The 288,358-nt window shown below is 41.0% G+C and overlaps 1 protein-coding gene across 1 annotated transcript; it reads right to left on the bottom strand.

Moving 5' to 3' along the window:
* Positions 1–30,252: 30,252 nt before the first annotated feature.
* ANK2 (ankyrin 2) lies at positions 30,253–190,250 on the bottom strand. Its single transcript, XM_086464118.1, has 53 exons — positions 190,116–190,250; positions 176,877–176,978; positions 163,521–163,619; positions 161,940–162,038; positions 146,761–146,859; positions 142,588–142,773; positions 142,092–142,115; positions 139,822–139,920; positions 138,577–138,675; positions 130,241–130,339; positions 127,952–128,149; positions 124,846–124,944; positions 124,577–124,675; positions 121,954–122,052; positions 120,595–120,792; positions 118,525–118,623; positions 117,858–117,956; positions 116,405–116,602; positions 114,845–114,943; positions 114,639–114,737; positions 111,868–111,966; positions 109,621–109,719; positions 104,050–104,122; positions 102,574–102,654; positions 92,786–92,930; positions 90,840–90,851; positions 87,379–87,466; positions 86,650–86,753; positions 83,032–83,073; positions 82,093–82,128; positions 74,554–74,778; positions 72,779–72,877; positions 71,409–71,563; positions 70,224–70,435; positions 69,149–69,353; positions 67,258–67,354; positions 64,248–64,476; positions 61,926–62,051; positions 59,951–60,073; positions 58,345–58,377; positions 55,620–55,641; positions 47,095–52,839; positions 45,632–45,706; positions 43,362–43,493; positions 42,689–42,835; positions 41,495–41,777; positions 40,157–40,439; positions 37,779–37,871; positions 37,213–37,296; positions 35,853–36,017; positions 34,244–34,426; positions 32,611–32,702; positions 30,253–30,436 (listed from the first exon to the last, which is right to left on the bottom strand). The coding sequence occupies exons 1-53, from the start codon at positions 190,248–190,250 to the stop codon at positions 30,253–30,255; spliced, it is 12,099 nt and encodes a 4,032-aa protein (XP_086320244.1).
* Between the last annotated feature and the right edge of the window lie 98,108 nt (positions 190,251–288,358).

The raw sequence follows: 288,358 nt of genomic DNA on the forward strand, positions 1-288,358 counted from the left end.
TTTTAAAATGTGAAACCAATGGAGCAGAAACTATGTCATCCTTTGTTTTTCACATTCTAGCTGCACTGCTGGTGTTTAAACAGATAACATTGAAAGAGTAGTTACATTTTCTTGAAATCCAGTGTTATGTAGATTTTTGATGTTTTCATAAAGGAGTGTTTTGTCAAGGGATCTGACCGGGGTATGTGTAGAGTCAGAAGGCATAAGTGAAACAGGTTTACCTGTCCCAGTGCCCCCTGGACAGTAAGTGTTTATAGCAGAATGACATCAACTGGATTAGAGAATTTTTTTATTTTTTTTTTCCTTTGGGATTTTTCTTCCTCTCTGTTTTTTGAGAAGGGTTTTTGTGGGGAGGGTGCCAGGTTTTTTTTAGCTTAAGCATATTTTTAGGAAACAATCCTAAAGAGAAAAGGTGATCTATGACTCAGACATCAAAACCAGAAGGCAATGAAATAGCCAATTTATTACTATTTTTATGGAAGGTTATAGAATTTGCCCAATAATTCCTGTAATAATTCTTTGAGTAATACTTTATAGGGATATACTGAATAGCTTCTGCAGCTGCTTCTTTTTGAGGTACAGTGTTGTGGCTGGAGCCTCAATACTTAGTTCATGTAACATGTACGTGTGTGATGGGCTGCTGTGTGCTGTGACACGTATTGCTGCTACAAACACCCACCAGAGATAGTTTCTCTGGAATACAAAGGGAGTGTACTAGCTGCCACAGAGCAACTCCTGGCCCTTTGGACCACATGTCTCCAGGGAATGCAGTTGTACGTACAGATCTGAGATTTGCCCCTCAGAAGCGGTGCCAGTATTTAGGGCTTGTATAATGTCATTTCTTTACGGCTCCTCATGCTCTCTAAGAAAGAGAAGGATTTTTGGGACTGCTATGGATGGAAGGAGAAGCAGCTGAGAGGTAGTAATTTTTTTGAGACTGGAGGGTTGCCTCTGTGTCAGTGAGTGTTGTGAGCTTATGAGGTCAGAAAGAGGAGATTTCAGGATTGTGAGAGGGTGTCCAAGCTTAGAGCACGGCTAAGGCTTAAGGAGAGATGCTCTGAGATCGCAGCAGAGCCCTAGGTACGTAGCCCCTATGTAGCACTGGCAACAATATCACATAAATCCCTTACCTAACCCTCATCTTGAATTTAGAGCAGTTTTTTGGACTTGCTGATATCACAGTTCTAAAATATTATTGGTCTGATGGTTAGAAACCTCACTTTCCAGTCTAAATTTTAGTCATAGTCAAGGTATCCTTGATTATTCTTATTTCATCATCATTCTCCTGTGCTGAGGATAGGTATGCAGACATGAGCTGTTCTATATGAAGGCTGATTAGATTGCTTCCCACCTTCTGTTTTCATAGGGTAAATAACCAATGCTAACCTGGTCAGCTTTTTATGATAGGATCTCCATTTTCCTGGCTGCCTTAACAGCTCTTCACTTTTTTTTTGGTTTGAGGTTTGTTTTTCATTAGCTTGGGTTCTTCTGAAATACCATGTACAGTTGTGGTCAGAGCTTCATTTAACTTCACAATGTCTTTCTTTTCCTTGTTGTGAATGCCACAACTGCTATGTTCTGGCATGATTTTTGCACTTTTGTCATCTACATCACATCAGCAGATCATCTAAGACAGCCATGTATTTATCCTCAACTGTCCTTTCCAGCCCACCGGTATATAGAAACTTCTGCTGACCATGCAGATTTACACTTCCTATTATTGCATGTAACATTTCTGGATTACTCAGCTCTCAAGGTTATTTGGTTCTTCTTGCACAATACTCCCGTTTTCCTTTGTATTTATAGTGCCTTCCACCGAAGCGTAAGTATCCTACATGAGATCAGTCCTACTGCTTATGCTCAGGTCATTGGCAAAGACTAGCGAGTCTCCTCCAGGCTGATAGTTCCCCTTTCAACCCAAGCATTGTCATTTTTCTTTCTGTTATTTTTCATATTCTTTCCTTAATCCCCATCTTCTCAAGTTTAACTGGTAGATTTCCATGTAGTGCCATGCTGGAACTCACCTTCTGTAACCCATCCTGAACATCTTTTGAACTGCCTTGAACTTCACCCTTACTTTTCCCAGTCAGAGCAGCAATATGAAGTACCAATAATTCCATTTTGGAAAGCTACGGAAGAAATTTAATGAAAATACTGTTCTAGATTATCCTTCCTTTCTTTTCTCGTATTAGAAATTTATGCAGTCTTGCAGCTATTTATTTAATTCTTACCAATGCACAGTAGTTGATAATGTCACTTCCATAGTAAAAAAATACCTTACACATAAGAAGAATTTCAAATCTAATAAGCTTGCGAAAGCAATTATAGCTGTGATCTGCTTTTGCAAATGTAGTATTCTAGATTACATCAAACCAGTTGCTGCAAGCGCAGTAGCTGATTTGTTTTCAGGACTACAGTAAGAAATGTGCATAATCTAAGGACAGAACTGAGCTCTTTGGTAGTTATAGGTGTATGGAAATGTTTCCTTATGGCAGATAATTTATTTGGAAAAGAATATGAGCACAAATAGATATCTCGTTTGTAAATAAATTTTATTTGTAGCTTTTGCTGCAAGTCAGACCAGACAAACTTTGGTTTATGTCTTGTCCATTGTTTCTCTCTGGGTGATATGACTGATGGTAGGAAGTTTTTCTGTTCTCCATGTTCTTAAGAGCTTGTACTAATGTCTTTCTGCAGAACTGTGTCCGCATATACACAGAGAGTGGACCCACATGGTACGGGCAGTCAAAGGGCTATTGGACTTAAAACTGACTCACAAATCTAAAATCAGACCCAAGGCTCCCAGACTTTATATTCCCTCACTTATCACACCTTGCACCTTCTTATACTTCAATAAGTTAAATACCAAACAGCAGGAAGACTTAAGTAAAGAGTTTGTTCTGTGTTTGTACAGTGCCTAGCACAGCGGGATCCCAATCACGACTTCGGCCCCTAGATGCTACGGTAATACCAATGATATTATAAGCTGAGTTAGTCAACTACTTGCTACACATTCCTTTCCTTTTCTCTTTGCTTACGGCTCTAGCATGTCTTGCATGTAGATGACATCTGATTCTTCCTTCTTACTTGGTTCGATTTTTTGGTATGAGAATCTCAGTCCACGGGCAGTGTCTGTAATGTACGTGCTGAGGAAGTAAGTTAAACTCAGAGTTTCACATCTGAATTCTGCCCTCCCTTCTTTGAGAAATCGGTTAAGGCACTTTGGCTTCCTGCCTCAGTTTCCTTTTTTATTTTAAAAGCCTCTCTGGCATGCTGTAAAGATGGAAAATGTCTGTAAAGTGGTTTGAAAAATAAAAGAATGCTTTGCCTGAGCATTTGGGTTTTTTTTTTCCCTTGGTTTTCTTCACAATGTTGTGTTAACTGATCCTGAGAATATATTTTTTAATAGCATTGGCTAACACTTGAGCATGTATTGTTGTCTGGTGTTGATGTTACTTCAGTAATGGCAATCTGTTGTTTTTTTTCTCTCCTTCCTCCTAGCTAAAAATATCAGCGGTGCCGCTCTTGCATTTTCTGTACCCAACGCACCTGGTTGATTACCATCTTGGCCATCCCGTACTCTTCATGCATGTTTCTGAGTGCATGAAGTTGTGAAGGTTCTTCATGTAACACATTTGTGATGCACCATGTTGCTGTATATTCCATCTGTACACTGTTAACATTTCAATGAAAGTGATGTTCCATGCAAATAGAGAATAATAAGGCATAAAAGACAAAAAAAATATTTGATGGGCAGCAGTAGATAAAGAGTACATTTGTCACTTTCTCCATTTATGCCAAGTTTTGACAGACAACTTTAAAAACTGTTCCGTTTATTAAAAAAAAAAAAAGAAAGAAAAAAAAAAAAGAAAAAGTACGTTTTACCCTCTTTTTTTAAGAACTGTTTTTTGAATCCTCCTTTTCCCTTGAGTCCCAGGATTTTGCTTTGGTTCTGGTAGGAATGGTTAGGATTTCCGCTGGCAGCTCCGTTACTCTAAAGCAGATTTTTGTAACAGCATGTAGATGGACAAAATCACTGATAAATGTGGAAGTGATAATATCTTGGCTTTGTACCAGCTGAAGCCTTCTTCGTTTATTAGTCTATGTAAACTGGAAAAATCTCATCATTTGCTGGCTGGGTCACTTCAGAATTAACTGTCAATGTTCTGGTGAGCCAGCAGCTTCTTTATTTCTTTTGAGTCTTTACCTTTGCTTTCTTATTATGCTAACTGAAAATTTCTGTCGGATGACTAAGCAACATTAAAAATTGTAAGGAACAAAGTGAAGATTGAGGGGCAGTTTTTGAGGATTAGAATGAGAAGAATAGAGTAAGATAGATTGTTATCGCTTTTAGGATGTACTGTAAAATTTTTAAGGAGGCTTTAAAAACTATAAAATTTTGGTTAAGCTATGGACCGGTTGTGTGGTTAATATACTCGAGAAATATTAGGCCTTAAAAGCTTAGTATGAAGAGTTTACTTTGCGCTGCTGCTGTTGCTTCTCTGGAAATGTTTATGGATACGCCGGTTTTCTAATACAACCCTAACACTTTACCACAGATTTGTTTCTCCCTCCTCTTCTCCCTCAATCTGCTCTTGGTTTCTTAAAATCCTCACGCAGCGTACGGTATCGAGGACAGCAATCTCTGCAGCGTTACCAACTCGTTTGGCCCCTGATCCGTTGCTGCAAATGCCCGGGTGCTGCACGGGGAGTGCTCTCGGTGTCAGTTCAGAACACAAACTTTATAACAGGGACTATTTTTACTCCCCTTACATTGCTGTGAAAATACATCCTTGCAAGCATTTAGGTCTATTCCTTTACATTTTTAATAGAAAAATACAGGGATCGGTTATTTTGGTTTTTTTTCATTTGTTAATTGTTTTGTTACCAACAGGGCTAACTGGTTTCTGCAGCGCTGTATAGTGCATGATATCTCAATCAATGTCCTTTTTAGCAGTGAAAAATTCACAGCTCAGCAGCCTGAAGTTTTTAAAACAGGAATGCTTCCTAATTTGTATCATTTCACCTTTCTGTGTTGATTACTAATCAAAAGCAGTTCTTAAACATTTTGATGTTGTTACTAGTGGATGTATGGTAGATGGATTTAAGCTTCTCTGATAATTACTACATGATTTTAAACAGTATATATTTAAAATAAGCATCTACAATAAATGTGTTGAGCCATATTAACCTGCCAATGGGATCTGTGAAAAAAAGTAATGGCCTCATTTTATTTCTCATTAATTTCTTTACTTTTTTTTGTGAAGCGGCTGTAAGTGGCATAACTGTACTTAAAATTAACAAATTAGGTGTAGGGTGGTTTTTTTTATACTTCTAACATAGCATGTGGTGTTGACGTATTACTGTAGACCAAGTTTGTCTTCCACACCAAGACGTGAGGAAATTGTGATTTGTTCTCTCCACCACAACTGAATTATACACTTCTGTCATTTTGGAACACTGCAGTTTACCATGGGACACAGTGTACATATTTATTGCCATAATGGTAAATGATTGATATATTTAAGGATTAATAAATTTGTGATTTCTGCTGATATTGTGCTTGTGTTTTAATTTCACAATGAATTGTGATTTTTGGATTGGAAAATGCGTAGTGTCTGTCTGAAGTAAGAAGTCAGAGACACAGATGCAGTTTCTTAATGAGCTGAATTTGCAGCTTGAAAATACGAGTGTTTGCTTTTGTGATTTCTCTTTTGGTTAGTTTTTAACTGCCTTTCCTGAGGACCTGATTGCACACCATTTATGCTGTACTTTGTTGATAGATTTTGCACATACCTTGATTTTATAGGTCCATATTTAGAAATGTTTTAGGTAGTTTGCGCATTTCTGTAGCTGCCTTGCTGTGTTTTGTATGCTCAGCGTGTAACACAAAGTGCTGTAAGAGCAGTTATGGTATGTTGAGCATTGCAGGCCATAAAATGCATTAAAGTCCATAAAAAATTAGCATTTAAAATAATGTACCAGTTTAAAAGCTTTCATATATGTCTGTAGTGATTGTAGGCTCTCTTATCCTATGCTGGGCCACAACTGAGAACAGTCCTTTATACCAGCAGAAAAGAAGGACTGAGGGGCAGAGGAGAGGAGACAACTTCCAGCTTTCCTGGGTCATGAAGTGCAGAGCTGGATCGTTTCTCTGGTTCTGTGCCAGGGGCAGCGTAGTTGTGAGCCAGACCTGTAGCAGCAGCCTCGGTGTGGCAGTGATCGAGGAGTACCGCCTGTCGAAGGAGCGAGAGAGTGTTCCTGGATTTGTGGAAATTGCAGCACTTCCTTTTGGGTGGCATTTTGCTATGTATTTGTAAACAAAAAGAAAAATAGTTAGCAGAAAGCTCAGAGGTTTGGAATGTTTTGGTAAACCCCAGAGGAAGCAAAAGCAGTCCAGTCTGTTGGGAGGTTTTGTATTTTGTCATATCACTTCTACCTACTTTGTTTACTCATTTTTTCCACTAAATGCTATTCCAGAAATTAGTTTGACTTCCATTTTAACTGTGTGCCTGCAGTAAGCTGTTTGTCAGCAGCAGAATTGCTACTAATTTCAGGTATGTAGAGAAGAGGAGAGATCAGTGGCTAAAGCATGATGACGGGGGGGGGGGGGGGGGGGGGGGGGGGGGCGGAGGAGAATACGTTTGCTAAATATCAGGTTGAAGATTTGGGAGATGGGGGGGGTTGGCGGGGGGGGGGGGGTACTGTTTTGGGGGTTTTTTTAATTGTTGTGGATGTCCTTTTATAGCACAAATGTTTTAATATGCTGCCTCCTGGTGGCTTTTTGTAGTGATGTTGTCTATTTAGGAGTGCACAAGAAGATACTATTTGTTCTGAGCAGAAAGGAACCCAATGCTTTCACAGAATCACGGAATGGTAAGAGTTGGAAGGGGCTTTTGCACATTCACTTTTTTAACGTCAGTAAGGAACACAGAATATTTCAGAGGCTGAAGATGGCTATTTGTTGGGTCTTGAATAAACGCTATACACATACCTGAAGGAATTGGGTTGATTTCATTTTCTAAAAATGGGCTTCCAGGGCACAGTTAAGAAAATAAACGTCTGTCTCCTAGAGTTGTATATCAGATCTGGAGTTCATTGTGTCAAAGATTAACGCTACTGTTTCTTCAGTGTGCTATTAATCCTTTGTAGTATGTCACTTCCTTGGACTGTGTGCTCACAGAAAACAGAATCACTTTGTTGTTCTCGGGGCTTTTCTTCTTAAATTTGTGCCGTCGTACTTTATACATCTCTTAAGAAAAGATCATTAGTCAAAAAATGAACTGCATTAGTTGGAGAATTGATTCAGCATCTTTCTTCCTAACAAATTATTGGTAAAATACAGACGTCTGCAGACAAATGGGTTAAAAGTTCAGTGCTGCGAGGTCCAACTGCTAAAGTCTGGTTCCTGCAGGCAGAACCACTGCAGTAGAGGCCTGACACGCCTATATAGGAATGTAGGGAATTACTGATCCTGATGAGAGGGGATACTTAGCTATCCTGAGGACTATCTGTGCCTCACATGAAAGGAATCCTACATACAGCAGATTAGAAGCCTTTCCTCTCTTCTCCTCCCTCTCTTGCACAGATACCAGTGGTCAAGTGGAACAAGTTGCAGGATCTGCTTCCAAGACAGCGTGCATGTAAAATGAGGAGAACACAGCAATTCTGCCTGCTTATATGCTGCAGAATAGCAGCACAGGGCTGCTTGTTTCCAGCATGTTCTTGCCCAGACTGAGCCCAGGTGAAAGGCACTGCAGACAGTAAGTTTGGGGAGAAGGAGAACACTTAATCACAGAGTGTGAGGGAAGGAGGATCAATGCAAAAAAGACAAGCTGATACAAAACAGGGTTTGCAAGGTGAAGAGATAGGAGAGCAGTATTTCTGTATTTACAGAAATGTTGCATTATTTCTTTAAATAAGTTGCCAGAACCCAGCTATGGGGCTGGACCATCTTATGAACTAGCTGGAAATTTGGCCCATACAATGTTTTTCATCGTAATGACCTCTAATTAGTTAACAAAGATAGCTGAGTGTGGCAAGTGGTTGGGACAAGGTTGCTTCGCTTAAAATAGTAAGGGCTGATTGCGTAGCCACAGAATATCCTCTGAGAAGTTGCATTAAATTGCAGTGTAGAATTTACCAGGAATCTGACTCACCTCATGACAGCTAAAGGCCTAAGTCTTATAATTACTCACTTTTGCTATTCCCTGAACTCAGCCCGTAGTGGAAAGATGCTCTCTCATGTCAGGGAAGAAGAAAGAGCAGCATGTATCACAGAGTTTCCTGCTCACTGTTGGGTATATCCCCATGTCCTAGCAAGCTTGTACAGGAGGAGAGGGGAGCGAAGCTTATTAATAAACGTCCCACTACATTGAGAGAGAGTTCATGGCAAATAAACCCTAAGCTGGGAAGGAAGAGGCCACACCACTCTCACCACTCCTTTTCCCACCCTTCTCGGGCATTCAGTGTTGGCTCTCTGAGAGACAGCTGCCCAGGACCAAGGCGCTGACAGTCACAGATCATTAAGTCACACATGTAGTCAAGGGACCATGCTAGCAAGCAACCAGCGTGACCGTGGATGTAAGAGCCCGTGTTTGTGTGCCTGACGGCTCATTTTATAAGCAGAGTCCTTGCTGAACATCGGTAGCTAAACAGAAGTCAAACTCTTAGTAAGGATGGAGAAAAGAGTACTCCCAAGCACACACCTCTGTCATGTTACATCAACTTGACACCATATAAAACTGTTGCTGTGCCTTACGCCCTGGGGAGAGGGTAAGTACCAGAGCAAGAAGCAAGAGTCCAGCTCCAGGACTGATGGCTGGATTAAGGGTGCTTACAGTTTCAGTGAAGAAAAAGTAAGTATATTAACACATTTGTGAAGGAAGATGTTTATGGACTATTGGGCTATTGCCTCCCTAGCGCAAGTCATTTGGGAGGGGGGGAGGTTATCCTAGAATGAAGCAAAGATCAAGTGTCAATATTGTGTAGACATGGTGATGTTACCTCCAGCACTGGTGGTAGTGCCTACTGAGCCGTTTTTGGCACATGTTCTCTTCTGGTTGAGGTATATGTGTGCTTCCCATGGCGACTGAATCTGGCAGCCACTACTTCAAACTCTCAGTACCGCAGCATTCCCAAAGAAATCCCAGCATGCTCTGCTAGGTGACAGATCTTCTGGCGGTTTTATGGAGTATAAACAAAAATGGTAGGAGCCCCAGAGGCTAGCGTAGGAAGCAGCTGGTGATCTTTGCTACTGTTACTTGCAAAGTGGCATAGGATGTTACGGGCAAGGAGCATCACTCTGGGTGTCTCAGAAACTCTGAGTTGTGCCTGGGGTGAAACGGATTGAACTGAGTTTCACAAAACCCCAGTGTAAGGGTTGATAGATGCAGGGTGAGATGTGGCACTTGAGCTCTCCCTGGTGCTCCACCTGTCCCTGGAACATGCGGTCACCTTGTCTGTCGCTAGGGTCCTCCTGCTCTGCCAGCCTGTCCTTCCTACCCTGAGTAGTCTCCTCCTTTCCTGTGATACCTTATTACCCATCTGTCCCTGAACTATCAGCGTGTTCTGTTTTAACAGGATTCCCTTCTAGCGGCTCTCCTTCCATAGCCTCTGTGTTCCATTTGAGCTTTATTTCTTTCCCTTGTTAGAAAATCTCTGTCTTGAGTTCAGTTTTCACCCTCTCACTGTACATTTCCTTGTGCCCCCATGTTTGTTTTCTGACGCTTGTAGGTGATGCATCCACTTCTCGGTGCCCTGAAGCAGGGATTCGCAAACGTCAGGAGCTTGGCATGTTCTGGGCATGCTTACTTGTTCCTTAGGCAAGCTGGGCATCTGAACATCTACTCCCTGGCCTGAGCTAGAGATTTGGCATAAGCTTAGAGCATGGCTACTGCTGTTCAGCTGTGAGTGCTGCTGGGCATACACTGAAAGGAAATTTGAGTGCCACGCGCTCTTCAAAAACTGTGACTTGTAGGCACTGCTGTAGAAGGGGTAAGAGTCACGCCGCAGTTTTACAATCACAAATTTGGGGTAGCTCCTGTTCCTGCTTCAGAGTCAGAGGCATTGCTAAGGGATGTAGCTTTTGTATGTATTTTCCCTTGTGTAGGAATTCCTGTTAGAAGGGCTGCCTGACAGCCCATCTGGAGCGGAGCAGATTTTCCTTGGGATGCAGTTAGTGGGCTGCCATTTCACTTTGCTGGAAGTGGCTAAATGCTGAATTCCTGTTGTGTTTCAAAGGTCTGGTCTCCAGAGTCTCTGGCATACTCAAATGTTGATGCTCACATTGCAGTCTTACATTTTTCTCATTTTCTCCAGGACAATGCTATTTCAAAAGGTGCCTCCTCTCCCCACCCCTGATACTTACTCCCAGTTTTGATCACAGTTAAAAGCAGTGTTTGTTTAAAGAGATAGGGTTTTTTACAGGTCTGGTTTTGCAAGGTTATCTGACAAGAGGTTGCATTAGCAAAACAAGAGAGTTACATAGAATAAGCTTTGGGTGGGAAAGGATGGGATTCTTAAACCAGTTTTACAACTGGAGATGTATATGCAATTATTTCTTAAGTAATTGAACGCAGCATATCTACCAACATACTAGTTTGTGGTCAAGTGTCCAGAGCAGGTGAACAACTTAAAAAATTAACTGTGTACAGTTACCTGTCTTCATGTAAAATTGATGAAAATAGTGGTTTCTCCCTCAGTTATTGACTGCCATAAAATTCCAACTATTTTTTCGTACCAGTAGGTTAATTCTAGTTGCAGATTAACAATTTGGAACACAAATCTTTATGTTGCTTTCCACACCTGGCTGGGCATCCCCACAGCACACGTTAACTGCACTTTCCCTTCTCATCGGTCATTCTGTGAATATGTCTCATACTATAATATCATGTTCTGTCTCAGGCGCTTTATTTTTGGCTGGCAACAGAGAAAGATCAATAGCTCTACAGTAGGTTTCTTCCAACTCAAACTATTATAGTATAAAGCTGTGACAATTTGGATAATTACAAAGCACCCTTAATAATAATAATTTAAAAAAATACCATCTTTTTCTTTGTGAGAAACTGAGCACCAATACTTTCTAATCTAGGCACATGAGTTCTTGGACTAGCTCCAGAAAACAGCCTCAAAAAACAGCAGTTGGACATTTCCATGAGGGTGGAAGGAGTATGGCACTCATCTGGTTTTTGAGACCTTGGTGTGTTTGTACTCAAGGGTGATGGCAACAAGAAAAGATGAGTATAACACAAGTACCCCTGAGAGCAGAAGTCAGCTTTCCTTTTTCTCGCGGTGCCAAACCACTAGATTACTGGCTGCTGTTGAGTAGGAGAGATCCAGTTACCCTATGGATGTTGTGTAGTAACGATAAGCTCAGCCTGTAGCCCTGCAGTACTAAGCTGCCCATTTTGTCAAGAGTGACTTGTGTGAATAGACAAGCAAAAGCGAATGTTAGGCACCTGGGACATTCTCGATTTGAAAGTGAGATGCCGGTCAACTCCGGGAAGCCGAGTTCTGCTACAAGCCCATATTAAGCACTTAGACACTGGGCGGGGAAAAAAAAAGCAACCAACCCAAATGAAAAGTCAAAAAAGTCAGCAGCTCCTTTTTTGTCACTAAACTCATTCACAGCCAATGCTGTTGCATCACAGTTCTTGTAGGAAAATACAAATATTTAATAAAGTCAGCCAAACTGTGTTCCAAGGGGAGGGGGCGATAGCCTGGCCCCTCAGGAGGGCTCATTACATTCAGCATAGTAAATGTTTTTCTCCAGATACCTTATCTAAAACCAAGGAAAAATCCCTTTTCATACATCGTTTTCTGGATTTCTCTTTCCTGTTCTTGCATGCACACAAGAGAGGAAGTAAAGAAAGACACTTCATATCAGCAGCTCTGAAACTAAAAATGGTGGTTTCTGGGGTTTTTTTCCTGAACAAAACTTAGTGGAGATTAAAGTACAGAGGCTGGTCCATGCCAAAACTTGCCTGCCTTGTTCATTGTGGCAAATACAGTTATGGGAAATGTGCTGCTTTGACCTTCATGGATTAATTCTGTTTCTCGTGTGGATACTTGAACTCCAAGGAAGCCTTTACAAAGGAGAACACCAAACCAAAGCCAAAGCAGTATGTATGTGTGAAAAGCCTTCTTTACATCCCACTATATTATAAAAAATTTAAATCATCAAACTACTGTATTACCAAACCAAGATAAAGAGACTGTCAGAAGTTATGAAAGCGCTTATTTCTTTTTCTAGTAGTTAAATCAGTACTGCACCAACAGAGGTAGGCTTAGGGAGCCTTATTTTCTTTTACAGTGGCATATGGATATTCTTTTGGCTTTGACTGAAAGTAAATCTTTTAAAGTAATACATTTTAGTAAGTTACCGAGTTTAAATTAATTTGGAAAGTGTTTCGAAAGCAGATTAGTGCCAGGTAATGTTTGTTCTAGGTGAATAATTCTTTTCTGTCTCCTAGTAGCTGCCTGAACACGCTAACTTATGAAACCCCCACAGCCAGCACTCCCTCGGGCTAACCTTACTGAAAAGATATTCTGAACAGGAGTTTGAATGCAGCAGAGCGCCTTTACATGTAGTAGTAGGGGTTGGTGGCATGCCTGGCCTTCTGTTTGCAGGCTTTGTGTCTGATCCTCTGGTCAGCCTTGGGGCTGCCTGTAGAATCTGGTGTGGATATGTGTGCTCTTTAACTCTGGCAATTTCTATTTCCATGCCTTCATTGCTGTTCGTTGTATTGGTAATTTTCAGACTGTCTCTCTAGACCCAGGAGAACCTGTGGATTAAAACGTTCTGTGAAAGCTGAACAAAATTACCGTTTAGTTAAAGACTCAAATATACTCTATGTATGTATATCTGGGAGGGAGTATTACCTGATTTCCAGCACCCAAGAGGGACCCAGCTAAGGTCTGCTTCTATTGATCACCTGCAGGAACTTTCTTCGTATCTCCAGGTCACGGTATTTTCACAACATGATTGAAGAAGTTTCCAAAGAGAGTTTGAGGCATCTGAAGTCATCAGTGATAATTGGAGAACTGCACGTTTGTGGCTCATTGGAATGGTAGAATTCTGCAAGCTGATAGTCAAAAACAAACCAAAAAAAGTGGTTTCTTCAAAATATATACAGCAAGTACTCATGCAAGGAAATACCTTCTAAAGAGCAGTAATAGATTTTTTTATTATTATTATTCTGCCCTAACTACTTAGGGCAGTGATCAAAATGGGGGAAGAAAAGAGGGAATTTTATTGTGCAACCCATTCACCCTTCAATAGGAGTGTTCAATAAATTGTCACAATGCTGTAAGAAGTGCAAGCATGGCAGGCTGGCCTGTGCCGGCCACTGATGAGACCTGAACTGAAATACCTCTCAAAGCTATCGCTGTGGTTTGAAATCGATCTGTGAGTTCAGCAACACAGTTCAAACATTATTTTTGTGTGCACAAATGATTGGAAACTAAAGTGTTGGCACATCATTCTGTGATCTGTTTTGGGAGGCACTGTTTCACTCTTCCATTGGGACCAAACTGTTTTGCATAAGTAGTTAAATGCTGTATGATGGAGACAGACCAGCACAGCAGCAGCAGACTGATTTTAAAGGCCTGGATGTAGAGCGCTTTGACAGGGATCTGGAAGACACAAGAGTTCTTGCTCTTTTTCATTCAGACCAGGAATCTGAGCCTAAGCAGCCCTTGTGCCATATCAGTGCTATAACCACTGAGTGAATATTTGAGACTGCCTTCCTCTGTGTTTTCCCTGAAAAATAAGTAAGGAAGGGTCTAGTTAGTGTTCCAATGCAACTCAAAAAAATTGTCAAAATCTCCCTGATGACAACAGCAGACAGGATCCCTTTCCCTGGGCACCTGTCAACTGAAGGGGCCACAAAGGCTGAAAAATGCAATGAGGATTAATTAACACAAAGCCAAGGGCAGGAAACATTACAAGTCTCTGTACTTAAATAAATGGATGTGTTTGACAATTCCAATATGTGAAGAGGTACAAGTAACAAAGGCTTAAATGTCCTCAGTTGATGCTTTGCTGATCTCTCCTTTGTAATGGGCCTCTCAAGATCAGGACCCTGAGGTACACTAAGCAGCATGGGAGAACATTTACTGTCTCCTCTATGGTTAAATAGGGGACCTTGGTGGTTGAGTCTTACCGCGTCACACCTTTCCATGAGCACTGTTTCCTGGTTAAGACGAGCTTTTCACACAAAACAAGGCAGAGGTACTTTACATCCCACAAGTCTTACGCTGTCTGCCAAAAGGATGTAAGGGGGATATTTGAGAGAGTGGAAGAGCCAGGGGGATGAGCAGTATACTGTTTTCATTGAAAGGCCTCAGCAGCTCATGCTACTCATCTCCGAGGAGGAGCAGCTGGCACGAAGATCTAACCGTTTTGATAGTGAGAGGAGAAAGCGGTTTGAGGCTTCTCTCTTGTTAGATCCTATCACCTCTCTGCCACAACTCACCGCTGCTGTTCCCTGCCCCTCTGCTCAGATGCTCACCTCTTCCATCTGCTGTCTAGTGCTCATGCCCTGCCCTCTTCCTCTTCCCAAACCCTCTCATCCTTCCCCCACCTCCCTCCCACCCCTGCAAGAACCCCTGAGGTTGTTACCACATGGCATTTATCATAGTGAGGCCACGTGCCACTCCTCGAAATGAGTCATTTACTTCTATGTCTGAAACTTTATTCACTCCATTCTCCTGATTTTTTTCCACTTATCTATTGTCTCTCTCTTTTATGCAAGACCTGTTCCTGGGGCACTGTCAGCAGCTGGAACAATAGGCAGTATTACTGGGTGTAGTGTTGCTGGAGGCTTTTAAAAACATTAGTTAATTAATCCTTACTACTTCACTGACAGTAGGCGAGGGTCACCTACCTGGTTTTATGGCTAAAAAACTTGACAGTATGTAATTTGCCCAAGGCCGCAAAGTTGATGGATGGCAGGGGTTTCTAGGTACAAGGGTGAGTTTCATTCCCTGAATGGCAGTGATTGCAGTCTGCGTATGAAGGATTTATGGCCAGGATTATAAGGACAGCTTAGAGCGCCTCACGCTTGCTCACTGCATGGTTTGTAGCATGTCATGATTTGTGGCATTCACTCACGTTCCAAGTCCTCATCACGGGAACCTTTCTGCTTTCCAAGCTAGTGGGGAAGACGCGGTGTCCCAAGTGAGCTCCCTCTGAAAAGCAAGGTTCACATCTATCCTGGCAACTGAAATTCAGCAGCAGTTCCCACATTTGAGAAAAGCCACATCACACCATTCTGAGGGCAATACTTGAATTGAGGGCGGCAGCAATGTACCGCTGTTCTCAACAGAGCATGTGCTAATACCCTGTGAGTTTTGAAGGTCATACTAGTTAATTACATTAGCTAAAACCAACTTCCTGTGTCTGTCAGCAGTTTAAAGCCAATACATCTGTAAAACATTAGCAGTGTATTTTCTTTGTGCATCCTAAAAAAAAAGGCAAAGAAAAAAGAAGACCAAAAATCCCTCCCAGAAAACCCCAAAACCAGAGTTATTTTTCTGCCACTGATACTGACCTACAAAAGCAAAAAGAACCAGATCTGATATTTAGATGCCAGACAAATCTTTCTGGGCTGGCAGTTAGACAAATGGAGGAGATTTGAGATGGTCGTGATTGATGGAGAAGATGTAATTACAAGGTTTCAGTTTTACAGTGACTTGGTTAAAATGTAATGCCACAGTGCATGCTCATGCACGCAGAGTCTGAAGCAGAACAAAAGGTTGTCTGTTCCATATTTTTGCAGAAGTGACTTTTTTTAAAGTTCTTTGACAATTTAAATTGAGTTTTTCAAGCTTCCCATTTTAAGGAGACTTCTTGGTTCTCACTGAAATAAATACATTGATAATTTTCAGTTAAAAAAATAAATTCAATTTGAAGATACTCAGCGAGCCCCTGCAATGAAGGATCATCCTTGTCATCCCGACTGAAAAAAAACATTCCTCTGTGAAGAGGCAAGACAAAGGAAACCAGATAATTGCCACATTCTGTTTGAAGATAAGGGCTGACAAAGGCTTAAGAGAAGTTTGATGACCATCCCAAGATAGCTCCCCTACCTGTACCAGGAGATGATGATACCAGACTTTCTGGGTCCTACTCCAGGTCCCTGAGCACAAAAAAAATCTGTATTGCTACCCAGGTCATTGCTGTGAGATTCTGTCATTTGCCTGTTGTTCCAAAGAAGCCAGCTCCTTTCTGCTGGCTGAAAATGCTTGATGCAGTCCAGGCACTACTATGGTAGAGGTAACTGGCCAAGGAACTGGTGTCCTCAATCTGTAATTAAGTGTGATTGAAAGGGGGAGTTAAGGGCAATAAAAACTTCTATTCCTCATCCTTTCATTAGCATCTGCTTGCAGAGCTTGGTGCTGAATTTTTATTACCTTTCAGAAAAGTGGGCTGGATAACATAGTTCAGATACACTTGTGTTATTAAGAGTTGGTTCCTTCCATTTGCTACACTTCTTCTATGAGGTAGAATTTATGTACACATGACATGAAATAAACCTCTTTAGTTTACAACTTCCATCTGCTTTGGGGGAGTGAGTGTCTTTGGGGGAGCTATGAAAAAAATCAAGGCCTAATTTATTCCTATTGCTCCTGAAAGAAAAAAGATACGAGCAAAAAGTAAACTAAACCAAGTTCAGTTTTACAACCCAGCGCTTATTAGGGTCTAAGTCCCTTTGAGATAATTCAGTTTCAGTTGTCCAAGTAGTAGGGGCTGAGTGCACAGCTGGTGTGGCTGCAGCCATTTGAGCTGCGCGCAAGTGGATTTGACCAGAACTGCTGATTTTCATAAAATAATGCATACTTTATGTTATGTTCTGTGGCAAGAGTCTGGTGTGATCAGCTGTCCCACCACCTGAAAATAATGTCGGAGGAGACATTCATCGTTCTGCGACAATTTATTAGAGCACCCACTTATTGTTGTCAGCAGTGACAACCACGATGATGATGATGAAGAACCTGAGCACAACCTACATAAATGCATATTTGTATCTATGGGAAACATTCATTTTGCTTCACTGATGCCAGCCAGTCTGTCTCCTCTCCGGAGTCGGCTTAGGTCAGATGAGTGAGAAATGAGATGCTTTTGATTCACAACTCAGGGTAACATTTGAGAAGTTTCTAGATAGGAATACTTTTTACAGCTGAGCTGCAGCTTCTCATAAGTTTCAGGGAATGAAACAGTGGTTATGGAGAGATAAAATGGAAGTCTGAGCGAGAAAAATAGTGTGTTCACATCTCCCATTCCTCTTTAGACTGTAATTTTCCCCTTTCTCCTTTGCAGTCAAATAATAAAGTGTGAATTTAGTGGCAGGTGACAGCATAGGGATCATACAGCCACAGCGTAGACTTTCTCATCCTTTTCTACAACACGTATCTTCTTTGAGCTGTGCTTAACCATTTGAGGTATCACAGATACTGATAAGCAGAGGAAAGCTCCAGAATAACACAGTCAATTTATAGACATTTTAAATTTAAAAAAAAACAAAACAAAACAAAACAGCTTTTATTTAGAAAAAGGAAACAATTTTCATAAACGTATAATGGACCTAGAAGCATCTCTAGTGAAAGTATAGAACTCATTCTCTAAGTTGGTTTGAAAGTCTGACCATTTTTCTTGCTCACATGTCCTGAAAACATCAGCTGACTGGTAAAAGATTTAATCATTGTTTGTTTCTATTCCTAATTCAAGAATCTGTGAAAGACCAAGAGATCGTGCATCTCCACAGACAGCTATGTTCCAGCATCTCATTTCAGTGACCTTCTCCAGCCAGCTTTACAAACCACTAAGTGATAACTGGGGGCAGAAACTGGTTACCTCTAGTGAAAAAAGGGGGCAGTTTTATTTTGGAGCCCATCCAAAACTGCCTAAGCTAATTTTGATCACTAACGTCCGAGCATACCATGTTTGTGATTCCAGTAGCTTCTGCAAAGAGGATTTTTTTTTTTTGATGTTACGAGGTTAATGCCTCAAGGTATGCGTGGGAATACATCAGGTATGGCAAATGGCAATCTACGGGTGAAAAAATTCTCTTAACGACGGATGTAGAAGTTGAGGTGGTATCAGAAATCGTAAGAAACAGATAAAACACATGCTGTAATTAATAGAAAGGGGATGTTAGGGAAGTGCTGAGAATGAGTGGTGCAAAGGCTTAGTACAGTAAGAGACTTGGAATCTAACCCAGTCCCTGGTACAAATCTGGGGCTGTATTCAGTGATTTGTACCAAACAGAAATTTCTGTTGAATATTAATTCAAGTTTGATAGCAAAATGGTGCTGAGGATTCTTGCAGACTTGGGCTAAAAGCTTAAAATTTGTAAGGGATTTAGAGGTCTGTTGCTGTCAAACTGGGTCTGAATTCCCATCATGCAGTTTTACCTATCTCCTCCTACACAAGTATTTCCACATCCCCCGGGATCAGTCATCTTCCTGTCTCTGTAACATATTTATTTGTAAGTGTCATCCCTGCACAGGATTTTCTCTTCAACACTGAAATACTATCTATCCGGGAGGCTAGCCAGAGAGCCTGGACACTGTTCAATATTCAAGTGACTTAATGTCGAGAATCTGCAACAGCTTTTCTGGTGTCTTTGTCAGGCAAGCCTGTGACTGCCACCCCTCTAAAATGTGTATTTCGGACTCTGTGTTGCAAAGACCTCAGAGAAATGGCCATGGGATTCTCAGAGTCAGGTTTTTTTCAGTGTGTTTAGAGTAAATGCACAAAACCTACTGCTGTATGTATGCTATTCAGCCGTGACACTTGGATAATAAAATAAGCAGGCCAGAGAAATTAAGAGCAGAAGTAAAGACCTCTAGGCAACAACGTAATGTAATACAGAAGAGATATAACTCAATTGGAAATAGCCAGCTGGCACTAATGGCTCATTTGTTTAGACTCATATTTGAAGACTGTCTGGCTTTTGGTGAGGTGGGAGCAAGGAAAATCGCGCCTGCCTGCCAACGGCTATCATTAAAAGCGCTATGAAATAGAGCCGTTGGTCTGCAGCTAAGGAGGCACTCAAAACCTTCTCGATAATCGAAAATGGTTTTAGGAAAGAGTCAAGTACCTGAGAAGACAAAGCCGAGGTGCAGGAAGCTGGGCTTTGTCTTCTCAGGTACTTGACCATTTTCTAAAACCATTTCCGATTATGGAGAGGTTTCAGTAATACACTGCTGGCGGTGGTGTAGACAGAGAGGCAGCATCACTACGCGTGGCCAAGATACAGCACCCTGCATTGCATAGAAGAGAAGGATCATCTATGGGCATGCTAAACTGACAAAACTCTCCTTTAAGCAGAGTATAAGACCTTGCTCTGCCTGAAAACACAATTTGGAATTTAACCTCCACACAGTCTTTATTGCAAGGTCGTTGGTTTTAACTACTTCAAACAAACAACGACAAAGAAAAAAACCCCAAACTCAAAAAACCACCTAGGACTGTTTTTCCACAGGTTGTGGCGTATGCAGCCCTGCTAAATGCCAGTGTTCTGGTGGAAAACAAATTGAAAACTCCTGAATTTGACAAACCCACATATTGAGCAATGAGACGTGCCGGCGGGAGAGGGTGAGAGCAGTGGGAAGTGATGGGTACTTGCCGTCTGGCCAGGGATGGGCACTAACGCGTGCTAAGGTGATCCGTCCATCTGGGTGTTGCCATTTTGGGCAGGGAAAGCATCCTGCCTGCCTTGCCCTCTTCCCTCTCATCCTCCTGAGTGACAGAAGCAGCTTTAACTCTTTCGGTAGGGTCAGGAGCACAGGTTTGGCTTCATTGCCCTGCTCCACCTGCCGGGATCAAGCACATTCATATAACTGTATTATCCCTTCTCCCGTTCCTCGGCCCTCCTTTCTACCATCCTTGTACCTCACTTTCTCTGCCTCAGTCCCCTCCTGAATAAATAACCTGCCCCTGATTGCTTTTCCCTGGATGGTCCCAGTTTTACTAGGTCCGTACTCACACTTGGTATTTCTGATACTGTTGTCTAGAGGGAATAATAACAGTAACAACAATAATAATAATGTTTTATTATGGTATAATAATTTGAATTGGTATTCTTATTATTCCCTGAGAGGGCATTACAGATATGGTTACTTCACAAGCATCTGCTTTCTGTGAGGTCCCCAGTACTCCCCTGTGGTTACCTGTGAGGTCCCCGTTCCCCCTGAAGCCCCTGTGAAGTCAGGCATCCCTCATGGCACTGCCCGTAACTTTTGTCAACTCCTCGTTCGCTTATCAGCTTCACCCAGCAGGTTTTCATGCCCAGTAGTTTTCCAGATGCTGTCCAGTTGATGTGACCTCCTGGCAGGACCAAGTCAGTGGCTTAGTGATTTGCCTGAAACCGTGACAGAGGGTGCCTGTGTGAAGTGGTGGGGTGCCCAGTTAAGGGTTACTGACTTTTTTGTTGGCAAGTATCTGTGGCTCGGTGCTCGCAGCTGTGCTTGCATAGCAGCAGGGACACAAACCTTCAGTCCGAGATGGGTCAGCTTGCCAAAGGTTGGAGTGAGTGACCCAAAGCTCTTGAAAGCAAAACACAAAGATGGAGTAAATACGTCCTGCGGCACCCGTTGGAAACAACTCATAAAGAATCGAGTGCTATTTAAGAATTAGAGACTATGGTACTTGCTAATCTACACATCTGTCCCCAGCGTGTGCTCAGCTATGGTTTTAGGCTTCATTAGCTGCAATATCTTCATATATGTGTGCATTTGGTGTGTGTGGGAGGTTATTGTTATTATTTTCCTTTGCCATTTCAACATGCAAGTAAACTGCACCTTGTGCTAAGTTTTCATAGAATCGTGGCATGGTTTGGGTTGGAAGGGACCTTTAAAGGAGATATAGTCCAACCCCCTTGCAGTAAGCAGGGACATCTTCAGCTAGATCTGGTTGCTGAGAGCCTTGGACCTGCCCCTGGTTTTGCTGAAGGCCTGCACCTGGGGGAGCGGGCGTGGGTGAGGCACCAGCTGCTCCTCGTTCCCGGGGGGTGCAGCTGCCTCCGGCTGCCTCAGAGGGCGGTTGAGGTTGGGCTTTCTGCTTGGAAGTTGGAGATTTTGTTAGAGTTGCTATTAGCAGGAAGCAGCCCATTGGGCAAAGCGAAAACCTTCAGGAACCCACCATGGGAGTCGGTGTGTTTCAGCCTCCAAATGGATGAGGAGATTTTCCTGCAAGCTGTTTACAAACGGGGAGTGCTGGCCTGAGGGGCCCTGTTGTGCACGGTAGGGACGCAGGTAGCTGGTGACTGGAAAAACAGTGTGTTTTCTGTGGGCAGCATGTGATGCGGGAGCGGGGAGGAGGCTGCTAGATGTAGGTGAACAGGGATGTGTTGAAGAGTTGTTACGGTGCTCTTCTGGCCTCTTGCAAGGAAAGCTGTGGTCTGGTCTTGTCGCGAGGTTACTTTGTTGTAAAAACTTGGCGAAAAGGCTCCGTGGGGCAGTAATCTTAAACAGCAAAGAAAAACAAACTGAAAAGTAGTACACGAGCAAGCGTGGTTTGGTTTGTTGTAACTCTTATGCTGTGAGTAAAAGCTTTGCCTGTTAAAAGTGTCTTTTAAGCATAGAAAATGGAGCACCTGTTTGCCAGGCAGGCTTCCCCCTGTGCTAGCTGACATCTGCACTTGATATTCAATTGGCATACACAAAGCTTTGTTTAAATGATGTGTTTCATTTTTTTTGAAAGCCTTCAAGTATATTCAAGCTGCAGTATGACAGCAGTTTATTTAAATGTACTGGTTTATTTTCAAAGGCTTTGCATTGGGTGCTCTTGCATGACAAATGTGCTGCTGCTCATATTCCTTTTTTTGTGAAAATGCTGTTTATAAGCATAATTCTTTTCATTCTTATTGAGAATTCTGCTGGATGTTGTAACTGAGAAGAATCTGACTTTGTTCAATGATTCACAGCTTGCAAGAAAAAGGGTTGAAAAATAATATTTGTTGAAACTGGGTGCTAAGCTTTAATTTTGGAGTTTGGGGGTGTAGGGGTGGGGAAAACTTCACTCTGTGTGTGTGTCTGTGGTTATCAGAGGAGAATGTTTGATTTGCACTTTAATTTGACTTTCCCCGTGAAAATTGCTTGTAGACAAACACTTTTCTCATCTTATAGGTACTTTAAGAATTCAGGAGGGCAATGCAAAATGCTTCCTGAGTTTAACGAGCATTTTTGTAGTAGTTTCACCTTACTGTAGGCTTAAAGAGAAACACTCCACCATGCCAGGTGTAGTTCAGCCTTTCTGGAACTATCATGGGGCTTTTTTTACCAGCATTGTCATCAAGTACAGGCACATACCTTTTCACTGGTGAGAAGGAATAGGGGAGAAGAGAGGGGTTGTGTTTTGCATCACTTCTCTTTCCTGGCTGTATCTTCAGATGGCTTGTATGATAAAGAGACTTCTTAAATACCAACAGAACAAAACATGGTGCCTTTTTGTAGTCATCTTGGTTACTTAACTGTCTTGTTCTTGACAAGAAACTAAAAATAACTATTAAAATGATTGCATACTCTCATGGCACTTAAGATGTGGTGTATCTATGTACAGCCGAGGTATCTGAGGAAAAAGGAGAGTTTCTGAGTGGGTTGAAACATGAAACATCACAAACTTGCAGTGAACGAGTTTAATGTAAGTACTCTGCATATCCCTACATACAAGTTCAACAGCTGATGGAAGTCAGTCTAGTCTGTTGATTGAACTTGTATCAGCAAAGGAAGCAGTCATGTAATGCTTGATTCTTATTAATTTATTTCCAACAAAGATGGAAACATGGAAAACAAACTTAAGAACTGTATCCTTATCAACACAGGAATTCTCAGTGTAGACTTTCTGTTTGAAAACGGAAAGGATATTGCGTCTGCAGATCCCAACCTGGTCTCCCAATATTTAACCGCAACTATTCTTTCTTTTGTTTCTTATTCTGTGTGGCTTTGAGAAGGACTTTGTTAGCACTGGAGAAAGCCATAGAAAAGCAGCAGCAGAAAGGGTCTCTGCGATATTTGAGTCTGGCTCTAAACTTCTGGTTGAAAGTAGGATTGTGGAATTGTTGAGTCAGCTCACTACCTAGCTTCCTAAGGAAACAAGGCTAAAAAGAATAATAGCTCGTTGAGTACCATCCGTGTTGTACCCTGAACGCATCAGTGATCCTCAGCGACTTTGATAATTTGTAATGACTGCTGTGCAGGGAGACAAGGGTAATATAATATGCAGGAAATCAGGTTTTTAAACCAGGACCCTTGATAAGCACCTGCAGTGCTATGATATTGCTCTAATTTAGAGCAGGTCTGGAATGAAAAGAATCTGTCCTCAGACACCAGAAATCACTCTGTGTAAAGAACCGTGGTTAAATGGTCGGAGAAGAGATTGCTTTTAGAGCTGGTACCTGTGTGTGAATGCAGGGTTTTGCAGCACTTGCGTAGAGGATATGTTATTTAAAAAGTTGACATGAAGAATGTCTGCTCTTAAACCTACAGCAATGTATTATAAAAATAAGTATTTTCCTGGCTATAAATGAATTAAATTGGAGAACAATTTGTGTTTCACAGATCAGAAAGAAAGTATTTGAAATTTAAAAAAAAAAAAAAAAAAAACACCACAAAAAAAAAAACCCACACCACACAAACCAAAACCCCAGATGTTTGGCTCTGGTCAGTCTGGAAGCACTGGCTGCACGCGGTGTTTATGTCCTGTGGCCGTTATTCTTAGAATCAGGTGAATGACAGGAATAGATGTGTGTGCAAGTACAAAATGCTTTAATACTCCCTAGTCAAACATGCGTGCTCTGGGTGCTGTATCTGTGTAGAGAAAACAGTGAAGGGATGTAAATGCTGTTTAAGCAAACAAATTTAAATATTTCCAAATTATTCTGATACTCTTACTGAAACCTTGTTTTGCCTGGCTTCTGCTGTTGCTATTGCAGGGGAGAACTCTGTGCGTGTGTCTGCGTGTAAACATAATACACAGGTACTTTAAGCTCTAAGATTTGGAATAAAGGATGGGGAGTTTCTTGCCAATACTGGAGTATTTGACTTCAAAAGTCATGGGAGTTTTCGTCCCTTGTACCATTAATCACCGGTTACTTGCTGCACTCTAGTGGCTGTTTAAGTCTTGTGCAATGCCAGCTTCTGCTCGTCGAAAGCTGAGTGGAGGTTAATTCTGTCTGGCCTAAGAAAAGTCCGACCAGCTTTTATACATTTTACTTTAATTGCCCACGGTTTTGCAGGTAGCACTGGAGGTAGTAATATAAAGCCTCCTCTGCTGATAATAACGGACACAAAGACGAGTGTGTCAAGAAGCCTGCAGCAGCGAGGCTGGTATCTCTTAGCCCTTTGGAAATCATCTTGCGCTGAAATCGCTGGAGGAGAGTCCTGCTGTGCTGTGGCCAAGGGCACACCCTGCTCCTGTAGTGACTGTAGCCTGTTGGGGCAGGGTTACAGAAAAGAGCTGTTCTTCCAGGTGCCCCTCGTGCTTTGCCTCTGTGTTTGGTTTGACTCGGGGTGGAGGGGTTGGGGGGGGTTGTGATTATTTTTATTATTATTAATTGCTTCAGACCTGCTGGTTAATGCAGGTTTTTGATTTTTATGGCAAAAAACAGGCTGGGACTGACTCCCCTTACTTGTGTTGTTTCAAGGGACAGTCATAGCACAGAATGGTTTGGGTTGGAAGGGACCGTTAAAGGCCATCTAGTCCAACCCCCCTGCAGCGAGCAGGGACATCTTCAGCTACATCAGGTTGCTCAGAGCCCCATCCAACCTGGCCTTGAATGTTTCCAGGGATGGGGCATCTCAACCTCTCTGTGCAGCCTGTGCAGTGTCTCATCACCGCCACAGTAAAAAATTTCTTCCTTTAATCTAAATCTCCCCTCTTTCAGTTTGAGGCCGTTACCCCTCGTCCCATCACTACCCTCCTCAATCAAGAGTCCTTCCCCACCTTTCCTGTAGCCCCCTTTAAGCACTGGGAGGCCCCTCTAAGGTCTCCCCGGAACCTTCTCCTCTCCAGGCTGAACAGCCCCTACTCTCTTACAAAGAGGAAGATAATGCTCCTGATCCTGCTGAAACGTGAAGAGCAAAGCACAAACACAAGTTAATGACTTGGAATGAGATATTTCTGTGTGTCGCTTTGCTCTTTTTAAATCCTTTTTAGGTTTTGATTTTGGTATAGGGGAGGGTCCCTGTTTGATCTTTACCCTTCAGCTGTATAGAAGTTGAGCATCATGTAACTGAAGTTAATGTTTTTTCCACTTGCCTTCTCTGCAAGGGCTATATTTACAGCTTGTCTGACTCACTCCCTTCTTCTGCAGACCCCCTGTTAAAGCAACCTGTGTTTGATGGTGTCCTGTGCAGTATTAATTGGTCTGTTACGGGTAGGAGCAGGAGGCAGACCTGACAGGAAAAGCTGAGGTGGGCCGTACACAGTGCTGCTGTTGCTGCAAACAACCCAAATCTCATCAGGGGGCTGAAAAAGAGTGGCAAAGAGGATAGAGGGTCTTTTCCTGGTGCTACTGCTTCACTAACAGAAATCACAACAACCGGTGTCCTTTTTAGCAGATATTTTGAGACCTGACAACTGTTCTAGCTTTGGGCTTTTCTGAAACGCTGTTTTCCATGCCAGTGTGCTGTAGCAATTGCAAAGTTCATAGCTGGGATATGGTGGAGAAGGCTTTAAGGTGATGGTGCAGGTGAAGCCATTATCTATGTTTATTTCCTCAGGGAAATATGTTGTTCTTTGCTCACTATTGAAGGCCTGAAATTATAGGCTGTCGTGTGTGGAGTATGTATCTTGTACCTATGAAATACATTGCTTATGTATGCGATGAGTTGTTAGCTGTAAATTCAGTCTTTCTGGGGTTTCTGGCTCATTTCTTTGCGTTGAAAATAAATGTGGTGTAGCAAACATGATATAGAGAGCAGCCACAGGGCCTGCCAGGACGCTCCTCTACTCCAGTCTTATGGAATATGTCAACCAAACAAAAAAATCTCACAGGACAGATGTCTTGGATGATATGTTTGTTAGTTTATCCCCATTTTGCTGGCGTGGTACCACCTAATCAATACAAGGAGACAACTGCCGCAGTTGCTGTGTGGCTCTGTTTAGCGGTAGCTAGCACCAGGATGGTCAGAGGTGAGGTTAAGGGTGGGCAAAATGGTGCTCTGCTGGTCTTAGATCCAAACTGTTGTCTTTCAGGGTTTGCTGGAGAATAGAGGCGGGAGATAACAGAGGCTCTGCTCCATTATAATGCCCATATTTTTGAGCTGGCTTAGAGGTTTATAGTGAGACTAAAAAAAAAAAACAAAAACAAAACCAAACTTGATATACAAACATTTCTATAAAACACTTTTATAAGTAGGTTCTGGCTGCTGTATATCCATATACAGAAACAAAGCCTTTCGTTTTTTTCAGGGTGGGAAGGAAGAATGAGTTAGTACCTGAATTGTTGCTGCCATTAATCAGGCCACGACAAGCACAAGATTAGTCCCTGGATTTAACAAGTTATGTTTGCTTAAAAAAAAATGTGACTGTGTAAAAGGTGTTTACTTTCAGCTGTTATTTAGCAGAACTGGCCAAAGTCTGTCAGCAAAATAGTGTTTCTGTTGGGAAGTGCTGATAGTGAGGTTGAAACCAATCAGGCAAGGGTTTAAAAACATCCTAAACCACTGACAGCCTACCTCGGAGCTCTGTCCCGTTTCCCCACAGCCCCAGCATAACTGAATGTCACGGTGTGAAGACCAGGCAGTGTGGTTCGCCTGGGTTCACGTGGCTGGGCAGCGTGGCTGTGGGTGACTGCGTTCCATGCTGGCACCCACCCTGGAGTCCACCTGTAAATGTGGCGGCCGCCTCAGAGCTGCTTATGCTTTACATGGCTTTGTCTTGTGAATGAAGTTTGTTAAATAAACTAGAGTAAGAGGTTGGAAGAAATAAAGCCACTTTTATGTGTTCTGTTAGAGTAAACTTAATAAGGGGAAAAGTTTGTGTTCGTGTTCTGCAAATCCGCATTCTGCAATTATCTCCTATTTGTCCTCAGGGTAATGCCATGGTGGTGTGGTGGCGGGGTTTGTCTTTAAGGTGGGGTGGTTTGCTCCTTGTGTGGGTTTTTGAGTTGGTTTTGTTGTTTGATTGTTGATGTGTGTTTGGTTGTTGTTTCTTTTTTTTTTTTAATACAATTGTCTTTGCTTGGGAAAAGAAGGGGGAAGAGAGGAAAAAGGTCATTAGCCTTTGGCTTAGGTACTGTCCCCAAACGTGTAAGCCATGACGTGTCTTGCCGTGTCAGGACTGAGCTGTGGTCTGATCCCACACCTGCCGTGATCTGGGTGCGAGCTCTGCTCTGGGTGGGGAGTGCCAGGGTGCCTCCCTGGGGCCCTTTTTGTCCCTTGATCTGGGATTTTGGCGAATACAGAAACTGCTGACCCGGATGGTTTCTGTGTTATGTGAGATGTAGGCAGACGGAGCCCTTTGACAGCCCTGAAGGTAGCGCACGAGCAAATAGCAAAGGTGGGGATGCTGTGGTGGTGTGACCTGTGGCATCATCAGCCAGAGATCCGGCTGCAGTAATAGTTGGTACAGATTGATACTGAATAAATTAAAACTGGCAACAAAACAGACTCTTCCCAATATTTTCGGTGCATTACAAGGATGTAAGATGTGTCAGAATTTTGGCCTACACTTTCCTTCCCAGTCTCTCCTCTGGTTGAGAAACTCAGTAGCAGGCATGGAAAAGCAACTGACTGGACAAACAGTCTGAGCTATAATTGAAGGAAAACTTTGCAAGTTCAGGCCCAAAATAACAAACTAGAAAGCAGGGCTTGATACCCTTTGAAAAACTAATAACAACAATGTAAAAAAAAAAAAAAAAAAAAAAAACAAAAAAAAACAAAAAACCAACCAAAAAAACCCAATCCAACCAACAACTGTAGCTGACTGTTATAACTGACTGACACTTACCAATTGGTGCTGAATTAAAAAGAAAAAAATCTTGGGGAGCTGGGCACTGCAGAATTAGAACTGTGATAGTTCAGCTGAGGTACCCAAATGGTGCTGTTCCTTGTCATGCTGCACTGGCAGTAAAAGAGAGTGAGCCGTTACTTCTACATTTAACACTTGTACATTTTTATTTAGTTAAATCAGCCATTGTACACATTGCAGCTATGTATTGTTAGTGTTGTATTCTTTTAATTTTTAACTAATACATGCCCTCATAGATATATTCAATTAGTGTTATCACCATGGGAACAAGATGCTGATTCGTCAACTTAAAATTCACTTCTTCTCACAGTATTCAAGTTCTTTGATAACACAGCAAAAAATCAAAATAAGAGGTGAATAACCATTATGTTGTTACACAGAACATCATCTGCACCGCAAATAACACAACAGAAATGCATTTCTTTAGAGCCCCATCCTTGAAGATCATCCTGTGCTGTCTGTGACAATAAGAAAGCCATGATGCGTTGTGAAATGCTTCATCATGGGTCTCATTCGGTTTGGCTGCCAAAACGCTTTTTTCCTCTTTTTTTTTTTTTTTTTTTTTTTTTTTTCCTTCTGCCTGCCTGCCAAAAAAGCGTTAGCATGGCACCTCGGGTAGTTTTGCCTGCAGGAAGCCAGAACTCCCAAGATGTTTTCATGCTTATGGCATCGATACCTTAATGAGGAAGTGCCCTTGTTCTGAGCACTGAGTGAGTCATTAAAAAAAACCAAACCGCCCTGTAAAGGTAGAAGGCCAGATAAGCTTGGAAAAAGTATTACTCCTAGAGGAGAGGATTTGTTTTACTCGGGCTTTGAGTATACTATTAAAAAAAAAAATCAACAGCTGTTTAAAAACATTTAGTTAGTGTGTTTGTGTGTGTATGTGTGTATTATATACGCTAAAACACTACAGAGCTCCCTCTGTTAAAGATTAAGGTATAGAACACCCAAAATGTCAGATCTCTGTGTTCCCTTTTTTGAAAACAAAAGTGCAGACATGCTATCATGGTTTTCAGAGGGTTGATTTAGAAATATATATATTATATATATATATAGATAAAATATGAACAGAAACGGGCTTTTGAGGATCGTGAGCACTTTCTCTTTAAAAAACACTTGATTGGAAGATAAAAACTGCTCGCTCAGTGCTAAGAGGGCTATCAAGCTGGCATGATTATAGGAGGGTTTGGTTTTGACCTTCAAATGCCACATGCATGTATCGGATAAGAGGCGATCTTGATAAAACACGGTGAATTAATTATTCTCCTTGTATAGTGGGTAAGTCTTTCTCCCATAGTTATCTACAGTGCAGTGGCCAGCAGGAAGTACCACCAGTAAGAACGTGTGGTTCGCTAAGCAGTGATGGAAACAGGAAACTACTGTAGTTATAATTGTTTAATACGCCCTGCCACGTGTCCAGATCTAAAAGATTTTTTTAATACCGTATGCAAATGTGCCATAGATATAGCTGCTAGCAAGTTGGTTACCTAATTGGGTATTCTTTTTTTCTTTTCTTTTTCTGGAAATCTCTTAAGTGGCTGTCCGACGGTCTTAAAAGTATTAATGGCCACAGTCAGCTGTCACTTCATGACAACAGCTGAATTTCCAGGTTTTTGAGCCTGACTCTTAGAGCCTTTAACTATAACAGATCCCTAAACTGGAAGTCTTATGGATGCAGTATATCTGCAGTGCTTCCTCCTCAGTCAGTCTGTGTTCGCAGTCGATCGTGTTAACGTTACGTTATTAATTGCTGTTCAGCAGTGTCAATAGACCTTGTAATCCATGATGCTAATCGTAGTCACAGGCAGTGTGTTCTCTGCAGTCTTGTAAGTCCAAATACTCTTGCTATATACAGTTTACACGTTAACTCCCTTTTTATGATGCATGTACATAGTCACTCGAAGAGGCCTGTAGATGTAGTGGGCTTGACAAATGCAACTTCATGAAGCTAGCGCAGAAGCAAAGGGACAGCAAGAAGTGGCGATGCTGACAAATTCCCAGTACAGCACAAAGACGACGATTCGGTGGATAAATCATCCTGAATGAAGGATGCTATCTTTGGTCACAAATTAGCTTACGGGGTAAAAAAATAACAAAAACCCAAAATCAAATACGGGGAAGGGGTAAGAAATGAAATCACTGCGTCTGCATGAGTAGAAATGGCAGTGTCTTCCAGTGATTATGTAGGTAACAACGTCTACACCTAGAGAAGATGAATGCTGCGTTCGGGGTGGGTGGGTGGTTAGGCGGTGGTGTGGAGGGGTGGCAGCTTCTCACTTCGCCTCCTGTTTCCAGTCCTCTTTGCAGAAGTGTCTGAGAAGCTGCTGGAGGTCATGTTGGAGGTCATCCTGTGGTAGTGCTTCTGGTGTGTCTTCCAGCTCTTCTATGTGAACGTGTTTTCCGTACCGATCCTTCATCACAGTCCTCTTCTGCGTGCTGGCTTTACTCAGTGTTGTCCTAAAACAAAAGACATGAAAGAACTGTCTTTAAAAGCCCACAGTTCCTGGAGGTTTTATTTTAAAAAAAAAAAAAAAAAAAAGCTTTTTTTCCACTGCAGTTTTAAGGGATTTTCATTTAAAACAACATGAGAAGAACTGCAGCTGGCAGTTTAAGCCGGCTACTGAGGTCAGGTATTCGTTACACATTCTGAAAAGACCACGCCCCACCGCTTTAATTGTGTTCCATAGTGCGAACGAACAGCAATTAACCTCTATATGCTGACGAAGCATATGGTTTTAGATGCCCAGCAAAACGTGCCGTAACACACAGACATGCAACCTCTGTTGAAATTCACACAAGACCTTCCTTTGTGCTGTATTTAACTTCAACATACAGAGTTGTCATGTACAGCAGTAACTTAAGCTGATTAATTTCTCAAACGCTTACTTTTGAACAAGTCTTACTTCTGACAGCCAGTAAAACTACATGAGTCCTAAACTATTTTGTTAATTATTCCCTTACCTCACTGGACCTGTCTTGCTGTACTTGTCAGAACCTTCAAGGTCATCAAGCCCCTACCAGATCTAGGCAAATCAGTGTAGTTGCCATGGGACAGCTGGGTGTTTCTTGCTTAGCCTTACCCAGAAGCCCATTTTTTGGTCAGTGCCCTTGGGAGTGGCCTGTGAGGAGCCAAGTGCACTTGGAAATTCCTGCGTGCTCAGCCAAGAATAGCTTGATTTTTAGCAGACAGCTGATACTTCTTAATTTGACCTGAATGACCCAGAGGTCCCTCTGTTAGGTGGAGCACTTGGACAAGAATGTGTGCCCTTCATCCAAAAGCAGGTGCAGCAGGTCTGCTGGTTCTTGGAGGGTCCCTGTGACACCATCCCTTGAACTCTGAAACTGGTACGTGTTTTACAGCTTGGTACAAGTGCGGACACGGTTTGGTCAGGATGGCCTTTCGGATGCTAAGGTTAGCTTTACTGCCCCAACAGCCGCTGTCGATTCAACTCGTCTGAAAGAAAAGGTGTGCGAGAGCCACCCAGCCTGTAGCAGCCTTGGCTCACGTGTGTGGTAGGAATGAATACGTTTGCTGTGCTACAGTAGCTGTTTTTTCTTCCAAAATATTTTCCTATATCTGCCCTGCCTCATTCTTCATAAGCCTCAACTGACACGTGTGTGTGTGTGTGTGTTTATAGCTTTCTGTATATCCTCTCATCTATTTTGATAATGTTCAAACTATCAAATGATCACAGAGTCAACTGGTACGAAAAATATTTTTGAGGTAACCTTGATCAATGTCATTAAGGGTAAATGATGCTGCTGTTCTTGTATTGCCTCCTATGCTCGGCGGTGGAACCCCTTTGACCTGGGGCCAGCGAGGATGCAGTTAACTGCCTTCACAGCTGCCTGTGTGGTGTACTGGTTTCCACGTGGGTCTGAACCAGTGCTGACAGCAGACCGATGCTTTGGCCGCTACTGAACAGCACTTACACACCCTCGATACCTCTTTTTTTTTTTTTCTCTCCCCTGCTGGCCCCCTCCATATGTAGGCTGGGGGTGGGCAAGAGATTCGGAGGGCACACAGCCAGGGCAGCTGGCCTGAACTGGCCAGAGGGATGCTCCATACTGGATAGAATCATGGTTAGCCATGAACATAGGGGGTAGTGGAAGAAGCTGGGGGGGGCAGGGGGTTGTATCTTCCAAGGTGATGACTGCTCAGTGTCAGGCTGGGTATCCGTCTACTTGTGTGAGGTCATGAGGGATGGCCTTTACATCGCTCATTTGGTGGTTCTTCCCTCTTTCCTTCACTTAAAGTGTCTTCATTCAACCCATAAGTCTTCTCGCTTTTGCTGTTCCTATTTGCCCCCGTTCCAACATGGGGCAGGAGGGTTGGGATGCAGCTGTGGGGTGCTTGGCTGCTGGTCAGGGTGAACCCACCACACCCCTATTCACAGAGCTGTTGAACGTGGACCCTTCCCTTCCGCCACACGCATCGTACCCCTTCCGCCACGCGCATCGTACCCCTTCCCGTAACAGGATGTTAGTAGTTGTCTGTCTTTAGTACTTTTTCAAAGAAAGCTTTAGATGCTGCCAGTGGCTTCACTTCAGACACTCGCTTTAATTCACTCATTTATTAGGAGTTTGTTAATCCTTTTCTAGTAACAGTTCATTGACATGCCAAGCCAAACCTTTTAATAATTGATCCGTCCTCTGTCATGATTTCTTTCTCTACTAAAGCAGGGAGTTGGACTTTCATTTGGTTACCTGTATAGCTCAAAGCCTCAAATTAAAATATAAAGTTTACATTAAAACAAAACCCAAAAACCTAGGACAAAAGATAATTGCTCTTCATAACTTTGTGTTTTATATTAATGAAGCTGAATGCTGAGGAAATAATGAATAGACAGATGAGAGAAGCATTTGCATACTCTTTGCAGCCTTTCAAATAGTCCTTAAACGTACAGATTGGTTAGTTTCTTGTACAGGACAGTGTCACGTTACTACTAATTGTACTGAAGCACGGCTTGGTGCCTGCTTTTCAACGTTGAAGTAGCCCAACTCAAGGGCTGGCTACCATGCTTGCAGAACTCTTCCTTTGTGTCAGTTTACAACAGCTGCCTCAGTGACCTTTTCCTGTCACAGAAATCGCTCTTGTAGCCGTTCCCACCATCACCTTGAGGTGCCTGTTCTCAGCGCTCGCTGTACACAGGCAGGTACATGTGGAGAGGGTGGGTGATGCTTCTGGGCCTTGACCGTACTGCAACGGGAGCAGCAGGGAATGGAGCCTGGCAAACTCTTCCACAGAATATCTGCTGTTACTAATACTTCATAGAAAATGGAAAAATGGGGGTGGGGGGAAGGCAGCATTTTTATTTTCCTTTTGGCTGGAAAGGTTTCCGCAGGCTACTAGATTTACTAAACTAGAAGCTGCAAGCTGGGGAAAAAAAGAGTGTTATTTCCCAAGCCATTTCTTTGAATCTCCATTTGACAGTTGTTGCTGCTTGTTTTGTTATTGTCAGGAGCGAGGGATCTGGCTGCTGGGCCTATTATCTGTAACAGGAAATTTGGCATCTCAGTCTAACAGCTTAGCGCTTGTTGTCTTCCTGCAAGCTGCAATGCCATTGTGCGGCAGAAAATATCTAGACCAGGACATTGTTGCATCTATGCTTTTACATGATATTTTGTCAAACTAAAAACCCAAACCAAGTACTTACGTTGCATCTAATGACACAAAACTTGTGTCCACGTGAATCTTTAAGAGATGTTTTACACGTGTTATTCAAAGGGACAATAAAGTGGATTAAGAGTAAAGTGCTACCAGTTCCTTATAGAAAAAGCTGTATTAGTTGAGTGTCACTGTTCTATTACTGAAATGTCTAAAAACTGAACAGAAAAAGTCTAAAGCCAGGAAAGGTGCTATTTAGCTTGGTAGCTATTTCTTCCTTTCAAGGACAAGCACATCAGCTTGCCCAGAGAGTAGACCTAATATCAATTATTATCAATTTCTAAAATTAGCTCTGGTGTGTTGTAACATAGGAATAAACTTCAACCACACCCGTGATTTCTGACAGCTTTACTTAAAGCTGCCATGGGTTTTTTTTAGAATCTTAAAAGGTTTCATAGCTAATTCTGTCAAGTTGGCTTCCCATACGTACACTTGATATACTAATCCTTTTATAAGATGGGTGAGTCTAATAACAGAGGTTCTTACTCAGTAGTTGAGTGTGATGCTCCACCAACAAAATCTTCAGCGGAATAGAACCTGCCCCCAGGTATGTTGTGACACTAGTTTTAATATTTATATCTAAAAGGTGTTTTTACCTCTTCAAAGTCCTCTTTGGCTGACGGAAGATCAGTAGCTAAGCTAGCATCCCCCAGGTGTTTCTCCATTCTCTCTCCTTGCACTACAGTGGTCTTGATGACTTTGCTGACCTTCCGGCCTTCCACTGGTTCAGACTGGAATTTGGAGGCACTAGGCAAAACAGCGGGTTCAGAGAGGGTCACCTGTAAGGTTAGAAAGCAGAAGTATACTGGATATAAATTACCTAGTGGATACTAACAAAGCTTTTAGTTTATCATTCTATCCTAATCGTTGCCATACAAGAAATCTCGCCGTGTACGTGTTACTGTACACGTGTACGCTTCATTACCTGCTCCACATCTCCGGAACGAGACACTGTGGGATATGTGCCAGTTCAGACGGCAGCAACAGTCCTGGCTAATTTATTCTGCTGGGAAGCTTAGTGGCGGCAGGGTGAAAACAGCTTCTGGGACCTGAACTAGCCTGAGGGTAGCAGAGATGCTGCTACCCTGCGCCACGCTGCAGCCTGCTGTGCTGGCTTACGTGCTGAGGCCACTGGCGTTACACCAAGTGACAAGTGGACCTCTTGCTGTGAATCCCTGCTGTATTCACACAGGTAGTGCGAACTAGCGGCATCAGTCTGTATCGTAAGATAAGCTTCAGAGAGGGGAAGTTGCATTTGTAAAACCAAGGAACTCTTACAGGAGCAACAGACCAGAATATCAGAATACCATGGGAGAGGGCCAAACACGATTTTACTTGGCAAAATACAAATTTAACGTATGTGGGTTCCCTATGATAAAGAGAAGTTCTGGTATGGTCAGCTAACTTAAAAAAATCACTTTGTTTTCTTGTTACCTTACTCCTAGATAAGTAATTATGATGATTAATTCTGGCGAAAGAATGGCAATTAGCTGCTTTGGGTTTCTAATGACCGCTTGCTAAATGTTGCATTTGGCTGCAGTACTGCTGAGAGCAAGCCATAGTACTAGCTTCTGGCCCTCTGTCACAGCCTTAATTGTGCTGATACAAATGCCTGTAGGGCTCCATGGTGAACTAAGATGGGAAAAGATAAACTGAAAAGCACTTACCTTTGCAGGCTGTTTGTTCTTATGAATTACCTGGCTCTACAAACAGTTTGCATGAAAGTAAGCCTTTTTTTTTTTTTTTTTTTTCCCTAGCCTTTCCAAATCAAAGAACACACGGGCAAGTTGAACCTAAGATAACTGTATAGTTTTAGAAGGATTTAGTTCTAGAAACGTAGAGAACAGCAGATGGTTTCATTACAACGGTTGCTAATTTTCTTCCTGGAGTAAGAGGTATAATAACATGTACAGATTTGCCACTTATATATCATCATACTACAACGCTGCTTTCTTTAGGAATTTGCCACTTCTCGTAAATTGCAGGATCTGTATCTGGACTTATTTTCAGAGAAAACTGTGTGCTCTCTCTGCCCGCCTCCTGCCTTTGCCCTGTCTTTATCCTGAGGCCGTTTCATCTGCAAGAAAACTTGTTTCAAGTATCATTCAGGACTGAATGTTGTTGGCACGAGTAAGATGTAGCTCCTAAGTATGCTGTCAGCGTACTGCTGCTTTGTACCATCGCAAGGAAAGTAGAAGATCTGACCTCTGACTGTTCACTGTTGCTCTTCAGCACGACCCGTTTTACAACTTTGGAATAGCCATCTCCTTCTTCGACAGAGACAGGTTTTTGTGGCATTCCTTGCATTAGGACTTCCTCTTGTTCTGTGCCATCTGGAGAAACATATCGCCGGATGATCTTTCTAGTGACCTGAAGGGATGGAATAGTCCCTTTGTCTTATGTCCCGAAAGAATTAACGATAACGTATTCCTTCTTATTCTCTGTGTAGTATCTTCTACTCAAAGGGCAATTTTTTCTACATGGGAAAACCTACATAGGCAGTTCAGTGTTTTGCTCTTTAAGATGTATACTCACAAGTACCTGTAGTAAAGCTGCGAGCATTCGCCCTGCTTAGGTTACCACACAGCAAAGCTTCCATGATTTACAGGAGGGAACAATGTAGATCTTTGAATGACTCTCTAAAGCAGCAGTTGTTTCTATTATTAGGAAAAGAAATACTTTACAACTGCTAGAAAATGTTTTCAGAGTGGCATTTTCAAAAAGGCTTCTGAAAGTAAGAGGTTAGTGGATTGGCTATCAAACGCTTACAACTAGATTCACAGAAGTACTTAAGACATTGCACTGTAACGCCAATGGTTGTACCCACTGCTGAACTAGTGAGCTAGAATTAACCTACTTAAAAGACTAATCTGGTGCTTAAGCTTTCTAGGCAGTGGCGAGCCAAACAGAGAGGAGTCTGGGAGAAGTACAGGGCTCAAGTCACGATAAATTTCTCAGGAGGATGGGTATGCATCCATCTGTGGATGACCTGGGGCTCTACACTGTCGTATGCCTTCCCAGCTCCTTCTGACAAGGCACGGTTCCTGCTTTTGTCCAAAAGCTTACTTGCTGGGATGCTCAATCAGAGTGGGTCACCTACATGTAAGAGTTGCAAAGGTGGGGGTAGTGCCCTTGCAGGCACGGACCTGCCCAGAGGAACACGGTCATGCTCACTCTTGTACAACGTGCCCAGGAGTATCTGGCTGGGGTTGTTTATTTTAATATGAAATCACACACCTCCCAGAGACATGTGTCCTGGTTTTGGCTGGGACAGAGCTAATTTTTCTTCTTAGTAACTAGAATAGTGCTGTGTTTTGGATTCAGTGTGGGATACAGACATTTCAGAACCTGGTCTGGCACAGGTCTAAGGTGTACGTAGATTGGACTGGCAGACCTAGCTCTCCATTGGCTTCATTTGTACGAGCAAAGATTATCTCAGATAAAACTGCGGCAGTGTGGTTTTCTTGGTTCGTTGGCTCTAAGAAAATTTGGCATGTATGTGGATGTATCTATCCGTCCTTTTCTAGGACAGTGGGAAGGTAGCAAGGGACACGACTGACAATACCTTCTTTACCACTGTGTGGCCATGTTCGTCTGTATACTGCTCTTCTGTGACTGTTTCTGGTGGCATTTCAGGCATACTATCAGCCTGTATGACAAAGAACAAAGTTTTATGAAGCAAGGCCCTCATGCGTGTAACTTATAGTAATTTTAAAATGGGTTAATTGGTTAAAGATTGAAAAAAAAAAAAAGAGAAAAGTTAGAAAAAATCTTGTTCTGCAAGCAAATACTTGGGAAGGCATGCCAAGAAAGGTTATGCTGGTTATGGCACAGCGGACAGGCAAAGGTATGTTAGTTGACAGGCGTATATGGGGCTGAGGTGTCTTTGTCTTCTTCATACAGAGGAATCTTGGGGAATGTGGAGTTGGGTTAGCAGCATTATTATTATTATTATATATTATTTTCCTTTAAGAAAGGGTATTGGAACGGCTTATCCAATGTCCACACATTAGTCTGGAGCATTCCAGCTGGAGGCGCAATACCAGCCGAGCGGTTGTCCCAGCAGCACACCTCAAGGCGTTACCAGGGCCTAGTCAGCACAGGCTCGTGCAGTCGTTCAACACTCGGTACCTGAATAATCACCCGGCGACGAATGACCCTGGTAGTGACCATCTCGTCCTCGTCCGAGCTGGTCTCCAGCCCACCTAACTCCTTGGCTAACTCCTAGTGGGAGATGAAAGCAGCACTCTGTTGTATGTGGTACTAGCAGCACGTACAGATTCTGTCTTGGTTTTTATCTGAAACCATCTTCACTTCTGAAAAGTTTTGCTTTTAGGATTTTGGCCTCTCACCTGACTGTACTCAGTGAGACACGGATGTGGGGTGGGAGGCTACGGCCACTTGACCTTACGTTGGCTGTTTATTGTCATGTTGGAAAAAGGAGGAGGAATCTTTGCGGTACTAATTCTATAGGATGCTCTTGGTGGTCTCAGTGTTCTTAAGCTTGCCAGGGAGAAGCCTGAAATTTGTGGCATGACATCACTGCAGGTGTCCTAGAAGGTAAGAGTAACACCAACTCTGGAATTCGTACATATTGCATATGGTTTCTGTATTTATTACAGAGAAGATGATACGAAAGCCTTTCAATCCTCTGTGGCAGGAAGCACCTGGTGCAGTATATAGGCAGTAGGACTAAAAAAGACAATGTCTCGATAGCCTCGGCATTGGAAAGTTCAAGAAAAATTAGTAACAAGTGTTGGAAGTTCTTTTTTTTTGCTGCATAGCGAAGAATTAAAAATTTAAATGGAGACATCAGAAGGCAAAGAGAAGCTGAACGGTACTATTTGGGAAATAAATAACAGCATGAAAGCATAAAGGGTAAAAGAAATCAGGGGGTACGTGTGTTTCTTTTTGGTGCTGGTGGTTGTTGTTTTACTTTGAGGAAAAGAACTGGAGAGAAAGTAGGACAGGATCTTTGAGAGCAGTCTTTCTTACAGCAGACATCGCATTGGGTCCTGTGGCAGCTAATCTTTCAACATTTGCGTTATGCTATACGCTTTACATTCAACCTCTTTCTGAGATCCTAGAGGCAGAGGTCTGAAACTCTTCCTTCTAGAGGTGGTACATCTGTTGACATGAACAGCTAAGGAGCCTGTTCCTAGGTGAATGTCAAAAGAGGGAAGAATTTCTGCTTAACTAGAGCTGTGCTTCCTCTGCTCTAACGCTACTGATAAAACTAATTTCCTGCCCCATCATTCCTTCTCCTTGTGCTTAGAACAGGCAAAGCAAGCTGTTTATTATTAAACCTTTATCTGCCAAGTAGTTCCTCATAGTTGCTTTCTTTCAGTGCTTCTTGACGCCTTCTCCTCTGCAAACATTGCAGTAAGGTTCCTTTTGTCTTACACAACCAATGACGTAACTTAACGTAGTTTTTGGTTTTGTCTTCCATGTCCTGTCTCAGTTTCTCCTTACTGTCTGTACGCTACATAAACAGCATTCTCAGGTTGTTTTCTTTCCTGGCTTTTTCTTTTTAGAATCCTTAGTACGCAGCAATGTACATTTTGCTGCCCCTTTTCTATCATCTCATTAACTTAACTTTACAGTATTTCTCATGTCATTCTTAGAATCACTGCACAGTTTGGGTTGCCCTGCAGTGAGCAGGGACATCTTTAGCTCGATCAGGTTGCTCTGAGCCCCATTCAACATCTCCTTGAATGTTTGCAGGAGTGAGGTTCTACACCCTCTCTGGGCAGCCCTTGTCAGTGTTTCACCATCCTCATTGTAAAAAATTTCTTCCTTCTATCTAGTCTGAATCTGCTGCCTTTTAGTTTAAAGCCATTAGTCCTTGTTCTGTCACAGAAGGGCCTGCTGAAACGATTGCCCCCTTAAGTACAGGAGAGATACTCTAAGGTCTCCCCGGAGCCTTCTCCTCTCCAGGCTGAACAACCCCAACTCTCTCAGCCTGTCCTCACACGGGAGGTGCTCCAGCCCCCTCAGCATCTTTGTGGCCTCCTCTGGACCTTCTTGAGCAGGTCCATGATTTTTTTTTTGTGCTGGAGCCCCAGAGCTGGACACAGCACTGCAGGTGGGATCTCACCAGATCAGGTGGGAGGATCATCTGCCTTGACCTGCTGGTTGCATTTTTTCAGAAGGTTTTATTATTATTACTTTGTCTTTCAATTGGTCTGGTTTTCAGCTTTCACTTGGACATGGTTAGTTTCTGTGTGTGTTATTTAGACTAAACCTGTTGTATGCAGGATTGAAGTGTAAGGACAATAAAGGTAGCAGAACACTTAGCAGAATTACAGTCTAGGTTTCGCTTCATCTTTGAAATCCTCTATAGAAATGACTATAGGTAGCACTTCCTTATAACTGCAGAGTAACGGAGAAAAGACTCAGTTGCAGATATAGATTATTTAGATAGTGTACATACATTCATCTTGAGGAATGAGCGAGATATAAAACATATACTTCAGTGTCAATTACTGTGAGGTAAAGTTGGTATTTACCTTTTCTAAAGATTCTTCTCTGTAGTCCCTTCCAAGGTCTTGTGTCTGTTCATCAGTTGACTCCACTATCAGTAGATTAGTTCTTGAAGAGAGGTCATCCTGGTGGAGTTGGGGGTCATCAGGCTCTTGGATGATGGGCGAGTCGGCTCTCTGAGCAGATGATGGTGTTTGTGGGGATGGCTTTTCTGTCTCTTTCTTTGCCACAGTGCAGCATGCAGACTGTGTGCTTGGGGCTTTTCCAGTGCCTGGTGCTGTAGTGTGTTTTGTTCCTGGAGCTGTGACACTGAAGTAAAGGTACACGGGATGTTAGTGTTATGCAGTGGTTGGAAATAGCTATAAATAGAAGTGGCTTCTGCTGGACTAGAGTTAGCTTTGTTTGTAATAGCTGCTGCAGTGTTCTATGCTGAAAGTAGTTAGTACGAGAAGCGTGTTGAGAACACAGTGATGCGATTGTTGGAAAGGTGTTTTTACAGCAAGCGAGGGAGTTTTCATTTTGCCCTAGTGTGTCAGGGAGAAGATGTAGAAGGAAGTGGGGTGATTCAAAGTAAGGAAAGGGATAGTGTACGCTGTAGTGCTGTTTGCTAAGAGGGGTGAATGGTTATCAGTTGTATTGTGTTTCAGTTGTCTTTTGTTGAGATTTATTTGTCTGTTACTTCTGGTTTTGTTACTGTCAGTAGATGTTATTGTGATTGCTGTATTTTTTTTGTGTTAGTTACTAAAGTGTTCTCATGTGAGTGCGTGAGCCTAAGTCATACTGTTGATTCTGATTCGCGGTGAATGTTGGAGAAGGTGTGAGTGGTGGGTTGGAGGTTAGCTATTGTGATGGCATGTGTTAAGAATATTTATTTGTATACATATTGTGATAGGAATGACATCTGAATGCAGTGGAAGATTGTCATGATGGAAGAATGGATTTAAGTACTGTTCTGGAAATGCTTATTTTCAGGGGAGAGAGGTAGACTGATTACAAAGAGATATATTGGAATGAGGGAGGGAGGGTCTTCCAGCCAGTGTTTCTGACACTTCCACTGTATGTTTGTTTCGGGTCAGTTGCAACTGATGGTTGTTTTGCATCGAGGGCCATCATGTGGAGGGGAACACTGCTTTGCTAATACGTGAAAACAGGCTGTGCTATTTGTGGTCACTGTGAAAAGCTGCCTTTGTCACCTAATCTTTACAGTGCCCTTTTGTAAGCCACGTCTTACCTCCAGCTGCGAGTGCTGCGGTATGGCTTGCTGTCAGAGAACAGAACCTTAGTGGCTTTGTGTGTCTCAAACAACAATGCAAAATGCTTTTATTGCCCAGATTAAGTTTTTACTCGGACCTGTTCACACTTACAAATATTCATGTTGTGAAGCTGATGGTTTATCTGGCACATCTTGGGATTTCCCTGAGATTTCAGCTTCTACTTGTTCCTTCTGCGCTTGTCTTGAGAGCTGAGCCATTGATAGTTCTGCCTCACTGCGGGGAGTACTCTCAGGAAAAGGAGAATAACTGACAGACACATCTTCCTCGGAGACTATGGGCGGGTGTTCAGTTGGCTCACTGTCTCTAGGCATTCTGTGTTGCTGTTCTTGCTTATGTCTGGAACTGTACAGGTCGTCTTGCAGTGCAGAAAAGCCTTTAAAAAACAGAGAGATGAGAAACGGCATTACAGGTCCTACTAGAATGGCACGAGTCCTTTTCATTCTCCACGTGCAGTTAAAATCCCTGGGTGGCACACGGTACCACACGACCTGTCTGAGTAGCTGAAGGAACACTGGATTACCACCGCTACTGCCAAATAACAAGTCTTGACAGTAACAGGCAAAATAAAATTTGCCCGGACATTTAGCTAGAGGAATTAATCTTGACACCCTCCAAGTATGAAAGGAGACTCAGGACAGGGTTTTTTTTTTCCACCAGATCAGACTTTTTTCCTCCAATGCATTATGTATCTGCTTGTGGAAAAAATAACTACACAAGGACGGACAAAGGCATTCTTACAGGACTGGTGCAAGAAGTAGCTCATTATAAAGACGTAAAACTGGCACTTCCAGAAAAGATAACTTTATTTCACAGAATTTGGAGGTGTTTCTCTAGTTTACAACCATTGCTGTAATCCACAGAACTTTGACATTTCAGAAATAAAACAGCATGATAGCAGAATTACAGTATCCTTGATACTTGATTCCAAAGGTTTTTCCAGAGCATGGAGTAGTTTTCCCAATGCAACCTCCTTAACTTTTCTGAAAGTACTGGTACAGCAAAAAGAAAACCACCCTAACAAACTGGGCATAAGTTTTTGCAGTAGTTTCCGATGACACTCCTTTCTTCACATTATAGAAATCAGCAAAAGCAGAGATTTTCTACCCGGTGACATAGTGACCTGTGTGATGTCACGCTTGCATTCCTCTGTATTATCTGTGCTTTCAAAATGACATTCTAGTGCTTGGCCACAAGAGTTAACAGATTATCCTAGCCAAACATCTCAGAACTGAAGCGAGTGCTTAGATGAGACAACCTGGGCCGTCTGGACCAGCAGACACGTACCTTCGCTGTGGTCCAGTCCGATGGTTTGTTCGATTTCCGCGTACGTGCGAGTGCCGTGGACCTGCATGGAGTCTATGCCGCTGGTCTCCATTAGGTGAACGATATCCATCCGGTTGATTTTTGTAAGACATTGGGTAAGATTTGTATCTGTGGCATTAGAATGACACCACGTAGCTGAGTTAAGAATTTCACATGCTCTCTCCCTTCCGTTTTCCGTAGGAAGGACATATACAGGATACTGACCAATGTAACAGCATAGATAAAATACCGATGTACACAGAAGCATTGCTATGTTGAATGTGAACTTAACGGAAGAGCTGCCTTATGCAAGTTACCGCTCATTTGGGACTTCCCTCTAACAAAATTGTTTAGTAGTTTCCCCAAACGTTTTCCAGTTTAGGAAAAAGAGGCCTCGGTGTTTTTCCACGCTTTCTTTACTGTAGTAAGATGTTCCACCTTGCCCTCAAATGAACAAGATTAAACTATTTTCGCTGAGAATTCTATGACATGCCACATTATACAGGCAAGCTTAAAAACATTTAAGTATGCTCCACGGTCATTCTTTCTATGGCCTAAATTTTACCCACATATTCTTTTTGCGATATTAACACAGATCTGTCACTTCCACTGGCAAACTGGAGATGGTTATACATACTATAGCTGCAAAACGAACCTGTGGCGTGTTTCCCATCCCTTTCCAGCCAGTATTTGAGGAGCGCATGGCTCTGGTCTTGAAGTGAATTAGGATTTTCAATTCGGATCTGGTGAATCTGCTCTTCCGTGAAATCCAGTTCTCTTGCTAGCTCTGAAAAAGAAATCCGTCTCTATAATTTTGGTTTTCCTCACCTTCCATCCATTTCTTTCAGCTGGCAGCAGCAAAGTGCATTACAAGCCTCTGAAACCAAACGCTCTTTGCTTCTATGCAGCTTGTGTTAGAGACAGCGTTAAACAGCAAGTTCGTGACAAAGACAGAAATGCACTGTGCCTAGAAGCGACGGGTCTGTGTGAGCTTTTATTTTTCGCTCACCGTTCCTAGCTCTCAGAGGCACGACACTACTGACAAAATTTAGCAATGAAAAGCGATTGAATAGAGCACAGTTGTGGAACTAGCACGTGAGCAGATGAAAATAATTCTAGCTGCAGAGCACCGTGCTCAGCAAATTCTATCCTCTTAAATGTTGAACATGGATCAAAACCTAGTAAAAGAATTCATTTTAAGTAACGGCACTTTGTAGGGCTAGATTAAAGCATAATACTACTACTCCCCTTAACTTCTTTCATTTAAAGAAAAGTAAACGTCTGTGTATTACAGTTGAAAACCAAAACCTGAAACTGTGAAACTAAGAATAGCTGATGTCTTTCTGGTGTAGCGTAGGCTCAGACTGCAGTCCAGAAAAAAACAATGGCTTCAGAGTCTGTAACATCTTTATCGTACCCAGAACCAGGAGCAGCTTTCTGCCACCACCAAACTCGGAGGCAGCTGTTGAATCAGGTCATCAAATGAGTTAAAGCCGTGGAGGATTTGTGAGATTCCTACTGTTACTCCTGGTCTCCAGATTTCTGCTTCTTTCACAAAGAAGGATTCCTATTCTGTTCCATTGCCATTATCGCTAGAGCGGCACAGACTAGATTTTGGAGGGTGTTACAGTTCAATGGGGTGGAGGGGAAGCCTAGCCCCCAACTCCAGATGACCTTATTTCCAGGCCGGCTTGTAAACTGGTGCAACCACAAACTTCAACACATCTATGGTCACTACACACTGGATTCAAATCCTAGGGAGTCAATTAAGGTTGAACAAAAAGCGACTGCTATTTTATCCTCCAAAGTAACACTTGACACAGCAATCTTCACTATAATCACCATAATACAAAAGAAGAGGAACGTTTATGTACGATGCTATAAAACATGAATGTCTATTTTGATGAGCACTCATTTTTTTTCTTAAGTTTTGTTTTCAGAATTGTCTATCTGTTTATATAAAATTTTCAGCATGTTCCTCATCTGTTACATTGCATAGGTCTGAGTCCTACAGATTTCAAGATGATCCATGTTGGGATGAGTGACGTATGCTCCCAGTCTTCTCTATGGATTGGCACAGAGGACGGAAGAGGTGAGTAACAGAAGGAAAACTATCAGTGATATTTCACATATACTCTGAAGATGCTTATAAAACCAGCACAGAGCACAACCTTCTAATGAAGGAGTTAATGTTTTTTTTCTCTGGTATACAACTCTTCTTTGACTCCTAGAGCCTTGCTTGTTTTCAGGAGTGTGGTACTGCTCTAGGGATAGATACAAAACAAGTGCAGACCCGACTTAACTTTTTTTTTGGCAGCTATTTTTTGCGGCATTGCACAGTCTGACACAGGATGGAGATTTCTGCACAGCTCTCTTTCTTTGTAAACACTTTTGAGCTGATTTTCATCTGCATTACATTCTGTGTTGCTTTCACTCGTCCCCTGTAACATTAACTGTCTCAGATCTATTAAACCCACAACACTAAAGTGATCGTTACAAACAGGTCCCTTTTCATCCCTTTTTCCTCAGCACAGTTCTGGAGGAAAAAAGCTGATGTCATTTATCCCTGTAGTGCCCTTCCGGCTCAGAGGTTCCACGAATGATGTTTATTCCTGTCCTCATTTATCTTCCAGGCAGAGTAGTGGCATTTTGCAAGAAAGAGTAGGGTAACATATGCCAGCTCTTTGTCACCCTCTCGTCCTAGGTCTCCCTCTGGAGATGCCACAGCAAGTGCGGAGGCCTTACCTCTGCACCCAAGTTCTCACCCGATGGGCTATAGGAATCTTAGTAACTAGAGGACAGTAAGCTACTGAAATAGTTCCACAAAATGTCTTTAGATAATCAGGAAATCATCTGAAAGAGACACGAAAAAAGCGAGGAATGCCCCCCTTCCTTTCTCTCTGGAGTAGATAACATGCATTTTACCTGTCCAGCTGAATCCAAGATGATCAGCAATGTGGGCCAGTCTTTCCTCTGTCCTTTCCTGATCATCCTGTTGATCTAAAGGTCAAAGAGAGCCACAAGTTGCCTTTTACGAGTTAAAAACCATTTCCATAGGCGATATAGCCCAAGAAGGGGAAGTGCTTTTTTTCCCCTAACTGCTGTAATCTAAATGTGGGCAAGCTGCTACAACTGGGTAACTAAAGGGAGGAGTGTAAATCCCCAGGTTAAAAGAAACCACTTGATTTTTCAAAAAGCCAAGGCTATCTATATTTTCCCATTGGAAAATCAGGCTTTCCTAAACATGGACTGAAGTGCCTACTGCACCTATTTTGGCCAAGCATTTTATTCTAAAACCTCATTCTAACGTTACATGGAAAACTTCAAGTCAAGAGCCATAATGTTCCATGCCTCGTTAGAAAAAGGTTGAAAAATTCATCTGGACCAGTGCTTCTAATCGCGTTCTTTCTGTTGTAGGGAAAGTTTTGGTCAAAGAGTCCACATAGTGCTTCGTATTACGGTTTGTCTTTGAGATACCGTTAATGTAATGTAAGTGTCTTTGACCCTTTCGACTAGGGAGTGATACAAAATACTTACAATGAAGGCAAGGAAAAATCAAGATGTTTGTTCGCCAGTCTTCATTTAGTTTGGGAACAGTGAGACTCACTGTTCCTCCCACCCCCAAAGCGAATTTGAGGATGGCAGAATTTGAGTTTTGATTTTCCCAGAACGCACGCATGGATTGCAGTATCTCGGATTCAGAAAATGGCTTAGCGTCAATGATGTACGCATGTTTCCTTTTAGCTACCGGATTTCCATTGTGGCTACGTAGTAGTAGTAGTACACAAGCAGGTGAGAGGAAAACCAAACACCAGAAAACTTGTTCTACAGTTACTGGTGAGACAGAATTTTCCTGAGATGCAGATCATCAAAATAAGGAACGTGAAAAACTTAATTGTGTAAAACTTCTGCAGATTTCTTTGCGTAACAACTCTAAAGACAATGAATTTGCCTGTCTCGGTTTCAACCAATGCCCAAACGTTTCACAGTTAGTAAAAAGTAATAGTTAAGAATAGGGCCAGGGAAAGCCAAAAGCCAAACTGTATGTGACCTGAGCCATCGGTTTAGCGGTAAAACAACATGTATTTTTAGAAGCGTGTTTGTTTAGTAAGGTAACGCTTCCCGTGAGTGTTCATGGTTTGCAATCTTGAGATTGTTTCACAGACAAGAAAAATACAGACACGACACAAAAAACCACACAGCTCACAGGGGAAAAAAAAAATACACCACAACGAACCACCAAAAGCTTAAAAGAAAATGCCACGCACATTACACGTGTATACAAACATACATACGCACACACCCCAAAGAAAACAAACAAACAAAAAAACCAAAAAGTTTAATTAATGACATGCGTTGCACAGGGAATCCCAGTCGTTGGCAAATACCTTCGGCATGGTCATGGACATTTTCATCGGGGATACGTTCAATCTGAGTCTCTACAGACTCATCCCAAATGGGTCTGGTGTCAAAGATGTCTTCAGGAACTGACTGCTGAGTCTCACTGGATGGCACATTTTCAATAACTGAAACTTCTAGGGCGCTACTGCTTTCATCATCTGAAACTAATTCTTGGTCTCTCTCTGACTGCGTGAGTCTTTCCACTAATTTAGAAGCTTCATCACTAATTTCTTCAAAGAATTCTATGGAGTTTTTGTAAAGGTCAAAAAAATGTTCCTTACTTTCTTTGGTGGGACTAAAAGCACTGCGGGAGGCTGTAGTGCTTCTGCTTTTGACTGGCAACCGCGATGAAAATACCTTGGGTCTTGCTGTTGTTGCCTCATCTGAGTCTAGCTCAAGCTTCATCTCTCTCTCCCTCTCCCTGGTCTCTGCTTCTGCCTCGGCATAACTCCTAGCTTTTATTGAACGTTTAGTCTTTGGGTCCATGGGAATACTTGCATCAGATTCAGATTTACTGCGGTTATCTTGTTTCATAGGTAGTTTACTTGTCGTGTCAAGAGCTTTGGGTGACTCCAGCGTGCGGACAGATGCGTCTGTGTATGTATACTGTTCAGCTTTTTGGAAAGCTGCTTTGACAGGAATTTTAGACTTTGGTTTCGCTTGGTCATCTTTTCCTTCGCACTGCAAACCATCTAGGAAGCCGTCTGCGGGAAGGCCCTCGTCTTCCGATTGTTGCAAGGATTGCAATGCAGCAGCAACTGTTCTTACAGGAATTTTGGATTTGCTTTCACAAGAAGGCACTCTCTCCATTAGAGCAGTAGGGATTTCAATCACAGATCTCTGTTCCTCCGGAGAAGAGTCCGGGGACTCGTCGCCCTGTTCAGAACAAACTAACCTAGTGACTTTGGAAAAATCTAATTCATCTTCCTCTACGGACTCCTCAGGAGAGGTAGGGCAAGGCACCTGACTGCTATCAACTGTGTCATTCTCCATTCTGGAGAGGGGCTCAGCTTCAGAGGCAGCAGTTTCTTTCTTTGGTGATTTTGAAGAAGCTGATATACCCATTTTAATTGGAATTCTGGATTTAAGATCTGCTTTTGCGGTGCCTACGCCGACACCTTCACCCGTCATTTCTTCTGATTTATCACTAGACTCAGATGCTGGGGGTGAATATTTTAACTTATCTTTTTCTTGTATATCCGAGTCCTCTGCTTCTGAAGGTGAAAATGGACCTGGTGAGCTCTTCATCTTAGAAGATTCCACCTCTGCTGCTTCTTTCACTTCTTCAGATAAAGAGACTTCTTCCTGAGGCTGCTGCCCCATTTGGAAGAAGTGAAAGCTTTCATCCGGATAGTTCCTTTTGGTCATGTCGATGGCTCCACTTCTAGTCATTTCAAACAACTTTCCTTCCTGAAAAAGAAAAGGATTTTGTTCGCTAAGCGGCGTCCCTTCTTCGGTGGGTGTTCTGGCCGGTGTTGTATCGGGTGTTGTGCCTTGCGATCGCCTGTCTACCATCAACCCAAATATCTTTTGTTCCTCTTCTTTCACCCGAGCTTCAAAAGCTTCATCGTCTTCACGTATTTCACTCCACATGTCAGAATCCACATCAGTTTTAGTGATGACAACTTGACCCATCAATTTCTCTGTTTCATCTCTTAGATCCTCCAGGGCAGATTCAGCTACTTTCGTGGAATCTGATGCTGATGACCCTTGTGACATATCCTGAAATGCACCCTCTGGTTTTGGCTCTATTTCCATATATACTTCCTCTGAGGAGTGATATTCACTACCTGCATCTCTGCTAAGTAAAGCCTCACTGGTCTGCTCTTGTCCTTCTTCAACAGAATAGGTTTCCCTAGATAGCAGACTTTTACCAGATCCTACTTTCCTTTCACAGTCAGTAAAGAAATGCTCAGAAGAGACATTTTCGTAAGGGCTTACTATATAAGGAGTGCTGCTTTCGGCAGCGTCTGCTACATGACTTTCAAGTTCCACCGTTTCAGTGGCAAAGGATGAATACTCTGCCAAGGGGTCCTCGGCAGGAATTTCTCTTCGAGATGTTTCAAAATCTGTATCTGCTTCTCCCAAAGCAGAATGGCCAGCGGTATCGTCTTCAGCTAGTTTGCCCTCTTGTGGTACAGAGGTAGCGTGTCCACAAGAACTACCCTCTACTTTCTCCGACACGGCTCCTGTAGAAATGAGATCTGTGTGTGTTAACAATGCCGCGGTTTTGACATCTTTTTCGGTAGTACCATGTTGCTGTAATGTCAGTGAAGACTCAACGTGGCCTTCTTTTCGAGAACCATCACATGTGGAATGACACTGAGCGCCCCCAGACCGTGTGACTGGGCCGTCAGGACTAACCATCTCACAGTCGCCCGGACCGCCGCATTTTGATTCGTCGGTTTCTGCCGATATGCAACCATCAGAATGACAAGTGCCCGAGCCTGTTGTGGAAGCCTTACAGCTGCTCCCAAGGGCAAGTGGTTCCTCTTTGTCACCTTCTGTTGGCTTCTCCTGTTCTGCTTGCACTGCACCTATCGTGATAGAACATTGTTTCGAATCGATGGGTTGAAAACCTGCTTCGTCGGGGCTAGAACTGGAGTCGATACTGGATGGTAACGGTGAGGGTGGCTGCACTCGGATCACAGGCTCCATTAAGAGGCCTGAGTCGGCTTCTTTTTTGAGCTGAGTCAATTCCGGCTCGCTTTCTGAAGAGGAAGAACCTTTTCTAGATTCGGCTGCAGACATCGCCACTGTAGGTATACCTTTTTCTTCTGCAGCTGTGGCCTGTGGTTCTTCAGCTTCACATGCACCTTCTGAATCAGCCACTACAGAAGCTTCATCTTGCTTACCATCCTTTTTGTAATCTCTCTTCTGTTTTGCTTCTTGTTCTAATTCATCAAACATTTTGATTTTGGTCACCATTTTAAACATCTCCTCTTCAGGGGTGAATCTCTTCTTTGGTTCGCTTTCTGAATCATCCTCTGGTTCTTCGCTGACTTCAGGGATCGCAGCTGACTTTGGTATGTTCGACAGTGCCTGCGAGTCTGCTGTTTTAGGTGTGATTTCATAGCTAATTTCTTCAGAACTAGGAGTTTCAGGCGAAAGAGGACTTTTCCCTGAACTCTCCATGAGGGATGTTTGTTCTAGACTGTCGTCATCAGCACTTCCCTCAGGGTCACGGAGAATCCTGGAACGCACCGATGCCAGCTCTGGGCAGGGGTCTCCTTTGCTAAGGACAGACTGAAGAGGACCCTGCCCCAAAATACCAGCCTTCACTGTTTGCTCTACAGGGCTACTTTCAAGGGAATCACGGCAGGGAGACTCTTTCATAGGACTGGGCTCCAAAGAGTCAGGCGTTTTGTGTGATGAGTTATCTTCTAGCACTGGGCTGGCTTCCAGGGAGTCTTTATGACTTATCGCCACAGAGTCATCTGCAACTGGGCTAAAGCTTTCACTATCATGGCTAGCAAGTGAAAGTTCCAATTTCTGGGGGCTTCTAACCACAACACGGCGTTCACAGGTTATATCTTTTTCTTTCTCTAAAGCAGTGTCATGTGTTTCAGAAGTTAACTGTGCAGTGGTTGTGGATTCTTTATCCCTGCTAATATCTTTCATAATGGAAGCTGAGCTACTTTCTTTAAGTTTATCAGCCTCTTCTTCAGAGGCTGTAGGTACAAGCTCTTCTGATACATGGTCAGAATGAGACTTACTAGTCTCAGTAACAGCATCTAGCTCTCTTTGAGTAATACCTTTTTCATCTTCCTTTGGAGAGAGTTCCTTCGGAGAACATGTTTCTGCTGCTGTCTGTGCTTTAGCTGCTCCTTTAGCTTCTTCAATTTGCTCATCGGTTTTCTTTGGCGAGAAGGAAAGGCTTTCAGGGCTTGTTTCTGGAGTCTCTGCCAGACCCTCATGCTTATAACTTTCCTCAGAGCTGATCTGAGGGGTTCCGTCAAGCAGACTACCTGGAGAATCGGCCACACCTTCATGCTTGAGGCTCTCTGAGCTCCCATCAAAAGCGGCACTTTGCAGAGAAAGAGCAGGAAGGAATCCATCTTTCACGTACTCTGTGGGAAAAGCAACGCTGAAAGGACTGGTCAGTACTTGCTCCAAGTTAAGCTCTCCCTCCTCTGTCACTGAAAGGTGTCGGAACTGTTGGTATTTGTCATTATCCTCCAGTTCTTCTTTAATGACATCAGAGAAGTCTGTTGAGGTTTTCCTGTCGGGGCTGATCTGGAAGTCGGTATCTCCTTGGTCATCACAAGTCCTGCCCTTCACAGCTGCCGTATCTTTGGCACTTTCATCATCAAACACTGGAGGGAGAGGTTCAGCTGGTTTTTTGCTCTGCGCTTTTACCTGCTCTTTACCCACAGCTTTCTTGGTAATTTCAACAGTAGAAATATGCAGTTTTCCTTTTTTTGATTGTGGCTCTTTCTCCGCTTTTAATATCGTGCTCGGTTTGTCTTTCTGTTTATCCGTCTTGTGGCTTGATACTCGTCTTGTTTCGCTTTGTGAAGAAATTGTTTTTCTCCGTGTTGTTTCCTTCTCGGGCACCTGCTGCTTCTGTTTGACGGACTTGTGCTCAAACAGTCCAGATACATTCTTGGAGGGGTCTTGACCTGACTGGAAGGCTTTCATCAGCTCACGAACTGACATGGTCTCTTCAAGTCTTTCCGTCTTAGAAGACGGTGAAACAGGCGGTTGCACTTTGTGCCCCACCGGCTTTTTGACTTGCGCTGGTCTTTTAGAAGCCTTTTCAGCAGTGCCCTCTCTGGTTTGAATTCTGACAGGTAGTTTCGACCGTATTTTCTGCTCATCTTCCACTCGTTTCTGAAGAGCTTTAACTTTATCTTTTATTGAGCCAATAGGAGTTTCCTCGATAACAGGGGACACAGCTTTAGCCTCAGGGGCACTCGTCGGTGTTAAGCCAGGTTCCTCACCTACTGACTCGTCTGAAGCGAGCTTCGTTCGTCCCGATTGTTCCTCGCTGCTGTGCACCTTGCCTTCCTTTTGCTTTTGCTTGTCTCTTAATTTTGTCCTAACCGGCTTTTTAATGTCTAAGGCTGGCTTGTGTTGCTCCTGCGGACTTTGTGCCTCAGTGGTCGGAGACTCTTGTCCTCCTTTTTCAGAATCCCTGCTTATCACTACAGCTTCAAATCTCTCTTCTACTAAGTCTTCCTGTAAGGCTTGTGGCTGTACCTCGTGAAGAGAAACGTATGTTTTTAAATCCTCTGTAAGGTAGTCTACCATTCCTGTCATGTCTGGCTTCTCCGTTTTTGTTGTCCCTTTGTCCACCCTGACTTCTACGCAGGTAGGTTCAGTGACTTCTAAAGGAGCATTCCTTCTGGCCTCTTCAATTTCTTCATCACTGACAATGACCCATTCTTCTTCTACAAGTTCTTGTTTGGAAAGAGACTTCTGCAAAACATGTTCTTCGCTGGTATAAGATCCACCTCTCAGAATTTCATTTACTTTTTCTAAGTCTTCTTTCACTCTCTCAACTATTTCAAAAGGCTCTCCTGGCTCTTCTTCAGCGGGTTTTCCAAGATCTTTCACTTTAATGGAGCCTGATTTATCAGAGGGGTCAGTTGTCAAGATGGCAGTCATTTTGATCAGATCTTGTTTCATCTCAGAAACTTCAGACAACAGGTCTGGACTGGCTAGTACAGGGACTTCATTAACCAGATGGCTTTTCAGGATAGATGTTTCTGTCGATTCTGTCTCGTCATCTTTGATGCGAATGAAAAACATTGAAAGTAAAATGGAAATCAAAAATAGAGATTGGAAAATGTAATCAGGACTGAAAATGACAGTCTTTGGTTGCAGTGGTGGGAAGGTCAACAAAATGGGCCGGGAATGGTGGATCCACAAGATCTGAGGGTACAAGAGCAAAGCAAAGCTAACAGGGCAGGGGAAAAAAAACAAAACAAAACCACAACTGAAAAGGAAAATGGCAGGAAATAACTTGCTTAACTGTGTCAATATAGCACAACCACACGTACATTATCAAAGCTGTAATAAACCAAACTGGGACATCACTAAAAAAAAACCAAAACAACAACAACAGAATTTAAAACTAAAAACAGAAGAAACACAGTGAAGTTACACAAAGATAGGCATCTCAAGATTGTTCAGATGTTACAGATCAATGTTCAAATAAAAATAAACAAGAAAAAAGGGGGAAAGCATTAGAACTGATTGAAAGTCGATTTCCTCTAAGAGAAAGCCAGTGTTAGCAAACTGTCAGAATAACGTTGCGTTAACATTTTTTTTCTTAATGACCAAAATAAAAAGTTAAAAGTAATTCTGCAGTAATCTAAAATAGGATCAAATAGGTAGAAATCTGAATCAGCTGCAAACCGGCATTTCATCTAAGGGGATTTCACACCTAAACAATGAAACAAACATTCTTTTGTTTTAAGAGGCATGGTCCTTTCCTTGGAACATCCTCATTGACAACTAATGAATTGACTGAGGAAAGAGAGGACAGAGAAGGAAAGGAGAGATAATAAAAAACTGTGAATCAACTTAGAAGTGATTTCAAAGTTTTAAAAAATGTAATGTATGGCAACCAAAAATCAGAGACAGTCACACTAGACACATACATACAATTCATGTAAGGCAAGTTATTTCCATGCAAAGCAAAGGTGTTGCAAATGCTGCTGCGTATGTAGCTTCCAGTTAAAAAACAATAGCTCTAAAAATTAATCATACAAATTAAAGGTACATGAAAATTTTGTTAAACATACTGTGGTGAAATATTTGTCTCATTTGTGCAATCAATAGACAGTAAGCTGGAAGTAGAAGTCCTACTTCTTACTGAACGGCACAACTACTGGGCCAAAAAAAAATCAGTCACTTATAGATTGCCTCACTGCAATTAGAAGTTATTTCAACTGAAGACGACCATTAGCAGAAGTATAAGGGAACTGGGCTAACTGCCTGAAAAGAAGTTGCTTGCTTGTAATTCTGTTTTCCAGCAATTTGGATATCCTGATGTGAGCCATCTCAGTGGTCTTTAAGCAGGCACTTGTTGGTCTCTTCCGTGTTTGTTAATTACACTTCTAAGGATTCCTGGGAACAGTTTCTCTCTCTCACTGTCCTGCTTGCAGCTGCTCTACCTAATTCTCAAACTAGTTCTCCATCAAGCCAAAGGAAGAAGTGGCAAAACTAAATCGCTACCTGACTGGTATTTTCATTCATCCAGTATGAGTCACCAAAAACTCTGGCTGTGTGCTGTGTTGCATTTAGGAGTCTGTGACAGCTGCAACTGAGCAACCTCACCAAACCTGCATCCCGCCACCTTCCTTAGGGTGGGCATACCACACTGAGTCAATCAGCGTGGCAAGGGGAGGGCTATTCAAGCCCTCTTTCACCTGTACATTCTACTGTTCTGTTGAATCCACCGCCCATTTCCCATGCCCAAGATGAGTCATGGCACAGCCGAAATTCCACTCTGCTGGCTATACTATGGCGTGTCTTTTCCACCTTGATGAAATTAGTCATCCTGGTGCAAATAATAATGAATTAGAGCAAAAATCTGGTACTAATAATGTTGTTAATCATGGTGAATGCCATTTCCCACCATGTTATTAGCTATTTTGTCAGCCTGATGTCTTTTTATTCTCTAGGTGAAGCATTTCTGCTTCAGACAAAGGAGGTTATAGGGGAACGATCATCCATTTGATCTTCAGGATCATGGTGCTGTTGTCTTTCCAATTTAAACATGTACACAGCACATTGATAATAACTAACCCTTAAAGGCAAGGCGTTGCACTTTAAACTGGAAACAAGACAGAAGTCATTATGTGCCTAAAACAATCTAAGAAACCACTGCGTCTGAAAACAGGATACTCTTCAGACCGAACATGTATTTGTTTGATTTGCACCTTCAATAATGGAGATCTTTGGCATTGTGAACCACTCACCCTCAGGTTCTAATAATAATGGCCTGATTCTGTACACACAAAGGGTATATATGCTGCACCAAGCGTAGCAGTCGTATTTCCAGTCATATTTCACCACAGTAAGTGGGGGGGGGCGCGCACAGGGAGAAGGGTTAAACAGCCTGATTACTTTGGACAGTATCACTTTTTTGCACAGTTGTATTTAATGAAATATATTGGAGTATTATTTATCTTTTCATTAAAAGTGATACTGTCATTTATCTCTAATATGAGGCAACAAATGGTCAAAATAAAAAAATGGAGGGATGAGCATTCATACAAGCAAAATAGCAATAGCGGGATCACTAGGGATGTCAAAGGAAAGTAAATGCTTAGATGAACTGTTTTAAACTGTATTACTTGTTAATTTGTACATTAAAATGTATTTAATTGGATAGCTGCTTTGTTATTTAGTTGTTTTCTATTACAGTTTTAAAGTATTGATGTTATTAGCAATAGCAGTTAAAGCTTAGCTCTCTTTCATGCTTATCTTTATTCTTAATCATCTTTCATACAAACTGCATTATAACATCTAAAGAAAAAAAAAAAAAAGAAAATCTTACTTTTTTCTGAAGTCATATCAACCTGGAAGAGAAAAAAGGGGGAAATTTAAAAGTTCAAATATAATCAATATATAGAAATTCACTAGTGAAGTAGTACAGGATGAGTCAAATCCACTAGCTGTATGGACTTAGATGGAACCAAGAAAGTATTTAAAATAATGGTAAAAGCACAGCTCCATTTATTTAGTGCTTCTAATAGCAGAAAAATGGTTACTTTGCTATAGTTATGGCCAATAGTAGATGCAAAATGTTGCAATGTATTTTTCTTTAAATGCGACCAGCAGTATAAAGGACCCAGACTTTTGTATTACTGGCTATGTTGTTGCAATGTTCTTAATTGATTCCTTTCCACTTAAGGCAAACAAGTCCAGCATGGTCATCTGAAGGCGTATGTCCCACCCGGAAGGCAACTAGCGTGCTTTAGGCCTTGTTTCACTGTGCGTATTCATTCTGGGCCCAGGGTTTGCATTTTTGCCTCTGTACTGTGCGATGATGAAAAGCACATGCAGCAGAAATGACTGCAGCCTTGCTCCTGCCTCCCTCAGGCAAGAACTAGGCCTTGATGCCCCTAATAGCTGCTGCTACCTCTACATGGAAGTAGTGATGGCCCTCAGCGGCCATCTTTTTGATTTTTCGGTGTGTCTTTGGGTATAGATTGAAAAAGCCATACAATTCTTCTGTTACTCAAAAGAAAACATAGCCCTTGCCAAAAAAAAAAAAAAAAAAAAAAAAAAAAATTAAAAAAATGCAATGTCAGCCTATGAAAATTCATGCAGCACATTTTTGAAGCTGCCTCATAGTTTGACTTTTTTTCAGTTCTGCTAGCACAATCATTTGTCCACACAAGCAAAAAAAAAAAAAAAAGATCTTTGTCGTGTAAAGCTGGATATAGAATCACAGAATGGTTTGGGTTGAAAGGGACCTCAAAGGTCATCTAGTTCCAACCCCCCTGCCAAAGTTCAAAGTAGCGCTAAACATTTCACTTCCTATACAAACTTGTGGTGCTAGGATGGCTGTGAGGAATGAAAATCAGCTGTGCAGTACTGTTGATACAATATACTGTGTATGTTAAAGGCCCCAACATAGTTTTTTAGTGAGTATTGAAAAGGTTTTACATGTTTATAAAGATAAATGCAATATATTGTCTCAGTTAAGATGTTACCAATTCTTGCTTCTCCATAAATTGAAAATGAATACAAGTTAATCACTGGCAGCACTTACGTGTTCATACACGCCCTGCCATCATTTAGGCTCATGTTATAAAACTTCCCACTTAGCAGAGTGTATTACGGATCCATAAGAGTATGAATTCCTCTGATGCACAGATTGCCCTGTGTGGTAATCTAGGATCCCTGGGATACTTTAATTCCCCTTATTTTAAGTTCCTCCAAATCAGTCTGGAATTATGTCAGCACATGAATTAATATTCTTAAGATAAAAATGAATAAAGTAAACAAACAAGTAATTAAAATTTAGCCTGGTAAGAAATGTTACCTTCTGAACAAATGTAGCTTTAAAACTTTGGCCATGTGTTCACGTGACAGCACCTGTATTTCAGCACTGAAATAGGAGTGGTAAATATTTCTGTGATGATGCTAGGAAACTACAATCCTTGCAGCAAAACTTCTGAACTCCATTTAGGAAACTGCAATCCTTGCAGCAAAACTTCTGAACTCCATTTTGCAGTGCATGGAAAAGATGTCCAACGGCTTTGGGGAGCAGGCCCTTCTCACAGTGCTGGCACTCTCACTTCTTTCCAACAGCTGAACATCACCAAAACGCAGGGATGCTTTTCTAACGTTACTCATTCATGTAGGGGTCAGACCTTAAGAAACATCTACAGCTGCCAGAACAGGGCTGGGAAGGCTGAGGGGAGCTGGCCACATTTCTGCATAAAGATGCAATTCAGTTTATGCTAAAGATGAAAACTCCACCTTTTACTTGGGGTGAACTTACTTGCAACTTCTGGGTTAACACTGATTCTGTACTGGACTTCAGTAATTGAACTTGGAAATCTGTAAGATCCAGTCTATTGGATGCTAGAAATGGACAAGATGTGCACTGCAGCCCTTTCAGGGACACAGGGAGCGCATTCATTTGCAATCTGGTCTCCGACTCCCCCCAACCCAAGTGGGGAACTCGCTGCTGGCGGTAATTGTTGGATTTAGGTCTGTTCCTCTGCCTCCGTTCTCCCCCACCTACCACCACTCACTAGAGGAAGCATATTCAGACCATGCTGAGGGGTGATAACAAAACGCATACTGTGCCAATGATAGTTTAGACAAGTCCAGCAGCAACTCTACGTTATTTTTAGGATGCGGGATGGTTCTCCGAATCAGAAAACCCCAGTCCCATTTCCCCTTTTTTGTGCCGCAGAGAATAAAGCTTAGAGAGTTACGCTTGTGTGCCTTATTCTTGAGCAAAATAATTTTGAAATTATTAAGGAACTGTTTGGAAAGCAAAATGAACTATTATAATATGCCTGCAAAATCAGCGCCTCTGAATCAATAAAACTTCAATTTTAATGTAGGGAAAATCAAACTCTAAATTCCAAAAGAGAGCCTGGGCAAGACCCTTTTAAGTGCGCTCCTCTCTATTGCTTTTGCAGCCCTGAGGTAATGATTGATAGGACTGTTTCACTATAGATTTAATCTTCCAAGTGATATCTGTTAGTTGTGCTTTAGTGGTATGCATAAGCAATAACATGCTGTTATAGCAACATTACCTCTTCTTCTTGTTCTTGATCTGATTCTGATTCCTTTCAGTTCCGAAATGCCATGCAGAAAGAGAAGGGGAAAACAGAGCAGGCAAAATGCAATTTTTTTCAGAAGAGTAGAGTGGGAAAAAATAACTTCTGACAATATTTATATTAACAGAAAAGAAGAAATTGCAGTATGTTTCTGCAATTGATTTATGATGTCAAAAAGCAGCAGAACTATCCTGTCAGTTTAAAACACAAAAAGCTACAGATTCAAGCAAATTACAAACAGAAAAGTTGCTTCTGGGTGTTAGACTTCTAGGGATCCTTATTTGTACCAAAACTTAATATATACACATGCTTTTGCACCCATAAATTAGTACAAATAACTTCTTGAAATAGTTAAAAGAACATTACCCATTGAAAGCTAAAATATGTTGAGATGTGTTATCTTTAAATTACACAAAAATGCTATAATAAAGATTATATTATAGGCAAAAAATGCTGAGAAAAAATGAACACCAACAGGCAAGATTTTGAGCAAACAGCGTAATACATTCCTAAAAGGCATGCAGCTCCTAAACTGACAAGAACAGTAAAAAATCCAAGTTATCACAGAATAGCAATAAACTGACTCTTTCTAAGGAAACAAGTGCTTCTTAATAACCTGATCTCACTTCAACAGAAATCAAGGGCACTCCCATGATTTATGAGAAATCAACTGGTCTCCATCTTGTTACTTACAAATACTAACTCATACCAGAGTTTTCCTTTTTCTGCCCTTGATATTGGACCATTTTCTTCCCCGAGCACATTACTGACTGTTCTGAAGAAAGACCATTTACACCACGTGACGTACTTATAGATTCTTGAAGGAATTGTTCAGATGTAGGAAGAAAAGTCAGTGCCAAAAGTCAAGGTAATATTAAAATCTAGTCTAAGAACATATTTTCGGCACTGCTATAAACTTCCCAAATGCTAGAGCTCAAGTCTGCTATAGTTTTATCACTAGCACCACAGATAAACAAGGCAGGCAGTTAGCTGCAAATGCTACTGCAAAGCCCATTAACTTTCAAATTGGCAAATGAAAAAAAAATGACAAGTAACTTTCAGCCCTTCTGTCCCTCACACCTTAAGAACATTGTACGATCTACAGACGTTATCCTTACCCGTTGTGAAACAGGTACAAACGGTAACTTCATCTCCAGAGCGGTGTCACAAGACACGGTTAGACAGTGTGGGAAGTCTTTGGTAAAAGAAAAAATGAACCCAGAGGTACTGAGGGAGTCCCACACCTGGGTCACCCCTGGACGGACTCTGGGTAAAATTGCTGTACAAAATAAGATTAGCACAGGTCGTGCGCAACACCAAATGAAACCACGGGAGCTATGTAGTGCAAACTGGACTTTCGTCTCCGTTCTGTCATCTCTTCCGATTCCTCGGAAAGTATTTGGTGACATCTCTGAACACTGGCTTTAAGAGTGCCAAACCCAAGAAACTGAAAGCCCTTGGGTGGTATTTATTCTTCTTTAAAATACCTGACTACACATCTTTAACAATATCTTGCCCTTTTACTCAGTTCTTGTTTACGATACAATGCTGGTGACTATAAATCAGTATAATTTCACAGTACCTTTGTGTAAATGGGTAAAGTGATGTTTAAATTGCATATGGCTTGATGAACGAGGCCTCTCGTAGACTTTGGCTCCTTCATGAATGATAATCGTCCACAGGGTTCTTGAGTGGTATCTCGCACCTGGTAGAGCAAACATACTGACGTTTAAGCTGTTATTTTGCTATTTTGCTGCATGATCTACGTGTGCCAGTCAAAAAATACTTAGCAGAAAGAGGCTAGATGTGGGAGAACAAGTCCACGTAGGCTTGTCTGTAAACGTACCTACAGAGGTATTTGTGCATCAAAGCAAGAGAAGACACAAGCATATACTCCACATTTTTGTATTAAATATTGTCTTTTTGTTCACTTGGCTACTCTTTTGGCTGAGTGGCTGAAAATAGTGAAAGATTACACTTCATTTTTCTTCTCTTGCAAACTGTTTTGTCAAATGTACTGATACATCATATTAGAATGATGGAATTTGCTGGAATATGTCTATAGGTGTGACAGTACATCATGCCACACTGTAAGATTTTGCAGTGAATCTCAGAAAAATCTCGTTCACAGTTGTTAGTAGAAATGAGCATCAGCACTTGTTGGTGAGGTAGTTTTAGCTTCTGTACAAAATGCCAGGAGGATCCCGTACAATATCACGGAAGAAATACAACTGAAAGCATTACCTCATTCTTAGTTTTCTGAACTGGTAAAATGATACAATTACATCCGTAAGTATTAACTTTATCAGACTGAAAATACTAGATGCAAAGATACAACATGCTTTTGAAGATATTTTGGAAAATACACAATGGAGAAAAATATGCAAAGTAGGTGGCGGCATAGATCAAGCGCTGATTTAAAACAAGCTTACAAAATATTGCTGGAAAGGAGAGAGCAAGTTTCAAAGTTGTCTAGCAGCATACAGCAAATTTAATGCAATGAGGGAGTGGGTGGATTTTCTCCACTTTTTGGAAGTTTCCATGCATAAAGCATTTCTCTCTGACTCTTTCATGTAACGCTAATAGGGCACCCGAGATGTCCCAGTAGAAGGAAAAGTTTGTGGGAAGAGGTTTGCAGTGCCCTCTGGATCTCTCTCTCCAGAAGAGGAGGTGACGGTGGCTCGGTGACAGCAGCCCTCGCTGCTGCTAGCACAGACCACAGTGAGAGCGATTTTTTACATGACTGACTGCTCCCTGCAGATCTCACGGACGACGCAGACGAGCCCGCGGTGTTTGTGCCGCTGGCTCTAAAGCATCGGTTAATTGCGGAGGAACGGAGGTTGTTTGTCTTGGCTTTTGTTTTACAAACCTTCCTACTCGCATAAAAGTTTTTAAAATAAAACACTGCAGGGACAAAATGAGGTTCCAGTGAGGAATTTATCAAAATTAATGGCTTCCTTTTTCCTTTGTTCTCAAAAATACGGTAAAACCGTAAGTTGAAATAGCTGAAAAGGAGCCAGGCTTTGCTTACTGCACCCCCAAGGAAGTTCTGCATTGCTGCTGAAGGGAGGAGGATTGGTTGAAGAACTGTCCTACCTGTACTTACAGCCACATGCATATTTACAAGTGTAGGGCACAATAATCATATTTTGATAGATTTCTGACAATTCTACAATGTTTTCTGACTTTTTTTTTTTTGCCATTTCTGCATTTTTCCTGCAATATATTGAACCATGATAAAGAAAAACAACATCAGACTTGATCAGCTCTTTAGATTATTAGGTAGGGAACAGCATTCCTAGAAGTACCATTCTGGGCTCTGAAGGAATGCTCTGGACACCTGCATATATATAGCAGAACACAGACACAGGTAATTATATTTAGAGAAAAATTTTACGAAGTTTTAGGTAGCCACTTATGGTTGTTTTGACTACTCAAGTCAACATTTAATTAATAAAGTAATTTGGACCTGTTCTTCAGCCTGCTGAGTTTATTGCAAACTCAGAAGTAGACAAAACCCAAAACCCCACATCCATAGGCACGTCTGATAACATTACCTTAACAAAGAGAGGAAGTCTGTTTTCTTTGAAGGCAAAAAAACTGAATATATGATGTTGCCCACTCTTTGTTAGTGGCACCAAATTGCCAAAGCAGTCAACGTAGATGGGTTTTCCTTCTAATACCTGTTGGAAATGAACAAGCAGCAAAGCAGCAATTAATCGCAGTGAGGTGGTTAGGATTTCTTCTTAAGCATAATTCTACAGTAGGTTTGATCGATTTCTTAAATTGCTTGGACTTGTCAGCATTTACAAGATTTGTTACGTACAGTTTTCTAAAATCTGTGGAAACATTTCAGATTATTAAGTCCCAAGTGGAATACATTGTTAATTCGATAACAATAGTCTGACACTATAAATGACAAAATGAGTATTTAATATTGTGAATCTGGGCAAATTCTCCATCTATATTTTTATTTGGAATTTTTTTTTTACTTGTAATTTTAGAACACTTTGCTAACCCGGCCTTATCATAACAGTCCAAGAAATATTTCCTTCAGCAATCAAACCAAAACTCCTTGTTTTGACTGGTAGGATAAGATGCCAGTCTTGGAATATCATGAAGTTGCAGAGGACTTCTTTACCAATGCAAAAACTTCCTAAATCAGAAATTACCTGTGTTTAATCTCCCTGCAGTCTAGCTGCTCTGCACAAGAAATGCCCGTCAGAGCTTCAGGAACATTGAGGACAAATTTTTTAAAGGTGGGATTCTCAAGGAAAAGAGACCATACTAAGCAGAAGAATATGCCATGCATCTATTTAAAGCACTTTCAATTTGTCATCCCTTCTGAGGAAGCTGACAGAGCCAGAAAAACTGCACTTAGCAGGAAGTTCGCTGGATTCCACGTAGGAAAGCTTTTGCCTGTTCAGCAACAGATTTAATTTTATTTTTTTTTTTTGGTAAAGCAGAATATCACTCGAACCTGCTAGTTTAACTTCTTTGTATGCCAAGATGCTGACAAAACCTGACTACTGTTGACTGCCTTTTCGGTGATATTCATTTACGGAGTTAACTGGAAGTTGAGATTTACCTGTCCTTTTTGGCTTTGACTAGCTCCCCTTTTCTGGCAACGCCCACTTAGTGTCAGGCTCAGGAACATAACAGTTCCTCAAAGACCACCACCCTCAAAACTCATCTTTACTGAGACATTCATCTAAGTTAGTGACTAAAAAATTCAAGGTGTCTCCTGGCAGTTTGCTACACAGCTAATTAAAACTAAGTAATCACTGTGGACCACCACAGAAATGACTATGAGGTACCTGGATTGGCCTTAGGGCTAGCCTGCATCCACAGAGCTTAGTTTTAGGTTAACTGAGTAAAAAGTCCATTTACAAAACCCATCTGCTCCTCTCAGCTCGCTGTTGGGCGACTTACGTCTTATCGTGCACCTGAAACCCCAGCCAAGCTACACAAAATTGTTACAGACTATTTTAGCATTTTGTTTAATAAAAGCCACGGGCAATGTCTCCTGCTCGCATAACTGGCCATCTCAAGTGGATTTCATAATACTTAGTTGGCAGTATCTGCTCTAGTTCTGAATCTGAATGCTGACCCTGACACCAGAGAAAAGGAGAACAACGAACCTGAAACTGCTGTACTAAATGGTAGCCCCCAACTTCATTTTATTACCTGATTTCCTGGCATAAAATCAGTCCAGTTTCTAAGTACCACTGTTCAACGGGTCCACCATAATACAGCATCTTGGGAAACCAGATTCTTTCAAATCAGTTTTGTCCTATAGGTTTTCTAAGCCTTAGTCCCCTAACAGAGACTCAACCAACCCACTTCTGTATTTACTGTCTCCTTGAATCCACCTTAAAGTTCCTGCTAGCTATTTTTTTAATTGCTGAGGACTGCCCTCGGAACACACTGGATGTCCCATTTGAATGCCGATCACGCTATGGAGAAAGCAAAAACCGGTATTACCAAAGCCAGACAGGGAATTCCTTTCTGACTTCTGATAATCAGCTGATTGGATTTCCTTGTGGGTGAAGCCCACGATCACCTTCCACCTTTGTAGGTTGACCCAGGAAGACCCAAATAGTCAGCTGAATATAGCTAACCTTCCCACGAGCACTGTGGACCAAGAGACTGGCGACTGCCTGTTGGGACTAGGATTTCACCACTCACATCTGGCAGACACTTTTCTCTTACACCTGACAAAAGCAGATGCACCACCTTAGCGTCATGCATGATACTGCATCATGCCAGTGTTTGTTGGCACTAGAATTTTTCGGTACTTGTGGCAGATAGAAGGCAGAAAATATTAGCTTTAAAACATACATAAGAAAATGGAGAAGACTAATATTCTTGTACAGTACCTCTACATCCCTGCTTCTGGCAACTTCAGCAAAATTTTCTTGTTGTTCTAGAGTTTTATCCACCTTGTCATCTGTCATGCAAAAGCATCTTAACCGTGCTTCAATGGGATCATGTGACTTGGCAAACACCACAAATTTGGCCATGTAGGGGACACAGATAATCTCTCTGTACACTTGGGAAGCAAAAGTAACAGATTCTTGTGTCTGTCGACAGTCTATCAACCAGAATCTGTAAAAGAAAACGAAAAGTTGTGTAATCAGCACAGAAAGACTTAAGGAAGAAAATGACATGTTCTCCCATCTTGCCTCTTACGAGGTATTGCTAGTGCATGTGAACTGGAACAAACCACCTCAAAACTTATTAAGCATACAGAGTTACTTAGGACATACCGTGGATGTTGCAACTCAGGTCTAGAACTTCGGCTTCCAAACAGGTCCTCTTGTGTCAAAAACGACCCTCCTCTTTAATGAAAACTGCAGGTTCTTTACCCTTTCTTTGGGCCGTTCAGGTCAGGACAACATTGCCCGGTAATAAAAATTAACAGAATTTCCTTATGCCTTTGTCAAGACAACTGCATTGTTATTTTGCAAAGTTTACAACTTTCACTTAAAAAAATTTTACTTCTGCTCCAAAAATGTAACAGCAGAAACGCACCAAGGAGTAACACGTACTGCCTTCTTTCTCAGATACCCCTTCATTTAGGTTCTCTGTGGAGCTGCTGACATTTCTTTTAAATAAAATTCACTGTGTGGGTGGAAAGCACGCTTGAGTTTGACACCCGTAGGATGGAGCCGGGAGTCATGAGAGGTCAAAGACACCTCAAAAGCTGATATAATCTACAGGGGGCTTATTACTTACTGTAGATTACATGGTATTATAACCTACAAAGCATACCTTTCAAGTGTGATTTCTCTGGTCTTACTCATCTGCAGTTGACTAACAGCGAATTTCATGCTGTGCTTATCTTCAGAACATTTAACAAACACACTGGTTAAAAACAGGCTGATGGCATTTGAAAGAGAGAAAGCATGTTTGGTACATAAAGGCTCTGCATACTGATACTTTCCTTTTCACGTGTGGGAGAATTATGCTATGCTGGACGCAAACCGGAGAGGCTGTATCCTCTGAGAAATCACCATATGCTCAAATGATTTGCTGTCACACACCAGCGGCTAAAAAGCCCAAACAGATACTAAATTTTTCAAAAAGCTGCAGCTCAGGAAATGGAAAACAGCGATGCCTCCAAGTCTGCCATTTATTTCACATGCATTTTAGACAAGTGTTTCTCTTTCCCAAGCTTTGGACAGAATTAGTCTTACAAATAGGAAAATTGTTCTCCATCATCAATGACTTAACTAGACTTAAACAAGTTACTGTGAATAGCAAACGGTCAGGAGTCAGATGATTTTTCAGCAAAGCACAAGGGCAGATGCACTTTCAAACCAGGGCGCAAGCGAAGAAATTCAAGTTAGCTTGTCCTTCAGCAAAGGTAGTAATTAACCATCTGCCTGTAAACGCATGAAAAAATCCCATTGTCTAAATCTAACAGCATTTAAAACCATGCTTGGGTTAAAGTAGCCTGTTGAACATTCATTTAGATTAAAAAGAAGAGGTAGGACCCATTAAAATCTCTATGTCGGACTGTATCACAGAACATTAGCAAGAGCAATCGGTTTTCATGTCGTCATCGGGACTAGGAAATACGCACTGCTAATAAGAATTGTAGTTCCATAAACTGTCACCCTTACTCTGGCTGTATTCATGTGTAGCCCTGCTGAGGTCTTCACAATTTTAGGGACTTTGACCTCTCAACTTTGCATCTAGTCTCCACATCTGGTTCTTAAATTAATCTTTAATTTATCCCTTTAAACAGAACACTGCAGGTAGCAAATGAGAGCAAAAATGCACTTTAAGATCTCCCTCTTGTGGTCATTACTGTTAAAGGAAAAATGTTTAGCTGAAATGAGAAGAAATGTACATAAGCAAAGCATCCAACTTCATGGGAAGAGAGCCATTTCTGAACTGAAAAAGGAAAAATAATACTTTATTTTGCCCAATGTTAAAGTCATACTGTAGATTGGACTGCAAGAGCTGAACTCATTTTAACATTGAATGCATTATTTTGTTAATTAGCAAACCTAATCTAATAGTTGGACACTGAATGTTTGCACTGAAGGGATTTCATTGATTTTCACAGGCAAGTTATCCAAGATTTTTGTAACTGTTTGCCAGACTACACCCCCTAAATTTAATACTTTCCATGTCATGGACTGCATCTCCTGTTACAGAGAAAGAGACTTTTTAACCGTTTCTGTGATACAAATCACAGACAGTGTACAAACTAAAACATACAGACACTTTTTTTTTTTTTTTAAAATATGAAATTTTGTTTTCCAAAAGACAGCAGTTGAATCTCATCACAAGAACAGATGGTTGGAATATTGGAATAGATTCTTCTAGATCACAATTTGGTACACCTACAGCCCTTTCTGCTGGATTTTTCATTTGTTGCATATTCTGGAGGTAACATCTTTTATGAGATGTATGACAAGCCACCCAAATAAGGGATTGCTGTTTCCATGGAAACTGACATATTTCTGCATCTGGGAGAGCAGGGGTATTGAACGTGAAACCAGATTTTTTACTAACTACCTGAAAATTGACCTGTCCCTCAGATTACTTGTTCAGAAAAACTGTGTATGTCATTAATTCATTTCTGGGATCACAGCAGATGCAGACTGCCAGGGACTAACGGCCAAGGTAAAAATGACAAGAACACACATTTCTCTCCACAGCTGGCAAGGACTGTAGGGCTTACAGCTCTTCTACATCATCTGTCTGGGCCAGGAGGCTCAGGGCTTCCCAATTCCCTCACCAGTCCATCCACAGCATAGACAAAGTATCTATATTCCTTCTACTATAGAAACTAAAATAGTCTAAAGGAAATTGTTGAAAAAAGACACGTGCTAGAAAGTAACACTGTAAATTCATGTTTTGTTGGATAGGTACCTGGCAGACACATTTGTTGTGAAAGAAACACATTCATTAACAAATGTCAGTGGTGTTGTTCCAGTGATGTCTTCCCATTGGGCAGGGGTGGTTCCTCCTGAAATGACAGAGATTTGAAAAAAAATTTAAAACCAAGCAAGTCTGCAACTTTCTTGCTTCTAAGAAATATTTTACATTCTTTTGAGTTTCTAATTGCTATGAAACCAGTAATTATCCCAGACATGCCTTCTCCTTAGGTCCACGCTACTCCACTAACGCTAGTAGGGTTGTATGGGTTTCCCCTGAGAAAACAAAGTGCCCAAATTATTTCCAAATTATGAGTCCTGTAACAGAAATGTTAAAAGAGGCTAGAATTTTTTTTGGGGGGAGATGTAATTTATTAGAAATTACTTCTGCTCGTTCCAGGCTATTCACATATGTGGGGCAAAAATTGGCCCAGATATAGTGCAGTTAAACCTGTATCATTACACCTGGGAAACAAGAAGGACATTACCAATAGTGACGAGTACAATTTACGATTTTGATAACCTACTTCTTTTCAAATAATTCAAAGACTGAAGTCCAGTATGTACATAACTGGGAAATTTCTTTTGCACGTTGCTATGAAAACCTATGAAACAATCTGTGTCTGACAAGCTCCCTGGAAGATCTTGCAGTTGAAATGCGTGCCTCCGCATCACGCTGGACAATAGACAGCCTTCTGGATTCCTATCAGTCTATTAAGAGTTTCAGCAGACATTGCCAGCTTCCTGTTTGGCCTGTGCAGCTGAAAATGTGGGCACAATCTGTCACCCTTCAGCTGTGTTTCCAAGTTCTTCAATACGTGTCCCTGCTTCACATTTTGGTGAATAACATCCAGTTGGTTTCCAGCTACCTTAAAATCACACTCAGCTTACAGAAAACAGAACTAGAAGTCATTATTTCTAATAGCATTTACGAATATTTGTGAAACATGAAGAATAAATCAAAAACTATGCATAACCAGGGCTAAGTCAGAAAGCGTGCCTGTCCCTCCTCTCCCAGACAGCTGACTTCGATTTGACTCCGTAGCACAGTCTTTATGCAAACCTTAAATCAAGTTGTATCTGTAAAGGAATACCAGTTTTCAGGAAATTCCTCCGTTCTCCTTTTGGTGAAGGAGTCTTGGAACCAATATCCCTTTTGATGTTTTCTAGAGGGCCCTTGCAGATTTACTGTCCCTCCAAGAAACTCAAATTCCTTTTTATAGAGAAGACCCTTCTTCTCTATTTAAACAAACATTGTTTCACTCTTGGAAATGCAAATATTTCTTTGTTGACCAGACGTTGTTTCTGGTATTTCAGCAGCTCCCTAACACCTTTGTATCAAGAAATTGTAAGAGCACCTGCTCCCCGGAACGACTCACTGGCACATCTCAGCATGTAATGCAGCTCCCATTGGGCTGGTATTTGAGATCAGTTTGAAAATTCAGAAAGACAATCACTTCTAAAGAGAATAAATGCATGCAGCTCAACTGAGACCGAACGAGACCCTGATCACTTTGGAGTTCTAGCAAGTATAAAGTGTTTATCTCCAATATTTTCCTCTGAAGCATACTGTGACACTATGTCTGTACTATGCTTACTCCGCTAGGCAGAGGTATGTTGGTTCTCAAGAAAAAAAACTGTAAGGAAAATGGAAAAAACCCCAAACCCGAAGTCTATGATTACATTACACATCTCTTGTTAGTCCAAATGACAAATGTTATTTTTGCTATAAAGCAGTTGTTTGGAAAGTAGTTTATTTTCACAGCCTCTCATCCCAGTCAGGTTTTCACCGAGGTTTCCATATGTATAATCCGTTTAACATATTCAGCCCACGACGACTGATGCTTTCAAGATGCACATACAAAGCTCTAGTATTTGCATCCTACCTGTTATGCTGCATAGTAGCCTTAAAGTAGGTGTGTCACCTCCATAGCCATTCATCATCCCATCAGTGGAGGCCTTGGGGACGGGAATCGTCATCGTGATGGGTTTGTGGAACTTCCTTCTCCTGGGCTCCAGTGTGACTATAGGACTGAAGGTAGCCTTGTTGCCTAAAATCTTCTTTGTAAGTTCAGTATGCATAGGTTGAGCCTTTCCAAAGCAACAGACAATTAACAGAACAGTCACTTGAAAAGAATTTAATGAGTGTGTAAAGAACAGGGTCTGTATATTGCCACGAAATCCTTAAGTTTTTACACTAAATGGTACAACTTCCCGTGAAAATCTGCAGACAGAAGAACTGACTGCCAGTGAGACAGGGAGACCTCCCTTTTTCAACTTTCCCACACCTTCCTCCTCTTCCTACCCCCTTTCTTGGTGCTTGCCAGACCCTTTACAGCATTAATTTAATTCACTTAACCAGCAGCAAATGATTCCATGGTCACCGTTATTTTTTTTTTTTCCCCTTAGAACAAGCTCTGAGGTATTTTAGTAAGCTGTTCAGCTATTCACAGGGAATTTCAACAAGCACAGCCCTGGCCAAGGTGAGTTGTGGTCCATGCAGCAGGAGGAGGGGGTGGAGGGAGGGGAAAGACTTGCCCCTCTCTCAGTAGTGAACTGTTAGGCTGGTTTAATTCACACTGAGAATCTGTACATTTGACCTAGTTATTACAGCACACTGTATTTCTCTGATGCCTTTCATAAGAAGTGTAAGAAATCGTTCTAAGACCTACACTAATGCCATCATCATCACCAAAACTAGGTGCTTCTCCCAAGATCACACAGACAGTTAACAGACAGGAATCTGAGTAAACTGGAATACCGAAAGCTTTACCACTTGCTTTGACTTTTGCATGGATTTTGGTTGGTTTTTAATTATTTTTACTAGAAGCATTCTAGACCACAACATACAACATGATAAGCTGAATATGCTGCTTCTCCATTCAAAGAAGGTGATTTTACACTAAAAAAAAAAAAAAAAGAAAAAGAAAAAAGATAAGCCTTGTAATTGTTTCATTGTACCTGGAGGCCAACGCGAATTCGTTTGGTTAGAGCTCCTTCTGGAAAGACTGCCTGCACTTGTGGCACAACAGTGCTGCTCAGCACACCGCCCTCAGGTCCGATAAGGTTGCTGTCCTGTTTGATCCGGGATACCACCGCGAAGTACTGAGGGAAATCTCGGGTGATGATGCGGCAGATACGTTTCTTCTCAAGCTCCTCTGGAGTGTCAAGCACTGAGGCCAAAAGAGAAAATGGTCAGAAGACAAAAATTTCGTAGAAATAATACGGCGGACTACAAAATGCATTCAAGCTTTTCACAGTTTAACTGCAACTTAGAAAAGTATTTTGTCTAGAAATCAGTGGGGAAAAGGAAACACACCCCAGTATTTTAAGTTCAGCTAAAACAGAGAAATCAAGGAAGGAATAGACAGACAAGCTGAACAACTAACTGAAGGGAGCTGAAGACAGCAAACTCGGAACACATTGACAAGATCCCCAAAATCAGTAGGCAAACAAGCGAAGGGGTTGGTCCAAGGCCCTTTCTACTTCACATGTTCTCACTAGCGCCTCCCTCGAGTAGCATCAAGGAAACTTGACTCCAAAATCAAAAAAAATCCAAATCAAAAAAAGTATCAAAGTAAGAGCTCAGCTTTAAGTATGTGAGTTGGGTTGTTTACCCTTGTTTGTTTTTTTTTTTAAAAAAACATCAAAATTAATAGCAAATTCTGCAGATCCTAAACAGCTCAAGGCCATTCTGTTCTCTCAGAAAGCAAGAGTGACTGACATTTCCTCCCACACTTGTAGCTGCTTGGAAAGGATTAGTATAATAATTGCCTTGTTTTGGAAAGATGTTTGCTATGGAAGCTTTTCGTTTAACTCTATGAAAAGGAGCGGTAGAAAACATAAGTCTAGCATCTATTCTCAACTCCGCGATGGTAGATTTTGTTTTGTCCCATTACTTCAGCAGACCACGCAAGGGAAGTAAGCACAAGTACACAGCGCTTCTCCTGGCTCCTGTACAGAGAACACGATTATGCTCCAGTGTGACTGAAACTAAGTGTCTGGAGAATAAATTCAGAATGTCAGAAATTCTAAGGCGGACCAAACATGAGGTGCTAATTAGAATAAATGGTAAAAAGCTATTACCCCCGGTTACAAAAGCAATGCAGGAGAAGAATACCAACAACAACAAATCACACTAGATACCTTCATCCATCCCATTCAAGATTTCATTCAGTTCATCCTCAGTGTATTCACAGAAATGCTCCTTCCAGCTGTCCCCATTCTCACTGCGCAGGATCACCAGCTCTCGCTCTTTCCCACGCAGAGCAGCAAAATGGGGAATCTCCACAATCACAGGCCTGGCACAGCAACACAGCGCATTAAATGCACACGGGAGAGAGGAAGAAAGAGGATTAACAGCAACTCTATTCAGTCTGCTACAAAGTGACCTGGAATTCTACCTATTTCGCTGGAATACTTTGGCATAATCCTAAACTAGTAGGTCACTAACACATATGAGATTTTTACAGGGACCCAGTAAATGCTGCAGGACAGATCACAAAGTGCATTCACCTCTTTCCACAGTGTGAATGGTATTTGGTAAGATAATAGTGCTTAGCTAGGAATTTGGTGATTGTTTTGCAAATTCATGAAAAACTCATGCTCATTTTAGGTGTCACTACTGTCTGGGTTAACCTGTGCAACTTCATTTCAAAGAGAATCTACTGTAACGTATATGAATAGTGGGACAAATTCTGATCTCACTTATACTAGTGCAAATCAGAATAATTTCATTGCAGTCGGTGGGCAATCGTGTCCTGTGCCAATTTTACTTCATTGTAATTCTACATATTCCAATGAATTTATTCCTGATTTACACTCTGGGAGTGATTACGGAGGTCTGAGGAGATCATCTGGGTTTCTATTTCAGTATAGGAGATAAGAATTTGCCTTGTTGCCTTAACAAGCAAATATCAATATATGTGTATCAGTGTATGCATCCATATATATACACACACACACATATACAACATATATGTGTACATATATCTATATTTATATATACGTATACATACATACTCTTAGAAATAAGAGAGAAAATACAAATATATGTGTATATACACTTCTCTAATTAGAGGACTCACAGAGGTTACCAGGTACATAGTAAATGCAATGTGTTCTATTACACCGGTAGTATCCAACACATAACTTATTGAGTAATCAGTCCTTGACACAAAAAACATCTTAAAATTTACAGTAGATTCTTTTTTTTTTTTTTTTTGTCCCAATCCAGGTTGCTTTGCTACAGACATCAAGCACATAACTAGAAAGATTTCATGCCAAAACAAAAATAAAGGCCACAGTACTTCAAGAAAAAGATACAAACATACCACCAAAACAAAACCACATACCACAAGGGTTGAAAAATGGTCCACTAAGGGTTAGGTATACAAAATTTCAAATGATAGAAAGGGACAATATCATGGGCATAATGACATAAAAAAATCATATTGCAGAAGGAGGAGAAGAATGGGGAGGTCAGCATCCATCAATTTGTTTCAAGTCTCTCCTACCCAAGGAATTTGGTCCCAGGAGGCCCCAGCTGAAGGATTCGGCTGACCAAGCTTTCTCCCTCATTAAGTGGGGGAGGAGCCGTAGGCAGATGAAGTTTACTGAGTACATCCAAAGCAGCAGTGAAAGAAAGAACATAAATAAACTTTATGTATTTTTTGTGCCAGAACGCCAGTGCCACTGTCTGGTCCACAGAGTGGAATTAGGCTGTACACTGAATAAGGTTCCGTCCTAGCGATGACAATTGGGTGATCAAAATCAGAAAATTCAGGATTTTTCCTCACTTATGGGAAGACAATGGGAGTTTTTGGCAGTGACCTCAATGGGAACAGGATTTGGACCTTGGAATGCACCTCTGCAAACAGTACAGTAATTTTCTGATATCACTGCCGTACGACACCTAGAAAAACACTCACAGGAAGGGCAGAAAGATCTGAGAATGAATAAAACTGTGCTATATCCTGGTCTTTCAGGTGAGACTTTCTCATCAGAGGGAGAAACCATTAAAAAGAAAGCAGGAGACATACGGAAGGTTAATTTGCATGTGACAAAGATAATGGGAAGACTGACTGTGATAGCGCAATATTTCTTCTGCTCTTCAGCTTTCTTTCTGCTTCCCTTTAAAAGCGACCGAGATGGGAAAAAGAGTAAGTGATACATCTCATTAGCCAGCTTGTTTGCTGTTACTTGTGCTATTAAGAGGTATCCTGTCTGTCAAAAGGAATGGTGGGCTTGCTCTTAGCATCACATTCGCAGTGTTTCAGAACCGCTCTTGCTTTTTTACCAGATTAGAGCAACAGTGAGGTAGCCAAAACACGTCCTGGGTATGTTCTCCTTTCCTACTCCATATAAAAGCAGCGGGCAGTGAAAAACTACCAACCAACATTTTTCTCTCCCTAAGCTCAATCTTTTAGAAAAAGCACTAACAAAGAGAGTGGCTCTAATGGCTGCCTGTTATAATAGGCTTTTAAAGCAGCTGATTTGTTTTGAAACTGATTTAAACTATTGCTGTTTACAGAGTCACTTTTTTTACAACTTTTGAATGAAGCTATTTATTGTGATAGAAGGGGTTCCTTCAATCATCCACTTTTGGATGCCACAGTTGATAGGGAGAACAGTTGATAAAACAAACTGAAAAAAGTGGGGATAACTGCTGCTTTCAGCTGAAAATCGCTAAAACAAGCTCGGCAGCAGACACGAGTCTGATCTTTCTATGGGTTTTGCAGCATAGGACGACAGAAACAGCCAAAGAATTCCAGGGTTGTCCTATTGCTTAATTTAGCAATTTCAACCCCAGAAAAATCAAAGGCACTGTGCTTCCCTGATAGTCCCAATTACTGATAACACAAGTCTATAAAATAAGCAGCCGTAACTTGTGTTGTGTACGCAACAGGCTTTACATTTGGGCTTTCCATCAGTGCTGTGCTATTCATGCCTTATATGTCGAGTATTTAAATATAGTATGAACTGCCTTTTCTGGTTGCAAAGGGGTCCTATCCCCCTGTAATATCACAACACTGAGTAATACTTATATCCAAGGAAGCACATTAACCTTAGCGCTAGCACTTAAAATGTCCGTTTTCAAAGGAAAAGGCATAAAAGCTTTGGGAACCGTTAACTAACAACTGATTTGTATTTTTCACATAACCAGTCTGTTACCGTATGTTACAAACATCTTTTTCTGTTCAAGTCTTGAAAAAGGAACCAATTCAGTGCAACTTGCGAACAGGCGAAAATAGACTGAGCGCTTTCCTTTCGGCCACATGGCATGCCTTACCCAAGAAACTGAGCACCAGAAGGTCCAACTTCAATCAGGCGGCTGGCCAGACCTTCGCCTTCCACCATGGGAGGCATGGTGGCCAGTCTGTGGCGTTTCACCAACCGGCAAGTCACTCGTGTTGGAGCCGTGCATTTCCGCGGAGGAATAATGATTCGCAGTCCGTTATGTCTGCAGCCTCTCATGGCACCCCCACGAGCATCCACCATGAAACTAACTAGGAAGCTGAAAAACCAGGGGAAAAAATTAGATACAAAACACACCGAAATTCCTTTGGTTATGTTCCACGCGTGTCACAAACTACGTTTGTAAATTTAGCTCTTTCTCAGGACGTACAGTTAGAAAAAGCCTTTCTCCCATGTGAAGCACCAAATCACGCTAAGATCATGTATTTATTAAACTGACAACTGCTATCTACAAATTCTTCACAGAAAGTCTCATTTTACAGTGCTGCTGTTGGTAAAAATACCAGCAGTCACTAATAAATGTGAGCACATGTGTATGTGCCTATCGGAAACAAAATCAAGGGCAAATATCACTGCTCGGTACCTGCAAGCATCTATATGGTATCGTTGGCACTCTTTAAATACTCTACAAGCAAATACATCTTATGGAAAAAAATTATTTATGACTCAAGAATATAAAGCCAATTCTGCTTGGAGAGGTTGTTGGGGTTTTTTTAGGTTACCTATATAATTTTCTAGTTATTTGATAGACTATAATTTATAGCAAAAAATGGTTTGGGATTAAAACAAATCAAATTTCATTCTGGAGTGTGTGGATACAGTTTGTGATACATCAGTGGAGCTACCACCTATTTATACAAAAATCCCAACATGTCATTACTGTTTGAGGACAAATTTTGGATGTTGGTGAGCTAACAATAGCTACAGTCACTCTAGAAGAGGTTTATTTACAGATTTTTGGTTTTCTGTGTTACTTTGCACAGCACTACAATGTCGCAGTGGAAAACTTACAGATGCAGAAAGCCATCTACAGGGAGCCCTCTTCTAGCATAAGGTAAATTATCTTATTTATTTCTTTTTATTTAAAAGGGAGAAAAACATTTCATGGATTTGTTTTATGCTGAGCTTTTTATAGTTCCATCTACAACCAACAGGGAGATTTTGACAGATTTGTTACAAGGATTGGGGACATTCTTGGGAAAGGTGTAGAACTATTTCCATTGTTTTTACTGGTTTATGACTTAGAATCATGCCTGATGTGGGATGGGAATGTCGGGTTGCTGGAAGTGAAAACAAGAGTAGATGAGACAGAACGGTATCAGGCCTACTTCTAGCCACTAAAATAGAATCATCACATGGGGGGTCGCAGAAATGCTACTGAAGGACCTGCAATAGAGAAAAGCCCTTATAACACGAGTGACAAATACAGGTATTTTTTCCACCGTCCCCTTGACCGTTCTGTGCAACAAACATTGCGCCCATTCATTGTCCACACAGCTACAAGTAATTCCACATGCTGTAAAAACACAACACTCAACACACCGTGCAAGTCAGAAAGATGGATGATGGAAAGGAGCCACAAGCGCCAGTCAGAAGCACACCATGCACCACGGATGCCAGTCTTTCTCACACATGCAGTCTCCTATTCTACGGCCATTCATATACCTCTAGGTTTTGTTTAGTGTAAAAGTCTGGGTAGTACAACCATTATCTCATTCCTTAGAGGTTGGTGTTTCTGTGGTTTTAACAAGGGGGAGAAAAAGAAAATGAAAACATTTTACAGCTTTGATTCCCTGGGGATTGATTGAGAAAAATGGGAGCTTCCTTCATGAAATACATACTTTATACATTTTAAAGCATAGATGAAAGAAGAGCTTAAGAGACACTAAATGCTCAATCGTTGCTATAATGCTCTATGGCTTGCATTACAATTTTCCTGTAACTGTATTAAGTAGCGTTATCAAAGCGGTTCTGCATTATGTTTCAGAGAATCGGGCCAAGTCTTTATTATAACAGGTGCGTTACAGGTAGTTAATAACACTGAGTGCTGGAAGAAGAGTTTCACATTTTGATGCTAATCCTATGAGCAACAGAAATACTGCCCCCACCATTACCAGAAGCTAACAAGTGCACTTACTGAATTAAATCAGCATCCACATTTTTCATTGTATAAGCTGTCATCAATACAATTTTTAGGATTCAATTATTTTCATTACTGACGTTATACTCAAGATTGTATACTTTAACAACAGGATCACCTTCTTTCGCTGTCCATCACTGAAATATTGGTGCTAGGTCATCTGTCTGCCTTATATCCTCCTTATCTTATCTCCCCATGTGTCTCAGCAACGTCAAAAACCACTGCTAACTGCTAGAAGAACACATGCACACGACAGGTAAGGGTCTGAATCAAAATAATCTCCCTTCTGACCACAATAATGGGTTCTGTTACTTCCAATATGGTGCTCTTTCTCCGTACAGTAATTACTTTCAGACTAACTAAAAGATAAGCAGAATGCTGAGATATTTGTGCCTTCTCTTAAATCCCACGTTACACAATTAAGATAACAAGCCTGTAGTGTAGAACCCATATAAAAGCTGAAGAAGAGGAGTAGTCTTTGATTTTGACCATCTATAACAAACAGGTGTCTCACCAGTCATAGCCTTGTGTTCCCACACCTGCAAAACCTGGGATCTACTACAGATCAATTAAAAATGGAGCGTGGCATTTGTCTCTAGTAAGCCCTCGAGATACAGAGGGATAGCTGTGTGTGTTCAGGCCTTAAAGCTGCTGCTCCTTCTTTCAGTTTCAGTTTACTGAATGTGCCTGGTGGGTCAGAGCAAGGTTTGACAGCGAATCTCTCACGAGGTCTGTCAGTCATCTATCACTGAAACCAACCCTTGCTCCAAAGAGTGGAAAAACTGGCATTGGAAGGTGGACACAAAGCTAACAAAGGTTAGGATAAAAACAGTAGGACATGATCATTATTATTCACTGTAAAAACAGCTGTGTCTATCATAAAGAAGATCTAAGGTATTCACTAAATAACGAGACACAATCTGGCAAACAGGAGCATTCATCACATTATACACAAAATAAATTTGTGCTGTATGACTGAAACAGACGCCAGATGAAATGCAAGATTCCTGAAGGGCTCTGTGACTTCTGGATGAGTCTGAAACCACCTCAGAGACTGCAAGTACCCTTCAACTGCTGGAGAGCAAATTCAGGCAAACGTAGAACAGCGCAAGGACAGCATAGAAAGATTAGTGCCAAATATCACACTAAATATGGAGAGGCCGGTTCACAATACCAGCTACGTACTACTATGGCATTTCTGGAAAACAGATTTTGGAGAACTAGCATGAATATAGTGCAAAAGAAAGAAACTGAAGGGGAAAATTCCTCGGCTCCAGAGCCGTGGCATAAAAGTCTGAAAGGATAGTACACTGATGCAGGATTTGTACAGCTGACACAGAATGCAAAACCACGTTCTTTTTCACCACACCATCCTGTTTATTTCCCAACCTTTTGCCACATTCATTGTCTCATCCACTTAATTCTCTTAATCTCTCTTTTTTTTTAAATCAGCAGATTTCACATAATTTTGGATATGCAATAGTCAGGCAAGTACTTCATAACAAAGCATTTTCTGAATCATAGCAGCCTCTTTTTCTGCCTATTTGCTACATAATAGGGCATTTGGATGGTGACATTACTGTTCTAGGACTGGAAAAGCTTTGCTCTTTTGAAGGACTATGTGTATCAATACACAAATAATTCATACAAAACTAATACATGACGTAAAACATGCTTTCTGAAATGCGCATTTTAGGAAATTGAAAAAAGTGTGTGACTAATACAAAGGAAATGTAAAATGCAAATTAATTATTTTGTTGCCCACACACACGTACGTGTTATTTTTCCTCTCCCAAATGTTTCTTTTACCAGATGTTGTTACGTGACAAGACTGAGATAGGAAGAGATTGTACTCAAATGAACAAGCAAAACTAGCAGGAATAATTGGCCAATTAAGCCATCACTCTGGGAAGTGGCATCTTTCATTATAAATTCCCATGGTCAGAAAGAAAATAATACGTAATACTAGCGTATGAATAACCCTAACATCACTGATATACTCCCTGAAGCTTAGGTGTGGGGGTGCTTCTCTTACTGCATGCAGAGAGACAGCGCTTTGCTGTACCACCCCTGCGAGGCACCCCTTCAACCTTTGCACCGGTCTTCCCTGCTCAGACTTAAAACTTCGTAAGATCCCGCTCCTGCAAAGGGCACTGGGCACCCTCTGCTCCTGCTAAGTGGATGGTGCAAAAAGGGACTTTTGGCTAAGCAGGAAACTCAGAGCTCACTCCGTGTTCCAACCGCAGGCTGCGCTCCTACAAGCGCTACCAACCACCTACATACAGAGAACGAAGAGGAGAGGGCTCATTAAAGAGAAACACAAATGGCTGTGAAGAGTTGAAGGGGGGGTGGGGTGGGGGGAAGAAAAAAATATTAATAAAAGGGACTAAAGGGAATCAGAAAGCTCTTACAGATTATCACTAGAGGAGGAGAAGAAAGGAAGCATCCTAAAAATATTAGGCTGATAAATGTGCCTTATATGCCTCTATGATCATTTATTATAATATTAAAAATAAAAGATAAGGTAAAAGAAACTTACAGGAACTCCATGTAGATATCATACAATTGCAGAAGGGGTTAAAAATGGCATAATAGGGGCATGAAAACCTTAGCAGGGACTAACTGGTTTGGTGAAATGAGTTAAAACTGAGGAGAGGGAAAACAACACAAACAGGAGAAAACTTTTGGACAGCTGTTAAGTAGGAAAGCAGTCTTGTGAGCCATTTCAAACAAAGGTGGCCAAAACAAGGGAACTGATTGATCAAGCAACGCATCAAAATTACATGTACCTTCCATCAGCAAAAGTCTATTTCAGAACATGTTTTAAATGTCCTTCCTATAACCACTATACATAGGGTAAGCATCCTTCTTCAGCTCTGACCTCAGTTTATCTTGGCAACCCATGGCAAGAACTTAAATTTCAGTTAAGTGATGATTCAAAATCAAAGCAGATTATGGGTTAAAGCAGCAAAGTCAGAATTTGTATGTCAAGGGTGACTAGGGCTACAAGGAGAGCGTCTTCCTCAGCACTAAGGCAGCCTTTCAGTAAGGTTCATTTTCTGTCTGTTTTAAAGGTTCGGTCAGAAATGATGCACCGACACAGCCACGTGACCCTGACAGTCTTGCAGACTGGATCGATTCTGTGCTTTCCTGTGATTTAGCAAGGTGGCAGTCCAATATAACAGCCAAATCAATGAAAAAAGTTAGGTTTTGGGAAATCATCGCGTTCTCTCTTTTAAAGAGAATGAAGGGGAAATCAGGATATTTTTCTTTTTTAAGAAAAAATAAGAAACAAAAGTGATTCTTTTCTAGGAGTAAGTTATAGAGCGCAGGGGTGTCTATACGTGCTTCTGTTAAACACATGGCTAGCAGTTAGATCAAGCATCATCCATTCTCCTCTAAATTAGCGATACTTACTCATAAATTAGAGAAGCCATTTCATACTCTTTAGAGCAATTAAAAACAACATACTTGCCAGATGAAAGGTAACTACAGCAAATAACATTGGCTACTGCATCCTCCTGGTTGAGGACATACAGAAAAGGCCCCTAAATCTTTCAGGTTGTTTCCACGCCTTCTACAGAGAGCAGTGCAAGCAGCAAGGGGTTTTCTAATGGCTCCACTTGAACAAAACACGGACAATATAAGTGCGTTGGATTTATCCACCTTACAAGGACAAAAAGTTGTAGTGTATCTTCATGAAATATTTGTATTTCAGATCTGAGCCTGAGTTACTCCCTTTGCTGATTTTATTCACATGGAATTAACTTGGTTTTATTCTATATCTGTGCTCTTTTGAAAGCTAATGGCAGGATCAACAAATTAAATAAAAACCCTGACGTGTCAGCGCTGGGGGGTAAAAGAAGAGACTTATCGTGTGATTTGTGAAGAATCCCTGTTACGTAAATAGCTTTGCAGAAGAGTCACAGTTTCAGGCGGCTGCGAACGCAAGCATGTTGGCACTCAAACGCACGCCTCGTTCTGCAGAATCATTTGAAGAGCCATGCAAACCTAGCACCGTGAAGTGTCTTTCTGGAACAGGCAGCAGTTCTTCGAACACACAAACCCAGAATAGGCAAAATCGATACACCACCACTTTCGTACGGTCAGTTCAGGTATGATCAGTCTTTCAAACTGGCTAGGCAGGCACACATGCTCTCATCAGGTAGCAGGAAACAACAGAAAGCTCTAACTAGAGCACATCCATTGTAGACACGTTTAAGAACTTTTCTGCACACATCATCTTAATTTTTAAAAGAAACTGGGAAACAAGGAGATAGCAGCATTCAGTGTTAGTCGCAGTGTGAAGAAGCAGAAACAAACAATCAGGGTGCTTCAGCCATTGTAAAGTGTTCAGCTGGAGAAGGAAAACTGATAGAGAGTCTAAAATTAAGAAAAAAGGCCTTGATCCAGCTCCCACTGAAGTCAATAGCAAGTCATTCAGCTACCTCCGTGTGTTTTCCGTCAGGCTGCAACTATGCCACACATAAACAAGGCAAAATACACATTCCAGGAGGACAAAAAACATGATCCTACACAGGAAGCCACTAGAGCATTAACTTATGGTAACGTTCTCTTCACTGCATTAGTCAGCTGCAGAGACTGAGTGGCATGACCTAAAAATATGGGTTTGTAGTTTATGTTTGGATTTCGCCATTTACTATTTTTGCACAGCTGAGTATTTAAGAAGTTTTTCACCTTTCTACAGTTATGTTACAGGAGATGAAGAGGTATCGTGCCAATAAACACTCAGTTTGCCAAGGGAAGATAACCCCCTTTGGGAAGGTACTGCTTTAGGTGTTCTGTGCAGGATGCAGTGTCCCAGTGATTCGACCACTGGCTAACCGAGGTCAAACAAAAAATGCACGTGGCATGAAAAATTAAATATACCAGGTCTGTGCTGCTATTGTACTAGTTCCAACGTGGTGGCACAATTTGGAGAACATGGCTTAGGGAATAGCTCTGCAATACTCTTTATATAGACAAGTGAGATAAAAGGCCCACTTTGTAATACAACAGTTGAAACTAAACCTATCCACAATGGTTTGTGTTGGATTACTTGGGGGGCGGGGGGGATGTCCTTCCTTTAATAATATTAAACCATGCCATCAACAGAGAAAATGTATTGTTAATTAAATTAATGGTTAAAACAATCTAGGAATGTATAAGGAGCTTTATTAAGATTTTTTGCAGTGGACTTAGTATGTGTTCAGCATTCTTTTCTTATAGAGGGCATAGCAGATGGGAGACAGTGGACCCTACTGTATAAGAACAAAAATAGGGCCAAGTGTAACTATTACTGCTAGTCAGAGCCTCTTGGCTAACGTGCACTATCAAAAAACTAAAGCATCCTGAAGTGAGGTAAGAGAGGAGGATAAATAGGGTGGGTGAGAAGTGCAATGTATTAAAGAAAGAAATTATGCAGAAGTTCACCTGCTGTTGTCATGATCAAGACATGGAGAAGAGCATCTGCAATAGAATAGATGATTTAACATCAAAAAGGAAAAGAAAGGGGAAAAAAAGAATGAGTTAAATGAAATACTAAAATATTGGAAAAATGAAACAGATTTCTAAATTAAACACATGAACATATACATATATATGCATATCTATTACATGTAAGAAGGTAGGAGTGAGTATGGAAAATAAGCCTACGTAAACATCCTTGGTTACAAACGGCTACTACGATTACAGCAGTAAAGCTAGAGTGATCTGCTTTCTCTCCATACGTTCTCGAACTGGAAGTCAGATACATAAAAAGTACAGCTAGAGCCTGAGTCAACCTTTCAGAACGAGATTAGGGGAAATGCTGCTTGGTTTAGGTATCCCCACCTAAAATCTCAGCCACGGTATATGAAAGGGTGTCTAAGGTACTTCCAGCCACTCTTTCCGGCAACACAGTAAATCGTGACTTTCTTTTCTTCAAATTTCCTATCAATACATTCTGTCCTCCACTTTCTCCCATTTCAACATGTTTCTTGTCCTCCTTTTGTTCAGCACTACAGAATGACAAATTCCAAACTTTCAGTTTGACCTGTTTAGGCTTTCAGTAATGTGTCACATGGCCAGTTACGTGTTTAATGTCACTTTTTATTATATACATCTCCACTGGCATTGTCTTCCACGGACATGAAGAGCCATTTGCCATTAATGAAACACACCTGCTGTTCTTCCTTATTGCAACTTTCTGAGGAAAGGTCACAAAGGCTACAGTGTAATTTGAAACCATTTAGACTTTCAGATTTTAGAAATGACTATCAGCTGGTCGCTGCCAGGTCCTGTTTCCATAACTATTTTCAGGAATTTCATCTCACATTGGGGAAAACAATATTATGGATTCAAAATACAACACTTGAAATATATTTTGTTTACCTTGTTAGCAAGGATCCAGTCTCCTTTTTTGCAGACATGCAGCTAAGAATGATAATTCACATTATTTGTCACAGTTCGAGCTGCCCACTCCCTCATCTCCTTCTCCCTTATTCACTGATGGAAGCAACAACTAATAATATCCCAACTGTTTAATCTTGTCAGATACAAGTACTGGTACACTTGGATCATTAATTAGTCAAACAGAGACTTCTTCATCAAATTGTGTAAAAGAAATCAATAGCTTTCATCAAATAGGAGTTTTACTGTGAGCAAGCCGGAGTTGGAAAAACTGCAGAGGTGCTACATATCTTGCTCTAGAACACAAAAGCAAGTTACTATCAAAGCATGAACTCAGAGCTCCTTCCTCACAGTGCCATGTCCCTGACAGTATGTCAGATTTGCCTCTCTTGTGTACCACACCTTTACATATTCGTCAGTACAATTCTTCAAAACATAATCTATACAACTAAATCATGGACATTTTTTTCACTCTATCTCCAGAACACAGGTATGAAAACAACATAATTTTGCACATAATTTATACCTTAAAATCTTACAGTCAGCCTTATCTTTACCATTCACATTTTACTGTGCGTTATAGACACATAAGAATATGAACCTGTCAAACAATGTCTAAATGCTGCAAGTGAAAAGAAATCTTACAGTTCAGTGGGTTTTTGCCTTCCAACTTAAGGAAAATATACATGTTCTTCCACAATAGGATGCTGTGAGGTATGAGATTAAAACTGTGACACACATTTGCATTTATGTAGGCATTAGTCCTGTCTCTCATAACACTTCAGCAGGAAATTATACATAATATCCCCTAATATTACCAGCAAAGCAGTAAAACTCTATCTTGTTGGATATTCAGCACCCAAACTTTCTGGCATATTCAGAGATATTTAACTTTGCTCAATATGTAAGATCAGATCGTTTTATCAGGAGAAGCAAATCTGATTCACTGAAAGGAAGTTTAAATGTAGGAATTTATACTTTTTCCTTCAGCCAATGTATGAAACTATTCAGAAACTGTTAGCTGTGTAAAATGAAGCAGGAGATGTTCATGTTGAGATTGTGAGCACCAAAAGAACATTACCTCTTAAAAGATAATTGTTTTCTTGTTTTCAAAATGGCTGCCAAAGACTCTGACCAAAGATTGTGCTTTTCTTTCCTTATTGATGAAATTATCAACATACTGAAACAATAGTTACATTTAAATTTTAAATGGATGGTTAAAACATTTTCCCCCTCTGAAATTTCAGACATTTCAGAAGTTTTAGTTAGTTATGCAACGGCTGAAATATATGCCTGTGAAATACCACACTGAGAGAGCAGTTCTCTATAAATTTATCCTTTTGCTTGCGGGTGTTACACTGTGATCCACAGAAACACTTCCCTACAATGGGAGATCAGTAAGAACCCAACAACAATTTGGGTTAGCCACTGAAGTAGTGCAGGGAGAGAACAGTGTCATTTTTTTTCTCAGATTGCACAGAATACAAAATTAAGATCATCTGTGCCAAATAAATTACCGTCCAATACTTTGCTGATGCGTTACTTTATGAAAACACGGTCTGAATTCAATATGTTTCCAGTGTCTTGGGCAAAACCAAGACCATGCCCTTGCTTAAAGCCACTAACAATGTTTATGTAGGATTTCTTTTCAAACACTAAGAGTTTTCTTTCATGACAGATATATGCTACTACAATGCACGTCCCTGAAATGTCAGCAGCGTTGCTAGTTCGTAAGAACGTAGTAATAGTGTGTGTCTGTGTAGGAAGGAAGGTGTAGGTGATGAGAGGGGTATAAACAACAAACATGTTTGTTGTTGTTCCAGCTAAGTGAATCCAACAATCATGCACACAGCATTTCTACAATTGTTTCACTTTTAAAATGAGGTCTTAAAGTGAAACTCTAGTAGTCAATGTATTTTCCTAAAAAAAAAAAAAAAAAAAAAATCAATGTAAACAAGATGCACCCCAACAGTTTAGGGTAACTTAGTGACTCAGACAAATCTAAGCAAGATAAAAATGAAGTGTTGTACAGTCTTTTCCAAAGGCTGAGCAATCACTATTATAGGTTTCTTTATTACAAAATTTAGTGGCAAGTTAGTTGGTTGGTATGTACAAAAAGAAAAACATAATTTGTGTCATGTTACATGTCACTATTTCATACAAGGCTGCAGAGAGCATTGCTCCTATTAAAATCAGATATTCTTATCCTACCACTAGCATCCTGGTCATCCAAAAAGATCTCAATATCACTAATATTTGTTAAAAGAAAACCACAAAACGATCGCACATCCAAGAAATAAATGCCACGCTTCTAGAAAGTATTTAATTCATCCTCTGCGATTACTGGAAGACCTACCTTTCTGAAAGTCAAAAGTAATACATCCTTTGGAAAAAGTCTGTGAACTATTTAGGGTTAGAATAAACCACCAAAACAATTTTAAAGCTGACTTACTGACATACATATAAACACATACATACTGTACACATTGAGTATTTTCATTTAATTTGTTAGTTTTAGAGCTCAAGAAAAGCAAATCCAAACAACACTGGTCACAGCCAAATATCCTGCTACCAGCTAACAAATAAACTTCTCATATATGTCACAAATCAGTCAATTTGCAATCGCAGTTACGACAATATTGCTCCTCTTTTAGACCAGGACTGCCTGTCATTCCAAATGGGACTCCAGTGTCATTTTTTGAAAGAAGAGGACTGTAATATTGTTGCAAACTCATTTGAGACTAACAAAAAAATCTTTCTCTTTGTGACGTCCAGCCACGCCGTGTACAACGTAGCTCCACAGAAATGAAATGACATCATTTTTCATGACATCAGTTTTGTATGAATTCATCTGCACATACCTCATCAAATCTGACAGCAGGACACAAGTGTGGAATTCAGTGTAAAGAATAAAATTACTGAAAACACAGCAAGTAAAAGCACTTGAAACAAATGCACTCGCAGATTCTGAGGCCAGTCATACAAGCTTTGTAAGTATGAATTTGGTTGGGCCTGTGCTTTGACCTGTGTTACTCCATTTCCACGAGCTTGCCTAAATGCAAATGCTTATAGAGTCAGTTGTGAGAATACATGAACGTCGTGGCCAAATACATGTAAAGCACATGATGTTTAGGTTGCCTGTCTGTTACACAATTCATGTAATTCAAAATCCTTGGTTTCTTTTTTTGGTAATCACGACGAACACTAGAGTTGGCACCTACCTAAACTACTTCACTAGCACAGGAGGTACTCTCCACCTGGAGTGATTAGGCCCTTGGTCTCAACTATTACTAACTTTAAAAAGGCACTGTGTTTATTTCTCCATAAAATTCACAGAAACGCACATGTGTATGTGTCAATTATCTCATTCATTCCTCTCCAACTTGACTGAAAGCTCACTGACTTGCAGCGATTTCAGCAGATAGTCTTGGTACTCAGGCTTGCTTGACTGTCAGAGCTTAAGGGATCATAACAACTTATTGACAGCTCTAGGAGGCAATGAATTAAAATATAACTCCTAGTTAAGCATTAGTGCAAGCTGCTGCCACTGCAGGTATTCTGTTTCTTTTTTTTTAGTATAATGCTAATTGATACACTCACCCTGAATGAATTGGGCTGGACGAAAGAGCCACATTGTCCAAGTTTTCAGGGCCCCAGCTTAAGCGATATGAATTCCTTTCAGCTTCTTTGGCCAGAGTTGTTACCTTGGTAAGCAAAAAACCCTCCTTTTTACTACAATAAAATCAATTAATCAACAAACAATAAGAAGATGTATTTTGCATAGTAGTGCCTAAACCGTTTAACTTTTCTTAGAAAGGAAACAAAAGAGTAATAATAGCATTAAGATATTAGAAACCCCACATTGTAACATTTTGTACTTGCTCAAAGTAATCATATGTTAGTGGTCCCAGTGAAATGAATGCTGTGGTTTACCGAAGTGGCACTTCCTAATTTTTTTTTTTTTTTTTTTTTTTTTTTAAACTACAAGCATGCTTCAGAATAGTATCTTTGAGGACAATGGCCTTGAAATCATTAGATCACCTGAATATTTAGCCCAACGGCTGTTAGCATCATTCAAAAAATAGTTAAAAGGGAGAATATTATAAAGACAATCCCTGTACTATATTCACACAGCTTACCCATTTATTTCAGAATAGAATTTAATATTGCACAGCATAATATGCCATCAAATATCAATGAAAATTAGAGAGATTTATATTAACATAAAGAAAGCAGCATACATGACACTGTATCATCAGGACAATCTAATCCATAATCCTTTTATATTTCCGCATTCATCCAACCGATAAATGAACTGAAGTTGCTTACCTGCTGGCTGGGGATCACAACCGTATCGTCGATCATGGCACTGTCCCTCAGGTAGGAGGCATGGCTCAAAGTGTGGGACCTGTCTGAACTGAAGGATCGCAGGCTGGTAGGTTGGTAGGATGCCATAGCAATATATCAGCAGTACAGGTGATGTTGTAAAGGTGTCATGATAGATCGGGTGGGAGAATGAAAAAAGCGTGCTATTAGCAATATGATGCAGCTTCCAGGGGGAGTAGATAATAGTCACAGCGGGAAAAACAGAGCTTTACAAATCTGTGTAATGCCACCTTTCTGACCAAGGGCCACAAAGTCTTTGGACTGACTTATTTGCTTCAAAATGCAGAACCTAGAGATTGATCTAGATGACAGTTTATTTTATACTCATGAATACTTTATACTTGGCTTTGTGGCACGATAGTTTCCTTATAATAAAGAGCACTAATTTCTTTTAAGTAAGGCTCTTTGGAGAAGTTCTTTCTCCTGCTACGTCACAGAAGCAAACCACTATGGAAAACCAGAATGCTAACATCTGAAGAAAAGCTGAAAAGACTCTTTCTGAAGCTTTGTAATGATCTACTCTCTCCCCTTAAAACTATAAATAAGTAAGCTTGATATTGTCCCCTGGAAGGTACACACAGCAAGGTGAATTGTGGCCAGCCGCAAGCTCCTGTGTAAAACAAAATTCTTCCTCTGTATGCCAACAGCATCTTTAGAGAGGCAGTCCAAATGTGAGCACTGTTTTCTTTGTGAGTACACACAGCTCTACAGAAAACTGGTTGCTGTAGCAATGAGAGACGCAAGGCAGTAAATAAGCTGCTTCCAAGCACTGGCTCAGAATGTAACTGCAGTATCCACTAGCAAAAAGCAAAAAAAGACAAGTAAGACACCACAGAAGGACATACTGAGGTAAATAGGGTTTCTGCTACCAAACGGCACTAGTTTTGTTCTTTAAATATTTACTAGCAGCAGTATTAAAATACTGGTTTTTAAAAACAGATCAACCACCTTCAAATGTTGTACGTGTACTCTGTGATGTTGTTCTCTATCTTGAGGGATACAGTACATGTAACAGAAGGAAGCAGTTTTATTTTCATGGCTTACACATCCATGAGTAGTACTCATAATGACTAACACACTGGATCAGAACAATAGGCCATTTATCTAGACACATAGATTTTTAAGGGATAATTCATTTTCAGTGGTTAGCAATAAAAAAAGTCATGTATACACTACGGACACGAGATTCAAGGGCTTTAAAGCAGATCTTGTGGAAAGCATATTTTACCATCCAATTCAGATCAGTCAGCCTTTTTTAACAATAGCTACATTCACTCAGTATTTTTTTCATCCATTTTTAGAAGCAAATGGTTATGGTATTTTATTAGAAATACATGACATTGAATAATAGTCAATGCTATTGATCATTGACTTATACCAATGGCCTATTTAGTATACTACAGATGGGCTGTACAAAACTGAAAGCAAAGACAGTTATCACACAAGTATCAGCCTTAGGAAAGTCTGGAGAAAAGAAACAAACCAACAATAAATAATCTCTCTTGCATGTCATGAAATGTTTTTCACCCAGACAAGTAGAAGAGGTGAGACATGTAAGGCTGGTATTCTTGGAATTATGCATTCTGAAATAAAATCCTGATTCCATTAAAATAACGAATAAAATTTCAACAGGGACAGATGTTCACCCTAACTGTCTGCACATAACATTTCAGGAAAAATCATGAAAGGGAATCTTGACTGAGGAATCTTTGGTTAAACATTTTAGTGTGAATTGGGTAGGCAGAGTACACTTTGCTTGTTCACAACAAGAGTATTCAGTGAGCATGTGTTCTTTAGTTGAAAACTAAGCCTCAGAAGCAGACCCCATTTGCCATCATTATCCTTTATTCATTTCAATGTTTGACACTTTCAGAACTGCTTCACTGCGCCATGCAATGCTTGTGAGAGGTCCACCATCCAAGTTGTAGGTTCTGCTAGTCAGCTAATGTCATGTCCTGGATAGACACTGAAGGAAAGAAAGTACATACTAGATTTGACTCGTTATCTGCATGATGGTTTTGTCTGTATTCTCCTGCAAGCACCTGGCACTGCTACTACCACCACTACAAGTAGCCCAGCACGTATCCACTATGTAGTACCTGTACGTAAGCTCCAGTAAATATGCAATATATTGAGGGTACGGAATTTATCTACAGGCAAGGTATGCATAAGCATGACCGAGTTCTGCGGTAAATGAGAAGTTTAAACTTCCTACTACAATTAATTTCAAAACTAGCGTTCAGATGACACTGCCCCTCTTCTGTATGCTGTAACAGCTAAATGAAGAGCAAGCCAGCAGTTAAAAGTTCCGTGTTTCTTAGACTTGAAAACAAAGGTACTGACTGAAACAACAGTCAATTTACGGAAGTGTAGTGGCACTGACCGGAACTTATTGTTTATTATTGCAATAAGTCTTCAGGCATCCTGTAAAAAAAACCAGTCTAAATCACAGAGACATAATTAATGTCTACATACAGATTCTTTCCAAATCTGATTGATAAATCTTAAGTCACAGGGGCTGTGGGGTCAATAACGCTCTACTGGGCCCCAGAGACTTGAACCGAGGAATGCTACAGAGCTCCTGAAGATAAAGAGTGTCTTGCCTGTGTTAGGTAACGCACAGGGCATGTATCACTCTCCTCTTCTAAGCCCTGAATAAAGCCCAGGTGGTATCCAGAAAATAAGGGCAGCATACGCTAGCCCAGATTCTAATTGGGGCGACTGGGAGACCGTGTTGCGGCACACATCCGCTTGCCGGACAGAGCTCTAGCATCCTCTAGTCCAGCTGAGCATATCTCTTGTCGTGGGAACTATATGTTGTTTCAGAAGCTGGGAAAAGAACCCGGTATCATTGAAAAAATGTATAAATCTGCCTTGAAAACGTTTTTGTATTCAAAGATCAAAGCCTTCCTCACACCTGTCATAGACTAGAAAGGTGGAAGGGACTTACAATGAAATGGAGTCTTTTGACATGGCCTGAATTGGTTCTGGCTCTGAATATCCAGAGGGAGAATCCAGGTACTGCCGTCCATTCTCTTTAATTTTTTTATTCTACCACTGCTTCTCCACAGAGAAAATGGCAGCATGGTAACAGAGGGACAGCTACCAGCTGTTGTGATCTAGTGCAGCTTCCCTGCTCCTTGCCAACGCTGCCTGTACGGGAATTGGGGAAGTTTCTGTGTCATTCTGTGACCCTTCTAGACACCGAGTACTGTTGGATCAGCATTCTCCAATGAGTATGATAGGTAGTGGTGACTGTAACTATCTCCAACAGCAGCGTCGTTCATTTGGTTCTTCTCCAAATCACCTTTCTGGCATACAGCAGGCCTCCAAAATGGATGAACAGAGACAGGTGCCACAAAAGGATATAGAGACAACATGTTTTCATGCTATGTGATACCTACCTGGGCATGGTGCTAATGAAAGCATATGAAAAAGAGTGAAGGGGAGAGAGAAATAAAATAAATACGGAAGATGGTTACAAAAGAAAAAGGTATGTTTTTAAATCAAATTGTTTAATGCATGAGATTACACAAGTCTAGACTGCTAATACTACTTTGCTTCACTGAATTTCTGAAAAAACAAAGCCAGTATAATGCAATGAAAATCACATTAAAGCAAAAGCAAAATAATTTAAGCAGTCTCTGTGAAAATTTGTACAACCAGTAACCTGACAGTGACAGAAAATGAGACCATAAAATTAGAAAGACGTACTTTTTTTCTTTTGTTCTTTCTCCCTTCATAATTTTGCTTCATCTCAATGTAATCATGCTTGATACAGGATGTGAAATAAACTTCACACAGCACAAAAAAAACCACATCAGTTACATGCCAGTGAAAATCTACTGAAATCCACTGACAGTATTCAAAAGCTAAATACTCTAAATAGGAGCAGAACCTGGCTTAACACTTGCCTGCACAATCATTTCTATACAACATCTTAAAAAAAAATAAAACCTTTGTTACCATTGAAAGTGCCTGATAAAAGGTTTTGATTTTTAAGCATTCTGATGTAGTTCATAAACACCCTCTGAGACTTAAAAAGCCACTAAAACAGTCACTTTGTTTTCAGTGGATTCACTGGAGCTGTCTAAAAACCAACAAAGACTCCAAGCTTATAAGACCTGAATGATGAGAGAGTTACACATGCTGCGAGGCAAACCAAACTGTTTCCTGCCATCTTTTGTTCCAGGAGCAATTCACAGCCTACTGAAGTAAACAGAATGGAGCCTACTGATTTCACTGAGCTTTGGAAATGCTGCCAGAATAACAATCAAGACTGGAAAATGAGGTAGGTTAAAAATGCCTTCTGTTGCCAAGATCTCAACTTCCTTCCCCCCCCCCCCCCCCCCCCCCCTTTAGTGAACCCCAATTCTAAAGGCAGTGAGTCTGGAGACATCACGGATTTACACTAGACATCGGCATTTTCAAACAGGAATGCCTGGGTAGCCTATTCTAAACTAGAACTGTGGGTGTTGATCTGCCAGTTTGAGTCTATACTTGTGCTCACTAGTAAAGGCTCTCATTTTGAAAAGGGAACTCTGTATTTTTGTAGACTATAGTGAAACTTCTAGAACAATTAAAACAATTATTAAAGCTACAAGCATTATTATTCCACAAATACATCTAGACTTAAGTTCAACTTGTTAGATATAAGCAAATCAGCAAGTTTTCTGGACTGAACACACACTCTCTTTTCTAATTTTTTTTTTATTTATTTACAACATAAATACTGTGCTGTGCCAGCAGAAGGAAAATTATTCTCTTTTCTCTTTCTAATCTTCCAGATTAGAAAGCCATGTTTCATCAAGAGTTAATGTGCTTGCTGACAACATACTCACTGCCAATCCAATGTGGGATGACCAAGTCCACTGCTCCCCTTCCTTGTACCTGTAGCTGGCACACTACTCTAAAAAGTGGGCTCACCTAATGCTAAGACACCCTGTCCACCTATCCATCCATCCCCTGACTCACGACAGGAGGAGATGGGGATGATTCATAAGCCCTTTCCATAGACAGCTAGACCCTTCTTCCTTTGCCCGACCACAAAGACAATAAAGCAAGCTATGCCTTTTCCAGAACCAAGTAAGAACCACAAACAAATTCCTCACCAGACTCTGAGTACAGCATTAGTGCCAAATGTATTCATTTCTGAACTGGTCAGGAAATATTCCTCCTGCCCACACCTTCCTCCTACAAAGTGCCACACTGACAGACCTAATAAAGAAATGTTGACAAGCGCATCCCATGTCTCCCTTGAGTTAAAGACCCCCGAGCAAGGGATTTCAAGCATTTAAAACAAAACATGTGCAGAATTATCATAAGAAAATATATGTGTACAGGCGAGTACCTGTCAGATCGCCCTCCTTCCAAGCTGTACCTTAGGTAGTTCATACCATCTAAGAACTGGCTGCTTGGTAAAGAGTCATCTCCTAGTTCTCTGAGGTCTTCTGGCCTGAGGTACTCTCCTCCATCTCCTGTCATTGTGTCATCACCTTTAAACCAATCACAGAAGGGACAGAGATCAGCACACACATAGGGTTGGTTTCACCTACACGTTGGGATCTAACAGCTGGATGGCACAAGAAACAGGAAGGCATTTTCCACTCAGGAAACACTGCAAACCACGAGCAATTAATGTATTTAATGAAACTGGCACATCAAGCAAGATTTAGAAAAATAATAATAATAAAAAATTTGAAATCAAGGTGATTAATCAATGAAATTCAATCTAATTTTTGCTGTTGCACAAACTGGTAAGGGCAAATTTCTTTGCCACTCTCTAAAGCATGGTCTCTCTGTTCCTTTATCCATGCTGACCCTCCGGTCACAGCTAAACTGGATCACAGTCTGACAGTTTATGATTAAATATAACCACGTACTTGACTGTAAGCTATGTGTTTTCAGCTGAAAAGGTGTTTTCTGTGGCCTTATGCCTGACAGTTGTAAATCCTAATTTAAGCTCTCCATTGTCCAAACTCCCCATCATACAAGGCTGTCTCACCCACGTTCCAACATTCTTTTGTGATCAGCAAAAAAATTCTTATTTCTAAAACACGGCAATATCCAGAAACTGGAAATAAGCTCACATGCATAGATGGTAAGGATCACTAATCAGAAAAGTAATTCATAATGAACCAAAGCCTGAATGATCATTGGTTATCTGACATAGTAACCTTTTTGCATATACTCTGAATAACAGGGTTTAATTTTTTTTTTTTTGGTCCAAAATTATTTTCCCCAGGAAGTTCTGTCTACATGAAGTCACAGTTTGCTTTTCTCCTGCAGGCGAACAAAACAGCTCACACTGCCAAGCAACATGTAGATGTTTCTTTTCATTCCCATTTGCACCAGGGTTTCTCTCCCCACTTTCAGCCTGGCGATTTCAGTCACGTACCCAACAGTTAACTACTACTGTACGAGCCTGCCAGAGGCTTGGTGTGGCCCACAGAACCGCACGACACGACCCTAGGCCACTGATAGCTCCAGACTTTCTCACTTTCTAAGCTGCACATGCAAACGTCCAGAACCTGAAGCTCAGTTACATGAAGGAGACTGCAACTGTTACACAGGAACAGTCTGCAGGGGCTACACATTCCAGCTCCAATAACTCACCCTGATATGCTGAGAAACACGAAGGACTGTAAAGGTTAGGTAAGTGGCACCCATGCTGTTTCAAACAGAATTCATTTGGGCATCAGGACAGTTGTCGCTTGTGTGATTTAAAGTCTTAATAAAGCAAAATTGCAAAAACCAATTATTGTTATTGCTGCTATTTCTGGTACAGCATCTTCCCCTGCCCTACAAAATGTTATTGGTATTACAAGCTCTAGGAGCGGTGCTCGCTACTAAAAGGAAGAAATCTTGATACTTGTTTTCGTGAAACAAATCAAGCTCTAATAAATAAATAATTTACAATTCATCATCTAAAACTAAGTATCATTTGGGGGGGGTTAAGATTTTTTGTATACACAAATATTGTACGTAAAATGAGGACTGAATCTTTTCAGTATAACAACAAAAGCTCTTGAAAATTCCATCTGCCCACATTAAGAGGGAGAACTGGGCACGGTTTCACAGAAAACAATAAAACACATTTAATCATCGCATGTTTCCTGTCTTCTGACAGATGATGCCTCCTGTTTCCTGGGAATGTCACATTATAAAGCACGGGGCTTAGTGAAAATTTGGAAGATATTAAGGCAATGCTGTTAATCAAACAGTAAAAGGAATTTCAAGTTGTATTTCAAATAAACTAGATACTTATAATCACGCCAGACATTCCATCTAGAATAGAAACAAAGGCAAAATCTTCACCACTTTCATCACACCCACATCCTTTTAAAAAAAAAATAAAAAATCTGAACTCTACTCTCATTTCAGCTTTGGCCTCTGATCTAAGAGTTGTCAATAACGGGTCTAAGTAACACTAGCTGTTTACGTGATGGGAACATCTGCAAACAGTAATAAGACGATCCATGAATATTTCACAATGTCTCCAGATCGTCCGTCTTGTTGGTAACAGCTTACTTGCTAGCAAACGAGTCCTGAGTGAGTGAACGGAAAGTTAAAGTCACTCCCCGCCTACCCTTGTGCCCCTCCATCTTTCCTTAATGAGATGAACTCCTAAAACAAGTAGCACCTCCTAGTATATGAAGGGGAAAAAATACATATTGATCTCTGAATGACTGGGCAGCAACATCACATTTCATACAATCGTGGTTACACAAGTGTCTTAATTCTTGCTTTGCAGGGCAATTGCACATACGCAAACGGAACTATCCTGAGTCTGTGTAGTAAGAACTCATTCATCCTGTCAGTTATATCGCGTTGTCATTACAATATCTAACGCGGCTATATTCCTGTGTCTCAGTCAATTCAAACATACACAGACACATTATCTGCTGAGAAGAAATTACATATTCAGCTGACCATGAGCTGCTTTACACAGCAAATTTTACCAGATGGTGGTTTTGTGGTGGTACAAGAAATTATCCTTTTTAATGATGCTATAAATGATTCATCTGCCATCACATTCACCATCAAATTAATGACACTAACGTTTTCAGCAGTTACTAAGCAGTTTGTGACAAATATAGCCCTTGACATTGATGCTCCGTGATTTCCAGTGGCCATCTATAAACTTATAGGCGGATTTCGATGAGGTACCCACTCAGTGATTTATCTTCTGTTTACTTGAAAGAACACCTTCCTTTCTTCAATGACACCAACAGAGTTTCAGAGTTTTACTTGACAGGGGAAAACACACTACAAAACACTGGGACACAATTGCACTGTGCCCCAATTAAAGCATTCCTGTTCAGCCTTGGACTCATCACTGCTACTGCCCATCTCTCAGCTATCTCCAAAAATTTTGCCCAAATTTGTATTTCTGAATAACATCACCTTGTTTATGGCAGGTTTGAAAGGAAACAAAATGCACTATAAGGAAGTGTCAAGTACCTGGACTCTCTTAAAAGAAACACTGGGATTGTACTGGTAAGGACACTGGAACAAGAAGTAATAAAAAAGTTTTCAAAAGTTTTTTTTTTTAATCCCCAAACCTAAGAATCTATTTATATTTAAACAAAAAGTGGCCAACAGCTGAGTTTCTGCACTTGCTACTGCTATTACTTTTTCTTTGAAGAGTGCAAATAGCTCCCAGTACAATGGGAAGCTTTTCCAGAGCATAACACACAAAGCATCATGATCCCACTGCACTCTAAGATCTAATGATCTGGTTAGTCTATTCATCTGGATTACTAATGCCCTTAAATAAGATGTGAGACACTCCAAAACCATACATTTTGTACAGGTTTGCAACACTTGGGGTTCCTTTTTCTCTCCTCAGAAGGGGGACAGGTAAAAAAAATCAAAGGAGATCACTTGAATCAAGAAGTAATTAACTTTCTGCTCAGGTCAGCAATATTCGTATGATGACTCTTACTGGCCTGCTCCTCTTTTTTTTTTTTTCCTTACATTTTCTGCTGACGACATATTATTTCTGTGTATCATGAACCTGTAATATCCAAATATAGCAATGGACCTCAATTGCTGATCTCTAAGATACCTGGGCAGATCTGACTAGCCACTGAGACAGTAAATATTTGCCTTACTCTAACCAAGTAGTACAGAGAAAATAAAAAGCTAATTTTGATGATGATGATTTCACATGTTTGAACTGAGGTTTTGAGCATTATAAGTCACTGAAGGGACTAAGAGAAACAGGCGGCATGCTGAGACCTCGTATCTGCTCCTTCAGCGACAGTTTGGCTGGACACACAGGATTTTACCAAACCTTCAGAAATGAAGACTCACACTGATATTGCTGTTCCTTACTTCTTAGTTTTCCTCAATTCTACAAAAGGGAGTGGTATGTCCTACCTATATAAATGATTAAATCAAGCAACAATCATGAACCACTCAGGTCAAAAATGCGCTTTAAATGCAAAGTACATTTACAAGTAGCCCTGAGGCACCCAGCCACATGCAATTCTCAGCTTAGCAAATCAGTATTGGCTCACAGCAGAAGTGTTTAATTAGCGTTTCTAAAGCAGACTAGCTGTTTTTTAGAAATTATCCTCCTAAATCAGGGAGCTATGCAAACGTTTGATCAAGTAAGCAGTTTTAAAATTATCACCACACCATTCTGGATATGTATCTCCAGAGTCAGCTCCTTTAGGGAAGCCTCAACAAAGGCAGTTCCTACCATTCCTATAGTTCTCCTGCTACATAAAGGAATTGTAAAAGGCAATTGCTGTATGAGACTTGGTCTAGAACTGTTTCTCACAAAACATGGAGAAAATATAGGCAAAAGGGTTTTTTTTTTAAAAAAAAAAAAAAAAAAAAGGAAGAGGGACGTGCTAGAGACTGCCAGAAATTGCCTTTAATAGACATTTTTAAAGCCAGACACAGTTAATGTGTTTGCCAAAATAATTGTTTTCTCTGCAGCATGCAGATAAGTCTACATCTCCCCACATAAGTGCTGCTCCTTAAAAGTAACAAATGGAGAAGGGACAGCTATGGCAAGCTCAGGGTATTTTATGGAATATGTACATCCTGAAGCATTTTTAAAGGAATGTATCATGTAGAGTTTCTCTGACACTTCCCTTGGACACCTTCACTTCCCTAAAGTCAATTCTCTATTTAATGGCCCATGCACACACCAGAAGTTTCCCTGAATTAAGTTTGGCTAGTGCTACAAATTTCTTTCATTTTAGCCAGTCAGTAAAGCATACTTTCATGTGTGGTTTCATATATTGATACATGACTTAACATGTATCATCATGTCAGCTACAGGTAACTCAATGCAGCACTTGCAGAAAGAGAGGAGATAAAGTAAATAAAAAGAAAAAAACCCTGTATGTCTACCCTCCAGAATCTGCAGGGAGAGGAAGATGCCTTGATTTTGTTTTCTTGCAAATCAACCTGCTGCAAAATGAATTCCAGTATTTCACTGGTGGCTACTACGGTATTTGTGAAGTTGTTACGCTGGATCTAGGTAACCAAGAACAAGACCACTGCCTTTTTAGAATGGGACCAAAACAAACTATCCCTACCTCCCTAAGCCACAGAAGCCCTGGAAGGTCATTGATACTAATTTCAGGCAGGCTGAAAAGTCTGAGGTGTCGTGGGGCTACTATGCCATGTACAGTCAAATTGGGACTTGAATGAGTTCTTTGTGTAGTGTCAAGAGAGGCAATAAAGCACAAAGAACTCTGGGCAGGAAATTGCATTTAAAAAAACATATTGGGGAAAGTGATGGAGAACTGATTTAGCTCTTTGTTCCATCAGAACACTGCTTTGTTCTCATGAAGAGGAAAATTCACCTTAAACCGGGTAAATATTTCCTATGAAAAAGGACATTTCCTCACAATCTGAAACACACTGGGCACTAAGGAAGGAAAGCTCACTCTCGTACAGTTACCTAGGACTCCCATCAAACCTGCTGACCAAGACTCTGCACCTGCTAAAGTGAAAAGGGCGGGAAAAAAAAAGTCTTTTCCTTCTTCCCAAGGATACAAAGTATTTACCAATTTTGCCTTTGCGAAATTCCCATGGCAAGTACCACTCTTTTATGTAGCACTTTTAAACATACTTGTAAAATGGTATGTACGGACACACAAGTCACTTTTCACAGCCGTGTTGTTCCAAGGAACAATAGCCCAACATGTCTGCTGCCCGCAGAATGGGTAAGGCTCCTCTGACTGCAAGAGCTCACTTTGACTACAAAATATCTGTAAGTACTGCCAGCAGCCATAAAAGCTTTAGCTCATTAAGGTTAATGTAAATGTAAAAGCAAATGGGTTTTATCAATCATGAGTGGGAATAATATCCAGTAGTTGAAACACAAATTTAGATCAGACGGAGAAGACTAGTTAAATATACATTTCCCCTTTTTAACAGGCTGATCATGATTTACTTCAATGAACAAGCGATTGTAGGTCCCTCCTGTGACTTCAGTCTCTAAAGAAAATAATTCAGGGCTCAACATTCCTCATAAAATAACAATTTAGGAAATAATGTATAAGTAAATACAGTAATGTCTCCTGGTCACGCCCATGCATTACTCCTTCTTTGCACTAACAACTGTGTGTCCGTAATTTGGGTCATGCCGACATGTCGCTGACATCATTTATTATTGCTAATCTGGTCAATTCTACTTTTAGTCAACAGCACTGATGCAAATGAAAAACAGCAGTTTCTTTCAAACTTTTGCCAAAATTTTTGCGACCTAACCACAACCTCCCGTTTTTCATCACTAAAATGTTAGTAATTCTACCCCAACAAAAATAAAATAATTTCATTTCTTTCCAACGACAATACCAGATATTTTAAAAAGCACCATATTCTCTGTGAAAGATTTCAATGAAAAAATCCAAGTAAGACTTTGTCATAACTTTTTTTCACTTTCCTAGCAACAACGTCAATAAAACAGAAATCTGATGTAATCCAGCACGGATTAGCTGTGAACTGCTTTCTGGAATCCTAGATCACATTTCTGATGTCCTTAAGCGATGCAGTAGTTCACAGATATGCCACCTTGTCACTGAGGCACACTCATGAAGGGATAGCAAACCCCACTTTTACACAGATACTATTACTGTGAATAAGTTTGAATGACGTAGTATCACAATTCTGAGTAAGCTTTAAAACTAAAAAGGAGAAAAATTAGCAACTCTGTGAGAGGAAAAATGCAACAATCTGAACACTGGGTCATTATCGTATGTAGACATTAATGCATATTTTATAAATCATTTAAGGACACACGTTGATGCTGTTTCCATTTTTAGAAACACTTCAGCAAATTCAGTGTCCTAATCACCTTCTTTTTAAGATCACTTCATTATTTTAAAGAAACACAGTTAAGAAAAAAGCCAACGACATCACCTTCTGTCTCAACCAGGCATAGGGCTGACTTGAGCAACTTTCAGACAAGAATCCCTCATGAAAGAGACACTTTTTGTTCTTTGGATGTTGTGATTCCAACTGATTTTTGAGACTCCATTGACTATCTGCACATGATCGTTTGCTCAGCATTTGTCTATCCCTTCTCTGCAACTGACATGTCAGCACTAATTACTGTGCGGTGTGAACTGACCTTTATGGCAGCCATCTCAGGGCTGTGCTGCTTCTGACACCTTCTACTTCAGCCTTTCTATTCCCTTCTGCCTGCAAAAGCAGTCTGGCCAAAAAATAACTTGTCAGAACAAAGAGATTCATTTTCAGACAGATCGGTTCTCTGGGTTGGTTCACCACATGGTGAAACGTTTGTGCCGATATAATGGAGGATGTGGGAAAGTGCGGTTAGAGCTATGACAGCTTCTTGCAGCAGCCAGAACTGAGTCTCACAGAAATAGTGAAACCAGAGTTTTGAAAATTAGCTGGACTGAAAACAGAGCAGGAGATGAGGAGGCCCAGACAGACACAAATGAGAGCTCTTTGACAACCTGTTTTACTGGTTGGTCTTGTATCCTCCATATACGTGCTCCTCAATACAATATGAACACGCTCCTCAATACAACGTTAACACATGGGAGAACAAAAAAAGGTTCCTGCTTTTTCTAGATTTTCCTATGTGTCTACACTGGCTCAGCCCTAACAGAAATAACTGCTTGTGCTTAACTTCACTAATTCTGTAGATGACACTAAAATACATTTCACAAGATGCTTTGCAGTAGTTGCCTTGTACCTGCTGTAAGGATCCCCCAAGCGCAAATCGCTTCTTTCGTGGCAATAGCTTCAAAGGAACTAAACTGTGTAGCAACACAAGCAGCTAAGCCAGATACAATGATAAAAACGCAGGGTTTTTAGTACAACTCCATCCCCACAAAGCGTTTCTGAAACCACATCACTTAACAGCTACGCCTGTGGGAATCTGGAGTGTAATCCCCACCGTTAAGGTGAAGCCCTCCTTAAACTTTCTTACAAGATCAGGCCATCACCTTCTGAACAGTGATTGTATTACATTTGCACAGCGCATGGTGCTGAGAAAGTAACGATGGATGATCCTTAAATAGTCTTCACGGCAGACTGTAGTACAAACAGAGAGCAGCAGTAACACCCATGTGCAAGTGCATATTTCTGTGGTGTATGAATAAACGGCTTAATAAAACTGTGCTGATACATCTTTGGCCCTGATGGTCACAAAGCAGGAAAGATTTATTAGTGCCATAAAGTATCTGATTCACGTAGGACCATATAAGAGGCTTATAGCAGATGAAGTAGGATTTTTCTATAATCACACTTTTGCTAGCCTACAAAGTTTCCCTTTTTTCACTTCTTCCATGATCTTTGCACAAAACCTTATGAATCCAATTTCATCTAGTCCATTAGTGGCATGGCTGTTTCTCTTTCCCTGACAATGCACACCTGCTTCCATACTTAACTCTGGTACTTACCATCTAGAAAACAGCATTCACATTTAAAAAAAAAAAAATAAAAACCCAAATAATCAAATGCAATTTTAAATTAAAAAATACAAACTTTTTCAAAGGAAGGGTTGGGTTTTTTTGAGGTAAAAGGTAAAGAATTCTGAACAATAATACAATTGCTAAACATAAACACAATGAAAATTAAAGACAAATTAGTGGGACTCTCAGAACAGGCTACACAGAGCAGGACCTTACATACCAAGCTGGGCTATTTGTCAGATTACACGGTCCTTTATTTTATACTGCTAGGACTGTATGTTGCATTTGAATTTGTTTTAGGAATATGAATTCTATGTTATTAATGTAACAGCATACAATTATGCAACGTAACTGCTTCCCAGGGAAAATGCAAAATATTATCGCCAGTGATGAACAAGCTCCACAACGGGACAGGAAATACTTATTTGCTCAAGTACTCTTCTCGTGTTCAACTTTACAATTGCATAATTCCAGCTGGCAGGTTTACCATGTAACATTAATTTATTTCAGAAAATATTGTGTCACTTCAAAGCAGTTAAGAAAACAGCACTACAGAAACCTTATTGCTAGCCTCTTACAAAGACTGCACCATCACTAAAAGGTTCATCCTCTTTATTAAAAAAGTTTTGCAGTCTTCCCGCCCCCAGCTATTTTAAGTTCCTGTGACAAGTACCATTCATGTTAGGAATTGTTGCAACATCCTGAATGTTTTGTCTGTAGAAACAGATTTTACAGGGACAGTAGCATGAAGTGCTTTACCTGTGACCGACCTGCTTAGCAACCTGCAGCAGGATCACAGAGGCACTATCAGTATGAGCGCTCAGTACTGAACCTGGAGCAGGAATGTGCCAGAGGACCTACGTCCCGTCTCCTGGCTATCAACAAACAGTAGGTGTCAGATGGTAACCAAAAGCAGAGAATGTTAATTCAAAGCACTGGAGAGCGTTAGTCATGCTGGATGGCCACAGTAAATTCTGCCAACATATTCAAGATACAGGTAATAAATCTGGGATTTTCTGGCTTCCCTTCTTCCTCCCACCTTTCAGGGAACACGCACCCAGTCACACTTCAAAAGCAATGAAACGGACCAGTGTTAGGCACCCAGATTAAGCAAATTCATGTTGCTTCAACACAAAAAACAAAAACAAAAACAAAAACCCACAACCAAAAAAACCCCAAACAAACAATCCGAGTTAAACAAAAAGAGAAAGTTGGGAAGTCTTACTCCACGAACTTCTGCTAACAGCACCTGTGCCACTATATGCTTCACCATCACTGAAACGTTCATCGTCAGAGTGTTTAAAGGCTGTGCAACATATAAATTGGTTTGAGAAAGAGGAATACCCTGTATTAATCCTGTAGAAGCTTTGTGGATTTAAAGATTGTTAAATGGTTGTTTCAAAAGATTGGGAGAAAATTCAACAAAGTAAACATAAGGCTATAAGGAATTTAAAGGCCATTTATCACAATAATTACACAAGTGATTGAATGTTTTTCAAACAGACAAAATGTAGCAAAAACACACCCGAGAGAAGTAATTTCACTGATCATGATGCATCAGAAAATAATTTCTTCTGAATCACACTTGTTTGTTTTCGCTTGCAGCTTTGCAAGCATTACCAAAAAAAATAGCATCTGGAGCCTACAGGTCATAATTTCTCATGAGTGTAACTCATTTATCAGCATCAATCCCATTGCAAAAAGGAATACAAGCAGTTTAGGAACAGGAATGCCATCAACTTCCCGTACCATTTAGAACCACAAGTGCATTTCTGTTTTTTTTTGTAAAAGAAAAAAAAACAACCCTGTAACCTGCGTTCCTAAACCGCTAGGACTTTTTGAAACTAGTCACTCTGCAAATTATTACCATGAAATAATAATTACCATAAAATGGCATCTGTAAGGTACTGTAATAGAAATTAACACTGCCAAGAGTAAAAAACAACTTAGAAAATTCTTGCAAATGTGCGTATAACTATCAGATGCCAGAAGGCATTTGTGAACTTTTAGAAAGGGATGTTTTTAAGCTATTTCCTTAATTCTGTGCTGTATAAAACAGCAGTACTTTATCAATCCTTCCAGAAGTTCACACAAATTTTCTTGGGACTTAGCTAAGCGGTACAGCATATGCCTCCTGCCTGTACATACAATAGACTCTGAAACCAAAGCGCCAAACTCGTTAACATGTTGTTACTTTATGTCATGCCGTACGTATCTGTGATTCGTGTGTGCCAAAAGCTCCCTCAAGGGAACTATCTCCTCACCTTCCACCTTATGCATCTTCTTACACAAAAGTTTCCAATTAGGCAGAACCCCAAGAGATATGTATCTGAAACAGGTGGCACCGATCCAAAAACTTTACTGCTCATGTTGCTCTTTATGGGAGGGTCAAACCCAGCTTTGGAACAGCTCTACATTTAAATTTTAAAACCTGAAGTCAAGAAGTGTTCTCATTTGCTGATTTGGTTCAGATAAGCTTTTTCTGACAAAAGATGTTGGGGTCCAGGATTTTGGTTTGAGTCAACTTTTGGCACCTTTATTCCAATGCCAAAATGACTCCATCACTTAAAAAAGGCCCCTACACAGAACTTCATCCCAGGCACCGCAAAACGAAGTTGTCAAAGTACTTAAGCAGCTATCTGGAGCCTACGTTACAGGTTACGTAAGTGATATGGAATAGGAACTTAGCAAAGCTGCTCACCTTCTTCATCAGAAACATCCAGGACCTCAGTCATTGTCTCAGGTACATTTAGCTTGTGCTTCTCTGTTACAGTCTGCAAAGACAGATTCATCAATCCTCAAATTAAATGCCAAAAGAAGCAGCAAAGTTTACAGCAGGGTATTTTCAACAGCAACAGCAGTGGGATTTGCTGAGGCATTTTATAATGTCTTTCCCCTTCCCCTAACTTTATTTGTCATCTTTACTCCAGAAGCTCCTATTCTTAGTGCTGTACATAGTAACATTTATTCTGGCAGAAAAGTGGAAAAAAAAAAAAAAAAGGAGTTGGTCAGAGGAAGAAAAGAAAAGAAAGCTCTCAGCAGATGTATTTAAAAATGGTGCATGTAGAACAATTCAGCTCAATGTTTCCAAGATGATTTTAAAATGAATTAGGTAATGTCTACAGAAGAGCTTCAGAAAGTTGTATGTGACATATGGAAATTATTAAATCATAAAGCATTTGGAAACGAAGTTATGAATGATGTGAAATTTTTAAACTAAAAAAAGATGTGAAGGATTTATACAGGTCACTTGACACATTTCTGCCCCCCACCCTCAAAGTGACTACACTGCATATTAATGATACCCTTTTCATAAGTCATGTATATCCCCCCAAATCACATCAGTATCAGGGAAAAAAAAAATTGATGATTGTGATATATTATGTGCACCTAAAAGCTTAAAATATTGTGACACAGGGCAAGTGTGGACCGAGGACTGCTGGGAGGACACTGCTTAATCGTGACAGCACAGAGTAGGAGAACACTGGAAGACTTTTTTTTTTTTTAATATAATTTTATCTTCATAACTGATTTCCAGGAGGAAACAGAAGATGTTCAAGGGTGCTGAACTAAGAATGGGGACATCCTTTTAGCATCAAGATTCAGACTGGAGAAGGAGATGAAGAACATAATGAGAGAAGTTGTAGGAAAAGCAAGGTGTGAAAAAGTCTGCTGCAGGAAACTCTTCAGTGTGATACGCTACAGCAGACAAAGCGCCAAGGACTTAAAAAAGAGCAATGATCAGAACACTATTAGTCACAACAGAAGAACAAGTATTTCCCTGGCTCCACCCAGATCTGCAGCCAGTCAGCTGAACCGGGGAGCTGTGGAGGGGAGTCAACTCATCACCCTTTAGGGTACGTAGGAGCAGATGTGCCCCTCTGGCACGGAGAGGAGCGTCAGGAGGCCACGTGTCTTGTGAAACTCCCACCGAAGGTGGTACTTTGCTCCCTACTGTGGATGGTACCTGTCAAGCATAAATTAACGTTACATGCGGAGGCACGAAAGAGCACACGATCTGAGGGACAGCTGATGTCAGCCAAATCCCGGGTCCCTTATGCAACATGCTTTGGGGAAAATGCCCACTCATACTCATCAGCGAAGCCAACAGCGGTTTTTGGTGCACAAAACTTACGAGGTATTTCCCAGTTCTGTTCTATACTTCCCTAACAAACCGACAGAGATAGCATTCTTGATTACTATAAGATACTGCACTTTTATAAATAACAAAGGTACCAACAGTGTAATTACTTTGGAATTTTGTTTTAAAAGTCCACTTTACATTTTTAAAATATATTAAACTGTGACAGCAGTTTTCAGTTCACCCTCCTGAGGTACAGGAAAAGAACAATGCCCTTTGGCATTCCAACAAGGCCTCCTAAATTCACTCTTGCCTGTGATTCAAGACAATTGATCATTTCTGTTGCCGTGCTTTTCATAACACATGTTCTGTCTTGAAAATTAGTTTATATTCACCGAGTGCCTCCACCAAAATGTCTGACTTTTCTCCCCTGCATTCCCACGGCTTTCCTCAGGTAGAGATGTCAGGCAGCAGTAGGGTGAGAAAGCCAGCGACAACTGATGGGCAGGGTGCTATCATTCAGGTGATGTTGATCTAGTGTCTTCAACAACACAGCAGTAAGTTAACAAATACATCATAAATGTAAAGAAAAAATCACTGACACTGGGCTAAGGAAATAAACCCAGGTGAAGGGGGCTGTGTATTTTCCAAGTGAAGCGGAAAGTACGAGATGTGAGTACCAGCTTACTGGCATTGTAATTGTAATTGGCACTGCAATTGTATCGACACAGAGTCATGCAAATTCTCTATTGCCAGTTCATAGGTTCCCCAGGTAAATTCAGTGAAAAGTCAGGAAAAAACCACAAAGGCAGGAGGGGGTGACCAAATTCTGAAGAAAGCGGAAAGAAGGGTTCTCCCTAGGAATCACAAAATGCTAGTTTTTTTGTATTTCTGCTGTATGATCAAAATTTAAGCAAACTTGGTTCCCAACCTTACGTACAAAATCCATTTGATTAGAACACAGAAAGGATGCTACAATACTCTAGTCCACAAGCCACAGGTATAGAGGCACATTGTATACTGTCCTCCTACTAACTTAGATCTGCAGACCCGAGTAACTATGGTTCATTTATCATGACATCAATTTATTCATAAGTTAGGTTTTCACAGGCCCCTGTGTCATAACAATCTGATCTCTGACTAAGGCTCTCAGGCATTTATATACAGAGAAGTAACGATATTTTATTTACTTCCTGATTTTCCCTTCAGTCAAAGAAAATCATTACATAATTTAACAATTGCAACAAAGTTCAGAAAACGGAATCGAGAGAGCGTGTGCGCATGTGCACGTTTTGTTTCAGAAGGGCAAAAAATCTGTAATGCTATCCCTGGAACACCGAACTCAGCAAGAATCATTACTTCTACATCAGTTCCCAACAGAAGTTGTGAATTAACGTTTCTAAATGAACTTTTAATATAATACTAGATCTTTTTTAATTGATAGGCACATTAGAAGGGTCTTAAAATTTAAAATCCATATTTAGCCCCATGAATGGCCCACTTTGAAAAGTGCTCAATGTGTACGTCTCAAACTCCCTACTGTTTAGTGCCATTGAGAACTCAATTAAATGCAGAAGCCTAAAGGAAAGTACCTAAGACTTTCATCGTAAGGCCAGATTTTCATCTGGTGGCATAGAACAATTCAGGTATGTAATTCAGGTATATAAACCTATATATACATTCAGCAACTACTTAACAGCAGTACACTGTAAACAACCTCAGAGCTCCTCATGTATTCATTTACCCACAGAAAGACTATGCCTGTTTGCATAAATACCCCAAAACTTGATTGCACAGCGAACCTCTGAAAGTCTAGCTTATTCTGATTTATTTCCTATTCATCTCTAATCTGCGAGTAAAAATGAGTGCATTTTATTCTCTCTATTGCTTTATATTCGTGTAGCTCCACTAATAATAACATGAATGCAAGTAAGAGGAAAATTTGTTCAAAGTTAGACCAAAGGCTTTGGCACTGGAGATCTTTTCCTCATCTCAAATGCCAGTGACTTGAATATCAATAAAGCATCAGCCTGTCTAACATCCTCCATGCTTTGCTCAGCTACAACCTTAGAGAATGCAGTAGCTATGGTGACAGAACCTTTTTTTTCAGTGGTAAATGCTGTGTTCTGGTTTGGCAACACCAACCTCACCATCTGGAGACCTTTCTTGCAGGGAGTGCCTGTAAGTGCCCGTTACTTATCCCTCCCATTTAGGATTTGTTCTAAATTACGTTTAATCAACGTTCCCCACCACGAACACCACCACCAGGGGTTTTTATTCTATATATTCCTAAAGTACAAGACCCAGACAAATTCACAGCTGAAGAATCTGCTGAGTTTATCGAGGGTTCCCACCTGACTTTTAAAAGTAGTGCTTTATACACAGACACAGTTCAAGATTCCAGTTTCTTTTATATGCAGGCATTAGAGGTCAACTATGAAAGTAAGGTTCAGTATTTGACTCAGTCCTGAACCCCAAGCATCTGGTACCTGGTAGAAAAATCCATTATCCTCAAAGTTTAAAGAAACATTTATCCAAAGTAACTCGCTCACAGGTGACTTTTCACAGGAGAATCCCTACTATTACAAAGCCCCTAACACTTACATATGACAAGGTACAAGGCTCCACAGTGCAGCACCGTGTATGACAGAAAGGAAGTTACAACTTGTATCAGGCATAAACAGAAAAAGCGTGCCAGGACACAGCAGAGAGAACAGCAAAGGTGTCCTTTGAAGCCAAAAAATACACTTTTGGAAAGAGCTAAAGTTTCTCAGGAAATTTTACCCACGTTTTATTTGTTCTAAATGTCTGAATAGATATATAGGTGTTTATGCATTATTTATGTGATGTGCTATATGATTAAATATGAATATGAAATAATAACAACAAAAACCTACAGTCGTTATTAAGAGACTTCTGGAATTACACTGGAACTCCTTGTCCAAACCTGACTCAGTCTGATCTTTCCAGGTCATCAATAAATTACGGCCCACTCTGTAACCTTATGCCATGTCATTTTTATTCCATCTTCCTCGGTTCGTACCAGTGGGACTTGCTGTCAGCATGTGACAAAAATCAAAGTTATTTCCCCATTTCTCTACAAGAGACTTTGGATTTCTTCCCTTCCTCTAACCCTCTCCCTGATTGAGTAGTGGCATCTTTTAAGTAACCTGTGGATTTTTGCAGCTCTGAGCTCCTAAATGACACCTAGATCTGATAGGTTTTCTAGTCTGCTAATCTTTCTTGCATTTAAAAAAACAAAACAAAACAACAACCAAAAAAACCCCAACAACATGACAGTACAACAGTGTTTCAAGGTAAAATGCAGTAATGGAAATTGAAATTAAAATTATTTTCCTAAATGATGCACTATTTCTAATGTTCTCCTTTCCTACCTATTAAAACATTTGTAGATGGGACAAAAAAGCCCAAGAACATAAAACCCTCCCCTCCCAGAGTGTCAGAATATATCAGTTTTTCCTGGCTTAAAGCAACAGTACCACCTTGCCGATGTTCAGCACACACTACCCACAAACCCTGAAGTCAAAATACAGACTACCAAGAGTGTGGAGGACTGAGGGGACCGAGCACATAAGGAAAGATTCTTTCATATTTTGGAAAAACAGCATCTATTTGAACTTAAAGTGACTCGAGTAAAAAGATGATTGATGTGATTCAGAGCCATCTAGTGAGCATCATTAAGCTTGGCACCAGTCCACGGCCGGTACAGCCCAAACGCTAAGGAGTTTGCTGTGGTGCGCTGCAAGGGTTGAGCCTCAGTAGGTGTCAAAAGTGTGGAAATGTAAGGACAGACTGAAAAGGAGAGGTGAAAAGAGAAAGAGAGAAAAAGGACAAGTTCTAAACAACAACGCACAAACTCCTGGAAAGGCTGGGTTTGCAGCTCAGACCCACATCTAGAAAAAAGTTTTACTCCGCTTTTTGAATAGTTGTTTTCCATCTGTGTGCACGTAGGTTTTGTCACCTAGCTCAGTGAAGCCTGTTGTGTTGCACACACTTCCACATGCTTAAAAGATATACTGAAAGCATCGTAGCACTTTTTGCAAAAATCCAACAGAAAGGGGGGGCTAAAACCAGAAAATAAAAAAAAGGAAAGAGAGACGTGGAGAGTCTGGAGAGAAAGACAACATTCTGAATAAAGAAGAGAGACATTTTAATGCATCTGCAACTCACAGTTGTGGTGGTAGTTATCTCCTCCGTTACAACCTTCAGCGTATCGACCACTGAGATATATCCCAGGCGCCTTGCAATAGCTAAGGCAGTGTTACCATTCTGAAGAGAAAAGAGAGAAGGGGAGAGAGAGAGCGCGATGAGAGGGAGGATTGTGATGTGAACCAATGAGATCACTCTCAACACTGCATGAGCCAGCATTTCCATCCAAAACAAGGCGCAGCCTAGGAAAAGCACTGTTTTTTTACCGTTACATCTGACTCTGTCTGTGTAACTTCTTTAAGACTATAGCCCTGATTACCATGGTAACACAACACACTTACATCTGCCTGCTATGCTAAACACAAAAGTGCTGTATGGTTTAACCCTTCAGGGCTCACGGAAGTTTTTCACTAGACAGAACATATCTTGTTTGCAGAAGTTCATGTTTTATTTCACGTAAACAGCTCTACATCAGAATACTCTCCTAAAAAAGGTATTTTAAAATGTTACAGTTTCACTTCCAGTTGAAATTGTAAAATCTTTATCAGGTACTATTCCCTCTTTGGGGAACACAAGATTACAGCTGTATTGTCCACACATACTTCTATTTGTCCTTACAACAAAAATGTATGTCCAATGAAAGTGCACAAAAGCTAATGATTTAACAAACACAAAACCAACCCCTATAAGGCTCGGGGGGTGGAGAATTAATTTCCATTTAAATAAATTTATCCGCAGTTTAAATTCCCATGATATGCAGATGTGCCATTCATTAAACGGACGTTAAAATGCTAATTTAAGTAAGTAAGCCTATTTATCTCCACTTAATCACCTGGAACATCGGCAGCCCACGGTCCCAGTCACTCAACTTGGGGAGGGGAGGAAGGGATGTGTTTGTTCCATGATTCTTTGTAAAGAGCTCCACACAGAATTGTTTTATGTTATTTTGCACTGAACCAAAGGTTCAGTGCTGGCCTACTGGGCGAATCACAGAAAGCCACCGTACCCCTGTTTGCACTGAAATGATTTCTCTTGTGACACCACCGCACTGTGCGCAGGATATCAGCCTGAGGGCTTCTCTCTACTTCAGTATTGGCTTTAGTTATCTATAACATAAGTTCTGTGTTAGTCTAACTCAGCAACCCTGAAGCAACACAGTGTTTGTGGATGAGCAGCACAAAATGAATAGATTAGCATCTTCACAGCACAAATAATTTGACTGTTACTGTCACTTGCACATTACCTGCTCGTATCCCATTCTCATATCCCCCTGCCAGATGCCTCAGGTTTAAATTCTCTCTTATCTCAAGCTAGAGGTTGCTATGTGTGGACAAGAACAGATCTAGTACCTGAGAAAATATACAAACTGTGCAGTAAAGACATATCCTTGTAACCCTGCTTGGATTTGGGTTAGATTTGGGCATGAGAGCCCCAACAGAAGGACTGAAAGCAAGTAAAGAGGCCTTCGGTTCCTACAGCCCCAGAAGCTGACTACAACATCTCTTGCTTGATGATCTATGATTCTATAATCTGGTGCATAAACTGGTATTTTGGTTAACTTCACTCAAGATTATTCAATGTGATCGTTCCAGGACCAAACAGAGTGCCAGTGCTGATTTAAGCATGCACAATGTATGTACAAGGAAACCTGACCCACTCTGGGGAATGACAAGAGTTTTGGACATTCTGGCTGCATTTTAAAGATTACCCAATCAGAGATGACTAACAGCAACATCAACATGAAATAGGACAGTTGCATTCCTGGCTGACTGCAGAGGAGCTGTGCCAGAGGTTACTGACAGTCTTTGAGGAGGCAGTAACACCAGTGAACTCAGTAAGAACCTGGAACAGACCCAGTAGGTCCCCCAGCAGGACAGAAATTTGGGTCTAAATCTTAAAAAAAGCCCCAGTTCTGATTTTTCGTTAATTTTTATGGAAGAATCCTTATCAAGATATCAATTTACAGATGGATCATGGAGGCAGAGGGCAACTGAACAAGCACCACCCAGCTAGCTGTGGCCAGCCCGACCCTGCAGCTCAGAAATCAGTTTCCCCACCTCACGTTTAGCTTAGTGTGCATTGAATTAGATCTGATCTGAACTACCTTAAGAGGATAAGGAAAAGAAGAGGAAGTTACATTGGCACATCTGACACCCAGCTCTATGAGGAATACTTTCACCAAAACAAAGGCTTGCTCTCAAGCGCTAGGAAAGGAAAGAAAAGAACTGTCCAGGGAAATAAGTTCCTACTGGTACTTCACAGACTTACAGTGGTGATGGCGTTGGGTTTGGCCCCATGTTGGAGGAGAACGTTAATGATGTGAGTGTGGCCTTGCTGAGCAGCTTGGTGAAGAGGGGTGTAGCCATTCTGTCATCCACGGTGGTTACGATAAAAGAAAACAAACAAAGAACACCAACCACCAGTAATTAGATTAGACACTTTGCTTTGCTTCCTTTTGCTCCTTTTGAGACATTTCAACAAGAAATTATGCCATCAATTGACCCAAAGGTAATAAACCTTCAGTAATAATCATACTCCTGCCCCAGCTTAATGAAAAGCGAAAGGAAGATAATATTTTTATTCACAACTCATCTTTCATCTCACAATATAAGCAATCTCTGGAAAGACAGAGAATTCCTCATTTCCCAAATCAGAAGGAGGAACAATGAGGAACAGTAAAGTTAAAGTGGCATGCTAAGGACATAGAATTGTAACTGAGGCAGAGAACATTTTTCTTCCTTTCATGTCTTAGTTTTCTATAGAAGTGACAAGATTCGCCTTTAAAATATTTGAGCTGATTTTAAAAATATATCATTTTTAACAGCGGTGATTTGAGACTATTAATTTTTAAAAAGGGTAACAACTTCTACCTGTTACAAATGCCAATCAATTTTAGCTTTACTTTGCCTTCAAAAGGCTTGACCAAGCTGAAATTATACTTGAAAACATGTACACAATGTCTGTATTAATAAACACGCTTAACTCCATATACTTATCTGCTCCAGTGATTCATTCTAATGTTACACAATACAGAAACATAACCAAAGTGAACTTCAGCTAGTTGATCTGAGATGGTATTGTGTAAGTCCAGCCAGGCAATTAATTTACAAAATTATTTGCAATTGGCTTTGAAAGCAAGCAGAGAATAAATTGGAAGAAAACACCAAGCTGATCTCACTGCACACTTACGTAAAGCCTGGGGGCAGGCTCTGAAAGACATGCTCTGAGAGTTATCTCTTTTGCAAACGAATAGATGCAAGTAATGCTTTGCGCTACTAATTAAATAGTTAGAACTCCTAAAGTGCTTATACTTACAGTATCCGTGCATGGACTACTAAGAAATCGAAGGAAGATTTTACTGTAGGTTGCAGTGCAAAGTAAATTTACTATCTTTAACTTAAATATTAGTGCAGTCTTTCAAAAACAGAATTCAGCCATGTTATTTCTCACTGGAGATGGCACAAAGCATCATCCAGGCTTTCTCCAGTTGAAGACCAAGCTGCAGTAGAGGCTACTTATTCTTTAACGTGCTTATACTGAATCCAGCCAGCACGGATTTGCTCTTTAAACTGAGTCCATAGTGCCACCTGACAGATGGCCAGTATGTTTATTGGTCCCTAGATGTGAGATTTTGGAGAACTACTGCCCCATACTTTCATACAAGCTTGCTAACTTTAATGAAATTATTATATATATTCATCTATACCTGTGGAAATGGTGTCAGAATCTGGCCCAGTGGCCCCTTAGACATAGAGTGAGACCTAATACTAAAAACACAAGTACATCTGTCCCTTTAGTCAGCCTCCGAACATCTTGGCAGCTATCGTTTGGATCCTGCTAGTGTCGGCTTCATTAATTCTTATCTTATGTTTTTCTACTAGCATTGCCTGTTCTCTTGGAATCCCTGGGGTTTGTCCATTGATTTGGGGTGATCTCACAAGGGATGGGTTAGCATCTTTTATTGATTTACTTTGCTGTTTCTTACCACATTGAGCTGCGGCCACTGCGATGAAATAGCGCTACTTTGAGAAATTAATCCATCCCATTGGTCACAGCTGGGGACAGAGGAGCTAGCCAGGGGGACCAGCAGACCACAAGCCTGTGATTTTGACTGGATCTTACAAATATTAAGTATGTCACTAGAAATATCAATGGACTACTTCATGTTGAGCCCAAGACACCCAATCTGAAGCTAGTAGCTAGTTATTGCCTGAAGCCAGCTTGAACTAAGCTGAAGCCCTGCAGCTCCTGAGTTAGCCTTCTTTTTCTGACAAGGGTGATGTGACGATATCTGGGATGCAACACGCTCTTGCCGTCACCAGAACCTCTCTGTGTATACTCAGGAGATATACAATTCTTGCTACAAAATGCATCACATTCATCTGTTGTGCCCACCAGTTTACACTAGAAAAAACAGAAGTCAGTGGATTTCGTTCAGACTTTGGCTATAAGCAGTCAGGTCCATTTTGGTGTAACTGCCCAGTAACAGCGTACCCAGATTCCCCTCAAAAAAAAAAAACCCGCCAAACCTGTCTTCAGTAAACTGCATTCCCCCACCACAGCTGCTTCCTCTCCCAAAGTCATACGACCCACGCTTTGAACAGCAGTAATTCTTCCCACTCTTCTCCCAGCAGATTGGAGAGAACCTGGCATCACCCTCAAAGCGTCTGAATTGTTACTTACTAGTTTGGCAGCACACCGGTATTACACTGGTGTAAACCATGTGTAAATGAGATGAGAAACAAGCTCGCATTTGGTAGTTTGCAAGTAAAAAGACAAAGGAAAAAAGCCAATGAAATTGATCCTCTATCTCCTTCTTTCATACACTCAAAGAGTTCCCTGACTTTTCTTTTGTGAACACTACACAACGAAATGTAACAGAGAAGGCATTCTACTACAGCCACGAATCACCGTACGCTGACACCTACCATGTAATAATTACGGTTTCCTAGTGAAAAGGCACCTATGGTATGTATTCATAGTGCTTGGTTACCAAGTTCGTAATAAAAAGCAAAAGCAAGCAATGAAAAATTCTTTACCTTTGTTTTAGCATTGACATTTGCTCCCTGCTTGAGAAGAAAATTCACCATTTTGATGTTTCCATAGTGACACGCCACAATTAAAGGTGTATAACCAAGCTACAATAAAAGAACAAAGAAGTAAAACTGCAAGCTCAGTGGAACATTCCTTTTACAACGGTAGCATCCTTTGGCAGACTGGAGAGAGTAGCCACTCCATGATTTACCTTTGTCTGAGCGTCTTGGTTCGCACCGTGTTTTGTGAGTATTTCAGCTACATTCACTTTATCCTCTTGAGCTGCAAGGTGTAAGGATGTCAGTCCAGTCTAGAGGTGGAACACAGAAAACGATTAAATAAATAAAGATGAAAATAAGAATAAAACCTACTTTATATGAGGAAAGAAATCTAGACTGTCCCACTTTCTCATCTTTAAAACATGAAGAGATCCTAACTATAGCTTCTAAGTATGGGTGGCTTTTTTAAACAAAGTAGAGTTGATGCTTCTCCTGTTCCAGCTGACAAACAGCTCCAAAGCAATTACATCACCATAACCACAGAGTAAAACTTTCAAGCATCAATGATCACGCTCAGATTTTATACAATAATGTCACTTGTGAAGCTGTTAGAAGCCCATTAATAAATTAGGGAAGCACATTCACTGTGCTTCCCACTCCTCAGACAGGAAAGGGAACCTTGACAACTGCAGGCACGAGTCAGAATGTAGAAAATAACTCCAGAAATAGATCCCATTTAAAGACGCCAAGGAAATGGATGCACCCTTAACTAAAAGCTCACTGCAATCACGCACACAGTACTTGTCTGTGAACAAGACAGGGAACAAATTTGTAAGAGAAAGGAAAATCGCCTTGTTTCGCATTGGTTAGGTAGCATAAACAATGGAGGCTTGAACCTTCTATTTGGACTTGTATGACAAAAGCTGCAGGCTTTTGACCTTAAGATTTACATATATGCCTGCATAAATCTGGTGATCTATGAAGATCTACAGCTGATGGGGTTTTTTGTGATAAACTTGTTTTCTATGAAAATGCTGTCATTTACAAACATAAAATAAAAAAATTAAAAATTGGAAAGGTCCTCCAGAGGATTTCTCTCACTCGCTACTCCACTAATAATGTTGTTTTGTTATTTGCCAGACGCTGCCAATTTCTTCCACTGGCAAAGAAGGCTGAAGGGAAAATACATGAGGAAAAGCGTCTTTGATGGCAAGAGCACTGAACTATTTCAGACTGCAGCTCTCAGGTTTATGATACATGCTGTTAAATCTACCCACAGACCCACAGACCCACAAACTCCAGAATTTTACATTCCCCTTCCTTTGCCTCTACTATAAAACTTGAGGAGTGTATGCAAAACACCTGAGAGATGGCAAGGTTGCAGCACAACAAAATACTGCAGTCCTGCCTTCCTGAATGTTCAGAAATCATTTTCTCTTGGTCTGCCTTTCCTCCTGTAACTTCTCTACCGGAGCCACGTGTTACGTCGTTTTCCTCCGGTCACGGCAAACAGCTGCAGCTCCTCCTGCGCGTTACCCAGTAAGCTATTAATTATGTGATATACATGAACTGGTGAATCCATCTGCCAGTGCTACATACCCTCTTCTCACTTCTACTGTTCACCCACCTGTTGTCACTTCTGCAGACTCACAAGTATGTATATAAGGAAGTGAAGCTGAGAATTCCTGACAGCGTGACATCATTCCTACACTGTGCTTTGCATCTTACTGGATACTCCCACCCACAGTACTTTGTTTCCAGTTGTGAGTTACCTTTGTTGCCACATGGATATTGGATCCTTTCTCCAAAAGCAAGGTCACCATGTCAGTGTGACCTTCTTGGGAGGCCAAATGAAGCGGGGTGACTCCCTGCTTGGTCAAAATATTGGTCTCAGCCCCATAGTTCAGCAGAGTGGTAGCTATCTGCATCTGATTTTTCTTGGCAGCAATATGCAGAGGGGTGTATCCATTCTAACACCAGTCAGGAAACAAAACGAGAATAAAGTTAACACAAGAGCCACCTAAGCCTAAGAAGTCAGTATTATTTTATGTTACCCTTTATTACTAGAGATGAGAGTTCATTAAATTTTCAAGGCCAGACATGTCCCACATGGCCCTGTTGTTGTGCTGCTTTGTCAGCCTGTTATTTTTGCCATCTAAACCAGAACAAAGCCAGCCCTCACTAGGGTGGGCAGGACTGTTCAGCTGATACCTTCAAATTATCCCGAGTTCAACACCTACATTTTGAATAACCTACGTTGTAAATATTCACTTTTGACTGATGAGTGACATTCTCTGTGATGAGTGATGGGCGCACACTCTTCGTTGCATTATGCTTTTTTGGAGCGTGTGGGTAGAGGTGTGTTCGCATATGAAATTTTGATACATGTGTCAGTCACGGCACTGGCTGGATACAGCAATAGGGAGGAATATTTTTCTGATCAAATTAACCATTTAAGCAAAGCAGAATAGCGTTGATGGTACTTTCTGGCAATAAGACAACTTCCCACTTTTATTTGCTTTATAATGCATGGTGAGGAAAAATTCTGTGCTACAGCGGACAGTCCCTCTGGAGGAGTTGGGCTGGTTGATCTGTGTGGGGTTTTTTAAAGGGAGCTTTACCAAACTATCCTACTGCAACTAGAGTTTTTGCTGCTCTCCATGCACCACAACGGACACAACAGCTCTGATACAATCACTTAACAGACAGGCCGCATCCTTTGGCAGCGTGTACAACAGCAGCCTCACACGGCGCAGAACAGTCTGACATCAGCACCAATTCACTCATTATTTCTCCCTTTTAGCAGCCTTTGCCTAACACAGTGACACCATGATACTGTCCCTAACCCTGGAATGAACTGTCTGTATGCGTGGTCACAATATACACACCATTTCTAATATTGCACAGTACTAAAGCGACTTCCACCTATGACTAAAGTTCACAAACATAAAAATGGGTGGAGAGAGACACATACATATATGCATACACATACATATATGCATGCAGGTACATATTTCTTCCTTTTCAACAAAGGTGTGAGGGAGCCGTACACCCATTTAGGTAGGGGGCCAACCAGCCAGGGCAACCTTCCCACTGCATGGACCTCATGAGGCTCAGCAACCCACCCAGTCACACTGTGACCAGCTCTAAGGCCCCCACAACCCTTTCGGGGTGTCTGACCGCCCACACCCTGCGCAGGGTCCCTCGGGCGAGGCGGGAGCTCACCTTGGCGGTCGCGTGGGGCGAGGCGCCCTTCTCCAGCAGCAGCATGGCCACCTTCTGGTTGTCGTAATGGGCCGCCACATGGAGGGGGGTGAGGCCGTTCTGCAAGGGCGGTTTTGGCGTTAGGCCGAGCTGGCATTAGTGCGGGAGGCGACCGGCGCCGGGCCGGCCGCGGGGATGGGGGCAGTGAGGGGTGCAGGCAGGGCAAGGCCGCAGCAGGTGGACGGGGGTTAGTGGGGGAGAAGCGGTGGAGGAGGGTGAATGCGGGTGTCTGGGTGGTTGCGGCCGCAGGCCTGGTTTGCATCTTGCCAGAGCTCAGGCTAACCAGTTCCCACAACACGGGGGGAAATGGGGTCTTGCCCCCGTGGTTTATCCCTTAGGATTCTGACATTTTGGAGAGCTCAATGAAACCGGTGCTTCCAGAGCCACAGAAACAGATCTGCGTGCCCTCCTGCCAAGGACCCGAACCCCACCTCCTGGGCAGCACAGTTCCACAGCTAGCACCACCCAGAACCAACACCCTGGGGGGAATGCGACCCGCACAAAGCCGAAGGCACCCCGTGAAAGCAGCTGCAGCCTTCTTCCACGTGCATGTTTCACACGGTTCTTTCCAAAGGAAGAATCCAAAACGCTGCTGACTTTTTTTTTTTTTTCCCTTTCTCATCAGTACCTTGCCAGCTGAATCAGGAGAGGCACGACGCTGCAGCAGGAGTTTTGCCACTTCCAGGCTCCCATATTTAGCCGCCACATGCAAAGGTGTGAATCCCTTCTGAAAAATTCCAGGAGATAAAAAGCAGACGTTTGCGTTAAAGGTCATGCTGACATCCCTCTTCTAAGAACTGTGTATTGAGCGCTTACTCTTCAACCTATATTCTAGCTCTCAGAATCAACAGCCATACCTAGAAAGAGCATGATCTCTTGAAAGCAATTCGAGAAGTACGAAATACAAGAAAATACTTTCCCTTTTATTATTCTTTCCTATGTACGTGCTGTCAGGCTGGCAGACATTGTACCTGATACAGACTCTACTAGCAACATGCACTGTGTGTGGGCAAAGGCACGTGTTCAAATTTCTACTCCAAACCAGCTGCACTTTTTAGTTTCATGATGACAGCTTCAGAAATATTTCCCGTATCAATTGTTGCCAGTAACAATGAAACACCAACTAAATTCAGCAAGAAAGGCTCCAAACCTTGTATTCCTCCTTTAGAGTTTGTTGAAGAGTAATTTCTGTTTGGACTCATGTATCCATACACTCACTAAGTTCTGCTGCAGCCTATGAACTGCAGCTAAAAAAAAGTCACACCTAACTCAATGGCAGCGCTTTTGGAAACATGTTGTGGCAAGACTGAACAACCTCATCTTTTAAAAAGAGTCCTTTTCTATTTGTTTGATTAGTGCTTGTCAGCACAGCACAGGTGTCAGGTCTATGCCAAACCAACAAGCTCTTCGCCTGTTCTTTTAATTTAAAAAAAGACGTTGATAAGGAAAACTCATGGACGCAAGACAGTAGGTGGCAGACTGCACCGCCACCCTGACAGTAATTCTGGGGAGCTACGATGACCTATTTGCCTGACACATAAGGGATGTGTAATGTTTATTATCATTATCATCTCATTCCATTAATCCCACCTCAACAAGATTTTACGTCAGGGAATCTCAAACCTTTCCAGTTCACGAATCACAGGTTTGTAGAGAGATTATCTAACAGACTACATATTCTCCTCTTCATAATTCTAGAATGTTCCTGCAGTACTAAAGCAATTTGGGAAATTAGGAAAGTATTTAGTGTATTTTTAGCCATTTTAATGTCATTTAACAGCTGGATAAAAGGAGAACAGCAAGCGTTCCCAGTAATCCACGAATCATAATTTGAAAATTGCTGGTTTAGTCCGCTAAACCCTGGAAGACACCCCATTGTTCAAAAATATGTTTTAAGCTCCAGCTGTAAAACTAGGGGTACTTTTTAAAGACCTAAAACAATAGGGAGATTTACAGTATTCTCACTTAATCACATGCAATACATTTGGAAAAGATACCTTGGCACATTATTCTACTCACAGCTATCTATTTTCTTAGGTGTTCGTCACTCTGTTAAGGAATCTATCGGTAAATGTTTTGGGCTAACAAACCAAAAATGACTCTGCAGACTATTTATTTTATAACCCCAGATGAAATGACCTATTGTGTCGTATGGTGACACCTTATTTATAGATCCACTGAAAATAGATTCAGCATTAGATGCAACTGGACAGATGCTGACTTGCATGTTTTAGGAATATTCCTTTCAGCTGGCACAGACCAGAATTATTTTACTATTTAAATAAACAAGGTATTGAAGAATAAACAGGCCCGTTCATAAAAAAAAAGCATCGCCATCATCCCCTCTTCTTTTTTGAAAACTGTGGCCAAAAAAGCCCTATCCACAACACAATGGGAAAGAGAGAAAAAAGGACTTTGTGTACATTTTAAACCTGTTGGGACCATGTATTTATCATGATCTGCATTTGGCTCCAGTGGGAACCAAAATCCCGAATTTAGATGACAGCACAATATGTCAAAACTTGAGTAACTTCTGATACACTACTTCAGTCTATTGTATTGCTGTTGATTAAGTAAGAACAAAAGACCCAAACTAGTTCAATTTCTCAGTGAAAAAGTACATTCCTCATGGAACAGGTGTGCACTGGCACGCACTACCTGTGTTACTGGAACACAGACGTAAAGCATTTTGTCTTACTTTGGTGGACATGGAGTGTGAGGCACCTGCCTCTAGGAGAACCGACGCGACATCAACTTGTCCCTCTCTGGCAGAGATGTGGAGTGGAGTGTACCCGTTAGTTGTCGCGGCATCAGGGTGGGCCATGTGCTGTAGCAGAAGTTGGACGATCTCCGTTTTACCCAAGCGAGAAGCAATGTGCAGTGGAGTCTGTTCTTCCTACAACTCAAATCGAGTAGATAATTAGTGCAGGTAGAACCACCCTGAACACAATATTCTGGTTCATCCCAGATCTATCTATGCATTTGTCTTGCAAAAATCATAGGAAGTAATTGTACAAAGAAAGGCAGTAACAGAGGGCTCGCAGGTTAATTTCTGCAATGAGCTTCAGCAATGCATTATTAGAACAGAGAGAACTACGAAGAAAAACATTGTTTTTTCCTTTTATCAAGCAGATAGCACACAGCACTGCAAGCATCACTTGCTTCCCTTTGCGCTCTTCATTTCTTTTACAACAGCTGTACCTTGCTCTACAAAAAACACTCCCCTCGGTTTCAAAATCTGGCACTAACTGCCATCAGAACTTCTGATGTTTGATTTTAGGACAGCACTGTGCACCTCCTTGCTCAGACAGAACAGCTATTGTTGGTCAGAGTCAGGCACACCATACTGGGTCTAGCTGGGATGGAGTTAATTTTCATCACAGCAGGCCGTATGGTGCTGGTTTAGATTTCTGACCAAGAAGTGCTGATAACACACCAGTGTTTTCGCTATTGCTGAACAGTGCTTGCACAGCGCCAAGGCTGTCTCTGTTTCTCTCTCTGCCCCCCGCAGGGAATAAGCTGGGGATGGGCAAGAGGCTGGGAGGGGACACAGCCAGGACAGCTGGCCCGAACTGACCGAAGAGATAATCCACACCATAAAACATCACACTCAGCAATAAAACTAGGGGATGAGTTTTTCCAAAGGAGCCGTTGCTCAGAGACTGGCTGGGCATCTGTCTGCTTGTGGGAGGTGCATCACTTGGCGGGGAGAAGGGTTGGTTCTGTGGGGTGTGGTTTTTTTTTTTCCTTCACCCATTAAACTGTCTTTATCTCAACCCAAGAGATTTTCTTGCTTTTGCCTTTCCAGTTCTCTCCCCAGTCCTGCTGCAGGAGCAGTAAGCGAATGACCGAGCAGGGCTGAGCTGCCGCCAGGGTCAGCCCACCACACATTCTCTTTGGAAGACCTATGCATACATAGGCTACTGGTTTTAGATGTGCTGAATATTGAATCAATGGGTCAAATAAAAATGAAATTGCTCCTCCCTAGCTCCTCTGCTTCAGCTATATTTTTGAGTAAGAGAAAGCAAAAAAAAAATATTTTAAGTAGAACACCTACCCTGGCTCGGGCATCAACCAGAGCCCCGTTTCTCAGGAGGCAGCGAACTACTTCCACCTGCCCAGCACGTGCCGCCATGTGCAGCGCAGTTTCTCCACGCTGCAGAAAAGCAAAAGCGTTTCAGTGTCCTGAACCTCCATGAAGAAACATGAGCTCCGACGGTGCAAATTCCACCCACGCCAACTCGTGCAGAGACCCGCCTTTGCGCCAGCTGAGAATCTGGCTGTCAGACCCAGTAACAGGCAGCTCAGAAGGATGTGTGCATACGTGTCTCTGGGCCTGGGTACGCTTTGGTTTGCAAACTCGATGATCCCAGACAAATGTAATCTCGCTATGGAGGGTCAGAATGAAAATCCTGGCTTATAGAAAATTCTGCTCTTTAGGCTCTCCTGGTCACGTATGTTCCTCAGCTTTCTACGTACCAGTACATCAGCTTGGGTGCTGCACAGGAGATAAAAGTATATTGAGCCTGTCTCTCTCAAGGGATTGCGAGGCACATGAGCCTCAAGACGGAAGGGGATATTTTTCCAGATGGTCTCTTCCTGCATACTGCGTGGAGCTGGCAGCCTTAAAAGGCCTTGCAATGGCTGCGCACAACCTGAGCCAGCATGTGAAATGGGTAAAATCTGTGCTCAGCAGCGTGGTTCTGTCTGCAGGCTATGGAATGAATCTTCTTTCAAGCCTTTTGTAGCCCACAGAATTTGAAGGAAATTTTGGAAAGCTGGCTGGAGTGATGTGGAATTTCAGATCAGAATAATGAAATACAGATGATACATTCAAAGCATTTACTTTTTGCACAGGTTTTTGCAAAGGAACGCGGAAAGTGAGTAATCCTTGACGATGGTGTTTCTAATTTAATTTTACAACCTCCAACATTCTTTGAGTGCACCACCTTAAAGAAGGCTAAAACAGTCCCTGTGCAGCTCATCAGTATCTGGTATGTTGGGTACGGGGACAGTTCCACAACCAGGAGCTCTGTATTTATCTGTTACGACAACATAGCAGGACTGATCGCTTCTTTGTGTTAACTGTTCCTTACTCTAGAGCTGGAGTATATTCTGTTCTAAGGCTTTTACCCCCATGACTACCAAGTTAAACTACAATTGCCAACATGAACACTCTGGTCAAGATCTTTTGCATCAGAGTGAGGAATCACATCTTCTTGTCCTTCATCTAGATGTAGGAAAAGAAGCGGCCTGAGCTTGCCTACTATTATGAACTTCTAATCAAAGCAGACCCTCTTCACTAGGAGTTGTTTTATCTTGTCATTTTAAAATAAACATCGTATTACCAGCTATGATCAGTAAGCAGGGCAACAAACAAAATCCCACAGCCCTAGCTATAAATCTTAAGAGAGAATTGCATCTATATAACCTTTATTACCTGAAGAATGACCTGTTCAAAAGGTGAATAAGATTTACATTTCACACACTCTGAAGATCAAATTTCTATAAAGATCCTTTTGTACTTGAATTAGCAAAGCAATTTAGCTTTTGGAAACAGTAATTCAACAGGGAACTTGAGCTTACCAAGTAAAAGCCAAGACACCTGTGTGGCACAAATTGTAAAGTGTTAAACTTTGCACACAAATGTCTGGTAACACAACACTTTTAACTGCTTCCAGAGGAATGTCTTGTTGGCTTTCATATCATCAATAAAGTTTTTATATAAAGATTGCTTCTATAAAAAAGTATGAAAGCATTAAGGGACTTTGTCAAGGAAAGCCTGTTCTAATGATTCAAGCAAACAACTCCGTGTGCCAAACATTTTTACTAAGTTCCATATAAGATTTTTCTAACTGAGAAAAACTGATGAGTCCAGAGTTCCTGAATTACTAAATTTTTGTTGTTGCTTCAATGTTGGGAACACTTATCGATAACATTATTTACTGGTAAAAAGCTGCTTTCAAGGTGCAGGTTGTCATAAGTTGAATATTTGTTTAAACGAACAGTAAAATATCTATGAAGTACAGCTCAGAAAACTACCATGTTATTTTTATTGTTATTCTTGGTAACTAGGCTATTGGTATACAAACACTGATTTCTATGGTAAGTCAGGTTCTGCGTTTTGTGTTACCTCCCAAAGGTCACATTTTCTAGATTTAAGCACCTTCTTTGGAAAGGCACCAGTTCCTGGAATTTCCTGTGCCTGAGGAATATCTTGAGTTTAACATTTTTCCTTTTTGTTTAATTGATAGGTTTTAAGCAACTTATGCCCTTTCCCTGATACAAATGACACAACTTCATGGCAGCCAGCGAAGCTACGCAAGCAGAAATTAGAGCCATTTGGACTTAAATTTCACCCTTCAGAACGGAAACACAAGTCTTCCCTGCGACTTGGCTCATAATCCGTTTTGGATGTATCTGGTGAGCTTAGTCTGTTTCTAAGGGAAACTTTACCTACTCGAGCATTGTTGAAGAATACATGAAACCACGGATGGCTTATAATGCATATAGAATCACCATTTTCCCCTCTTCACAAAAGGTGCTAGAATTATTTCTCCTAAAATGCAATAAAGTCATAAAGTAGCATTAAAATGTGACCTTTGGTTGAGCTACATGGTAGGCCAGACCCTTTTTGGAGGAGGTACTGCACAGATGATTCTAGTCAAAGCCATACTCACAATGTTAGTGACATCGGGAGAGGCTCCGTTCTGCAGCAGAAGGAGGACTATGTTCAAGTGGCCCATAAATGCAGCCACGTGTATTGGTGTGAGGCCCGACTGCGAAACAAAGCAAGAGCAGTTTTACTCCTCTGCACGGGCGTAGGGAAGGGGCTTCTTCGTTTAAATAAAACATAAATGAAAGTGAGGCATGATAGGAGAGAGAAAAAAGGAAGCAAAAAGGGAGAGAGAGAAGGAATGTTTCTTCAGGACATGAAACATTTTTCTACCTCTGTTATAGCCTGGATTGAAGCCCCATATTTCACCAGGAGTTCCATGACTTTGATGCGATTTTTCTTGCAGGCAATGTGCAGTGGAGTAAAACCATTCTGTGCAAAAGACAGTCATGTTAGTTAAAAACATGCAGCTACACTTTCCACTCAGCTCCATGCTGGCACACTGGGAGCAGAAGTGTTAGAGTACCAGAAGCAATTGTTCTTTAAGCACAACAGGTTATGAATTACAGACATCTCCCAGTAGTCTGAGGTAGAACAAAGCAGTGGCACTGCTTTCTTCTCAGGCAATGGAGAGAAATTGAACTTCCACCTCCAAAAACCAAATACAGACATGCCCGTTCTGACTCTCAAGTGCACGCCTGCACGCATGTATGTATGTGGTTCTGAAGGTTGCACACATCTACATGTAAGGATGACTTCGAGTGGTTCCCAAGATTCCCTAACACAAGGAAAATACAAGAAATGACAGTAATCACTTTGATATTAGTTAGCATCTTCTGAAATGTATAAAGGAAATTCTACACCTCTCTAGGAAAAAAACGGAGTACTTCTTCCAGATTCCACCTTATTTTGTCATTTTAGAGTATCTTGCAATCTAAGCATCTATATGTATTTATTTTTATATTTATGCATCAATCCACAGCATATTGTATCCATGTTTCTGTGTGCGTGTGCATTCTGTGGGGTATCTGAAATAAACAGTCAATACTTCAGCCGTGGTTTCGCGACACAAAGTCTTCGCTCTTGAAGTGTTTGTGCCCCCCCCTTCCTCATTCCTGCCCTGCTGAGTCACAAAGCACAGTAAGCAAGGTATCAGCTCTCATCTGGATTAAAATTAAACAGGGCAGGGACAATGAAAGGGGAGTGGGGAAGGGAGCATCTTAAATCAAGATTGCAACCTAGCATTTCGTATTGTGAGACAATAGCTTTAGTGTTGTGCTTACCATCAGAGCACATACCCATCTCTTTGGAAATGCCCATTCAGTAAGATCAGGGCCCAAATCAGAGCATGTCTTCATACTCTATGCTGTAATACACACTTTGACTTCAAGGTTTTTTTACATGCTATTACAGTTAATGCAGGTTAAGTGTATGCCTAAAGCTAAGCAAACACATTATTTACCATATGTGAACATTTTAGTGAAAAGCACAGGTAACATTTTTAGACCATGTTGAAAAATTGCTATATTTTCTCATGAAAAGGATCAGTATTGCTAAACAATCAGCTAGCAGTAAACAGAACTTATCAGTGAAATCTTAGCTCATGGAAAGAGGCACGTGACAGATTATTCTACAGTCAGCTTCTGTTAAGGGAAATGTTAATTACTAGTTGATTCAAAGGTGCTTTAAAGCATATACAAATTGGAAAAGCTAAGAATTCATATAGTGCTTGTACCCTGAATAATTTTGCAAACATTAACAATTTTTTTTTAATCTAGCTGAAAAGGAATTATTTGTAAAATTTATTCCATCACAGGATTCTGCTGAATATTATTACTACTATTAGCCTTCTCCAATTTCTAAAGAAGGAATCAAAACCATTAGATATTTTACCTCCTGCACAACATCACTCTATATTTCACAGAGAGTTTTACTGTTTCAGAAGTTTCCATATTTTCACTTAATTTTACTCCCTGAGTTGATTTAGTTTTGCTACTTCTATTTAAGTAAGGAACAGTTTGATGGGGGAGAGGAAAAGGCAGAAAAAACTATCACTAACAGAAATTATAAGCATCATTTAGTATATTAAATACTATGAACAAGCCAGAGGCAACAAGTCCCTGATGGGAGAGGAAACAAGAGAGGGGAAAAAAAAAACAGTTTGGAGGGAAGAGAGCAGAGAGGCAGCGGCCTGAGGGTGCTCTCTTTTCATTTCAGATGTTTCTCTGGGAGGGAGGGAACAGAAGGAACAGAAGGTGTGTTTCTAGTCACGAAGGAAAGAAAGAAGATGTAGGGGCTAGCATCTAATGTGTACATCTAGGTAGCTGAGGAGAGTTCAGCTACAGATAATCAGAAGACTGGCAAGAAAAACAAGAAAGGATGAAAAGAGCGTTGAAAAAGGTCAACTAAGTGACCATCATACCGAGAAAGACAAAACAAGAAAAGCATAAGTAGAGAAAGCAAGGGGGGTTATGGGATTTGTGGGTATAGAGAGGCCAAGAAAAATGAGAGGGCAAAAGAAAATTGTGTCAACAAAAAGTCAGATCTGAAGGAAGGAAGGGACGTAAGGGATGGGGGGAGCCTTCACACAAAAACACAGGGTCATACTGAAGGCAAGAGGCTGGGGAAGACATCAGAGTGGCCTGCAGTGCAAGTTCTGTGGAGGCACTGAATACAGCAGGCAATGGCAGACTTCTCGCCATGCAGAAGTATCTCAAGTGTTCACAGTCTCTTTCCTTCCCCCACTGAGTGTAATATATCGGCATTTTAACTGCCATCCAGCTAACAGTTCATGGGGACACTTCCTGACAAAATTAGAATCTTGTCTGGGTTCGGGCAGACTAAAGACTCTTGAAAGCTTTGTTATGTTCCCAAAGCCAAATGTGATGTTTTTCTCTTGGTTAGGGGATAATGGTCTGATCCGCAAGTGAAAGGAATCACACCTGTTTTCCCGTAAGCATCAGAAGAACCGGTTTTTGAAAAGGAAGAAAAGTGGCACCTAATAGAGGGGAATGTTGTAATTTGATAAATGCAGAAACATTAGCTTTTAAATATATTTTCTCCATGCCAATTAACTAATTGATTCAGTTGAAAGCTTAGAAATTATTCATGTATCATATCAGCTAGTATGGAAAACTGAACTATTGATTCAGTAAAATACCAATGCATACATTAACATCAGCTTAGAAATGGCTCTAATTTTAGGAACCAGGTACAGCTTCCAGACCTGATACTACAGCCACTTGCCATGGGACGTGGTCCACGACTAGGCCTAATGATAGGAGATACAATACTGGTAACCAGCAGGTGTGACAACCCCTGTTGTTACTGCAACTACTTAAGGTTGTTGGTTGACAGAGTTTTCACTTAGCTTTACTGGTAAGAGCTACTCATCTGCCCTGGATAGCTTTGTTACATGACACAGGTGGGACAGGTTTACCAGGGCACGAGCATTGGGATTTGCTCTCTTGTCCAGAAGGAGTTTGGTGACACGATAGTGGCCGCAGTGTGCAGCCACATGGAGGGCAGTCAGATAATCCAGCGTTACATCGTCCACGGGAGCTTTGTGCTGCAGCAGGTGTTTGACGCATTCCACGTGGTCCCCCTGGGCCGCCATGTGAAGTGGAGAAAGTCCATTCTGTGGCAAAAGAAAACAGAACAGTAACTTCTCCTAACTCTCACTTAGATGGTGGCACATAGTAGAAGGATGCCATTGTGAGTTTGCAGAGTACCCCATCACTGAAACAGAGCCTCATCTGAGCTACGGACCGGAAGAAAAACTGAAAAAAGCTATAGCCACCCCTCCCCTTTCCAGCAAATACAGGCAAATTTAGAGGAACTTCATATAATTAACTAAGATCAGAATTTAATCAAAGCAAAAGAATCTAAGGGTCTTGCCTCATGATTTAATAAAACATATCTTGCCCTTAAAAGACACTGGGGACACTCACCATAATACTAAGACAGAGGTTGTATGTTAATTAGAGGAAAAGCACCTACTTAACCATCATTGGATTCATTAAGGAACCTGTATTTTTTTCTGAAAGTGTTCAAGGAAAAAAAAAACAAATTATATTGGTAAACGTGACCCCTGAGCTTCTAGGAAATGATACTTTCAACCACCACCATGGCTGGACTTCTGCTCAAACCATAACACTTGAAGGGCAGTGGAAACAGGAGTTTTATAGCCCTGTCTGGCTTTAATAGATCTTTTTGTATATATTGAAGTCCATGGAAGGTAGACAATTAAGAGGACAGAGAACTGTTGCTATTAATACATGTAACAAGTTGTTTTCAGAAAAAAATAGTTTTAATATTTACATATTTGTCCATCTCTAGTTTGGAACCACCTGTTTCAGTTGGAAGTTAGAAGAGGAAGTTGCTTTTAAATCTAATTTCATTTCACATGCAATAAGGGACTTCAAAGCACTGCATGTTTAAATATAGACTGTAACATACCCAACTGAACAGGTAACTGACTTGGTGTGGTCAAGCGACTGTTTATTTGTCACCTGGAAGGAAGGAATTATTCACTGGACAGTTCTGCTCTGCTCAGTCCTCAACACAGTGGGGACGTCCAGATGCTGCCATAGCAATGCTGATATTTTGTCCTGACTGGCAACGTCTGCCTTTGAATGGCAACATCTGGGAATCCTGCCTGAAGTCTGCACAACATATGTGGCAGGGTCTGTTCTTCTGAGCGTCTCTACCTCTTAGTGAAGTGAGGGTGTTGACACATGAGATTCACCTAACCACCTTCTCCCACCAAGGGAACCAATGAAACATTAAGGAATCTTTTCCCTACAATTCCCATCTCCCTGTGGATCCCTCCTGCATAAACAGACAACTGGACTACTTGGTGCTGTCAAGGATGCATAGCTTGAGCACATCCTTATTCGATGTAGTTGATAGGCTTGCAACCCAGCGACAAAACCTTGTGAAGACTATCAAGCAAAAATCTTGAGTCTCCAGTAAGGATAACTATGGGTCAGAATACACTAATTGCTCTTGTTTTGAGCCGCGTTTGAGGGAGCATGGCCCAGCAAACAGAGCAATGGTCTGAAACGGGTATTGAAATTGTTTGTCCCTCCCGATCTTCCAAGAGACCTCAAACATATCATTGCATTACTATTGCTCTGTTTTCCAACTAACGACACCAGCTACCTTTGTCAGGCCCTCTGAAATGTACCGATGTGACGTGCTGCTCACTGGGGTTTGCTATTATGCTACAACTACCTTTCTCATTAGTTTGACCAAAGCGGCAGCGTTTGTAGGAAATGCATTAATCTTAGACGTGCACTTTTCAGAAATCAGTAAGAACACACTGAAATCATTTTCTAAGTCTGAAATAGTCCATGAAAACAATTAGGAGAAGCTACAAGTCACAGGTCCCAGTTAGCTTATATGAAGGACCAGAAAATATATGCCAGGAGTGTCTCAGAAGTGACTGAACCAGCTTTCCCATCTCTCTGTCCTACGGTCTTAGGGTGTAGCGTGTGTTTAGTCTGATATTACAGAGAGGAGCAGAGAAGTGTATACTGTGTCATATATTTGGAAAGGACAGTCCGTAATTATGTAAGAAAACCTTATTTTGGATCATTCTACTCATTAATACATTTCCTTTGGGAGAACACAAATGTTCCTTTCTTCTTCACTGTCCTTTCAGTGACACTGAAAATTCCGTGGGAAGTTACATAGAGCTGTTAACACATTTCAGTAAGACACACACCTTGGTCCGTGCAAGCAGCGGGGCACCTCGCTCCAGGAGAAGCTCCACAACTTGGTCATGTCCACTTCTTGCAGCACAGTGGAGTGGGGTGAGTCCATCCTTAAAGGAAAAGGAGGGAAAACAGATGAGCACATCCCCAACTGTCTGTCCTGGCACTCTGAGGAGCACCCTTCCAGGAATGCAGCCCCACAAGCATATGAAAAAGCTCCTTTCTTTTGACTCCTAATTGAAGCTGGTTCCAGAACATGAAGTTTCACCCCTATTCTTCCTTGCACCAGTAAAGAACACTCTAAGGTTACCGCTTCAGAGAAGCAGCCCATTGTGTGTCGAAATCTCTTATCCAAGAGGATAATGTGAGCACGCATTGCCTTCTCCCCTCCTTCTCCTCTGCATGGCTTTGAGATTGTATTGCCTCTCTCTGGATAAAGTCTGCTGGGCCAAGGATGCTCCATTAATCAAGCCTTGTCCTTTGGATTGCTTTTGACGCAGGGATGAAACAAGAAATCTTCATAAAAAATTTGTTCTAGACTTTATTTCTTTTTCTTAAACAGGCAGCAGGAGAAAGAAGATTTTAAAACAAAGAAAAAGAGAGAGAAACAAAGAGAACAAAATGTTTCATTTCTGAGATTGAGTGGTGAACAAAGAGCCAAGATTTCTTTGCTAGCATTGCTGTGAGACCACCAACTCCGCAATATTCTTTCCATTGCAGAACACCACCCTATACCTAAAGACTTGCTCTGCTTACTCAGTAACGATCACAGCAGTGGTAGCAAAAGATGTGTGAGTGAAACACTTAGCTAACAGAATGCATTCTAGGTAATTCTGCTACAGTTTGGACTTTATACAGAAAAACATACGAAATATGAGGCAAGAAAAATGGTTGCAAAAGAATATTAGTGCTGAATGACAGAAAAAAGAAAATTACGATATAGAAACCCCAGTTTTCACCTCATTAGACCTCGATGCTGTTCAAGCATGCACTCAGAAAAGTCATCAACACTCATTCCACAGAGATAGGTTTACGAAGGTGAAATGGTCACAGTTTTTAATCACAAGAAAAGCCTTCTCCCTTTGAGACACATTGCTCGTCTTAGATGAGGTAGATGTTATTATTCTAGGGCGCCGTCTGAAGAATCCAGTAACAGCATGATTAAATGATGGATGTACTGGTCTGAGTTAGATTCATTACTTAGGTTAAAAAAGTATCAAAAACGCAAAAACATGGCCTCAAGTATGAGTTAGTGACCCTGCTTCATAGGCAGATCTACAGCTTGCCTTGCTGGAGTCTGGAGGAAGTCTACATCGCTATCGTTTTACTCCTGCTACTAACATTTTTAAATTAAAAGTAGCTCTAGACCGCACAGTGCCATGGCAATTGCAACAATCATTTTGGCTATGCAAACGTAGCCCTGTAATACTCCACAAAAGGCAGTTCCAGGAAGTCGATCCTCCCTTATCCTCAGTTTGGAAAGCACAGAGCACCTTTCTGAGTCAGCAGCGCAACAAAGCTCCACTGCAGCGAGGAACTGAGGTCTGCGGAGAGGAATTTTTCTCCCTTCCTTACCTACTGCTTCCAGAGATTTTTCAGAAACATGTGAAGGGGTTAGGTGTGCCTTGACGCTCGCTACCTCAGAGGCATCACTAAATTCCATGGAAGCTTTGCAATGAAATTCAACAGATGCAAGATCAAAGCCACAAACAGAATTCAAGGCTGTTCAGTACCGAGCAGGTTGGGTCAATGTGAAGGAACAGGGTGTAACTAGCTTATCTGTGGGTTTTTTCTGCACTGAAACTCCAGAGTCCCCTAAATCAGGTCTTTATATGCACAACTGAGGCATACTTTCATCTCACTGCCAGCGGGATTCATACACACAATTCCCATTAGCATTAGTAAGGTGAGAATATATCCCAACTGTACTTCTAGGAAAGCTATTTATTTGGTATTTCTTCCCAGTTTCTGGCCTTTTGTGCTCTACATTTTTAACGAGTCTGGGAGGTTCACTCTTTCTATATGCACAGTGACTTTGATGTTATTCTCTTGAATAAAACAGCAAAAGAAAGGTAAAATTGTGTGAACTCTTTAAAATAACAGGATAAATGCCCAGAGAGAGAAAAAAGTAGAAAAACACAAGCTAAGAAACATATGAACTGCACAAGAAAGTCTAGCTAAAACAAAACTAAGAACTAAATCTGTAAAAAACATGATTTCTCCTCAGCTCTTCTCTGTAACTTCCTCTAAAAGTAGAGACAAAAATTTGCTACCTATCCTATTCTATCTTGTCATCACTTTTATAAACGCATCATCATTAACTATCCATTCACTTCCCAGTAGGTGAATGAAGCCATATGCTTTGCAGCTCTCCCATATAACCCTCTTCTCTTCCCTCTTTCTGCCCTGGGGAAAATAACATGTATATTTTACAATTATTGTACATCCAATCCTGTAGATTCTATTTTTGCTTATATGTTTTCTTCAAAGATGAGGGAAATTGCAAAGAGAGAGCTGTTGTAGCAGGAGAGTTAGTACATAATACAACGAGGATAAACTGACCTTAGCCAACATCAAGAGACACACCGTTGTACCAAATTACTCCTCTTTTGCACCATTAGCTACTTGCAGTGAACCTCAGTGCCCTGAAGTCTATTGCAGGAGTTTTCCTATGTCCTCTTTTAGTCATTCCATTGCCAACTGGTACACACCATGTAAGCTGAAGAACACACGCTGACCCAAACATTGAACACATCATTTGACAGGACCCAACACTTGGTCGAAGAGACACAGACTTTGAAGCCCAGATAATGGATGTCCCATAAACACAAAGGCTGCCATGCCAGCAGACAAGAAATTCAGCTATTTTCTATTTTAAGAAGTCCAATATTTATTTCCCCATCCCAAATAGTACATAACGGAAAGTTAAATGTTTTCATCTTCCAATTGCCATCCTGCACCTGGTGTTCCGTTGTTCCCGTATGTGGTGCTCTCCCAGCTTGTGCTTTGCAATAACCAACAGCTGTGTCTCTGTTAGAAATGACACTACAATCCTCTCTGTATGTATGAAGCCATGAAATTCCATCACTCCTAATTTCCTCTTAAATGGCTCTCAAAATAGAAGGTAAACTTTTGCCTTTTTTTCTTGAAAGTCGATCACTGGTCTTTTTTTAAGCTGCAAAATTAATTCTGAACTCTGTGCATGACTCCTAACTGCAAGGCTCAGGAAGATAAATTATTGGGTCATTTCACAGTGATTAAAATGCTTTACATCAGCTTACCAGTGAGACTGAGATAAAAAGAAGCTGTGCTTACGAGAGATTCTTAATGGGAAACGATATGGGCAGCATCTGAACAGAAGGACAGTTGCGCACATTCAGTGCTCATTCGAACGAAGACTGATGATAGCACATGAGCAAAGGCTAAACGGTCAAAGAATTCCTCTAAACTGCAGCTGCATATTCTCATTTTTATGAGGGTGAAATACAATCTTAGTATTCTGTACGTTAGATACGCAAAATTGTCTAAATTTTCTGCACAAATAAAGGCCTTTTCGTTTGTTCATTTTTCATTCCTACTAAACCTCATCTCTGTAAAAGTGAACAAGGCAAGTCTCCCTCTTGCTCTAAGCTCTCAGAGTCTTGGCATAATTAACCACGCTCTAAAGTATTCCTCCAGGTCTGCCATTCAAAGTACAAATTTTAAAAATATAGCAAAAATACAGCAAAAAATACACCATGCATTTGCTTGAATAATAAAATACCAACTTAAATAATTCTAAATAGTCACTACCTATATAGCTGGCTTAGCTAATCTGTACAACATCCCTTCCTGCTCCCTTGTAAACGTTATATGAATCCACTGAATTTTTTATAGTGAATATCTGCATTGTGATTAGATATTTATAATCTGACATTGCTTTAGGAATGGCAAAAGCTGCCAATGAATTATTAGTGCTCTGCGCATGTGTGAAGCCTAGGAGAAAATGTCGCAGCAGCATTTCTGCAGGAAAAACCACTGAAAGAGCACAGTGCCAAGACAGGGTATGGGCCCTGCTAGAATGGCTTTAGGGCACGAAACCCACTGCCACATGGAAATAGCAGAGCGCCACGCCTATGCTGTCAGGATGCATAGACACGAAAGGAGACATAATTACAAATAAATCTCAGTGGATTCCCAGAAAAAGTGTTAAGGGTGTCTGAAGCACATTCACCGTAAAAAAAAAAAAAAATCAACCCAACCCAAAAAAATCCAGGTTCCACCCCCCCACAGCTTCCTTCCTGTTCTTTTCCCATTGGTATCACACATCTCTGTCACCGACCTTCCACTTCTTTCAGCTCCAGCTGAGCCTCCTTTCTTTTCTGTGGCCCTTCTCCAACCCAAATGGCATACCAGACTTTCTCTCCACCATTATCCCATCTACTCCCCTCTCCAGCTCCAGCTGCCACACCCCAGGCACACAACATGTTTACTTTCCCACACAATAAGCTTTCCATTCCAAGACTAGACGCTCTGTTTCATTCCAGGGATTTTTTCCAACTGTAAATATTCTGGACAAAAGCCTGCAAGAGGAGCCTAAAGAAAAGTCCCACAGCAAGAAAAAATAATTTCAATGTTGGCAAGATTCAACAGAAAGAACACAAAGTGCACGACAAGTTCAGCATCTGAGACAGGTGAATGTTCGCCCCCCTTCTAAGGGTGCTTGCATAGTCACACAAAAATGGAAATACCCATGAGGCGACAAAGGCGTGAGAATAACACTGTATTTTGAAAGTAGAAAAGCATACAAAACCTAAAAAAGCCTCACATTCTTGTTCTTTTTTTTCTATACCATTTATACAGAGGGATGATAAAAATAGAGATATTATAAAAACTGCATTCATAAGAATACCCCTAAAACCCTTTAATCGTCAGTAACACTTCAGTATCCCTGTTACTATTCCATTATATCAGAATATATATATTTTTAATAGAAATATATATATATTGGCCATGCTGAAATTGCTCTGCTTTTAAACGCTTAACATAATTATCCCTGTAATAATCCTGATCAAGTTTCACGAAGGCTGTAAACACTTTCCACCTCTCAAAGTGAGAACTGATAATTGCCACATTACTCTCGACCACATGGCACTGATTTAATCATAAATTGAACTTTCCACCATCTTTTAGAGAACAAGTTTCTGCACACTGATTCCTAGCCACAGTCTGCACAAATGCTTCTGAAACCCAACTCCAACGGTCCACTACAGTAAGAGGTCAGAAGTTTAGCTACATTTTAAAATTTTAAACAAACTTACGCCATTGTTTTAGCACAAGAAATTTTAAACCTTAATTACTTAGCAAAGAAAACTCCAGATAAGGCTTGTATGTAAATAGAATGAACGTAGATACAACAGACAGTACTAACAAAAGTATCCTATTAATATCATTGGGAATGGAGTCTACATTTTTGCTTTAGACACAATATAAAAACCAAATTATATTCCATGTTTTAAAAACTTATTTAGTAGTTAGCTGAGAAAATTGATAGAACTTGTCCAAAAAAAGTAGGTGAAATATTGTTTTAAAATATGTAAGTGTAGCAAGCAGATTTACTAGCAATTCTACATCTTTACATTCCAGTAAGAAATGCCATAAAATTTCAGCAAATACATTATGAAATGTAAAGAAAATAAAAATAGGTAATTCCTGCAGTAAGCAGGGCTTTCCTCTGACATGCAACATTAACCACGGAACAGCAGGACACATGCATAATTTAGTCCCTTTGAAGAACCTACTTTTTTTTTCTTTTAGACAATACAGGGGCTCCTCACAGATCATTCCAACAGAACATTTTCAAACATAAAAAGATTTCTCAAATTAACTCTGCAAAATTAAAGTACTGAGGCTCATCTAAAATATGTTAAAATAAGTTTTTGCATCTTAATTTATGCATCATCAGATATCATGTAATAAAGAAAGTTAAAAACAAGCTGAATGGAAGCAATGAGTTTTAACCACAGGGCTTATTTTGATGCAGTATGGAGACCAAGAATAAAAGCCCAAGGTATCCAGCAATGAAATACCCTAGTCCTTATAATTCCACTGTTTGTTCAGTGAATCTGACCTACTGAACAAATGCAAGTGTTCCTCAGAAGAAATGAAAAGGCGATATGGAAAGGCAAGCATGTTAGTACCGAGGTGGAGGAGGCGGAAGTCTGCCCTTTAAAGCACAAACCGCACGTACGCACGGCATGCAACACACAACCTACCTCTTCAATGCCCTACATACTCACGGCCATAGCAAAGCACACAAGGCATGCGGACAAAGCAAAGGGAAAAGAAAAAGACACCGAGACGATATAAACAGCTGGCATGAAGACAGGATCACGCCACAGAGACACAGACAGCAAAACCAAAGCTTTGGAATCTTCCCCACTGTGAAGCACACGCAGCTGACCACCACCGTGTGCCTTTGAGCAGGGAGAAGGCAGATGAAAGCGAGAGTAAACGGCTGAGCCTGCGCAAACTGGGATACACGTGCTTTAGGATACCTCTATGGGTTTTCACTGACATCTTTGTGCTGAGAGTTTTTGAGCTAATGTAGCAGCTGACAAAGGGCAGGAAGCCAAAACAATGAGAAGACTAAAATTAGCACCTTCCACCTACGGTGGGCAAAGTCCTGTTCTTTCAGCTTCATTCAGAACTGCACATCAATCTTTGCAGGTGAGCAGGGAAGGGAATACCCCTTGACCTCATAAAACCCAAGATGTCTTTTACAATCCTCTGTGCCAACTTGTCTAAAACAAGGATCTAAATACTGAACAGGAAAGAGGTGAATTCAATACTGTCATTCCACAGGCCAAATGGACCATTTCTGTATGACTACTGTGCTTAGAAGTATGTGGAATATCCTGACTGCGGTCATAATCATTTCATGTCTCTTTACCAAAAGGTTTTAGGCACTTGTTGTGGAAAATTTGACCAGGGGTGATTTACTGCGCACCTTCACGAGAGGCAGCATTTCCCATCATCATCAGTTTTTTTTAAAAAAATGGAAAAAAAAAAAAAAGAGCAAAAGCTACATCATTTCATAAATTATCAGAAATCAAAATCATAATCACATACAGAATTACACGATAATCACAGTCATCTTCCCAGCTTATGAAGCAACAAATGGTTGATGTAATTAATATCAAAGTAACTGCAGAGGTTGAATCAACCACAAGGGTAGTTGACTGCAATAACCTTTACCTTCTTCCACCTTTCTACCTTATTAAACAAAACCTCTTGTGTTCAGCTCTAAACTCTGTGTTCTAAAACACTCTCTGTTACTTGGTGATATAATTTTGCAGGTCGGGGCTTAGAAACCAGCAGCTTTCAAGAACAAGCCCTGTGCAGCTCAGTTCACATAAACGATCACATTTTCCTAGGTGACCCCAAAATCCCATTTGAAATAATTAACCCTGCCCATATAAATCAATAGGGTTTTCTTTTGTCCTGAATGACTGCAAAATCACCCGTAAAGAGCACAGTGTTTGTGTGGCATTTCAACAGGACCACCAGGAGGAGGAAGCCAGTGAGCGTCACCTAATTCTCTGTGGTTAGTCTGTGGAAGAGGTGAGTGGCTGCTGGCACAGAGTAGGTGACTTGTTCCCAGTATAGACTCTCCAATAAAAAGTGACTGCCAGCCTGCTACAGCAGCTTTCAGGAGGCATACTATGACCAGCACAGACATTTAGGAGTCAGGGGACTGAAAAGCTTAGCTGAGTCCGAACCCTCCACTTCCCACTGCTGATTTCCTCAAAAAGATCAGTTTCATCAGCTTTTTCTTGTATGACATAGGTAGATTATACAGTGGACTAAAGGAAATAGTATTTCTGCCTCCTGCTGTCACCAATACCTGCCATTCTTCAGTCTGATACCATAGGAAACAGTCTACATAAAACAAATAAAAATCCAGAAACTAAAGGTAGGATTCTGATTTTTTTTTTTAAAAGTAAAAAAAAAAAAAAAGTACAAAAATATTTCTTTATAAATCATTTTTGGAGTCATAATTTAAATGCGGTCCAAGTTTCAAAAAGAGTACACTTGTGAGGAGCCAATGATTAACACTTCTGGAGCTGTGTTCAGTTGAACTTTTCCCCCCCCCCCCCCCAAGTCATTTATAACGCCACACCTAACGCCTCACTTTAAGAACAGAGAATGAGACACAACTGCTGAAGCTGAATTCCTAGCTATGAACCTTGGTGTTCTCAGTCTCTGGCTTAAGAACAAAAAAACCCACCCAAAAACAAGCAAGCAAAAAATCTCAGTCCGTTCCCAAGAAGGGACAACGTCATATTCAGGGAATAGAAAGACTCACCCTGGTTTTGGCATCGATCTGCCCTCCACGATCCAACAAGAGCTTCACCATGTTTGTGTTTCCCCTTTTGGAAGCCACATGCAGTGGGGTGATTCCATTCTACACCATGAAAAGAACAAACAATGAGCATGATGGATTTGAAGGCATATAATGGTGGTGAATTTGTGTTCGGATCACAAAAAATGAGACCATCACGTTGTAGAGAATAAACAAAAATGTACTCGAGCGCCAGAGCTAGGCACACACCATATAAGCTAGAGTTAGTCATTCCTTTCTAAGCCAGAATCTTTATTCATTGATCGAGATTTTTTTAATAAACGAAGAAGCGCATCTGCCAAAGCAGCAAACATCACAGTCCCAGAGTCAGACAAATAAACAAACATATGTCAGAGTCCCACCGAGTCAATATTCACAAAACACTGATGCGTTTAAATCATTGCCACACACACAGAGTACACAAATGCGTGACCCCTACAGTGTAATGCCAATAGCATAAAGGAGTAGGTCCTGTTTGGGATTAAAGTCCTTGTAAATGCTTTGGGTGAGGAAAGAGGTCGTATTAGCAGCTATTCCAAACTGGCAACAGGAGGAAGTCAGGCTGAAAGGCAGAACCCTAAGGTAATTCAAAGTGTGTCTGGCAAATTAAACAGAAAACTTGTGATCCCGTAACTGTGTTGAAGTACAGATTAACAAAGGTTTTCATGGCACCTAATGCCGTGCTTCAAACTACGTCACATACAACGGCGAAGAGACTGTATTATGTCGCTCTGCAGTTCTTTACCACAAAAGAGTAGTCGTGATTAATTAGCACTTTTATTGTCACATTTATGTAATGGCAATACACCTTACTTCACTTTTTCAAAATATGTTTATATGTGAAAATATCAAGTTAAAGTAATAAATACTGCAAAAGCCAATAAATCCTACATATATTACTGGGGTACGTCTAACTGACAGAAAAGCTGAGGTGAGTTGACACATTATGAGAACATCAGCTTTCTGGAGTTAGTCAAAGGAGCCTGCTTCCTTCAGCTGGGAATACTGGTCGCTACTCAGCTCCCAAGGACTCTGGTGCACTGCATGGGGGCAACGTTTAAAAATTACTGCAAAAAAAGACATCTTGGAACACAACAGAATTTCAGCATTACTTTGCTCCTCACTCACTCTTGCCTAAGAATTACACAGAGAAACACTCCCACTTTCATAGGCCATTACAACTAGGAAGAGAAAGAAATGGCTCCGTACCCTTGCTGTGAAATCGACCGCAGCTCCTCGGTTCAGCAGAAGCGTTGCCACATTGACGTTTCCATAGTGCGCAGCTATGTGCAAAGGTGTAAAGCCACTCTACAAAGGGAAACAGCCCTTATTATAGAAATCATCTTATACAAGATCAGCTTAACTAGAACTTGATTTTAAAAGCTGCTGGCAAACAAATATATCGTGTCAATCTTATCCAGTTCACCTATAATAGAGCACAGCCTTTCCAGCAGAGAGTGTGGTTTTCGTATGAGAGGTTATCAAAAGTGCTTCATTCTTTCATTCTCCAACTCAGTCTTCTGAATAAGTGGCCAATAGGAAGAGTAGCTTTCATCATAGAAAATATTAATATATTAGCCATATTTAAAGAAAATAAAGGGAATTTCCTTATTACAATTTAGAAGCAACATGGGTCTTTTGGGCTGCATCTGTTTACCGGCTTTGGATAAATGACCACAAAAGTTGTCAGACTCTTACTTTACTGCTCTTAGAATTAGAGATATTGACAACGTATTTCCTTCTTTCTTTCTTGTTTTTTTTTTTTTTTTGTTCGAAAAAGCAGTTGTTATTCAATATGTAACCCAAGAACTTGGTGTATGAGAGAAACTACTTAGTAGCATAGTGTAAGGATCGTAATTATTTGTATTTACATACAATTTGGATCTCAAAAGATCTGAAGAAACTTTGCCATCTGTACATCAGAAAAAACACAATTTACTTATAGCCTCTTGAATACTAGAAGGTGGAACCTGCAAACCTGCTCCAGCCTCAAGATATGGAATTGCTTGACAACAACATAAAAAAAGATTAATTTTTCAGAAACTAGAACACAGAGCAAGCTTTTAGTCTCATAAGTAATTCAAGGACCTTGCTTTTGAGGTTTCCCTGAAGAGGTTTACACTGATTTGATCAGATCTTACTGTTAGTTATAGAAAGAGAGAAACACTTTCGGCTTCTGGACTATACCGTATTTTCAACTAGGTTTCATTTCTTTCAGCGTACAAACCATCATTTTAAACTACTTGTGGAATAAAGAAATGTAGGTGGATGTTGCACTCTGAAACCAACTTTATAGCCAGAAGATACAGCAATCAGCCCTCTATTTTACCCTAACTCCATTTACTTCCTTGTCAGCACACAGGTGCTCTTGGCCAAAGAACAGCCAAATGCTCATTAAATTCATAGTCTTCTTGTAGTGATAAATACCAGGGAGATGTCTGCTGAGGACATTAGGCACACAAATACGATACTGCACTAAGCTACAGACCAAATGCATACTGCATTAACAGCTGCCTTCTCGCAGACACGTTTGCCCGCCAACAAACGCAAGGTAATGAGAAGTAACACAACGGCCGGGGAAGGAGAGGTGACCCCCTTCACGTCTACCACAGTGAAGAACGTGCCCATGGGCAGATGCCAGAGAGAAGCCGTCACCCTTTCAGGTCACATCGCCAGCTGCCTCCTGGTGACTTGCTCACGTGCGCACACTCCAGGCGTGAAGTGCTTCCGCACGGGTGCGTGCATTCAAAATTCATTCCCTCGACTCACAGAGGAACTCCATTATTTAAAAGCAGCCATTCAAAGAATGACCACAGTCTTGGAAAGAATTCTTTTTCCTAAATGTGACAATAATCTTTAGGGGAGATACCGCAGTTCTAGCCAATCAGACCCATGATTTTTAGTGGTAGTGCTTGAAGAGCTGGTATTTCCAGAATCTGTATGAGAAATGTAGTATTATCTGCTGCAGGTAAATTCTGATTATGTGCTATCCCTTAAGGACTTTTCAAAACTTTATTGAAAAGACCTTAATGACAACAATGGTATAAATAAGCAGATGCTGCTCTGAACAAGTTTTTACCTTGGAAGATTTGATTATTGTAAAAAGAAGGAAAATGAATTTTACCCATTATTCTGGCTGAACCAGACACCTTAATTTAGTTAGGCCAAGTGAGTGCATTTTCATAATTAATGAAATTGAGCTAGAAAAGCATCTTTGTCCTCTTAGCTCCACCACTCGCTTCAGACTTCTTTGAACTGATATGAATTCTCAAAAGTTTACTTCAATAGTGACACAAATAAAAAGAAATTCTAAGACAAACGATGAATAAAAATAGATTTGCTGAGTCACGAATGCCTGTGTATTAAAAAAGGGTCATATCTTCACTTTTAGTGCTAAATAATTATGAAATATTGCCACAGAGCAGAGAAAATAATTATAAGTAACAGAAAGAGTAATGAAAAATTTTTTATCTCGGTACCTCAGTCGTCCTATTCACCATCATCTGATGCAGCATGGTTTGGGAAAAAGAGGAACAATATTAAAGACTGGCCGCAAAACAAAGAACTATGTTGCTTTTTGAAATGAGTTATGCTGTTAATGATGGGAAAAGCCAACCGAGCATGCATTAACTTTAAATTCAACCTATGTTCCCATGGGCAATAAACCAGTATCCTATTTAATAGGGAAGCAGTGATTCTGCTTCCATTCCAGTGTCTTGGAGTTTACAAATAATGAGAGAAAGCTGGTTACCAAAGAAATGGAAGGTATAACCAAAAAGCAGAAAAATAAGTAGTTTGTAATTGCTGTGTAGCTAAACACGGCAAAAGTAGATATATTACTGGTGATACTGGTTGAGCAACTTTCCCCAAAGAAGAAATTACCTTTAACTGTTAAGATAAAGCAAGTAAAGTTTGTTGCCCATCGGCACTCAGCCGCGTGACTACCCTGTTACCTCTACGGCAGCACCACGTTACCTTGGACTGCACATCAGCATTATGGTCGTTCTGCAGCAAGAGCGCCGCTGATTTGGTGTCGTCTTTTCTAGCGGCAATATGCAGAGCTGGTAACCTCACTTTCCCCTTGGTATCATTCTCCAGGAGGATGGCCACCGCCTGGTTGTGTCCTTGTTGCAGTGCAACAGCTAGAGGAGTGAAACCGTCCTGGTAGAGAAGAAAACAAGGTGTGCTCGGTAAGCCAAAGGACGTAGAGCTTCAGTGATATGCACTGCTCACACATAGAGAGTTGATAAACACATTACCCGCTGTTTTCTACCTCTGCACCACTGTCTCCAGTGAAAGGACATCGGAGGCACAACATTTTAACCTAGATATGATTTCAGACGTGTCAGAAGCACACTTTTTCCACTTCAAAGTAGTCTTTAAGTCAAATACAACTGTAGCATCATTCTACACTAACTCTCTTAATAACTTCTCATTTTAAAATGGGTCACAAAGCATATTCTTAGTAATATTTTGGTACGGATTAGTGAGCACTGAACAAAGCAGATATGAGAAATATACAGGGAACCTGTTTCTGAATATCTCACATCTTTGCAAAAAGCAAGCATATCTTCGCATGCATTTGCGGCTGTTTCCCATCCTAAGTTACACACGGACTATGAGTCAAGAAAACCACATCATGTTTAGGAATTTATTCTAATTTGAAGTGGGAAAAATTAAGTTTATGTGTACTTCTTGGAAAAACAAAATCAGAAACATCTCTCTGCTTTTCATTCATAGTTTTTGCTTTGTTTTAAAATTATTTTCAAATTGTCTTGCTCCTCCACACATGTCCTGGATTGCCAGTGCTTCAAAATACATCGCACAACCACAACTGGCTCTCTTAGCTGAAGCACTGCCTGCTCCTGTATCTTTTATTCTGACCATAAAACTGAATCCAGCTCCAGTCTTGCACGCTGCCAAGCACATATGTGCTGTAACCACATCCTAGATCCAAGGGCAGCTGAACCACAAGGAACGAAGCAGCTCTCTGAGTCTGTGACCGGAGGCATGGTGAACAACCATGAAAGAAAAGGGAAGGGAATAAACCAAGGTCTTCTATGTTTAGGTCAAAAGGAACAACTAAAGAGTTGATTATAGCCAGAAAGTGAGTAAACTGATTTAGATACATCATAAAAGGCTTGAGAAAGAGACAGAATTGATTTGGAATAGGAATATGGAAAGATTATAAAATAATAAGGGACAAGTTAGGAAGGAATGAGAGCTAACACATGCTGAAAGAAACATCTGAAGAATTGCCAAAGCAATTTTTCCCCTTAGTAATCTAATAACACTCACTCCCTTTTGCGTAGAACTGTGGGTAGGTGCATTGTAACAGCGATACTACTACGGTTTCTTTTTGTAATAGAGATTAAATTCTGTACAGTGAATTAAAAAAGGGTGAACAGCTGATGAAACAGCTGAACTGTAAAGATAATTCTGAGATTGGGGCTACATTAGGTGTTGAAATGGCTTAATGCATTTGCCTTTCGCCTCTGGGAACATGAGAACAAATCCTGGATTAGAGGTCCTGTGAAACTGAGCTCATCCTTACTCTCATTTTGTATATATACGCATATAAGCGTTAGAGGAAATTAAATCTATCGAAAGGCAGAGCAAGTTTCAAAGCTTCAAAGGCAAGATCATCCATTTGATTTGCACCACTTTATCTTCTCTCCTTCTCTAAAAGGACAAACTTTCTGCATTCCCTCTCCTATTGCTTCTGGCAAGCATGGCTGACCAGAGCTCGGTGAAAGCACTTCATTTCCCCACCTCCCCACATGAGGACAGCCAGTTTGTAATGCCAAACAAAATGTCCTTCTCCACGTTCTTCTGTGGCATCCTCAGTTCAGGCTGCCATCCCACCTTATTTAAGGTACCATTCCTTCATCCTGTGCATGAGACTAACTCTGAGCCCGTGTGAAAGCGGACAATGGCTCAGGCCATCCTTCAGTAACACTTGAATCACTGAAACCATCACCTCAGCAAGACCTGAAACCAAAACTTATCTAGTTAAGCGATAAGGGGGTAGACAGCCTTTACTTTCTAAGCTACAGAAGTGAGAACTGACCTTTCTGATGGCAGAAGACAGACATGGACTTGGGTCCAGAGTGGAGGGCATTTGATTTTTTTTCTCCCCAATGCCTGGGTTTTTTTAAAAAAAAAACCCCACCAGACTATAGCATGAGTTCCAGCCAGTGAAAGTTACCGGGGAAAGGCTGCAAGCAGGTGACTGTGGGCTATAGCTGGGCCAGGCTCCTGAAGAGCCACAGTTCCACTCGGCTGCTTTGCCAGGAGTGTGTTTCTGCCACGTTGCCTGGCAATCACACAGGATTTCATGCTTCAGAAAGCTGACATGTAACATGATCGCCATATATGCGGGCCACAAGAGGATTATTTTAGGAGTTGTCATCAAATGGTACAGTATCCATTGAAAGAAGGGACAGTAAAGCAGCTGTTAACACTAGCAGTTCAATATAAAGACAGGACAGCAAGCATAAATGCACCATCATTTTCATCCGTTTGTGAAGGCAATCGAGAATGGGTAAGTTTCTCTACAGACTAGGGAAAAGTAGTAAACATGAACAAAAGCTCTGAGAGGAGAGGAACTTTCCTATTCCTACTTCCATGGCACATCCATATCCATAGAACAAACGTGAAGCCACCACACTTGCAGCACAGAGCCTGTTCACTCGTCCCCTTGGCTTGGAATAAAAGAACACTTGGCAGAAAGAGAACAAGAGAAAGAAATGGAATGAGCGCAGTCCTCATGGCCCAGAAGTTTTCCCCACTGCCCTCAAATCCTCTCATTTGCAGAAGTAAGTTCTTATGATTCAGTTTCTCTTGAGATGGGGTCTCGTCTCTCTTACTTTGGTGTCTGCCCTGCTTGCACTGAACTTACTGCAGGCTAACAGCACTGCAGTTAAATACAGAACCCAGCAATTAATACCATCCTTCTGCATAGTTACATCCACGCGGTCCAGCAGTAGAAATAAAGTGTCCGAGGAGAAAACTGCCTGCTGAGCTCATTGATGTGGTCCCTGTTAGTCATTTGATTTCCAATTTACACTAATCACAGACAATAATGAATATTCATAGGTTACAGAAAGTCACAGACTAGCCTCAGAATCAGAGTAACTTAGCTGGTCAAGGAGGTCCAGCTGCCATCACTCCTCACTTAGGGGAACAGGAGCAGGAGGTTGGAGTAAGTGACCTCCTGAGGCCCGGTTCTACCTGAGTGGTTCTGTGAACCCAGCACTGCAGAGAGCCTACTCCACTCATCACTTCGGTGCATCCACATGCCTGTTTCTCACTCTCTCTGCGCAGAAAATATTCTGAACTCATCTAAAGTCTCAAGACCTGATCTAAAAGGAAGCTTTTCAACAACTAACTGTTGATATTAATTGTTTCTATACCACAGTCCTCATAGCCCTAATTGTGGTATTCATGTTATGTTCCACACGCTTTTCAGCTGGCTGAGGAAGAAGCTGAAGCAAGCCTCCAAACTATCTTCCCCAGAAGAGCCCTTATACAGCCAAGAGTGGGAGATACATGCTGTAATATTGTATTCACCGATTTTGTCCCGATCTTACAGTGAAAATGAAAAAGCAGCACAAAGACAGCCCTGTTGCTTAGGTGATGGCACTCCTAGATGCTTGAGTTTTCACGGACTTTGTCGGAAACGTAAATCTGTTCAAACGAAATGTTGTACCTCTCCACTTAGCCTATGATCAATCTTCTATTCACTCCATTCCCCTGACAGTACCACCTTGGCCTCCTGTAATTTCTATAACCCTAGGTACCTCTTTTCAAAGCCTCAGTCATTTTTCAGAAAATTCTCCAGGAAGCTGATAGAAGAAATGGGCAGAAATTGAAGGTAAAAATCCCAGGCTTACTAAAGTCAGCAGAAATTTTTCTGTCAAATGAATCAGACTGGATTTCACCCCTTTTCACCACTTCCAGAACAGTCCACCCTTGCCTTCCACATGCGTAGAAAAAAAGGGTAAGATTCATAAATACAACTCATTGAAATGAAAGTGTGAAAGTTCTAAAAATACTCCATTTGAAAAGCCTTCTGACTTTAAGCGATCTGAATATAAAGGCACAGGAAAACAAGAGTGTGTGTAAAAAAAGAATAATATACGTCACCTCAGTAGCTGTGCTTTGGTTAGCTCCATTCTCCAGGAGATATTTCACCACTTCAATGTGGTTCTCTTGAGCTGCCATATATAAAGGAGTAAAGCCATTCTAGGAAGAACACACGAGAAAATATTCTAATGAGGAAACTGAATACACCAACAATAATGAACCCCCTAATGCAACTGTGCTTTTTTAAGTGAAATATTTTAAGTATGTAAGTAGAACAACTTCATATTTTTTAACTTAATATGGCAATGTTTAATGCTATTTAAACCCACAAAACTCTAACATGCTTTCACACTCACTTTCTTTTGACACATATTTTAGGGAAGCAATAGACTAATTATTAATACAGCTATTCCTTGGTGAGAATGCTCAGGGACTGTAGAACTGGCAATAAAGTTTTATGAAAGCTGACAGGAAAACAAGAGTTTCCTGCATTTATTACATTAACTTAACCAAAGACATCATTCCCGGGAGACCATAAAGTCCATGCTTCATGACAAGCTGAGTAGAGACGGCGAAGGCTTGACATACTACATAAAATTTTGTAATATATAAAACATTGCAAATCATCAAACACAAAGGAACTCAACCTTGCGAAGTAACAACTGCATTTCTGACCACACAGTAAGCTCATTTAATTATAAACAGTCATTAAAACGTCCTAGAGTCCTTAAAAGAATCTGCTCCACGTGACACAGTGATTTTTAAAAAATCTTCTAAGTCAATCAAACTGCAGGCAATAAGTCCCTTCTTCCCATTAAAATGCTTTAATGCAAACAATTTTAATTATTTAGCTACAAAATCCTAATGAAAGAAAGGCATGGAAGTGATCTATCTACCTGATTAATAACTTTCTTCTGAGAGATTTTAAGATTGTCAAAAAGGCCTAGAAAATTCTTTAATATTCTGTAGAGTACCACATAACATAAGAGGACATAATCACCTATACTTCCAAAAACATTCTTCTGTCTTGGAATGGCACTTTTAGCAAGAACATGAACTATAAACCAGACTGCAAACATGCAATTTTTTTTTTTTTTATCTTGCATGCTGTCACAACAAACGATAAGCTTGTGCATTTACAAAAGCCATCAGAATTAAAGCAAATACTGTGAAAAGAAAGAACCTTGTTTCAGAGAAGCCAACGTTATTCCTTCTAGCACACTTGCTGTGGAAACATTCCAGTAATTTCCTAATGAAATGAAATCTCATTTTTCAGTCACTAGATAATACAGCTGATTGTAGAACCGACGTCTTTACAACCCCATTCTGCATTTACAAATGTAGAAGATTGCCCAGGCAATAAATGTCTTTCATGTTGTGTATGTCATATGATTTATGTCATATATGTTGTAGCAAGTCTTTTAATACCGCTTTGCATAATATTCTGGCACTTCCATCAACAATCTTCGGTCATACAATTAAAGAATGGCACTCACAGAATAGTTAACAGCAGGTCAATGCCAAAACTGTCAGATGTATTTTGAGTGGCTTTGCACAGGGCTCTGCCTTTGGCAGGTATTATCCAATATTCTCAGTAATGACTTGAAGGATGGAATAGAGTGCTCTTATTACAGTTACAGACAGCATGAACAAGATGGTGTGCAAGTACACCACACAACAGGATCACAATCTGAAAGGTTCCTGTTACCCTGGAGAAAAAAGCTGGAAATGTAATTTAATAACGACAAATACAAGTTTCTCCACTGTTGCAGGAAAAACAAACTATCCAAATGGGGAAAGACGCTCTAGAGAAGAATTCTGCCGAAAAGGACCTGAAGGTCACAGTGGTCTACCAGAGGGCCACTGGTCAATGAGCTCATTCTGCTGTAATAAAGGCAATTGTTGCACTGGTGTAAAAATATATCTCCCTGGGGAAGCTATATTTCTTTGAGAAAATACTAGTAATTGGTGGTGTTCTGTCGGGAAAGGGAAAACTGAAGAAAAACAAGATAACAGTCTTTTAAAGAGGAGGGTAAAGGTCTGTTCTGCATATTCATGATGACCAAACCAAATAGAAAAGTACATCATTTACTAAGGTTGCTGGAGAGAAAATCCAGGTTGGACATCAAGAAAAGCCTCTTAACAGTAAGGTCAGTCTGCTTTGCATTTTGCCAGGCAGCTTCCCTCCTCCCGGATCGCTGCTAGAACCAGGCAGCAAACTGGCAGCCCAAATCATGCAAACAAGCCAGCCTCCTCCACGTCCACCCTGGGGCTGGTGGACCGGTGAGTCCAGGGGTGTGCTGGCCTCCTGGCTGCTCCTCAGACAACCTTTTAACAGGGGCAGATAAGAGATCCTGCTGCAGAGTAAAAGGAAAGAACGCTGTGTAATTAGGAAGGCACAGAAGTGCAGGAGGTTGCCAGGCAGAGGGATGGAGCTGGCAGGGGGAATTATGAACAGATTGGTTTCTTTTCCCTTGCACTTGTACAGAATAGCACAGCAAAAACTGCAGGTAACTGGGTTGGCTCACTGTTTTGGTTTTCCTTCCCACTCCGGAAAGAAACAAAATGGCAACCTATTAGGTATAACTAATAGTAATTTTCCACCTGCATCATCAGTATTTTAATATTAAAGCCTAATGTAGCAGGTTTTTAATGGCAATATGTACCACTTGTAAAATCCTTCTAGCACTGAATATTATATAGATGAATACAAGGATCACACAGACTAACAAAAACTTGGGGAATATGAGAAATTTCAAGCCAGAGTAAATCAATTTGCTTAAAAGCTTTGAAAAAATCTTATTTTTTTAAATCAACTCAAGTCACTAGTTCTGGAACTTGATCAGGACAATAAATCCTGGATTAGGAGACTACAAACAATACATATAGGACTTCGTGACCATTTAGTACCAAGAAGTACTAAATGCTTTTCCACCCAGAAATCCAGAAGAGTGCCCATTATATCAAGGAAATCCTCCTCACGTGCCCTGCTCATATCTGAAAATACAGCAACTGGGGGTAAGGAAATTCTTGCACATAAAATAATAACTTTTTTTTTTTCCTTCAAGCTTTATAGTGTGAAACTATCTATATATTTTCTTAAAATCTGGCTTATTTTGGAAATAGCATCAGCATGCCAAGGTCTATGTGCAAAACTGCCTATACCAGACAAGCTGAAAAAGCTTCTCCTGAATTTCTCCCCCTGGCGAGGTCAAGCCTCATTTTTTTCTGCTGGCAGGGTGAAGTCTGCTTTCTCAGTGAAGAACTAGTTTCAGAGCTTCTAACTGCAGTGTTCCTGACCTCAACGCTTCTGCCTCTTGGCCAGAAAACTTCTATTTTAGGATTCCCAGTATTACTGCTCTCCTTGGCAGAGACCTACCCAGTGGGATTACCTGCTAGCCCAGCTGGAGCTCTTCCCTTCTCGCTTGTCCACTGGACCCCAGGACTTCCATGCCTCCTCCTATCTTGCATAGTTTCTACCTGTGTGTCTGTGTCCTAATACAGCAAGTTTCTGTCTCTCTCAGTCAGTTCTGCAGTTAAATGGAAATGCCCACAACAAAGCACACCCCTCCCTTCGTTTCCTTTACTTCTCTTAATATAAAACCCCCTTCCCAGTTTCTCATCTTTTAGCTTCAAAGAGCTACACACCAATACTTGGTTTCTCTGTTCTGCTCCTAGAGGTATTTCAAAGCTCAAGATCCCAGATCTCTGCAAACTGAAGAAAACATGTTTTCCCTAAACTTTTGTTGCGCTACCCCAAAGTGTCTTCTAGTGAACCCATGACATTCTGGTTAATGATTCTCCATGGACATATTGCAAAGGAGACGAACCTCTCCTCTCTTTGTTTTAGCATGTGGAATAGGATACAGAGGGTTTACTGGGCCAGTGGTGGGGAATCTTTGTTTCAATAAACTTTCCTTCAGCTTATGATCCCATATTGTAGAAACACAGCCCAGAATTAAAGTAAAAATACTGACTATGGAATATAAATGTGACCTGGAAAAGGAGAAATGCACTTTGTTTTGCTTCTTCTGAAAGCCCAGCTGCGTAATTATGTTACATCTGTATGTTTAGATTTTGTGCATCATCTGAAAAATAGAAATTAATTTTGTACTGATATATAATATTCATTTTCAAACAATGATTTCATCAGAGAATTTGTAGTGAGGACAGAGTACTCAGATTTCATTCTCCTTACAAATGTATACTACAACATGTTTACTGCTATCGTATAAAGTTATCCTCAGAAATTAATGCTAAACAAACAGAGTACATTTCATACTCCATTCTTTCTACTATATTCACTGATTTACTTGCTAATTTGAGAAAATGAGTAGCTCTCAATGATTCTTCAAGCTATTAATGCAAATTGGCAAGTCTATATATGACTCAGAAATTGTATCATTAAATTTTGCCCAAGCCCTAATGAAGACACAGTTTGAAGAAGCAGAGGGATTATTAGAGCATTTAGAAAATCATACAAACAGTTACATAGCTTGGTTGAGCTTTATTTTATGGCAGCCTTTCAAGGAACCATACTCTTTTGCATGCAGTACCGAGTAATCAGAAGCACACATCTTCTAAACTCTCATGAGTAGCCAGTGTGCTTGAATCACTAGTACTCATGCTTGTCCATGAAGATGTGGCCTTTAGTGTGTATACATCTGGAGTATCGATATATCATATATCCGTATCTATATCTCTATATTCATACTGATAAGGAAGAGAGAGAAAACAGATATATTATCTCTTCCTACAGTTTGCTTCTTTTTTGATGACACCTGAGCATTAGCAACATATCCTGTGATTAAATGCTAATGTAAACCCAGATGAGCACACCTATTGTATTTTAAAGTCCTCCACAAACTGTTTAAGACTGTATTAGATGATCACCGAGATTACCAGGGAAGATGAGACAACTGACATCTACTGCAATTGTTTACATACAGCAAATACTCATTCCTACTTACTCTTCAAGATGTAATTACCGGTCAGAAGGTCAACACAATCAGCAGATTGCTCGACCCAGATCAGTTGCCTCCTCAGCCTTTCCATGGGTTTTTGATCTGGCGCTGCAGTGGCCTTCTCCCCCCAGTTTTGTTTTGTATCAAGGAAACAAAAAAACCTATTTTCTCAAGGTCACAAATAAAACCCTAATGAGTTAAGGCTTTTTCTGCAACCTTTACCACAGTTCTGCAACTGCACTTCTCAAGCAACATTTAGAGAAGATTCTGAGCACAAAAGACTGCCCCTATAAAAGCTGTTTTCCTTTGAGTCACTCTATAGTTTCCTTCATAGGACGCTGCACTTAACCAAAGGGAAGCCTTTATGAAATTGCTCTGTCTCCCTCCCGTGCCTCCTTCTCTTTCTGCTCTTGGTAGAATTTAAGTCAGCCCCAAAAAGGAACAGCTATTGGCACAAAGGATGAGACAAGGGTGAAACAAGCTTAGATTACTCATGAAACCGCTCACACAGATTATAAAATCTTCTGGTTTATGGTCATGTGTTAATATATAATTTTACACAGTAAGTATCATGATCATTTTTGGGGTCTTTAAGTTCAATAGCCATTTCAGGATTCTTTCTACTCTTCAGAGTATTACCCAAATTCAACAAGAATGGTAAGTTCCTGATTTAAATCCTTATTCAATGACATACAATTCATGTCCCTGGTTTTCCTCATTTTTTCCACAGATATTAGCCTAAACCAGTGACATCTACATCTCACCTTAACAATTAAAAGAAGGTAACCCCACCTTCACTCACTGTTCCCGTTTATCTCAGTCTCCAGTAATCTCCACAGGGGAGGAAATAACCACTCCAACAAAGCCTATTCTCTCTCGAATAAGAGAACGTTATGCAGGGAAGGAAAAGGACCAGAGGCCATGGGCACAAACCCAACCACAGCAGGGTCCCTCCCAACAGCATAAAATGATTTTTTACTGTGAGGTGACTGAGCAGTGGCACAGGTTGCCCAAGGAGGTGGTGGAGTCTCCATCCTTGGAGGTGTTCAACAGCCAGCTGGACATGGTCCCAGGCAGCCTGCTTCGAGTGACCCTGCTTGAGCAGGGGGTTGGGCAAGATGGCCCCAGATGTGCCTTCCAACCTCAGCCATTCTGTGATTCAGTGAAAAATCCTCTAACAATCCAAGAAACTAATTAATTTTAATCAATGAAATACGACAGCTACAAATAAATACAACAGTGCAAGCTGAATTAAGAGTGCACATCGTGCTAAAATCAACAACATCACAATTCTGGGAACTTTGTTGCGCATTATGCTCAGAGCATTATTTTCAGCCAGTCTAAAAATAAACTCTTCATAAGAGGATTGTATCTTATCAGGAGAGATTCTCTGCCCAAAAGGGTGAATTAAGGATAGATCAAGGTACCTACTTTAACTTTTAAAAGGCTCTTTTTTTTTTTTTTTTTTTTGTTAGCTTACATCAAAATCTGGAAGATTTATATTGCAGTAACTTTACCAAGAATTCACATTCCTTTTTCTTTTCCATTAAAATACATTTTCCATAAACCAAACATACAATCCATACTCTTTTTCAAGGAAAAAAATCTCATATTTGGACTACTACAGCTGTATTTATATTCAAGCAAATATGTAATTATCAAATTTGTGAAGATATGCTAAAGGGAAATCCACAGTATTTAATTTAAGTTGCCAAATTTAAGGTGCCTAAGGAGTCTCATTTTGCCATACAGTCAAGTGGGCTACTAAAGAAAGACTGAGAACTTTCACACCAGGAGCCCATCTTGCTCAACTGACAGCTTAAGCAGCATGAAATTGAGAATGCGAAGGTGGATGGAAGGAAACTATCCCTTATAACACCTGTGACTAAAGAGGATTAGAAACAACATGTTTACTATCAGAACTGGAACTCTAACTATTGATTAACTGTATCATACGATAAACATATAAAAAATTCAGATTTTTTTTTTCTGTTTTTTTAGTGAACAACAGTATTTAAACTGATGTATTTTAGCAGGCTTTCACAAGTTGAAAACTAAAACTCCTGGAAAACTACTGCCCTTTTCTCCAGCAAAAGCCTGTAGGGCCTACCAAGCATTCAGACCAATGCTGCTGAGGTGTGACACGCACTACCTGCATACTGCTTGATTTATCTTTGTCGTAAGAAGACCTATTTGTGTAAAACATACCATTGCAATACTCAGAAGACAGTCCAATATTCATCTAGATGTTCTCCTTGGGACCCTAGCAGTGAGTTTGATTCTACCTCAACCCCAAGGAGATGCACTGAACCAACACCAGTCCAAAAACTAGATTATGCCTTTGAGAAACATAACTCAATTCAAGATTCTTTCCTTTTTCCAAGAGAAGTGTTTTGCTCCAGCCTCACATCTGGCTCAGCTTTGAGAAACTGAGGAAGAAAGCACACTCAGTTCCCCCCTTGCCCTCCTGTACCTCTGACTGCACTGTTGTGATGCTGACAGCACCTTCATGGAGGGGACTTTTGTTTTGTCCACATTATAAGAAAGAGATTGAGTAAAACTATCTTTTGCATCCATCAACAACCAGCTAAATTAAATACTGTGGATTTCAAGTATTGATGAAAGCACCTGATGTTTTTTGCCCAGATTCTTTCCTCCATGTTTCAAAATGAGCAGCACATTAGTATACATTCATTTTTCTGAGATATCATTTCCTTTACTAGCACTGGAAAGTGCTAGTAAAATTACTGGATTTAGGGAGGCTGGTGATTCTAGTTTATTGGGCCAAACAGTTAAACAAACAAAAAAATGAAAGAGTGTTTACTTGTTTGAGATGACAGATCACAAAACTGATTTGTAACAAATAAATTTTAAAAATCTAGTGACATAGAAGCCTACACTGAAAGTAGTACCACCCACCCCTTCAGCTGTCTCCCTAATTCCCTAGTAATATAGTGTTTTCCACTCTATACTTACACCACTGCAACAATTATAAAGCCTATGGATAAATGACGTTGTCTGGGTTTGTGATGAACTTGGTAAGGTCATTCAGGAGAGACGCCACAGAACTCCAACTGTAGCACTACGTATATGACACCTGTGGCCTCACCGTTACAAGAACCCTCTTGGGAAGGGTGTTTTACTGTAAGCCCCTTCCTAGCTCAGATGTCAAATTTAAAGAGCACAAACATTCTATTTTAGCAGATTCAAATATCACGATTTTCTCTGCAAGAACAGCAAAGCAAAAACAGAGCCTGAAAGACAGCCAGGCAGAAATCAAGATGTTCTGTACCTTGGAAATGTCATTTTTACAAAGAGGGAACCTGTAATAGAAACAGAGTTGATGGAGAATAATGGGAAGAGAATAGATTAGTCATGCACATAAAACCATAACCTTGATGCTGGGCATGGGTTAGGGCCCAAAAGCTTAGCTGGGGCAGACTCTTGCTTTGAATTCTGGGCAGTCATCCAAAACAGCATTTGGGGTTTGCCTTCCAAACATGGTAAAGGAAAAGCAGTTCTGGAAACAGCTTATTTTAGGTATATGGTTGAGGGCTGGAAGGAAGACAATATTGCACTAAAATTATAAATAACATGTTTGTATTTATTTGGTTGTGACTCAGTTATATCTATGGTCTCATAATATATGTGGATAACATTTCCACTGCCTGGTTCTAACGTTGCCCATTGTGCCATTACAGTAGGGGTGAAATGTGGCATGTTGATCTGGTGAGCTCTTACCCTTCCAGCTGGTATGTTGGTTTACTGCAGGCTCTAAAGTATATGCAATTTAAGAATAAATATTAAAGGCCGTTTATCACATTATTAGCCAAAAAAAAAAAAAACCTGTATCTTTCAACCTGGACCATTCGTCCCTTTATAGCGCTTTAATAGAGACAGTAAGTTAACAAAATAGACTAAGATGTACGTTGTAAATATTTCAGTCTCTGTTGGTGGAGTTCCCGACACATTCAGTTATTTTATGGCTGCAGCTGGGACCCCAGAGACAGCCATCAAACTGGCTCAGTACCCTCCATTGATCTTTAAAAGCTCCTGATCCTCGCAGCAGCCTTTGAGAGAAAGCCAACCAGTCCCGTATCTCCAGATCACCATGCTGCTGCTTCTGCAGGTGACACCATAAGCTGGGCATCCTCACAGAGTTATTTTTCTTTTAACTGTATGAGTTATCTGGGGAAATGGGAAAGTCCCGCATGAACGCACCGATATTAACAATCATTATCTTATGGTCACACTCTGTTATCCTGTAATTCTGTGTCAATCTGTAAGCACCGCTGCAGTCTCGCATGCACAGGCATCCTGCTCAACTCCCCTTCCACTGTTGCCTGAAATCATACTTAAGATCCGGAACAAGTGTTGTTTATCATTAAGTGATAATCACTGTAAGAGACAGGCAGCTGAAACTTGGACTAGTTTAAGGCAGAATGCATAAATTTATCTGTTCTTTTATTGTTCTTAATGTATTACTTTTGTTTACATCTCTCAAAATCCATATAATCCTCCAGAATGCTTATCTTCCTTTTTTTTTCCCTCCAGTGAAGAGATAATGGGCCTGATCCTTTATTACATTAGTAATGATGAACTGCAGTTAAATGACCCCTCTTGATACACAGCAGCTAAAAATCTGGCTCTTTAAATAATACTGATATAAAAGCAGAAAGCCCAGTTGGTGGAATTAAAACCTTCTGTCATAATGGAGTAGCAAATACTCTGCAAAATATGCTCCATTCTGAAGGTAAGATTATCTTTACAGACCATGGGGAGAGCAATCTCTGGTAAAGCAAATCCTAGGGCATCCTGAGAGAGGCGAACTGATCGCTTCTCCGAGAATCATCTAAATCCTCCCTTTGCTTTTGTGGTAACACTGAATATGGACATTCAACGAGCTCTCTTATCGCTCTTTTTTGGGAACATTTACTGAGGCTGAAAATTTTGTGTTACTCTAAGGATTGCTTCAACCTGATGAATAGTCCAGATAAGACTACTCTAGCAGTCACAACAGCATCTCCTATGTGTTGAATTAGGGAGTGGTATCCACAATGGGGGCAAATTTAAACAAAAATACTTCTTGGCTAATGTGTTTGCAATGAGCTTAGAACAGGACATCGAGGAAAGGAAACCAGAGGGCTTGTAAATAACAAGATCAGCTTGAGGGAGGACCGATTTATCTAATCCTTGCTTTCTGTATCTGGGTCACTTTAAATAATCTGATGATTAAAAGGTAGCTCCTCCTTTTGTGAGGGCCCCTAAATGAAGCAGTGGTGAAAGCACAACCTTAGCAGCTAATGGGGAACACATTCTATTCTCAAATCAGTTGCAGAAATTTTAAAATTGAAGGCAAAAATTTCTTTCTTAGATGACTACAGGATACAACAGTTCCCTTACAGTTACTGAACAGAAGTGAATTTTATTTGAATGGAGGAAGGTCAGGACAGATCCCTTCTGTAAGGTACACATGGTCAGAACAGCTCCGCATCATTGCCACAGGGAACAGTCTGCAGGTAGACTCAGTTACAAAGATTACTGCAATCGGGGTATCATCACATTTGGCAGGACAACATTCCAGTTACCAGACACCTCTGATGCCTACACATGAGTCAGATGGTACAATCTGACTTTAAGAGAAAGCAACAGAGACAAACAGTAATTTATCACAGGGAAAGGCTGCACCAACTAAATCTGGTGATGTTTCTTCCACCTGGGGAAAAAATATCAAGGATTGGCATAAGGATTCCTAGTATGTCACAAAAGCTGAGGTTCACTGAGAGGAAAATACAAAAAATAATCACTGTCCTAACGCACAAACAACAACTAAGAATAGGTTTGGGGTAAAGAAGTGATCCAGCTGTGAAAGGAGTATACCACTGGGCTCACTGCAAGTGTGTCATGGGGGGTGAGAGAGAGAGAGTGGTAAGTGGCCAATGTCACTTCCATGGCTCTGCATGATGAAACATTTCAATGCCCCCTGAGGACTTTTTCTGAATTCCCCACCGAAATTCAGAGGTACCTAGAGAATCACCCACACAAGTGAATACATATTGCAAAAGATTGCATCATTCCATCACCTCGTTCTGCTCTGCAAGGGAATGTAATAATCAGAGCTCAAAGGAATAGCCTGGACCAACCCCAGCAGATCTGGTACCCGCTTTACATTATGGTTTGTACCATCCAGTCCCCAGGCAAGATTTTCTATTATCAACGAGTGCAGCTTGGTCAGATCTATACGTGACCAAAAATCATGGTCAAATCAAGAAGAGAAATTGCAGAAATTGATTTTTTACTTGACGATGCGTAGCTAGATCTGCTTACTGAACTACGAGCAGAGTCAACCAAGTGAAGATATTATAGATACTCATTATATAAATATATTTTCTCGAGCAATACTTGTAGCAAAAGGCGATTCTAATTGAGCCAAACAATTGCACACTTGTCAAATTCTAGGTGGAGGTATGCGAAAAAAGGACCAACAACTTCTAGATCGCTGGCCATTTCTGGGTGCGCCCTCATTTCAGCATTTGCCTGAAACATACTCGAGGAAGATGTCAGCTCTCAAATGATATGCATGCAGGTGAAAGTGGAGTCATTCAATTAGTAATCACTGTGCAATTAGGCTCTGTATCAAAATAGAAATTACTTTTCTAAAAATAGCAGTGATGACATATTAGCTCAAAAGGAACAGACTTTTTAAGAGGAAGATGAACAAAATAACAGCTCTGAAGGCCAACATGAAACTGAAGGGCAAAGCAAAGTAATCTAATAGAAAACCAAAATCCATAAAATCAAAGCCCTGAATGCTTAACAGTCTCAGATAGCACAGATGGGGTTTGTAATCTCAGTGGTTAGAACGTTTTTAATAGCATTTGCTGAGATAATTCTGTTATTTTGTTGTGCGAGGAACTGGGAAACCAGTGTGGTGTTTCAGATGTCACTGGTGGTACGTTTAGATAAAGGCCGGTGTTTTTATGCAATTTAATGGAGAAAAGGAAAGGAAAAACAGTAACTTGAACAAGCTGGAGTTGAGAATACTCTTTTATCTATCAGTTTATCATCAGTGAAGAAATTCTGTCACTATGGCAAATAGTCATCACTGGAAACGAGAATGACCTTGGCAGATACCAAGTTCTTTAAAGAGGAAGTTATGGAGCAACCTGAGTAGCTTCACTCGCGTTAAATCACTATCAACAAACGGCATTTAGCAGGGGCCTAGAAAAAATAAAGTGTGAAATAACAGAGATTCCAAGGAAAGGATGCAATATACCCTCAATACCAACAACCGGTCCTAAAAGATTGAAAAGGGATAACACGGCATCTATTTTTAAAAATGGAATTGAGAGAAAATGTAAGAAAGAGAAACTGAGCATTTCAGACATAATGTCTCACTTTTTAATTCGATTTTACCTTTAAATTGTATTTTTGTTCATTTCTGACTTTCTCAATTAAGGTTTTTCCTGATATGATTTTTTCCTCTCCACCTTTTCATCAATTATATATTTCCTGACAAAAAAAAATAGTATTTGAGTGTTCAAGCATATTCTGTTCAGTCATTCTCTTCTTTTTCTGTATAACTTCATATTTTTCTTTTTTGACCAGCTGTAGTTAGATACGCTTGAATCTTTCTTGATCATAAATCACATGCCTATTCTTTATTAATTTTGAAGTTTCTGGTTTTCTTCTCGTTTTTTGGGTTTTTTTTTTTCTAACTTACTTATTTTCTATGGCATATGTGATTCGTCAGCACGTCAATGCAATCTTGAGCAGAACGGCAGCATTTGTTACCCTCATTCCATTCATAGGGCATAAAGAAATCAATTTTTATTTAATCTGCCAGGAGAAGCCTCTAGGAAATCAGAGTTAGAACCAAATTCTTGGAAGTCTGCTCAGATGCCTGACTAAAAAAAAAAATCCATCCTTTCCACCCATCATACAGGCAACATATGTTCATTCATACTCAAATTACTAGCTACGTGGGAACATGTGCGTGAACGCTCACACGCAAATACTATTCAAAGTGCCGAACACCATCAATAAATATTACCCAAGTGCATTCCACATTTACCAAAAAGCAGGTAGATCTATGTCACGGCCTTTCTGTCCAAGCGCAATCGTTGACTGTTGTGCTCATGACAGGGCTTTTGACCAGGAAACAGGGTGGTCCCTACGAAGGGACACCTTCCACTGGAAATGCCCCCTCAGCAGCAGCAGCAAGAGCCACTGAACATCCCCTGCCTGAAGCAGCTTTATCCATCTCTTCTGGAAAAGCACAGCAGTCCAGAAAGAGACAACGCATAGACACACCCCCCCCGCCCCTAGCTGGATCACACTGCATTAAGGACTCACCCTCCTATTCAAGTCAACAGGACTTGTTTAATTAAGACAATACGGCACAAATCCAGGATATGTATATTAAAGGAGTTTGAATTCATCCTGTCTGGAGGCAAACAGTAAGCAGGACTGGGGAAAAAAAAAGTCCTCCATCAGATTAATTCAATTAATTCAAGTAGGAAATGCCTGTAAAATAGGTCTGTGTACATCACACAGAACATCCGGTGCTAACAATAAATGTGTCCAAAACTAGAATACTGTCTAAAATAACACCTCTGAAAACAGTTTCCAAATCTGGAAGGATTATTCTTTTATTACTATGTAGAAAACTTCATTTAGTTGTCCAGCATAAAAAAAAAAAAAAAAGCCTTTATGAAGGCTATTTGAGGGATAATGCTTCACAAAAGTATCAGTATTACAATTCTTTTTCTTACCATGCTTGGAACCCTAACATTAGAGACATTACTTTATCTTCTTACACACATGAAAAGGCTGATAAATGTATGAACAAATCATCCAGTTCAGTCATTACGAAAGGAGTTTGCTAATTTTTTAAGCAATGGAATTGCAACATTTCTCATTGTTAATGGAAATAGAGCATGGGGAGTAATTGACCATCAGCTGTCCTGAGAGAGCTCTTTAGCAGTCGCTTTGGGGCAAAAAGCATAATAAAGAAAAATATTTTTAAAATCTTGGAGTCGGGAAGCTTAAAGGTCTCTTTAATTTCTCTCTCATCTTAAAAATTAATGAAAGTACAGACAAACCTACTCATTTTATAAACCTATTCATTTTATAAACTTACTCATTCATCTCCTGCTCTCTACTTACTTTACACTGTCCAGCACAAATTTGTAACATCAAACAGCAAAAAAAAACCCTCCAGGTCCCAGTTTCCCAGGTCTGGGCAAGCAAGATGTGGAGCTAGCCAGATGTAGGATGGACTCTGACAAATCAAAACCTTTTACAAACTTTGTGTTCCTAATGATCGGGGAATGAGCTACAGAAGAGGACTGAGAAAAGCGTCTCACACAGGCCCAGCTACGCTTCCTGAAACTCTCTTCAACCTAGGTAGATCCTAGCTGCACTGTTAAATCAGATCAGTTGCTTCTTGTTCTGCTCACCTATCCCAGCAAGATTAAGCTAAGGGCCATTATCTTGCCCATAGACAGTAAGTGCTAGGATAATATAATTTGAAATTAATCTACCCCTGAAGCGTGACTTGTTTTTCTCATCATCTTAGCTTACACCATTACTGCAAAAATGGTATTTGTGGTCACTGAATGACACACTAGGACTCAATTTGAGCACTGTTAGCTCAGTGATTTACTTTCAGAATATCACAAGCTGACTGCTTGCGATGCTTTAGAAAGATGCTGTTTCTTTACCATGTATAGTCCCCATCTATGCCATCTGTTTGGTTCTTCATAGCTACAGACAGTCACCATAGTGAAGGTGGCATTTACAAACATTAATCAAATTACTTATTTAATAAATTGTTCCTAATCCTAAACACATAAAGAATGAGTTCAGAAACGCGGAGTAAGTTATCTGCAAATTTTCAGCCAACAAATAACTATGAAAGCAACTGCATAAATCAAGTCTAAGAAATTATCATCTTTGTTACTGCTCACCAAACACAATTCATACATATGATGTGATATTTCTACATTCTGAAAAATTTCTGAAACAATTTATTGAAGCACACTAGGAATTCATGAAAGATTTCAATCAACAACAACGCAAGGTCCTGTATCACACAATGACTTCAATTTTTTATTTCCTTTTATTCTACTTACCAGTGAATGCCGTGCAAACCTCACTTTGATTGATTTGCAAGGCTTGGACATTTGGAATTTGAAACCTAACATCTCAGATATATCTTATAAAATCTCACCAAGTAACTTTTAGGAGAGAGAAGGGAAAATAGCATCATACCTGAGATTGTGCATTGATATTGGCTCCTTCCTTAACCAGAACTTTGACAACTTCAGCTTGTCCTGCTAAGGATGCAATGTGCAGGGCTGTATTCCCTTTCTGTTATGGGGGAGGAAAAACGAAAGATATTACCCTTCTTCAGGAATAATTTCAACCAGCAGTTCTTTGTAACATTGATTTTTTGAGTGCAATTTTACCTTACAATTCCATGATGTTCCACAGAAACATTGTGGATCCCCCCAAGACAGGGGATAGCACTGGTAGTTGCAGCCATGGTGATTTCTTGAGTGGTTGTGTAACACTACCATCCTAACATAACTTTTGAGGGAAATTATGGAATTGGATTGGGGCACGGGACAAACTTCTAGGTGAAGTTTAGTACAGGCTAACAGCACACTTCAGTCCGGTGCAGAGAACATGCCCTGTACAAGGTCACTGAAATCTAGAAGTCCTGACAATTCAAGCTGTGAATCACATGTAAAATGAGATTTCCCAAAAGGAATATCTGACTGTTAAGTAACAGAAAACAGCCTTTTTTTCCCTTCTCTAATTGGCATAAAACTAAAATGCATATTTTTGAAAGGTGTTACACCATTAAAGAGATGCACTGCACAATAAAATAATCTCTCACAAAACAGCAGCAGTGTGGTAGACCACTGTTTTTGTAAGACCCTTGTATTTTTTATCAGGCCAATCTCTCATCTTGGGAGCAATATTTAAATGGCTGTATTAAAGAATCAAGGCTCATAAAATCAGAACAAACCCCCAAAGTCCTATCTAGAACCAGGTGGTTCTACCAACAGCTTCACTGAGGGGTGACTTAAAGATGTTTTTGAGGAGGGAACTTCTGTTTTTCCATCAGTGATGAAAATCCCACATTCAACAAGAAGCTCTCCGAGCTGACAACCAAGGGTTAACCTTGATAGAGATCCTGCGCATCAGAAATCATAAAAAATAAGAGAGCACCACAGGGGCATGGTGATGGTAACTAAATGCAAAGGCTGAGCACAGCCAGCCAACCTAGACACTAGGAGTCAAACACTGCATCATTCAAGCCAACAAATCTGGCCCACCACAAGGAATTTACCACCCATAGACAACACACTGACTGAATGGTTTGGAAATACACATGTGCCTGTCTGGGGAAAGGCTGAAGGCAAAACAACTTATCACACAGGTGGTTTTTCCGTTCTGCCCTTGAGTGAAAGGGGTCTGGATATGATACCGTCAATTAACAATTTTCACAGATTTGAAAAAATCTACTATTTTGAGCTATATTCACTCACTCTATAATAGGGGCCTGTCATTGGAAATAACGACAAATCTGGCATTGCCAAAACCTTTTAGTGCTTCTTCCCCTGCAAACAGATTGTACAAATAATCATCTTTCCTGCTTCATTTACTACCGATGAGCTTTAGCAAAGAACATAGACTCACAGGCTATAATAGAAATAACATTTTAAATATCGGTGAGGTATTTATGTTATTATTTTGTACTTACTTTTTTTTTTTTCTATTAATTTCTCCCATGTAGTTGACTACTTCTTTTTGTGAATAAATTTACAGACATGCGAGAATTACCTTAGTGGCAGAATCCACAGCCGACCCTCTTTCCAATAATTCTTGTACCAGTCCCACGTGGCCTTCTTTAGCCGCCAGGTGCAGAGCATTGAGTCCATTCTGTAAGCACAAGGGCCGTATCAATTACAAATATCAGTTCTGAAGATACACATTCCTGCCTTACCCTGGTGTAAGAAGATTAGTAGCAGGAATACCATTACATCTCTTAGCTGACTGTCTACATAAGTCAGATATTTTGGCCTTGGCTATTTAAGCCAAGGCACAGTGTGACAAACTTCTCCAATAACATTTTTCTCATAGCAACAAAGACATCAAAACAAACCATTGTTTTGCAAGTATCTATAAGAGATTCCTTCCTTTCTGATAGTTTCACATTTCCCCATCCTGCTACCTTGGGTATCTCCATGAAGCCCATTATTTCGAAATTTCAGTATGTATCTGCCTTCTTTGTACTGTAACTTTATCTAGCCCCACTGAGGTACTATCAACAGAGAAACCACAGGACTTAGCCAAATTTACACAGGATGTGTCTATTCCATCAGGATTATTCCAGGCCGACGTAGCTGTCCTGAACCCTGGACTCTCCTCCTCTCCTCTGGAATAACTGGTATCAAACAGAAAACCAAAAGCACACGTAGACCAAAATGGCTGTTGATTACATGTGTCTGGCAAATTATACCGATCCTTGACTTAGTACCTCTGCTGGTTTCTGATGAGCAAGACTTTGCTGAACTCTGAGGTTTTGTAACCTCATTCAAAAAGGGAAAGAAAACTAAGGAAATAAGAGCCAGGATTTTCAAAACAAGAAACCTAAGAAAGATAGCATCTAAATCTTTTCCACATGAAATAGGTATGGGATACTTTCTCTCTTATAAATTCCAGCCATAGAAACTGTATCTTCCTCTTCCTAGTATCCCTTTTCTACCCGGGGGAAAAATACAAAATGACAGTCTATTGTAGCTGAATTGCCAACCTATTTTTCACAATCTTACGGTATTTTTCATGGTACATCAGGCAGGTGACAGCCACAGATACTGCCGTTGCCCTCAAGCATTCTCCCGTTTTCCATATTGCAAGCATCACAAGCAATGCTCAGGTATTTGAGTAACTTGCAGCAAGTTTAGCACAGTGTAATGTTTAGCACTGTGTAATTTTTATCACTTTACTTGTCTCTAAGCAGTTCATAGGCATTTAAATTGCAAAATAAACAAGCAGCTTTCTGGTCTTTTATTTGTTCATCCACAGAGGCAGTTCAAGCTTGTAATTCCCAGTAGGATTTTAAAGCACTTAGCACTTCACAGGAGGCATTTAATGGGAGTGGGTCCAAGGGCTGCAGACACAGCAAGCCAAATGCATTTCTGAACTAACTCCATTTAATTCTACATTCATGTAAACAGCACGGGCAGATTTTGTGGTCAAATTCAGAAATGCAACTATGAGAAAAGCAAAGGAACTGAAGGAAGGCTACATTCACAAGCTGCCAAAAGAAGAACACCCTTATGCAGCCTAGTAGTTTGGAAACGTTAAGGAGAAATGTGGTTTCAAATCCCATTATATTGGCAAAGCAGCAGCAACCAGATCTTCCTTATGCCAGAGGAACACTCTTCCTGGTGAGCTGCAGAGCCCAGCGGTGGCAGCAGTGCCATGCCCTGGATCAACTCTTAGCCAAAATTATGCAGTGAGGTTGACCATAATCGTAAGGATAAGGAACGCTGCACATGTCAGCGAATTTTTTTGCAGGCTGAAAACATTTCAGAAAGCTCTAATCTTCCTTGGGTTTTAATCTCAGCTGAGTATTAAATAATCATAATTACTACCTACAGTGGTTGAAAGCTTTGAATTAGTATTTTGTGGGGAAACACACAGTGTTCTTCTCTTTGTTGGAGAACAAAGACCTGTTCTCATACCTAATCTCACAGGTTCAATCATCAACACTTGACAGGAGGGTATGAACAGGAACTTTGACTCCTTACAGTTGTACACAGCTGATGGATTGCTATGACATTATTAACCTTTTTCACTCTTTGGGAGCAGACTGAAGTCCACAACCGGCAGAGAAACTGCAAGATTGCATGGCTCGCATGAATTACACGCACACAAGTGCCTCTGAAGGATAAAAGTTGAGGGCAAGCTTCTTTTTTAGCTTACCATGTGCCAAAGTATGGAGAAAGCAAAGCTTGTCCCAGTGCTTAATAGTAGCAATCTCTTAAAATGCCTGCATTTGTACCTCTGAGACACATTTCTAATGATACCACATTAAGCAGCTGAAAGCTAATAGTGTTGCAATTGTTACGCGAGTTTCTTTGCAACATATGACTTCTTTCTGTTCATTAAAACAAGGAAAATGAATACATGAGGTCCAGTGAAAGGGTTACAGAAAGAAACTATAGCCTAAATACAGTTCCTACTGCACACATTTGAATTCTGTAACTCCTTAAATAAAGTAAGCTGGGGCAAGCAGTAGCAGAAGCAAGCACTGCACATTAAACGTTGAGGGTCAGCACAACCGAAGCCTTAAAGCAAGCTTTGTTCCTCCGTAATCAGAACCAACGCTGTAATTATTTCCCAACCCACATGGCTGATCCCTGCTAGTTATGATGACAGAAGCTCAGATTTAATCAACGCAACTCCTCCGTTCCTGTCAACTGGATTCTTGTATTTTAGAACAACAAAGGTTTCTGACACTTCCCTTTTTCTCTCCCATGCCTACCAAAAAGGGGGGGGGGGGGGGGGGGGGGGAAGTAGGCGCAATGAAATTAGTTGTCTGCTAAGCAAAACTGTACAGCATAGGGACTGAGGGACTCCCCCTTCCCTCAAAGCATATGTATACCATAACTGCCTTTCTTTTAGAGGCTCATTTGTAATTCTAACTCTCATAAAAGAACATAACACTATGCCTTCCAAGTTTGGTTCTTCAAGTGTTTCCCTGCAGAGCCCGACTCCCTCAGCTCTTTTTCTCCTCTAGCACTGAGCTAGAGCCATCAACATTTTGTATCCCGTAGAGCGCTACAAAGGCACACACAAACCACTGCTGCTCACGGCACTTACTATAACGTCACCCTGTGTATTTCCAACACACCAGAAAAGCCCACAGATTTCTTGTACGTCACAGAAATCACCAACCTTTTCTAAGCCAACCGAAAGTCAGTCACTTCCTCCTGTAAGACAAGCACCAAGTCTCACTGCTATTGTCTGAAAATCACCCAAGGAAGTCCATGCTGCTTCTGCCTTTGTATTCAGTTGCCTGATAGAGCGGTCCTCATGGAATGGAAGTTCTTCAGTCGCTGCCTGGTTCAGCGTCAATCCTCCAGTGCCATTTAGTCCTTCTGGGACACCACCCAGATGGCCGCTATGCCCAGCAGCAGTAACAGCTTGCACTATTCCTGCCTAACCCCAGTAAGCCAAAGCAAACTGACCCCACAGAAAGGCAACTTCTTGGCAGAGCATCAGATCAACTTACAGTCCAAAGAACATTTTAAACCAGCAAAGTCATCATCGCTATCAGAAGTGCTTCTGCTTCTCCCATCCTCTCCTCTGCTCATTTCTATCCCCAGCCACCTCTCTGCAGATCAAGTCCCTCAATCGTTCGGTGCGAGGCTGCACACACGCTTCTGCCAGCGCAGGAGAGAGTACGGCACGGAAGCACGACAACCAAGGCAGGGCAAGGCCGGCATCGCTTCTTCTGTAGAGGTATTGACTTAGTAAAAAGACAAAACACAGCCCCAGCAGTTGTCTAGCACTACTGCAGCTTCAGTGACAAACTGCATAGCAAAGCTGCAATACGGACACGGTGCGATCCCTCTCCCCTCTAAGCTCAGCTGTGACAGCTATAGATGATAACCCGGTAGCCCTAGAAAGCTTCGCTCACCTTCTGCTGATAAGACTTGGAGAGAAGCATAAGGAGCATAAAAATGTAGAGACGGGGGGAAAAAAGTGTTTGAAGTTAGTGGGGATAAATTCCTTACACATGTGAACGTTTGCTTGTGTTACTTCACTATATAATGGTCTTGGCACTAAAGAAAAGAACCTTTGTTAAATATCAGGATTCCTACTTCCCTGAAGTTTACTTCCATTTGAAGGTATTCATCAAGTACTCAATATCTTTAAGAACATTAGGAAGGAACAATGTATATTCACAAAATTAATCCCCTTCTTTCCTTTACGCTAAGAGTCTGACCCCTTATAATTCCCATCGACACTGATGGAAGCTGGGATGCAACACTTTCCAGGAAGATTTGCCAGCATCTGAGTTTCTAATTACCCTTGCCTTTGCCACATCAGGTTAGAATGGCATTTGAGCAACTTACAGAAAAATCATCACAGAAGCCAACGAAAATAAAACAATACAAAAATCTATTTTTGTAACGTTTCAACATTCTCTTGAAGCACAAAATGCAATGCACTTCTACCAGGTTCCTTCCACTGGCTCTGTGTTCACAGGCTTATATATATATATATCACGCACACACTCACAGACCAATAGCAAAGTGTAAGTTACAAACACAATGAAAATTAAAAAGCTGTTGTGACAAACTCTGTGTGGTCATGCTAACTCCTTTACATGTTTTGCCAGAGTTAAGAAGGCATCTGCACCCTCCAGTAAAGACTAAGACTAAAAAGCAGTATCATAGTCTTCATTAAAGTCAAATACTTTGTCCCTTTAACAGATGTCACTCTAAGGTTGCTGCAAATTCCCGCCTCTGAATAAATCTCCCAGAAAAGTAAAGAGTGCATGTGGTCAGCCTCTTTTCAAGAACGATTTGGGAAAGGGCACATTAGAGAGCTGAGCATGACCTTCTCAAGTCTGAAGGTTTGTTGAAGTCTTTCCCAAAAATAGCACAAAGCAGTAAAGTGGACGGTTGGAAAAAAGAAAAATAATTTCAGATTATGAAAATTCTCCTTTTATGTTGCTTTATAGCCTATGGAGTAATGAAAATGAATTAACCTACTGAGCGACATCAGCATGTGATACTGTCAAGCCCATTATGACTACAGTGCTACTTCAGTCTATAGTTAGCGCTACTGGGAATGTTAGCTGCTTTCCATTTGGACTATAGCAGGAAGTAATTAGTAGCTGGTGCTCTGTCTCACTGGAACTGAAGCAAGAAAGACATCCATCAAATTATAAAACTGCCAACAAATTGATAGCAAAAGCCAGGCAGATCTAAGTTTTAAAGAGCCTTGGAGCTGGAGGTCCCCCAAAACCACCTAGTAGTTGCATCCTGTTCTGTTCAAGGTATCAGACTTCACACACATTCCTTGTGAATACAGAAGACTTCTTCAAAACAAATGCCAAAATCCATCAAATTTTTCATTCCAAGAAAGTAACTCCATCACCATGAAAACTGACAAGCCTCCAAAGATGGGGTGATGTTACTTTAGGCTGCCTTTTGGACTACCAATTCTGTTTCAAAGCACAGGAAACAGCTGACGAACCCTTAGACTTGTCAGATTTTGGGGTCCAACTTCTGCTAGAACTATGGCCTGCACAAATGCATACTGTAAAATTAGAGTTCATTTTTCTAGTCAATAATTTGAACACTGAGTCAGAAGCAACTTGCTCTCTCTTGCTATATTAACTAGAAATAGCAACCATGTCCTAAAATAACTATATTTGTAACATAAGGAAAATAGCTTCAAAGGAATCAGAGATTTCCAATGCCTATCAGTTTTTCATCCTATAAAATACCAGTAATCAGATTTTTTTAAAGGGACTGGTTTTAAACATTTCTAATTTTCTCCAGAAATAAGAAATAGAAATGATTTATGATTTTCAGAATAGATAATGGTGCTTGAAAGCAGATTAAAATAAGCAATTCCATAATAATTTAATTTGATCAGAAGGTAGCATTTGACAAAGCGTAATTAAGTAATACATAATTATTAACTGTACAACTATATTAATAACTAACTAATCCCTGGATTCAGTATATCTAGAAACATTAAATTCCGCCAGCTTTTGGAAACAGTTACACTGAGGAAATACTTTGATTATCTATGAAGACAGATCTCTGTCAAAACTTAGGATCTGAGAAACAAACACTAAATCGGAAGAAAGCATTTTCTTGTGTTTTCTCTGTTCAGGAAATCTTACTCTCAACATTATGTACTGTTTTCTGAGAAGGGATCTAGTCTAAAAATAGCATTATATCGAGAAAAAAAAATCCTGCATATACAAGGCTTCATTTTCGAAAGAGCATTCAGATATGTCACTCCTAAAAATAAAATACACCCCCTGTGTTTTGCATGTCAGCTTTTCCCCTTAGATGGCTGGAACACAACCACATAGACACCCCATTCAAACTCCAAGGAGGAGGTGGAATAGCTCTAAGGCTGTAGTAGCAGCTGCCATGGCTTGTTCATCATTCCCTAACCTCTAGAAGGGGAGTCTGCTCCCACTCCTAATAAAATTTACGATACACCAGTGATGCTTAATCAATAGAAGCTGAGGGTCTTAGTTACCAAAAAGCTTCGTGATGGATTTTATAAGGCACCAGAACCAGAGTGGCAAGAAGCTGAAGTGCCTGTTTGTGCTCAACGGATGGTAAATTCAGGCTAAGAAACGGGGCTCACTAGTGCAGAATATGTAGGATGCCCATCTTAGGTCATTCTTTGTTCTTGAGAACTCCCACAGAGTAATCAATGTCTTCAGGGAAACGGATTAGCCAGTGCACAGAGAGAAGTTTTTCCTGGCTAACAGGGCTGAGACAATCCAAATTAGAGATCAATTTTATTCATAGATCTGAAGGGGGTATTTTATCATTTTTTGTTTTGTACTGTTTGTCAAGAGCTCGAAACACTTCAGACAGTCTAGAAAATTCCTGAGTTCACTCAACCCAGACGTCAGGTAAAATTACTGAAATAAATCATGTTAATATGGGATTTTTTTTCTGTTTTGCACACTAGTCAACCACTTCTTTTATCCTAATAACGCAGGTAAAAGTCCAGCTTTGACCCTAACCACAGTACAAACCCACAGATTCTGAATGTTGGTGGTGTTGCCATCTATCATCCACTACCACTTTATTTCAAGCCGCTAAGAAATTACGCAGCATCTACTCTGATGTTTGCATTTGTCTGGCTCCAATTTCACCCATACAGTGCAAGAGGAGCTTCACTAGCCAGCTGCAGATGGGCAGTGCTTTCCACAGAAGATAAATCTGCAGCAACCCTAGTCATATTGCTCTCATAGCAAGCAAGAGAACAGGAACACTGCAAAAAAAAAAAAAATAATTGCAATGTTTCCAAGTAATTATCATATTACCTGTACTCTGTCCTGGGGGTGAGCCTTTTTGTTAATATTGGTGCTCATAATCAAGACATAAAACTTGCTGGATCTATTTGAACATAAGAACTTGAATCTAGATTTACTGTCTCCTAACTAGGGAACTTGAAGTCTGCCAGGTTGTCTCTCATATAACTCAGTAAGTTTTTTCTTGACAGCAGGCCTTTAATGGAAACTTTCTTCTAGACAGTAAGACAAGATTCTTTCAATATGTTTTAAATAAGCAGCACATGGAAAGCCCCAGTTCTTCTCCCGCTCATCATTAAATATCTTGGCACAGACAACAGAACGGCTCTCACTTCTGTGTCCTAACTTCCATTTGACACATGCCTACTTTAATCACCTGCAGCTTTTCTTCAGCAGGGAAGGGAATGTCTCAAAATACTTTAGATTATTTCATTTCTTATTCTTCCATCTATCCATTTTTCAAAAATAAATAGTGGCCACAATAGGGGGTTTTTCAATTAGCTTTGACATTTTTCCAGTCCGAATGTCAGCATATAAGTACCAGAAAAGGAGCAAGGAATTTTACGGAGGCTTTCTTGATGGTATAGATAACATTCAGATAGCACAAAGCTCCAGTTCAGGAAAGCAGCCTTCTTCAGACTAGCACTTAGCTGCATACTTCAATTAAACTAATTAGGACTTAAATGTACTTTAAAAATGGAATATGTAGCTAATTTTCCACAGAATTAAGGACTTAGAGATCTTAAGAATACCAAGCAACTTTCAAAATCTATCCCTCGCACCCCGGAGTCATACATCAGGGCTGTCTCTCTGTGCTCCTGTGTCCCAGACCCACACAGCACAGCTTACATGCTGTCGGCGCTAGGTCTCCCTAGAGAAGCCTGAGCACCCCATGCTGCTCACCACCTCCTGCCTGCAGTCTTCTCCTGGTCCCGTGGGGTGCACCATGTCCCAAAGACACAGCATGTCTGTGTTTGTTTTCCCTGGGTGAAAGTTCCTGAAATAACATGAATTCTGTACCACAGGCTATTAAAGATAAGGGCATTTTTTTTAGATTTTTTTTTTTTTTAGCACAACTCCATGAGTAAGTTGTGCACAAAATGGCTCACGGCCTGAGACAAGGCTTACAGGATCACAGTTTGCTGGGATATACTGGGGGACTATGAGGAGCAGCAGCACCACCAGCACAGGCATTCCCCACTGTGTGAGGAGAGCAATTCCTGCACTGAACAACCCCTGAACTGCTCCCAGGTCTCATCTCTGAGAAAACCAGCTGCTTTATGCCAGAAGGAACCAACTAATACATGTACAGCATGGATGATTAGGGAACCAGGACTCACGGGTGAAACTGGGGAGGTAGGTCATTTAACAGCAGAGGCATACTCATCGTGTTCCCAAATGTAGCCAAAGCTCAGAAGTTTTTCTTATAATTGTTACATGCAGGGGTATGGGAATATAAGCAGGGGTGTCACACCAACACCCCTCATTAATAGCTGTTATCCACAGAACCCTTGCCCAAGACCGATAGCATAGTCAATGTACGTCAGGGGCAGCATGTTCACAGTCTTCTCCTCTGCTCCCAGACTCTCCCTGAACACCTGCAACTTTTTACCAGGAACTCTTCCTCTTTACAGCTCTGCCACTGTTGGAGTCAAACAGAACAAACTGTACCACCACCAAGCTGAACCCAAGGCTGCGGTCTATGAAGGTGAACAGTCTTTGAAGCTTCTATTTAGATGGTGCACTGAAATTTTAGCCCATTTCATGATGCATGTTACAGAACAGAGCTTCTGTGACATTGCTATTGAATGATTTACTGATTTTAATGTGGTTTAAAAACAAATTTTAAGCAATTTTACTCTCAAAATTCATAGCCATTGTCCAGTCAGTGGCCACGTTGATTAAATCTGGCTAAGAGTTAGGGGAAAGTGGGACACCATACAGCCTGAGCTTCCAAGTCCCCCTTCAAAGAAATGCCATTGATTTCACTAGAATGTCAAGACATTTTTCAGGACTGATGCAGACACTTACTTGCATATTTATATAGCCCTATTAAATTTGATGGTACTAGTCACTTAAATAAGCGTTGCAAATGTGGTCCCTAGGCTATGAAGCAAAAGTAATTGGATTTGTATGACAGACTTACAAAAAAGCCAAGCTAAAACATTCTATCACATTATAGTCATATAAATGGTGAAACTTTAACGGCGTATTTTTACAGCAATAATAACTTTCCTGAAAGGGCAGGTAATTTTAAGCAGAAAATTTAAGTACCTTTTTATAACAATATATAACACAATTTATGTCATAGATAAGATTGGCCAGTGATAAAAACATACTTAAATGTACGGTTTTCTGAAACAAGTTAAAAAAACATGGCTAGTCTCTAACCATCTGAGGGTAATCAGAATTACATTGCTAATGCAAGTGAGCTACAAGGTTTTAATCTGCTTGGACACAAGTTAGCTAGTCAGCTAAAAATACCACCCACTGACTCTTTACTTAGTGGCTGAGATCTCACAAAAATAGCAAGGGAAACCTCAGACTTCCGCACTTCAGGTCACAGGGGATCAGGTGCTTCATGTGGGATGGTTGAGGAAAATCGATTGGCTGACCATATTGCTTTCAATGTGAAAAAGTAGTATCTTTGTAATGCCCAGACTGCCCAGTGCTCTTTCTATCGCACGTTTTGAGTTGAATTTTGCTCTTGGTGAAACAATTACCTCTGTGGTTCCAGTAACTGCTCCTAAGGGAGGAGATTGGCACTGTGGGGTGCTAAACCTTCTCCTGCTTCCTTTGAACTTCAAAACGAAGAAGTGTTTTAGAACCCACTGAGGACATCTGAGGTCATGCACTAACTGCACAGTTGCAAGAAATTCCTTCTAAAATTTTGTGAAGGACAAGATAGAATTTGGGCATTTGGGTAACAAAAAGACCAAGGAAGTCTTCATTAGAGCTGAACCACTGAAGTCAAAGATGCACCAGAAATGCAAAAGAAACTGGTTAAAATAGTACAAAGCTCCTTCTTCTAATAACAGATTTAGGGTATACCACAAGTGAGACAAAGGAAGACAATGTATAAATACTACCTTTGAAAAACTCATTACAACTCTTTCTCCCCTTCAAAGTAATCCCCTGGCAGGTTTCTGAAGCAACTTACTAATCATTTTCATACAAGTGGCTTGAGATATCAAAGATGAAAACAAGAGGGTCATTTCTTCTCTGAGGGTTCCCAGATACAGTAACTGCAACCCAAATTCCAAAAACTGGGGAACTTGCCATCGGCACTACCGGCAGGGGACTGTTCCAGCAGGTACTGCCCAACAACTTTGTTGAAATTCTTTCAGAAAAAGGAAAACTTACAATTTCACATGGGATTATTGCTCTTGCCACCAAAGAAAACCCATGCTTTCGTAGCATTTCTTCGCTACCAACAAAATCCACGGCTCCTAAAGCCCATGTTCACATCAGAGCAAGAAAGAACTCCAGCTCTCAGTCTGATTCACTGGAAAATGTGTACCTTTCACCTCAGCTATTAAAAAAAATTAGAAATGCTGTTTCAACAGCCTTTTTCCTTCTAGCTGCCCTGGAGAGCAATTTATTAGCTGTCGCAGCTTAATGGAGTCATAATATAATTTCCTTACTAATTCCAATGAGACATACAGCTTTATTTCCTAAATATTTTACTTATTTACAACAGGTATGTCCACAGCAACTAGCAGCTCAGCTCCTGGATACAATTTACATTAGGAGCCACAGCTGTATGTCTGGACACAGTAGGGAAAATGTTGACTATTTCTGATCTTAATCTGAATAGTGATCAGAAGAGATAAGACAACATGGGCTTTTTCTCCAAACTTAAAATAATATTTTTTATTTCAATTTTTTCCACTCTCCAGTACCAGTATATTCCATCCCTACACATTTCCCAAAGGACAGAGCAGCTTCAAATATCTTATACCTGAAACATACTCCACCAAAAAGGGAATAATTTTTATTAAATCAAAATGTAAAAGTAATGTGAATGATGGGGGGGAAGATTAGATTCACAATGGAATTGTCTTTCTTTTCTTCAGTAAAACACATATTTTCCATCATTTTTCTGTCTTGAGGTTATTTAGAGATACTTAGATGGTACTTTTCACCAAAAATAGAAAAAAAAATTGAAAAAAGCTAATTTTAGTAAGGTATTGTGCATCAGCAAATAATATTTTAGTTATAAAATTTGCTTACTAAAATATTAACTGAATGATCTGAATTAAAAAAGCATTAATAAAATCCACACATCATTTGCAAATTTACCTATTTATTTTGCTAGTATCTGCTCTCTTTGGTATGAATTATTCAATTGCCACCTCATTGCCCCAGCATGCACATTAATTTAATGAGCAAACAAAGCAATATACAAGCCCTGAAAACTAAACGTAAAACTGAAAACACAGACTGTATTTCTTTATTTGGGAGAAACGTGTATCAACATATTACACATAGGTCCAGGACCATTTCTTTAATAATAGTAAAATTTTGTTACAAATTTAGACCCGTAATTTCTTTAAGTTGTTGCTATAACTACCATATGAATGAGAGTGTGTCCTGGAAGAGAACTCTTGCTCTAGGTATGACAGAAACTCCAGCCTCTAAAACTGTCGCCATGCTACAGGGCTTAAACATAATACTGAACATGTAAAAACAACGTTTACAAGAAACTTCTTTAGGCAACTGAAAAATATTTTACAACTCAATTTTGAAATCCACTCAAACACCACAGCACTCATCTTTGCAAACTGTTGCCTGAAAAACAGAGTCAGCTTTGCTTTTCTTATCCGTTCAAGCACAGCTCACTCTAAAACTTCCAAGCAGTGCCTTCACATACAAGCTAAGGATACCATTTTTCGTACACGGCTTTCAACTTCTTCCTTGGCTCTGTCAAGGATGCCAGTCCACACTGTCCTTCAGACAAATGTTTACAAGAAATTTAGAACCTTCCTTTAAACTAACCCCTACACCTATGAAGATGCCAGAAAAGAGGTCTTCAAAATAGCTTAAAAACAAACAAAAAAAAAACCAAATAAAAACAACAACAAAAAAATACCTAACGCACAGAAAAAGCCCAACCACAAACCCAAAAGGTTACAGCTGGCATGCTGTGGAATTTGTTAATCACAGTCATACCACTGCCATCCTCTGCACATCTGTCACTTTGTTGTAATATCTACTGCTCCTCAACCCCTATTTGCAAAGCAAGTTCTCTGGAGAAAGGCGCATCTTTCACTGAAATGAGGAATACCCAACACACGGGCATGCCTCGTCGCAATGAATAAATGGATACGATAAACAAACAGCTGTAACTAACAGAGAAAAAAAATATGAGTGTTGGCACAGTCCCACTTCTCCAGACAAATAGAAGAATGAAGACTCTCAGTATGGGAAAAAAAACTGGATAACGGGTGGGCCTCAGCTTCCCAAGTCTCCTGTTCAGACAGGGAGTTCAATCTCGCTCTGTCGTGGCGATACAAAACCAAGCAGACTGGGAGTGAGGTGGGTTTTGGTGAACACAGATGCCTCAGCACATCTAAACTACAAAGAAACCAATTAGAATTACTGAGAACTTTCAACTTGATATCCAGGCACATTTTATCACAGTATTCACCTGTATCCAAAAAATACTACATAATAACTTCCTGCACTAGAACTTTTTAGGTTTTTTGGCATAACTTCAGTCTTTTGAGGAATACAACTGTATTTAGTGCTCACGGTTTCAATTAGAACTGGAATGTCACAATAGCAGGTCCATTAGTGTTGGACTGCCAAAGCACACCTTAAGGTTTGATTACAGGTACTTCACTAACATACATCCACACCCGCGGGATGCTGGCAAGAAAGCGGAGGCCAGAAAGGCTTACACAAAGCCTTACTAAAAGCAGCACAATTTTAGAGACACTATCAGCTTCCTGCAGAAAGATACCACTGACGAACAAGACTGAAAACGTAGCCTGAGGTGAATCAAAACATCTGTATGAAGTAATCGAGCCTGAAAAAACTAGGTTTTGAGGGGAGGTTCTTGCAACTCACTCCTGCAAACTTCTGTCCTTCAAATATCTTACCTGATTACATGTGTTAATGTCTATTCCACTTTTCAGGTATTCCACTACTTTGTCCAGATTGCCAGCTCTAGCAGCTCGGAGGAAGCTTGCATTGCTGTCAGACTGTAAAAAGATAAGAAAGAAAGAATCTCTAGTTAGCTCCTGCTTAAAAGAGAGCACAACTTCATCACCAGTGAAAGGTTTCCATGCTTTATGCTGCAGGAGAATAAAATTGTCGAGAAAACTGACTTCACACTATATCTGCATTAATTAGCATATACAAACAAGGTAATACCGGCATAAAAGAACTGCAGACCTGACAAAGTGAGCAAAATAGTGCAATAATTGCTGAAGTTCAAGATGGAGCAAGAACCAAAAAAAAAAAAAAAAAAAAAACCAGCAATCATATTGACTGATATTAGCAACAAGAAAAAAATAAACACATCAACTTGCTAGCCATAGTTTTCTGGGGTTTATATATATATATATATATATATATATATGCTCAAAACATTGGAAAATAATTGACCACTCCTGTTATTGGCTATGCTACTTAAGAAAACATACATTGGCTTTGGATTTATACTCTGCATAAAAAGTTAGGTGACTACAGTGCATAATCACGCGCGTAAAATTTACACGACTACAGTGCATATTCACACTGGCTTAACAGAGAGGTACACACGGGAGAAAAAACAATATCCAAGAGTAAAAAGGTCCTCTGGCTGTATTTTATCACCTGTCACACAGACGTGGGTCATGCTAGAGGGAAAAGGGAAAAGTCCCACAAAGGCGGGCAGCACTGTGAGTGTAGCTACCCATAGAACAAAGCGGGTGAAGTACTCAAGCCTGAGTATCTAAACCCAGGATAGCGTTGTAAACACGCTCACTCCTAAACTGCATTCGTACGTTTGCATTTAAAAAAAGAAAATAAAAATCACGTTTTCACTTTTCAGCTAGGTTGTGGGATGTACTGTTAAGCAAAGGAGCGTGAAATGCGTCAGACCTCTCACCGTTATCTACATTTACGACGTGACATTAGATTGGCTATTTGAAACCAGCCCATACTTGGAAGTTCACCCCCATGTGAACCTACGCACAGGTGAATGAGACAGTAACAATTTTTATACTTAAAATAAATAAATAGAGTAGGAGTGAGTTTCAAAAAGCAGATAAGTAACTGTGAAAGCCTCTTTTGTGGGGGTGTGATTGGAGAGGTACAGGAGGGCACGTGTGCCATTGGACTAGGACTTGCCATTCCACCGAAACACCTCCGAGTGAGCGTGTTTCTCATCTGAGTGCAATTCCCTGCCAGAAACACCGGGTGAAAACCATTCTTTCACATTGTGAGAATATCCTAAAAGCCTCCCACTTTCAGCTTATTAATACTGATTGACAAAGCGAACTATTTCAGTCACCCAGTCCAATTCAATGCATTATTTCGGTCACCCTAACTAACACGCTGTACTAACTCACTTCACAATCCGCAATTCCAACCTATTTTAGTCTGCAACAGATGGATGCCATCAAAATGATTCTTCTTACAACCGTGCTACATGCCAAGACAAAAATATTTCCTTTTAAATTCCTTTCAGCAAACTTCAGCACATTTTGCACATCTTTTACTGTTAAGAAAACAGACCATCTTTCTAAACACGCAGCAGGGTGAAGGGAAGGTAGCACAGGAATCCACGTTGGCAGAACCCTTTTATAGCTTCAGGCAGGCAAGCATTTGGCTGAGGCTTGACACAGGAGCAGATTCTGACAGGTCCTTGAAAGAGATCCCTTTTCAGACCGAAGGGTAGCTATTAGCGCTGCGCTGACTTCTGTGATGCGTATGTGCGCGTAAAGACACAAAATTATATTTCAATGTTTAAATGTCCTTGAAAAATCAACTGTCTTAACCAAGAACAAATATTTGAGCATACGAGGGGTAAATCCGGACACTTTTGAAATTAATGGGAAAAGTATCTTTGCCCTCAATAAGACACACATTTCAGCACCTTTTTCCTCCTTTTTTTTCATGCATTACTACTTCTACAATAATTTACCATGCCAAAACTTCAATCATCTGGTTTTACACTTTTAAAAAGTTCAGCAAGAATGATGCAATAAACAGGCATCTACAACTTCTGGTTCATTAGGGGCGAATCAATCATCACTTGTTTTTCTTTCACACAAAGTGACACGAACGGCTAAAACTGTCACAGTCTCAATTATTGCTCCAAGCTCAGATTGTAGCTCAGACCACACGACCATATTCCCTTTGTTCCTGGCTAAGAAGATGCGAGCAGTGCTTTCAAAATAGATTCACGTTTCCTTAATTTATACTTTTTTTTAATCTCAAAAATTAAACTACTGCAATGCACATCACAACATATTACATACACCTGAATATTGATCACGATGCAGAATATGAACTTCTTGTTCTGCATGAGGAGTTATTATGAAGTAACTCTTCAGGCACTTTTACTCCAGAAGCATCTCTTGCTGTGTATGCTCTCGGTCTGAAATAATAGTTCTTGATCCTGAACAGAAGAGGAACAAAACTGCTAAAATCCCAGTGAAACACAATGAGATCCTAATGCTTAATTTAGGTGCCTCTGAAAATCCCAGCCTACATGACCTTTGGGGGTTTTATGAATTTTCTCACTGTAAGGTGTACTGATCTCATAGGAGATTAATATGATCGCACCTATCTCTTCATAGGCTGGCCTCTCCTATTTCAAAATAGTTTCTCACAGACTTGCATCATGTCCTCATTTATATCAAACTTGGACACACAAACAAAAGACAAGAAGCAGCAATTCAGTCACTTCGTACACAAATTCACATACAAATACCACTGAAACATGCAAAAGATTCAGCACTGTATTTCAAAGCTTAGAAGTCAGCAGTGCTCATATCTCTATTTTCTTTCCTTGTTTTGTTTGTCAACTCTAATTTTCCAGTAGGTCATCAGCAGTTTCTCCCTTTCCCCATTCTTTCGAGGTCTTTAAAAAGCAGTTTTCTCAGTACTACTGTCTCAGCAACTTACTCACTTTAGCACATTATGAATTCAAGTCCGTTTTGACAAAACTGTCTCAGTAGTCAACGGCAGAAGATTTCTGCAGTTTTACCATGCTGGGAAACCACGGGTTTTGATCTGTGGGCTTTTCCAACCTATTCAGTAATCTCACGAGATACTTTCTTTCCTTACATGTAGATTTTTAATTGAATTCATGACGCGTTTTAGTGGCACAGAAGCTGGCAGATTGGTCCTTACCAGTTTGTTGACTGGTGAAGACAAACTGTCAACAAACTGTCATTTGAAGTTGCTGTCTTTACAAGAAAGAAGATAAAACCATGGAGCCAGAGTCCTTCGCACCATATGATACTTATCACGTCATTTCTTCCTATGCACACAGCCCTAAGATATTATTTTTTAGGAGTTTTACACATGTGTGCAGATCGCACTCAAAAGCAAGCACTCTACCAAAAGGAAAAGAAAGGTTTACCAGAGAAGAGCGTGTCTTAAGCACCCACCAACAACCATGTGAACACAAGAGGCTTGCGATGTGGGAAACTCCCATGTTGACATGGTAATTTGCAAAGCCTCAGCTGGCATCTCTACATGCTGCCCACAGTTCAGGGCAGCCAGAATTAAGGATCATTTTGTTTACATGTGGCCACTAAGGCTGGCTAATCTACTCCATATCTTATCACCATGCTATCAGAATAAGGTATGAAGGACTGAAGAATACTTACAGTATGGGACAAACTCACAATCTGTGGACTTAACAAGCTTTTTCTAGCGTGCTGCTCTCGGACACACAAACTGCTCTGTGAAAAATGCACCGCTAACAGTAGTTTACGTTTGAATGCGCCATAGAGAATCTGCCTTTTTACTACAATCGTTGACTATCTACTTGCAGTTCTACAGATACCAAATATTGATCAAAAAAGACCACAGTCACTTAAAAAAAAAAAAAAAAAAAAAAAAAAACAAACAACAAAACAACTTCCAATACATATACAGTGAAAGAATACTACCAGCCTTTGATAACTGCTTTTTTTAAAAACTGTTTGCAATGCAATTCTAATACATGCTATAGATTTGTGAGGGTATTTGGTGTTACTGAACCTTATAAAAAGCTCCCCTCTTTTAACCTGAACTTAACTTTTCTTTATTAGCTTTCGACTGAGGATAAATAATTTCAGAGTGCTATAAACAAACAAATTACAATGTGAAAAAAAATCACTATCACCTTAAGTACACTCACAGCAGAATGCAAACATGTTCTTTATAAGTACCTACTTGTCTGACATTGCATAAGAAAATATAAGAAAATATAAGAAATGATCAAGTGATTAAATTATTTTTTTAACAATGACTAAGAGGCCGTGGATTCAACTTCTTTCTTGATAATTGCAATGCCAGAACTTTACCTGAATTTGAAACATACAGCTCAGGGAATCTCAGTAATTAAATCATATATGGAAATGAGTATTTTATTCCAATAGTCAGAAACCTTCCCTTCTGGTTCCTCTGTCCTCGCTCTGGTTGCCTGTCCTGTGTCATAGCATAGCACACCACTTATCACACATAGCACGTGATATATAGCGATGCACAAAAATCAAGCGTCAAATCATATGCTGTACCAAACCCATAGGAATTTCTCTACATATTCAAATTTGCTGGTCAAAACCAGCTTCATGCTTAAGAAAGAAAGATTGAGGGAGTAGGAGGCTTCTGTTTTCAAAAGACAGCTTTCATAATAACATTATCCAAACCATCCAAACACTTGTCTGAAATCATGTGTATAGTAAAATTGTTCCTGCAGGTTGGCTTCAGTTCTTTTCCCCCTCCAAATACAGGATGACCCCAGCCTGTCCATAATCACAAATATCTCTGTGGGAGAACAGAGCCTAGCTACAAGGCCTACTGAACAATTCTCATCTATTAAACACAGTTTATTATTTCAAAGATAGCAAAAACAGAATTCAAAACTGATGTATAATAACCAAATAGCAGTTTTACACCTTAATTTAACATTCTTGGTTTGTATGTGTATTACAGCATGTATCTGAATACTAATAACCCTTTTAGACTTTTAGACCCTTTCAAGCACCAACTCAGGGACATGCTGCTTTGATTTTATGGAGAAAATTTATTAGCTATAACTTCTGAAGAGGCTGGCCCTGATTAGGACGTGAGCAAAACCTGCTGCTAACTTGTATGCTTTATATAAATCAAGAAACTCCAATCATTAGCAGTTACAAAAACTTCCACGTTAAATTGAACCCTCTATTATTATTACACATGAAATCAGCATTAAGACAGAGTTTGTCAATATGGCAAGTCTTCAGGGTTATCAGAGAGCAGGAATGCCATTTACAAACTTCAGAGTCGTCAGGCAGTGTTTGTCCAACAGCTGTTTCTGTAATTAGTAAAATGCTGATGGCTTGTTAACTCTTCTTCTTCATTAGAAAGCTCTTAATTGACTGGTGGCTCATCACGTTAATATATTCAGGTAATGCCCAGAGTTGAGAATTCAGCTCACCGCAGAAGAAAAGCTGCATAACCTAAACTCAGGTTTTCATGGCTTCTTTATGTTATTCAGTACTTAAAAGACATGGTGGGGGCAATGGCAGGTATGTAAACACACGCTTGTAATTTTTCTATTATGCCGTACTTTCTGGAGTCAATTTATGCTCCTACCCTTGAGACAACCACTAAATTTTGTCCCAATTGGCTTGGTTATTCTCTGATTTCAGAAACCATCTGTTCAAACCAGCTATCGTTTAATTGGGTGCAACTCTAAAAGCAGCACAGATGAGGTGTTACCCGTACCCAGCTCATTTGTCACATACGTATTTTTTGCCAGTATGGTAGCTTTTTCCTCATCAGCATTTGAGTGTAAAAGATAGGACTTCAAAAGGAGTCATTTTTCCTCGCGGAACAGTTTCTCTAAAACTTCCCTGCTAGTTTTTCAGCTGCTCACATTTTACCTTTTGTACCCTGAATTATTTTTTTACAGAGCTGAAAGCGCTGCTGATCTCCAAAGGGCATCACAACAGAATAATGGTGATATTGTGAACTGGAAGCCTAAGATGCAGCTATGACTGCAAGAAGGCAAAGGAGGTTTTAATTTTTTTTTTTTAAAATTAAACTACCACAGTAGAGTCTCAGCCTGCAGTTCTCAGCACGCCAGAACCTGAGCTAAATCCTACACTTGCAATGGCACAAGCTCAGTAATCTAACACTAGTAAATTGGTTAAATGAGATAATAACAGCTATAACGGAAACATTTCCCCAGCCTTTAATGAAATAAGGCTCATCTTCTGAAAGAAAAGAAATGCCACAGTGCTTTACTTTCAAAGCCACTTCCTTTGCTTATAAAAATATATTTTTTCCTCCCATTAATTTACTGGAAGACATGAAGGAAGATGGATTAAATCTCAGATCTTAAAGAAATTTCAGTATCTAAATTCCTGGATGAACAACATGCCAAATTTTCTTATTTCAATCTCAAGAAACTATTGTTAGCACGCAGCTTTTCCTGTTCAAGCACGTATAGGCATTTCAGACCTAATTCATCCTGCTACGTACCTTTGGTTGTATAGAATTTGTTAATAAACAGTTGAACTGAAAAGCTCACCATTCTAAAAGAGAAGTCTTCACTAAACAAACGTCTCTTTCTCATAATGTGAAGCATCTTCTTATCCAGGAAAAGGACACAACTGACCTCGCAATAAACTAACATTTTTTTAAGAAATGAGAAGCTGAACCATAGGAACTGTGGAAAGGAAGGCAAACTTTCAGAGACAAGAGATCACCAGCAAGTTAAATATTCTCTACCAAGATGTTGCTAAGAGCATCCACCAATTAATTATTTCAATCTCAGGGGTCTCTCCCTCTAGGTTGATGATAATGGTTATAAATCAGAAAAATAAAAATATTCTTTTAAGTACATAATATGCACCTGAATAATTTAAGGCGCTTTGAGTATTTAGGCCAATTAATCACAGAATATCATAAAGGAGATGGAGAAGTTGGCACCACATTTCCCGGCACCGAGCTGGAACTGCGGCTGGAGTTGACGTCACCATAATGTTGCATACAGTATGGACACGGGCCCACACTTTGGCATAGAAACTATTACTATTTCCAGCAAAAAGCATTGTGTAGTAACAAGACGCTGAAAAACTACAAGAAAATAAAAAGCTTTTATGCTATACACTGCATATGACCTGGGATTAAATCATTCAGCGATTTCAAATCAAAACTAGTTCACGCATATTTAGACACAGAAAATGATTGCCTGACACAGAAACCGGTGACAGAGTTGACTGGATTCAGAAGTGACCCCTTAAATATGTCCTGTGCTCCTCAGAATGAATATTCTCTCATTAGATCCACCAAGGGACATGTAGGAGCCAAAATTAAACAGTGCCAAAGTAGGTGGGAAGCCTACGGTTGTTTGCATTTATCATTCATATTGGTAAAAGCTTTCTTACAGCAGACAAAGAGGCTGCAACCCAAAGGAGACACAGTGTGTAACAATACCGTAGATTTACAGCGTCCTTGAGAAACGAATTTCATTGGTACGACTGGAGATGGAAAGAGCCATTGCAAAAAAGAAGCTAAGAAAATAAAACTAGGTTGAGGAATGCATTATGACATATGCACATTATAAAACAACAAATGTATCGTAATTCCAGTGTGTTTTTAATAACTGCTGAATCAAAATATTTTGTTTAGTAATTTTAATATTTACATATGACAGGTTTGTAGTAGTTTCTTATCTCATTACGAAGACCATTCTCAGAAAGCCACACGATATTTTGAAAGTTTCTTACTGCTGTTACACTATCCCAACAAACATGTATTTTTGAGTAACACGAGGAGGAGAAAACTATGCCTGGCTAACAGCTTTATCTGAATACTAGGTTCCTGCTACAAGATCACTCCAGACAGTCACAACTGAAAGTTACTATGTGCTTACAGACCCTTCTAATTTTTTACTAATGGAAAAGCCAGGCTTCAACTGTTTTATCTTTTGATATTGATGGGAAAATTCCCAATTATCCATAAGGGATAACTTTCATTTTATGCTGGTGGTTACATTTCGACACCTTTGACTCTTCTGCCAATTCCTTGAAATTCCAGAGCTCGCAAGATACCAGCCACCCAGCCACTCTTTTCTTTCCACCAGAACACACAAATGCCCAATCAGTTTTGCTTTGCTTTCAGCCAGGAGAAGAATAAAGGGCTACATTTGGCAAAACACTTCAAAATATGCTTCATTTTTACCACATCTTTAGGTCCAATTGATCTCAAACTAAACAGGTTTAAGTTATTTGCTAAAGGATGGATTTAAATACGCGCTTAACTGCGTTCCTGAGTTTGGGCCAACATGAGCAAATACAGCCACAGCAAAAGAGGATGAGAAAACTAATGTAAAATCAACCCTTATTGAGCCAAGAAGCAAATGTCTTCTATAAACCCTTTACGATACTTAGCTGCCTGCCACAGACATCTGTAGGAGTCCTCCCACTACCTTCATTAATTTGACAGACTGGACGTGCTGCCAGCTGACAATTTTACTGTATCAATGAAGGATTTGTGAGGACTGAGCAAAATTGCATAGTTTTCTACGAAAAAGAACAGAATAAAAGTCTTTTGCCCAGTCGCATGTTCCTTCCAAATACAGTACGTGAAATCATAGAAGTTACTTTAATCCATACTGATTTTAAAATATAAAGCAACATCAGTAATAGGGCTCTAATCTAGAAGAGCGTTTCAGTGCTAGCTGAACTTCAGGCATGTGTAATCCCTGATGTCCCACTGGGCTATTCATGTTCTCAAAAACAAACATTTCAGTCCAAAACCCAGCTTGGAAACAATGTGTGCAAGTCTGAATTGTACTCATCAGTGTGAATCCAAAAAATAGAATCTCAAGAGTGCCTGGAAAACATAGCCTGGATTTTTTAAAGAAGAAAGGAAAAAAAAAAAAAAACCCACCACACCCAAAACCCAACAAACCAAAACCCAAAGGATTTGGGTTTAAGAGATGAAAGCTTTTACCATGGCGTGAGTAATCCTAAAAACTAGGAAAACTTCATGTCTTTTACTAAGACTTTTAAACTACTCTAGAAATGGATAATCTTATTTTTTAACGGGAAAATTTCCTGTGCTGGAATTTGAGTGAAAGTATCATTTAGTCATTTCCCGAAACAACAAGGGTTCAGGATATGATCAAAAGAACCACAGGATCAGTTTTAAGTTCTACACGACACACGCATTTTCTGAAGGGTCTTAAATACTGACATGGAACCAAAACTTCCACTAAAGGAATTGAAGAATATTAAAGGAAGGACAAACATTTAGGATCAGCTGGACACCATATACTGAGATTTTGAGGAGTTAGTAACAACTTCAGAACTTGGCAGGCATTTAAATGGTTTCCATGGCAAGTTTCCATTACTAATTATGTTCCTAAATAGAGGGGTAATAATGCTAGAACACCTCTAGAAAGAATTAGGATGCCATTCCAAGCATATCTAGCAGAATAATGACTAGGCTTAACAAAAATCTAGCCTGTAAGTGAAGTTTATGACAGACCGCTGACAGATAATTCTGTCACTCATTAATTTTTCATCCCCTTCCATCCCTTGTCTTATCATCAAAGGGACATTTTTCTAATAAAAGACACAGGCTAGCAGCATCAATGCTAAAGAATCAAAACAGCTTTACTTACCTAAACACCATTAACCGATTGGCCATTGATTCAAACTTACTGGTACCATAAACAGAAAAAAAATATTTCATGTTCCTTTGAGATGGACCAAAACAGATGCAAACGAAATGGGTGTTACTGAAATGCAGCTGTTCCTAATTCAAGCCAGCAAGACTCATCGTAAAGACCTCACTTGTACAGAAAGGTAAGACAGATACCCAAAGTAGTAAATGAAGAATTTTTAACTCTGTCCCTTGTGGAAAAAAAAAACAGGTTTCATTCAGGAGATTTTTTTATTTTTTTTTTTTAGGATTCATGTAAATAGCACCGATCAGCTGGGAAGTTACAAGTGAAGCATATCTGAACCATACAAAACCATTCTCTTCATTAACCGTGACAGCTGGTGTCTGTACATTGGTCATGTTATTAAGATACCTGTAAAACGAAACTCCTGTAATCCTGGGCCTAAATTTCAAAGAATTGAGCTCTGGGCAGCAGAGAGGAACCAGTTTCATCTAATTTCACCTGCATAAAAGCTACACTTCCAACTCAAGCAGGCCACAGAGCCTCCCCATGGCATCGAGTAATAATAATCATCATCATCATCATAACGGGATACTTCCTAAAAGCCATTTATCTTGCTTTAAGGTAAGTGTGTGAAAGAATTAATAGCTCTCTGGCTACTTTTTGCACTGTCTGTAAGCCCCGTTCTAAAAGACTGCGATGCACGGCTCTGGCCTGCTTCAGTATTTAAAACCTTCGGGTTTCAATCCCAAGCACTCACTCACACTTGCTGTAGCAACAGGAGTGAAAGGCACTGGCTGGACCATGAGCCCTACACTCTGCAAACACAGATATTTCCCAAGTTTTTGCAAATTGCTTATCACTTCCCAGCACCGCTGCCTCACAGCCAGCTCCTGATACCAACTCTCCCGGTGTCTGGTACAATGACATAAAAGTCCACATTGCCAGATCCACTACCTTGAGCAGGGAGAGAAAATTCCTCCTCTGAATGATGCAGTAGGAGTTTAGAAAGATCCTGTCCTGAAACTAAGAGAGCAGCCTGTCCTAGGCAGTCTGAAATACAACATGATCCAGCACCATGAAAAGCATACTTTCAAGAGAAAATATAAAGGTAATCAAATATCCAAGTAAAAAGGGAGGCTAATGTACCATTAATATGACAAACCCCAGGGTTTTTTCATCTGAGATGTCTTTGTTTCAGCACATCAGAAAACAACAACCCAAACATAATCTAAACCCAAAATTAATCTATAACACAGGATTATAAAAGTTTGTTGATTCTTTTTATTTTAAAAAATTATTTCAAATATGAATTCAGTATCAAAATTTGAATCCCCATTTGATAAAGGTATTTGGCATCACATAGACAACTCAGAATAGTCATACCAACACATTCCCGATTTCTTCAGCAAGACAGACCTGAAGCAGACGACTGTATTTGATTTTAGTTTAGAAAAGATTAGATTATACAAAGCTATTTTGCCATTCGAGTTGGCTGAACACCAACTGAATTGTTCTGAAACTTTTATGTGGCACAAGACCCATGGACGCATCATGTTCAGCTTGATGTGGCACCAAGACAGCGAGCATGGCTGCAGCTGTATAAGAGTATACAGGAAATGTACAGCTAACAAAGTACTGTGCTGGATACTACAATCCTATTTGGGGAAAAAATAACATACAATTTCTCACTTCAGGACAAAACTTCACTGACATTTCCAATTTCTAATTACTTTTTTAACCTTTTAGTAAGGAATCATAATAATAAATATAATGAGAGACTGTAAACCTTCTCAGGGAAACATCGCAATTTTTTTTTTTGTAATCGTCCAAGCACTGTAACATCTGAATCACGACAGATATTCTAAAGCAACTGTCAGTCCCTACCAGAGCCATATAAAGCCAAGAATTTATGATTAAATGTATCAAAATTATCAAAGTGCCCGATCTCTGCCTGCTATGAAAAGCTCTGAAGGCTGACTGAAAAGCATCCAGAATAAAAAAAACAACAAAAAAAAAAACCCACCCTCAAAGATCACATGCTGCTCGATTTGGCTCACTCTGGCCTCCTCAAAGACCTGACCTTATGCACAAGGGCAGCTTGGAGGCTGTATGCTCAGAGAGAACTGTTTCAGAGTTTGCTTATTTGTGTCACAGGGAACTTCCATACATTCACCAACAGCTTCAGGCCACTCACCTTAAGGGAAATACTATAATGTCTGTTGAAATCCACGTACTCAGCAGTGGAAGCAGGCCTGTCCTCCCCGCCCCTGCCCCGGGAAGTCCTGTGCTTGCATTGTCCCTCCCCTTGAGTTCATGTTTCCCATCAGAAATGCTGGAGATTATTTTTTAATTCAACTAAAAACTGCTTGGTGGGAGAAAAAAAATGCCTGAAAGCTCAAAGAAACAGTTTAATTTCATGTTTTAGCTTGAAGAAAGTTTTATTCCTGAAGAACTGATCCAACTGTCAGTGAAATAAGCAGTAAAAGCACTCAGAAAATTTCAGCTAAAAAAATCCTACGAGAAAACCAAGATGGCATCAAAATTACTTTCTAGGCCAAAGCAGAGTTTGTGAGCTGCTGCTGGGAGTGCCTCTGGTCTCCTCTTCCCTTACGAACACTGTAACTCATCTCAGCTACATTTCCTGCAATGCATTGCTGTAATTCATGCAAGTGCAAACCATAATACTGACCTGAGAACAATTTTATTTTAGAGCAGTACGGGAGAACATAATATTGGATATACCGACATTAAAGGTTTTCCGATCTCCTGTTCTGCCAGAAGTTTTGACACTACCTCCTTTCCTCGCCAATTTTGAATGAAATAACCATTTAATAATGATCTTCCCAAACAGAGGAAGAAAAAAAGGGGGGGGGGGGGGGCGGGAAACAAAAGAGTCACTTAATTTGCCATAGACATTACACAAGTATTTATCTCTATGATTTTCTTCTGGTTTGCAGAGCAAATGCTGCCTTTGCTGTTATAATCGCTTACTGCATGCCTCTCAAGCCCTGCAGTTGTCAGTGTGACCCCCTTGCATGTGCCCAGTCCCACTCACTGTAACCCTCATCTGCATAAAGCTCTGTGGCGCTCTGTCTCTACAGCAAACACAGAAAATAATACCATGTACTGGACAGACAACAGCTTGAAAAAAGTTACTGAGTTCAAGTTTTGAGCATGATCGACGCAGGATGATTTACAGCAGTCGTGGAAGCAGGATAATTGATCACATCCATTCATTTGAAGGACTGGTTTCCCTGAGGGTGTTCTCCATATACCTAAACCCTGCGGTAGCTGACAACGCTTTTAAGTGACTGCACAGCTGCTTCATAACTACAGGCAGTCACACTAGCAAAAGCAAAGCTTGAACATGGTCACATTCAGCAGATCTCTCAATATTGCGAGCTATCAAGGAAGATTCAGGCTGAGCAAAGAGATCCTTTGCAAACCTAACATGCACAACCCTGATCTAAATCTTTCCATTTGATTCCCATTTTCTTCAGCCAAGACTTACCAGGGCTTCAGGCTCTTTCCTTTCTTCACCGTTGCACCCATAATAGTCCGGGATTTTATCCAAATCCTGTATGTTCCCTTGTGTTCTTAAACCCTTATCTGAATGACAAGACTGACAAATTGGTGCATTGCCCATATCAGTTCTCCTGCGAACTCCTACAAGTGGGATTGCCCTTGTGCTGCAGAGGGTGCCCAGCGCTCCCGAAGGACGGCCGATGTTCCAGGAGGAGGATCCTGCCTGTGCTCCACTCCCCGGCCACTCAGACCAGGCTCCCTTCCCCGCACTGTCCTATGTCACAGAGAACCCGAAACCCCAGCAACTGCGGGCAGCAGTCGGTGACCATTTCCAATTCGGGCGCTGCCCGTCTATTTTTACACCTACCAGGCCAGCTATGCATGTAAATGGCGTTGGGGTGGGGTGGGGGAACTGCTTTCCAGCACACAGCCAGCCTGCTGGCGAGTGAAGTTAAAGTCCCACCGAGTGAAATGCCTCTGTATATGCGAGGGTTATTGAATTACCCCGTTGCATGCCTTTGAATGGCTTGAGGGTTTTTTTCCTACCGCTCTTGGTCTCAACCGTGTTTACATAAAGCACTGAATTTCAGAATGTTGCTATCGCCTTCTGTGTTTCTGACTCAAAAAGATATTAATTCAAGTTGCATCTATCTGATATTTACAAAACAAGACAAAGCATACGAGTACAGATTTCACGACCATTTCATTCCTGTGGTATTTCATGGTCACATAAGTAATAACTGTGATGAGCTTGCTTTTGAATTGATATATCCCCCAAGTTTGATTTCAGAGGAGCTCAAATGTATCCAAAAAGGACACTCTGTGATGCTAGATCACTTTAGCTTTCATCTATGTCGCATCTGATCTTGTTTTGGTGTTTTATTGTTGTTTGGGTTAAGGTTGTTTTGCGGTTGGTTTGGTTTTTTTTTAGCTAGAATAGTTAAAAAAAAAAAAACAAAAAACACAAAAGCATACAAACAAACAAAAACTCCACCAAAACTGAAAATAAGGACATTCCCTCTAGGTTTGAATTACTTATCATGATTGTACCCAGGAGGATAAAAAACATTTTGAGGATTACATTTTGGAATCTACCCATTATCCCAGAAGAGGCCCACTGCGGAATTAAAAAAAATAAAACCCTCCCAAAGTTAGCCGAGAAGTAACCAGCAGTTCAAATGCTTCAGGAACAGCGGGAGGTGACGGAGGTAATGCAGACAGACTGCCTGTCTGTCGGTAACAGAGTCCCATAGAGTATATCACAATATATGTGCAACCCGAAGTGGAGCTGGGCATAGACTTGAAAAATTAAACCCAAAATTCCTCAGAAATAAAGTGCTCCTCAAAGAGCTGTAACATCTGGCCAACATTTTTCTCTTTGGGGTTTCAAACTATTGCTAGTACCGCAATAGATGTCCGCAGGCAGCTGTCCATAGCATCCTACTGACTCCTGCCAGTACCCCTTCACAGCAGTCACAATCAGAGGGAACATGCTCTCCCCAGTCCCCTTTTAAAGATTATTAATCGGTATAGAGTTCTCTTTTGTCTTCATTACCGTGAGGTACCTACATTTAAAATTGCTCTATAATTTTTCCTTGACTGACGAATGCTCCAGGATGGGGTCATTCAGCTCCTTTGAAAGGCCTCAGGCACTATGATGCGTAGCAAGTACGAAGACATGCTGGATACGTGCATGCACAAAATGGTTAAATTCACTATTGCTTTTGGTTATGTGATTATATACTTGTACAGAACTGAACGAAACCTGAACTACAAAATGTTCCCGACAGAACATTTTTGCCAGAAATTAGCAAATACAAGAGATGGAATGTTTAATCTTACATTTGAACAGCCTGAACTGCAAATATAAAATGACTAACGAAGGCGGCTTCGACTCATGTTAAAATTATACAGTAACCTAATAAAATATGATATAATAAGCACATACATTAATTCTTAGCTATGGGCAGGTTCAGATGCAAGCTGACCATACTGGGAATGACCGTAGTCCCAACCACTGCAACTCCATTTGACGTTTGGTTCCCGCAGCACTGAAGGCAGTCACTGCCTTTGACACCAATGGTGTTTCAGAAGCCTTCATGCAAGGCTAGCCTTCCCATCATCAGGAATCTCAGCAAATGCTTGACTTGACCAAAGTTCATATAACCAAGTTCCAACATAAACTGGAATTAAAAAATCCTTAGATAGAACTATCTACTTCATGTGAAATGAACTTATTTGAAAACACAGAAGAGAGTGAAACAAGGCATCAGTTCAAGGGGAAAGGGTGGCCGAAACCGAGTAGCACGCATTCCTTGGAAATAAAGCTTGCAGAAAGCAACAATCTGTGTAGGGATCTGATGGAGCGCAATGGATAAGCTTTCTGCCAGAGTCCTTTAACAATATTACTGTTGTTTGTCAAAATGGTTCAAAGTCATTAGGGCAAATTACTCAGAAAGCAAACATGTTCGTGCTCTGCCAAACTTAGTTAGGACATCACATTCTAACAAAGTATACGTCTTACGATGTAGGATTCAAAGCCTTTATGGAGGAACAGTATCTTTGTAAGTTCCTGTGTTCTTTTCTGATATTGTTGTTTGGGCTGCAAATCTATCCCATCAGGCAGCAGTGAAGAAATCAGAACACAAAGGCATGGTTTTCAAGCATGAAACTCGGACCAGAGCACCTTAGTCCTCCCCCCTGTACAGAAAAGTAAGAGCCTGCTCTGTGTTACACTGCCTGGTTGTTAATCACCGCAGCTACAGATCCTGCAGTACTAAAGGGACAAAGGTGTGACAGAACTGGGAAAAGATTGTTTCATGTATAAACTGCTCTGAAGCCCACGACCTTGCATCTCTTTGCAGGGAGCAGAACTTTTTTAAGAACCTCCTGTAACTCACTGAATCCACTTGTTTTCCCGCACTTTAAGATACCCTTTACACCTCAGCAGTGCAACAGACCTTTTTGCAACACTAACTCCAAACCTTAATTAATCCCTGAACTAGAAAACCCTCAGAAACACTTCAAAGTGTTTCTGGTAAGAAAGACAGCAGAGTACCTCATCTGCTAAAGCGCTGATCTAGGATAATGAGCAGCTGACCGAGACAGGATCCCTCTTTGTCTGCCAAAATGCTGATACTATAGGAGAAACATGAGCAGAACTCAGGAGCCCAGAAACCCACCTTTTTGCTCCAGGCTATGCCTTGCACTCATACCTTAAACATGTATACAACCCTCACGCTTTTGGGGGGGGGGGGGTGGGAAATCACACTGTGCTTCATTCTGAGCATTTAAGTTTGCTATGGTACTTGCAGTAAGTGTCAACTGGTTCGTTCACCTTGGCAGGTTTTCCCCAAAGTTAGCCTTGTAAAAAGTGGCAGCGCTAACTGTGTCAGGATTTTAATTTTTTAAGAGAAATATTCTGATAATGTGCTTCTGTCGGAAGCCCTATTCTTCCCACTCCCTTGCCTTCCTAAGTCAAATCCTAGTTAACCTCACATCCAATTTTCCTTGTTCTTGGCCAATAAACTTTTGAGTTTGAGTTTTTGCACATTGAACTCTGCCTGACACCAAGAAAATGGGGAACAAATCAAAGAACTGTTATACTATTTAGAGCAACCAAGGGACTGCCCTAGTTATTTTGCTGAAAATTGTCATAATACTACTCTTTGCTTTGCCACAATTTAAGCACACCTCTCTTTCTCCTGGCATTGTTCCTACATGATGTGGTGGCTCATTATAACACTCTTAGTAGTTATTGCTTAGGGGAAATTTCCATCCCTATGGGGAATTTTCTCCCAGCAACTTCTGCACTTTTGTAACCCCCAAATAATGCAAAGTTATCAGAATTCACCAAAAAAACGCAGATGGCAAGCTCAAAATCCTTGGTACTGACCATTACTAGTATAATCAGCGCGCTCAAAAAATACAGAACCGCATGAAGGCTACCATCAGCCGCCTCCTCTACTTCAAACCACGCTATAGGCTTTGGGAAACATTCTGGTTTCATCACTCAAACTCTTTCCAAGCCTGCAGCAGTTATGGTTATCAGCTTTTCGGCAGCACAAAGCCAGCGCACAAAACAACATACAAAGCCCTCGGCAGGCTTCCGGGAATTGCATCTTGCAAGATCTTTTCCATCAAGTACAGCAAAATCTACCTTCCAATTTCAAGCAATCAGCCATTAAGTACATTTGCAGAAGTCTTATTTTGTTACATTTTATACTTCTTTAAACAGTCTTCCTCATCGTGACATTTAGAAGAGATATAGCTGTGGATAAAATTAAATACACTTGAGTAAAGAGATTAATTTTTAAACTTGACCAGAATGCCCACACATTTTTTTTTTTTTTTGAAAGAAGTGAGGTCTAGCATGATATATAATTCCTGTTCTGAACAGCATTAGACATTCTATAAATATTTTTCTCAGATATGTACCTGGCTTGGTTTAAATATTAGGATGAGACAACTTCTGACAAAACAACTACCACCTCCTTTGGCCAGCAAACACCAGCACGTATTTGTGATTCTTGTTATGGCCTGGTTTATTTCCAGTTTGCCATATCTAAAAATATTGAACTAGTCAATGGATGAAATACAGGTGTAAAACTTGCTACTTGGAAAGTCCTGTAAATTAAAAAATTGAAAACAAACCCTGAAGATAAACATAGACAGCATTGCCCGAGACCATATAAAACACTAAGTAAAAAAGTAAGAAGACTTACGATCCAAAAGATGAATGTTAAAGACAAAATAATATTGAGAAATGTTTTTACACATGTAATATTGCACTTGTATCATCCTTACACATACATTATGCTTCATAATATCACCAAGAATAAAACTAAGCATATAGTGATTATAATGTCATCACCAACAAGAACTGACTCTCCCAATTACAGTATTTCTTCCATCACCACCTTCTGTTTTCACTTTTCCAAAGATACTTGTAGTAAATGGAGTCATTGCTAGATACTTTGACTTTCCTGCTACTGGCCATCAAGAAGAACAGTGCAATACAAACCGCCCGATTTGGTGCTACTTGCAAAATCTCAAGACCTCAAAAACTAACAAGCAAGAAGCACTGAAATCAAAGCTGTAATCTAATCTCCAGCCAGAGACTTCATTTCACAGGATACTGTTCATCAGTCCAGGATCGGCAAAGCTTGTGTCTTGTAAGATGAAACAGGACTTAGGGACGGTCACACACACCCAGGTATGCAGCAACAAAACTGCTCGGCCGCTATGAAGAATGCATCTTTATCCTTTTCTGCCATTACGTTAAAGCTTAGTTGGTCAGTTGAGGTTTCAGTTACACCCTAGTGTAGCACAGTAGCTAAAATAACAATTCAGAAGGTACTGTAAAAACATTCAGTGCTGCAAAACAGAAGACAGAAGGGGAAAATGAAGAAAGAGTTCAAGTATCAAGACAAATCACAACCTATGTATTGTTAGTGACATAAACCTCCAAATTCATTATTGTGAATTCTCTCCCCAAAAAGGTATTTCCTATTACATTTCTATGGTTAAACATAGTAATTTAAAAGAAAGTGAGAAAAAGAGACTGTACCTGGACCTATATATTTCTAGGAGATTTCCTGAACTTCGAAATGTTTCCTAAATGTAAAGTCTTTCACCCTTCGGGATTCTTCTATGCCAAGGTCAAGTACAACCTGGCTCACTTGCTTCTGGCAACTATTTTGAGTCAGATCATGAGCTCATGCAGATTATAAACTCTGATGTTTTATGCCTTTATATCTTTTATGTCCCCTTGATGTTTTACAATAATGACACTGATGCAATCATTCTTTCCCAAAAAATCAGCCTTTTCTTTCTTCTGGTACCTGCTCTATGTTGGTCACACAAGCCACAAGAAGTATTTCCCGAAACACACTGTGCCTTTCCAAAGAGGCAGTTGTCTGCTAGAGCGGATCTAGCATCAAGCCCTTTCCAGCTTAAATGACAACAATCAATTGCAAAAATCTATTCGGAGCCATTGGGAAGAGGACGAATCCTTTTGCTGTGCTTTAGATGGTGAATCATTCAACACCTTAAGCACAACGATCCTCACGGACAGTGACAAAGAGCTCTTAATCCAAGCAGTACCATATGTCTTCGTATCCCTATCAGAATGAGCAAACAGATAACCTGGTCATTAATCACCGCAGCTACAGATCCTGCAGTACTGAAGGGACAAAGATATGACAGAACTGGGAAAATATTGTTTCATGTATAAAAAAGTTTAAAACAAAGAAGTATATAATACAATATAGAGAATTTGTTTTAAAAGCTATACAATCTGTTATTCTGAAATATTTATGGCTCCCAGGTGAATTTACAGGGACTTTCCTCCAAACACAAGCCACCTGAGCCTCCAGCGTTCCACAGATAAAACACATGGAACAAAAAAATTAAGAAACAAAAGAAAAACCAAAGTGTGGACAATTCAAATTCGAACATGCAGTATACTGCCTGATAGACCCTTCATCTACCGGTTAGAGTGTAAGCAGGTGCAAAAGGTAACCTTTTTATTCCAGTATTCATAGTGTTTAAAAACCTAATTATAAAAATACAGTATTAACTAAACCATTAGTATTTTGGTTTCCTGTAATTCCAAACATACTGGTTTATTTCATGCTTGCTTTCATACCTGTTCACAGAGGGGGAAAATGTCTCACATGAATTCTGAGGTAATTACAAAAGAAGCTAATTTCCCTTCTACAAATTATCGAATGATCAATAAACAAGTTGCTAACAAAGTTGCTTTTTTGTTGGCTTGTAACAATCCATTCTCCCGTTTGAAATGAAACCTGCGAGTCAACATCACTCACTAATACGCAGGACCTATTACAAGGATTGGTGATGAAATCACAAAACTAGCAAAGTTTGTGGCTGACTTTAAAAGTCTAGGTCGAACCAGTGGAAGGAGAAGTGTTCAATATCATTTTATCAGCTGGTCTCCACCTATTTAGTTTGCTGACCATCCATTTCTCAAGCAAGGGCAAGAAAACCTGTAGCACTGTACAGGCAGTGCTTCGGCTGGAATCTAAGTCTGACCATGAATTATGAAATGAACACCTGTTTGATTTCAACTCAAATGTAGAACCATGTTGTTCTTGTGGACTTGCGTCTTTGCCCTTGCTTTGCAGAGTGAAGGAAAATACTTTTGATGCACAGCAATATTTGTATTTGTTGTTATATACAGAAAAGTAGTCGTGTTATAAAATTACAGCTGCAATTAAACAAATGCACACACGTGCTACTCGGCACATGTATGTATGTATATAAACGCAGTATATGGAGGACATGATGGAAAACCACAGCCTCCAATGCATTCACAGTACTTGGCCAACACAGAGAAGCATTTAGATCAACTTAGTTGTGCGAGCCCAACTTCGCTTTGCGTAACACTGTGGAATCTTACTAGAAGCAGCGATCTAAGAGCAGTGACGCAGCAAAGCTCGCGCTGCACCACAACACGGCTCACAGCATAAAGGGTTAAGGACGCAGTTCAGACCCACCCATGCCAACACAACAATAAAGTTTATTACAGCTTCTTGTGCCCAAACCAGAAATCTCTGGCCCTCAATTAGCTCTCATTTTTGTTCCTTACCACAGACAGGATACTAATTCTGCCTTAAGCCATCTTGTAGGATTTCATGAAGCTATCTCATTCAGAATTTGGAATATCCAAGTAAGGCCTCAATCCTCTAAGATAATCATCCTATCTTCTCTTTCGAAGGCATCAGCAGGAGATCACTGCTGGCTCTGAAAATCCCAGTCTCTTTAAGTCCGTGTTGTTGCCATACAGAAGGAAGAGACCCAGGCCCAGCACAGCCCGCTGTACCGCCCCATTGCCTTCCCCCTAAAAGCACCATACAGTTACTCCCAGGGAGTTGGGAGAAATCTTGTGCTGCCCCTTTTCCTACGTGCTTCTGAAGTTCTCGCTTCTCTTTGATTTCTTAAAAATGTTATACAACTTTCAAAGACAAAACTTCCATATTTTATGTAAAATCAGCTTGTCAGGGTAATATATATTTCATATATAATACATAAGACAGTATGTCTCATACAGACACATAGGTATACAATATACATAGTAGAGTTTTCCACGTGATGCATCTTTTGTTTTACTGTAGTTTTAGAGAATCAGTCAATTCAATGAGGAATGACAGATAACGAAGTTAAATATATAATTCTTCCTTTGCAAAAAATCTTGCCATTCAGTGATATTCACTAAAACGGACTTTAGTCGGGCTAATGCCCAACATTTATTGAAGTCTAAATGTTTTCCTGTCTAAACGTCAATAGTCCTTCTATTTTCATTTATGCAGCAGTGACACCTGCAATACTGGTAACGGGAAGCGAGAGGTTAATCAATTACAATAAACTGGAGCAAAACAGCAATATCAAACAGAGACAAGGGCAACTACTTTGCTCCGCAATTTAGTATTTTGTTAATAAGCTAATCTAACATGCAAGGAAGAGAAAGTGATAATACTTTGCATGTACATTAAATAGCACAGCATCTTGTATCTGGAACACAAAGAAATGCAGGTTCTCATAAGTTTCCTCATATCAAACATGGCTTTACACTGAAAGCAACAGTACTATTTTAAAACAGATTTATTTTTTTCCCCCCTTAAAAAGTTACCTTATCACAAGCTTAGAATATTTTTGCACTGAAACTTCAAAGAGAGAAATGGTCTGTAACTAACTTATCTTCCCTGGAGCTCTGTCCTAGGCAGGATGATGAAACCTACTTAGAGTCTAACATATGCACAATGTCATCGTTGGTAATTGGAAGTTATACGGTCTTATCAGACTGTTTGTGGAACTAGGGAAATCAGTTTATTTGTAAAATGCTGGGGGTAAAAAAAGCATAATTTATTTCAGGATTAAATATATTTTTAAATTGTGCCTGTGTAAAACTTCTTTCTAAATACTGCTTAAAAATAGTGGGTAGAGAAGTATCCTCTTGTCTCAAAGGCAGCTACTGTCTGGGCATACATCCTGGTAATAGAAAGAAGTAGACTGAGGCCTTCAATACCTAAGAAATGTCCCAAGAAACCGAAAAAAGAATACAGAAACACAGGTTTCGATGTTATGAACCAGCTTAAGTATAAAAAAGAAACAGCATCAGATGTAATGTATATGCAACATTTTTTTTCCAGTTCTATATTTGTCAATGTGGTGGTTTGACCCTGGCCAGATGCCAAGTGCCCACCAAAGCCACTCTATCACTCCCCCTCCTCAACTGGACAGGGGAGAGAAAAAATACAACAGGCTCGTGGGTTGAGATAAGGGCAGGTCGTTCACTCAATATTTACCATCATGGGCAAAGCAGACTCAACCGGGGAGAATGTAATTACCAGTTAACTGAGAGAGGAGTAATGAGAAATACAACCAAATCTTGAAACACCTTCCCCCTCCCTTCTCTCCCGGGCTTAACTTTGTTCCCGATTTCTCTCCCTCCTCCACCCAAGCAGCTCAGGGGGACCGGGAATGGGGGTTGGGGTCAGTTCATCACACTGTTGTTTCTGCCGCTCCTTCCTCCTCAGGGGGAGGACTCCTCACACACTTCCCCTGCTCCACTGTGGGGTGCACTCACACAGGAGATAGCCCTCTGTGACTTCTCCAGCGTGAGTCCTTCCCATGGGCTGCAGTTCTCCATGAACTGCTCCAACGTGGGTCTCCTCCATAGGGTGCAGTCCTTTGGGAACCGACTGCTTCAGTGTGGGCCGCCCCATGGGGTCACCAGCAGCAAACCTGCTCCAGCGTGGGCTTCTCTCTCTCCACGGGCCACAGGTCCTGCCAGGAGCCTGCTCCGGTGCAGGCTTCCCACAGGGTCACAGCTTCCTTCAGGCATCCACCTACTCCGGCGTGGGGGCCCTCCACGGGGTGTAGGCAGTCATCTGCTCCACCGCCCATGGGCTGCAGGGGGACAGCCTGCCTCACCGTGGTCTTCACCACAGGCCGCAGGGGAATCGCTGCTCCGGCGCCTGGAGCATCTCCTCCCCCTCCTTCTTCACTGACCTTGGTGTCTGCAGAAATGTTTCTCTCACATATTCTCACTCCTCTCACTCGCTGCAATTACTGCTGCAGAAGAAATTTTTTTTCTTCCTCTCTTAAATATCACACCGTCGCTGTTTGGCTCGGCCTGGGCCAGCGGCAGGTCCGTCTTAAAGCCAGCTGGCATTGGCTGTATCTGACATAGGGGAAACTTCGAGCCTCTTCTCACAGAAGCCACCCCTGTAACCCCCCCGCTACCAAAACCTTAACACACAAACCCATTACAGTCAATTAAAGAAAAAAAAAAAAGCTTATTCTTAGGGGATCCTCAAAGAATGGTACTTTTTTTTGTTAGCATTGCACCCCTGATTCTAGCTTTTACTCTCCCGTAACAATGAACAGTTGCTGATGTACATAATTACATAGGTTCTTAAGTACATCCAAGTAGTTCACTTACTCAGTTTCTTTTTTATTCTGCATCCTGTGCCTGCCTAATATCTCAGGGCCCATTAAACACATCTGGTATAACAAGTGTTTCTATTAATCTGCGTAAGAGAATACTTTTCTCTTGAATATAAAGCTCTTTCATTTAGTTAATTGCTCTTTATGGTTAAAATAGAAACAAAAAGGTATATCTAGTACCACTGAAAAAATTATACCTCTTCCCCCCAGTTCACACACTAATATGAGTCAATGCACACTGATGCATACGCATGTGCATGCACAGGCACACTTTGAACATGTCTGTGTTGACACTGAAAACAACCTGGCTGTGCAAAGTGGACTTACATTTAGTTGAACTACAACCATAAAACTGTGTAATTTTCCTGTTCTATAATATCAGAGCTGGTGTTACATGTGCTCAACCAACCACACCACTAGCTCCTTGAAGAAACAAACCTGAACTCAGCACTACTGACTCCAAGCCTCTGGCTGTACCGAGTTGGTAAGGGTTCGGTGCAGATGGGAAGACACCTTTCTTTGGAGCACACTCTAAAGGGCTTATCTTCCCAATCTTCGAAGATGGAGTAAGTCAGGAAATGAAAAGTTAGATGCTATACTCATCACATGTCAACAAACAGTATTTGAAAGCTTGGGTTTGTATTCCTCCTATCTAACTTTTTTCTTTCCCCACACTGAAGTAGCTCATAATAGATGGTAAATAAAAGATGACAATCTTCCAAAGTCTCTACAATCAAAAGTGTTTTAACAGCGTACAATCAAGAATTTTGGTTTCTGTATGCAAACAACAATTTGTGCCTTATAGTTATATAAATCATCCAAACGACGGACAGAATAGCATGAAAAACAAATAAGTATGCTAGTTAACTGAATAAACTGTCATTATTGCAACCATATACACAGTTCTAAATATACATTTTGAGATCTTGTGATTGAAAACATATCTTTGCAGCTTATCAGTTAGTTAGACTTGCTGCTCAAGAAAAAAAACAAACCTCCATACAATTAATAGAAACACCAAAGGACATACTGAAAAGCATATCATCTGTAACCAAGTCTTCATCAAAGAAATTCTGTGGTAATTCTGAATTATGTATAAACTAAAAATCGTGAGAGTGAGACTGATTATGAACAACTGACAAAAGACAAAGCAAATTTTTGTGTACTGTAGTCTCTCAGGACTACTAAAAACATTGTGTCTATAAATTAAAGAGAGCCATAGAAGGCACAAGGACAAAATTGAGAAGTTTATTTCCAGAAAAGTCCTAAGAATACTATAAAACTTTCTTCATTTGCCATTCATAATTCATGATGCTGTGATGTGCACATACTGTGACTATTAAACACGAGGCAAGATATCCAAGGTTTTAAGAATGACTTTACATTCTTATGAGAAATAAATACATAAGAAAGAGACAATCAAACAAATATTAGTTTTGTAGTTAAGGCATTAAGAAATTCAGCTAAGCGTGGATTCAGGACAATGCCTTTCACCTCCCAAAAAAACCCAACGCACTGCTAAAAGCCAGCACCACAAAATTCTGAACAAATAAAGAGAAATTAGCAGGTACTCTGCAGTTCAGTAGCAGCACCTAGTAGACAGGATTCACACAAAAAGTGCCCTCACAGAAAACCAACCCCCAGGTGTCAATACTATATTTCACATGATGAAGATTCACAAAGCAAGACCCCTGTTCAAGGGTGGTGGCAGCCTCTACAGAAGGACACTACGAAATTGATACATTCTATGATGATCCTGTTTTACGCACTTTCAAAATTCTTCTCCTTCTCTAGGGACCACCTTGCTACAAAAAGTAATAGGTTTTGATGTATGGGGTTGTAAGTTGTATTGCAAACATGAGTTACCCCTCTTCTCTGTCTAATATCTCTAGAGACCCTAATATCTGATTAAAAATAAGTCACCTGGCTTGCTTGGAAGCCATAAGCTACATAGGGGAACACACAGCCTCTTCTTCCTGAAAGGATCCACACAAGAACTGGATTCTCTTAAAACCCAATAATGCAATTTTAGGAAAAGCATAATTAAAACAGAACCAAAATTAGATGCTAGTGAACTCTATTAATGTCAACTACAATTAAGGGAAAAAAAAAAAAAGAAACATACAAGAAAACACAGCAAGAAACAAAAAAATTTACAAAATGACCTTTCACAGCGCCTCGGGTTTTCTTTCAAAATGAAAATCTGTTATGGCAAGGAAAGTGCTAGTAGCGTTTTAAATTCCATATTACGTTATAACCGTAATATTTGATCATTATCCAATAAATTATGTTACTGAATTATCCTATATACCTTACAGTGTCCCCAAGAATCGGGGAAACCCTTAGCGACAAGCGCTCCCCCACCCACCCCTAAAAGTCTCACAGCTCCAACACACAAGTGGATGGAGCCAGGGTAGGCAGCGTAAGCCCAGTCAAGCAACGGGGAGTTCCGTCCCTCCTGACATCCAGCACTCTTCCATTTTGGAGCATCTTTTCACATCTCTATTACTTCTCGCCAGCCCTATTCTGTCACTATTGCAGCTCATTTATTTGGACTTAATGGTCGAACACCAAAATTCGGCCCAGGGGCAATGACAAGATGGAAATTAGGTCACAAGCCTCCAGGAACCACTCCCCTCTCCAACGCCTTCTCTCAACACTGCATTCCCAGCTTTTCTCTCTGACAGCATCTTTACAACACCAAATGGGACAGAGAGACATAAAAGTTCAATTACAGGCAACGGAAAATGAATAAGTTTCCAATTAGGTAAGTGCAGTTGTTAAAAGGCAGGGTCAGAAATAGATTCCAGCCTACCCAGACCTGACTCCTGCTTCCCTTCCTTTCAGAGCAGCACTGCTTCATACCATGAGCAGTGAAGTCCCATGGACTTGTTTATTTAAGCGCTTATCAACAGAAAAAATATTGCTAAACTGGTCCTTAGCCTGTACTATATTGGCTAAAAAAAGGTAAGTTGGTATTGTGCTTTATAACATTGCCTGCTACCTGAGATTACAATAAATTAAAAAAAAAAAAAATAGAGAAGAGGAACCAATACTGCCATCTCCCTTGAAGCAACTCCCTATTTTGTGGAATGCTGCACTAAACGTACTCTTTCCTATGAGACTTGTACCTTCAGGAACTCAATCCAGATAATCTTTCAGAACAAAAGCAAAAGACATTCTATATTTGAGACATAACTGACTATAAATCAGTGGTATAACAATTTATGTCAACACTGATTATGTGAAAAAGTAGATGCAAATATTTCTATAAATTTTGACAAGTTCCTGTTTGCCATATTTCTGGTAAAGCAGCTATTTTTCTAAGCAAAATGTCTTGTAGAAGTTATATATATAACTATAAATATTTATAAACATTCTAACATAATCATAATACTTGCCTTAGTATTATGAATTTTATCACAAAGTAGAATAAGTACATTTCCATTGCACAGGCACGGAAGGCAAAGTTCAGCCAGGTTCAGACCTCAGCCTGAGGTCGTGAAAGTCACTGACAAAGCCCCACATCCCAGGGCTTCACCAGACAGACTACAGCTCCCACTTGAATTTGCATTTTATGTTCAGAATAAGTAAAAATAACAGGATGAAAAAATATATTATATGACAGGCTAAACAACACCCAAGCCAACCCAGATAAGTAAAAGTACATACATTACGCAACAATAGTCTAAACCAAAGTGATTTGTATAATAAAACACTTGAGGAGGCTAACGTTTCACAGACAAAATGAATATTAAGTGAAAGACTTCAGATCTTATGTGAGACTTCTGAAAAATCCTCCTGCATTCAAAGTGACAAATGAAATTCTTTTTTTATTACTGCAAAGATGACTCATTTATGGGAGGATATCAACACCACGTACATGGGAAGCAGCTGTCTGATTAAATGAATATTTGGCTATTCTTATCCATTCTCTCTCAGTCTGCTCCAGCACCCACTGAAGTCGACCTGATCTTTGCCTTTGGATTGCAATAGGATCGGTTTATCCCTGGCCAGGCAGTCCTCTCTCGGTTGCTGCTCAACTCCCCCTTGCGCTAGAGGACTGTCAAGGACAAAAATCAAAGAAGGAAAACCCCGTGGCAGTTCTGTCAGCCGGCTTCTCTGCAACCCACAGCCTTGTCGATCAATGGGCAGATGCCCTCAGCCCTTCTGGAAGCACTGAGGCCATCAACATTTCTGTCCACGTGGGACGTCTCCAATACACGCTTTTTTCTTTTCTTTTTTTTCCTCCTACGTTACATCAATGTACTATTTCTAAAAAGCACATTTTAAATCAGAGAAGTTTCCCCTTTTTCGAGCTCACTCCATAAGCTATACAGTGAAAAATTAAGTCACATATTTATCACAAGGAAGAACATGCCAGTTTCAGCACGGCATGAGGAAAACCTTCCATTTTGCAATGCGGAATATTTTATGTGGAAGAAGAAAATGAAAGAAAGCAAAGGTGTAAAAATAATTAAAAACTGCAAGTATGTTAGCCTGCCACTGAATATTCAATTCTTAAGTATTTGGGGGGTGTTTTTCTCTTAGGCTTGGAATGAAAATGTTGCAAATAGAAAACTGAAACTCCCTCTCCCTTACTCTGAAAAGAAAAAGGCCACAGCTCCAATTTTGCTGGACTATGCAATTGCTTTGGAGGATGAGGACCAGATTTCACCTTTCGTAACAAGGAACGCTTAGTAACTTTTTCCAAATCTCTGCAAAGTCAGGCTTTCACACTTGAAAATTCTGTTCATGTAAGGGCTAAACAACACCCTGACCTACATATTTAACATTATGCTATTGGGAGAGAAACTTGCGCACAATTTCTTAATTGCTTTTTTGAAATTACTCTGATGCTTTTCCAATAATCCTCAGCTGGATGCTTCAACAATTCCATGGCTCCTTTGAATATTCACCTATATTTAAAAAGGACTAGGATATTATTTAAAAATTAATTAAAATATTTTATATACGTTAGAATAACTCTTCTGTGTGTCCACTGCAGGATAGTTTCTATAGAAATACTCTGTGTGCAAAACAAAAACTATCTACACACAGCAAAGCTGTGACTCTTCTTCCTGCTTAATCAGTGACCGCCACCTGACGCTGCATTATCTCTGCACAGTGGAGATGTACCTATTTTTACCACTTACAAAAATATCCTAGGTAAAGCCACAGATGCCCTAAAGCAGTATGTAGGAAGTGAAGATATTTGTTCATCCTCTGATCCTATTTCTCACTGACAATAGGGGTCTGCCACCCCGGCAAAACCCTAAGGGCTTTGAGCACCAGGCAAGTTTCTGTATTTACAGTCCCAAGGAATTCCAAGATGTAAGAGACTACACAACAATTTAAGAAGCCGTAACACAGTTCAAATAACCTCAGCACACACACAAATGAACTACAATGCACATCACATTTATCCCTCTGTATAAAGTATCACAGGAGCTCACACACAGCATGCTGCCATGTAGGGACTGCACCCCTCCAAGCTGCATATATGCCATTATGGAGTAATGGGAGACTATAAGCTAAAAAAGGCAGTAAACCGTATTTCAGATAGCCTTTTCTGAACTGCTTAATAGAGTTATCTAAGCAAACTTAAAGGACCATTGATTGGAAGGTTCTCAACTACTGGAAATTACTTTCAAAAGTAAAACCAGAGAAGAGTATTTAGAATTTGTGTTCAAATGGGTTAGAAGTGCACGAGCTCCTTTGCAAGGCTGAAGCAAGCACATTCATTCTTCAAAAGGCCTTACACTGATGGCACATGAACATCTTGAATCTGCCTTCATTTTATCCTTCTGCCTTTCCAAATTTCTCTTCAACTCTGTTTGCGATTTTCAAGCTCTTTCTGCTTCTCTAATTATTTTTAATGACTATCTTTAGAACGTTATTGAATTTATAAATAGTTTCAGAACACCAAAGCTCTCCTCATGCCAACCACACGGTGATTTGACCAGGACAGGGCACAGAACATAACTTAAAGAACATTTTGGTCCTTAAGGTCTATTTGCTTAACATCCTTTTCCACCATAAATAATCTCTCTTTCCAACAGAGCGCCGTATTACAGAAATTGAACAAACGTTCACAAATCACATATGAAAATATAAAGCACTACGACGGTTATGTAATATGAGGTGAATTATCTCCTGTTTGAAATCAGGAAAAAAATCCTAAATCTCTTGAAATCATTAGCAAACCTTTCAGGGATTTCAATGAGTTAAGATTATACTCTATATTGTTATAAAACCAAGTGTTCTTTTATAAAGTTTCATTACAGTTTCCTATCTCTATGTGATCCGTGTCCATCTCAAAAACCTTTTCCAGGAGGCTGGTTCCTCTCAAGCGTTCTGTTTTCCTAACATCAAGTTTGTATATTAAAGTCGGTTTGCCCAGCTACATTAAAAAAGGATCACACACCACTTCTTATATTTCAGGGTTCTGCACCGATGACTGTTACTACAACTATGGAGAGACTACAAAATAATGACGGTTTATTGCTCAAAATAAAGGAATATGTACTGCTAAATCCACCCAGATTACAACCTGACTAAACTGAGATAAACAGAAAACTGATGTCAATTAGCCTTTTCTACTACCCACATACTCATAAGATGAAGCAACACCTTGGTTCCCCCTTAGAGAATCACCTTTCGTTCTTCCGTTTTAATGAAGTTACCAAGCACTGCTAAGAGCAGACATGGTCAGAGCACTGTACCAACGGTTAAAACCAAATGCTGCAGGGACAAATCCTCAGTGGAACTCGGAGCTACACAGGAGCCTACAGCCCTGCGTCAGTCATCCTGGCACCTTCCCTCTGCAAAGCACTGTATCCTAGCTGCACTCCTTCCGTAGCTGCATTTTCATCAGCCATGCCACCCTGCAGGCACAGGGAGGACAACCAAATACCGAAACAACTAGGTTAAGGGCTAGGCTTCCTTAGAAATATGAGGAAGATGGCCAAGCACGTACTTCCTTAAGCCTGGGAGAACTCATGCTGCAATGCAGAGCTAGCTCCGTGCACGGCCATTAATTATTTCTGATTTCACTTGTTTGGGAAACCTTTTTCAAGGCCTCATCATCCACCAGGCTAATACCATGCACTACTAGAGGGAAACAGCTCTATAAAGTACATAGTGCCTGAATCTGAGGAAAGAGAAGTTAGTAAATAAATTATTACAAAAGAAGTGACCAAGTGGTTTATCTGCCTTTCAGACAACACTGCACGGTTTGTATTGTCCTTGTGATAATCAAGAAAAGGAAATAAAATACAACTGGGGGAATTTGTCATCATCCTAAAAATAACCCCGATGCAGCGGTCATTCGCTGAAGTTGCCATTTGCCAAACGCAGTTCGGCTGAGCAGCACAGACAGCGTGGGTGCAGTGTCCGTGGGTGAAGGCTGGCTTCTTCACAGAAAACACAGCACCAGTATTTAGAACATAGCACATATTTGCTCTAGTTGCTATGGAGTCTCCATGCACTTCTTCAGAAAAATTTTGCTGCTATCCATCAGTTGCTATTGCCACTGACCAGTCAAAATTGCTTTAATCTAATTCACTTTTTTGTCTCTAGCAAATGCCATTTTGCAAAATGATTCCAAAATCATTAAAGCCAAGCCTGCTTTGCACACAGCAGCTCAGCATGGCAACTGAAGGATCACACCAGCATTTTAAATTTTACTGAATTCCTCCTGTAAAGTCACATCACTAGCAAAATACTTTCAAAATGTATCTACCCACACCAAATTTTTGCCATGAGCAACATAAAAAGAAATAGGCGCCATTTGGAAAACAACTGGGTTTTTTCCTCTGCTGTTACATAACTTTTTGTAGTATTTTTTATTATTATTTGGTGAAAGAATCTAAGTTTTATAATGAGGCAGAACAACAGTCTTATTTCAATAACCTCTTTCCAACAGTAACTAAACAGAGCTAACATTAAATCTGTGGAGAATCTGTGCAGAGGCTAAAACGGAGATAACTTACGCTGTTGCCTGATTTAACGAAGTGGAACTGACTCTACCTGGCCTGAAAACGTGGGCAACAGCAACGATTCCTTTCCCCCAGGCAGCTCTGATGTCCAGTACCACATTCATCAGTAAAAATGGAAAGTACTGGCTGAGCAGAACTATTCTGCGTTAGCTGATGGCGGCCTGCAGCTCTGCTGGCTGGTAAATCTTAGTTACTGTCTCTTATTGCTACAGTAGGGACAGTATTACCAACGTGGTACATGTAATTTCCTTCCTCTCTGCTGCATTGGTGCCTTTAAAAAAAAAATGAAGCAGGGGAGTAAGAAGGCTCAACAAGGTCCAGCCGCTCCTGACTAAATCATGGCATGAGCAGTGAGGCACTAACTGGCTTTTAACTGTTCAAGTCTCCTGTTGCATTGTCAGCTTCACTGGTTTTGAGCAGTGATGTGTCTTTGTTAGACAACCTGACATAGCATAAGCCAGAAACAGTAAATAATTAAAAATAAGCTTAAATTATTAAACGTAAAACAACCTAGAAAGGTTTGTAGTTACGGCTTTATAGGCTGAAATAAATTTCTACCAGCCTGGGGAAATAAGAGCTACAGCCATTTCGGGTGAACACTAGTTCTCAACAGTGGCTTTATTTTACATACAGAGATAAAAAGAATGCAGATCTAAATTACCAGGGAAAAAGAAATCCACACCCTTCCTCATGTCACGTACAATAATAGCATCACATTGATATTTGCTCAATAGGAAACGCTGCAAGATTTTCACAACCTGATCCAACCACCTCTTTTGTAGACAATGAGTCTCAATGGACTTTTTCAGAGCACATGCAAACAAGGTAACTTTTTACATCCCATATTATTTCCCTTCCCCTTTCTCTTTCTGTTCTTATTCTCTCTTCACCAGAAAGAGAACAGAGCCCACAGCACAATCCCCACCAGCTACGGTGGGAATTTTGCTAGCAGCTGAGAAGCTGACCTCAAACAGAAGATTGATTCCCAAATACGCACTCTGAAACCATTCCCTAAAACTGTCCCTTGTCCGAAGCCCTAAGCAGCTAATAAACACACTATATTTCGAAGAGGTTAACATGCTAAACTCTTCATTAGCATCAACAAAGATATGGTAATTATGGACTTTTTTTTTTAATTGCAGCCTTTGTTTTCAGACACTTGTAAAAGGGCAGCTAGCAATTAATCTGTATTGATCCGTATGTGGAAGGTCTTAATACAGGAATGAGTGTTAACATGGTTTTGAAGCAATCCCTGAAAAGCTATCAGCAAAACACTGCATCTATTTACAATATATGGAACTTTTATAAATAATTACCAAGAGAAAACCCTCGAACAGTGCCAACATGTTAGCACCTTGTACAGTGCCAACTCTTGTGAACCATCTGAAATTCACTTAATTACATTTGTCAGATTTCAGTAATCCATATTCCGTGCTCTAATACTGTATATAGTTGTGAAACAGGGTGGAATAGCTACTCTTGCTTGCACCTGGACAACTCCACAGACTGGTGAGGAAGAAAAAATGTTGATTTTAGCTGCCTAAGGCTAAAGGATTACTAACAGGAGCATTCATTGAGATGTAGTTAAGTATAGGAGAGTAGTTCTTGCAAACTGTATCTTCCCCTAAAGAAGCAGCTTCCAGTTAGGGAAGGGAAGCTTGTCAGACATTCAAACAAAACTACCCAGTGCCACAATGACCGCACAAAAGGAACTGCTTGGGATCAATACAGGGAACAGGAATTATTTTAAAAAAAAAAAGCTTCAGGTAACACATAACATTCTCAGAAAGTAACACAAGAGATACTTTGCGAGCATAGAGAGTCAACTCAATAATGTATGGAAATCTGTTCCACTATCAGCTGTAGTATTTTGCTAAAATTCTGAGGAAGAAAAAAATATTACATTTTAATAAAGTTGATGGCAAGCTCAAAAAACACCAAAAAAAAAAAAAATCTTAAAAATAAAAAGTATCTTCAGGAACTTACCATTTTGTTAGGACAAGATTAGATCGTATGGGAAGCAAACGTTTTTCATCACACCTGAAACATGCTGCAGGACTGATGTTGTTGGCCTACAGCTGACAACTTCCTGTGACATCAGGTTTTCTAAAGACAAGTTCAGGTCTCTACTTTGGAACATGTTCTATATCTATATCAACTGGAGTTGAGCATGGGAAAATATTTAAAGCAGAAAGTTTCCTGTTACATTAGTCAACTCAAGTCTTAGTTACTGACAGCAGTAATTTACTTCTGTTTACTTCTGTTCTTCACAATGTCTTTAGCAGGGCACTGTACGACTAATGAAGATCACTTCCTAAATTTGTATTTTCTTATTTAAATGTGACCAGGACTTGAAGGGATGACTGCCAGTCACCTCATTAACCTCCAATTTACATAATAGCTCATGTATAAGGTATTAGCACTAATGTACTTTTAAAACAACTGCTTTAAAGCCATCATACAGAAGTTAGGTATCAGACAGCATCCCAAATTGTACACTGAACGCTTCTTTCCATCTTCACTACATTGACTAATCAGGAAGAAATTCAGACACTTGCCCAAGAAATACATACCTATAAGGCCACATTTGTTTAAATTCTGAAGCAATACTAATGCTTGTGTTCGCAAAGCAAAGGCTGAAAAACAATTTCTATCACAGAGCAGATGCAGCCCATGATGCTTCCCGCACTCCCGATCCCCAGAAAAGCGCTCCAGTTGGGCTGCGAGCCTTTGCTGGAGAGGGCACCATCTCAGGGAAAGAAGTGTTGCCTGAACAGCAGTAATCCTAACGTACTGCTTACGGACATACTCACTGCTTCCACACTCTGGATGTGCTATATGTCGGCAAATACGTACACCAGGGCACGGCTCCAAATCTCGCCATTAAAGTCTGATCTCTCAATGCTCATATGCCACTAGCACTTCAGGTGCCAAACTTTCCCCAGGAGTTCAATGGAAAAGCCCGAGGGACTAAATTACAGAAGCCAGATTCCTAAAAGCTTGACATTGCAGTTTAATATCTGACATCTACATTACTTTTGTAGCTCTTGACCTCCAATTGTAAAATTTCCCTTTAAGCACTTTTTTTTAATTGCTTAATACAAAACTGACCAAACATAACGTAACAATTCTCACAGTGGTGCAGAAAATGTCAGCAATTTAAAGGACATAACAAGACATTTTATGAGAAGGTAAACAAAACCGAACAAAAAGCCACAAAAGTTTATCGGGGATAATTTCCTTCAACGTGTAAATGCTCCCTCAATTTTTTTAATCACTCATGTTTCCTGATAAGCAGGAATCATGCTTGTTACATTTGTAGAGACCAGGATAGGTGAAGTCACCGTAGGCAGGTGCTGGCATTTCTCTCTCTCTCTCTTGATTGCTCTTTTTAAAGTTCAGCGAAAGTTCTTTTTACTGAAATAGACAGAGTGAGAGATGAAAACTTTGGCATTTGGGGCATTTTCGTAACTTATGGAAACAATCACACAGTGAGTCAATCCAGCCACAAATTCCAAAGTGAACGCCATTAAACTGGATTGCATCAAGCAAGCTTTACAATGCAAAAGGACTGAGCATGACAGGAGCACGTTTTTCTCCTCCTGGGTACAGCACCTGGCACAATGGAGCTGTGAGCCCGATGGTTTATCTCCATTAGCGGAAGGAAGGTGGCGGAAAGAAGCTAAGAGATAAATACAGGTATTTGCATCGCTCCATCTTCACGGGGCTAGATGAGAAGGGTAGCCCCAGCTACCAGCAAGGAATGGTGCACAAGCTGCCAACCAGGCAGCAGCTCTGAAGGCCCCAGTAAATCAGACGTCCCCCACCCAGGTATTCCTCCTGCCCCATCTTCTTTTGAGGGAAATACCAGGGAAACCTATTACAACCTTTGGGAAGGGATTACAATATAGCTCGATTTTCCTCCTTCATCCCATACCGCCCTGCACAAGTGGCAGGGAGCGAGAGGGGGTTTAAGCTTCAGACCACTCCTGTGCGCGTCACGCCGATTAGCCAGAGGGGACGAGTACCCGTGGGTGCAGCGGGTGCTGTGTGAGCCCTAGACTCAAGCCCAAGCATGCTTCTCTTCTCTAAATACACAAGAAGCAATTACCACCACTGTTTTTATTGCATGATACCCATCTACTAACCGACCCCATCTCAATAGACCTCCTGTCTATTGAGACAATATTTTCTCCAGTTTTCCAGCTGTGAAGAAGCATATTTATCCGAAATACCAAAAACACACTTAGGTAAATGATCTGTGTTTTGAAATACTGTCTACATATTACTTATTAAGAACAAATAAACCTTGTCTTTCAAAAACTACCAAGGAAATTAAATTTAAAAGCCACATATAAATCATGGTATGGTTAGACAACAATATAAACTTAAATTTGTAGTGGAGATTGCTCCTTTCCCATCCGAAGTGAGCGAATTGGAGATTATCAGTCTTTACTACAACCCCGACTTACTTTACTTCAGAATACTGTACATTTGTTCCCAATTTGCAAAAGTCTCAAAGAAGAGTAGAGAAATAATGATACTTGGCGCTACGGTAACATTCTGTATCTGCAGAAAGGCGAACAGAGCTTAATCAGCCATCATTTTAGAGCCCCACTTGGTTTACTTCATTTAGATTAAACCCACGGTGAACGTAGTAGCTAACTCGCCTGAGAAAGACGTGCTGAACAGGACACGCATGTTAAACGCAGTGCGAGTGCCTGCACAGCTGAGTATTTGCAAGCTTCAGCAGTGTCGCAGTCACATGTGTATCAGCCCTCGGATAGGACACCTAGAAACTGAAGCAGCAAATACCGATCTATTATGAAATGCAACGTCATCAAAAGAGGCTCCATTTTACAAGGAAGCAAACAGAGGGGTACTATTCTCATGCCAAGAAATATATACATAATGAAAACAGAAGTTTGAGATACAGAAGGTAAATGCTCGAAGGGCGTCAGGAATAGGCACCACCTACGCAAACACTTAGTTATGAAACACCCAAAAAGATTATTTCTTTTTTGTGGCTGAAGAGGCATTTGAAACATCTAGAAATTCTAATGAATCACCAAGATGTTTGCCAAGGCAACGAACACAACACTGAACAGATAAGACATACTCAGTGCTAAAGAAAAAACACTAGGTTAAAGCTGCCATAAACCTTGAAAGCTTCAAGTATACAGAGGTTATACAGCAAGAGACTTTCTCTCTCTTCCTTAGCCCAATAAAAACTCCATACTGATCCTGTGCCATGTTCACAGCAGGCGAGAAGCTGTTTGGCATCCATGAACCAAAGTAAGAGTGACCAAGAGTGAAGAACTATACCTCCAGATGACTTCCTCCTTGGGATACCTTTTTCTAGCATGCCCAAGCACTCATTAATTCCTCCCTTCCTCACTGAATCTTTGGCCCTTTCCAAAGGGATGAAGTTTGTGGCTACTAGCCTCAGTGCAGAGCACACATACCAGATGACAAATACCCATCTACCCTGCCAAAGGTATGCTTGAATTTCAAATGGGCTTTTCCACACGGTTCTGAGACAAAGGTGACATCATTTTCTACGTGAACTTTGTAACGTGAGATTTCTTTCTGACATTGTCTGTGAAAAAGAAGGTGGCAACGTGAAAAAAAGGTCTGCTGTTGAAGGAAAGTAAAGAAAACTCCGTCCCTGTCTTCTGCAGCTACGCAATGGAAGTCTTTCACTGAACGGTGACTCTTCCCCACGCGCACCTGAACTCTGCTGACAGCAGCAGCCCTTTACTTCTCCCTCCATCCTTGTCTTTCTGCAGATATCGCCTATCAGCTCCATGTGAGCTTTGACAGTGCCTCGGGTGTCAAGCGAAGGACAGAATTCACTGAGATGCAATTGTTTCCCAATCTCTTTTGGCGAGCAATGGTGAATATTCCAGATACTGTGGGACATTTTATGCTAAAGGATGCCGAACTCATGAGGCTGGCCTTTAAAAAAAGGTGTAAAAGTTTAAAAAACTTTCTTAAAACTATGCATTTAAATACTAAATAAATACCCACTTATTGCTAGCAGAGCCCAGAAGTCAAACTCTGTCCTCATCACTGATGGTTAGAGGGTAACAGGTATCAGCTCACAGTACTTGTACATTCAAAAATCAGTTTTATTTGGCAGCAAAACCAATTTTTGATAATAGCTTTTTTTGGTTCGGGTTTCATTTTTTGTAGGTTTTCTAAAATCTTTTGATCACTTATCACATGCAAAGACAGGAAGCTCTGTCTGCTTTGAAAAGTATTTTAGACAGGGAAACGCATGTGTGTGTTACACACTGCCAGGGGCTAGGAAGCTGTATTCCAAGGCTGTAATTCCAGCTTTGCTGCTGACTCAGTGAATGACCATCGGGTAATCACACCGTTTCCCTTTCCTCATTCTGCAAAAGATGAGCCATATTCAGCTATCTCAAAAGAAACTGAGAGGCAAGTGGAGCTGGGCCTTCCATATCCTGAATTTAGGTATAATGGAATTAGTCATGCCTAAATTTCAATAAAATCTACATATTTTAAGCTGCTCACCTCCCATTAGTACATTTTTTTAATTATCTTGAGACATTCGGGTACCTGTGCAACTACTCGGACCGTTAGGGTTTTTCTGTTTACATACACGTATTTCCATCACTATGTGTTTTTCAACATTGCAAGACAAGATTGCGTGCATAGAAGTGAAAATTTCCCATCAGAACGCACGATGAGCAGAGCTGACTCTTGTCAACTGGTTTTAAAAATCAATCAAGTCAGTCTCAGAAAGAATTCAGGAGAGAGAGGGTCTTGAAATTTGTCCGCGGCCTGCAGACACCTTTTTCCAGTTTCTGGGTGTGGAATAATTCTGTTAATCTTTAAAGAACTACAGATGTCTAGGGACTGCAAAGACACCATCTGAGCAAGAATGCTGCGGATGCTGGCCCTTTTCCCAGCTGTGCTAATGGCCAGGGAGCTGTGATTGTCCAGAGCTATGTCAAGCAGCAGACATGATGACATTTAAGAACATTCTGGTTCATTCAACATACCCGAGAAGCACAGAAGCTATACAGCCATGGTTTGTAACGCTGCTATCAAGACAGATGACTATCATGCTGCAAAACGTCTCAAGTAAAATACTCAAGAGAAGAGGGCAAGCCACAATGATCCCACGCCCTGCAGCATCCCTGGAAGCTCAGAGAAGCGCAAGACAGTACTAATAGATGCCCAACATGCTGGCAGAGTGGAGGAGCTAAAGTCATGGCCCTTCATTATCCTCTTTTGCATAATCAGGATGTTCCAGGGTCAGAGAAAAAGTTTCCATCTCAAGGCCAAATCAGCACTTCATGCATACAGCACATATCGGTCTATGGTGTACATCCAAACGAGGTTTTGAAAAGACAGCTCACAATACCCTACGGTAAGCATGTTCCTCCCCTCACTATCATTCCTACAACAAAATGGATCTCTGTTGTACTGAAGATGTGGTCACTGCAATGCAATTGCTTTTAAATAAGTCACAAAGCTGGGACCATATTCCCCCTTTGTAGAACGAGTTTAAGTGGAGAGAGCGATCAAACGGTACTCATTTACATTTTGTCTCTCATGGGCCTGCATGTACAATTTGTTCATAGCCTCCATTTTCCAAGGAAGTCAACAAAAACTGAGAGGGTTCTGCATCTACTAGGAGACAGTCACATTTTGCAGCGAACCAATTTATTTTCCTTCAGCAATTTAAGTGACATATATAAAAATAGCTCACAAATACATATATCTCACAAATTTATTAATAAATACAAATATCGTATTATAAACAATGTATATTATATGTTTTGTGTATCTTGTGTATACAAGCGTGCGTATACATATTCACGTATCTAATCTGCTCTGCTGTATGCATTCTGCACAGTCTGAGCATGTATACATACAAACATGAACAAACTCATACTTGTGCCGCTGTGCGTCTCGTGCAGAAGGAGCAAGAGGGAAGGTGCTCAGCCTAGCCCACACCCCTGCCATCTGAAGGCAAGTTTAGGGTGCAGCCAAGCACTTGTTTATGTAACAGCAAGGTACAGCCGCAGTAAAAGAGAGACAGGAGCCAGGGCCATGGCTGAATATTAAAAAAGAAACGCAAACAATATTAAGGAATTCTCCATATTTTCTAAGCAAAGACTACTGCTGTTTCCAGGATCTGAAAATCTGTTCAGGAGCCTGCATCACCACACATTATTGCTAACGTGAATGCGGCCTGAGCCTGTCTGCTTGCAGTCAGGGATATGCAGCACTCTGGGAAAAGAGATAGCAGAAGGGGGAGTATTAATTCTATCCAGCTTTAATTAAAGTAGTAGAATACACGTTTGAATCAAACACATTGAAGAAATAGGATATGTGAAAATCAGGAAAAACAACACACGCCGTGATGAAGGAACTGAGATGGGTGCTGGGCAAACATGAAAAAAAGAGACCCTCCAGCAAGGACATCCATATGTTAAATAAATTTTTTAAAAAGGCTGTTTTGCAGAGAATTCCACAATCAAAAATGTAATCACAAAAACTACCTCATGCTGCAGTGTCCCATTTAGGGGATTAGATAGTAATCACAATCTGCCCCAAGCAGCTCTGCCCCAGCATCCAAGCACTGCACACATTAGAAATGACATTCTTGTTTTGATAAAGAGAATTCTAATGCAACCTAATGAACTCTGCAAAGCGAGCCTTTTAAAAGTCAGGGAGATCATACCCAAAGGTCCCAAATGTATCAAACAGCCTCAGTAATTTTATCTAAGTCACGCAGTTCAGAATATGAAAATCCCTAAGATTGAATGTAAAATGAATTCAAAACTTCCCAGGTATGCCAAGGGAGCAGATGGTTTCTGAATCCTAGAGATTTGCCAACAGGATCTGTAAATTCAAACATTACATTGCTGGATTCTGTTCTTTATCTTTTACAGAGAGATCTGTGTTTACATGCAATGAAGCAGAAAAGAAAGAAAAGGACAGGTTATGTCTCTTGATATTATCACTTCCAGAAGAAATTTATAAGGAATGGATCAAAACATGGTGTCAGTGAATGAGTTAATGCCTACCACAATCTAGAGATTCCGGAGATGGGAGAAAAGAGACAGCAATGAGGAGGCATTAAGACAGGCACTCCCAATGTAATATAGTCTTAAAGCTAACCTTAACAGAAGCTTCAGGGGGTTTACTATTTTCTCCACTATTGCATATTATTTTTGTCCTTGGAAACCATACAGTGATCTGGAAAATAATTAATCTCTTCTTTTTTTTGTTTTGTTTTGTTTTCTTTTCAAGGCAGAGATGTCATTCCCCATTTCTAACACAGAAGGAAAACAATAGTCATAAATTAGAAGAAACCTCCCCAAAATCTGAAACATCTAAATAGATATACCTTAACAGAACCAAAGATTGCCACCAGCAACAGACGCTAAAACCCAACAGATTGCAGACTGGTGTTTCCGGCCCTAGCTAGAAAAATACACCTGCAGTGTGCAGTGTAAATACACTGAATCACGGCTGCTAGCCCAGGATCAGTTACTGACACCTCACTGCATAACGCCTGGGCTGACACGCCTAGCACCATGAGACAGGTCTTCCATGCAGCATTTAGCACTGCTGGTGATGTGGGAACTGGAACTAAAAAATGGGAAATGGGGGAAAAACGCTGTTGGGAAGTACAGAAATGCACCTTCACACTGGAAAGCACAAACACAGCCCCCTCCCTCCCTGACAACTTCTTCAGATCAGTTGGAGGCTTGAAACACCCGGCTCCTAACCTGCATCTCTAGCTTTTTGGGGATGAAGGGAAGGAGGCAATCCTGGTGTGCCAATGGCCATCTTTATTCGCATGGTCCCTGTGTAGCTGTGGGCTGCAATGACTGGTAGCACTTTAATCTCCCTGCAGCTAGGCTAACTCCCCAGTGGGGCTCAGAGCGGGTGGGAAGGGATGCAAATGGGAAATACGTTATGAAAGGTTAGGAAAATGCAAGGGAGAGCAGTACACATGGCAATGAACACCTGTGAGGTGCTGCACAGAGAGAGGAAGGGTAGGGGGGAAAGGGAGAAGGGGGCTGGTTTTCCCCTCATACCTTGCGTTTCCGATCTGCCCTAGAGATTTTCCGCTGCCGTTTCCTTTCCTTCTCAAGGTTTCTCTCCCTCTCTTCGAGTTCAGACTCTCGAACTTTTTTAATGGAAGCAGCTGCGTGAGCCATTTTGGAGAGGAAAACACCAGCTCCAAGGAAGCAGTTTCCACCACACGCAGATATCCAGGTGATTTATTTTTTTCTGCAAGGGCACTGGCTGCAAGCCAGAACTTCACGGTGTAATCCACTCTTCCTCCTCCGGCACCCCAGAAAAGGTCACCGCTCTGCTCCAGCCTCTGCAGCACCCATAACTCAGAAGCATGAGAGCCACATCCACACAGGCAATGTGCGAAAGCGCTCGCAGCCACACACACACGCAACCAGAGAGCAGCCAGCAAATATCCGCTAGCAGGCTGAAACCGCTTCAGCTTGGCTGCGACGGCAAGTGAAGACAAGCTTCAGCCTTAGCTGGGGAGTTTAAAAAAAAAAAAAAAAAAAAAAAAAAAAGAAAATAAAAAAAGAAAAATCAGCCTTTAAACACACATCACTAAACTGGAAAGGTCTTTCGGGATTCCTCCAGATGGGCTGCGTCTTCTGACTGGGAGGAAGGCTCCACTTCAGCATCACCACCAGGTGGGGGAGGGGGCAGCTCCCTTCAGCTTCTCACATCGCCTTTATGCAGGGTGAGAAGAAAATGGTGCAGTCTGACTTACTGACTTGCTGCTGCTGCGACCATCTGTGCTGGAGCCCAGCACACGCTTCCCTGCTCTTCTCCTCCTCCTCACGATCTTCCCTTAACTGCTGAGTCGGTCGATAGGAAACCAGGAGCAAAAGCTGCTGGGCTCAGAGAGACCAGCCTCAGCCTGCTCACCTGCAGGCAGCATGGAGAGCCGCCTGGAAACGGCTCGCAATATTCAAGTCCTCGTTGTGCCTTTATGCAGCCACGTGAGGCTGCATCAGGAGAGCTGCATTAAGCAGCGAACCAAACGCAGCAAGGAGGGGGACGCTGCTCGGGGAAGCACGCAGCGTAATCTGGGCTCAGCCTGCCCCGCTCAGCTCAACTCCACGGAGGTAAAAATAATACCATTGAGTGTGCCGTTCGCTATTATTCAACGCCAAAAGCGGCTTTCAGACGCTTCCTAAGGCAACTTATGAAGCCCTGTGTTGAAGGTGGAGAACAATTATAGCTGTGGATGAAGAGACCAAAAAAGACAGGGACAACATGCTGTTAATTAGTCTCCCCCTTCTGCCCCTTGCCAAGCATCATTTGGGTGTGGGACATTAATCTATAGTGTTCATATCAGAGACAGATGGGTCTGTCATTCCCTCATTGCTTATCCCCCTGCTAAAACCAGCATAGCAAAGCTCTACTCCCGCCTCCCTGGGTAATTCTTATCACTATTAGTGTCAAACATTTATTCATCAAAATAGGACACGGGTAGATAAAAAGAGCCTTTGCATTAGTCCCTGGCAGAGAGCTGATCACGTTTCGGCTCCCTCCAACACCACTGATCCAGCCTCTCCTAGGCAGGTCCTGAGGGAGAGGAAGACTGCGACGCTCCGACGCAGCAGAGATGTTTTCATCCCCAGCTTAGCCACCCCAGAGAAACTAGGGATACGGGAGCTCACTGATGGCAGCACTAGAAGCCAGCAAATCAAGGCCACCATTCTCTTAGCCAGGTTTCCCTCCGCAATATATTCCTTGACTTCAGACTGAATATGACTGAACAGCCAGTAAACCTGAGCACCGTGAATTTCACTGTAACACAGCACCACCAAATCAGTAACAGAAGTCCTGTGAGCTCTTCATGTGCCAATAGCTCACAGGCCAGGCCTTATCCTGGCCTCATGTTATTTTTGAACCCACAGAACTTGGTTGGTTTTGGTTCACATAGACCAAGACCATTTATTATTACCACGGAACAAATCATTATTGAGGGCTTGTGTTTTTACTATAAGATTTCCCTTGGAGAATTTCACAAATTTCAAGGACCAAATTTTCACAAAGTCCTTGTATATGCAAACTACAAAGTGGTATAAAGCATCTTTAAAACTGGCATCTATTTTGTGTTTGAGCCAGCGACCTGTGCATTTAGTCAAGAACTTATTTCTCTAGTGGAAGAAGACATCAGAAGAAGCAGGGTACAGAGTGCCAGCCAAACATTTTTCCGGCTCCTCTGTACATACAGGCTGATTTTGCCACAGTTGTTCCCATTTGTGAGAAACTAGGCTACACAAAACTAATGGCTAAAACACAAGCAGTAGCTGCAGCAACAGCCACCCGCAAAGTGAGACAGGTGGAGGCAGCCAAAGGGATAAAATAAAGGAAAAAATTGGATTCTTTAATAGGACTGTAGCTTGCCTTGCCTTAACGTTGTATGAACCTCACAGGTAGCACCACTTGTAAACCAGAAACGACCACCTGGTAATCCAGAACTCTGCCTTCCTGGTACAGGGGGAAAGCATTTACCTTCTCAATCTTTTCATCGGATCTTCAGCAGGAAATTTGAAAATAAGACCAAATCACAGGCCGCCACCACACTTAAAAATCCTGGTCTTAGGATTTCCCTAAATCACGGTTCAAGGTTTCCTTAAGCCACCAAATGCTTATCTCCTGGTATGTAGTGCACAATAGGGTCTGATACACAGGAGGGTTTATAGGAGTTACGATTGTTAAACAATTTGTCATCTTTGACGATTGATATGTGCAGGGTCATCAGCTCAGTCTCAAATAACAAAATAATTATTCTTTCAGAAAACTCCCTTAAAAGTTAATAAAGATTACTTTGCAACCCATGCTACACAAGAGAAAAATAATCAGATACCTGAGTTGAACAACTGGTTCCAAGTAAGACAAAATGAAATAGCAAATATTGTTTAGAAGATCACTGGCAAAGAAGAACTCTAGATCAGCTCTGTGAGTTCACTATTATGTCCCATAAACATTTTCCCCCTAAGCTCAAAGAGACACAAAAATATTTCATCGTTGTGTGGCGCAAAAAAAAAAAAAAAAAAAAAAAAAGTCACTTTGAACAGATTATTTTGGAAAGAACATATCCAATCTGGCGAGAAGAACATAACGGCTGTATCACTTAATACCTGACACAGCTAATGTCCCTGTAGGAAAGAAGTGTTCTGTTTTAAGATAGAAAGATTGTCATTACCCCGCATATACAGCTCTTGACAAAAAGAAACCCTTCTGCAGACACCAGTCTGAAGATTAAATTTTCAAAATCTGTTCAGTACAAATGGACTCTGAGCAATTTCCCCCTAAACATAGAAAACGGATTGCAAAGCTGCTACATAAGAAAAAGAGAATATACAGTGATGCTGCCACAAACGGTATGTAGGAGGGGAGTGGGAGAGTGGGCAGATGCACAATAATATAAAAAGAACACAGTACCAGAAAAAGGGTGAAAGCATTTGTCATCATTAGCTCTGAATGTAGAAACACATAACACGTGAGATTCAAAAAACTCCCATTTGGGATAATAAAGCTCACAAGACTTCAACCTGCACAACGTCCTGCGTGGTTTGTGAATAGGCTCCAGGCGACTAACCTCACCGTGAGATCCATTGATATGTGGGTCCCTAATTAGGGTTACAGCTCCTGTCTGCCTGGTTTACAAATTGGCATAAATCGTTAACTTCCTGACCTGATCGCCTAATTTCACAGTCTCCAGGTTTTGTTGTTTTAACCTGACCCATCAGCTGGGACAATAAGCTCCTGCACTGCAGTGCTTTATCGGCCATGGCTATAACCAGCACTTGGTTTTAACTGCCAGCTTTCAGGTAAAGAGACATGATTTGCCGAGCAAATCAGCATTTTCTGTCTATAGAAACCTACTGGATGAAAATCAACAGTAATTGAGTACAAGAGGAGAGGATGTAAACAAGTGATTATCTTCCTTGAAGCATATCCATGAACAGGGGCTCCATCTCATAAAGACAAGGTTCTCACCACATAAATCACGTGGGCAGTGCGAAACCAAAGTTAAAACCAAGCCTGGAAATAACGCCAAAAAAGCGTGATTCAAGTCTGTTCTCATAATTTCCCCGAGCTACAAAAAAAGGGAGGCAGTGATGGAGTGGGAAAAGCCTTTCATGCCTCAACGCCAGGATGGAGACTGTTCTTTCCAGTTCTAAGCTGCTAGCACATTCAGGAAACAGGCTGGAATTCAAAATTGCTTTCAAACAGCTAAAAATGGGGAAGGGCTGTCCCAGGCAAGTTTGGTAGGGATGAAAACTGGGCAATTCAACTTTTTGTCTAGCATTATGGAAGACCCTACTGGACAAGGCAGATCACAATTCTGTAACGGAATTAGGTTCCCTCCAAAGTGATGCACTGCCTAACTTGTACGCAACATCTAACAAGTACATCTACGTGTTGTTTTGCAACCATACAACACCACCATCTCCGTCCTTACAAATTGTGCAGTAATTTAAACTTCTCCTCCTTGCTGAAAAGCAGGACATGTTAGACCAGGCTTGGAGACATGCTTGCACAGCCGTTAGTGGCCTAGAAACCAGAGAGCACGGACTTGCAGAATCAGCTCACCTCTTCCGTCAAGCACGGACATCGACCTACCCTCTTCTGTTGTTATTCCAGCCAGGTTAAATGTCAGAGTTCGGCATCCTTATCCCTCTGGGTCAGGAAACTCTTCTCTGAACACTTTCTCTTGAGGGATGAGGAGGGAAATGACGGAATATTTTTGATGGGGATAAAAGTATTTGGAGGGCAAGAGCAGCGTAACAATGTACTTAATTCAACTATTTAAAATGATTCGGATAGGTTGTGCATATTAGTCATTTCAATACCTACGGAATTACATATTCCTAGGAAAAAAAGGCAAAACAATTCATGTGGAAAGTAAAAGCACAAAGCTAACTACGGAAGCACACGCTACATTTCTAAACTGCCTCCTGTCTCACTGTTTAATTTATTAGTCACACACAGTAGCAATTGTCCTAATTCTAAAGGTACAACAACCCTGGAAGTGGGTTAGCAATCACATATCCACACTGCACAGGTTTCATTTTGTATTTTCCTGAAAGAAAAAGTATTTAGGTTTAAAAAAAAAGGCTCTACACTCTCTCATTCTCATGTTCCTGAATATGCGAACACAGTATGTTCCAGAAAGCTCTAAGCTGAAAATTAGTGTCACTGAACTGGTACTGAAAAGATGATACACAAGACTATGTTCTAGCTTTCTTCTGTACCTTGTTTACATCTATTTTCTTAATTGAAAAGAGGCAATACAGAAGAAGAAATGAAAAAGGGCAAGTTATGGCACATCTGTTAATAGACATAAATCAGACCAGTCTTAACATCTTTCCCTTCTTTTCTCTTACACCACCTAGATATAATTCGCAACACTGACATATTTAGTGGTCAGTGCTAAAAAACATATTACAGATGTCACAGTAATATTTGCAATACCATACCCTCCCTTGCACAGAGGGTTTCTGTTTTGAAGGTGTTATGTTCAACACTGGCAAAATTTCAAGGTAATTAATAATTACACCAGAAAAAAGATACTTCATCCTGAAAGAGTTACTGAAAATATTAATCTACTCTTACAGAATTAATTTGCCATATATTACAGGTGAAGAAACTGAGATAGCATGGTTACACATTTTCTCCTAAGAACATGAGAGTCATCACTGTGGGATGAAACCAAAGTCCTCTGTCTCCAACAGCGGCCAAAAATCGGACACCTAGCAAAGAGGAGAAGAGGGCAAACACGGGTGATATCTTCAAGTACTCTCCCAGCTTCTGGTCATTTCAGACTGAGGGACATCTGTGGTAGACATTTCAATTACTGTAGTCATCCTCACAGGCTGTTTTCCTTGCATCTGTTCAGTTTCCCTCTGAACCTTTCTGAATTCCCAGCATCCACGACAATAAGGCAGAGTTCTGCAGCTTAACTACTCAGAGTACCATTGCCACAGGCAAGTGTTTACAGACCAGCAAAGGCAGCAAGCTAAAATAATCGTCATTCTCAAATCATAAAAGTTCTTGCAGTCACCTTTATTACTGTCCAAGCTGTGCCACCACAAAGCTGTGCTTTGCACATACCACCAACTTTCTGCACACCATGACCAGGATTTAGAAAAGCCCTTCAGAGACTTATGCCTCTGGTTTAAAAGTTGGCAACTCAAGAAGTGTATTTCACAGAATCACAGAATGTTAGGGGTTGGAAGGGACCTCGAAAGAATATCTAGTCCAACCCCCCTGCTAGAGCAGGACCACCCAGAGCAGGCCATCCAGGAACACATCCGGGAGGGTTTTGAATGTCTCCAGAGAAGGAGACTCCACAGCCTCTCTGAGCAGCCTGTTCCAGTGCTCTGTCACCCTCATAGGGAAAAAGTTTTTCCTTATGTTAACGTGGAACCTCCTATGCTCCAGCTTGCACCCTTTGCCCCTTATCCTGTCATTGGCCATCACTGAGAAGAGCCCGGCTCCATCCTCCTGACACTCGCCCTTTACGTATTTATAAACGTCGATGAGGTCACACCTCTGTCTCCTCTTCTCCAAGCTAAAGAGACCCAGCTCCCTCAGCCTTTCATCAGAAGGGAGATGTTCCACACCCTCCATCATCTTTGTGGCTCTGCGCTGGACTCTTTCAAGCAGTCCTAAATATACTACAGAAAGACATTCCTGGCAAGAGTACACATTTTGCAGTTTTCTGATGACAGCTAAGTTGCATTAATTCTAAATATCGCTCCACTTATTTTAGTTTTCATATTGATTGAAAATATTGACGTCACATTCTCTTTTAACTAAGTCAAACAGGGCCTGAGCCAATAGCTCACTAAGGGCAACAGCAGACATTTTATTGATTTAAATGGACTTTGGATTAGGACACAATCATTTAATTCAACACTGCAATGTGCCTTTCTCATCTTCCTTCCTGTCCCACCTTCTTCCCTCTTTGATTATTGTGTTTGGGTTTGATCTTGTGGGGACAGAAGCTGCTATTAACGCAAAGAAGGAGCCACAGGATCATCCCGAAGCTGTTGCAGATCTGCCACGTCTGATTCCCAAAAACACATGGTGTGTTTCTCAGGCTCCTTCCTCACACTCCCTAGTTGCTGCACTTATATCAGCTGGATCTGCTGCAAAGGGGCTCAGCCCCTCGCCCATGCAGGGCCCCATCTTCTGCAGGTGCAGCTTGCCAATCTGCTCTCTGCTCTGCTGACCATGCCAAGAGAGGCCACTCACAGAGCAGGGCAGCTTGTTGGGGTCTGCATTCATTCTGCCTGCTCCCCAGCTACCACCTAGTGTCATGGACAAGTGGTCCAACACCCTGAGGCAATGCTCCTTCTCTAATTCTGTGAGTGGATACCTGCCTCCTCTGTGTGACCTGATGTAGTCTCTCTAGCTGGAAGACAACAAAGCTGAAGGGAGTGGCTAAAACTTTAGAGCTTTTGATTTTTATGAGAAAAATAAGTGTTTTAAATTTTTTGCTTGATTGCCTTCCAATATAATGATCTCGCCTGTTGTCAGAAGGCTTTTTTCCACCTTTTTTCCTGAGCGTGTGCATTATAGTCAGGTACTGCTGAACTGCATTCATTCTGAGAGACAGGGCATACTTCAAGCTCAAGGGTAATTATCCAAGAAAAAGTCACAGAAAGCAAGTTTTATGCTGAAAGATACTTGCATCTATTTCATCTGTGGCCCTGATGGATCAATCCTACCACTTGTGATTAAAAAGTCTTATTACTTGTTTTCCCAGAAACCAGCGGAGTCTTTCCATTGAGCTGTCTCAAGAGTCATAAGGAAGGCTCTTTATTCTAACCCTATAGACTCATCTCATGTAATAGTTCATTACATTCAGAAATTATCTGTTACAATAATGGGGCTGGATTGCAGTGTTGTATGTAGTACAACCAATTTAAGAGGAACTTTTGTTGATCAGGAAACAGAACTGTGTTATCTCAAAGAAAAAGTGCTTCAGAGTGTTGTAAGTAAAAATAACTTCACAAATTATATCAATACAGAAAATAATTATGCCTGGGCAACAAGAGCATACAACAGGAAAACTGACTTGGTTGCCACCGCGTCGCAAGCCTGTAAGCCAGCATGACCCAGATCTCATCTACTTTAAATCCTTTCAGTTGCAACCTTGATGCTGCACATAATCAGCTCTGCTTAAGAGCCCTTGCTGTTACATGTAAAAGTATGCCTGCACTTTGGTGTTGGACCAGGTCACATGGATTGACATTCACAAGGGCCCTATCTACCTTGAATAAAAAGTTCACATGTCCATCAAAACAAAGGCTTGAGCGATTGCTACTTATACAAATATCATTGTATATGTATGTAGACATATTTACATATGTAGCCCTCTGGACCACAAAATAAGCCTTCCAAAATTAAAGATGACCCACAAAGTAAACAATTGTCTTTCACAGTTTGTTTCAGTTTCCAAGGTATGGAAGGAGACATGTACAACCAAGCGATACATCTTTATATTTCTGTCTACTATGTATATTCTATCTAAAATGGCATTTCTATCACTGACATACCATCAGAACTAACAATATGGTTACATTTCACCTATAATCAGGCTGAATGTTTAGGCCATAATAGTGGATGTCAAAAATAAAGTGACTACAGATACCCGGTCATAAGACAGATTCTAACTACACAATTTCTAAAATGCATCAGCAATAATGTGCCTGAAGTAACAATCTAAAGCAGTCTAGTATACCTGCTCTAAAGTAAATAATGCTGTTTCCTGTCTTTTTGCTTGTTTGATGTAATAAAAACATAAAGAAAAGTTAGATAAAGCATTGCTCCATCAAATACTTGTGGCAAAGAGGTGTATCATATAAGATACCTTTCAAGCACATTTTCCCACTGCTTATAACAAGAGGAGACCTATCTGATACTTGTTTATAAAAACACAGGATAAAATTTTACATTAAGGAGTCTCCAAAAGCTCTCAAAAACTATGTTTAGATACTCTCCAAATTAACCACCACATTAAACACATGAATATATTAAACCCTTCTTTTAAGCTAGATGTTTTTCACCATTCCCTCACAAACAAAAGGCAGTTGAGATGCTTCCACTTTTGGAGTCTCTCCCTCCACCAAAATAACTTCAGAGGCCCCACCGTCTCACCAAACCAATATATAGAATAGCATCATTACGCACGGCGTACCCAATTCCTCTGGCCTACAGACAAGCTGTGCCTTTGGCAAGAAAAAACGATGGGAGGGATTTACTACAGAGCAAATCCCAAGGACGAGAGCTTTCTGCTCCCCTCCGAGCTCTTCCCGGGCACTTTCGGTGTATTTGTGCGCTGGGGGGACACCGCAGGAGGCGCAGCGGGGCGGAGGCGGCCGCGGGCAGCACCGCGGACAGCGCCCGGCACCGCGGACAGCGCCCGGCACCGCCCCCGCCCGAGGGGAGCAACGAGGCGTGTAGGAAAACATCAGGAAGGCAAAACCCAAGAGCCGTGAATCGCTGGGGTCACGGTCCGGTGGTGCCCTTCGCACGGGCGTATTTGTGCGCGTTTAGGACTGGTGCCCAGCTGTGCCATCTCGGATCTGACGCTGGGACCCAGCGATCCGTGGTGTGGATGGCGTATGGTGCTGCGCCGAGCTAACCCGCCCCCCCCCCCCCCCCCCCCCGAGGTTCTGCTCACCTCTGAAATCCTCTGCTCAGATGCTGGAAGGGCAGCAGGGACCAAAGAGACCGCAAGGAACCTCTAATGAAGGTTCTCACGATTCTAATGAAATATTTCATCAGTGGTGAATGCTAGATCTTGAAAACTAATAATCAACCTGCACTAAAATCCCGGGTCTAGAACAGCTGAAAGTCCAGTTTCAAAATTCAAGCAAGACAGATCTGATTCCTGTGGCATACTCTTATTTCTGTTGGAAACACGCAGCCAAGAGAAGCACAAAACATTCAGCATAGTATTTCCCACCACGAGTGCCCGGGGAAATGAATGGGAAATGATCCCCCTCTCCTGGCCAAGCAATGCTAAGGCAGCGATAGATTCACATTCCAAGACTTATTTCAGCATTACAGCAGCCCACGCACAAAGTTTTGGGATGGCTAAAACACGACACTGCTCTAGGTGCAAACGCTGCAGTAAGCATCCAGGTTCATGTCAGTATTTAGTTTATTCAGGACATGGGCAGTGATCTTTATCCATAGTCATATTTTCCCACATAACTTTCTAAATAGCTCTGAAACAGTCTGCCCAGGATGGCTGGACAGGGTTGAATTAATGAACTTGTAAATTCCCCTACAGTAACATCCTGCTGAAAACAAGATGAAATCCACTGACATTGACTACAAAGAGGCGGTAAAGGACTAACTCCACAAGAGACAAGTCCTACTGTACAGGTTCTGCCTCCATTCCACTGTCCTACTATCAGCTAGAGTAGGGCAGCCCAGGATAAGACAGAGTAAGATGCTGTCTGTATCACCTATGCCATGAAATCCTCAGTGGCCCAAAGATACAGACTACCAGGGAACTTCTACAGAAAGCGCCTGAGAAGATCCGAATGCCCTCGAGGTAGCAGAAATGAAAAAAACATTTTCCCTACATGACAGTCAGAAGCCAGAAAGCAAAGTCTAAAGACCAAACCCAGTGACAGGCCACAGGCCTCTGACCAGGGTACAACCTGCTGCTGAAGGGCCCTGCCTCCTGACCTTCTGCTGGTCTTGGATTCATAGTTTACACTCATCAGTAAGCACCTGCCAGGTGACCTTTTAAAAGTGTTTCATAAACTATGACAGATATCTTTTCTAAATAATATAAATTTTAGAACAGTCATTTTTGAATCAGCTAAAGATATACATTCCTCAGAAGACACAAGGGGTGTAGCTTATTGTCTTTCTATGACTTAAAAACATAACGGAGAACTCGCTTTCAAAACACGAGCCCTTCTCCTTGTCCTTCCTAAAAATAACACCGTAATACAATTTTTAACTTCCAGGTCCCTGTTCATGGAACCATACGACGAAAAACTCCTCATAGACACAAGAAGCACATGAGACCACTGCTACCAGACATACTTCTGGTACCTATCAGCATTTCAAGGACTATGGAATGTAATTTTCACTTTTATATTTATTTTACATTTTTCTATTAAGAATTCTACTTATTTTTAATGGCAAGTGTTTCTGCAGCATTCAGACACTTAAGAGACCAATTCTGGGTGCAGGAAGTTTACTGGACTCAGTCTGAATGGTCTGTCAAGAAGCAGCTTGGCTTCCTGTCAAAAGCACTTTCAGATCACCTCTACAGTGCTGCACCTGAGAAGCACAGACATGGCCCTCAGCAAATCATTCTCTTACAACGATGGATTGAAAGATTTGGGTGATTGTATCACTGCTCTGCATAAGTGTGCTAGGCCAGAACTGTGTTCACATTGAACTGAAGAGGCTGGTCTGATTTTGAATTTTGTCTGAAAGACAAAAACATTCCTGATCTGAAGCTAATTTGCAGAGGCAACTGTGCGTCCCAAGCTAAATACAGGAAGGTATATTTGATACACAGCTTTTTCTTTACTGTGAAATCTGTCCCACCAGGTAAAAAAGCTTGTCCATAACAGTACACCTTCAGTTATGTGAAACAAAGCATTCTTCAGACCCAAGAGACGTGTCAGAAAGGCATACATTACCATGAATTTGTTCCTGAACTGCCTTCAATTTCCATTAATTCCTGTGGAAGATGAGGATGAAGAGTTTGTCTTCTCAAACAACTAACAAGAATGGGTCCCAGTGCAGAGCTAGATTAAAGGCAGCACACCCTCTAGATTAATCATTATCTTCACTGTAAAAGCAGGGCCTTTCAAAACTGAATAATTCCTCAAAAACACTTTGTGACTTCTTGGGAGCCTTGGGAACAAAGACCTTACAAAAAGGGAGCTGTCTGAACCACTTTCCCAAACAACCTCTTGCTATTATGGAGATTTGAAAATGCATTGCCGAGATTGTTACCAAAAAAATGTAACCTTGCAAAAGTATACCATAATTTCACATGCCTCATATAATTGGAAGCCTTACTGTAACTCAGCCGAGTTCATCAAATGATCCCCCTTGACTATCACTATATACTTCACAATTTTACATTTCTCCAAGACAGTCGCATTAAGAATGATGAATAAAGAGTATGGTAATTTATCCATTTCCTCGACCTTACTCTGAAAGTCAAAAACGGAATGCTCTTGCTTGGAGCCCTGGAAGTTTGTGATGTGTAGAACGAGATGCTCCCAAGAGCACACACAGAATCTTCTTTGAAAATCAGATGTCTGTCTGATCATAGTTAAGTTGATAGTGAAGCATGACTGGAATGGACTAGAAATATTTCTGCAAAACTGACCCTCCGCTGCCAGACCAGTTCAAATTTGAGCTGGCCGTATCGGTTTGTATTTATGTGGCAAAAGGGGACGTGATTTATTCACGTGGGCTAAGGCTGTGCTCTCCATAGGAAAGGGATAAAGGCAGAAAATAGAGGCTTCCTGTTAAAAAGGAGAACAAAAAGAACTCTAAGTGTCTTGGTCTAGACCAAATACATCCTTCACCCCAGGCTTCCCCTCACCGCTCAGTTTATCATCCTTAAGCTCTTGCAAAGAGCAAAACAAGCTCGTATCTCCCCAATGCACCGGATTACAGACAGCATTTGAATTTCCCTCTGCCATGTTAGGGCCCCTGGAGCACCTGTGAGAAGAGTGCTGAACAGAGGCGAGCCGCCTGCCTGTGCCCAGAGCTGCCAGACCAAGAACACCTTTCAAGACATGCAGGTTCTTCTGATGACACTAACAGTTACAGAAGATGACTTTCAATGCAGGAGCTAACTGGCTTGTATGGAAAAGGCAGAAGCTGGACTTCCCAGCGAGAGACAACGAAGACAAACACTAGCTAGCATTCAGCACATCACTGGGGATGTGAGAAACCCAGATTCAAAATCCCAGGTGTCCTCTCACCTCAGTGAATGAACAGCCCAATTAAAACACTATTATTGATGTAAAGTGGAACAGCTCCAAAAAAGAGGAACATACTAGTCAGGCACTGATACATTCATCTGGGACTTGAGAAACCTCTCTGAATCAAAAATCTCCACATAAAGCCTTAACCACCCATCTTTCAATGGGCACTCGGCCCCATGCAGTGGAGCATGCTGCCAAAGTACTGAGTCAGGCGACACGTCTGCATGGTGGAGCATGCTGGTCAGGCGTAAAAACAGGAAAGGGAGATCAGCACGTTGTGCCCCATCTTTTAGCTGGGTTAATTTGTAGCCTTGTGCTGACACGCTTATCTTGTCTCAGTTGGTGTTGGCTTGAAGGTCACTTGTCCACCATGGCACAATGTAGAGATACCCCAAGGCATCATCTTTCCCATACCGAAGGAAATATTTGCAAACTTTTCAAAAATCCTAAATAGAACAATAAAATCACTAGGATTCACCCCTCTGTGACTGCAACCAGCCAGCAAAGAGGATTTACCAGTCCCTTCCACTCCTTTAGTTGTCATGTCTTTTCTCTGAGGACACAGGGATGCATAGCAAAGGGCTTTTTTAATAAAAATCAGTCTTTAATTCATCAGCTGAGACTAAGATTTGTGTTTGGCTAACAGTGAACGATATTCAAAACAACAGTAAAGCCTCTAGCATTATGCTCTGTTTCTCTAATAGCAGTAGGTTCAGATCCTACAAGATCTGAACATTCTAAATACTTTTTAATTCGGGAAGGTTAAAAAAGCCTGGGTTCAGAGAAAAGCACTACTGTGAACTTAAACAAGGGCAATTCTGTTCTGGGGCATTTCAGAGCCCTTGCGTGTTCTTCTGCCTAGCTCACAATATTCAGGTCCCCTTTCAATGCATTGTGTTCACATCAAGACAAAAGGACCACCCCGGCAGAAGAAAGCATCTCACTCTCAAGCAGGTATAAGGGGTGTATGAACTTCACTAGCTAAGCAAAACTCTAGTCTCAGATCCCCGCTTGTCTCTACTGAGCTAAACAACAGTTTCCAAGTGGTCTTTGTTCCTGCGTCACGGAAACGCAGGCTTTGCCTCTGTCTTTCCACAGCTAAAGTAGAACTCACACACTCTCAGGAGGTGAGGTTTGTGAGGAGGAATGGTTTACCCGGCTACACGGAGTTTTTACAATAACTAGAACTGCAGAAGCAGATCCCAGGTGTCCCCTGTTCCTGCCCCTAGAAGTTTACACCCCTAACTGCATTTAGAAAAATCGAAAGATTTATCATTTGCATCATCCCTGCATGTACATAATTATGTGAATTAATACTAAAACTAAAGAAGAGATGCAGAGGGTGTTGCAACCCAGCAGAGAACAGCATTATACATAGCAAAGCTGTACTAACTGCTGCATTTTACATATGAATACTACATCCATGTCTTAGGATAAGGAAGTTTAGAGTTTAAAATAGTCCTACAGTCTTCCCAGATATGACAGTATGTTACGTATATTTTTAAATAAGAGAGGGAAGGAGCAGCAGAGGGGAACCACTACGTACTGCCAGTAGCACTGCAGCATCCCCCTGCACTGCTCCAGGAGGGCAGAGGAGTCAGGAGGGAAGGAGTGAGCTTGAGCCTGGGAAGGGGGAAGAAAGGTTTGCTTTAATGCTTGCCTTTTTGTTTCCCACTACCGAACCTATTTTAACTGACACTAAATCGAGTTTTTTCCCCAAGCAGAGTCTGTTGGCAGTGATGGTAACCGGAGCGGCCAGCTCCGGCTGAGCACCACACGGTGGCACTCCTGGCCCGGCTGTCCCCAGCAGCCACACCTCACCACAGCCTCAAAGCTCGACGCTGGGATGGCCTAGGGAAAAGCAGGCAGAGGACCTGATCTCCAGATGCCAACATTTCAGTCCGGTTTGAGCTGTAGTAACAGGCTTTGCTACAGTTAATACAGTTTAATAGCTTAATATAGTTTAGCAGAACAAAAAGTTGTCCACTGGGCAACTGGTTTTTACTGCTTGAAATAAAAAGTCAACCACTTTTTCACTAATTTTAAATCTCTCTTGGGTGAGGTCTCCTCCAGATGGTCTGGTCCAGGGCAGTGAAATGGCAATTCTGGTTGCCTGTAGCAATCGCTACAACTACTGTGACCCTGTCACTCTCCAGCCATAACCCTGGCAGATGGGTGCTCCCTCCACTCTCCTTCTCCCACCTTGAAGCAAGCAGGAAGAGGAAAACTAAACAGCAAACCTTTCTGAGTTCCTCCTTACAGAAAGCCTGACATAAAACTAAGGAGAGGGCTTGATGATGACACCCAAGGTTACTTTAAACAGGCAGATCTAAGGAAATCCTGCGGGCAATGCCCCGAGCCGCTGGCAGCAGGATGGTGCTGGTCTCACCACCTGGTGCCTGCAGCTCTCCCTGGTAGCGGCCTCATTCCCTTTCTAAACGTTTTACACTGCAACAAGCACAAACAGCGGCACAGAACTCAGCGTGCTGCTCCTCACAGCTACCCCTTAACTTCACCTAGTGTTAATTTTAGTGTAACAGATGCTCACAAACATGAATAGGCCATGTGATCTTGACATACATGATTTTACACTGCATTTAAAGGTAAGAACCCTGCTTTCACCGCCCTCTGTACCACCCAGGAAAGAGCAGAGTGCCTCCTGCTTTTTTGTACCATGGTACCTTTCCCATTTCTCCAAATCTGCTACTGTGTTATGGTCTAATGCAGGTGCATTAAGGAGGTTACATCACACAATCTACGGTGTAACTCTGCACGTAATATTTAGAGGAGCATGAAACTCGAGAGTTTCCACGTGAGAGAGAACAGCACAGGGTTTCTTGCCTACCATCAGCAGAAATGCATTTGGGATTTAATGCTGTCTTTTAACACACAGAAAGGACAAAACTTCCACTTTCAAATGCAAAATATATTCTTTTTAGCCATCAACACAGGTGCCTCAGAGAATGGTGTTTTCCACAACCTAATCATCTCCCAGAGGCAGAGAGAGAACAGTGCCCAGTGAGGACAGGGAAGAAACCACAGTAACCCTTAAAGACTCCTGCTCTCTTTTGCTTTGTATGATCTTAGATCAGCTGCTGCTGTGTAGTCATGTAGAGAGGACCACTACTGAATTAATCATGCATCAAACAGCACACGTGTGCAGGAATAGTCACTTCAGCTGTCATTTTGTACAGGCGAGTACAAAAAATCTGATTATTGGTATTTTGCCCTTTTGTTTCTTTTCCCCAATTCATTTACCATTGCTGTTTTGCCCTGTTCCCATGCTGGGAAAAGCAAGAACATCTGCAACAGTCATAAAAATATTTGGCAGTGTTCTACGTATGGTCTCGCCTCCTACAACATCTTAAACCGCATAATACGTACTAACCTAGCACCACAATAGAAATGCAACAAAGGTGAGACATGTGGGGGAAGATGCAGATGGGAGCCTAGGAGAAGAGTGAGGGGGCTGTGGAAGAAAATGGTATCAGACTGGCAACGATGCAAAATCCCATGAATTTTAAGGAGCACAAAAAGGCACGCCCACAGCCATTTTTCTTGGTGATCTCTGCATCGTTACAGGCTCAAATGGGAAAACAACCCCAGAGCTCTGAGAGCTGAACACCAGGTGTTCACTGAGAAAAATGAGCGCGAAGAGGCTCCTTGACAAAACCCCTAGAGCTGCTCTTCGCTCTTCTTTCTTGGGAGCCTTTCAGCGAGTGCAGAGAGTCAACTGCACAACAAAAATCCTGATGAACGGCAGATCCAAATTCCATGTGTGCCTTTGTTTTGTGAAGGGCATTGCTAGAAGAGCTTGTTGTTAGTAACAATTTCTTCTGACATGTATTCTGTCTATCTGGACTGATCGAGGCACTAAAAGAACGAGAAGCCTGAAAGCCAGGTTACCAAATTTTGTAGAGAATGTGTAATAAAGTTCAAACTGATGCTTTTAGCATCTGTCCTTTAGCCCAATGTGTGCGAAACGGCGTGCAGTGTAAAATCATTTAGCTGCAAAGACAAGCACTTAAAGCCTAAAAAATTCCTAATTACGACCATAATCTTTATTCAACTGCCTTGTGTGCACACATTGTGAGATAGTCTGTAATTAAGGATCACATACTATACATTCATGAGAGTTCTGCCTCCTTCGGTGAGTAGGTCAGGCAGCACACACTTAAGAAACAAAGCTTTGAGCACTTATTTTCTCCTTGATGCTCAATGGGTGGCAGGAGGACTTTTATTCTGCATGATAAACCTGATTTCTGAAGATCAAATTATTAATTTCCTCATAGGCCTTTCTGTAGTTCTCTGTTATATTTACATCTGCAGTAAGTACTAATGCATTTATTTCCAAGAACAGCTTTGTGAAATGAAAGGCACTTAAATCTTCAATTTACAAGGCCAGTTTTGGCTGCACCAACCAGAAATGCTTTGGATCCTATTTTTCAGGACATACACATTACATGTAGCATTTGTAATTCAAAAGTGACATTTCTATTGGCTTCATTTGCTATAATCGGTGCTCACTATTTCTATAGGTAGACCACAAATCGCAAGTCAAGCTGTCAAATAAACACAGGGATCACATAACTGCTGGCAGTCCCTGAAAACCTGAATTTTCTGATGCAAGCAGCGGCACACAGGACCTCGGAGAAGAAGAAAGGCAGAACCCATGTCTCCAGGGCAGCGCTCAATTTCCCAAACGGCCAAGCTCTCCGCTTTTCCCCATGATCTCACGTCTTAGCACAAACATCCCATTTCTAACACAAACCCAAGCAAGAACACTCCCCTCCCCTGATTTATTAAACTCTGATTCACTCAGGTCATGCCTGTGCCCTGAATAAGTCAAAGATATGATGGAAAAATAGTGTACAACTCCATCACCAGAAATCTGCATCTGAGAACACACTCCCTGCCTTATTTCTGGAGCTTCTTGATCTTTATGCCTTGCTCTTGGGAATGCCTGAAAGCTTAGTGACACTACCACATCACACCTGAAACGTGAAGTGTCAGACTACCGTAACACCAGCCAGCATTAGCAGTGGCACCGTTTGTACACCTACACAGACACAGGAGCACTGTTCAAATACAGAACGCGCCTTTGATGAGACAGTTAAAAAAAAACAACTTACAGAAAGGAAATACTGAATCTGTACAGCAAGAGCTTATATCTTTCACAAATTGCACAGGGCTTTAACCTTGCACACTCAGATAGCGGGGTCAAACAGAAGTGAAAGTGGGTTTGATTCTTCTGACAACCCATTACACATTGCGGAATACGTACAGAGTACATACACGGATGAAGACAATGTGCCCTAATTAACAGTTAGTTATCTCAATAGGAAAGGCTCTTTTTAATCCAAACAGAGGGAAAATTTAACACTCCCATCATTAGGAATGGGACATATACCCTATGTAAGTCTCTCTATTTTAGGCCTCTCCTTACTCGTATGTTTGGCAGCCCGTGAAGCTCCTCTGTGCCTCTCACTGTTTCTGAGCTCACAAGCACAAACCACCCGCCGGTAAGCACTGCACACGATGCCAGTTTGCTGCCTGTCTTCCAAACAAGCTCCTGGACTAAAGGGTCACTTGTTGACATCTCCTTATGCCTTTTGGCAGCCAGTCTCATCCTGCATCATCTTCAATGCCTTGCCCTTGCCACAGAGCAGTATTTTCTTATACTTCTTCTAGCCCCATTCCACCCAAGGGCATCCCTGTCCCAACCCCCTGATGGGGCTTTTGATGGATCCACCTCCAGGAGCAGCACTTGGTACTTTGTAGAAAATCAGCGAGCTCAGCAGCAAGCCTGCTTAGGCTCACCCTTCCTGAACTCGAACACCTTCCCTCGTCCCAGTAGCGGCACACGCCACAGCGCACCGTGGAAGCACAACACACACGCCGTTTCCAGGCACCTGGGGACCTGCAGAGCGGCCGCCACAGCTGCTGCAGTGTGCAAACCTGTCGACAGAAGGCAGGAGCGTGTGAGCCCAGGACATGCTTCACTTGCTGCAGTCGATACCAGCAGATGGGTTCAGCAGAGATCAGTGACGGGCCTCAGTTCCGGCTGGCGTGTCCATTCCCCGCTCCCGGTTACACAGCATCATTAACGCCAGTTCACACAGATCGTTACTGCGGCGAGCCCCGGTCGCCATAACAACCCAGCCTGTAATTCTGCATGGAAACCCCGAAGTTGGGCAAAACGCATCCTGGTGCACGCTGCTGGGTTGATATTGGACGAGCTGAACGAGGTTTGCCGGATTTCCAAACCGGCTTTCTGAAAGGAGCCGCACAACAAACGCTTTGCTGATGGACACGCAGCACACTCCTACAGATTCTGCAAACCCACCACTCACAGCAAACCCTGGCACAGCACGGCGTATGAACACAGTGCGGAGCGACTGTGGTCCAGAAGCTGGAGAGGGAACAGACACTTGCAGGGTATTTCTGGCTCGTCTGCTGATTTTCTATTTTTCTTCAGGCAAAACATATTGAAATTCTGTAAAAATGTGTAGAACGATACCCTTTCTGTGGTTTTGCCAAGCACTCTGGTAACTATAGCAGATAAACATGTCTACAAAAGTAAAAACCCGTTATCAGAGAGCAGATATGTTATTATATTAATGCACAAAGATAAAAATGGAAACTAAAGTTCCACAAACCTACCACCATGCAGATTACTTTTTTTTGCACAAGCCTCGCTTCTCACCACCCTCTTTTTTTCCCCTATTCTCCAGCAAGTAGAGGGAAGGAAGTGGGTTTTCCCCTCGTCCAGCGCCAACCAGAACATCACAATACTTACTGTGACATATATACGGTGTAATAAACTGCTACATTTCTTCTCTCCTTGTGCTTTGCCTACTTTCTCATAAATAGTCTGAGCTTCCATGTAACTGTACTATTATAATGTCACAAACCAAATTGTTTCATTGACACTGAATAACAACACAGAACTCTCTTTTCCTGACAGAAGCTGTGCAAGTCCTGGTAAACTTCCTGAATAAAATATACTGATTTAAAATGTACTTGCAGCCCAGGCTCTCTTGCCATAAATATTATGTATATTATTTTATTTCTTTATCCATAGAAGCCTGTTTCTGTCTCTCCATCACTCTATACACACGCAGACATATGTGTATATATATGTATGAGGGAAAAAAAAGTATGTATATGTATGAAAAAACTTGGATAAAATTCAGCATTCAAGTAACAACAGTACTGTAACACTGTGAACAGGCCACGCTGCATTACCAGAACCCTGTGGTAATCCAGAAGTAGTAGTAGAGGATCCTGATCAAGGATCAGCCAAAACGTTCATGTTATAATTTGGTCAGCTATGATATGGCATCATAGGGCTCACTGATCAGCAGATGAAGAGAACAAAAATAGCCAATGGAAAACAAAGGCTACAAAGATGCCCCTCCTCCAGTAGTGCACATTGGCAAATATAGAATCTTAAGAATCTCGTCAGTGATTGTCAGTTAATGATTAGCTGAAATAGCCCAGCTGAACAACTGCTTAAGCAAGTGCCATATAAAACTCTCTGATTCCTGTGAAATAAAACTTAGAATTGCTTTAGGTATGGCAGTCTCTATAGCCATTGTCCTTTTTTAAACTGCTTTACTCCACACTTGGGCACGTGGAGGATAGCAAAGCATTTCACACACAGGAACTGAATATAAAACTGCTTATGAACAAGCTCCATCAAGCAATGTTGATCTACAAGGAATTGTTAAAAAAAAAAAGAGATTAATTATTTATTGTGGATTGGCAGATCGTTAGGCGCTACTCAAAACACAAATGTTGTCACTACTGTCCCAAAACCATGATGGCCTAAATTCAAGTCTAGAATTAAGATTTTAGATTCTCATAAACGACAATGATAATACAAGACTGATGTTAGATGACAAAGCCACAAGAATAGCTACAACTCAATCACAGTAGTTATCAGCAAAGTCTTGTTAGAAAAAAAGACAGAAAAAAAAAAAAAAAGACCAAAACTGAGATGTAAAGTAGATTGAGAAAAGTGGGATATGGAGCCAGAATAAAGAAAAAAAAAAAAATCAGTCCAGTTATCTGGAGGTTGTCTATCATACTTGGCACCCTGCATGTTCTGTGGCAAGAGGAAATTCACCTTTTGTTGAAAGAACCAAGACTTTCAAGTAATTTTTAACCCTCCTGGCTGAAAAAATAACCTTGTAGGTGTGAAACCAGAGTAAACAATACAGCAGTGTGACCCTCAGTCAACAGATCACCTGAAACGTTATTAGAGAGGTTTAGTTCCATATTTACCAATAACTAGTTAAGCTTCAAAAGGTAAAGCATGTTACATCATAATATTTTAAAGTATAAATACTTTGCTGCCATGATTTTCACACAAATCCTGACCACCTCTCCTGTAATCCTTAGATTCCTTCTAACAGAGTCCACACCAAACCGCTTTACCAAGAACACAGTCATTTCTGTGTTAAGAAGATACATCTGGATGTGGAATACAGTGGTAGTGATGGTCTGTTGGTGAGGTAAGCAAACAGCCTCCATATGTCCTCATACCAACAGAATGCGCACAAGTTATATATACCGAGTCAAAAGTTAATGTTTTCTTTGGACTGCGCTCTGCTCTGAGCAAGGAGTCAACTCGATGATCTCCAGGGGTCAATTTTCTGTAATTCTGTGAAAATAAATCCAATTAACATATTATGCTGTAGAATATTAGTGAGGGCTATTCTGTGTATAATTAACAACTAAATGTATGCTGGCAACCTGCTAAATGAACCCCTTCCATGTTACACAAGAGAGTAGCTATCATTTAGCACCGGTACTTTCCTAGCTGTTACATAAAAGATCATGAAAGCATAGCAACATCCTCACATCTTTCAAAATAATACCCTTCTTCTTACACAGTCTCTGCTAAATAATCACTGACCAGAACAAAAAAGCAGTGGAGCAACACAGAAACCTCTGAAGGATGTCCTGTCGGGTGGAAGCTGTTCCATTCCCCGTAGACAGCTGTTCACAGTAGGGAGCTCGCTACCCTCATGTCACAGACCCAACGGAAGACTGAAATGCCCAATTCTGCAAAAGCTCTGATGGATGAAGATCCATCAAAGAGTGCCATCTTGAAAGAGTCCCAAGAACATGACAGCTGGGGTACAGAACTGTCGCAAAGTACAACTGATAAGTCAGCTTACTTCTAATTATCCAGCACTCAATCCAGAAGAAAATGAGTTCTTGCAGCTTTACCAGCTCTATTAAACTATATTCCTATAGAAGCCTGCTGTAACAAGATTCTTAAAATGCATTAGTAAATTCTAATTAGGGATTTCTTATCCCTTTTACATGCTTATGGAATTAAAATCTGACTAAGTCAAATAAAGCCTTCCATTAACTTAGAAGGCTTTAGAGACTCTCCCCATAATTTTCACTGATGCTAACAGGAATTGTGTTTGTAAAGGATAAATGAGAAGCTGATGTGTTACCAAGGAGGAAACTTCCAGAATTTTCCTTTAGAAGGGCTTTCACAGGGCCAAGCGTGAGCAAAAAAAAACTTGTAACATCACCAACTTACTGCTGCAGATGGGTTTACACTAAACTGTTATTTCTACCAAGGAACTCCTCTGAAGAATTCTGCCGAGCCATCACAGATGAAGATTGGTTATCCAAACGCAGAACAAAATGTTTCTGCTTAAGCAAGGGCACCGCATGAATTCACAAAAGAACACAAACAACGTGTGTGGGCAAGTCTCGGTGAACATCTTTCTGTATACCAAGAGAACGTGTGGAAGAAAGACAGCTCGGTCTAAACAGCAAAAAGTAGCTCTATTTCAGTCATTAATGACACAGGAGTTCCTACAGATGAATTAAAGCCAATCCCAAAGCAGCTAGGTCAGGTACTGACATATCACTCACCTGGTATAAAGAATCTGCCCAAAATAGTTGGCTTAAACATTTCTTAACACACATACACCACTACCTTAAGCCTATTTAGCTTAAACATTAACGCAAGCACGCCTACACGCACTTTGGTGACCTCAGTGTTAGTGTCTTGTGGCTTAATTCTTCAGTACAAAAAGAGCAAAACTTAAAATAGTTTTGCAAATTACATTAATCAGTTTTACCACAACAATTTTCCCTAACTGCAACAGGTTATGTGGCCCAGCACTGTGACAGCTAATTAGGCTCTAGCAACAGTGTCAGTGCTCTGTTTCTCCAGGATTTATATGCATTTCTGTGCTGTGACTATATGCAAGTTGTTTGAGTTTTGTCTTTAAGTCAGTAATAAAATTTAGAAAAATTCTCAAACACACAGATACAACTTTGAGAACAGCAAAGAGAATAAAAAATTAAACGCATGCATCCTTCTTACCTTATGCTTTTTGAAAGAGCCACCCAGAGCCTTAAAACACTTTAAAAAGACAATTGTTCTAGACATTTCTTACACTCTCCATAAGAATAAAAGCAGTCCATATAAATTTTGTGTGGTTTCTATAAAAAACAGGTGTGATAGCACTTTGATTAATTCCTTAAAAAACTGATTTACAGGAATATTTTGTAGCAGCCGGCATCAGGATATTGAGCTATCAACCACAGGGAGGTGCAGAAGGGACTGTGGGATGCTCAAAACAAATTTCTAGGTCTGGGGACAAAATTTGCTACTGGGTCTGGGGCTCTTCCCTCAGTAGTCAACAGCTCTAGAAACTCCTACACAAATAACCTACTCTGGTGGAAAGGGAGAGCCCTCGTAGTTCTTTAGACCTTACCCAAACTTTTATGTAATATATAATAAGTGCTCAAATCATTTATTACCTTTAGCAAAAATTAACCATACCAATTCCCCAATAACACAGGTGGCATATACACAACAAATGCTAATAATTCATTGCAGTAAGGAATCTATTGTGTTGGTTTGGGTTTTTTTGTGGAGGCTTTGCTCAGTTTATCCCTGCTGCAAGGGTAAACGTCCTCTATGTGAGAGCTGGCAGTGGGAAGCTAGATGGGAGGAGCTGGGACAGATTGGTTGCTGTGTAGAGAAAATTGAACAACTCTAGGGCTACTTCTCTCAATGCTACAAAAGTACTGCTTCAGTGTTAAAATAAAGGGTTTCTTTCTAGTAATCTTTGGCAACCTCATACATCAGCCAGATATTAATGGTCTCTTCTCAAATCTGTATTCTGCAAGGATATAAATTCACAGACTGACAACTCTTCTGTAAATGTACCCGTCCTCACTGGGAACTTCAGCCAAAACCCCAAACTCTGCAGGGCAGGGTCTCCGTACTTCTCAGAAAGCGACCCAGAACATGCCACCGGCTGCAAGGCGCCATGGGCCCGGCTGAATGAGGGCTGTGTGTTTGGGAGGTCTCTTGGATTGCAACCGGAGGGGCTGGAAACAAAAGGAGTTTTCAGTGGGTATGAAATAACTGTGACACCAGAAGTGCTCGATTTACACTCGACTACGATCCTTTTTAGTGGGGTCATTTCTCTTTTCCCAGCACCAAGATTTTATGAGAGGAAGGTTATAGCAAAGTATATTTTTAATCAGGGAGTTTTCACTGCTTGTTAAAGGCACCAGAAGCCCTACAAACCGACAACTCCTTATCCAAAACACAGACAAAAAAAAAGGCACTTCTCAGAACTGAACCCGAAATAATTGGCTTCCTATCCTGCCCTGAAAGCCTGCCTCAACTCTGACACTTCTGACAAAACCAGAAAGGCAATCTGAGACATGAGGCATTTGGTGCCAGGGGAGAAGTGAAGTCTTAGTGCTTGGGATGGGTATCTGCACACCGTGTGGAATCAGATCGTCAGATCACTTCACATAGAAACTCAGGTGGGTTTTTTTAGACGATTTTCAGGTCTCCGTATCTAAAAAATTTCTATGAAACTTTTTCAGGTAGAAAAATGGCTTGTCGATACAACACTCTTAATGAGGCATCTTAGCACTGATCACAAAAATATTTATTTTCCACTGAAAAAGTTGGCCTTGCCTACAGGTAGGGAGAAAAAAAAAAAAAAAGAAAGAGGGGGAGAAAGCACAATAAAATATCTTTTACCCTGCTGAAACGCTTCTGCAGAGGAAACTATCATTTTCAACGACAGCAATCATTGCCAGTCAGGACTCAAAATTAATGAGGAACCTAGGGATGGGGGAAAAAAAAAATTCCCAAGCAAAAACTCTATTCGGATACTAATCTCAAGAACTACCCAGCGCTCCTCAGAGCAGCCTCCACTAGGGGCATAAACAGCCCCACAAGCTGTGAGTCTCCTTACCTGCAGGTTGCAGAGGTTAACATACTCTAAGTTATCCGTTTTGATATCGCTTGTTTTGTTGTTCTACCTTGATTTGCCTCAGAGTATCTCTCTATATAAGCCTAAACACTGCTCCCATACTTCTCCACAGAACTACCATGCAAGAAACATGCATGTGGACAAGGATTGTTTTGGCTCCAACGACTTTGAAAAATAATTCAAAATGCATGTGTCACAACTGGTTTTTTTTTTTTCAATGTTTGCAAGAAGCCAACGATAGTATACATTCTATTAAAAAATAAACTTTGAGCTCTGCTGCTCTGCCTGGATGTATTCTGGGAACTAAGGCAGGGCACTGGTAACACAACTCACCTTCCGCACTCTCCAAAAGCAGCCCTCAGCGCTGCCTTGTTCCCCGGCACAACACCCTCCGGTTTGTGACAAGTGCCAAGCGGAGGAACCGCTCAACAGAATGAGCTATGACACAGATACCAGAGTAAGGAACAAACCTACCTGCCACCACAATATAGCTGTTTCTGGGTCCTTTTTGGTGAGGCAAGGCATACGAGGCAAAGCGATTGTGGGTTTGTTTGCGTATCGCAGTGCAAACAAAAGATTGCTTGGTAGGAACAGATTTCCTGTTCAATTTAATGACGTCAAGTATGCAGGAGTTTGGCCAAATTATGTTCACGCAGAACAACTTACAAAGTCAGTTCTAATGTCACAAATACAAATCCAGTATTAATTGCCAAGCTACTTAAGATATCAAGCACAGCAAGAGAGTCAGTTGCTCAGTGCTGGACCGCTGGCACCCCCATCTGCAAAGGAGAAACGAAAATCTGTTTGTTTTCAGTCCAGGCGTCCAATCAAGTACAAGAGAAACGAATAAACATGCCAAGACATCCTGAGATGTAGGATGAAAAATATAGTTATCTTTTGGTTTCATCACACAATTAAGATCTTTACATATATATATATATAGAACATTCCTTGACTATCATTATATACATACATAAAACGTACTTGACTACTATTATTACGTTGACCCCTATCTATTTTAGCATCATTTTAAAAGAAAGCTTTTTGCATTTGGCCTCCAGTTGGTATTTCTGCAGGTTAATGTGTTTACAGCTGCCTACAAAGGCATCCCCTCCTTTCTTTGCCAACTCAAGATTTTTCCCTGCAGTACATTCCCGAGTACACTCCAGGGTTCTGTTTTGAACAGCTCAAGCAACAACACAGAAAGCGGCGGCAGCGCAGAGCAGCAAAAAGTAGAAGTAGCTTACGCTACTGCAATGGGGGGTGTTAGACCAACAGAGCGTGACCAACTGTTTGGCCCCCATCTAGCCACCTCCTGCTCTTGCAACAGAGCCATAAAACTGAGGATTACAACAAGTGGCCAGAATTGTTTTGTTCATCTCTTCACCACTCATACAAACAACACCCTGGAGCAGCAGCATTACCAAGGGGGAAAGCATCGCCTACTGACAGTCAGCTTCTTGAAGCCCTTCAGTTTTCAACCACAGCCTGCTGCCCGAGTTACATCACAACGCTGGACTAGATCACACCTCAAAATGGCAGAAATGCAGAACATCACTGTGTTCTTTGTAACCCTCTGATGAACCACGCTTTGCTGGGCCGCGTTTCACATGAAGGCTATAAATGTACGTTAAAAGATTTAATTTTCTTCCAGAAACAAGCAGCTTTAAACTAGAATGTAAAACACAAGATTTGACAACAGACTTCACTTCGATGAAAGAACCACTCCTCCAGGAAGGATGCGCACAGGAGATGAAATAGCAAGTCAGTGGATAACCTTTTCTATACAGTTTAAATTTCTTATATCACACATAAAATAAAACCCCATAGCCCGTGCTGCACGGGCATTGACTGTGATACATATATACTGAGGGCTGAGCCCAGTGTAGGATCAAAGTCATGACTACTAAACTGCTTTCCCTTCTCTCCTTTTCTCTCTAAAAGCACATTAAGTAAAAATTAATTTTGCCGCTTTTTTTTTAAAAAAAAATTAGCAGGTAAACTATCCAAAGGTGAAGATGCATCTTCACGTAGCTACAGAGTAGGAATGACTTTTTCAGGATCCAGTCTGACCTCCTGGAACTGGCATTACATACTTCTGTTTTAATTTAAAATTACACTGCACCAGGCGTTCACAGAAGGCCAGCCCTCCGTATCCCCTGATGTGGATCTGCTGGGGAAGTCAAAGGATTCGTGCTGATTAGAGCTCGATGAGGACCTGTCCTTTGAAGCAGTCCTAAGGTAGGAGAACTGTGGTAATTAGGACAGTTTCTTTCTATCCAATTTCATTCCTCTGCCAGACACATTTGGTCATTTACAGAACAAATGGAGATAACGCCAGTTTAGTAATTTTCATCTATCCGGGGGCAGTAACATCGCCGATCCAAAATTTGGTCAAGCTGTTCTAGGAGGCTGAATAGCTTTCTTTGAAAGACGGGGCTAATCACTATAATCCCCTGCAGTGTTACTGATATGGCAAAATCTCAAGAGACTGGAACTGGTGACGGAGTGACAATAGGCTTAGGGACAAAGTCTCTTTATATTGATAAACTGGGTGCGCTCAGTACCAGCAGCTGTAACTGATGTTTGTTTCCTTTGTATGCATTTTTGTTATATTCGGAGAGTATAAATACCAGTAGCAGCCAAGTAGCTGGCTAACCAAGCTGGAGAAAACACAGTTACAATTCAAAAGCCACAAAATATAGCAAAGATTGAGTTTTGCTTTAACAAAATTTGAAAATTGGCAATCTGGACATTCGACCTGTATGCATCAGCGATTTGTACCAAAATCCGAGAACTAAGAAAGAAAACTCCCAGAACCAGCATTGTGCCTGAATTCAGAAATTACCTGCGTCAGCTCTCAGGTTCCCGTGCACAATGCCTTCCTACAATTCTACTCAGATGCCTACATACCTGTATTTAGTCCTGGGGAAAGGTGACCCAGAGAACCAGACAAGAGCATTCAAAGCATTCGCTGCGCAGAGAAATGCTGGAACAGGACCTCCTCCGGGCGAGACAGAAGAGTTTATTAACACCGCAAGCACTGCCATCTCAATTTGTAACAAGACTACTGCAACACAAAGAACAGGCTTCTGCACCAAGTTCAGATAAAAGCAGTAAAGGAAGAGTTCCTGACCAGTCAGCCAAAATTTTCATGCACAGAAAAATACTAAAACACCCTATTAAGTAGTCACATTGTGAGGATTTTGAGCAAGGCTCTGCTGACCCACCCACGAAGCATTTTTGCCCTTTGAAATCTCAAGTACATGGTGACTGTCACACTTCTGCAGGACATGCTCTACCTTATTGTCCACTTGGCCTCCCAGGCAGCTGTAAAGCTGGCTTAATGACACCTGCGTGCCTCAGCAGAACTGGAACGGCAAACAGCTTCCTGCTGACTGGATCTCAGGAAAAATTGGATAACCTTCACAAAATTACCCAGAGGACTTCAATAACAACAGAGTAGCCCTGACATAAAGGGAATAATGATCACAAGGAGCAGCCAACGTGAATTTGTTGAGAACTAATCATGTCAAATAAATTACAACTTTTGGGGGCAGTTCTATTTTAATAAAAGCCTTTCAAATGGACCTTCATCAGCAAACTGGTTTGGAATAGATGGAGATAAAACTACAAAAATAAGGCTGTTTCCTAGTAGAATAGAGAAAAATCTTTCTTTGCTATGCATCTCTGACCCGTGAGTGATGGAGACGAGATACTGGATTGAGAAAACCTTTCATCGGCCATGTACATGGCTCTTAGGAACAGAAATTCTGAACCTTCAGAGATTAAGTCAAAGTTTTTTTCAGCATATCAAAAATACAGGTCTATACCATTCCTGCAAATTGTTTGAAAAGTAATAACCCTGTACCAGCTGCAGAAGGTTCTGTTTATCTAGTAAGACCAAAGTCCAAAATATCAGTTAAATACAGAACAGGAAAAATAACTGTACTACTTAGGAAGACCATGCAATTTAGAACAAACCTGCTAGCTTGAAAATATTTCCAAAGGAAAGTTTTGAAAAAAAAAAAAAAATAGTTCTTTTTCTCAGGAACTAGTGCCCAACCTTCATTTCAGAACACGGTAAGCAAAACAAAAGGGATAAGATTAATAAATCCACCAGAGATGTGACCGTTGCACACCTTGAGGGCTTCCTAATGAACATCTACAACAGAGGATGTTTCTGGGCAAAAACAACAGTGCTCAAATTGTGCCAGGGTCGAAGGAAGATATCTCAGCAGCAGCAATGGAAGGTAACACTGAGCAAGCATGTGCTGTACCGTGCGCTTACTAGGAATGTGATTTTGTAATCCTGGGCAGGGAACCCCCATGCAAGTTAGGAGCACAAATTCGAGGCCGGACAGAGTCCATGTCAGAAACCACGGGGAGAGCCTCACACAGACTACAAGCGTGCTGAAATTTCAGCAGCTTGGAAGGTAAAACATAGGTGAGGAGCTCCATTAGTTAGAAGAGGAGGGAATGGAATCAGTTTGCCCTATTCATCATACTGCCAAAAACCTGAGTCCGTAAGGTGATTTCTCAAGAGCTTTATCTTACCTACTTCTCCACTGCTGGTTTAAACTTCAAAAACCAGAACTGGGCAAAATTAGACAAAAAAAAGTTTCTTTAAAACGAGCACGCATCAATCAGTAATTCTACCAATCTCAGCGGAGTTTTTCTGGGTTTCTGCCAGTACAGATGATACAGAAGTAAGGCCCTACACACTGACACTCTTCCCCATGATACAGATTTCATATATTCTTCTGCTCTAATTGATAGTGTTTATGCAGTCATCTCTTAATTTTAGGAGCTGATATTTCCCAGTGCAAATACAGAACATACATATCTTCTTATTCCATTTGTCTCTTCAAAAGCATTGCCTAGTTTTACATAAAAAGCCGTCCTCTGAAAATAATCAGAGGAAAAAATTCTAAGCCTGCTGCAGATATGCTAATCCCAGTGTATGTCTTAGTTATGAAGATTTGCCTTTGATTTGGACACTTGTTTCAAGAAAATTAACATACAACACAAAAGCATCACAGATAAGACAAAGGATGAAATTAATTTTAACATTTCTGTCTTCTTTCTTTTTTTTCCCCTCCTCCCTTATTTCCAGCCAGAACATTAAAAGTTCTGTGTTACACTGTTTGCAGATGGGGACTGTGTCTTTCATACGCCAACGATCATTTTCTGTCAGGTGAATTTTGGTACCATCTAAAGTGGCTTTTGCCCTGCAGCATAAAAACTGACGATCACTTTGTTAACGTACTCCAGCTCCTTTGTTGACACACAGAGGGTGTAACAAAGGCAGCTGCAGAGGTTCATTAGTTTGCAATGGGTTACTGTTTTAAAAAGCCTCGTGATATAGTGGGTCTTCCTATTCCGAAAAAAAACGAGGTTTAAATAATGCTTGACTCGAATTATACAAAAGTATTTGCTTCTTGCCAACCAAGCACAAAATTCTGTTCATGTTATTAAAACACCTTATAATTTATCACAGTAAGCCATATAGCTGATATCATTAATGTTCGTGCAAAAATTGCAGCAGAGGGAGATGCTTCTTTAAAAGCCAGACTGCCTCAGCCAGCTACCCAAAGGCAGCAGCCCCCAGATCCAGCATTTCCCACGAAGCAGCTCACAGAGATGCAGGAAAGAAACAGCTGCAGCCGAATCTGAAGGAGAGGGACTGAAAGGCTTGGTAGCCCCGTGTGGGCACGAGTACTGTTTATTTGATGTTTTGCCAATGCTCCTGTTAAGGAATACAAGCAAAACACAGAAACAAGCCCTCCCCACACCCGCCTCTGCCCTGGCACGGCCGAGTTCCTCCTGGCCAGGGCACGCACCAGCTGCCTTACCTGAAGGTGAGCATCTTCAGCTCCAACTGAGTTCAATAAAATCTGGCCAAATAGTAGATTGTGGCCAGTAATTAAATTCATTTGCAAGCTGAATTGCCTGCCAGGCTGTAAATTCACAGGAGATTTGATATGCAACAAAGTTATACACTGCACATAGCCAGTCACAGGAAAACAGCTTCTTGTACGGGCTATTGAACTGTCGCCTCTAGACCAGCAGAAATCACTTGATTTTTCCATCAATATTTTAGTAAAATATTTATTGCTGAGAATCATAAAGTGCTTTGCTTTTAAAAACCACTTTCTTCTAGCTCTACTTGGTAGTGTTGGTGCAGTGACCTACTACCACTATTTTACCCTTTTAAAGATAATATTTGAGAAAATATAAGCACACGTTAAGAAAGTGAGAAATGGAGACCTAAGATACAAACTAAGGTGCAGCATCCAGTTATTCTTCAGCCCTGTTTCCATCCCACTACCAACACACAGGGGGAATCTCAGTGCATCTCACATGCTGGACGCTGGGGAAAGGTGTCAGATGCAGAATCCAGTAAGATGTAGCTTACACTAGTACACACTCTTACAGTCTCCTCCCCACTGCACTTCTTGACAAATTATTTTCCACCCCTTCCAAAATTAGGGCTCCATAGACTTAATGTTCAGAGGTGCTGAACACAGCATCGACAGGAATCCACATAAATCTCTAAGAGCCAAAATAATCTTAACAGCCACACAGGCAGAACTATGTGAAGTTGCCTAAGAACGGAATACCCTTCTCTGTACTGGGACCAGGACTTCCATTTAGACCTCTTGTACATAAACTCTCTTGTACATAATCACAAATCCTTCACACTTAGAAAGGAATTTTCTATGAGATCACAGCCTTTGAAATCACTGCTCTTCTCAGAAGCGTTTTTCCACCTCTCACTCAAACCAGTTCCCCTTAATGACTGTGCTCTATTCACCTTAACTAGCTCTTCGAAAGGCAAGTTAATACCGTTTTCCCTTGGATCTGCACCTTCTCACACGTTTTTTTTCCACGTTGCCAAGAAAGAAGGGTGTGAATTTTAAAGCTCCCCAATGCCATTCTGATCACTGCTTTTCTGCTGGTATTTCCCTTCTGCATCTAATGTTCTTAATTTGTCATCTGTAGAAAGAAGACAATGCCTTGTTCATGGCAATAAATGTTTTTGTCTATAGCAAGCCATATTCCACCATATTCACTATGCTCCCAAGCTAAAAACCATGTACCAGACGTCTGTGAAACACATGCATGCAAATACACTGAGCCCACACTCATGCAAACCAGCAAATTTTTATAGAACTCTGGTGATGACAATCATGTGCAACCAGGTACCAATGGGGGAAACAAAAGAAACTTCCAATTCATAACGAGGAGACCTGGCTTTGCGGTATGTTGTTTTGAGACCTGGTTGTGACAGAAGATGAAAATTTTGCTCTGAATGTCTACCTTTGCACAACTCTTCTTGGCAGAAATAATTATTTCCTACTAGTGAATTATTTACTAATTTCTGCAACAGCAATATTTGAAAATGCTCCCTTTGGATGCTCTATTTGCTCTATCCTCCCCGTATTTCTCTAGCTTCTCTAGTCAAGTGCTCCCGAAGTCTGCTAGCCAGGTACATTTGTGAGGGTGCCACAGTTGAAAATACGTTTGGAGGAGGAAACCAATTTTGCTGTACAGCTTACTGAACCTGATCTGATGTTTTACAACAATGTCTAGACTGGATTTCAAATTTGTATTAATATGTGAATGCTTCAGTGTTTTAGACCTGATCCTTTACTCTTTTTTTATTTAGCCAAAATTCTTACTGAGTTCAGTGACAGTCTTTCTTGACAAGGACACTCATCCCACAGGCCAGATAAATTTTTCATACCCATCACGGATTTATTTACTTACCTGCTTTTCCTAGTAACTAGTAATTATAAAGCCTTGAATATTTATTACCTAAACTTTGTCCTCTTTTCACAAGCAATAAAATAAGCATTCAGAGAAAAATTTTCTCCACGCCGCAGGAGCTGCCACAGGGTAGCAATCAAAATGCACCTTGCAGTGTCCAGAGAATGCAAAATGAGACCAAATACAACATAATCATATGTCACCATCCCTACAGCAAGTACAAAGAGTAAATAAGCACCTCAGGGCTTCATCAAAGCACCCCTTGATGCTGCATGGGAGAGGGCTTTTTGCCCCAAATCTATGAGCTATTCTATGAGGCTGTGAATAGATCTGACCCTGCTCATCACAGCTTCTAAAACCAGACACAAGGCAACTGTCCCCGAATGTCCATTCCAAGCGGAGGTTCCTCTCCACTTGCTGGTCACAGGTTTTAGGAAAGGGTCATACAAGTGGGCAAGATTTTGGCTCTATGAGACTCCTGGAAATCTCTTCCCCTCTGAAGTTTTGAAGATGACCAGTCTTGGAGTTAATTCAATGAGGCTGATCGAACTGAGGTGCTTTGGATTCCGCTTCCAAAGTTGCTACCAGTTTCTTGGATGAGTCTGGTGCTAATTTATAACAAATTCAGCTCGGAGCTTTTCTCTCCTACTTCAGCAGAGCATTTAGGTAGGTACGTACCCCGATATATTTTCAAGCTGAGACTAAAACTTGACATTTTGCAAAGCCACGACCCCAGGGGTTCTGTCACTGAATTCTTCACCTTGGAACTGAAGACACTGCTTCCTTCTTGGCACCCTTTGGAAGGCTTGATACACAGTTTGGACGTTTATGCAGAAGTACAGGGCACATATTTTACACAAATGGTTTTAAATGGCACAAGATCCCAAAGTAGGTGATCTGCAGAAATCTCTTGAACCAAATCACCAACAGGAAAAAAACACACACATCCCCACACATATTTTAGCAAAACTGTTATTTCTCAACATGTCTTGGTCTTCCTTATTTCTAACTTTCATTACAGCTATCCAAAGTCAATCCTTCCACTACTTGTCTGCAAATAACCAAAAAGCAGCGTGTTCATACCTCACTGTGAAAGTAATTATCAACTAACAGTATTTATCTCCCAGATACTCTTTAAAAACACCATTACTCATGCTAAAATGGCATAGCAAAATCACTTAAATATCATTTTACCAAAGGGTATTACAAGATTGCAGCCTGAGATTTAAGTCTCAGTGATGTAATACCCTTTAAACTTGGTGTGATTAGCTGGTTACCCTTACTTAATATTCCCAGCATCTTCCACAACACATTTCTGAGGTGGCATACACACACGTGTACCACTTGAGCTACCAGGGAATATTTAAATAAATTTGGCTAAACTGATATAAACCCTTCTGAAAACTCTCTTAGGGCTTTTAAATATGAATTACTTCTCTTTTTTCATGTAAACCATGAGAATTAAACATGTATAGGGTTTCAAACTAATACACAAATGCAAATAAAGAGTAGGCGATAAGAAGCTGAAAAGTCATGCCTAAGCTACTCTGAACAATAACAACTTGCTAGCTGCAATACAGAAATACAGAAAACCAGTGACCCTGAGAGAGACTTAGATACATTTCAAACCATCTACTCATTAAATACCAAAAGAAATAAAACATCATGCTGGTTTAGAGCCTTCCTCTTTTTTTAAAGCAGCAGTCCAAATTCAGTCAAATGCTATTTGCCCTGGTTGGCATACTATCAAATACATCACCACCTGACTTAATTGACCACTGTTGAAATTCTATCGCTCATTATGTGGGAGTTGAAATTCTAGACCTGCCCCAGACACAGCCACCTCTTCTCAACAGGAGAAAGGGATTTTGAAAACCAGCAAGCAGTATTATTCTGAATACTGTGAGTGCAAACAAGAACTTGAAATGTAATACCAAACGTAGAAAAACATGCACTTGGATCAATACAGATGATACGATCCTTCTTCTCTGAGGAGATTTTCTGGAGCTGGTCTGGACTTGGCAGGCACAGAGAACAGGGCAACAGCCACCAGCATCACAACAGCCACGAGCGCCGCGCAGCAGGTACGTGGTTTTAGGACTCTATCCAAATGAAGCCAGTTTCATTAATTTTTCTGTTCACCCCAGTTTTTCCCTCCTGCATGTCAAAATCCAAAGTAAAGCACTCAATAGAAAGAGTGAAAGCCTATACAATTAAAAAAAAAATCTTAAAAGACAGACTTTCCACAACGATGGTGATTGGAACTTCACTTTTTAGGCCTGTGAAGACTGGATTTTGCAAATCTGTGACAGAAATACACGTACTCTGTTAAAGTGCATCTGAACAGGCTTCTTGCAAAGAGAAGCAAGACTAAGCGTTACAGCATGGCTGTGCCTAGAAGACAACCGGTGCAACTGGAATGTATTTCAAATTCTACTAGTATATGTCACATAAAAAACCCTGGGGGAAAAAGTACAGGAAACTTTTGACCCTCAGAGTGAAAAAAACAGAATTTAAAAAAAAAAAAAAACCAACAAAAACTCTTGCTAAAGGATTTCTGATAGACTGAGGGAAACAGAAGACTGACAAGTAGATCCTGTCAAGCAAAAATACCACCAAACGTAAGAAAGGAAGACAACCTCAACTCTGTTGGGTTATGGCATGGATTAAGGCCTTTACGTCAAGCAGTCAACCTATAAAGACATTTCTTTTTGATGCTCTCCAGGCTCAACAGATGTGAATGAATCAGGTCTCCTGATAAACCTGAAAAAAAAAAAAAAACACAAAAAACCACACCAGCCAAACCCAACCCACTCTATTGCCTACAACGGCTGTCCACAGTCACAACAAAATGCACAATACATCTTCTAGTCAGGGAGAGCTGCTCTCACCTAGTTGTTTCCAGAAGATTTCTGACTTCACATACATGGGGTGTCTTTGGTCCTCAGGTGCAGCCTCCTGATATTGCAGGCAACACATGAGCCACTCCTTATTTAACTCTATGCTAAAATAGAGGACTTGCTTGCCCCTACTCTCTGCTCCTCCAAAAGCTCATTACTCAAATGGTCACAAACAGTATAATTTCAGGCCTACAGTTAATCACGGAAAATTTGTATCCACTTACTGTCTGTGACAACATTTTCATCTCTCACAAAACAGGCTCCTTTTCCCAAGCCCCCTCAATGGCCTTTTCTGCCCTGTTCCAATTTGAGATTACCTTTGTAAAGTCTGGGTTATCAAATTTTGCATAGTATTACAGATGAGATGTCAGCAGTGTTTCGTACACCACCATTGACATTCACCATCTCTACTGAAAAGACTATACTTGATATTATCATAGAATTGCCTTTTTAAGGCTATACCAAAAATGTGGCTCATCTTTATTCTGCAACCAACTATATCGCATTAAGGTCCTTCTCGCCTTTGATCTCCAAACCACCAAGATCCAAGACCATAGCAAAGAAATTTATTAGGCCACACCTGCATGATCTGCTATTTTGTACTAGTACCCTCCATCCCTTTTCTATGACACCTCTTGAGCACTATTCATTCTTCCCATGTTCCACCCTTCTCAGGCCTGCAGATTTCATCAGCAGGTTCCTATTTCTAGTGTCAAAATGAAATTATTTCCAAAAATCAAACCGCAAGGAAGTCATCAGTCTTCTGGTTCAGCCTTATCTGTCAGATTCCCTTCAAATGCAACTCACTAGCGTCTCTGCTTCAACCAAGTCCTTACTGCCAAGGTGGCACGTGAGTTCTACCTAGACTCAGCAAAAGTGTTAAGACTGCACAAACTTTAGTGCTTTACTGTGCAAAGGGGTTATAGATGGATCTGGTTGGGAAATTCTCCATCAAACAAGACCCATTTATATTGATTTCTACTTAAACAGTGGCAAATCTTGCTTGTTCCCTTCCTATCTCCTACGGCTGCTGTTCAGCCCAGGCGCCTACTGTTCCTACCTTCAGGCTACTCTCTTTTGCCTGTCTGGAGTCCTGGGAAGTTGGATTTCAGAAGTCAGCTCAGACATGGTTCCTGCTCCCTCTCATTCACTAACTGCCAGAAGGAAACAAGAGCTTTGACTTCCCACATCTAAAGTCTTCTGAAAATTTATTACAGAAAACATTGAGTTTTAATTCATTCTTTATATTCTAAAACAAAATGAAGTAATTTTAAAATACGTAATCACAACAGAACATAAATTCTGATAATTAGCAAGAAGGTTACAGATGTAAAATTACTCATAGGCTATCCATGTGACAGCACAGCACTGAATGAGAAATGTTCTCATTGTAACAGTCTGCAACTTTCTTCCGGCCCTTCTACACCAACCCTTTAGGACAATAAAAGACATTTCTTCAAAACACTTGTAGCTGGAGGCACTGCCCTAGCAGCTCTGAAAGCTCTGTAAATTGCCCTGCATAAAAGGTTACCTCTGAAGCCTTGAAAAGGCGAGAGAAACCGCACATACATTTTTAATATCGTATTTGCTCATGTCCCTGAAACTCAAGAACTCTTTCATTCCCTGCTGGAAGCTCACTGCTTTCTACGAACAGTTGATATACAAGCCGAGGGACACAGGCAATTAAACCCTTATCCCAAAATATGTTTGAAAACCAATCCACAACTCAGTATTCCCAGTGGGAAAGCAAGTGCTTAGCATCATATTAGATCACTCCCTGATTTTAGAGAGCAAGTGAAACTAAGTAACAAAAGCCATCACGCTGCTCTGTCTCCTTGGCACTCCCTCCTTGGCAATGTAACTATTGCAAAATGGAAAGCACCTACATCTTGTTTTAAGGGGAAATCTTTAACAATACACTGCTGCCAGACACGCATTATACAAACCAATTGACTTAACACTGCTAATAGTTTTACTGGTGTTTCTGTACCTATCAAGATCACTAAAGAACAATTAAGCATAGTGTCTAAATGTTACATCTATGCTCTTATACTCAGAAGGAATGCTGAAATCTTCACAACTAGTGTGCTTTATATGAATGACACAAAACCTCATGATCTGTACAAAAATGCATACATCACCACACGGCATCAAATACACGGAAACTAGCAGGGCTCTCACATTTCTAAAGGTCATCTATAAAAAATACCGGGGATGAGGAAGGGGAACCTCTTCTACTGAAGCCTGCAAAGGTGAGTGGGGAAGCTGCTGCTGGGCGGTGGAGCCGCTGCTCGTTGATCTTGGCCACGCGGCTGCCGATGCCCAGACCGCTACCACCGACGGTTATGCCTGCTCCCAAGGAGGCCAGCCCCTGCACAGGGGCAACAACGCGACTGGCACAAGGACAAAAGCTTGAATAAATTCTGAACTAAATACTTGGCTAGCAGCCGAGTCAAGAGAGACGGAGATTTTTGGCATATTCTTTAAAAATATCAAGAGAAGAGATGAAGGAAAGGAGGCAATAAATCGTATTTTCAAAATTAGGTCCAAAGAACAGAGAGATGCTGACAAAACTCCCTTTTTTTTAGAAATAAAATGAGATTCTCTTCCAAGAGTTGCTCCTTTTCGGATTTCAAGTTATTTTCCTAAAAACCTTTCCATAATTTTTTCTTCTGTGGATCTCCATTTTATTTCACTGAAATTATATTACATGCCAGCAACTCAGTTGTGAAACCTCTGCAGTTAGTAAATTCCCAGAGGCTACAGAAACCTTTCTTCATTTAGAACAGCTGAAGAAATAGCTCTTTATTCGAGCAGACAGATACATTGAAGGCATTTAACAACCTAAGGAAAAAAATCACTGAGCAATACATAGAGTGACACGTTGCATGGTTGGAGTGGACAAAGGTCTTCAGCAATCATTTGAATCTAGTTAGCGGCCAAACCTGAAGATTTATGTCAACTTTAACAGACGCTGAACGAGATCAATGTAAAGAAAGTACATTTCTTTCACCTCTGTTCTGAGAAGTTTTGTAAGACAAACTTTAATTAAAATGGAATTTCAAAATTTTAACAACACCTACGAATAACAGAACACATATTTATTAGCTTTATTCATGAGTCCAAAAACAAAACAATACTTTTAAAAAGAAATTTGAAAGAGGGAAAGAATCATACTTTGACATTTCCTGCTAACGTCTTCAGAGTTTTTAGAAACACACTGAAACAGACACTCGCTCTCTCTGCTGCTCTAACAACAAAGACTGTAGAGTGAGTTCTGGCACAGAAGCAAAATTTGTCAATGGCAGCATCCTCTCCAGAATAAGAATTTACTCATTTGTAAGTAAACTTACTAGTACGCTAATTCATTTGCCGAAGAGTTTTTCATTCCTTACAGTCACACTGGGTACGCTGCCCCCAGATAATCCCTGCCATTATTTGTAAGGGTTTTCCACACCTGGAATTTTCTTTGTAGCTGTTCTGCATCAGAACCTCACTCTTCAAAACAGCCCACAGGGCAGCTCTAGAGCTCGTCCCCTCCACGTTCACCTAATGCTAACAACTGCCTTCACACAGCATTGCCCTTCCCACTACTCTCAACCACAGCCAACAGGAGATTGAAATTCTGGACACCGATCACAGGAAAATATGTCAGAGCTAAGTCTTAATCTCCGTTAGCAGAAGCATCCAATAACATCACCCATATCCCCTGACATTACTCCTGTAATGAGAGATGCTCATTGTCTCTCTCAAAATGGAATCTCTGTCATAAGTGAAGCTGTTGCAAAAGCTTCTCACAATTAATGTGCCCTCCCTGTTGCCCTTGGAGCACTACGTTTATGTTCCACATTTTAGATCATCCTTAGGACTGCAATATCTGTACACCAAGAACTCTGATGAAGGCTTTCAGCAATGCAGAAGGGCATAACAATTTTGCCAAAGTCATCTTCTGACTGTGTGAAACAAACTTCTCAAACCAGCCACACTAAACTCTTCATAGGTTGGGGGCTTTGTCTGACCTAACAGGGCAGCATCAGACCTTTCAAATTCAGGCACAATAAATGGGGGCCTCAGTTTGTATTTTGGAGACATTTCTGCAGCCTGATTTTCCAAAAACTCATCCTTATTTCCAGCAACATCGGGAGGCTTGTAGGAAACTAATTAAACAGAGCTCTGTGGGTTACAAAGGGGAAACCTGATATTTATTCTCACTCTAAGTAAGCTGATCCTACCGCTCGTACTCATTTTCCTACAGATTTTATTCACTTGCAATCTTACACTCGCATCTTCACAAGCACCAAGGTGGGTGTACAGAGAAGTCTGGACAGCATCACCTGCAACACAGGACAAGGGAGGGCAGCTACTCACGTCTCACCGCCTCTGGAGTTCTTTACTGGCGACAGTGAATGAGCTTTAGAGAGATCTTTATACTCATTAGATGTCAATCAGGGTGACAAGAATCTTGCTTACTTTAGCTTCCATAAATCTAAGTCAAAGCATCGCTGCTTGTTACCTGGTTTTCCTTTTTTCTGTCTAAAATGTGGCGCTCTCTTCCTGGTGGGCTAACAGCAAAAGGAACAGCAGATACGATTCGTAGAACCTCTTTTGCTGTCCTCCAGTCAATGGATGCAAGGTCTTCTGGGGCCAATTGATCTTTGCAGTGGGCTTTTCACAGCACAGTCTTTCTGGCCCAGACTTAAATAGCACATTTTTCCATTTTGCTGCATCACCAATAGAGGCCATTCATTGAACCCTTATTTTCTTGTCCCAATTGTTTCTGGTGTTTATCACATCACTGTACGTTTCCATTCATATTCCATTCATGCTAATCTTGAAGTTATCACGTCGTGCTAATCTTAATCTTAATTTATACAGACTTCCCTTACTGCTGGAAAAACTAGTTGTTCACATATGGACTTCAGTGCCAATAATTAAGATGATGATACTACACTAAGCAACAAAAGAATTGAATTTCCAGCAAAATAATGGCTCATCTAATCACATGCTTGCTCGTGTCTAATTCCAACTTTCTTCTTACTGATCATTAAGCAGAGCTCTGGCAACCTTCAGTAAAATTCTGCTACTGCTATATCTTGCAAGCTTAATAATGCCTTCAAAAAGGAGCAAGACGCTTCAGTGCCACATGTGACAGAGCACTGAGGTACGCTTCAGCAGGGGCTACCGCAGGGCAAATACATCCCTGGGTCTTGACAATGGCATAAAGTGAAACACAAAAGAACTGACGAGAGGCCGTCAGAAGTGAGAGCTGCTGTTTGAGGTATTGTTCTTAAAAAAAAAAAAAAAAAAATCAGTGAAAATAATCAGCTTTCCCCAGAACAAATGGGTTTAATGCCATATGGAATAAATAATCAACCCATACATTTCGCCACCTCAAGGCGACACATGACGGAATTATTCAATCCTTCCTGCTGAGATACAGGTAGGTCATAGCTGAGCACCGCTTTTCCGTTTTCAAGGTGAATTGGCATGCCTCAGTAAGATAAGTATCTGTTTGCTGAATTTTATGGCACAAGCTGGGAAACAGACTGATGGTATTGTACGTTTTCCACGCACATCAATATATATTAATGGTCGTCATTACTACTGCAATAAAATCATCCAGATAATTTAACCAAATAACGGGGAAAAAATTTCCAGAGAAGGATTAAAGGCTTGGTCCCAGAATTTACCAATCCAAGCTCTAAGTATATTGAAAATTAGCCCTAATTCAGCTATTAATGTAGCTACATGCCATAAACATCAAGGGTAAGCGAGGAAATATTCAACTCATTCCTGCTGGGCTGAATCTCAATGCCGTTAAACGGCAGTCAAAACTACTGAAGGCAGCAATGTCACCAAAATCAACTGAAATCCTTCCATTAACCTCGGCAAGCTTTGACTCAGGCTCTAAAAATGAGTTGTCGGTTTGGTCTGACCAGGGCACATCTCAAGATATTCCTGTTAAAATCAACCTGAATGAAGCTCTAAACACTTTGTGTAACCTCTGAGAAAAAGACTTTGGGCTCAAAAGGTCTTCAGGTGAAAAGGACAGGGCATGGAGAGCAAAGAGAAGAGGTGAGGTTTTAAAAAGGGTGGGTGGTGAGGAATAAAGGCCCTCGAAGCTGGTCCCAGCTGCGGAAGAGAGGCAGGAGAACCGAGGATCACGGAGTTCTCGGCCTTGCTCTGGCACCTGCGCCTGAGGCTGCCCTGGTCAAACCACTGCAAAGCAACTGACTGCAGCACAAGGCAGTAAAACCAATTTTATTCTATAAAGCACATTATCCACAATGATGAAAAACGCTATTTGAGAAAATGACTGTATATTAATATCACCGTTAGAATGGCAGCCCAATCTCAGCTGGTTGAGCCATGCAGTACATTAACGCAAAACACACTCTCATTTCATTTGTATTCCTACAAATCATGTTTTAAACAGAAAAAAGCACCAAATAATTCTGTGCTTTTCATGCTATTCCAATAAAGGTTTTTTTATAAATACATAATAGTGAAAAAATCCAGAGTTTTATCTCTGATGATCTAGTCAAGCACTGAAACTGTCACACAAGAGCGAGCTCCACTTTCTCTACCCTCCCAGCTGCTCATTTCCAGCCCTTCCCATCCTGTCTCCTCTCCAGAAAGTAAGGAGGGAGCTCGAACCCAGATCCAGTTCTTACTCTGGTTCCCAGGAAGGACAAGCCATGCCCTAGTGAACTGGTGGCAGTGCCATCTTACGCTGCTTGTCAAACTGTGGCCTCAATCTTGGAACACAGAAACACAAACCCATAACCCCATCGGTTTCAGAACTTGTTTCTAAACAAGATTACAAACGCCATAGCTGTGTTACACACTTTGGAGACTGGAAACTATCCTAATCTGATGTTGTATTAACTGGGGCTTCTCTTTTGGGGAGATCAACTACATCTATTCTCTCAGAAAGCTGCAGCGAGAGGTTAACCATTTGTTCCCACCTTCAGAAAAATAAATACATAAATAAGTAAATTCATCATCACATTAATCTTCCCAAGAGGACAGACTGGCGAAAATAAACAAAGGTCCCAGCACAAACGTCACTTACGTGACTGATCCACTAACTCTGGTCTTCAGCATCAGCACATAAAGCTTCACTGACTCTAACTGGTTTGTAACCCTATCCTTGTCACTTCAATTACATCAATTAAAAAGGTGACTTTGATTAATTGTATTCACTGCTTTCATTTAGTGATTGTTTTTTTTAATTAAACATATCTGGTTTCCATTTGGATGAAGCCGCATTGTGTGGAAGAGGTTTCCAGCACGATTTTTTTGTCCATTCACTAAAAAACGTTGGGATACCAGTCACGTAACTGCTGTGTAAGTATAAGCCAGACTGTATTATATCTCTTCAGAGGTAGCAACTGGTTTATCACAACAATTTCTAGGAAAGGCCTGCTGTACATCACTATCCTAACTGCTGTCAACTATATTTCAAATAGGCCACACTCCTACACCGCAAAGGAACAATCTTGCATCTTAAAGTATACATTAGCGCATAATGGGTTCATGGCAGCTGTTTTACAACTGAAAGCCATCGCCTGCTGCTTCTGTTGGCAACGTTGCTGTGAAAAAAAGCAGTTATGCCGACAACCAGGGGGGAGAGAGGCATGTACAAATACACAGCATTCAATGTAATTAACCATAAGCCCCACCACACACACACTGATACCTCCAAACACACTCACGGTGATTGCAAGCTCTGCAAGAGCTTCCCTGGAAAACACCTTCCGCGCCGTTAGAAGCGGTTCATTAAAAATAAATGCAACAACAAAAGCTGCACTTGTCTTCCAGGCGGAGAGCACAAGGTACAGGGGGAGGGCACTTGTACCTTCCCTCCCCAGCGCTGAAGTACATCAAAGGAACCGCGCAACTCAACTCTACACTTCATCCGTCTAATGTGGATTGCACACAACATAACACGGTATCAGCAGCTCCGACGGCGGAGTGGGAGGCCATGACCTCCAACCGGGGCAGTAAGGCTTTGGCAGGGCAGCGACCTTTAGACAAGGCACAGACCGCGTTTCCCGTCTTTCCCTTTCACTTGATTTTGCGAATGCTGTAGTCATCACTCTGGCTTCAGCGTGAGGAAAGCAGTTAAAGCACAAATGGAAATGCCAGCTCATAAAGCGTCTTTCTTCAGCGTTTCAAAGCTAATGAGCATGAATCATAGATTGATTGGAAAATCTGTGCCCATTCCAGCGCTTCTGTTTTCTGATATTCACCACGCTCTGCTCTGTTGCATAGGTACACAGCAGCGACAAGAGACCAGATCCTCAGCTGATGAAAGCTGGCAGAGCCCCCGCAGGCTGGAACAAACCTACGCTGACATCCAGCAGAAACTATGGCCCACTGTGCTCAGTTGCCACGCACCCGAAAAAAACATGCCCCAACAAGCTGAGATACGGCATAACATCCCATACCCAAACACATACGTAAACAGCCCATCGCCTGCTTCTCCTGATGTTTGTGCCTATTCATTCATTTTTTGATTGGATCATAGCAATGTATCTACCAGGACGGTCAGATTAGGTTTCTAACAGTTTGCACAATGAATAACCGCCCCTGTTTCTTGACATTTATACATTGACATCTGCTCCCTGATATTGAAAGCTGCCAGACGTATTAGACATTTAAAACATTTTTAGAAAGGGACTAGCAGAGTCTTTTGGTCACAGGGAAGCAGAACAATTTTTAATACAGTAAGAGACAAACATGGTTCAGAATCGTATCTTCTACAGAAGGGTATCAATTGTTCATAAACTTCATCAGTTCACACTTTCATTTAAGTATTTCAAAACTATCACCCATGCTCTCTGCCTCAACTATGTCAACAGATACTTCAAACACTGCCTCATAAAGAGAGCCCGGTAGTGGAACAATTAGCAGATTTAACTGATCGTGAAGCTAAATTGCTGCAGGAATCTGTGCATTCCTGCTGCCAATTTAAATCCATACACTCTGTTTGCTCAGATCCAGTACTACAGCATAATATAAACACATGCTATCCAAGACTGGATGAAACAAATAAAAGCAACCAACCACTTCTGAAGTACCTAGCCTGTGGCAGAAACCTATATACTGTTTAACCCAGAAAATCATTTCAGACTGCAATCACTGCCCTTTACTCTATTGCTTCCTTAGGAGCCGATCCTATTCCCCAGAGCGCACTTCATTCACGGACTAAATTTTTGTGTGTGCATGAGCTAAACTCAGAGAAAATTTTGTAGGTTATAAATTGTTTACCAGCATGCAACCCAACTGCAGGCTAGCTGGAAGCAGCCACAGAAAAGGTGAGATAATATGAGTAGGCACCTACCTTTACTCCCTAAATTGCTGTGTGCCCAAGGAGTGTTTTTATTTCAAGAACGTTTGGGGAAGACTAATCAATGCCCACACATTTGACTCACAATGCCTGTAAGGACACACTGCCTTATTGTTTAAAAGGCAAAGATGTAATATGACATTTCTATCCTCCAAAACGGCACTTAAAGAGAGAAAGATTAATTTGAAAACTGATTACATGTATTTTCAACTACGAACTGTCTACGAAAAAGTGACCTGCAGCAATTCACTGCAATTTTAGAAACTATTCCGAGGCAGTCTCAAACATGGGTCCGTCTCCATCTATTTTTTAAATGTTTTTTTCCCCTCCTGTATTTGGTGCTAGAGCACAATGAAATCAAATGGAAAGAAATGAGAAAACGCAAAATGACTAGGATCACACTGAATGAATAACAGTAACAGCAAATTTCTACTGAAAATGAAGTATGGAAATACCAAATTATTTCTACACAGTGTAGGAATAATAACAGTAAGTTCAAACTTTCAGCTCAGCAATTTCTGTCACCAAGACAAAAGCAACTCACTTAATCAGCTAGGAAAGATTTTGAAATAATTAATTCCTGCAAATAAATGAGGATGTAAAAGCCCCCAGCCATCTTATTATTTCCTCAGCCTCCCTCTGTTCCTTGCATTTCTCCAGGGCTCCCAGTGCCTAGCCTTAATAACTATGTGCTGCATATGTCAGGCTCAATTTGTAGAGTGGAAAAACTTTCCTAGCCAGAAATGCCATCTAAAGCATCAACATAGCATGCCCAGTGGAGACAGGGACACAGAGCTGCACAAAACACGGCAGCTCTGCTACGGACAGGCAGGTAAGGCTGCCGATACACCCCCAGACTGCTGCTCGAGCCAGCTGAATAGCCAGGCCTTGTGGAAAGAGAAATGGTCCAGGGTCAGCTCAAGAGGTAAGATTTAAAAAAGCAAAACAAAACAAAACAAAAATCTACAGAAGACCAAACAGAGCACTTGCTACCCTTATATTTGTAATTATCAGCCCTTCTCACCGACTTATCTTGTTGCTACAGTCCTTCTCCCAGATGTTCTTCCACCATACGTATGCTGCAGCACAACCAGCAGCAGGGGAGGCAGAGAGAGGGCACGTGGCTGCCTCCAGCACGAACCCAAATGTCCCCAGGGAGCCAGAACAGGCAGCTTTAAACTGCTGCCTCAAAGCCCAGCTCAGCCTGTGTCACTGCTGGCCTGCAGGAACGCGTGACAAGGCTGCAAGATGTGCGAATGCGATACAATATGTGCGATACTTGACAGCCCCGGGCATCCTGCAGGGAGAAAGGGAAGCTGGCTGGGGAAAAAGGGACTTGCTTCTCTGACTCAGTTGATGTTTGCCAAACATTGGTGAAAATGAGCAAGAACTGCAAATGATAAATCAGGAGCCCAGAACGCGCAGCAGGCGGATGCAGGCTCAACACATTGTGCGATTCTGTATCAAATTTACCACTCTTATCCAGATGATTTCCTCCTTGTTACCTTCACAGCATTTAATCTGTGAAATATGGCACTTGCACAGGTCTGCTAATACACCAAAACAACTCCATCCCTCTGTAGATTCCTATTATTCTATGGAAAAAAAAGCAATATATATATTAACTTTAAAGCCCACAATGCCTAAACGTAACCTTGTAAGTAGTTGTGTCAATTCTAAGACTTGTTCATTGCTTATTCCATCAATACAACAGAGCCTGATAATGCTAGAAGAGATCCCATTACCCTAGAACACAAAGGCCTAGGAAAGCCAGGCTCAGCCACGCGGCCGGCATCACTTGCTCTCTCTGTCTTACACACTTTACGACACTAGAAAAACCCCCACAATGCTGTAGTCCGGACGTGTTCAGCTATATTGCCTGTCATTATTTTCCCCCGTCTCATTACTGTTAAGTAAATGGAAATTATTTCTCCAGAGTGTCAACCACCATGGGGCTGCCACGGGAGACGCACAGGGCGTTGTGCTGATGCAATCATCAAAAGCGACGGTTGCTCTGTGGCAACCAGTGACACTGAGGTAAGGCGCTTTATCTCGTAGTAGGATAAATATACATCATTTTTGTTTTGCTACCTTGACACACAGCAACTAAAGCTTAGAGGGGACAGGCAAGGAAGGAGAGAAGAAAAAAATACACCTGCGCATTTGTAGCTATGATGTTAGTTTTCTACCTGGCACAAAATGTGCTGGAAGCCTTGCGATAGGAAGAAAAGGCAAAGGGAACAAACAAAACCTGATCTCAATAACGCAAGAATATCAGTGGAGTTGCATCAGACTTACGACAGCACAAACCACGTTGAAAGTAGTGTAGGCATTTAGGAATAAGTCTGGCTTGATCTTTAACAGTCTCTTTACAAACCTGTCTCTTACCTCCATGACCTAAAAATAAGTTTGTCTCTTTATCCATCTATTCTCTTCTTTCCAGAGCAAAATCCAGCGCCATTTCTCTGCTTGTTTACTTTCATGTAAATTGGATTAACTCAACTGAAAACAAGACAGATCCCATTCTCTAAAACTGGTTTAGCTGACAGAAGAATAAAACCTTCCAGACCTACAGAAGCTACGTTGCTAATAAAATTAACAGTATCAAACATCAGTGAGCTGGGTTAACATATAGCTGCCACTTTTGCTTTATGATCAAGCTTTTAGATATCCTAGTCCTGAATGAAAGAAAAGACTGTGGTTTTCCTCATTAGCTCTTGCTGCCTCTTCAGTTTACAGTGTATCGGCCAAAGAAAAACCTTCTTTCCTCTAAAACGAGAGGATGTGATCTCTCTTAGAAGGGGCGGCACACTCTGGTTTCATCTCGATCGGATCATCAAACACTCCAGCAAAGTGTCGTGTTGCCACAGCTATTTGTCTGTCACCAGTAATGACAGGAGAGCGAGAGAAATAGCAGCAACTACAGAAGGCTTAAGTGGGACTCCGCAAGTGTGAAATAAAGGCAATTTTTAGAGGAAACGCCCCCCAGCAGACTGGAACTGCTGTCATACAAGCCCCCATACTGATTTTGGGGAGAGATGGACACTGGTCCAAATTTTTCTTCTGATGGCATTCAATTTTCCACTAAATTTGGTAGCTGGAAGAATGAAATAACCAAGTAAACAAACATTTTAAGACTTAAATAGACATATTTACCATCAATTAAACTGTTGTGTAATATTATTATGGCCCCATAAATGATGTAAGTGAAAACACAGGAACATGGGAGCAAGAGGGACCTCCTTCAGTTGAATCCAGTCCAGTGATATGTTAGAGAAATCACATCTCAGCCATATTTAATCAAGTTTCTCTTGACTCTTTACCTGATTAAACCTATTAGGAATCTGCTGAAGAGCCTCATTTCCTTTTCCCCTCAGACTGCCTTTTGCTTTAGCACACTAAAGCCAAGCTCTTCTTGTTTTCGCATAAGACAGGCCCTCCCTTCTAGCAACCCCCCCTGCATGCTTTGTGCACGTTTGGATTCTTGTTCTCAAACACAGGTAACCAACACTGCGCTCCAAATGGGTCTCAATTACCTTATGAATGGAATTAATAGTCTTAAGTAATCAAAATTAATTAAAAACATTAGCTTGTACATAGTAATGATTCCATTAGCAAGTATACAACTTCCAGTGGAAGCACCTCACCTAATACATCCAATTTAATTCTTCCACAGATACATTTAAAATAGGAGGTGATGCTTAGGTTAGGAAAAGAAGTCTCATTTATTTTCCTTCAAACCAGCGTTACAACTTCCTCCAAGTCTTCTATAGTATGAGCCTGACTCCAAGCTTTTAATTGCTCTCAAACAATGAGCAATACAAGTGACAAGACCGGAATTCTACAATAAGCTAAAATGGATTATTTTTGCATCGATCCATCAACGGTGTGTGCTTTATGATCACTGGAGTAAGAACCTGTGGCGTCTGGAAACCCCTTTGCCATCAGTGCTTTTAGTACTAGATATTTTCTGCATGATGACCAATAGCAGTTGTTTTTCATCTGAAACACTCTATAACGAAAAAAACATCCTTGAGAGGAATTACAGGAATTTAGTACTGGACACTTGGCAAAATACAGAAGGAGGCCTCAAAAAACTAATGTATTATCAATCCATATCCACTTGCTATGCTACTCCTTCGTCACAAACGGTACAGCAGCTACTGAGACAAAAGGACCAACGCACACCAAGTGCTGCTGTCACTGGGTTTCCCTGCACTTACACCATGAACAGAACGAGGCCGGCCTGTTCACTTCTGCCTCCGGCAGAATGCATCCTACACTCTCTGACACTAGAACTAGAGCCACACAGAAATTTAGCATTGATTTTTTTTTTCCCCAGAACCATATCCCAGTTATCACATGGAGGTGAAGTACCATAGGAAAACTGGACGCAACGCTACCGTTGGACTCACAAACCCATTAAGGCAGCCCACTGACCCACTGGAACGCACAAAGCCACAAGCATGACAAGGACTAAATTTGTGTTTGGTTTTTATAGAAATTTCAGGTTTTCTCAACCTGTATTGGGATGAAACTGAAGCCTTTTCATTTTAAAGTCCATGTGCTTAAAAAAGCCCCTGGGGTACTGCTCAAAATTAGAGAAAACCCTACATCACCCCCTAGCTAGGACACCCTCCTGGAATATAGAAGATCCAGCTGAATGCTGTATCCGAGATGCGTTTCTCTCTGTCTCTCCCAATACATAGATCAAACTCATCTGGCTCAATTAATATTTAATTATCCACACAAAAGGGATCAACTTCCACAGAACAGATAGAGGGCATGTTGGATGGCGCAATGCAGCTTCGTTCAGCAAAAGTAGTTCAGGACCTGAAAACAGGCTACGTTACTTTTGATTTTGGAGCTCTTGCACATGGCGCTTTCATCTCTGTTCCCAAAAGCATTTATGCCTACCTAGTCAAAACGCAGAGGAATTCAATCTGGAATTCTTGTACTCCTGGTTATTCCAAGGTGTCTCTTTCTCATCCAAAAAATTATCTATTTTTAGGTTTTAAGAAAATTAGTCTTAGAATTTAAAAAGGAATATTAAAGCCTGGAGCTGTATTTCTTCATGAAGCCACTAAGGATAAAGCTTTAGGACAGCTAAGCCAATATCAGACCCAAGGCACAAAAATCTATTGCATCCAAACTGAACTGTTAAGAATTTCTTGGTTTACGCTTGTCAATTGAAAATATCTGACTAACATTTTCTAATTGTAAAAGACAACTTTAAAAACTCAAACATTTACTACATTTTTAAAAAATGAAGATGCATCAGCTGTTAGAAGACTCTAAATGTGGAGACTCAATATAAGAGATGCTTTCTAAGCATTCATTTGGCAGCAGCGGCACATACTTGTGTTTCAACCTTGAAAGGCTCTGGGCCACTTTACTCAGAAATCAATGGCAAAACAAGAAACCACATACACATGGACAAAAAAGAAGAGATGGAAACACACACTTCGATTCCTTAGATCTTCAAAACCTCTCCCCAAGTATGATATTGTTCCCAGGTTATCCAATAGCCAAATGAAAACACTGGGTATGCACTTGATCATTGGATTTTTGCTTCCTCATATGGATTTACATGCCCACACAAATAAACCTTTCAAATTCAGAGGTAAGACGAAGCAGATATTCCCTCTGCTACTCACCCATGATTAAATATAAGGCCAACATGCTATATAAAATCCCCCACTGTGTGGAGATCCAGGCAATATTCCAAGCACAATGGGGTGGGGTGAGGATGGTTTTGTTCAATTTCTTGCTTAGACGGGTTAATCTCATGCCCTTACAGTTATATGTACAGAATCTTCCCTCTGTGATAAAATGGGGCCTAAAAGTGTCACCTACTGCAAAACACCTTTTCTTCACCAGGTAAAAACCCTTGCAACAGTCCCTGAATAAGTGTCTGTTTGCAGCTTGACATATTATTTCCATTTGTAGCAATTTGTATTACTCGTATACAACGTTGGTTAAAATGCAAATTCTATGCAAAATGAGGGACTGAAGAATTCATCAGTGAATATACTTGGTATGGATTAAATCCTCCTCATCCTGCAAGCAGTCCTACACGTTTCAGTGGGGCAACTTGTATTATACCACTTAAGATTAAAGAAAGAGGAGAGAGAGTAACTGTAAACCGGTTTATGTCATAATTATGCAGAACCACAGACATTACTGCTCTTAATGGGGAGAGAAAACCCAAACAGAAATAAATAGTTACCTACAGTTAAAGCCACTAAAAGACAAATATTTCCTCAAGCAGGGGGCTGAAGCAGCAGGCATGCTATACTGTGCAAATCAACCATTTATGAGACTGGCCACACAGAGAAAGTGCCCTGGAAACTGGGTGTGGCTGGACAATTCGCATTTTCACCCAATGATTTTTCATTAATATCACTGAATTACCACAGAGGCTACAAAAGCCGGCAACATAGGTCTCCGTGACTGCCTATAACCGCATCATCTCTGGAAAAGTAAACTAAAGGTTTATAAACCTGCATCTGCATCGCTCGAAGGCAAAGGGACAGCCGCACACAAGTCAAGCCAATGCCATCACGGGCAGGTTTTAGACGCCTTTTGTCAAAACAAACTGCCCTCTTCCCCACGGGAAGCGCAGGGAAAGCCGCGCTGCGAGGCACCCACACCAACTTCAACCGAACAAGGCGCACAGCTGTTTGCCAAAAAAAAAAAAAAAACAAACCAACAACCCACCCCAACCCAAAACCCCAAGACAGAATCAACCACCCTCTGCTTAGCCATCCCGTTCGGCTCGCACAACGTTCGCCAGCCGGGGAGAATCCCCCCGGCTTGCGGAGTACCAGCAGGTTGGCTACCGAGCCACCGCCAGCCGCAGCCCACCACCCCACCCCCCGGCTCGCCACCCGCCTCCGCTTCGTGCGCCCCTCGCCCACCGCCGCCCCGGCCGCTCCCGGAGCGCCCCCGGCTGCCCGCCCCCCAGCCCGGGCACAGAGCGGGGACGCGCCCCGAGCCCGCTCCGCCGCGCCCCGGCCCCAACCTTCTTGGGCCTCTTCCTCCTCTGGTTGCTGCCGTTGCACCTCTCCCCGCCGTCGCTCCTCTGGGCCGCCTCCTCGTTCATCCTAGCGAGCCGCTTTGCCGCCGCCCGGCCGTGCCATGGAAGCCTCCGGCCGCCCAGCCCCTGCCGAGGGTGGGACCCGCCGGGGGCGGGCGCAGCGGCGTTGCCGTGACAACGGCGGCGGGGCGGAGTCCCGGGGACGCCCGGTGGGGCGGCGGGGAGACACAGACCGTCCCCCTCCGGGGTCCACCCGGCTCTGCCCCCGGCCGCATACCCCCGGGAGGGGTCGATGCTCCGGAGGGAGAGACGGTGGTCGAGCCGTGGGAGGGTTTGGGGCGGAAGGGGCCGTTCCGGGGCACCTCGCCCAACGCCCCCGCCCCGGGCAGGGACACCTTCAGAGCCCCATGGAGCCTGGCCTTGAACGGCTCCGGGGATGGGGCATCTCCCACGGCGCTGGGCTGCCAGTGCCCGTGTCTCGCCCGTTGTTCTCTTCTCGCCCCTCAAAACCAGCTCTCAGAGGCTAAAGTCTCCTTGAAAAATGCACGTTATGCACCGTGGCACCTGTCAGAAAGACGGACCAGCGCCTGGTACGCTTGTTGAGCAGAGGTTTATTCGCTTTATTTTAATAGCGGAATCAAGAAATGAAGAGGGTCGTAGAGGAAAGAGGCTCAGAAGAGAAAGCATTTCTGTAAAGGGTTGTGTCCTCCCTTCCTCAGAAACGAGGGAACAGGCCCGGAAAAGTCACCCGTGTTTCTCAGTGCCTGGCTATGGTCAGGGAAGGAAGACTCAGCTCTTCCCCCCACGTCCCTGGGGGGGTGAGGTGCTACTCACACACACACACCCGAGAGGAATTTGGCCACAACTGTACCCTCTAAGAGATAATTCACTGTCAGTATTAAAACAGACAATGTCAGGGTGATTGGCACATATAAGACAATAGTTTAAACGACCCAAATAAACCACCTCCTCCTTGTTTCGAAAGAATAATACAGCCACATTCACATGTAAATGCATGTGAGAAATCCAAATGCATTCTTCTGTTTCTTCTGCCGAAGATGTTAAAAAGAAAAAAAAAAAAAGTACTGTTCCACTTACAACCGAGCAAAACAGCCAAGTAACTTGCCCTCTTTCCCAAACAGTAGGAAAGGCTGGGGAACAAAAGAAAAAAAGTCACGTTAAGTGCTTACTCAGCAGAGAAGAGGTTGGTGAAAGTGGAAAGAACCCAACGAGGCATGAATGCGCTTCTCCCACACCCGTGCTGGCTGCTAACACAGCGAACATCTGCAGCACGCAAACAATGTCAGCAGTGTAACAATCTGAAAATCTTTTTTTTTTCCTTTACTTTAAGAGCGACCTCTTTGTTACTGCTAGCAGTAGTAAATTCTACACTAAAGAGAGAAATAACGCATGTAAAAGTAAAGGGAGCTACAAATCTTGGAGAAGGCGGGTGCTATACAACACTGCATCTGTTATGCCATAATTAGAGCTGCAATCACAGCCACAGCGAGTATTTTGGGGAAGACATACAACAGTCATTTGTTATCAGCGTCAGACAGTCATGGAAATCACTTCTGAAACCTGTAAAGATGTGGTTATTCTCTTAATTTACAAACCAGCCCACTCCGCACACAAATGCTGTTTTTAAAGAAAGAGGTCATCTCCCCTTTCTTCATACAAAACTAAGCCTTCAGATGATGTTTGTTTATTCCCACTAAGAAGCGATCCTTGGGTTAAGGCAGATTGTTGAAGCAAGTGGCAACAGCGTACCATGTGTTTTCTTCTTACAATAATGTCTCTGGCAAAATTAAAAAAGAAGCACTGGTATTTCTGAATAAATACAAGGAAAACTGAAATCACCCATGGAGTTCTGAAAACTCAGAGGTGACTGTGCAGCGATGTAAATGGGACAAAGAATGTAGCACCTCACTCAGCCAAATCCATCACTTGTCCCTCTGTCCCTAGAAGAGACAGGACTTGCTACTACATTTTTAATTCATTTTTATTTCAGTCCTCAAGCTGGAAAAGAATAAGGAAATAGGATTGCAGGAGAATTCCATGACAGCCAGGAAAAGGAGCAGATTTTCCTGTGAGACTTATGATTGAAGGCTTGATGCCTTGTGAAAGGAAGAAGTCACTGGGAGTCACCACAAGTAGCAAAAGGCCAGTACCCCTGGGAGGCAGCTGGTGCTAAACACAGGCTGTCAGGTGTGAGGAAGAAGCAAGACACACAGTTTGAGGATTTTCAGTTTAATTATGGAAGTTTTCTAGTTCTTTGTACTCCATCCTCACCTAAGTCCATGCCAGGGTAAAAATCTAGAGGGCATTAAGCAGTGGTCAGCTAGAAAGCCAGGCTGCAAGCAGAGTACGAGCCCTCATGTTAGGAAACCAGCCTGCAACTGTCCATCATGAGGCTGCACATCTCTCACCTGATCTCTTCTTTTTTCCTATCAGTACATGAGAGTTGCACTGCGTCACCCTCCGGTGAAATCAAGCGTACGGTGCGATGGCACCCGCAAACAAAATACTGGAAAAGCCTATTGCAACAAGTAAATACTTATTGATGAGAGCTACAAAGCCAGCACAAACTGGCATGCACAAATTCACTGAAGGACAGCCACCTCATTAGCCTTAACTGCTCTCAGCTCGTGTCCTCAGATCCTGGGCATTCATCTTTGGCAACATAGTTTTCGGTGTAGTCAAAGAAAACAAGTGCTCTTGCTCAGTAAGAACACATCCGTACTCCTAATTTCCCACGATCCCAGAAATACAGTGTGAAACCTAACCAACCAGGGAACCATGGCTGGTGTCAATTGACAGTAGGTCTAGTAACTGCACAAGCTCAGGTCTGATAACCACGCAAGCTGTCACAAAGAAATGTCTAAATATCCCAGCCAGCCCCAAATATTCAAGGTTGCTGGAAGCATTCTTCCTCACTTAAAGCAGGTAGAAAAAATCTTCACAAAGCAAAATTTACTAGCTGAAAAAATATATAGACATAATCAAACTTCTGCTATGGGGAATTGCACATGAAGTAATTTTTAACTCACTGGAAACAGAAGGCTGCAGTCACCTACAGGATCACCCCTCAGCAGTGTATAAAAGGGATATGGTATCTCCAGCCCACAGAACTAGTGCAGGATCAGCGGCTAGTCATTTATGATCAGGCAGTTCCCATGAATGAGGGCTCAGATGATCAGGTAGATTAGCGTGTGGAAACTTCCCACGGATATATCCTGTCAGTTATGTTGTTTCAAGACCCGTATCCATTACACCTAAGCCCAGGTGCTTAGCTGAAGGGCCTTAATCCACCCGACATCTGAAACACATTCCAGTGAACAACCTTCCAGGTTAACAGCATACAATTACCTCCCTTCATACAGCTTTGATGAAGGGGATTCCATCCCTGCTTAAGTTTACTTTCTGGAGCTGAAAACAAATTATGCACTGAAAGCGTGAAGCAACTCCCTAAAAGTTCTTCAGCAAAGTGCTGGCCAGCCTCTCCACAAGCACTGCCAGAAGCCTCTTGTAGTACACTAGCAGTAACAGCAGCAGTATTAAACAAATCCCTTTGCTAAGTGCAGTCAGCTGGAAGGGCTTCCTTACTGAGCCTTGCTTGGGTGTTTTCCAGACCAAGGACCCTCGCTCCCAAACGCATTCACACAGGCATGTAAACCAAAGCCAAGGGTGCCTGTCCTCTTTACAACTGTTGGCAGATGACAAGAGCCTGCACCGACCTCTGTGGTGCTGCAGTTGGATCGCTGCTGCTGTGTAAGCTATCAGGCTTATAACTAGCTCAGGCATGTCTACGCTGTCAAGAGGTCACTGGCTTCCCCTTTTCTATCACAGAAGTTGTGCTTTCCTAGTAAAAAACCATCTTTTTCTTTTTTCCAGAGTCATTCCTTAGGATATCATTCCTGGTTACTTCCAAAATTAAAAAAATTAATCCTACGAGGCCAGCCAGCTCTATTCCCATTCAATTCAACAGCAGCAGGTCCATTAAATTTAAGAGGTCTAAAATACCACCACTACAAACAACAAAAATTAGAAACTTTTAGTTAAACTAGGACTTCTTTCTATACCTTGACCTTACTTCATACTCTGCACCTGTGCTACATATACTTTTAAAAAAATTTAAAATCATTTTAAGTCAGAACACTTCCACGTTCCACATTTTAGAAACGGAACGCTCAAGGAGGTCTTATTAGTGTGTACAAATACCTGATGGGAGAGAGTAAAGACAACTGAGACAGGCTCTTCTCAGTGGTGCCCAGTGACAAAGGGCACGAACTGAAACACATGAAAATCCATTGAAACATAAGGAAAATAAATGTTAAAACATAAAGGAATAGATTACCTAGATAGACTATGAATCCCCAGTCCTTAGAAACACTCAAAACTTGACCAGACAGGGCCCTGAGCAACCTGCCCTAGCTGGCCCTGATCTGACATAGGGATTAGACTAGATGATCTCCAGAGACCCTCTCCACCTCGACTGTTCTGTGATGCTACAAATACAGAGCCTTGATTCTGCAGCCATTTGAAGACTGCATTGCTTTTAGTAGTTGTTAAAGGCATTAAAATACTCAGGTGTTCCAGCTGAGTAACTGCAAATATCCTAATTCTTAAAGTGGTGATGCTGATATTCCATCCGTTGCTTCTACGTTTAACATTATACAAAAAACCCCTCTCAACGTCACGTGCGGTAAGTGCTGTGTATCTGTTCAGCAGCACGCCACAGATGATCAGCTGGGATTTTATCGACTTGCCACTACAGGGGTTTCTGCTGGTTACCTTGAGTTGAACCCTCAGCTTCCATCTGTCCCACCCTGATAAGAGAAGAACAATGGAGCAAATCAGAGGTGGATGAAAAAGCCATCTATGGTTTACCACTGAAATCATTAAACCAAACTGTAACAGGAAGGAGTTAAAGTATGCATTTATGTAATTACACCAAAAAGTCTGAGCAAATTATTTTTATGATGAAGTGAAATTAACACGTGTGACAAACGAGCATTTGTACACACTGTTATGTAACTGTTCCCTGCTTGTTCCCTCCTCAATGAATACAGCACAAAGAATTGGTAGCAGAGAAACTAAGGTGCAAGTAAGGAAAAAAAACATAGACCAAGGAAAACGTTTTTACACTGCTCAACAGATAATCAAATTATTCCTTTTTTTAACTTGGCAGGCCCTTTCCCCCTGCCCCTTATAGTTTGCTTATATGTTTGAAAAAATTTTGAGTGAAATCCTGGCTCTGTTAAAGACAAGGGAAATTTCATTGTTGACTTCATCCAGCCTAGCCAACCATTACCATATAAACACAAAAATACCTGTCTGACTGAGGACACACGCAACAGCCAGCGCTAGCAGGACTTGAACCAGAGGCCTGAGGTACAGTACAGGTGGGTGCCCAACCTGCTGAGAACCCAGACAGCTCCTCTAACGGACCTGAGCGGGACCTGCCATTCCAGACATTTACTACCTCAAGCAAAATGTTGGAATCAGTCTTACTTTTTCCTTTTACCTAGTTAAGGATGGGATAAGGGAAGCAGAAGAGATGAACAATCTTTACAACAGGGAAAGTTGAGGTTCTAGCACATATTGTGACTCACAAAATCACCCTGAGTGTAAAAAAAAAAAAAAAAGGCAAAGAGCAACCAAAGAGGTGGGTCAGTGTTTGTTTCTCCTAATTCTGACTGTAATCTCCTAATAAACAGATTCCTCCAACCATGTATCATAGTTTTCCATTAAAAAAAAAATCTGTTGTGCTTAAGAAATACTGGAATGTCACACAGTCTGCATGTAAAACATATGACAAAGTGATCTTTCTTCAGTTTGGATTTACGTTACATAGCTGTGATTGACATGGTAAGGAATCTTCTCAGGACAGCAAGATAGCCAAGAAACACAAAGCCATCTTTCAAGAAATACATCTGAAGTGTACTTCCGCTCTGTTAATAAGTCGTCTTGGAAAAGCAAAGCCAACGAAAACAGAATAAATTCTGGTTTAAATTAAATTTAAAATCCCAGCTCCACGTCGCTCCTTGTTTCTGACTTCAGCACCCGGCCGCGGACAGCAGGAGGAACCGAGCCCTCGCCCCGCGCCGTGCAGAGCTCTGCTCAGGGCACTCGCTTTCTCTTCTCGGGCCTCCTAACCCTGGCACAGCACAAACCTCCCTCATCGTTCGTTTCCACTCAGCAGAAAGACAGCAAGTATTTCCGTGGCAGATACACTCGGGTGACTCGTTTCCCCAGACGACTATCTGTTGTTGGTAGCAATCCCAAAACAATGACGACATCTGTCTGTGTGTTCTTGGGGTAAAGCAACAATAGGCGGTACCCTCTTACCATCAGCCATAGCTGGTGATGCACAGTAATACTGCAAATGTGTATTACAGAAAAGGTAAATATTTCCAAATTGTGAAAATTTCACATCTGAGTTTCATACTGTCAACAACTTGTGTATCTGTTCAATATATATGCATATATATATATTTTTAATCACTTGGCTCTATTCCTTGTTGCTTCTACCCTCTAGAAAAGTGTCATTGCTTGGAAGTGGCAAAGAACTATCAATATTTAAGATTTTTTAAATGGGATTCTCAACAGCCTTTAAACACTGATGAAAAGCCAAGTCAGCAGTGCTATATGCTGAGACTACCTAGTCATATATCCATTAAAAAGTAACTAATTCGGTATGCAAATTTGACACTTTTTTTTGCTAGAAAGACTGCATTATTAATGTCAAGCCACCAAAATCACTAGACAAATAAAGCAACTGTCTAAAGAAAGAATTAGCTTGAAAACAATTGGTTATTTTAATGAAACACTAAGTTACTTTTTCCTTCAGTATGAACACCTCTGTTTGCTGGGATTATACGATATTTCTAGCATTATCTACTTTATAATTGCCAGCCAAGTTTTGCAGAGGTATGATTGTCTGCAGAGTTTGAAATGCTCCACAAAACACATACACAGCAAAGATTCACGTACCAACCGATGGTCAAAACAGATACAAAAATGTTAGACTGCAGAGAAGAAATGCCTCTCCACACTCGTGGTGTGCTGTACAAACAAATTAAAATCCGTGGACTGCATGCATCATTTTCTGCCCAGTGGGAGCTGCAAATTGATCGTTTGCATTATCCATCCATCTGGTAGTTACAACCGACTGTATGTGACCTCACATAACACCTCTGTTTAGAAGACAAACTTAAGCAAGAGAAAAGGCTCTTAAATACCTTGCAATTATCATGCTGGTCACATGCTCCACGGCGATTGCTATAGTAACCAGACACTTACCATGGGCACTTTCTAGCTAGAAGCATTCTTCTCTTATGCCTTGAATTTTTATTCTTTGGGTAATTGTTAATTTATGTTTTGTTTTGGAGTAAAAGGAGTTGAGTTTTTTGTGTTCATCTGCAAAAACAAAGATTACCAGAAATGGAATCTGAAATCAGTTATAAAATAAAGGAAAATTAGAATAAATGTTTATGTTCCAGGCTCTATAAAATCATTTGTCATTTAACATGCACAGACTGCAAGATAAACATGTCATATTTTCAGCAGAATGTAACAAGAACAATGTTGGCCTTTTCTTGCCAGGTACTCAAGTGAGCCTCTAAGGTAAAAATTATTATGGGTGTAGCTGGTAGTTATGATCGTTATACACAACCTTCTCTCGCTAGGTACTGTTTTCGTTTTCTTGTAAAATATTCTGATCAAACTTCCACCTCTTCAATTTAAGGGTGGGGTTTTTGTTTCAAAGATGTTTCAAGACGAACTTGAAATGTTCATCTGAAAGTTCAGCTATTAAAGATTTCACATCCAGGTGCTCTGGATGGAGAAGCACAAAAAGGCTGCCAGGATTGCCACCACTGGGGCAGCGGAACCAGGGCTGAATCTGGCAGTGGCACTGGTGGCACAGAAGGGGCAGAGAAATTACACTGCAAGGCTGAAAAACAGGATATGGACAGAAGAGTCAGTGCTTCCTAAAGCCTAGTGTCCTCCAAAACTGGGGGAGGGAAGTCAAGGTCTACTGTCAGCAAGTGTTTTTAAACTCTTTAGACAAATTTTGTGGTGGATCACATACAGGGCATGAAGCTACTGCTGTTATTACTAAGAAGCTGTGCCAGAAGTAAGGAAAAGTCAAGACACAGCACTCATGTAACCTTAACTGTACCTGTATTAAAGCATTATTAGTCTAATCGTACCATTGCATATCTGTTTTTTCACCAGAACCACCTGGCTCAGTCAGGATTAGGTGGCTACACCAAGGGATCAACAAGAGATACAGAGTGAGGCCATCTGGGTTCTGATCCGTAGATATTTTTTTAGAGAAATTGGAAGACGTAGTCTAGGGCACTGCCGGACTAGGAAGAGGCTGAAGGCTTCACAGCTAGGGCAACTCTGCTTCACACCAGGTAACAGGATTCATGCTGCTACATCTGTCCCTGGCATCGTACTTCACACAAGACAGGTGCTTAAAAGCAAGCTGTTCACAAGAAAGTTTGATTTTCTGGATGCTTATCAGATCTAGTAATCTTTCAATTAATGCATAATCAAAGTCAAGAGAACAGTTTATAACTGAGATCTGTGAGATGCAACACACTTACTCTGAAAAACAAAAGTCCCTGTTTTCCTGAACTAAGGGCCAAAACACAGTCAAAACTTTTGAACATCATTTATCTCTCTTTCCACATCCCATCTATTAAATAGGAATAATTGCGTCTTTTCACTTAACAGAAGTGTAATGAAAATTAATTAACTATTTTTCAACAGTCTGGGTATTATTTTGATGAGCATTATAGATGAGCCCCCAAGGGAATAATAATTGTCTTCAAAGGGGGGGTTGAACAACATGTCGTAAATAAGGCCTAGGGCCACAAATCGAACAATAAGAAGGAAACAAGCTATTGAACAGCTGTTCATTGAACGTGTGTCATCTATTTTGTGCACCAAATACAGCAGGAGCTGGTGGAAAAAGTATTATGGGCATGTGTCATTGAAGACCGTGTCACAATGTACACACACGACCGGGCAAAACCAAGGTTGCAAAAGCATCTTCTGACTCTACGCTCTCGGTTACTCCCTCCAGTGTAGTTTTTCAAGTATATACATGAAAAATATGAGTCAGGCCTCACATAATATGGAATCAGAGAAGAGGCATTTGGATTTGACAGTCACTGCCGTTTTCAGTCATCTCAAGTATATAGCTTTTACTTGATGGTATCAAATCCATCATTAGGAACTTGTTCAAAAGAGGAAAGGGCCAGCAAGAATTATTGCAGAAGGAAAATAAAAGGTTAATTAACTGAAAATGGATATTCCACAGGCATGATGAGGAACTGCGAGCTCTTCTGACTTAATCCCAACACTGACACCAGCTCCTTGGGCTTTTCTTAATCATTACTAGAGCAAATCCCCAACACCCTAGGAGCTTACTGACTAGCTCCAAAGCTACTGCATCCAATTGCTCAACTCCATACACCAACCCCAAACACCACACTGTCACAGGGATATAACTAAATGCATCCCCTTGTAAACTGATTTTGTGAACTCGAGAGAGAATTATTAGCGCAGGACACACCAGCAGTCTGAGTCCACCCACGAGCGACAGAAATTGTTCAGGCACGTGTACAATACCGAGCTCCACACAGCAGTGGAGATGTTCTGCTAAGTCAGTTGATCTTTTATAAGATTTTACTGCTCTTCCTGAGATTTTATTTTCAGTGATTATTATTATTACACGATAGTCCCCCTCAAGCTATTGCACAGTCCTGTTTCTCCGCGCCCAAGATCAAGGAGGTAATACTGTGTAAGCCTCTGTGGTAAATGGGACTGAAAGCATCTGAGCACTCATCACACAAGCCCCCCTCCAAGCCACAATTCCAAAGGCTAACACCTGCAGGAGAAAATCCTGATCCTTTCTTAACCAATGAAACCACTGTATCACTAAATACCAAGACCTCGAATGACAGCTCTCCCCTAAAACCCTTCCCATTCTATGCTTGACTATACTGGCATCTTCCTGCACCCCTGTTTTTTCCTGCACAATGTTCCATTTTGAAGTGTTTTAGTAAAATATCTGGGACAGTTTCTTGCCTTGAGTGAAAAAAACCAAACCACTTCCTCCAACTTTCAGAGAAAAATTGCATATCTATACATTTAGCAATAAAAACTGGAGTAACCTTTAACAAAGAATTTATTCTTTCCTTACTGTAAAAGAACACTTGAGCACGTCAATCTGACATTCTTCTACTGAAAATCCACCTTGTTAGAAAATATTCTCTTTGGAACTGTACCAATACATACTCAATGAAATACACATTTTAAAAAAAATCAGAAATATTTCCTCTTTTCACCCACAGGTATCATACTTCGCAGAAAAAAAATTAAAATAACCACTTTCCCTATCTTACGGGGAAAAAAGGATTTGTAAGACATTTGGTGCACAGATATGAGTAGGTCCTCAGTTTTGCTCTTAAGAACTAGACTGAAGACAAACTCAGGCCCAGGCTGTGGTGGGATTTTTTTACTGTTGGAGCAGATGGACATAAGCAGCACGCTTTATGCCTCAGTCATCTATGATCAACAAAAAAGACCCCACAGGTCCCAGAGGCCGCTGGCAAATTGCATGGAAGAAATTGAGCTTCAGGTGGCCCTTTTACAGCTCTGTCCTCAGCCCAGTATAACATTTAGTGAAGTTTCAATTCAGTGAAGCATTTAATCACATTTAAGTGCTTTTCTGTACCATCATGATCTTAAAATGCATGCTGGAGTGGTGTAATTATAAGCCAACCTTACAACAGCAGCCAGTGAGCTTACCTATCCTGCAAATAAAAACGTAAACCAATGAAAAATCAGATATGTGGGTTTTACCTCATTTAATCACCTTTAAACAACAAATCTTTTTAGGTCAAAATTCTCAAATATGCAAGAAACATGCTGTTCATTCCTAGAGACGATGGACACTTACTAAACTGATTTTTCTCTTGTTTTACAATCTTGTCATTTCTGTCAAAAAATCTAGTCATAGGCTTTCCGAGTTGCATTGGACAGACAGGACTTGCTCACGATATATAACAGCTTGCAAGTAAGTAAATAATATTTAATAATCAAATCAACGATGAGTCTTAGGTGTAATCATTGGTTTTTAACATCAAAACATACTTCCTAATACAGAGCTCAATTTTTGAGACACTGGAAGAGACCAGCTTTTATAGCTGACACTTCTTCTACAGAAACTGCTAGTACCCTGCACATAGCAGCCCTGCTCTCTCAGATTCACCTTAAGGAGATGGCACTTCTCTTACAATGTGGCAATTAGCACTCCCACAGTGAGTAACAGGATGAATCATCCTAGCAATAGCAGGAAAAAATAATATCAAGGAAAATGGCTACACTGTATATTCTTCTGCCTTAAAATAGGTCTTTCCTTCGTACACTGTACTGTGAACGGCCCAAATACACTTGATCTCAGAATAATTTTTCTGTTTATACTATCTTAAGCCAAAGCATATAAGGAAATGAATGCATTTATTTTTAACTCCCTGTCTCAACAGGGAAACTCTGGCAGCAAAGAGCAAGGACAGTCTCCGGAGCGCAGTTTGCTCTGGAGCCAAGCCTGCGGGGTGGCACGGGGCCCTGACAGCCTGCTTTGGGGAGACAGCCGTGTCCGGAGCGGCCACTCACTGCAACTGGAGATGATTTTCACCTTGTCTTCCTCAAGAAATGCTCTCCCCAAAAGCTGTGTTGGCGTTATTGCTGCCCAGGCAGATACTGGAGACAGATGTATCGTGGCAAACCTTACTCAAACCTTACTCGCTGTATCTAATCGTTTTAGCAATTGGGTGAAATCTTTTCGTTGTTGTGTAAAATAGGCATGAGGTCCAGAGGGAGGTCAGACTCCTCTGCTGCATGCCAGGAGCTCAATTCAGTTTAAAAAAAAAACCCAAAAGAATACAAATACAGTGCTGCAGAAACGTTCAATCAGACAAAGCTCTCGAAGACAAAGGTCATCTTACAGATGCAAACAGGACATAGGATAAATTTGCCCATAAGGAAAGTCCAAAATCTTCACGTCTGAGACACCTGCTGTGGGAACTGGAGGAGGAGAGCACAAAACTCAAGTTGAATCTCAGACAGTAGGCTTGAACAGCTTTTCAGAAATTACTGCCTATGTGATAGAAACCCCTTCACTCCACAGTAGCAGCAATAAAACAGACTCAGGAAAAAACCACTATCAGAGCATTCTTCCAAACAGAACCTCGGTTTGCTTTCTAAATCCATACTTGAACCCACCTTTCATCCAAAAAGGGTATGTTTCTCCATAGAAGCAAGAGCTAAACTTCTGTTGAAACACACATTAGTTCAAGAGCAGGGAAGGTGACCTCCTTCCCCTGTTTTTGTGCACCATATTCCAAACTTTTTCTCTCCCTCCAAATTATCTGCTAAACTCAACGCATTTATGAATAGTTTGAGTAAAAAAAAATCCACAATCCATATTTGGGCTAACAGACACTATTCACCAAAAGTGTTTTGGTAACTGGTCCCTATTTTTGACAATTAAAAAACCCCAAAACATTTGTATCTCATGAATAGCTACTTTTCTTTAAACATGACTTTGGGGTAGTAACAGTTTTGCTGCAAATCTGAGGGTATTTGACAGCGGAGTTATTAACACAGTAAGAAGTCCAACTTGAAAAGTCACTAAAAGTGGAGCCTGGGAGGGAACAAGCACACCTGAAAGCCTTACGGCACAGGGACAGCTCTGCTGCAGCCACAAGGACCTCCAATATACTTGACCTTGAGACAAGAGTGTGGAAGATACTGGCGTCAGTCCAAGCACAACAAGAAATCTGCTTCTGCACAGATGAAATAGAGGGGAAGAAAAAAAGAAAGCAAATAAACCCAAAACCAGTTCTACCCTCATACATAATTGATAAAACACAATGAAGTTAATGAAATAAATAAGTTGAACCAAATTTTAGAGTGAACCTAGGAAACTCAAGGAAGACATTTTGTCTGTAACCTATGGCTTACAAATACAACGCTTGCTTGCAGATCAGCAACACACACACACAATTAGGTGAGAAAAAGCCTGAAATATTTGAACACAACTAAACGAGGGTGGCAGGTGGCAAATAAATTGGGACTACAATGTGAAAGAGTTAACTGCCCCTGAAATAAGCAATAGACATTTCGTATATGTTTTGTTGCATTTTTATGACACAGATTAATAAGGGCTTCTTTCCCTTCTGCACTAAAGTCAGGATTCTTAATGAGAACAGAAGGAATGGAAAATGTCTTCAGCATTTCTTTCCTGAAAAACCAGCTACAATAGCAAAGACAATTTCGAAACCAAATCCGATTTAAACATCAGAGCTAATATAGCAGTTACGAAAACGGTTATTTTTAACTCTCTGTAACTGTAATTGTAAATTTTCATTTTGGAAACATATGCAAAATTTCCACATGTAGAATAATCAGAAAAGATAAATAAAACATTTTATGTAAAATAAATGGATGTCTTATCCTGAAAAGACTAAAACGTATTTCCTGTTGCCAGTAAAAATACTCATAAAATTTGGAATGTGAAAGAACAGCTGGGAACAGTTAGCTACAGGAGAAGCAGTCTGGTTTGTAGTTATTTTGCAAATCAATGCACATGGTGGCAACTATAGGTTTTCATTTCCTTTGCGATAAGCCTTTTGTAGAAAGAAAACTCAGCAGTGTTTCTTTTTGCCATACTTTGGAACCTACTATGAATTTCATAAAAACATGTTTGAAGGAGCTAAAACAGACTTTAAAGCACAACAGTCAACACAACATGGAAGCCACTGTTCAGTGGATGAAAAGGGTCCTTAATCATGCGGTAGCATAAAGAAGCACCCAGGTAGCACCAGTCTTGTCCAGCAGATGCAATGCTCACTCCGTTTTACTGACCGGATGATTCAGGTTCCTTGGTTCTGTTTCTAGCAGTAAGTCAGAACCAGTTTCTCTGCAGGGTGAATTTCTTACTGCAGATGTGAATCTTATCTTACCCAGGGTTTTTGCTCTGTTCAATAAGACATTCTTGCTTTTTACTACATGGGACGAGAATCAAAATCTGGTACAAGAAAACAACTTTCAATTCCATGCAAGCACCTACACAGCTAGTAAGCCTCAGCAGTTGTCAAATGAGGTATTTGCTACTTAAGAGAGTAGACAAACGCTACTGAGATACCAATACTGATGACTATTTTCAGATTCTAAATACAGAGGTAGAAAACTTTATCTGAAATATGAAGAAATCAAAAAGGTTACTGTCAAACACACAGATTTTGTTCCAGCAGAAAAGTTTTCATTAATTTTTCACTTGATAATGTGGGTTTTATTCCTTCCCTGCGGTATGTGTAATGTTAGAAAAACTCAAGTGTTTTGAAAATGTTTGAGAAAAGCAGAAAGTAAATTTTGTAACTCTTTATTTCTCAGTTTCATTCAAATGTTTGCACTGCTGTCATTGGCATGAAACCCAGATAACATATCTGAATGAAATAAAGGCTATGGTGAAAACTGGTGAGAAGTAAGTGGTAAGCACCATTTCTCAATATAGAGTTCAACTTGTTTCATCTTTAAAACACAAAACATAAAACGAGCTTGGGTTTTAACCCATACTGCTGCATTACTCCAGTCGTCCATTAACATCAACAGGCAAAACCAAATCATCTTATAGATGGTTTATAATACAGAAGCAGAAGTGCTCACTTTCGAAAGTGCATATTTAAATATAAAGTTCATTTCACGGCATAACAACACTAAATGTTGCCTTGGTGAAGGACTTCATTTGCCCTCCCTTTTTTTTTTTATGCAATCCCCATGGTCACTTGCTGTCAAATAGATCACAGATAAAGGCAGCCTCTGCAGTTTTCATACTGTTGTATATTATTTCATATGTTATATGATCTCAGCAGAGTCAAGGACTAGTGTTCAATACAAGAGGAAAATTAAGCTTCAAGTGCTTTCATTAAGAACACCTTAAGGAAAAGGAGTCAAATACGGATAAAAATATCACCATTACATATTTCTGTCTCATCTTAATACATAGTAGTTTAACCACATCAAAGACTGATATTACTGATATTATTAGAGGCCTGGAATGAATTCACACAGAAGACATTGACAAGCCAGCTCTCTCCCATGCAGCTCTATATTAAAACAGGACTTCTTCCCTCAAGAGATGCTCTTTGTGGTTGCTGTTCTCTCCCATCAATAGCACGCTTCACAATATAAACCAGACATGTCTCCCTGCCCACAGCTGCAAAGGTCAAGCTGATCACAAGACCAGCGTTTTGGGAAGAATGGATCCAGGGATTTAGAAATTCAGCAGATGCAAGAACTCCTGAAAGAAAGTATGCTTTCAGCAGGCATTGCTGTACTGAGGGCAGAGGGGAAAACCTGAGGTCTGCTGAGGCTCGGCATGCCTATGGTTCACACTAATATGCAGAGGCTCAGAAGGACAAACCCAGAACCTGTGTTTCTCCCTTACCACCTTTTCATGAGCCCCATGAATGCTGAAAACAGGGACTCCAGAAAAGAGTGGGCAGCTGAAGTCAAAAATCCGTTCAGCAGAAGGGACCACAGAGGCAGCTCTCGGGGCTTCCACAGGGATACAGGAGCCAGCACAATCCTCTCTCAAGAAGCTGGAAAACTATCTTGATATTTCTTTCCGAAAATATAGTACCCTATTTGCTGCAATTCCTCCCTAAGCTTGTCATTTAAAGTGTTTTGACTTTGGTCTAACTCTTGCTGTCCTATGTATAATTTCTTCTGTCCTGGTTTTTTTCCCCTATAAACACTTCACTTCTTCCCCTCACTCCACCTTCTTGTGTTTCCCCTCGGCAATCTCCCTTTTGGCTAAATTGAACCCAAACATATCTATATGTTTAATAATAACATGCTGTGACTGTTTACCAACCCTCCTGCAGCTTGTTTGTTCTAGGCCTTCTGTTGCCCTGTGTGTGAATCATCCATTTAGGCAGTAAACTCTTCAGGAAAAGGGCTGCCTGTTGTTCTAAATTCGTACAGTGCCTAGCACATAGAGCCCCATTCTTAATTATTATAACAACTTCATTAATGCTTTCAATTTTCTCACTTCTGGATTGTTGGATGCTTGCTTTGCATGCCTTTACTTCTTTAATAAATCCTTAAGATAAAAGTTACAACCACCTTTGAATATCCTTTGAACAGCACATGTGACAAAGCAGAGCTTTGTGTTTGACACAGAAATTCTCTAGGAAATCTTTGCTGTAGATCAGCTGCCACCAAGTGTTACCCCACAACTTCGGGCAGTTGAAAGTACACCCACTCAGGATGGTACCCTTTACCCTAGAAAAAACTTCCCATGGTTTTGGGGTTGTTGGTTTGTTGGGGTTTTTTTTAATTAAACTAAAACCACACTTGTTTGCACAAGTTTAATTACAACCAGTTCTGACGGCAGTGCAAGGCAGGCTTTCATGCTCCAAGAGGAGCACTGCAGCGACCAAAACAGGTCCTGCACGCTCGCCCTGCCCAGACCACCACCTGCAACGCTGACACACGCCCACACTCCCAGCAGGGCCCTCGACAGTACCCTCTTTCCTTTGATGATAAGCATGATTCCCATTAACATCCACAGCAATTTCACATGCAGTTTGTGAAGAAAATCTTGCTGCGTGAGCAAGAACTACTGAAACCCAGACCCTGGCCAGGGGCAACGGGAAGAGGAAAGAATGGCCTGTTCCTGCTCCCGGACACTGTAGGACACTCTGAGCTCTGCCTTTGCTAACAAAAGCTTCTTTTCATTGAAGGGTGGAAAAAAAATCCCCTTTCATTCTCTGGCCTTTGAAGGGCTTACATCATTGCTGCTTCAATTTCAGGATTTTAGTGAAAACAAGCTTTCTATTGGGCTGGTCAAATGGCTGTTAACTAAGAACTCCTAGGAGTGTTTCACCTACACTCTCGTAATTGATGGTTAGGGTACCTTCTAACTGACTCACCTAGTGAAGAAACAAAAACACAGCAGAAACCCTCCCTGCTCCTACAGTATTAATGTTACAATGACCCTGGGCATCTCTCCACCATACCTTTTTTTCTGACCTATAACTAGACCCAGGGCTTCCAAGGGAAAACCATAACAAGCTTCATATATTGCAGAGAAAATATTTTAACACTACCACATCATGTACATAAAAATACAACTTCATCATCCAGTTTGTGTCCAACAGGTGCCTTGATGTGAAGACAGGAATTATTTGTGAATAGGAACAGAGGTACATTGAATTAATAAGAAAAGAAACTTTTGCACTTCTCTTTGTTGATCTTTTCTGATATGATAATCA

The sequence above is a fragment of the Leptosomus discolor genome, chromosome 4, assembly GCF_034619465.1.
Source record: "Leptosomus discolor isolate bLepDis1 chromosome 4, bLepDis1.hap2, whole genome shotgun sequence".
NCBI classification, from domain to species: Eukaryota; Metazoa; Chordata; class Aves; order Leptosomiformes; family Leptosomidae; genus Leptosomus; species Leptosomus discolor.

Coding starts and splice junctions, on each gene's coding strand:
- ANK2 (XM_086464118.1), bottom strand. CDS start 190,250: ATGGGCAATGCACCAATTTGTCAGTCTTGTCATTCAGATAAGGGTTTA. Junction 69,354..70,223: donor GAATTCGCGTTGGCCTCCAG/GTACAATGAAAC, acceptor TGCTTTGGAAAG/GCTCAACCTATGCATACTGA. Junction 37,872..40,156: donor GAGAAGAATCTTTAGAAAAG/GTAAATACCAAC, acceptor ATCTCCCACTAG/GAGTTAGCCAAGGAGTTAGG.